General features: G+C 46.4%; 3 protein-coding genes, 1 long non-coding RNA gene and 1 other non-coding gene across 16 annotated transcripts; 3 read left to right on the top strand and 2 right to left on the bottom strand.

Moving 5' to 3' along the window:
* Positions 1 to 38,975: 38,975 nt before the first annotated feature.
* Positions 38,976 to 66,406, top strand: MRPL19 (mitochondrial ribosomal protein L19). The gene is made up of 6 exons (XM_077317087.1): positions 38,976 to 39,131; positions 42,913 to 43,027; positions 47,419 to 47,537; positions 51,989 to 52,123; positions 62,042 to 62,223; positions 66,083 to 66,406. The coding sequence occupies exons 1-6, from the start codon at positions 39,083 to 39,085 to the stop codon at positions 66,302 to 66,304; spliced, it is 822 nt and encodes a 273-aa protein (XP_077173202.1). The 5' UTR covers positions 38,976 to 39,082; the 3' UTR covers positions 66,305 to 66,406.
* Positions 66,407 to 73,066: 6,660 nt separating this feature from the next.
* ITSN2 (intersectin 2) lies at positions 73,067 to 188,733 on the top strand. 4 transcript variants are annotated; one of them, XM_077316940.1, is made up of 40 exons: positions 73,067 to 73,328; positions 90,770 to 90,841; positions 99,756 to 99,848; positions 103,260 to 103,323; positions 109,534 to 109,697; positions 113,283 to 113,480; positions 114,176 to 114,272; positions 114,869 to 115,011; positions 117,286 to 117,349; positions 118,819 to 118,956; positions 119,482 to 119,567; positions 121,397 to 121,659; positions 124,210 to 124,359; positions 127,633 to 127,773; positions 129,504 to 129,591; positions 130,676 to 130,815; positions 132,876 to 132,956; positions 138,109 to 138,245; positions 139,883 to 140,298; positions 141,536 to 141,657; positions 142,366 to 142,544; positions 143,351 to 143,492; positions 144,514 to 144,719; positions 147,304 to 147,368; positions 147,667 to 147,833; positions 150,019 to 150,064; positions 150,148 to 150,269; positions 152,327 to 152,423; positions 153,001 to 153,192; positions 171,153 to 171,274; positions 175,053 to 175,159; positions 176,709 to 176,892; positions 178,954 to 179,052; positions 179,220 to 179,387; positions 180,210 to 180,422; positions 182,320 to 182,441; positions 183,944 to 184,026; positions 185,231 to 185,314; positions 185,404 to 185,577; positions 186,970 to 188,733. In XM_077316940.1, the coding sequence occupies exons 2-40, from the start codon at positions 90,814 to 90,816 to the stop codon at positions 187,125 to 187,127; spliced, it is 5,343 nt and encodes a 1,780-aa protein (XP_077173055.1). In that variant the 5' UTR covers positions 73,067 to 73,328; positions 90,770 to 90,813; the 3' UTR covers positions 187,128 to 188,733. The 4 variants fall into 4 exon arrangements, with proteins under 4 accessions (XP_077173055.1, XP_077173072.1, XP_077173081.1 ...); XM_077316949.1 differs by lacking the exon at positions 73,067 to 73,328 and adding an exon at positions 73,599 to 73,707; XM_077316957.1 differs by lacking the exon at positions 132,876 to 132,956 and having other exon boundaries at positions 73,069 to 73,328.
* On the bottom strand, positions 92,440 to 94,932 carry LOC143822811 (uncharacterized). The gene is made up of 3 exons (XR_013226273.1): positions 94,468 to 94,932; positions 93,815 to 93,932; positions 92,440 to 93,111 (listed from the first exon to the last, which is right to left on the bottom strand). It is a non-coding gene; the product is annotated as an uncharacterized LOC143822811 (long non-coding RNA).
* On the top strand, positions 179,699 to 179,769 carry TRNAA-AGC (transfer RNA alanine (anticodon AGC)). Its single transcript has one exon. It is a non-coding gene; the product is annotated as a tRNA-Ala (tRNA).
* LOC143827432 (protein FAM228B-like) lies at positions 180,749 to 224,590 on the bottom strand. 9 transcript variants are annotated; one of them, XM_077316987.1, is made up of 11 exons: positions 224,388 to 224,587; positions 217,701 to 217,811; positions 214,436 to 214,513; positions 210,716 to 210,820; positions 209,194 to 209,301; positions 207,920 to 207,979; positions 205,205 to 205,402; positions 200,958 to 201,032; positions 196,653 to 196,740; positions 195,879 to 196,023; positions 189,766 to 189,963 (listed from the first exon to the last, which is right to left on the bottom strand). In XM_077316987.1, the coding sequence occupies exons 1-11, from the start codon at positions 224,493 to 224,495 to the stop codon at positions 189,771 to 189,773; spliced, it is 1,269 nt and encodes a 422-aa protein (XP_077173102.1). In that variant the 5' UTR covers positions 224,496 to 224,587; the 3' UTR covers positions 189,766 to 189,770. The 9 variants fall into 9 exon arrangements, 8 of the variants coding, with proteins under 8 accessions (XP_077173135.1, XP_077173102.1, XP_077173145.1 ...); XM_077316977.1 differs by lacking the exon at positions 189,766 to 189,963 and adding an exon at positions 189,996 to 190,452 and having other exon boundaries at positions 224,388 to 224,588; XM_077317003.1 differs by lacking the exon at positions 189,766 to 189,963 and adding an exon at positions 191,661 to 191,818.
* Between the last annotated feature and the right edge of the window lie 224 nt (positions 224,591 to 224,814).

Below are 224,814 nucleotides of genomic sequence, written 5' to 3'. Positions count from 1 at the left end.
GGCCCATTCCACACAGATTCATTGTAGCAGGAGTGTGGCAAATTGTAATCGCTACTAAAATGCAGTTATGCACAACTTCGTACACAATCTGCCACACTCCTGAAACAGTCCCGCTAGAAGCGCTTCGTTGTAGCGCTTCCAGGGAAATCCTAAAAAGTGGATTCACCCTCTGGAAAGCGCTACACTCTTGCAACCAATCTGCAACACTAGCGAAAAAGTTCTGTGCATTACCATTGTTGCGGTTTCAGCAAAGTCCTTCCCCCTGGCTCTCTCCTCTGATCTTCCGGCGAAGCGATCGCCATTTTTTTTTCTCGGAGCGAACAGAGAGCAACGAACTGGCGAGCCTTCATTCACCCAGCGAGGCTTTCCCGGCTGCAGTCCCTCCACAGGGCTGTTTTAAGTCACCAAGCACCACACAGCCCTGTTTGCTGGTTCCCTTTATTTTTGGCCGAAAATCGCGCCCGTGCACGGGGGGGGGGGTTCACACGGGGGAGCGTGGCAACGATGAAACGGCAGCTCACACACCACCTGCTAGCTAGATGGGTCTCTCTGTCACAACGAATCAATGCAGATTCTTTGCAAGGCGTGTTTTTTAATTTTTAAACCTGCCTTAAAGGGAAAGGGGCTTTTCGGGAGCATGATAACGGCTGCCCATTGGCTGCTCGTTTGATTGACGGCCAGGGGCGGGACAAAGCTTGGCAAATATCGCTTCCTTCCTAGCGATTTTTGCCGAGACCGGAAACCTGTGGGAAACTATTGAAACGCAACTGGATTCCACTACAAAGGCAGGTATGCATAATGACGAATTCCACTATTTTAAATTGCGTTTTTTCTTTCCGTGATCAATTTGCCACATTGATCCTGGTGCGGAATGGGCCTTCCTTTTTACAATGAAAAATGACTTTTTTGGTAAGAAGAAGCTTACTGAAATAAATGCAGGTTTCATGTATAGATGTGGATAATGGCATCACAATTCCATGTGCGTGTCAGTGTAAATCTTGGAAGCTAAGTAGGGTCGGCCCTCATCAATACTTGGACAGGAGACCACCAAAGAACACCGTAGATTCTGCACACAATAGATAATGCACTTTCAATGCACTTTAGAAGTAGATTTTCCTGTTCTGCATAGGAAAATCCAGCTGCCAAAGCACATTGACAGTGCATTAGCCTATGTGTACGGACTCTGCCCTGGTTTCCTACGTAAAGGCAAGCAATTGAAAACTACCTGTGACTTTGTAGGGTGGTGAGGTCTTTCCAGACCATAAGCGGGGATAAGGGTAGATTTGGCAGATTGAGGATGGGGAACTTTTGGAGATTTGGGAGTGAAACCTGGAGAGGAGGGGCACTCTAGTGGAGTACAATGCCAGAGTCCACCCTCCAAAGTTGACATTTTCACCAGGGGAACTACTTATTTATTCACTCATTCATTTAACTATCATATGTCACATGCAATGGGCAAAATCAGTAGCTATGCTTACAATAGAAAATTCTTTACAGACAAAAACTGCCTTGCATTGTTTTTCTAAAAGGAAATTCATCACCTATTTATATTTATTTAGTTATTTATATTTATATTCTTATAACGCCGCTCTCAAATGTCTCGCGACGGTTTACGAAACCCATGAATGCAATAAAACCTCATAAAGGTAAAGGTAAAGGTAAAGGTATCTCCTGTGCAAGCACCGGGTCATGTCTGACCTTTGGGGTGACGCCCTACAGCGTTTTCATGGCAGACTCAATACGGAGTAGTTTGCCATTCCCTTCCCCAGTCATTACCGTTTACCCCCCAGCAAGCTGGGTACTCATTTTACCAACCTCGGACGGATGGAAGGCTGAGTCAACCTTGAGGACGGCTGCTGGGATAGAACTCCCAGCCTCATGGGCAGAGCTTCAGACTGCATGACTGCTGCCTTATCACTCTGCGCCACAAGAGGCTCTTTAAAATCTCATAAAAGCCCATTAAAACATAATTGAAACACAATACAATATCAAGATGAGGGATAATAAATATATAACCCACTCCCCCCCTCATTCCTCTCCCCACAAATATTTATATTTATATGTATTGACTGTCACTCTTGGCCCGGCCAGCTCGAGGCAGTTTACATAAACCATTAAAACAGGGGTAGTCAAACTGCGGCCCTCCAGATGTCCATGGACTACAATTCCCATGAGCCCCTGCCAGCGAACACTGGTAAGGGCTCCTGGGAATTGTAGACCATGGACATCTGGAGGGCCGCAGTTTGACTACCCCTGCATTAAAACCACATAAAACCCCAATACATATACCATAATGGCGGCAAAAAATCTAGCACAACCATCTTCCCGCATCCCCCCTGCCATCTCTTCAACCCTAACACAGCAGTCACCGTTGCCCCAGCGTATGTTCACTGTTAGTGTCTAGCCTAGGGGGCTATAGAGGGAGGGACATGATTTTCCTAGCCCAGCCTCTACCAAACACCTGGTTGAAGAGCTCTGTCTTACAGGTCCTGCAGAACACTGATAGCACTGGCAGGGCCCTCAGCTCTTCTGGGAGTTCAATTCACCAGGTCGGGGCCGGGACGAAGAATGCCCTGGCCCTGGTCAAGGCCATGCATGCCTCCTGGTGACCGGGGATGACCAGCAGATTCATACCCGCAGAGCGAAGAGCCTTGAGGGGGGCATAAGGAGACAAGCGGTCCCTCAGATAAGTAGGGCCTAGGCCGCATACAGCCTTAAAGGTTAAAACCAGAACATTGAACCTGATCTGGAAGCTAACTGGTAACCAATGCAACTGCCTCAACAGAGGCTGGACATGGGCCCTCCAGGATGACCTCAAGAGGCCGCCACATTTGGTACCAATTGCAATTTCTGGGTCAGAGACAAGGGAAAGCCTGCATAGAGGAAGTTACAGAACTCTAGCCTGGAGGTGACAGTAGCATGGATCATTGTGGCCAAGTGTTCTGAGCACAGGTAGGGCAATAGTAGCCTAGTTTGGTGCAGGTGGGAAAAGGCCGGTTGTGCTACCTTCGTGATCTGAGCCTCCATAGATAAGGAGGCATCAAAGATCACCCCCAAATTCTTGGCTGCAGGTGAGGGCATAAGCTGCACCCTGTCCAAGCAGAGGAGGCGCATTTTCTGATACTGTCCCCTTCTATCCAGGCACAAGACCTCTGCCTTGGAGAGGCTGAGTTTCTGACAGCTCTGCCTGAGCCATCCAGACACTGCTTCCGAACATCTGGCAAAAGTTTCCGGGGGAGAGTTCTGCCAGCCGTCCATCTGGAGATAGAGCTAGGTGTCATCTGCATATTGGTGACACCCTAGCCCAGGGGTAGTCAAACTGCGGCCCTCCAGATGTCCATGGACTACAATTCCCAGGAGCCCCTGCCAGCGTTCGCTGGCAGGGGCTCCTGGGAATTGTAGTCCATGGACATCTGGAGGGCCGCAGTTTGACTACCCCTGCCCTAGCCCAAGACCCCATACCAGCTGTGCTAGAGTGCACATATAGACGTTAAAAAGCGTGGGGGAGAGGATCGCCCCTTGCAGCACTCCGCAAGGGAGCACAAAGGGGTCGTATAACTCTTCCCCCATTGCAACCCTCTATGTCCGGTTCTTAAGGAAGGAGATCAGCCACTGTAAGGCTGTCCCCCTAATCCCATCCTGGTGAGGCAGTGGGCTGACAGCTGGTGGCCGACCACATCAAATGCAGTGGACATATCTAAAAGCAGGATAGCCAAAGTGTTCCAATCCGTCTGGCACCAGAGATCATCCCTCAGAGCAACCAGTGCAGTCTCCACCCCATGGCCAGGGCAGAAGCCAGACTGGGCAGAAGCCAGTCCAGGGCCGAAGTTTCCTTCAAGAATGTCAGGAGCTGGTCCGCGGTAGCCCTCTCAACAACCTTTCTCAAGAGTGCAAGATGTGAAACCGGCCGGTGGTGGGGTCCTACGGATATAGCAATGGTATTTTCAGAAGAGGACAAACCACTGCCTCCTTTAGCCCTTCAGGGAACTCGCCTGATGTTAGGGAGAGGTTGACAATCTCCCTCAACCTCCGTAAATTGCCTGATATGAGCAGCCATGACGGACAGGGATCCAGGTGGTAAGTGGTCTTCATTGATCCCAGCAGTTTGTCCAACAATGCCTCCCTATTCTGTACATAGGGCCAACAGGTGAAACTCTCCACCAAAAAAATTAATGTACACAAGTCTGACATAAAAAATCACAGGACTGAAAAACCTGTAGGGGAACACTTCAACCATCCAGGACATTCAATAAGGGACCTCAAAGTAGGTCAAGAACAGACTAGAAAGGGAGTTTGCAGAAATGCAAGTTATTACAACATTCAAAACAATGGAATACCCAGGACTCAACAAGGACATTGGTTTCTTCTCTCACTACATATGCTAACCTCATTCAACTCTTATATCCACATTCCTTACAGTCCCCTTTTCTTTTCATTTTATTTGGGACAATGTGACTGTAATGTGATATAAGTAATATGTAATCTAATTTTGAATCTAACTCTCTGGTTTCAGGACAAGATCACATCTCAGCACAGCTTGTCACTTGCGGGGATTCTTCCACGCTTGGGTGGAGACGGATGGGGCAAGCAACTAATTATTTCTTTTCACAAGTGGGAAAGTGTCTGCCATTAATTACTAACCCTGACAGTTTTATTTCTCCAATGTTTTTGTGAACTACAACTGAACCCAAAAGACTGATTACCTTTTGAAGCAAAGAATTATCATACTGCAAAATTTGGAATTTATGACACAGTTTATTAATTTGCTACTAATTTATTTTCTCCCCATGTCCGTACTCTTAGGATACTTGTTTCATTTAGTCTAACGAAGAGTGCTTACACTCAAAAGCTCACACCCTGAATAAATCTTTGTTGGTCTTAAAGGTGCTACTGGACTCAACTTTTGTTGTGCTACTTCAGACCAACACGGCGACCCATTTGAATCTAGCTTTCCATTTATAACTATTGATTTATGATTTTAACTGTGCACAAATGAAATTTTAGGTTGTTAATAGCCCTGGGCCTGCTTGCAGGGAGGGGCAATCTACAAATTAAACAAATAAATAATAAAATTTTGGCATAATTACATTTCATGCTGTCCTTTCTGCATCTTGTGACCCCATAACTATGCTGTTTTTTCTCCATACCTGTTTAATAAATACCTGCATTGGGAAGATCCCCTACACTTGACAAAGGAAGTTCTAGCATACCCTCATGCTACCAGAGTTTTAAGATGCTTTAAGTTTGTATACAGCACTAGTCAGGCCACACCTGGAGTACTGTGTGCAGTTCTGGAGGCCTCACTTCAAGAAGGACGTAGATAAAATTGAAAGGGTACAGAGGAGAGCGACGAAGATGATCTGGGGCCAAGGGACCAAGCCCTATGAAGATAGGTTGAGGGACTTGGGAATGTTCAGCCTGGAGAAAAGGAGGTTGAGAGGGGACATGATAGCCCTCTTTAAGTATTTGAAAGGTTGTCACTTGGAGGAGGGCAGGATGCTGTTTCTGCTGGCTGCAGAGGAGAGGACACGCAGTAATGGGTTTAAACTTCAAGTACAACGATACAGGCTAGATATCAGGAAAAAAAAATTCACAGTCAGAGTACTTCAGCAGTGGAATAGGCTGCCTAAGGAGGTGGTGAGCTCCCCCTCACTGGCAGTCTTCAAGCAAAGGTTGGACACACACTTTTCTTGGATGCTTTAGGATGCTTTGGGCTGATCCTGCGTTGAGCAGGGGGTTGGACTAGATGGCCTGTGTGGCCCCTTCCAACTCTATGATTCTATGATTCTATGCTGCCAGGCAGAAGACCAATCCCTACACTGGAGAAGACCAATCCCTCAAGGCAATCCCTACACTGGAGAATTTTTTGTGGTATGATCTTAGGTTGACAGACATGTTAAGTAGATTCCCAAGTAGGGTTGGGCGCCACGTCGTCCGAATCAGGCACTCTGGCCCGCCACAGCCAGCACCTCACCGCGGGGGAGGGGGGTGCGCATCTGCGTACCCCCCCCCCCGGAGCCGCCTGGAGCAGCCAATTCCGATGCCACCACGCACAACCCTACTCCCAAGAAGGGTGGGACAAAGGCCAGGAGAAATATGCCCCACCCTTTTAACTAGGGTTGCCATCTCTGGTTTGGAAATTTCCTGGAGATTTAGCGGGCAGAGCCCAGGAGGGCATGGCTTAGGAAAGGGAGGCAACCTCAGCAGAGCATAATGCCAGAGTCCATCTTCCAAAGCAGCCATTTTCTCCTGGGGAAATTATCTCTGTGGCTTGGAGATCAGTTGTAATCCTGGGAGATCTCCACACACACACACACACACCCAGGGGTTGGCCACCCTGTCTTCAACAGAGGCTTCATGTGTGGAACTGGGCAGCTGAAACTTTTCTTGACATGGAGGTAAATAATATCACCCTGTAGATAAGTAAGTAAATAATGTCCATTAAAGGAAATGAGCGTGCCACAGTATCTGACAGTTTTAATGTGCTTGCAATCACCTTCCCTTCCTCTCCTCTCAACAGACACCCTGTTAGGTAGGTGAGGCCAAGAGAGCTCTGAGAGAACTGGGACTGACCCAAGGTCACCCAGCTGGCTGGTTCTTCTGATTAGAGGCTGCCGCTCTTAACCACGCTGGCTCTGAAGAGGCCCCTGTTAGTCCCAACTATAGAGAAACAGAACAGTTTCTGATGGGCAAAGTTTGTCAGAAAAGGATGCATTTTATCTGCCTATCTCTTCAGTGTGTACGCAGAACATAATACAAGGAAAGATTAATTCAAGTGGGTAGCCATGCTGGTCTGAGGCAGCACAACAAAGCTTCAGTGGCACGTTTAAGACCAGCAAAGATGATTAGATGCAGATGAAGGTAGAGTGCAAAATGGTAGAAGGAACAGTGACAATTTGAGATATGCAGATGATATGCAGACTTTTGGCAGGAAACAGTGAAGACTTGAAACGACAGCTGATGAAGATAAAAGCAGAAAGTGCCAAAGCGATTGTGGAAGAAGAACACCGAGAAAACAAAAGTGATGACTGCTGGGGAATTACACAGGTGTAAGGCTGTAAGGAAGCCAAAAGATAACCGGGATAACAGGCAGGTTTGGCCTTGGAGTACAAAATGAAGCAGGGCACAGGCTGGTCGAATTTTGTCAAGAGAATACAATGGTCATAGAAAACACTCTTTTCTAACAACCCAAGAGACGACTCTACATATGGACAACACCAGATGGTCAACACGGAAATCAGATTGACTGTTATGCTCTTCAGCCAAAGATGGAGAAGTTCTATACAATCAGTAAAAACAAGACCAGGAACTGATTGTGGTTCAGATCATCAGCTTCTTGTTGCAAAATTTAGACTCAAATTGAAGAAAGTAGGGAAAAGCACTATGCCACTCAGGTATGAAATAATCATATCCCTGATGAATATACAGTAGAGGTGACAAATAGATTTAAGGAATTAGATCTGCTAGACAGAGTGCCTGAAGAACTATGGACGGAGGTTCGCAACATTGTACAAGAGGTAGCAACTAAAACCATCCCAAAGAAAAAGAAATGCAAGAAAGCAAAATGGCTTTACAAATAGCTAAAGAGAGAAGGAAAGTGAAAGGCAAGGGAGAAAGAGAAAGATACACCCAACTGAATGCAGAATTCCAGAGAAAAGCTAGAAGAGATAAGAATGCCTTCTTAAGTGAACAGTGCAAACAAATAGAAGAAAACAATAGAAAGGGGAGGACCAGAGATCTTTTCAATAAAATTGGAGATATGAAGAGAACGTTTCATGCAAAGATGGGTATGATAAGGGACCAAGATGGTAGGAACCTCACAGAAGCAGAAGAGATTTTAAAAAGGTGGCAAAATTATACAGAAAAACTATACAAGAGCGAGCTTAACATCCCTGATAACCATGAGGGGGTAGTCACTGACCTGGAGCCAGACATCCTGGAATGTGAAGTCAAATGGGCCTTAGGAAGTCTGAGCAACAATAAAGCTAGTGAAGGTGACAGAATTCCAGTTAAACTATTCAAAATCCTAAAAGATGATGCAGTAAAGTCGCTACACTCAATATGCCAGCAAATTTGGAAAACTCAGCAGTGGCCACAGGATTGGAAAAGGTCAGTTTACATTCCAATCCTAAAAAAGGGCAATGCCAAAGAATGTTCAAACTACCGCACCATTGCATTCATTTCTCATGCTAGCAAAGTTATGCTCAAAATCCTACAAGCTAGGCTCCAGCAATATGTGGACCGAGAACTTCCAGAAGTACAGGCAGGATTTCAAAGAGGCAGAGGCACTAGAGATCAAATTGCCAACATACACTGGATCATGGAGAAAGCTAGGGAGTTCCAGAAGAACATCTACTTCTGCTTCATTGACTATGCTAAAGCCTGTGTGGAGCACAACAAATTGTGGCAAGTTCTTAAAGAGATGGGAATACCAGAGCATCTTATCTGTCTCTTGAGAAACCTATATGCAGGTCAAGAAGCAACAGTGAGAACCGGGCATGGAATCACTGATTGGTTCAAAATTGGGAAAGGAGTTTGGCAAGGCTGTATAATGTCGCCTTGCCTATTTAACTTGTATGCAGAGCACATCATGAGAAATGCGGAATTAGAGGAGTCACAAATTGGGATCAAGATTGCAGGGAGAAATATCAACAACCTCAGATATGCAGATGATACCACTCTAATGGCAGAAAGTGAAGAGGAACTAAAGAGCCTGTTGATGCGGGTGAAGGAGGAGAGTGCAAAAGGTGGCTTGAAACTCAACATCAAGAAAACTAAGATCATGGCATCCAGCCCTCTCAATTCCTGGCAAACAGATGGGGAAGAAATTGAGGTAGTGACAGATTTTATTTTCCTCGGCTCCAAGATCACTGCAGATGGGGGTTGCAGCAAAGAAATTAAAAGACGCTTGCTCCTGGAGAGGAAAGCTATGGCAAATCTAGACAGCATCCTAAAAAGCAGAGACATCACCCTGCCAACTAAAGTGTGTCTAGTCAAGGCTATGGTCTTCCCAGTTGCAATGTATGGTTGTGAAAGTTGGACCATAAGGAAGGCTTTTGAGGCTTTTTAACTCTGGTGCTGGAGAAGACTCTTGCGAGTCCCTTGGACTGCAAGGCGAACAAACCGGTCAGTCCTAGAGGAGATCAGCCCTGACTGCTCTTTAGAAGGCCAGATCCTGAAGATGAAATTGAAATACTTTGGCCACCTCATGAGAAGGAAGGACTCTCTGGAGAAGAGCCTAATGCTGGGAGCGATTGAGGGTGAAAGAAGAAGGGGACAACAGAGAATGAGGTGGCTGGATGGAGTCACTGAAGCAGTCAGTAAAATTTCCAGAAGTTTTAAAGCCATGGAAAAAAACACAAGGAGAGGGGAATGTTCTGGTATCTTTCTGGAAAAAAACAGAAATTTGGGGGAATCTAAATTTATGCAGTAGTCAGTGTGTTGGTTTGAGAGCTAGCTTGGTGTAGTGGTTAAGAGTAACAGCTTCTAATCTGGAGAACTGCGCTTGATTCCCCACTCCTCCACATGAAATCAGTTGGGCGACCTTGAACCAGTCACAGTTCTCTCAGAGTTCTCTCAGCCTTGCCTATCTCACAGGGTGTTTGTGATGGGGAGATGAAGGAAAGGCAATTGGAAGCCTCTTTGAGTCTTCCTTCAGGTAGTGAAAGCAGAGGACAAAAAAAAAAACAGTTCTTCTTGTCAAACCTAAACCAGGCTTGATTCCTCACTCCTCCTCAACATGCAGCTAGCTGGATGACCTTGGGTCAGTTTCAGTTCTCTCAGAACTCTCTCATCCTCACCTACCTCACAGGATGTCTGTTGCAGGGAAAGGAAAGGAAGGCAACTATAAGCCACTTTGCATCTTCCTTCAGGTAGTAAAAAAACTGGGCATGAGAATTCATTTTCCTGCTTTAACAATGTAAAAGATCTCATTTATAACTTGCTTAGCAGATCAAATTACAGTTTCTGACATATTTATGGGCTTTAAAGGTGATCACTGTCTTAGTTTTGTACAAGCAAAACTGCAACATTTGCCCATTACTTGATAGAAAACTGCCAGCTGGTGCACCTTAGGCTGTCTTAGTACACATACCTGCCTGGTTGAAAATAACTAATTTCTCACTGAAACTTTCCGTTTGGCTCTGAGGCTTTGGTGCAGCTTCCGGCCAGACACCGCCTGATCTCCCCTCCCCTCCTGCAAGTTAGAGTAATAAGTTCCTTTTTACCCAGTCTTTGGGTAAACATGTCCCCGTAGTTTGGGTTGGCAGAGTTTAAATTTGAAAAGAGGAGCACTGCAGCAGGCTGCTTAAAACAGTGGTTCTCAACCCAGGGGTCGCGACCCCCCCGAGGGGTCATTTGGCCTTTCCCGGGGGGGTCACGGTGGCAACCCGCTGGCCTCCTCTGTGCCACCTTGGTAAGCTCCGAGGTGGCGCAGAGGAGACCAGCACCATGCTGCCACCACTCTGGCCACCTCCACCGCCGATCTGCGACCCCTACAGTGCAAGCGACAGCAGCATGTGCACATGCGTGATGGCAGACATCACCCTGCCAACTAAAGTGCATCTAGTCAAGGCTATGGTCTTCCCAGTTGCAATGTATGGCTGCGAAAGTTGGACCATAAGGAAGGCCGAGCGTCAAAGAATTGAGGCTTTTGAACTCTGGTGCTGGAGAAGACTCTTGCGAGTCCCTTGGACTGCAAGGCGAACAAACCGGTCAGTCCTAGAGGAGATCAGCCCTGACTGCTCCTTAGAAGGCCAGATCCTGAAGATGAAACTGAAATACTTTGGCCACCTCATGAGAAGGATGAAGAGCTGAATGCTGGGAGCGATTGAGGGCAAAAGAAGAAGGGGACGACAGAGAATGAGGTGGCTGGATGGAGTCACTGAAGCAGTTGGTGCGAGTTTAAATGGACTCCGGGGAATGGCAGAGGGCAGGAAGGCCTGGAGGATCATTGTCCACGGTAGATGGGTCGGAAATGACTTCACAATTAACAGCAACAACTTATTGTCTAGGTATAAAACTTTAAAACCGTTAAACTTATTTTCTGCTGTAATGTCCTAGCAGACAGCGAAATGTTTGTATCGTATTTTGTTTGTATCGTATTTTGTTCAGAACTTAATGGCTGAGGTGCTGTGCAGAATAAACTAAACTAAACCAACTTGGATTAAGAACTAACTGTGACTCCAGCATGCCCACCATGTCTTTCATTCATTCCAAGAGAGAAAATATCTCATAGGGGGTTTTTTAGTACTCACCAAAATGTCCAGTTTATTCACTCTGACAGCTAGGGGCAAAGGCCTTTAAAAAGGGAGGAAGGACAGTTGTTCCCAAGTTTTTCTGTGTTCTTTTTTCCCTTTTTTGACCTTAATGCAACCAATGAGCACCATTTCCCCCAGCTAATTTCTCTCTAAACTGTTTGCCCCATACTTCTGCGTGTGAGGCTGGGCACTCTTTGTTTGTGGGGAGAGGCAGGAAGACGTTTCTTTGTGTTCGGATGCTTTATGGTTTCGGCCTGTGGGCGGCTCGGCACCGTGCAACTGTCTTCTGCATCTCCAGCAGCGGGGCTATTTGCCCATTTGGCAACCTTTTCAGCGTAGCAATCCTCTGAAGAGCCATGCCACCGTTTCCAGTTACTTGGCGAGCATCCCAGTACAGTTCAGCGGGTCTCTATGCATCGCGGAAGGAAAAACACAAGTCCCGGGTGGACGGAGCCATTGTGTGCAAACCGGACTATATTTCACCCGGGGACCTTGCGTCAGCTCTTAAAGTTATTGCCTTATGACACAAGAATTTGAAAGATCATGGCATTCTGTCCTCAGCACCAGCTTTCAGGTGTATATAATTTCATGGGGAGAAAGGAATCCTGCCCTTTGGGGCTGAGATTTCTTACGCGTGTTCTTTGCTCCGAGATAGAAAGTCTGGCTGGATTCCACTTGGCTCAGTATAAGAGAGAAGCAGAAAACGAATGTGGTTTTTCGCTTGTGTATAGTTTTCAGGTGCAACGGCTTTCTGGTTTGGGTTTTTGGGAAGGGGGAGGAAAAAAGAGAGAGCCAAGACATACAACGAAACGCACACAGTTCATTCATAGATTTAAATCCACAGAAGTCTAAGACATTTCTGGAATTTGGTCTTGCAGGGGTGGGGGGGGGGGCTGGGGGATACGAACCTTTGGTCCCAGTTGGGGCCAACTCAAGGATCTTTGCTAGCTTAGGAGAAGGAAGACAAAGAAGAGGTGGGGGTTTTTGCACCCTGCTGTTCAGTACCTGAAGTGACACCCAAATCCAAGCCCACAGACCAGCTGGCCCAGAGGGCAAATAAAGATGCTGAGTAACCTGGGGAACAGAACTGTGCCCTGAGGATCCCCACAAAGAAGAAGAAGAAGAAGAAGAAGAAGAAGAAGAAGAAGAAGAAGAAGAAGAAGAAGAAGAAGAAGAAGAAGAAGAAGAGTTGGTTCTTATATGCCGCTTTTCCCTACCCGAAGGAGGCTCAAAGCGGCTTACAGTCGCCTTCCCCTTCCTCTCCCCACAACAGACACCCTGTGGGGTGGGTGAGGCTGAGAGAGCCCTGATATCACTGCTCGGTCAGAACAGTTTTATCAGTGCCGTGGCGAGCCCAAGGTCACCCAGCTGGCTGCATGTGGGGGAGCGCAGAATCGAACCTGGCATGCCAGATTAGAAGTCCGCACTCCTAACCGCTACACCAAAGTGGCTCAAGGAGTTGGCAGCGGCGGGACAGTATCAGACATGGCAATCCTCTGTCCTCAGCCCTGGAGAAAAGAGATCAGCCCCTGAAGGGCCATCCCTCGAATCCAGCCCCAGCTGATTGGCTGTCTGGCGCAAGTTTACCTCTTTGATCACGCCATAACATTTGTGTCTGATTTGCGAAGGCCATCAATCACCAATAACCGGTAGAAATCTGCAAGAACTAGAGTTGCTCAACATCTTGAGGAAAAACCAAGATTGTTATGCTTCTCCACCTGACCCGTACACTCCTCCAAACAATACGGCCTTCTGTTCCCGGCCGTTGATTTCCTTATTTTGTTATTTGCTTTCTTCCTGGCTAAACAGATCAACTTTCACTGTTCCGACACCGGCCTCATTAAGCCGTCATCTGTCATTAAGCTACTGAATACTGATGTGTGCTCCCTTATTTCTATTCTCAGGGATCGCATTGAGGTTGTTACCGCTACACTAACCTCTGCTGTTTAGCCGTACGGCGTTTTACTTCCAGGACTGAAAGTTTAGAAAGGGAGCTTAGAAAGGAAATGGAAATCGGAGCAGGAGGAACAGAAAGATTGATATCTCGGCCCATTCCCCAGCAGTCTGTGCTGGCTTTCAGGGGCACTTGTGCCAGGAGCGCAACGTAGAAGCTATGATCCGTCTGAGACTGCTGCCAGAATCATGAATCGCGCGCCAACTGCAGGACATCTGTTTAGATTTGCTAATTAGAAATGTCCTATTTAGGAGAAGTTGGACACTCTTGAAAAAAACTCTTTAAGAAACGACATCCTGAATTTTTTGGGGCTGCAGATGCTTTAGTCAAACTACAAGCCTATTTGCATGTCTGTGCATTCTTCTAGATATGAATGAGACCCATGCTGAGTCCTGGAAGAAATCCAGTCCCCCCCCCCACTTCCTTATACTGAATCAGAGCCCCGGTCCGTCGAGTTCAGTATTCCAGGGGTAGTCAAACTGTGGCCCTCCAGATGTCCATGGACTACAATTCCCATGAGCCCCTGCCAGCGAATACTCCTTCAGGTAGAGAAAAGTGACATATAAGAACCACCTCTTCTTCTTCTGTTCTGACCGAGCAGTGATATCAGCGTTCTCTCAGCCTCACCCACCCCACAGGGTGTCTGTTGTGGGGAGAGGAAAGGGAAGGCGGCTGCTTTGAGCCTCCTTCGGGTAGAGAAAAGCAGCATATAATAACCAATTCTTCTTATACTAGAATGATAATTTTATTCTTCTATATCGCCCTTCCCTAGTCACCTCAGGGCAGCTAACCTCAGTAATTAAGACATTTGGTTTCAATAAATTACAATGTACAATAAAACATTAATCCATACATTTAGTTTATGTTTTAAAATTAAATTAACTTCCAAAAAAAGTTTCCAACATGTTTTGCCAAAAAAGGCCTCCTCAGTGGACAAATCTGTAACATACAACAATGATTTTGATTTAACACAAATATGCTTAAAATCACACAAAAACACGACATTAAAAGTTAAAATCCAAATGTACAAAACTGCTAGAGGTTATTCTGTCCTTGAGACTGTAAGACCCATCAAGGTCAGTATTGTCTCCTCTGACTGGTAGCAGCTCTCCAGGGTCTGAGGCTGAGGTTTTTCAGGTCATCTTGGCAAACCATGTTAGGGATTTTGGGGAGATTTCAAAACTGAGTCATGAAATAATTTTAACTCTTTTGCACCATCATCCTTGGCCTTCTCTTTTCATATTAAATTCCATCTAAACATCCGGAAGAAGTTCCTGACAGTTAGAGTGGTTTCTCAGGGGAACAGGCTTCCTCGGGAAGTGATGGGTTCTCCACCTTTGGAAATTTTTAAACAGAGGCTGGATAGCCATCTGATGGAGAGGCTGATTACGTGAAGGCTTAAGGGGGTGGCAGGTTATAGTGGATGAGCGATAGGGTTGTGAGTGTCCTGCATAGTGCAGGGGGTTGGACTGGATGACCCATCAGGACCCTTCCTACTCTATTATTCTATGATTCTATATCTAGGGACTGGTTCAGTAAAAGGCAGCCTCGGGTGTGTTTGTGTGCTACTTCCCGGGATTTACAGAACCCTAAGGGGTAGCGTGAATATCCCCGCTAAGTAGATTTCACTACCCACAGGGGGCCCAGTTTTTTCCGCTCTTACACATAGCGACTGCGGACTGACTAAACAAGATCATACCCGTAAGTAGCATCTCCAATGAAATCTGGCCTTCCCCCCACAAGCATAAAACATTTCAACATTCATTGTTTGGTTTTTAAAGTTACTAATCCAGTTGATTCCTAGGAATGTATGAGGACTCCGTATAAGCATGCAGCTAGGGTTTGGTTATGTTAAAATCCGGAGTTGCATAGCCTGCGTAATTCCCTCTTCAAGATGCGGGGACCGTCCTCTGCAGCCCAACCCTTCTTTATATCTTTCCCTCCCTCTTCACTCTTTGAAACAGCACCAATCCAGAGGCTCCAAAAATCTTAACCATAGAAGCCAAACAAACTCATTTCCTTACCCACCTCACAGGGTGTCTGTTGTGGGGAGAGAAATGGGGAGGCGATTGGAAGCCCCTTTGAGCCTCCTTTGGGTTGAGAAAAGTGGCATGTAAGAACCAACTCTTCTTCTTCTTTTTCTTCTTCTTCTTCTTAAAAGCCAGAATTATGTCTTCTCTGACACCACCAGCCGTTTTTGCTGAATTTCCCCCCCAGAACTGACCTCTCTTCCCCCAATGATAATATCCAATGTCAACCTTAACCTGAATTAATGCCCTGATCCATCACTATTTGAGTGCTTTGGGTAAAATATGTAGAGCAGGGGTAGTCAAACTGCGGCCCTCCAGATGTCCATGGACTACAATTCTCATGAGCCCCTGCCAGCAAATGCTGGCAGGGGCTCATGGGAATTGTAGTCCATGGACATCTGGAGGGCCGCAGTTTGACTATCCCTGATGTAGAGTGACACTTCCAGAAGAACTCTCTTGGATGCACAGTCAGCCGAAATTAGTAGAAAAGACCATAGTGGAAAGTGGTGTCAAGTCATAGTTGACCTATCGAGACTCCTTAAGGTTTTCAAGGCAAGAAAGGACCAGGTGGTCTCCTATCTAAGTACCAACTGAGATTGACCATACTTAGCTTCTGAGATCTGGCAAGATTCGGGCTAGCCTGTGCCATCCAGGACGGGGGGGGGGGGTTGCCTGCCTCTGCATAGCAATCCTGGATTTTCTTGGTGGTCTTCCATCCAAGTACTAACCACGGCTGACTCAGGTTAGATGGTGAGACCAAGTCATATGAGGAAAGGTTGAGGGAGCTTGGTCTGTTTAGCTTGGAGAGATGACTAAAAGCTATCTTCAAGAACTTGAAAGAATGCCATATAGAGCAGTGGTCCCCAGCCTTTTTAACACCGGGGATCACTCAACACCTTTTACTGAGGCCCGGTGGGGGGGGGTAGTTTACTCCTCTACTCTCAACCACTACCCTAACGTTCTCTGATCGCCATGGTAATGTTTAAACATCCCTTCAAAATAAGATACAGACACGCCACAACAATGAACATAAGGAACATTTTATTTTCATGGAAATTTTAACTCATGACAATGACAAATCAATGGGAACCCTGAGCTTGTTTCTCTGCAACGAGATAGTCCCATCTGGGAGTGATGGGAGACAATGACACCCGAAGTGTGTTGTAAAGGGCTGGGGGGGATGAAGTAAAGGGACAGGGGGGGGAGGCATCCTTCGGGGCCCACCTCCAATTAGTCGAAGGACCACATGTGGTCCGCAGCCCATAGGCTGGGGATCGCTAATATAGAGGATGGATCAGAGTTGTTTTCAGTTGCCCCAGAGGGTCAGACCAGAACCAATGGGCTGTAATTAATTCAAAAGAATTTTCGGCTAAGCATCCAGAAGAAGCTCCTGACAGTTAGAGTGGTTCCTCAGTGGAACAGGCTTCCTTGGAAGGTGGTGAGTTCTTCTTTGGAAGTTTTTAAGCAGAGGCTAGAAAGTCAGCTGACAGAAATGCTGATTCTGTATAGGCTTAGGCAGATTGTGAGTGGGTGGGCAGGAGGGACTGTGTCAGTGCTTGGCTCTTGTGGCCCTTTCTTACATGCTCAGGGAAATGCCGATTGCCACTTGAGGTTGGGAGGTGAATTTCTTCAAAGACAGATTGGCCATGTATTCTGGTTTTTTTTGGGGGGGGGACATAATGGGCATGGAATTGGGATCACTGTAAGTTTACAGGTAGTTGTGAGTTTCCTGTATTCTACAGAAGGTTGAACTACATGACCTGGAGGTCCCTTCTGGCTCTATGATTCTATGATTAAAATTTGACATTAAGATTAAAATCATTAAAACTTGCCATACAAATTACTTTGTATTTGAAAATGAAGGCATTTTATTTGTATACTTCATTTTTAAAACTAAAATAATTAAAATTTCTTGTAGATTAACAATATAGGCACCCACTTTTAATGAATGCTCTGTTTTCTCTACACACACACAATTAAATTAATGACATTCAAAGCAACCTAATATAACCCAGAAACATAAGAGGGCATAAAAGTTCAGAAACATTTGGCAGTCCAAACAGTGCATTTTTAATCAGAGTTACACCCTCCTAAGCCCATTGACTTTCATGGAGTTAGAAGGGTGTAACTCTGCTAGAGATTGCACTGCTAATGAACATCTTAACAGCCCTCAGGCTAGAAACAGATTGTAAAAACAATTTAAAAGATCAAGCCCTGGGGAAATAAGACAATTTAGCCTGGCACATAAATTAGGGTATGGTAGGGACTCGGATAGCCTCAAGGAAACCAGAATTACACAGGTGAGTGTTAGTAACTGGACCCCTCCTTACTTTGAGAAGCAGCTAATAGGCAGCCTAAACATAAAGATTCTTCCATAACATCCCAGATATTAATTTGCAGTACACTGACTGACAAGAAATGGACACTGGATTAAAGGTAAGTGCATCTAAACACAGTGTGCTCCCAAGGAAAAACATGGACACTAACTAGATGTTAAGTGTCCAAGATTGATCCAGACTCTTAAAGTGAGAAGAGTGAAATTGCAGGGACTGATACATTAACAGATATCTCTTCCCACCCAATATAGGGATGTATGTCTTTGGGACAATAGGCTCTCTGGGAAATGTGTTACTAATCTCATCCGGTCCCAATCTCTCCTTCCTCTCACATCCATTGAACTCAAATAACAATCACTAACAGTCTGCCCACCTTAGCAGTTCCCCATCCCACAATCTAGAGGCCGTCAAGACTTCTACCCTGGTATCTTTGCTTCTACCCTGGTAAAGCAGTCACGGTTATTGTTTGGCTCCTGACAAACTTCTTAGGTTCCATCTTGTCTTCACTCCAGACAAGCATATCACATGCCTTCTATTTTCATTATCATATATAAGAAATCACACCAAGTATATTGTTTTAGGGGCTATCACATTATCCATAGCTAGTGGATATCATCATCATAACTTATAAAATTGTGACGGTGCCCCTGACAACATGCTGAAGGTTCCAAAGCCTCCTATTGGTAGAATAATTCCCACTCAGGGCCAATTGCTGTTCTTGCTCAGGCTACACACGCATACACACACACTTTCCCTTCTGGCCTGCTGTAAAGGAAGCCTCTAAGAATCACTGACTGAAGTGAGGGACACGTTTCTGAGAGCAAGACAGGGGAGTCTGTGGGTGTGCATTCCTTTTGCGGGGGCACACATGAGGGAGGTGAAAGCTTTCCCCGTCTGCCTAACTATGAGCCAACTATGCTAGGAACAGTGAAATATAAATGTAAACAATAAATAAATAACGGTTGGCTGACAAGGACAGATTATGGGTGGTGGTGGCTACACTGGGCTGCTGCTAGTTTCTTGCTAACGGGGGAAGAAAACTCACGGCACACACGGTTAGTCCCGATGTTGTTCATGCACACGCACAATTCCAGGGCAGAAAGGATCCACTGTGGTGGGGGGGGGAAGGGGATTTCACAGCATTAAAGTAGTATAATGTCACAACGCTATCCCACCACCGTGGGGTGAAAAACTGCCCTGTTCAGCTCTGTGGCATCATAAAGTGCCATGGAGCCAAATGGGACATTTTGTATCCCTCCTGGGACACCATAGGTGTATGCACAGGCCTGGCCCAACATAGCCACCAATAGTGCCTGTGTTGAAAAGGGGAATACTGAAACATCAGTGTTCCCTTAATGTGGAGCTTTGGAAACCCTAAAATGGTCCAGGACCAGGAGGGGGCCAGGCCAGCAGCAACATCATGCATAAGCAGATATTTGCTCCGCTGTCATGCAGGTGCCAGCCTGGCCTTTTCCCCCCATGCATAATTAGTCAGGAAGACCACAGAAAAGCCCCTTCTAGCATCACTGCTGTAGGAAAGACACAGCCAAGCAATGCATGTTTCTTTCCCCCCATCCACTCTCTGAACATTTGAGGCCCACCAGGCAGGGTTGTTGTGCAGATGAAACTGGATACTGTTGTGAGGGTTCTTTTGCCTCCTGTTTCATCTGTAAAACAGCCCTGTGCAGTTGACCTCAAGTGTTTCATCTCCACAACAACCTGTGTGAGAAGCCCCCTGGACTATTTCAGATCAAGAAAACACTGCAGAGAGGAAGTAAGGTGGCCAGATAGGTGTAGGTTCTTGTTCTGGAACTCCTCCCTTCCTAGGTATGCTTGAACCTGACTTGGGTCAGGTCTGTTGTGCACAGAGAGACCTCCTCCTAGGGCTGCCAGCTTCCAAGTGAGGCACAAAACCCACAACAAACCATGAGCTAGTGCCCATTGCATTACAACATGCAACAGGCTTTATTATTAGTTTTTCCAGCAATATACAGAGAGAGAGTTGTGTTCGTTCCCTGGACATCCAGCATACACACCCAGCTTCCTTTCTCTCTCTCTGATACGTTGGTTGTTTAGTTAGATCTGCAGGTTGTTTAGTTAGATCCACTTTATGCTGTGTCAGTAGCTGTCATGTGCCTATTGCTTCCCGTTTCCTCAAAACGATTCCTGCTTTTCCTTAGTTAATTCCTTGCACGTATACTTCATGAATTTTTCTCTGTGTGTTTGCATTTGCCTTTAAATTCTTCTTAATAAAACAACTTTCCAGTGTCTCCAGACTGGTTTAAGAGTTTCCTAAAGGAATAACCTGATGTACATAGGTGGCGACCCCCTAGTTACCCATGTCTCACTAAGCCTCCAAGTAATTTGCGAAGTCCTCCACCTAAATTCCAGAGACCTCCAGTTTGAGTAACTTGAGGTGCCACTATTGAAAAAGTCTAGACTCTGGTCACCATCTCTGTCCTGGCCCCCACTTGGTGGAAGAGCTCCCAGAAGGGCCCTGACTAAGCAATTCCGTGGAACTAAAACAGTTCCGCTGAGCCTGCAAAAAGGCGCTCTTCCGCCAGGCATTTGGTTGTCAACTGGAATCAACACACCCTCTGGGCCCCTGAACCTCCCTCCCATGAATCCATGCACCTGAACTGACCAACCACGGGTCTGTTTGATTGTTATTCTGTTAAAAACGTACTCTCTCTGTTATTACTACTATCATAATTGTTACTCCATCTGGCATAGTTACTGAGTTTGATGTATTGCTCCTTCCCGTTCCATTTATAAGATAAGTTACCTTTATGGACCTTTGATACTAATAGACCCACATTATATGGCTCAAAATCTAAAATATAAGAATTAGGTAGTGGGTTTAAGGCTTTGTTTGTATCCCTGAAAAAAAAAACCAATTCAGAAATAAGTTTACTGAGGAAGTAAAATACGAAAATGAGGTTTTATACCTAGGAACTCGTTCTGAACGAAACTTTTTGCCATCACCAGCTATGAGGATTTTAACTGGCAGGCTGGATAATTCAGGAGAAGTTGGTCCCTAAGGTTTCCTGCGGCCCTCCAGATGTCCGTGGACAACAATTCCCATGAGCCCCTGCCAGCAAATAAATTAGGACAGGGATAGTCAAACTGTGGCCCTCCAGATGTCCATGGACTACAATTCCCAGGAGCCCCCTGCCAGCATTCGCTGGCAGGGGGCTCCTGGGAATTGTAGTCCATGGACATCTGGAGGGCCACAGTTTGACTACCCCTGAATTAGGGAAAAGCACATGCTGGCAGGGGCTCATAGGAATTGTAGTCCATCTGGAGGGCCGCAGTTTGACTACCCCTGATTTAGGATCTTATAGGTAAGGAACACCATGACTTATATAGCCCAGGCTTGTCCAATCTCGTCCGTTCTTGGAAGCTAATTAGGGTCAGCCGTTGTCAGTACGTGGGAGGGAGATAACCCAAGAAATCTAGGGCTGTGATGTGGAGCAAACCATTTCTTAACACCTCTTGCCTTGAAAATCCCACGGGGCCTCCGTAAGTCAGCAACTGCAACAAAAGTAAGAACCAGCAGTTTGAATTATGTTCAGAAGAAGGTGGGTTGTCAGTGCAGATCTCTCCCCCCCCCCCCTCGGGTTCAATACAATCCCAGTATCTAGTGCCAAACGGTCCCAATCTGGGTGCCAGAGTCTGGGTGAAGCAACGTTTCCAAACCGTTTTCAAAGGCAATTTCATGCACTACGTGACTGTAGTCTATCATGGATGCAGTCAGAGGGCAATTGAGGGCAGGCAAGAGGGTAATGGAGGGCAGGCAAGCGATGCTCTCGAGCCACATAGGAGGACCAGAATGGGGAGGAAAGAAGGATATAAATAACTAAATGCATACTGTTTTCTATATTGTTTTGAGTTGACCCCAATCAATATCTAGCCTTGCTCACAAAGAAGAGCCAGTTTCTCACTTTTCACTGCCCGAAGGAGTCTTAAAGTGGCTTAAAATCACCTACTTCTCCTCTCCCCAAAACAGACACCCTGTGAGGTAGGTGGGGCTGAGAGAGCTTTGTGAGAACTGTGACTGGCCCAAGGTCACCCTGCTGGCAGCATGGGGAGAAGGAGCGGGGAATCAAATTCAGTTCTCCAAATTAGAGCCACGAAAACCACTTCACAAAGCTGGCTCTCATAATGGGCCCCTTCACGTATGGCATTTCTTTGTATGGAAAGAGGGTGACCTAAAAGGGGAAAACCCATCATGAATTGTTCTGTCCAAAGATTACAAGAGTCTTTTATTGCTTTTATTCCATCTGAAGATTACGAGAGTCTTTTATACATGGCACTTGGCAGATTTCCAATGAATGCACCCCTGCCAAAATAAATACTCTATCAGGGGTAGTCAAACTGCGGCCCTCCAGATGTCCATGGACTACAATTCCCAGGAGCGCCTGCCAGCATGCGCTGGCAGGGGCTCCTGGGAATTGTAGTCCATGGACATCTGGAGGGCCGCAGTTTGACTACCCTTCAGACATGATGGCATGCACACTGCTCGTCCCCTTATATGAAATGCACACAAAGCTGCCTTATGCGGAAACCTTAGTCCACCAAAGTCAAGATTGCCCACCCAGACTGGTAGCAATCTTCCAGGGTCTCAGGCAGAGGTCCTTCCCCATCACCTGCTACCTGGCCTGTTTAAAATACAGATGCCAGGGATATCACTTAGAAAAAAAGGCATTCAAATTTAGATTTCTAAATTTCAGTCCAGCAAAGTTTAGCTTCCATACTAAATTTCTCATAGAATTATAAAGTTGGAAGGGACCTCCAGGGTCCTCTGGTGAAACCCCCTGCAGAATTCAGGAAACTCACAACTACATGGAAGAATTTGTTTTTATCAAATGTACATGTTTGTGAAGGAAAAAATGTGTGTGTGGGGGGGGGTAGCCTTAGAATATAACTAAAGAAGGCCTGCAGGAGATATCCAGCCCTTTGCAGAAGCTTGCTGCTTTACATAGGCAGGGAGACTTGAGCATAATACAGTCCCTTTTGCCAGATGGGGGAGAATACACTTGAGGGAGCCAGCTTAGTATAGTGGTTAGGAATGCGGACTTCTAATCTGGCGAGCCAGGTTTGAATCTGCGCTCCCCCACATGCAACCAGCCGCGTGACCTTGGGCTCGCCACGGCACTGAGAAAACTGCTCTGACCGAGCAGGAATATCAGGGCTCTCTCAGCCTCCCCTCACTCACAGGGTGTCTGTTGTGGGGAGAGGAAAGGAAAGCGACTGTAACCCGCTTTGAGACTCGTTCGGGTAGAGAAAAGCAGCATAGAAGAACCTACTCTTCTTTTTCTGTTCTGACTGAGCAAGAATATCAGGGCTCTCTCAGCCTCACCCACCCCACAGGGTGTCTGTTGTGGGGAGAGGAAAGGGAAGGTGACTGTAAGCCGCTTTGAGCCTCCTTCGGGTAGAGAAAAGCGGCATATAAGAACCAACTCTTCTTCTTCATTTGGTTTTATACAGAAATGGTGCCCTCTGCTGCCTGGAAGCAGGAGTCCATTTGCGTTTATAGCCAAGTCTGTTTTTCATACACTGGAACCAGATAGTTGCACTTTAGCAAAAAAGGAAAGGCATCTTCTAAAGCAGGGATCCCCAGTATTGTGTCCATCGGTGTCGTGGCACCCACAGATACCCTTCCTGCTGCTAGAGTTACCAGCTTCTGGTCGGGAAAAGACTGGGAGTTTTTTGGGGTGCAGCCTGAGGAGGGTGGGGTTTGGGGAAGGGACTTCAATAGGGTCAAATGCCAGAGAATTCCCCTTCCAAAGTGGCCATTTTCTCCAGGTGATCTGACCTCTTTCACCTTGATAACAACTGTAATCCCAGGAGATTCCCCAGCCATCATCTGGAGGCTGGCAATCTTACCTGGTGCTTGCAAAAATGTTTTCAGGATGTGGAGGTGACCAGGTGGGGATTTTCTCTAGCAAGGCTTCTAACTGGCTCTGTGGGTTTTTTAAGATGTCACTTTGGCAGAAGCTGTCTCCACCACAGCACAAAGATCTTCACTGAGTGACTCAAGGTAAGCTGCGGAAGCCATTTTGTGGCTGGTTCAGCCTCCTTGGGGAGCCATTTTGTGGCTGGTTCAGCCTCCTTGGGGAGCCATTTTGTGGCTGGTTCAGCCTCCTTGGGCAGCCATTTTGTGGCTGCACCCACCACACTGTGCCAGAATTCCAAAGGTGCCCTCAGGTTCCAAAGGCTGGGGGGGGCTCTGTCCTAAAGCTTAGCTTCACCATGCCGAACAAGTGTTTGCCCCACGTATTCATGATGCTGACTATTTCTTTTGTCTCCAAACGCTTAACAGGAATGTCCATAGGATGCGTCTGGTGCACTCAAGGGGGTGAAAACCGTTGGAGCACCAGTTTTGCGGCGTTTCGCATCAGAGCCCAGGATGACATTCAGAATGAACGGAGGCATGTTTCCTCCTGCAGCGGTGGACAGGCAAATTATTTATGCTCACTTCACCAGGTTCTTCCTGCCCAGTTGCTTACCTCTCAGCATCCAGGCCTGGTTATATAAGTTGGGAAAGAATTCAAGACTCCTCCAAATAGAGCAACACGAGTCCCGGGTCTCCAACAGGAATGGAGTCAGGACTGTTTACTAATTCAAACAGCCAGCTTGGTACACTGGTTAGGTGTACACGTGTGTGCGGCGAGTTACAATCCACTCCTGCACTCTCCTCCCCCCCCCCCTGCACCGTGGTACTGGCTGCGTCAGCCTGGAATGGCTGATTGGGCTGCCGCCACGCATAAACTTAGTCAGAAATGACATCAAGACGGAAAAAAAGAGCTAAGGGCCCTGCCGGAGTTACCAGCTTTCTGCAGGGCCTGCAAGACGGAGCGCTTCCGCCAGGCGTACGGTTGAGGCCGGGCTGAGGTCCCGGAGTTATCATCAGTGGATCCCCTAGAATTAGAACAAGACCCTCACTCCTAAGCTCTGACTGCTGCTGGGCAAGGGAGGCGAGATAGGGAATCAACTCCGTAGAATAGACATCTTTTAATGTATTGGAGGATTTTGTGGATTGGGTCATTTTATTCTTCTTTTATTTTATTATTTTATTGCAGACTGCCGCGAGTCTTTGAGAGTCACGGTATACAAGGCGATAGATAGATGGATGGATGGATGGATGGATGGATGGATGGATGGATGGATGGATGGATGGATGGATGGATGGATGGATAGATGGATAGATGGATAGATGGATAGATGGATAGATGGATAGATGGATAGATCCACATATTCCACAGTCTGATTCCCTCCCATCCTTTTTTCTAAGCTCCTGGAGCCATTTCCCCTCAGGAAAACAGGGCTAGAGCGAAGGATGAGGCCCCTTTTAACCTTATGCCATAAATCAGAGCCCAGCATGCTTGGGAGGCTAGCTGCCCAATGTCACAATGACTGTCAAAAAAATACTATTGAACTTTATTGTCCAGGTTGGATTTAACAATCACAAAACAACCCAGCCGTGCCAGAGATCCAGCTTGGTGTAGTCGTTAGGAGCAGCGGCCTGGTTTGATTCCCCACTCCCCTACATGTAACCAGCTGGGTGACCCTGGCCCATCAGCCATCCTGTTAGAGCTATTTTCACTGAGCAGTTCTCTCTGAGCTATTTCAGCCCCACCTCCCTCACAGGGTGTCTGTTGTGGGGAGAGGAAGGGCAAGCGATCGTAAGGCATTTTGAGACTCACTTGAGTACAATAACCCAACTCCATTTCTAATTCTAGATCAAAACAGTGGACAGCCATCCAGTTCTCAGATCCCACAAGTGGGGGGTGATGGAGATAGCCCTTAATTGTCCAGGTACTCAGATGGAGGTTTCCTTTAGCCATCATGGCTAAAGGGCACTGATCAGCATAAACTCTCACCTTCCTCAATATTGTCCAGCTGGGACTGGGACAATGGTCTAATTTTGTGATTAGAAGTTTATTAGAAATTTATAATAAAGGTACAGTACAGCTTGGGGGCGGGAGCGGAGGAGAGACCTTCTTCCTAACATTATTTTGAGAACGCACATGTCTTTTGCTGATGTGTTGCAGGAGTCAAGCGCTTTTCTTCGGGGGAATCCACTTTTTACGATTCCCCCCGGAGCGCTATAAAAAAGTAAATGTTGCGGGAGTGTTGCTGGAGTGCTGCGGTTGGTGTACTACGTCGTGCATAATGTCAAAAATGTAGCGTTTACAAAGTGTTACAATTCAGCTACATTTAAGTTGTGCGGAATGGACCCCAATGTATATACAAAAATGAACAATGGATCTTCATGCCATTGGTCAGTTTCGGTTTAATTTCTGTGAAAGAACTCTTGCGTAAATTTATGTTTAGGGGTCTCCACAACAGGAGGAACTGTATTAAAGGATCGCGGTATTAGGAAGGTTGAGAACCACTGCACTAAGCCAAGGCTGCTTTTCCCCCCCAAAGCTTAGTTAGTAGCTGCGAAAACCCACCACTTCCCTTTGCATTCAACTGGGGCTTTGTTTGCTGTGCAACTTTTCTTCCTCTGCTGATCAAGCGAGCCACTGCTAGAGAGCCTTGCCTCTCATTCTGTCTCTTGGATTGCCTCTGATAATGAGCATCGTTCATATTATGCAACTAGCTTCTAAGTGGTGCCAATAGAGGGTGAAAATATCTTCAATTTTCCACATATTCAAGGAGGGAGGGTGGAACAGTATTGAACCGGATAGCTCAGTTTAACAGATCAAGTGCATTAAAGCTTACATGGATTTGAGCTGCAGAATTCCTGCCTTATTTGTAAAAACTCATTTTTTCTTTCTGAAGAAGAGAGCAGTGACTCACAAAAAAGAGCTGTTTTTTTTACTACCCGAAGGAGTCTCAAAGTGGGGATTGCCTTCCCTTCCTGTCCCCACAACAGACACCCTGTAAGGTAGGTGTGGCTGAGAGAGCTCTGAGAGAACTGTGGATAGCCCAAGGTCAGCCAGCAGGCCTCATGAGCCTCAGGTGCTTACAATCACTTTCCCTTCCACTTCCCAAAGCAGACAATGTATGAAGTAGGTGATGCTGAGGGAGCTCTGAGAGAACTGTGAAATGGTCCAAGGTCACCCAGCAGGCCTCGTGAGCCTCAGGTGCTTACAAGCACTTTCCCTTCCCCACAGCAGACATAGTATGAAGTAGGTGATGCTGAGAGAGCTCTGAGAGAACTGTGACTGGCCCAAAGTCACACAGCCACCGCTCTTAAGCTGGTTCTCAGCTCCTACTGCTACAAATTTTATTATTCTTTAAGACACTCATGCTTTTTCTCCCTCCTGCTACAGACAGACTAACACAGCTCCCCATCTCGGTCCATCTCAGTGTTTATAACATTTTACAGTACAACATTCCATACATTCGGATTATACCAGAGAAGTAGGGTGATAACAATCACTAGTCAAGAATCTCGTGCCAGTAATCTAAGGCAAAATGGCAGCATCTAAAAAGAGGGTTCTTTTAGTCATCCGTCTCTCAAGTTTGCGTGCTTTGTAAATCCAGGCACCTGTAACCAATGCCACCGTTTCGGAGTCCACAGTTTCGGATTTGGGGGCAGTAGAGGGGCAGCGGCTCGACTTTTCCTGCTGCGGCAGCATTTTCCTTAGCAAGAGACATTCCACTGCCTGCCACTGGGCAGCAGCGACCCTGGACCTCCCTGCTAGTTTCCCAGCCTGGTCAGGACCGACCCTGCTTAGCTTTCTGAAGATAACGACAGCGCTGGAAGATGGGGCTGGATGCAATATTTCTGCCGAGCTCCTTTCCCTCCTCAGACTCCGTCCTTCCCCGGCTCCACCCCAGATCTCCAGGAATGTCTTAACCCAGGGTTGCCAAGCCTTCCCTAAAAGTCCTCATCTTTGGGAGGGCTGGAAAAACCTTCTCCTGTGTGTTCCTGGCCAGGGGGGTTTTCACATTGCTTGCTTCCCTCGCTCTCTCTCCCCATCTGTCTTTCTCCCCAATGAGGACTACTTCTACAAATGACTTTTATGACGAACTTCTCTATTTTTTCCCAGACTCAAATATGGCTGCTGCACAACAACTAAAAAAGAAGCGGAGGCAATATACTGCGTTTTTCACACCAGGAAACAGGTGTGTATTCGTATGTGGGGAGGGAGGCACCAGGGATGTCACCTGGAAGCCAAGGGGACGGCAGCCCAAAAAAGTTTAGGAACTGCTGATAGAGACATACGTTGCAGTAGATTCCAAACTTAAGAATGCCACCCTAAGCAAAGGTTTGTCCTTCTAAGCCTTCCATGGACTTCAAGGTTAGGGTAAAGGTATCCCCTGTGCAAGCACCGAGTCATGTCTGACCCTTGGGGTGACGCCCTCTAGCGTTTTCATGGCAGACTCAATACGGGGTGGTTTGCCAGTGCCTTCCCCAGTCATTACCGTTTACCCCCCAGCAAGCTGGGTACTCATTTTACCGACCTTGGAAAGACGGAAGGCTGAGTCGACCTTGAGCCAGCTGCTGGGATCGAACTCCCAGCCTCATGGGCAGAGATTCAGAAGCATTTATGCTGCTTACCACTCTGCGCCACAAGAGGCTCTTCCATGGACTTAGAAGGCTGTGATTCTCTTTCAAGATGGCTTGGCAAACATCTGTGGGATTACAGCCTTTGTTCCAAGCCTTTACTTATAAAAAACAAAGCAGTCAACCTCCTGAAACCCACACGCAGAGTTCGTCAGGAAGTCTGGCCTCCGGGGACAATGCCGGCCGCCAAAATGGGAGCCTGAAACAGCTACTTTCATGTACCTCTGTGGTTAGTTGCCCACATCCAATTAAAACAAACTTAACAAAATTAATCTTCATTTAGAAATGCAAGCAAGATCAATCTTATCCAGCATCACCCACTGGCTGAAATATATAGTATTTTAATGGTGATGGTGCCCTCTGCTGGTACATTCAGAATATACCTCTGAATTGGAAATAAGCAGGAAAAATTATGTGCGTATTCAGTGCAACCCTATTGACACAGGAGCTGCTTTTATTTTAATAAAACTTACTATCAAGAAAGCATTTAAAAAAAAAAACCCTGCAGGGCATGACACATAATAAGGTTCACACACATGTTGGTGAAGGTTTGAATATGAAATACATAAACCATTTACTTGTTTTGTAGTGGAGGGATTAAAACAGTGTTTCTCAACCTTGGGGTCGGAACCCCACTTGGGGTCGCCTGGCCCCTTCCCCGGGGTCGCCACGTTGCGGCAGCAGCATGTGGAGCCGGGTAGTGGTGGCAGAGGAGGGGGAAGGCATGGCCATGGCCGCCTGTAGGCCATCTTGATTTTTGTGCGCATGCGTGTGCACAGGAGTTTCCAGGGCCCCACTGGCTCCTTCTGCAGCTGCCCAGCCTGCCAAGGTATGCTCTGAAACACTTCGCCCAGTGACCCCTCCCCGCATGGGTCCAAAGTTGCCCCATCCCACCTGACTCCATCCGGCAAGCCCCACGTGCTCCACCGCCACAGAACCCCCCCCCCATGGTTAAAAGAAGGGAGAAAGTGGCGATCCAAGGGAGCAAGACGTGCAGCCAAGCCCGGCTCAGGACAGCGAGCAATGTGGATGCAGCGGCAGCTGCAGCCCCCTCCCCCAGGCAGGGCCCTCGCCCCCCTCCAGTCACCTCCTGCGGGGGGTTGCCCATGGACACATCTGGGGGGACCCGGCGGAAGGACCTTTGCAGCACTAAACTGGCAGCTCCTCCAGCTGGGTCACCGCTGGGCTTTGGTGCCGAAGTTGGGGTCACTGCAAAGAATAGTTTGAGAACCACTGGATTAAAAAGACATCATGATGGGAGAGGGGACTGCTGGAGGAGACCTGGAGGACCCTTTTCCACCAGCCCCTTCCACTCCAGGAAAGTAGAATTCTGTTTTGTCCTGGGATAAAAATAACCGGCACAAATTAAATAGCTGCATTCTTTGGCTGAATCCTGCATCCTTTGATGACAAGTCACGTTGCTTTTTCCATGGGTCGTTCGTTAACCTCGATATATCTTACTAAAGAGCTTTCCAAATCTTTTAAAGTGCAAATTTGACTTTGACAACACAATCAAAGAGGCACATGAATGGAGAAATGATGCAGGGGCCATTCCGGCACATTTGTACCGCGTCTGATCTTCACGACTAGTGCATCATCCAACATTAACTTTTGAACCACAAATGAAATATCAACAGACAGTTTTGTACTTGAAAGCTCCTGAGCAGCTTGGCTGATTGAAAGAGGAAGCTAGGGGTAAAGCTTCGGGCAATAAATCCCCGAGGCTTCTGGGAGAGTAGGCTTCTAACACCTCAGCCTTCTCATCTGCCATAGTCCCAGAGTTAACCTGTAAAGGTAAAGGTAAAGGTATCCCCTGTGCAAGCACCGATTCATGTCTGACCCTTGGGGTGACGCCCTCTAGCGTTTTCATGGCAGACTCAATACGGGGTGGTTTGCCAGTGCCTTCCCCAGTCATTACCGTTTACCCCCCAGCAGCAAGCTGGGTACTCATTTTACCGACCTCGGAAGGATGGAAGGCTGAGTCAACCTTGAGTCGGCTGCTGGGATTGAACTCCCAGCGTCATGGGCAAAGTTTTCAGACGGCTGCCTTACCACTCTGCGCCACAAGAGGCTCTTAGAGTTAACCCTTACTAAGCATTAAAAAGTTATCATATTGGCAGAGTTTGAATTTGCAAAGAGGGGTGTAGCACCAAGCTGCCTAAAAGAATGAAATTGTTTTATTTAAAAATGATGATGAAAGAACTTTGTATAGAGAAGAGAGAGAGGCTTAACTGGGGTCCATTCCGCATGACTTCAATGTTGCCAAAGGCTTCCAAATTGTAAACACTACTGATTTGCAGTTCCGCAAGACCTCGCACACAATCTGCCACACTCCTGAAACAGTCCCGCAAAAAGCAATTCGTTGTAGCGCTTAAAGGGAAATCGGGAAAAGTGGATTCACCCTCCGAAAAGCGCTACACTCTTGCAAACAATCTGCAACACTAGCGAAAAAGACCTGTGCATTCCCATTGTTGCGGTTCCAGCAAAGTCCCTCCCCCTGGCTCTCTCCTCCGAACTTCCGGCTAAGCGATCGCCATTTTCTTTTTCTCGGAGCGAGCAGAAAGCAACGAACAGGCGAGCCTTCATTCACCCAGCAAGGCTTCTCCAGCTACAGTCCCACCACAGAAGTGCTTTAAGCTCCCCTAGTCACCAAGCACAACACAGCCCCGTTTGCAAGTTCTCTTTATTTTCGACCGAAAATCGCGCCCCGTGCAGGGGAGGGATTTTTCTTTTCACTTGGGGGAGCGTGGCAACGATGAATCTCCAGCTCACACACCAGCTGCCAGCTAGATCGGTCTCTCCGTTGCAACGAATTAACACATATTCATTGCAATGTGTTTTTGTTTTTTTTTTTACTTTTCTTAAAGGGAAAGGGGCTTTCACCGGAGCATGATAACCGCCCATTGGCTGTTCGTTTGACTGACAGCCAGGGGCAGGACAAAGCACAGGAAAGATCACTTCCTGGCTAGCGATTTTTGCAAGACTGGAAACTTGTGGGAAACGAATGAAACGCTACTGCATTCAACTAAAAAAGCAGGTATGCGTAACGCCGGGATTGCACTTTTTAAAATAGCGTTTCCGCTTTGAGTGACCAATTGGCAACATTGGTCCTTGTGCGGAATCAGCCTAGCTGTTCTTTTGCTGAGGTATGTATGGAGGACGTCTGCTCAAAGGAGCAGGAAGTCTTCAAATGAGCCAATCAGGACACAGAAAGAGATCATTTGGGAAACATCAGGAAGTTCCTGATCTAATTATGCTAAATACACCTCTCCTCTGATGCCCCCTGCAGGAGATTCTTCATATGTTTCTGCATCATATACACCACAGATCTTGCAGATTCCAATATGTCAGTGCTTCAGACCTGTTGCCTTTGCAATTCTAAAGGTTTAATTCATTCATTTTATGCGGAGCCAGCCTTTTGTCAAGACCAATGCTCCTAAATTTTAGTAACCTCATCCGTCTTGTTACTGATATGTTATATGGGGTCCCTCTGAACTGCAACGTGGATATGTGGGGGGCCCTGACCTGGATGACCCAGGAAACAGAGCTCTGGAGGACTTAGGACCAGACAGCCTCCAGGTATAATCTCCAGGAAAGAATTCCTGGAGATTCTCCTGGAAGTGACTTATTGATCCAGCTTGACCTGGGCAATAGGTGGAGAAAGAGATATGATAAAAACTCCAGGCAGCCAGGAGGAGCTCTCTTTGGTGTGAAATCCATCAGGGGAGACAGGACTCTTAACTGGAGGGGTGTTCATTGGCCATGCGGTCACTTGGAGAGTTGAAGGAAGCTTCAAGGTAATGGAACCTCTGAAGAAATCTGTAGCTTATTAAGCTAAGGAGCCTGTGCTATAACATCTGATAGGGTATGTATATCAAGGGGGATAGAGGATTTGTGTATCTTTTGGACCCTTTTCTTTTGGACACTTTGTTCAATCTGGTGCTATACTAAAACTAAGCTTGTAAATATTTTCTTTTTAATAAATAGTTTTTACGAAGGGCTTTGTAGAGTTTTCATGCTGGCAAGAATGAGTTGTTTTCCCTCAAGCATCCTTGCAGGAAGATACCAGCATGTCCCAAGGAGGGAAAGATTGTGTCCGCGATTCAACCTCATGTATTATTTTAGACTAGTAATCACGCCCGCTGCAGGGGAATGCAGCGGGCGCTAGGGCCTTACGGTATCGGAGGCGGGCTGGTCGGCGGCGGGCTGGTCGGCGGCGGGCTGGTCGGCGGCAAGCTTCTTTTGTTGGCGGCGGCAAGCTTCTTTTGTTGGCGGCGGCAAGCTTCTTTTGTTGGCGGCGGCAAGCTTCTTTTGTTGGCGGCGGCAAGCTTCTTTTGTTGGTGGCGGGCTGATGCGGCAAGAGGCGCTTCGCGCCTCTCACCGCGTCAGCCCGCCAGGCAGGGAACCCCCGGCAGCCACGCTTTGTGCAACTGCCAGGGGCTCCCTTGGGCGGCGACCTGACGCGGCGAGAGGCGCTTTGCGCCTCTCGCCGCGTCAGCGCGCCAGGCCAGGAGGAACTGCGAGCCGCGTCAGCGCGCCAGGCAGGGAACCCCCGGCAGCCGCGCTTCGCGCGACTGCCGGGGGCTCCCTGGGTCGGCGGCCTGACGCGGCGAGAGGCGCTTTGCGCCTCTCACCGCGTCAGCCCAGGAGGAACTGCGAGCCGCGCTGCGCGCGGCTCACAGTTCCTGGAGCTGGGAATCGGAGGGACCAATCGGCAGGCGCTTTGCGCCTGCCGATTGGTCCCTCCGATTGTCTGTCGTGAGGAAGGGTCCAATCCGGACCCTTCCTCATCACGGACTAATCCCACCTCTACCCTGCTTACCGAATTATTTAGTCCGTGGCGCCCGTGGCGCCACGGGCGGTTTAAAGATTGTGAACTTCATGTGAGTCTTCGCAGAAAACTTCTGGATCCTCTACTTTGTCCCAGAGGTCTAGTAAATGATGAAGCTACACTCCAGTTTCTGCTTAATGATCTTTCTGCAGAGACCACATTGTGTGTAGCTGAATTTTTAATGGCTGTTTATCGAGCTAGAATTAAGATGTTTTAATCAGCTGACGTTACTGTATTTTAGTCCATAATATTAGCTTATTTTACTCTATTATAATTTTACCCTGTTTGGCTGTACTTGCCTCTTGTTGTTATGCCAATAAAGGTTTATATATATATATATATATATAAATAGTTTTTGACTTTGGATGCTGGTAGTGGTTCTCTGTACCACATAGACCTCCACTGTCTTGAACATATTGTGGTAAAAGAAGTACTAAGAGGAGAAGGGCTGACAGTGGTAAGCAACTATTCCTCTAAGGGTGCACAAAGGAGGCACTGGGCAGCAGAAGATACAGAGGCAAGGCCTCAGAATTGTAAAAGGAAGCTGGGAGTCCTGACCCTCTTAGTGGGCAATTCGATACAACAGAGAGAGACCTCTCCAGGAGTTGGGCACCCCTTGGAATGGGCAGGGTAGAATAGGAGCTGCAGGCTGAAGCAGGCCCATTCCACCACAGGCACAAAACAGTTTTAACCAGGGTGTCCCAAAGCCTGCCCTTTAGCACTATTTAAACTGAGCCACATTAATTGGATAACAAAAATACCACATCACAGCAATTACTGTGTAAGCATGTCCTGATTACCCATGACATAAATGTAGTCACTTATTAATGAATATAAAATACAACTGTTTCTGCCAAGAAACCAAAATGACTAAAAAATACACAAAATTTAACATCCATATGAAATGTAACAGGTCATAAAAAAGCCTCCAGTTCTAGAAATTTTTCAGCAATAGCTTTGCTCAGACATTCTGAAACAGGAAATGGCACCATAAAAACCCTAATACCTAGTGTGTATAATTAAAAATCAAATCAACAAATACACATACCATTAATACACATACAATTAACAGAAAACAAGCAGGCTGGAGCTTCAAATGGATGCCAAGGTTCTTGAATGGCTCCAAAACTTAACTGAGAACAAGAGTTTTAACTCTTTTATCTTAGTTTCTATCCCCTCAGTGTATTTCTAAGATCTCATACAACTTACTAAGGCAACCAAATCCGGCTATTAGTACATTCTGTTGCTTCTCTGCTTTTCCTGGTCCTTACCTATGGTCAGAGATTCTGTTAATTTGAAGCTGGTGTAGCCAGTTGGCTCCAATCTGCTTGTATTCCCATCAAAGATACAGTGACAATTTTTACAAATAGCTACTCATATCCCTGTTCTGGTTCATCCCATGTAGAATTGTTGTTATGTGCGAAGTCGTGTCCGACCCATCGTGACCCCATGGACAATGATCCTCCAGGCCTTCCTGTCCTCTACCATTCCCTGGAGACCTTTTAAGTTTGCACCTACTGCTTCAGTGACTCCATCCATCCACCTCATTCTCTGTCGTCCCCTTCTTCTTTTGCCCTCGATCACTCCCAGCATTAGGCTCTTCTCCAGGGAGTCCTTCCTTCTCATGAGGTGGCCAAAGTATTTGAGTTTCATCTTCAGGATCTGGCCTTCTAAAGAGCAGTCAGGGGTGATCTCCTCTAGGACTGACCGGTTTGTTCGCCTTGCAGTCCAAGGGACTCGCAAGAGTCTTTTCCAGCACCAGAGTTCAAAAGCCTCAATTCTTTGACGCTCGGCCTTCCTTATGGTCCAACTTTCGCAGCCATACATTGCAACTGGGAAGACCATAGCCTTGACTAAACGCACTTTTGTTGGCAGGGTTTGTCTCTGCTTTTTAGGATGTTGTCTAGATTTGCCATAGCTTTCCTCCCCAGGAGCAAGTGTCTTTTAATTTCTTTGCTGCAGTCCCCATCTGCAGTGATCTTGGAGCCCAGGAAAATAAAATCTGTCACTATCTCCGTTTCTTCCCCATCTATTTGCCAGGAATTGAGAGAGCCGGCTGCCATGATCTTTGTTTTCTTGATGTTGGGTTTCAAGCCAACTCCTTCACCCGCATCAACAGGCTCTTTAGTTCCTCTTCACTTTCTGCCATTAGAGTGGTATCATCTGCATATCTGAGGTTGTTGATATTTCTCCCTGCAATCTTGATCCCAATTTGTGACTCCTCTAACCCCGCCTTTCTGATGATGTGCTCCGCATATAAGTTAAATAGGCAAGGCGACAGTATACAGCCTTGCCAAACTCCTTTCTCAATTTTGAACCAATCCGTGATTCCATGTTCAGTTCTCACTGTTGCTTCTTGACCTGCATATAAATTTCTCAAGAGACAAATAAGATGCTCTGGTATTCCCATCTCTTTAAGAACTTGCCACAATTTATTGTGCTCCACACAATCAAAGGCTTTAGCATAGTCAATGAAGCAGAAGTAGATGTTCTTCTGGAACTCCCTAGCTTTTTCCATGATCCAGCGTATGTTGGCAATTTGATCTCTAGTTCCTCTGCCTCTTCGAAATCCTGCCTGTACTTCTGGAAGTTCTCGGTCTACATATTGCTGGAGCCTAGCTTGTAGGATTTTGAGCATAACTTTGCTAGCATGAGAAATGAGTGCAATGGTGCGGTAGTTTGAACATTCTTTGGCATTGCCCTTCTTTGGGATTGAAATGTAAACTGACCTTTTCCAATCCTGTGGCCATTGCTGAGTTTTCAAAATTTGCTGGCATATTGAGTGTAGCACTTTTACTGCATCGTCCTTTAAGATTTTGAATAGTTCAATTTCATCCTCTTCAGCAGCAGTGGTTGGGGCATAGACCTGGATCACTGTGATGTTGAATGGTTTGCCTTGGATTCGAACTGAGATCATTCTGTCATTTTGGGGATTGTATCCCAAGACTGCTTTTCCTACTCTCTTATTGATTATGAAGGCTACTCCATTACTTCTGCGAGATTCTTGTCCACAGTAGTACACCTGATGGTCATCTGAATTAAATTCACCCATTCCTGTCCATTTTAGTTCACTGATTCCTAAAATGTCGATGTTCAGTCATCTCATTTCTTGTTTAACCACGTCCAGCTTGCCTTGATTCATGGATCTGACGTTCCAGGTTCCTATGGAATAAAAATCTTTACAGCATCGGACTGTCTTTTCGCCACCAGTTACTTCCACAACTGAGCATCCTTTCGGCTTTGGCCCAGCCGCTTCATTCATTCTGGCGCTACTCGTACTAGCCGTCTGCTCATCCCCAGTAGCATATTGGACACCTTCCGACCTGAGGGGCTCATCTTCCAGCGTCATATCGTTATGCCTATTGGAACTGTCCATAGAGCTTTCATGGCAAAGATACTGGAGTGGTTTGCCATTTCCTTCTCCAGTGGATCACCTTTTGTCACGAGCTCTCAGCTATGACCTGTCCGTCTTGGGTGGCCCTGCACGGCATAGCTCATAGCTTCACTGAGCTGCGCAAGCCCCCTTGCCACAACAAGGCAGCGATCCTTGAAGGGGGCATGTAGAATTAGGCTAGGTAAAATGTAAAGGTACCCCCTGTGCAAGCACCGAGTCATGTCTGACCCTTGGGGTGATGCCCTCTAGCGTTTTCATGGCGGACTCAATACGGGGTGGTTTGCCAGTGCCTTCCCCAATCATTACCGTTTACCCCCCAGCAAGCTGGGTACTCATTTTACTGACCTTGGAAGGATGGAAGGCTGAGTCAACCTTGAGCCGGCTGCTGGGATTGAACTCCCAGCCTCACTCCCAGCCTCACTCATTTCTCATGCATGTCTGCTGCCTTACCACTCTGCGCCACAAGAGGCTCTTAGAATTAGGCTATGCAACCTAAAAAATAATTTTCTTCCCTAGATAACCACACATCCATATTCAACTGATTGTATTCTGTCCTCTGTAGTACTTTCAAGACCAAGAATCTCTGATCTTCTGCTTGGTTGCCAGCTTCCAAAAAATGCTCCATCATTGGTACTCCTGCTACTTGATTTTAAGTATTGACTTGCGTTCCAGAATTCTTGTTTTGATGTGTCTGGTAGTTTTCTATACACATATCTTGGAGCATGGACTTAAATATATATAACATTTTTTCTTCTGCAATGATTATAGCTTTTTAATTCCATGTAAAAAAAATTGTCCTTCCCTCTCAAAAGTTTTAGTGACAAGTGTCAATTTACACACTTTACAGTTTGTCACACAGTTATAATGCTCTTTCATAATTGTTTGTTTCTGTTTGGAATCTAAAAGTTGTTGTTATTCTTATTTTCTTTTGAACTGAATGTTTTCTTTTTTATATTTCCCACTCTGGTCGCAGCTCTGTCGATAACAGAGAATACCCTGCATCTATTTGGAGTTTGATTTGGAATTCTTCAGACTGCATTCCCCCTCCCCCCAAAATCTTGGCCAGGTTCTATTCCTCTTTTCTTAGACATTTCATGCTAAATTTTATTCCAGCAGGAATATAAAATGCTGGTCATATCACAAATCCAAAAGATTCCCTGCTTGGCCGGTGGCAGATTAAATTCATGAGCCAGCTCATTTCAGCAAGGGGTAGGGTTGCCATCCTGGGACCTGGAGATCTTTAGGAATTACATCTGATCTCCAGATGAGAAAGATCCAGCCCCTCTAGAGAAAACTGCTGCTTTGGAAGGTAGCTTCTATAACATTAGGGCCCTCTGGGGTCCCTCCCATCTAGGCTCACCAACTCAGGGCTGGGAACTTTCTGTATATTTGAGGGCAGGGCATGGAAAAGATGGAATTTGTGGAGGGGAAGATTTACTAACAAGTATAATGCCATAGTGGGCACCCATTTTCTCCAGGGGAAACTGATCTCTATAATCCAGAGATCGGTTATAATTCCCACAGATCTCCAGGCCCCACCTGGAGACTGGCAAGCATCCCCAAACCCTCCCAATTTGGAAGGGGAGAGGGCAGGGTTTGGGGGAGAAACTTCATGTGGGACCAGGCTACCCCCTGGAGAATCATCTCCAGACTAAAGACATCAGTTCCTCTGGCCTGGAGAAGAGGGCTGCTTTGGAGGGTGGACTCCACAACACAGGGATGGCCAATAATTACTACTGAGCCCCTGCCAGCATGGGGATGATAGGGGCTCATGGTAATTGTAGTCCATGGCCATCTGCAAAGCCATAGTTTGGCCACCTCTGCCACAGCTTTATATTCCACTGAGGTTCTACCACTCCCCAAATCCTACCCACTCCCAGCTTCACCCCCAAATGCTTCAGGTATTTCCCAATTGACACCTGGCAACCCACCTGTAGACCAACGTTTCCAAAACTGGAAGGATGGATACCAGACTATGCCAGGTAGGGATGACAGTCCCCTGGTGGAATCTGGGGATCCCCTGGAATTAATAGCTCATCTCCACACTAAAAGACAGCAGTTCCCTTGCAGAAAATGGCTATTTTGGAGGGTGGACTCCACCATTAGCGTTATACTTAGGGATGCCAGCCCCCAGATGGAACCTGGTTATTTCTTGGAATTATAGCTCATCTCCAGGCAAGAGAGATCAGCTCCCCTGGAGAAAAGAGCCGCTTTGGAGGGTGGAGTCCACAGCATCCTACTCCACCGAGACCCCCCACCCCACCCCACCCCACCCCACCCCACCCCCTACGTGTACAGGGATTTCCCCACTCTCAGCTGGCAACCCTACCCAGAGTCCACCCTTCCAGGGCCATTTCTAGGAGCTCTGCTCTCCGCTGCCTGGAGATCAGTAACCCTCCACCACCTGGAGGTTGGCAACGCCAGAGGTTGGCGGAGCAATGTCCCAGAAGCAGGGGTGGGCAACACGTGGCCCTCCAGATGGCCATGGACTACAATTCCCATGAGCCCCCATGGGAATTGTAGTTCATGGACATCTGGAGGGCCACAGTTTGCCCATCCCGTTTAAGGGCCAATGAGCGCTCCTGCGGCTTTTCTAAAGCTAGCTTGGCCGTCATCTGCAAGAAGAACGTGTCGGGCCCTTCCCGCCGTTGCACCCACCCGGACACTCCCCGCGTCACGTGGCTTCCGTGTCCGGCCGAGCGTTTCGCGCATGCGCCCTGGCTATTGGCGAAGCGTTTGCCCGTCGATGCCATGGCGGCCTCCTGCAGAAAGGTCTGGCCGGCGCGAGGCGCCTACCGCAGTGAGTAGGAAGCGGCTGCCCCCTTGAGTGCCCCCTTGGGTGCCCCTTGCCTCCTCAGCTCGCCTCTTCTCCTTATGGGCGACTGGGGTCCTGCTTCTGCGTGGTCAGGGGGGGCGGGCGGCGGCAGCAGTAGCCCCTCTTGGGGAGGATGGGAGGTGGGCATCGGCAGGGGAAGCAGGAAGGGCGGGATGGGTGGCCCGCTTGCTTTCGTGGCGTATTCGGGTCAGGGTCCCGTTAATCCGTAGGAAGGGTTGCCAGAGTCCTCAGTGGCGCAGGCAGGACAACTGAGCCGCTGCGCCCCTTAGGCTGCAGGGCTACCTTTTGGGAACGCGTGCCCCCTATGTTATGAACCCCTTGCAAGCAGAAAACCAGCTCGGAAGACAAGGGGCGCGGGGAGCTGGTGTTTTTTTTTTGAGGGGGGATTGCCCTGCTGGGCTAGCTTTCTAAGTGCAAGGACTTGCAAGCGGAAAACCAGCTCAGAAGACAAGGGGCACGGGGAACAGGTGAGAGGGGTTTGGGGGGAGGGTTGTCCTGCTGGGCTAGCTTTCTAAGTGGAAGGAGTATTCCAAATGGAAATCCCCCTCCTGTAATCTGAGTAGTCCATTCTGGTAGTTAGATTTTTATACCTTGCTTTTCAGTTGCTTACAGTCGCCTTCCCTTCCTCTCCCCACAGCAGACACCCGGTGAGGGAGGTGGGGCTGAGTAATCTCTGAGAGAACTGTGACTGGTCCAAGGCCACCCAGCTGGCTGCATGTGGAGAAAGCGGGGAATCAAACCCATTTCTTCAGATTAGACGTCACCAGTCTTAACCAGTACACCGTGCTGACTAGAATTCATGCTTCCCCTGAGCTCATGCATGCTATGATGCCAAAAGGAAAGCTTGTCACTATGGTACATAGTACAAGGGGTCTACTTGAAGAGATCTCTTCTCCCTGCTCCTGGTGCAGCAGTGGGGAAATATATTTGGTGAGTTCTGCTCTAGCAAGGGGTCAGCGACATAACTCAAAGTGATTTTTATCCACTGCACAGTGTCTAGCCGTGTCCCCCAAAACTCCCAAGGGTTGGCAACCCTGTGCTATATCTGTTTTTTGATGATTATTTCAACTGCTGTGATCCTGTGCACATAACTGCTTGAAACTAGACCTTGTGGAACTTGATGGGATTTATCGGGGGGGAGCGGGATTGTTATCCATTTATGCCTAGCATTTTTCCCGGGTGAGGACACAGTTGGCTTATATCATGTGCTTATCTATTTTAGCCTCACAACAAACCTGTGCGGTAGGTTAGGCTGAGAGTGCAAGTGGCCCAAAGTCACCTAGTAAGCTCCCATATCAGAGTGGGGATTTGAACTTGGGTCTCCCTGGTCATCGTCCAACACTTTGCTACAATACATTGACTATCATGCATACCATCAGGCTAGAGCAGCCTTTCTCAACCGTTTTACTGTTGAGAAACCCCTGAGACATTCCTCAGGCTTCAAAAAAACCCAGAAGTGGTGCGATCATACAGAATATGGTTGGGAAGCACAGATGTGTATGTGCCCACTTGGGGCCCCTCCCATTCCTACCCCCTCCAGGCCCATCATTGGCCATTTTGGGAGAGGTGGGTGAGTCAACATGCCCATATATGGTCATATCACCCAATAAATGTGTAGCAAATATTTTATTTATTTGTTTGTTTGTTATATATTTATATACCACCGTCCCCAAAGGCTCAGGGCAGTTTACAGGAAACAGGAAAAAGATACAGATAACATATGGTAACAACAGATGATAACAGTAATAACATCATAACAACAATAACCTTAACATGATCACAACAATAACATTAGAGAGTTATGGGGCTGCAAAAAGCCTCAGCTCAACTCTTACTGGGACCCAGTGGGTTAGTGGCAGTCATAGTAGGAGGGGGGGTTTGGGGGGCCAATTGGAAGCGATGGATTAGGTCAACCTCAACCAAATGCCTGGTGGAGCAGCTTCCTTTTGCAGGCCCTGTGGAACTGTATAGGCTCTGTCAGGGTCCTGATCTCCTCTGAGAGCTCGTTCCACCAGGTGGGGGCTAGAATAGAGAAAGCTCTGGCCCTGGTTGAGGTCAAGCGGGCTTCCTTGGGACCAGGGACCACCAGGAGGTTGGAATTGGTAGAGCGCAAGGCTCTTTGAGAGGTGTAGGCAGAGAGGCAATCCCTCAGGTATACGTATGTCCTTAAAGGTAATAACCAACACCTTAAGCCTGATCCGGAATTCAGTCGGGAGCCAGCACAGCGAACCTCCATCTTTGAAGGGTTGAGCTTCAGACGACTCTGCTTGAGCCATCTCATCACTGCTTCCAAGCAGCCGGCTAATGTTTCAGGGGGAGAGTCAGGGTGGCCATCCTTCAGGAAGAAGAGCTGGGTGTCATCAGCATATTGATGACAACCCAGCCCAAACCTCCACACCAGCAGGGCAAGAGGGCGCATAAAGATGTTAAATAGAGTTGGAGAGAGAATTGCCCCCTGGGGGACTCCGCAAGCCAGTTGGTGATGGCTTGATGAGCTCTCTCCTAATGCTACCCTCTGTTGTTAACGCCTACCTCTTTGGGAAACCCTTCCAAGGCCATCAGGAAACCCTGGTTGAGAAATCCTGGGCTAGAGATTTTTTTATTACTGTTGATTCTATACTTAGTATTTTCATATCACGTTGCCTTGCTGCTCAGAACGTACAATAAAGAAAGTACATGTAATCTGGGCAGAAAGCTGACATGTCAAAGCAGGGGTAATCAAACTGCGTCCCTCCAGATGTCTATGGACTACAATTCCCATGAGCGAGTCCGGGTTGTCCGAGTTAAAATAGGGCCAATCCAGGTGTGGCCAGCAGAGCTGGCCGCACCCTGATTGGCCTGGCCCCTATAGCTCCCGCCCCCCATCACCGCCCGTTCGCTGCCACCCTGCCCAGCCACCGCTTTCCACCGTGGCCATGCCACCATCAGATGCCCACCTCCTCTGCCCAGTTACGAACCAGGGCCATTGCCACCTGCCAGCCCACCAGCCACCCTACTGCGCCCTTGGCGGTGATGCACAGGTTTGAGAGCCATGGGCGGCGCCCCCGGCACCCCACCAGCCACGCCCGCAATCCACCACCGCGGTCACCCGAGCATGCCGAAAACAACAAGCAGGAGCCGGATCTGCACCTGCAGACTCTACAGCCGTGCCACCAGTCAGCATGCCCCCGGCTGCCCCAGACCACACCCCAGCCGCCATGGAGCCCGCCACTGCCCCGTCACCTTTGTGCCTTGGAGCCCCCTGACACACCAACAGCCCTCTCTCCACCTCCCACGTCCTGCCTCTTGCCCCCCTGTTTACCTGCCACTGGCGCTTGCTGTATTGAAAGTACAGCGGGCTTGAAAACTAGTACATTTAATAAATAGATTAATAAGAATAACCGTTTGCTGTCTTTTCTGAAACTCTATGCCTTTGAAAACCGATGTAGTTTTCCTTAGGCAGCTTTCAAAGCAACCCTGGAGATATGAAAAGCACAGTTTCAAGGAGTGGTAGGGAACAGATTCTTCAGGAAACACCTCCTAGCACCTGGTTTTGTATGTTTAAGTCTATAACCCTGAGCATGCTTATTTGGGAGTGGTCTTATGAAACGTAGTGCTCTTCCTGGTGAATATACAGAGAACTGAAGGCCATCTGAAGGATTGTTGAAACTGATTTTCATCTTAAATTGCCTGAAGCCTCAGGGAGAAGGAAGACGTTTTTGGTGACCATTGAGCTTGACGCTGATTGTTGTTCTGTCTCTTCAAGGATACTTTTCTGCCTCGGCCTTTTCCCGCTGTCAAGATGGTCAGCCGCCAAAATTTAAACCACCTCCGAAGCCAGTCATCATCGATGAGTCAAAGCCTCAGGCCGCGGACAGACGGTAAAAATTTTGGCTCAGTTTCCTTTGTAATGCAAAGGCCTGGTATGGAGGGTCATTAGAGAAATATTTATTGCGATCTTCAGCCAAATACAATACAATACAGAACAAGAAAACCTTGTCTGTCCAAGGACAGTCTCAATCAAAGTAAATATGTGCCAAAACATTGATGTACAAGGGTAATTAAATCAAAATAAATACAAAGATAAAACATTGATAAACATTTTTAAAATTCTTACCAATCCTGGTCTCCTACAATCTCCCTTGACTTCCAAAGTTCCACATTTTTCTCGAACCTGCAGACCTGGGCATAAAATCTGTCCACCTGGTCATAGTTGATTTTTTTGTCAGACAAAAGATATTCTGATTTTATATTGACCCGGGAAACCTCCTAGCAATGGCTTCTTTACCAACCTTACTATAATAATCACAATTAAAAAACCTGCCCCGTTGAGTCTACTTCTCTTTGTAGGCATCCACAGAATCTCTGAGGATATGGGATTTTCTTGCATTTCCCTTCCAGTCCTGCAGAGGGCAGAGCCTTACTTCTTGCTACTGTGAATGAGGAAGAGTGCTTGCACTCGAAAGCTCACGCCTTGAATAAATCTTTGTTGGTCTTAAAGGTGCCACTGGATTCTGCCCTTCTAGAATGTTTATAGTCAAGAAATAAATGGATATGCTGCCGGGGGAGCTCCGCACCTCACCTTTTCAGGAGCATTGAAATATGGAGTGGCTGTTCTCTCTGTATCTATTACTTTCTGCCTTTCTTGTTTTGCCATTCTAACTGCAGCTCTATAAGAGCTTGGAGAGAAAAGCCTAGTTTTTGTAAGGAATTTAAGAAAAATGTGCAGGAAGTTTACATGAATCTGAATGGGACATTCACATGAATCCAAGGAGTAGAGGACATTTGAGAGGCCCGAACAAATTACTTCAAGCACCTACTTTACGGTTCTCTTCTCCTTTTCCTGGTGTGCACTTTAACACATTGTCAGCTAGAAGAATAAAAGTCATCCTCAAAAGTTTTTGTTCATGTGCAGATCCTTAAGAGCCTGGACTAGTGAACAAAATGTTGGTTATTGCTGTTCTGTAATGGAACTTGGCATGATACACAAATTAAAATAGGAATTTGTTTCCTCTTTGGCACACTTTGGTTTAATGCCAGAGAGCAGCCTGGTGAGTACCTTGCAGCTAAACATAAGTCTTGTGGCATTTGAAAGAGAAAAATACAGAAATAAGCATTGGAGGAGAGGGGGGGGCGGTTGGGCTGCAGTTAATGTTCAGTATTTCAAATGTTTACCACCTTGTGGACCCTGAGCTGGGTAAAAAGGCAACATAGGCCTGTTAAAAATGTGCTTGCTCCTGGGGAGGAAAGCTATGGCAAATCTAGACAGCATCCTAAAAAGCAGAGACATCACCCCGCTAACAAAAGTGCATCTAGTCAAGGCTATGATCTTCCCAGGTGCAATGTATGGCTGTGAAAGTTGGACCATAAGGAATGCCAAGCATCAAGCGATTAAAGTTTTTGAACTCCAGTGCTGGAGAAGACTCCTGTGAGTCCCTTGGACTGCAAGGTGAACAAACCAGTCAGTCCTAGAGGAGATCAGCACTGTCTGTTCCTTAGAAGGCCAGATCCTGAAGATGAAACTGAAATACTTTGGCCACCTCATGAGAAGGAAGGACTCCCTGGAGAAGAGCCTATTGGTGGGAGCGATTGAGGGCAAAAGAAGAAGGGAATGACAGAGAATGAGGTGGCTGGATGGAGTCACTGAAGCAGTCGGTGCAAATTTAAATGGACTCCGAGGAATGGTAGAGGACAGGAAGGCCTGGAGGATCATTGTCCATGGGGTCGCGATGGGTCGGACACGACTTCGCAACTAACAATAACCACAAGGCCTGTTATAAATAATACATGACTGTGATAGGTGCTAATGCAGTTTCCTTAAATGAATGCCTGTAGTCTGAATGGAAAACATGACTGCAATCCATTTGTGATTGGATAAAACCAAATTTCTGATTAAGTGATTTCCCCCCCTCCCCACCATGTCTTATTTAATGTTTGTTGTTTTAACCCTCAATCCCCTTCACTTCAAGTTAACATAGAACACTATCTTAATAGAATGGCAGAAGCTAAATGTGATAACAAAATCGATCATAAATGGGAGCCTTGACATCTGTGCAAAATGCCCTTGTGTCCTTTCTAGCCTATTACAGTGTCCGGCCCTGACCTGGATGGCCCAGGTGAGCCCAGTCTCATCAGATCTGAGAAGCTAAGCTGAGTCAGCCCTGGTTAGTAGTTGGATGGGAAACCACCAAGGAAGATGAAGGTCACTGGGCCAAAACAGGCATCTCTACTCATCCCTTGCTTTGAAAACTGCCCCGGGGGTCAACGTAAGTGAGCTGTGACTTGATGTGAGAAAAAGAAAGAGAGCTATTACACACTACCCTCTAACGAGGCACACGAATTCATCCAAGTACTTAATGCACAAGACGCGCTGAGGTTCTGCGGCAGTGTTGCTCATGTGAGCAAGGGGTGGGTGCGCCAAGTCCAAGTCACAGCTCACTTATGCTGACCTTGATAGGGTTTTCAAGGCAGGAGGCCAGCAGAGGTGGTTGGCCATTGCCGGCCTCTGCATCGCGACCCTGGGTGTCCTTGGTGGTCTCCCACCCAAGTATTATCCAGAGGGAACCCTGCACAGGTTTCTTGCAGTCGTTTAAATCTCTGAACTCCCCACTGTGCTAAGGGGCCGATGGAGGAAACACATCACCTTGGTGAACAAAGTCCCGGGCGATGAAAATCTCGCGCCATATTGAATGCTCATCTTTAAGTGACCACAGTACTCTAATGGCAGGCTTCATTCAAGCCTTGGTGCCTGTTTCTAAGGGCCGGCTTTGGGCTTGGAACACACAAAACGTCAACCGGAGAATCGTTCTCTGATTATAAAAGCCCTCATCGCTAACGGTAGGATAGAGATCTTAGGTCGGAGGGTGTGACTTCCAAGTCTCCCGCAGTTCAAGGTTCAATCATTGACTGGTATCCCGGACGTATCTCGTCTTAGTTATGGGACAAACGCGCAGCCTGAGCCCATAAAAGTCATCGTCCTTGAAACGAACAGTGCTTGCAGTGTATTGCAAACTGAAGCTCAATCCAGACAAGACCGATGCGCTGATGGTCAGTGACAAAGCCATTTGCAGACCGAGGGGGTTGCAGTCGCCCCGGAGGAGTGGGTTCAAAACTTGGGGGGTGCTGCTGGGCCCTAGCTGATAGGTGTCCATGATGCCTGTTATCCACAGCAATGGTTATGGCTGCTCCTTAGAAAAGATGATCCGGCCACAGTGACCCATGCTCCGATCGCATCCAAGTTAGCGGACTGTAATCCTCTCTGCCTTTGAAAACAGTCTGGAACCTTGGTTGAAAATGCTGCGCTCATGCTGTTGACCGGGGCTGGATGCAGGGAGTATCCCTCCAGGGCTGAAAGATCTGTGTGGGCTACCCACATGTTTTCAGGCACAATTCCTCCAGTGCTGTCCACCCTTCCAGTTATGATCTCCCTCATAAGCGCTGCTTTCTGTGCCCTGCCTTCAGAGGGGAGTAGGTAGCAGCCAGAGGGAGGGCTTTTTTAGTGCTGGCCCCTCACCTATTCAATCAAAAGGAACTACACCGTTGACTTCCCAGTGTTACAGGTAAGAGAAAAACGAAATCAGCAGGCCGAAATGATCTCACAGGCACTCTTGTTTGGTGTATAAATCCTATAATTCCTGGGCAATCAGAACGGGCTCCTAGGTATATTTTTCCCGTTTTCAAATACTTCTCCAATGATTGCCACTGCAGAGTCTACAAATAAATGTTTTCATAATAAATAAGATATCATGAAATGTACAAAATAATACAAACCAAACTAGATCCATTTGCCATGTTGTATTTGAAAACAGGAAAAACATACCTAGGAGCCTGTTCTGATTGCCCAGAAATTATAGGATTTATGCACCAAACAAGAGTGCCTGTGAGACTTCTCATTTTGGCCCCTCACCTATGGCAAATCCTTTTCCTTGTGCTTTGACTGGTGCTTTACACCCCACTCTGTTTCTGTTCCCTCTGGCTTTTAATGAAGGAGCTTTCTTTTCACTTAGTTTTTATACTGCGTTTTTCTCCTGAAAATTCTTCAGAAATGAGTTTTAAGCCATTGAGTGATTTGTATGCTCTGGCTGGGTTTTTAATGTCGGGCTTTAGTGAACAGCTTCTAATTTCATAGTCTTGTTGTATGTATTTTCTAAGCTCCTTTGGTCAAGCAGTTTTTTTTCTAAATCATTTTCTAAATAAACTGTTTGCATGCTTTCTTAGACGCAGCGTGACAAGGCCCAGTGTCATCGTTGTTGTTGTGTTGTGTATCTCACAGATTCTTGAGTCCTGAATTCATCCCTCCTCGATCAAGGAAAGATCCTTTTAAGTACTACCTGGAAAGAAGAGATATGGTCCAGAGGAGGAAAGTGCTGAACATCCCGGAATTCTACGTTGGTCAGTAAGAAGCCCTAGAATAAACAGCACAACGGTAGAAAAGATTGTGTTGAAAATGCCTGCCTGTTGCATTGTGTGTTCCATTTAAGAAAGCAGTTGGATCTCCCGATATTCTAGAAATTGGCTGTAATTTTAAGTGCCAAGGAGGTCAGTCTGTTTCATCAGACTGGAGGGAGGTGAGTAGCGGGGTACCTCGGGACTCGGTCCGGTACTTTTTAACATATTTATTAATGATCTAGATGAGGGGGTGGAGGGACTACTCATCAAGTTTGCAGATGACACCAAATTGGGAGGACTGGCAAATACTCCGGAAGATAGAGACAGAGTTCAACAAGATCTGAACACAATGGAAAAATGGGCAAATGAGAACAAGATGCAATTTAATAAAGATAAGTGTAAAGTTCTGCATCTGGGTCAGAAAAATGAAAAGCATGCCTACTGGATGGGGGATATGCTTCTAGGTAACACTGTGTGTGAACGAGACCTTGGGGTACTTGTGGATTGTAAACTAAACATGAGTAGACAGTGTGATGCAGCGGTAAAAAAGGCAAATGCCATTTTAGGCTGTATCAACAGGGGCATCACATCAAAATCACAAGATGTCATAGTCCCCTTGTATACGGCACTGGTCAGACCACACCTGGAGTACTGTGTGCAGTTCTGGAGGCCTCACTTCAAGAAGGACATAGATAAAATTGAAAGGGTACAGAGGAGAGCGATGAGGATGATCTGGGGCCAAGGGACCAAGCCCTATGAAAATAGGTTGAGGGACTTGGGAATGTTCAGCCTGGATAAAAGGAGGTTGAGAGGGGACGTGATAGTCCTCTTTAAGTATTTGAAAGGTGGTCATTTGGAGGAGGGCAGGATGCTGGTTCCCATTGGCTGCAGAGGAAAGGACATGCAGTAATGGGTTTAAACTACAAGTACAACGATATAGGCTAGATATCAGGAAAAAATTTCACAGTCAGAGTAGTATAGCAGTGGAATAGGCTACCTAAGGAGGTGGTGAGCTCTCCCTCACTGGCAATCTTCAAGCAAAGGTTGGATACACACTTTTCTTGGACGTTTTAGGATGCTTTGGGCTGATCCTGCGTTGAGCAGGGGGTTGGACTAGATGGCCTGTATGGCACCTTTCAAGAGCCTCTTGTGGCGCAGAGTGGTAAGGCAGCTGTCTGAAAGCTCTGCCCATGAGGCTGAGAGTTGGATCCCAGCAGCCGGCTCAAGGTTGACTCAGCCTTCCATCCTTCCGAGGTCGGTAAAATTAGTACCCAGCTTGCTGGGGGGGTAAACGGTAATGACTGGAGAAGGCACTGGCAAACCACCCTGTATTGAGTCTGCCAAGAAAACGCTAGAGGGCGTCACCCCAAGGGTCAGACATGACTCGGTGCTTGCACAGGGGATACCTTTACCTTTATGGCACCTTCCAACTCTATGATTCTATGAAGACAATATAAAAATGAATTAAAGGAAATAAATCAATTTATTATACAGTGCACTTAAAATACCAATATAAAAACATAGGCCTCAAATTTAGTCTTTAGATCAGTGGTTCTCAGCCTTCCTAATGCCGTGACCCTTGAATACAGTTCCTCCTGTTGTGGTGACCCCCAACCATAACATTAAGCCAGTGTTCTTTCACAGAAATTATACCGAAACTGACCCATGGCGTGAAGATCCATTGTTCATGATGGTATATAAATTGTTTATAAATTGGCGGGCACCTTCAGGAGGTGCGGCAACAGTGGCGGAGGGCCCCCCTCCCCCCGGGCCAAGCTGCTTGCCCCGCCGCAACCCCAGTGAAAGGGTCGTTTGACCCCCACAAGGGTCCCGACCCCCAGGTTGAGAACCACAGCTTCAGTGTAAAAGCCATAGGACTGAGTCATCCTCAATATACGGTTCACAATCTTGCATTTTTAATAGGTGCACATGAAAATTATGGAACAAGATCCATGAACTTTAGAATGTCACCCTTTGGCAACACACAATAAAATGTGCACGCAAGTGATGATTCATCTTTCCTACTAGCAAGTTTCGTTTCATTGTTTTTTTAAATGAAAAATGTTTTCTGTTTTCATTTTTAGGAAACAGTTAAGAATTGCTCTGGCTAATTGTTCTTGGTCTGTTAGTATGTCCTTGCGGCTGCTGCAGAAGGCCGACACAAATTTGGTCTTGCTTACCGTAGTTTTGCTTGTGGACTGTCAACTTTGAGATACTCATTGAGTCAGGTTTAATGTGCTCTGGTTTATATATCATCAACTTTCAGAGACTCACCTGGACTTATCTCTAGAGCAGGGGGAGTCAAACTGCGGCCCTCCAGATGTCCATGGACTACAATTCCCATGAGCCCCTGCCAGCATTCGCTTGGACATCTGGAGGTCTGCGGTTTGACTACCCCTGGTCTAGACTATGGAGACTAGTGTTGCATGCTCCGACGCAGCCTGTGGCACGGAGGGGAGGGGTGGTGCTGGTTGCGGCTCACCAGCTGGCGCCCACATGCAGGCGCAGAGCTCTGTGCCTGCATGCAGGGGCCAAATGGTGCACTGCTGCCAGCGTCGCCCCTCTGTACCACGGCACTGGCCACCTCGGGCATGCCGGAGCACCCAGCCCTAATGGAGGGTGAACTCTATGACATCACTAAGGTCCCCGTTCTCCCCAGGCTGCACCCCGAAATCTCTAGGAGTTTCCCAGCCAAAAGCTGCCAGTCCGCCTCCCCCAGCCCTCCCCCTAGTAGCCAGAGGAACCTGACAGCCCTTTCTGTACTATATATTGGATAATTAGGACTAGTCAGTGCGGTGGCTTTTGGTCTAAAGCAAGGGTAGTCAAACTGCGGCCCTCCAGATGTCCATGGACTACAATTCCCAGGAGCCCCCCTGCCAGCGAATGCTGGCAGGGGGGCTCCTGGGAATTGTAGTCCATGGACATCTGGAGGGCCGCAGTTTGACTACCCCTGGTCTAAAGGCTAAATTCAAGGCTTAAGTTTTTTAAGTTGCATTTTAAATGTACTGTATAATAAATGGATTTATTTTCATGAATTCATTTTTATATTGTTCCCCCCCCCAATCTTTGTGGTACCTAATTCAATTTTTGAGTCAACCCCCCCCCCCATTTTGTTTGGTGTGATAAATACCTTTGTACTAATATCCAACCATCAATTGCAGGTTACCTTGGAAGATCTCTTGCTGTAGTGCAGCAGGCAGTTTTCATGGGCTTGATTAATGTGAATTTTATTAAAATGCAGCCTGACACTCAAGCAAATGTATTGGCTCCCGCTTTGGCAGAAAAAGCAAAACAATCATAAAATATCAGCACAAACAATAGAACAGTATGGGCAACAGTAGACCAAAACACACACACACACACACAACACCGCATGTGATAAGCGACACGTTATGGCATCTGTGTCACAAAACAAACAGGAGTTGCTGTCGCAAACAATTTCTCGTTTTAGAGCAAACAAATTTTTCACACGCTTCCTCCAAGGGATAAAATCCATCATTGCCATCTGTCCTGAAATCATAGCTCTGCCCTTTTAAATGTTTATGCCCCATGATGCATTTCAGGCAGATCTTGAAAAGCTGGGGGGAAACTTTTGCATATCTGGTAAATTTTGTCCGCATTCAGCCATTCTGCACCTAAATTTATACGCTGTAGCGTATGTAGCGTTTCAGAAGATATAGTGACGAGCCAATGCAGTTGCAGTATCAATTGACAGGTCTGACTCTGAGAGGGGTTGTGGCTCAGTGGAAGGGGCTCTTCCTTGCATCCAGAAAGCCCCAAGTTCAATCCCCGGCATCTCCACTTAGAAAGGACTGGGTAGTAGGTGATGTGGTCTTGTAGATACAGAGGTCCCAGATCATTAAGGGCTTTGAGCGTAAGGATCAAAACCTTGCACCTGATTCCTTCTCCGGTCTGGAGCCTGTGCAGCTGGGAAAACACTGGTAAAATACTTACTCTTCCTGCAGTCCCAATAAGGACACGAGTGGTTGCATTTTAGACCAGTCGGAGTTTTCGAAGCAGCTTCAGGGGCAGCCCTGTGCAAAGAGAGTGACAGTAGTCCAGTCTGGAGGTGACCGTTGCATAGATCACGGTGGCTAGGTCTGGTGCAAGTTGTCATGTGTGGCGAAGATGGCAAAATTGGCGCTCCCGAAGTCCAATCTATTTTGCTGAGGGCTGACACAGCTGCCCTCTGAAACTTTCTAGGACTGTCTGTATCTGCTGGCTGCTTTTGGGGCACCGGCTTTGCAGCATCCTCAAAGGAAACATTCAAAAGACTCACATCGTTTCCGCTTCCGACTCCAAGCACCACCTGCCACAGGCCACTTCAGTGGCATCAACCTCCTAGGATGCAGAAGGCTGGGCGACCGAGCACTCTGCATGCGGAGCACTGAGGTTCACAGCCAGACCGGAAACGACGTTGGCATTAAAAATCGCCGTTCTTTCTTTTCCGGCAGGGAGCATCCTTTCTGTGACGACAGCAGACCGTTACGCCCCCGGGAAAACGAGCACGTTTGTTGGCATCTGCATTCAGCACTCGGGCAAAGGCCTCGGAGCGACATTCAAACTTCGGAACGTCATCGGAGGACAGGGTAGGCGCAGGTCTGAATGCGTCTCTTGAAAGAGATGGCATTCAGCCCCACAACGGGGGGGAGCCGCTGGAAGCAAACGTTGGAGCATTGTCGGGGAGGGGCTGCGGCTCAGTGGTAGAGCATCGACTCAGCATGCCAGAAGTTCCAGGTTCAATCCCTAACGTCCAAGAGGCTGAGGAATGCCAAAGTTCAAAAATAAACAAACAATTTATTTAACAGAGCTCAAGGTAATTAAAAATATTTTTATAATGTAAAAAGGGAACGCTTCTTTTCCCTAAAGCAGTGGTACTCAACCTGGGGTCGCAGCAGGGCAAGCGGCTTGCCCGGGGGGGGGGGGGGGCATCCACACAACAGCCTTGCGGGGTAGATCAGGATAGAGCATTCATCTGTCTGGAGCAGTGGAAAAGAGCGAGATCAGCATGGTGGGACAAGAGGCAGAACTGAACTGAGAAACCCCGGGGAAAAAAGCAATTTATGAATAATGGACCATCATGAACAATGGATCTTCATGTCATTGGTCAGTTTCGGTTTAATTTCTGTGAAAGAACCCTTGCATAATTTTATGGTTGGGGGTTACCACAACAGGAGGAACGGTATTAAAGGGTCGCGGCATTAGGAAGGTTGAGAAAAACTGCCCTAAAGGGCACACATCAGCCAGATATGAACACCATGACCCAAATATAGTGTCCGAAGTGCTCAGTTAGGGATCTATAAATGGTGACTTACAGGTGACTTGCAGGAATCGTTTCCTTACATGTTTAATTTTAATGTTTTAACATATTGTCTAGCTATGAAATTTTAAAACGGTTAAACCTGTTTTCTGCTGTAATTGCCCTAGCATACACCAAAATGTTTGTATCATATTTTATTATTTATATTTATTTATCTGCATTTATGTACATCTTATTCTGAATTCTATTATTTGGAATTTTCTTCCATCCAATATCTGTTTACAAACTTGGTTTGGCAGAAGTGCCAAGCAGAACGGACAAAATGTACACCATGAATACAAAGCACTTTGCCGTGGCAATTTCCAGTGAGAGCTTCCTCGGACATCAATACAAATACCATATAAGTATTAAAAAAGGATAACAATTCTTTTTTCAACCAGGGGATTAAAAAAAAAAATCACCTAAGTAGAGAATGCCTTTACATTTCCAGGGTCTGTGTGGAGATCTCATAGACCGAAATATGGTTAGGTCAAAGTTTTCTGTATTCAAGGTGTATGTATTTGATGTCTGTGCATCCCTTTCAGAAAAGAAGTGTTCCCTTTTTATGGTTTTTAAAACTATTTTTAATTACCTTGAGATCTGCTGAATAAATTGTTGATTTAGTGTATTTTTATACTTTTGTGTCTGCTGTGGGGAGAGGAAAGGGAAGGCGATTGTAAGCCGCTTTGAGACTCCTTCGGATAGAGAAAAGCATCATATAAGAACCACAGACACCCTGTGAAGGGAGGTGAGGCTGAAAGTGACCTGAAGAATCACTGGCAGTCTTCAAGCAAAGGTTGGATGCACACTTTTCTTGGATGCTTTAGGATGCTTAGGGCTGATCCTGCGTTGAGCAGGGGGTTGGACTAGATGGCCTGTATGGCCCCTTCCAACTCTTTGATTCTATGATTCTAAGAAATCTCAGGGCTCTCTCAGCCTCACTCCACCTCACAGGGTGTCTGTTGTGGGGAGAGGAAAGGGAAGGCAAATGTAAGCCACTTTGTGACTCCTTTTGGTAGAGAAAAGCGGCATATAAGAACCAACTCTTCTTCAACCTCCGTGGGTTTTATTGTTTTCCCTTCTTTTATGTTGCTTCTCAATCCCTGGCATCTCCAGTTTAAAACATGTCAGGCACTAGGTGATGTGCACAGCCTCTGCCTGAGATCCTGGGGAGCAGCTGTGTAGACAATGCCTTGATGGACCGTGGGCCTGATTGAATATAAGGCAGATTCGCGTGTTTGTGTGTACCCGGTTTTGATAAAAATGAATCCCAGCCCTTTTTTTCCAGTGTGCCCTGGCCTGGATGGTGGAGGCAGCCCTGGTTTCAGCCCATCTCAGAAGCTGAACAGGGTCAGCCCTGGACAGTATTTGGCAGGGGAGACCTCCAAAGGTTGCTGTGCAGAGGCAAGCCTTGGCAAAACCACCTCTGAGCATCTCTTACCTTGAAAATCCAAGCCTATTTCAACTTGGGGACAACTTCGAAGCAGCCAGAGAAGTGGGCGTGGAAGCCAGTGTAGTCAACCTGTGTAGTCAACCTGTGGTCCTCCCGATGTCCATAGACTACAATTCCCATGGGAATTGTAGTCCATGGACATCTGGAGGACCACAGGTTGGCTACCCCTGTATCAGTCATTTATCATTTCGAAAGAGACGGGGTTTTTGTGAAACTCTGGGGTTTCATGAGGGGCCTGGAGGGGCCTGGCCAATGAGGGGCCTGAAGGAGGAGGGAAGGGGAGGGGGCCCCAGGTGGGCATGTCCACAGCTCTGCTTCCCACCCCTATTTTGCGCCATCGCGCCACTTCTGGGTTTCTTGAAGCCTGCAGAATGTTTCAAGGGTATCTCGATAATAAAAAAGTTGAGAATGGCTGCTGTAAAGCAACAGGGGAAGTGGGTTCTGATGGCATCTAGTGATGTCAGCAGCCACCTGGAATTCTGGGAAAGATTGTGTAACCCTAGAGGAGCTCTCACATAACCCCACGGTTCCCGGGAAACCTGATTGGGAATCTCTGCCCTACAGGGTCACTGTGAGTTGACTGAGACCTAGCAGTCATGTTAGTGCAGTTCCCAGCAACAACTAGATTACAGCCAGCTTGGTGTAGTGGTTAGGAGCGGGGACCTCTAATCTGCCAAACCAGATTTATTTCCCTGATCCTCTTCCACATGCAGCCAGCTGGGTGACCTTGGGCTCGCCACAGCACTGATAAAGCTGTTCTCCTTCAGTGGGGAAGTCCTCCACACTGGTTAGGTCACGCCTCCAACTGCTCCTTGCAGGGTAATGCAAATTAGCAAGCCTTCTGGGATCGTGGTAGGCTGACCCCTCCAGTCCTGTTGCCCTGCAAGCTCCGAGCAGGATCTTAGAAGCTGAGCTCCTTGATCTGCAAAACAGAAAGCAAACAGAATATGCAAAATTCCTTCACTAAGAGGAAAATAGCCTCGGGGGCAGAATCTAGAAGGAAGGAAAGGTCAAATCAATTGGAGGTGAAAGAGGCTGCAGAAGCCCAGAAACGGTCGGCTATGCTGAATTCAGGGAAGCAGCTGAATTCAGGGAAGCAGCTTTCATCTTCTCCAGCTCCATCTGCAGGCTTGCAGCCGGAGAATTCCCTCACCCCCGTTCTGGCTGAGCGGGGAGGGGAAGAAATGGCCCGGTTGGAGGCGACCGCGTCTCCTCTGCCTGAGAGACGCGACGCCCCCGGGCAGAATACAGCCGCACCCGGGACCAGCACTGAGAGATTACAAGAGCAGGCTGGTAATGTGTTTGTAACAGGAACTGTGGCTGGGCTGGGAGGTGGGGCAGTGGGGCCCCTCTTTCTACAAACCTCCCTTGCTAGAGCAGAAAATGTGATGGCTGCAGATAACACCAGCAAGCTGGTTTTCCCCGCCTTTTTAGCACCCTCACTGGCAGAGTGGGGGGGGGGGGGAAACAATGGCAGACTTTGTGGATTCCACAGTCATTAGCTGCTCCTCCACAAGCCCAGACTGCAGCCAGGGTGCAAGAAAAGTCCCTCCCACCCTCCCAAAATAGACGGAGGGAGACCAGTTCCTCCCCATGCCCAAGTGAAGATACGGATTCCTCATCCACTAGAGGGAGCAGGGGATCCAGAAAGAGAAAAGGATCCTCTTTAAGATCTAAGAGAGCAGCCTCTTCCTCTAGCAGGAGACCAAAGAGGCAGAAAGGGAGGATCTTCAGTCAGCAGCTACATCAGTTACAGTGGCTTCAGACAAGGAGGATGGGGAATGGTCATTGACAGATTCTGACTGCAAAGAAGTCTCCTCCAGACTTTTTCAAGCAGAACATTTTCACAGACTTTTGAAAAAGGTCACTAAAAGTCTCAATTATGAGGAGGAGACTGTGACCAGTTCTGCTTCAGGAAAGACCAGGAGATCAGCTAACTTGGATACAAGAGGTTTCAAGAAACCCCCCAATAAGCTGACAGTATACTCATTTGCTGATGACTTTGAAGATGTCATGAGAGCTGAAGGGGCAATTCCTGGTAGTGGGATATCCTTGCATTCTGTAGCCAAAAGATGTTATATGCTTCCAGATGAAACCATGCAGGATCTAAAAATACCACTGGTCGATGCTCCTGTAGTGGCTATGTTATCAGGAGCAGTACTAACCAAAGATGGAGATAACATCCTAAAGGATCCTGTAGACAGAAAGAATGAGACTGTGTTAAAGAAAGCTCATGAAGCCAACTCCTTAGCTATCAGGGCAGATGCAGTTCTTTCTAATTTTGCCAGAGCAGCAGTAGTCTGGACTGATGACTTGTTGCAAGATCCAGAGCCAGACCCTCTAAGGTTGAGAAGATCTCTTTTAAAGATCAAAAGAGCCTGCCAGTTTGCTGCAGATGCCTCACAAGATGCAGTGCAGTTCTCAGCCAGGGCACAGGGGGCCAATATAGTAGCCAGGCGTAATCTTTGGCTTAAACACTGGAAAGTGGATACCCTATCAAAATGTAATCTGGCAACGGAAAAATTTTCAGGCAGACCTCTTTTGGGGGAAGGTGCGCTAGACAAAGTCTTAGTAGAGACCAAAGAGAAGAAAAAAGCAATGCCATCAACTTCTTAGAAGGATAAGGAATTAAAAAAGAAATCCTTTCAGTCCTTTCGTTCGTACAAGTCTCAAAGTACCCAGAGATATAGTTTCAGAGGAAGACGTTCCTTCCCATACCAGTCTAGATACCAGAGACCCCAGTATCAACCCAACAAACAAAGGGATGGAAATACAGCATCCAAAAAAGAGAGGGAAAAAAAAAATCTACAGCACGACGCCAGAATAGGAGGCTGGCTTCAGAATTTTCTTCCTGCATGGCAGCAGTCCACTTCAGACAAGTGGGTCCTGTCAGTTGTGGAGCATGGCTACAAGATACAGTTTGTTCAGACACCTCCCCACAAATTTGTGTCGTCCCCTATACCGAAAGAGGAAATGAAAGCTTCTTTAGTACAGAAAGCTATTCAACATTTACTGGACATTGGGCCGATAGAGGAAGTTCCAACATCTCAGAGGGGCAAGGGTGTATATTCTATACCAGGGGTAGTCAAACTGCGGCCCTCCAGATGTCCATGGACTACAATTCCCAGAAGCCCCTGCCAGCGAATGCTGGCAGGGGCTTCTGGGAACTGTAGTTCATGGACATCTGGAGGGCCGCAGTTTGACTACCCTTGTTCTATACTGTTCATTGTGCCCAAGAAGTCAGGAGAATGGAGGGCAATTCTGAACTTAAAGGAACTAAACCTATTTGTCAGAAAACAGAAGTTCAGAATGGAGTCCCTTCGTTCCATTCTACAGGCACTTCAGGTCAACGATTTCATGGCTTCTTTAGACTTGAACGAAGCCTACCTACACATTCCAATACATCAAACTTCCAGACAATTCCTCAGATTTGCCTTCAGGAACAAGCATTACCAATACAAGGCATTACCCTTTGGCCTCTTTTCCTCTCCAAGAGTTTTTACCAAGGTGATGGTGACTTTGGTTGCAGTTCTTCGACAAAGAGCTGTTCACATTTATCCGTATTTGGGCAACGTTTTGCTGAGGGGGGAGAGCCTCAGGGAAACCCAGAAGAGTGTAGAGGTTACAGTACGCGCACTTCAAGAACATGGGTTCTTGATCAATTTTCAGAAGAGCAATCTGACACCATTCAGAGAGCTGATTCACTTAGGCACTCTGATCAACACCAAACAAGCCAGGGTATTCCTGACTCCAGACAGGGTGAGGAAGGTGAAGGATATGGTGTCAAAGGTTTGCAAGACAAAAAAAAAAAAAAAAAAAAGTGGACTTGATGCTCTTGGCACAACTGCTAGGCCTCTTGATAGCAACCATAGAAACATTTCCCTGGGCAAGGTTACACCTCAGACCACTGCAATGGACATTACTGCCATTTCAACGTCAGATCATCAAAAAAAGGCACAAAATGATCTTCATCTCAGAGAGACTGAAAAAGGATTTAAACTGGTGGCGCTCGAAGGCAAACCTGACAAAGGGCCCTCAGATTGGCGCTGGTAGCTTTTCAGGATCTACTCCAGGACCAGTATGTCCTAGTCAAAACAGACAACGTGACAGCCAAGGCACATGTGAACCGACAAGGGCACAAGAGCGTTGATGCTACACAAGGAGGCAGTGATGGTATGCCAGTGGGCAGAAAGCCATGTCCAAGGAGTGAAGGCTCAGCATCTTCAAGGCACCCAGAATGTGATGGCGGATTGGCTGAGCCGCAAGGATGTGGATCCGACAGAGTGGTCAATCAACAAATGTTCCAGCAGATCATCCTTCGCTTTGGAAATCCAATAGTGGATCTGTTTGCCACAGCAAAAAACAAAAAAACAAAAAAACAAAACAGGAAAGTGAACAGATTCATGTCCAGGTTTCCGGAAAAAGGGTCAGAAGGCATAGATGCTCTTCTCCAGAACTGGCCGAAGGGGCTTCTCTATATGTTTCCCCCAACTCGACTGTTGAACAAAGGGTTGAACAAAATCAGAGAGGATCAGGCAACTGTAATACTATTGGCACCCTGGTGGCCAAGGAGACCATGGTTCTCGGACTTAATACAACTATCAGTAGAGAACCCATGGACCTTGCGCCAGTGACTCCAGATCTGTTAAGCCAGGGGCCACTTTGGCACCCAGATCCTCAGTGGTTAAAAATGACGGCATGGAAATTGGTAGGGAAGCGCTAGTAGAGTCTGGCATTCCCAAAGAGATTGCGGATGTAATGTTTCATGCTAGGCGTCCAGCAATCAGGAGAATATATAATTATACCTGGCTGGCCTTTAAGAAATGGGCACAGAACCGCAATTTGGACCCGAAGAAGCCGTCTCATAAAGATATCTTGGCATTCTTACATGAAGGTAGAAGTAAAGGGTGAAGGCCTAATACGCTGCGACGTCAGTTGTCAGCCTTAGCAGCGGTGTTGGAGTTCAAAGGTCTAAAAGGCCTTGCAAACAGTAAACTGATCAAAAAAAAAAATATCTCAAGGGGGCAGCTCAATTAGCAACACCTGTCCAACATAGGTTTCCGACATGGAACCTCTCAAGGGTGCTTCAGGCGCTTACATTTGAACCCCTAAAATCGATAGAATTAAAGTACTTGTCTTGGAAAGTGGCCTTTTTGATTGCAGTTACAACAGCAAGAAGGGTGTCTGAACTGGGTGCCCTATCAATTGCCAAAGATCTATGTATATTCCGTAAACGGTCTGTTTTGTTATGTACAGATCCTTCTTTTGTACCAAAAGTCAATTCAGGGTTTCATTTGAACCAACAAATAGTGATTCCGTCATTTTTTCCAAACCCTTCAGGGGAAACTGAAAAGAACAGGCACAAATTAGAGGTCAGAAGGGCACTGAGATGTTATATCAAAAGGACTCAGGCCTTTAGATTAACGGAGGCCTTATTTGTGGCTTACGGCACAACAAACATAGGTAATAAGGTATCAAGTCTACAGTGAACAATTGGATAAGACTGTGTCTCAAGCAGGCTTATGATTCACAAGGGTTGAGTTGCCCAAAGAATATCACGGCGCACTCAACCAGAGCCGCAGCCACCTCGGCAGCCTTTAGAACCAGAGCCTCGAGTGAGGAGATTTGTAGGCCAGCTACATGGCCCTCCTTTACTACTTTTGTGAGGCATTACAAAATTGAGGCTCAGGAGGAGGAATTGGTAACCTTTGGCAGACGAGTCTTGAAACAGGTGCCGGGTTGAATCTGTAAGACATAAGCCCACCCTATTTAGCTTGGTTACATAACCAGTGTGGAGGACTTCCCCCACTGAAGGAGAACGAAACATTGGCCTACCTGAAGGTTTCTTCTCTTCAGTGGGGCGAAGTCCTCCAATATATTTACCCTCCTCAATAGGTTGTGTTGCCAAACTGGTGAAAAGCAGATATGTTATGAAAAGTTGGTTTTCATGTTAATATTGCTGTTCATGTTTAAGTTCAATAATTAAGGAAGTTAAATGGTTCATAAAGTTGGTTGGATAAGAACATTATTGGTTGGAGCTTGGCTATTCCAGGCCTGGAGGGGTCAGCCTACCACGATCCCAGAAGGCTTGCTAATTTGCATTACCCTGCAAGGAGCAGTTGGAGGCGTGACCTAACCAGTGTGGAGGACTTCGCCCCACTGAAGAGAAGAAACCTTCAGGTAGGCCAATGTTTCGTTCTGACCAAGTATCAGGGCTTTCTCAGCCCCACCTCCCTTACAGGGTATCTGTTGTGGGGAGAGGAAAGCCCCTTTGAGACTCCTTCAGGTAGAGAAAAGTGGCATATAAGAACCAACTCTCCTTCTTCTTCAGTAATATCAGGACTTTCTCAGCCTCACCTCCCCAGAACCAACTCTTCTTTTTCTGTTCTGACTGAGCAGTAATCTCTCAGCCTCAACCCATTTAAACCCCATTAAAAACTTTAAGAATACCAACATGATGGCCAAAATCCCCATCCCACCCCTACTATTAAGGCAACGAAGAGAAGAGGATAGAGAGGAGCTCTGGGGGGGGGGGCAGTGACCCTAATTTGCTGACCCCAGCCTCAACCATAGACTTGGTGGAAGAGCTCCATTTTACAGGCCCTGCGGAAAGCTGACAAATCCCGCATGGCCCGCAGTTCACCCGGGAGCTCATGGCCCTGGTCAAGGCCAGGCGTGCTTCCCTGGTCGAGGCCAGGCGGGCTTCCTTGGGGCCGGGGACGACCAACAGGTTCTCACCCACAGAGCATAAGGCCCTGCGGGGGACATAGGGCAGTAGACGGTCCCTCAGGTATGTGGGGAGAGGAAAGGGAAGGGGATTGTAAGCCACTTTGAGACTCCTTCAGGTAGAGAAAAGCAGCATATAAGAACCAACTCTTCTTCTTCAGTAATATCAGGGCTCTCTCAGCCTCCCCTCCCTCACAGGGTGTCTGTTGTGAGGAGAGGAAAGGGAAAGAGATTGCAAGCCACTTTTGAGACTCCTAGTAGAGAAAAGCGGAATGTAAAAACCAGCTCCTTCTTCACTTGCCCCTGAGTAGTTTGAGGCTTATACTCTGATGAGGTTGCAGCCAGTTCCTCCCCCTCTGTCTCTTTACCTATATGGATGGCTGAGGAAATTCTCTTTGATTATATCTGCAGCAGTCTGCTTGCACACGGAAGCTTATACATCGAATAAAACTTTCTTGGCCTTAAAGGTGCCCCTAGACTTTATGTGATTATAATAATAATAATTATTATTATTATTATATTTATATTTATACCCCGCCTCCCCCCGAAGGCTTGGGGGGGATATAATGTGATATAATGTAAGTATGCTATGAAATTTAGAATCTCTCTGGTCTCAGGGCAGAGGAGCACGGCTTGTCCCTTGTGGGGATGCCACCATGCTTGGGTGGAGACGGATGGAGCAAGCAATTACTACTTTTCACAACTGGGAAAATGTCTGCTCTTAATCACTAACCTTGACCTTTTTATGCCCCCAGTGTTTTTGTGAATGACCATTGAATTCAAATGTCTGATTAGCTTTTCAAGCTTTTCAGACTGCATATTTTGGATGTGATGCTGTTTACTAATTTGCTACTAATTGACTTTCTCCCCATCTCTGTCCTCTTATGATCCTTGTTCCATTGTCTGAGGAAGTTTGCAAGCACACGCCTTGAATAAATCTTTGTTGGTCTTAAAGGTGCCGCTGGACTCTGATTTTGTTGTGCTGTTTCAGACCATCACGGCAAGCAAAGACGTGTCTTTCCCTTTCAGGAGTTGAGATCTGCTACGAGATATACAACCCGCTCATCCAAGAGATCAAGGTCCTGAAGCTGGAGAAGTGGCTGGATGGGAACCTGATGTATTTACGGGACGCCCTCCCTGAATACAGCACCATTGACGTGAACATGGCCCCTGTGTCCCTGTCAGCCAATGAAGAGGTTCCTGTCAACAAGGTAAATGGAGGCCGTTCCCCGTTCAGCATGCCTGCTGCAAACTCGTTTTGCAACGGCACGAAGCAGTTGCACGGCTTTGGTTTTGCACAGGGTCTTTGGCAGAGACCTCCCTGGATAGGTCCCAAGACAGCTGGCGGTTCGGGGGGAGCGCGGCTGTTGCCAGTGACTAGCCCCATCAGTGTCTCTTCCTGGCCAACAGGTTAAAATGCACCCTTCTTATCGTTGGCCATTACCCAGCCTTGCCTTCCCCGGCTCTGGAGCATGGCAGGACTTCCAAAGGAATCCTGTGATATATTTATTTATTAAAACATTTCTATCCCACCTTTCCTCAGTGGTTCAAGGCATATTGCCACAATATAGTTTAAATCAAAACACTTCCAGGTAAAACCAAATATAAAGTGGCAAACCCCAAATCTCTGCCTCCTTTAGGCTTTTCTGCACTCATTTTACTCGCTGGCAAAATGTTCCTGTTTCTTTGGGGAGGAGGCAGAGTTCTGTCCTCCCAAGTAATTATCACGCAGGTTTATTTTCAGCATATCGGATTTGAACTGCAGGTTTTTATTTATTTATTTAGATTTTTATCCCGCCCTGCCCTACGGCTCTGGGCGGTTTACATAAAACATTTTAGAACGTTTACATAGAACATTATGCTGATATTGAATTGCCCACTAGAGGGAGCCAAATACCTGCAGAACAGGGGGGGACACAGGAATTTAGGGCCGAATGAGAAGAGAATGCAAAAAAGACCTCCCCCACCCTTAAAGGACACCTGCCAATTCAACCTCCCTTGAAAGTCCAGGCAGACCTTGCAGAAGCACCTCCTGAAGATCTCCAAGAAGGGAGATGGTCCATCAGGACCATCAGGAGGGATACACAGATAGGGTTACCAGATCCGAGCTGGGAAACTCCTGGAGATTTGGGGACGGAGCCTAGGCAGGGCAGGATGTTAGTGGGGTGCAGTACCATAGAGGAAACCCTCCATAGCACCCCTTTTCCCCAGGAAAAATGATATCTGTAGTCTGGAATGGAGCAGTAATTCCAGGGGATTCCCAGGTCCCACCTGGAGGTTGGCATCCCTATTGGCAGCCAAATATAGCAGTTCCAAAATTAGCAAGGTCTGTTGCTAATTAGCAAGCTAGCCCCTCGTGATAGTCGGACTGCCACCTTCTTGATCAGCGTCCAGGTTGTCTAAGGGTGTCCTTTGGCTCACCTCGGCCGCCTCGGTGATCACCAAAGCCTGAGGAGACATGTAGGAGGCCAGACTTGTGGCGCAGAGAGCAGGGGCAGTGGCGCCTGCATGCGGCCCCCGGCTGATGCGCCACTGATGCCGCTGCCCCTCTTCTTTGTGCCATGGCGCTGGCCTTCTACGCTTTGTTGATTGCGGAGGCAGCCAAGCAGAAGCGCACATCCCTGCTGGGGGGGGGGAGGCAACAGAGCAGCATAGGCCTGCCCAGGCTCTGTTTCTTCAGGCTCCCTTGGGTGAAGAAGCAGTCAATCCAGAGGGCAGGTCTGGCTTTGTTCACCAATCATCTAAAAATATTACTGTGCTGTCACTTCCTGTGTTATGGGAGGGGCCTGGTGATGTCACATCTGGCGGGAGTGTCTGGGCGATGTGACTTCCGGGGGTGTGGCAGGAAGGTGTGGCCTGCTGAAGTCTCTTCTGGGGTTTCCTGGATCCCGAAAAACGTTCCAGGGGCTTTTCAATGGTGGAAGGTTAGAGAACAGCCGATTTATGCAGTGGTCCCCAACTTTTTTATCACCGGGGACCACTCAATGCCTTTTACTGAGGCACGGTGGGGGGGGGGAGGGTAGTTTAGTCCTCTACTCTCAACCACTGCCCTAACGCTCTCTGATCTGATGGTAATGTTTAAACATCCCTTCAAAATAAGATACAGACACACCACAACAGTGAACATAAGGAACATTTTATTTTCATGGAAATTTTAACTCATGACAATGACAAATCAATGGGAACCCTGAGCTTGTTTCTCTGCAACGAGATAGTCCCATCTGGGAGTGATGGGAGACAATGACACCCAAAGTGTGTTGTAAAGGGCCGGGGGGATGGCGGAGGCGTCCTTCACAGCCCACCTCCAATTAGTCGACGGACCACATGTGGTCCGCAGCCCACAGATTGGGGATCGCTAGATTTATGTATTTTCGCCTGACCTTCCATGGAGGCTCAGGGCAGGATACGACGAAGTTAAAAAAAAATACCATCCAATTTTATAAAATCACCATAAAATCTTACTATAGTCGACCGTTCAATTGCATTCCTGAAAATACAGCAATACTACACAGTACTGAATTGCCAATATGACAATGTTTATCCCACGCTAGTGCCACAATTAAACCGGAAAGGGAGGCAGGGACAATGCCTGTGTGAGTTCCTAAATAAAACTGGAAAATGAGGAATGGACTGATGGATATAGGCCGAGTTCTGGACAAGGAGGTCAGTTGGGCTTATGACATCCCTCATCGTGAACGAGCATTGTGAAATATTATTGGTAAAGTTCCCCTTGGTGGTGGGGGCTGAAAACGTAGGAACTGGTCATCGGACCAAAACTTGCTTGGGATCCCCGTTCCAAAGGAAGTGAGATTGGCCTCAACCAGGGCCAGGGCCTTTTCGGCCTTGGCCCCAGTCTGGTGGAAAACGCAACCAAATGAGATCAGGGCCCTGCAGACCTTAAGCAGGTCCACAGACGGAGTTGCTGCACCAGGCCTATGGGTGAGGCTGAAGTAGACCATCCGGAAGTGCTGGCCTCCGTGGAATGGAAAGAAAACCGAGCCTCCAAAGACCTGTATCTATTCCGCACACCAGTTTTAAATCAATTGAGGTTGCGGTAACTTATAATAATGTTTTTATTGCGTTATATGTAATTTTGAACTCTGGTGCTGGAGAAGACTCTTGCGAGTCCCTTGGACTGCAAGGCGAACAAACTGGTGCAAACTTAAATGGACTCCGGGGAATGGTAGAGGACAGGAAGGCCTGGAGGATCATTGTCCATGGGGTCGCGATGGGTTGGACACGACTTTGCACCTAACAACAACAAATGTAATTTCATGTGATTGAATTGATTTAATAGACAGCTGGAGGACCACAGGTTGACTACCCCTGCTTTAAACCGTGTTCTTATCCGCCCTGAGCTACCCAGGAAGAGCAGGCTACAAAAATAATTATTATCATTACCACCAAACTTATGGTGAAACCAAGCTGGGGGTCCACTGAATGGGGCAGAGCAATCGCCAAGTTACAGCTTTCTAAGACCCGGTGCTCCAGTGGGCTTAGAAGGGTCTAACTCTGCTTAGAATGGCCTTGTCCAGGGACCTAGGCTACAATTAGAGCTGCCAACCTCCAGCTGAAGATCTCCCGCTATTACAGCAGATTTCTGGGCAACAGAGACCAGGTCCTTGGAGAAAATGACTGCTTTGGAAGTGGTGGCCAAACTGTGGCTCTCCAGATGTCCATGGACTACGATTCCCATGAGCCCCATCACCATCATGCTGGCAGGGGCTCATGGGAATCATAAACCACAGACATCTGGAGAGCCACAGTTTGGCCACCTCTATGGTGTTCTCCCCTGCTGGAGCCCCTTCCCTCCCCAAACTCCACCATCTCCATACTGAACCTCCAAAATCTCCAAATATGTCCCCTCCAGTCTTAAGAACGGCTCCCTGGGAGAAGGGCCCAGTGAATAAAATGGGGTTCCCCTCTGAGTAAACGTCCATTGTACCGCTGGTCACCGACTTTGGAAGTTCATTGGGAGCCAAGGAGGAGGTCAGTGAGTATGAAATTTAGAAAGGAGCCCAATGAAGAAGGTTCTCTGACGTGTTTTCCCTTACTTCCCTTTTGTTCTAGACGAAAGTGAAAATGAAGCCTAGGCCGTGGTCCAAACACTGGGAGCACCCAAAATTTAACATCCAGGGCATCGACTTTGACTTATACCTTAACGAAAAGGACAAAGAGAAAGTGAAAGCCTGGGGCATGCCTTGGAGAGAATTCGATATGATGTTAGAATACGACACGTCGCACCTTGAAAAGAAAATCTGGGAAGAAATTAGCACAGAACTGCAAAACTAAGTTAGCTCTAAACGGGGAAGTCTCAAGCCAGAAAAAGACCATCCATGTTCATCCTCTGTTTCTGTGACCTTCAGCTTCTTAAAGTAAAAATAATGAAATTTATACAGACTCTGGTTGAGTATTCATCACTGCTTTTTCTGTCCCAATATGCAAAAAAATCAACGGCTGCTGTTAGTTTATTTTTTCCATTTTTCTGTAAATTTATTTTGCGTGTTGATCAGATTCGGCTGTTCTTCACCTTGTGGAGCTGAGGTCCCTCCACCTTTTTAAGCCTCTGGAGCTGCTGAATCATCGAGTTGGAAGGGAACTCCTGGGTCATCTAGTCCAACCCTGTGCACTATGCAAGACACTCACAACCCCCTCGCTCATCCACTGTCACCTGCCACCCCCTTAGGCCTTCACAGAATCAACCTCTCCGTCAAATGGCTCTCCAGCCTCTGTTTCAAAATGTCCAAAGATGGAGAACCCACCACCTCCTGAGGAAGCCTGTTCCACAGAGAAACCCCTCCAACTGTCAGGAACTTCTTCCGGATGTTTGGATGGAATTTCTTTTGAATTAATTTCACCCCATTCGTTCTGGTCTGTCCCTCTGGGGCAAGAGAGAACAACTCTGCTCCATCCTCTTAAAAGGCAGCCTTTTAAATACTTGAAGATCATTATTAGATCCCCTCTCAGTCGTCTCCTCTCTAGGTTAAACAGACCAAGCCCCCCCCAACCTTTCTTCATATGTCTTGGTCTCCAAGCCCTCTTTGTTGCCCTCCTCTGGACATGTTCCAGTTTGTCAACATCCCTCTTTGGGTGCCCAAAACTGAATACAGTACTCCAAGTGAGGCCAAACCAGAGCAGAGTAAAGCGGTACCATCACCTCCTGTGATCTGGACCCGATACTCCATTTGATACAGCCCAAAATCCCATTTGCCTTTTTAGCCACTGCTGACTCATGTTCAATGTATGGTCTACTAAGACTCCTAGATCCTTTTCGCACATGCTACTGCCAAGACAAGCCTCCCCCATCTTATATTGGTGTATTTGGTTTTTCCTACCTAAATGCAGAACTTTACATTTGTCCTTATTGAACTTCATTTTATTCAGTTTCTGTTGCTGTCCTCAGTTGTGTTTGCTACCTCTCCCAGTTTAGTATCGTCTGCAGATTTAATCAGCATCCCCTCTAATCCCTCATCCAAATCATTTATAAATATGTTGAACAACACAGGCCCCAGGACAGATCCCTGGGGAACTCCACTTGTCACTCTTTTCCGAGAAGATGCTGAACCATTAACAAGTACCTCTGGGTATGATTTGTCAGCCAGTTATTGATCCACCTGACAGAATTAGGATCCATACCGCATTTTACCAACTTGTGAACAAGAATATGCTGAAGCTCTTGGCCCAACCAGCTATTAACACCCAGAAAGGTCTTTATTTTCATTCAAGAAATGAAGAGTTGGTTTTTATACCCTGCTTTTCACTACCCAAAAGAATCTCAGTGGTTTACAATCACCTTCCCTTTCCTCTCCCCACAACAGGCACCAATGAGGTAGGTGGGGCTGAGAGAGCTCTGACAGGACTGCTCTATGAGAACAGCAATATCAGGACTGTGACAAGTCCAAGGTCACCCAGCTAGCTGCATTGTGGAGAAGCGGGGAATCAAAGCTGGCTCACCAGATTAGAAGTTGTGGCTTCTAACCACTACAACCAGGGTTAGTCAAACTGTGTCCATGGACTACAATTCCCATGAGCCCCTGCCAGCGAACGCTGTACACCAACCTGGCTTTCTACTTAAAATATATGCTAGGAAAGATGCATTAGAGTTGAATACCAATACTGGATCCAACTGAAACAGCTATATTCAACCTGCACCGTCGATCATATTTCCAGCGGCCAATCGGAAGCCCCAGTGGGCAAAAGCCACACCTAGCCCCGCCTGCTTTCTAAAAAACAAACACTTGATGGGTACCAGGAAATATGCTGGCGGATGCTATGTTGGGGACCCTTAGTTTGTACTTTGGAAAATGGTCCCCAAGGAGCTACTGAATGGAATTGAATGCATTTTTCCCCCAATGGCCTGCAGTTATATAGCTTTAGGGGAAAGCATATGGAGAACTGAAAGGACAAACACAGCAGGATGTCATGTGGATGTTCTCCCCCACACACACCCTCCCAAAAATCCCTGCTCACTAAAGAAAAAAACTGGGGAAACTGGGGAACTGTCCTTCAATTAGATTTGTAGAAGAAGAGCAGCTGGTTTTGGGTCCCCTGCTTTTTACTACCCGGAGGAGTCTCCAAGTGGCTTACAACTGCCTTCCCCTCCCCACGACACCCTGTGAGATAAGTGGGGCTGAGAGAAAACTGACCGGCCCAAGGTCCCCCACCTAGCTTCACGTGGAGGAGCGGGGAATCAAGCCCAGTTCTCCAGGTGAGAACCCCCCACTACATCACACTGGCTCGCCAACCTAGGCACTCTTTGCGTCAAACACATTTCTAAAATTCTCATTTGTTATGTTTTTGGGATAAACGTTTTGGGGAGGTTTCCTTGTTTTATCCTTACTCTCCCCACCCCCCAATATTTTTATCTTTTCTCCTCAATGGAGATCCAAAGGGGCTCACAAAAAAACAGAATTGAGATAAATAGGGTCCAATAAACTACACATCATGAGATTGTCTTGGATCCACCAGGCCAGCTCACTCAAGGCAGTAGAATGTGGGTCTATGTTGGCGTATGCCTGAGGCTTAAATACCATCAGCAGCAGGTCAGCTGGCAGAGATCCAAGAGTTCCCCTAACGCTCACAGAACTCAGAATTAAATACCTGCAAACAGGAACAGGGGTAGTCAAACTGCGGCCCTCCAGATGCCCATGGACTACAATTCCCATGAGCCCCTGCCAGCATGCTGGCAGGGGCTCATGGGAATTGTAGTCCATGGGCATCTGGAGGGCCGCAGTTTGACTACCCCTGGTCTGGATGTAATGCAGCTGGCAGATAGGTTCACAGGAATTCCTCCCCCTTCCTTTATTTCATGATTCAAAGTAAACTTGAAACAGCAGGAAACTGTTCTGTCGCAGCCTCTCAGCCTCAACTACCTCACAGGGTGTCTGTTGTGCGGAAAGAGAAGGTGATTATAAACCACTTTGAGACTAGTTTGGGCAGTGAAATGCAGGGTATAAAAACCAACTCTTCTCCTTAAAACCGCCGCTGAATGTTTCCTGCCTTGAAGGGGTCGAGGGGGGTCGACATAAATCACCTAACCTAGATAGCCCAGGCTAGACCAATTTTGTCAGATCTCGGAAGCTAAGCAGTGCCGGACTGGCAGGATTTGGATGGGAAACCTCCAAGTGAGTTCAGGATCATGATGCAGAGCCAAGCAATGGTAAGCCAAGTCTCCTGCCTTGCAAACACTGCAGCGTCGGCATAAGTCAGCTGTGACTTGACTGCACTTTCTATAGGGTCAAATGCGGAAAGAAAATTATTTGCCTTGGAAGCGCAGAAGCTAAACGCAGTATCCCCAATCCTTACGGTTTCCCAATTAAGGGGGAAATGCTGTTCGCGTAAATTACAAAGATGATCTGACTCCAAGGGTAACAAGGGAAATAAATTTTATTTAATAAAAATAGAAGCATACGCTACATATATTTCCCTTCTAACCCCCCAAGAGCATTGAGATCTTCAGAACATTACCTGCTCAGGGTCCCCAGCCTGAAAGAGGTGAAGTTGACCCAGCCCCAGCCGGGTGGAATGAGCCCCCGGGAGACAGCAGGGCCCTGCAAGACCTGAATGAGGAGTAAGGAGAAGAGATGGAAGATTTGCTCCTGCCAATCATCCACCATCTGGGACTTAGCTGAGGGCAGGACTGGCAGACATTAGAACAGGAGTAGTCAAACTGTGGCCCTCCAGATGTCCATGGACTACAATTCCATGCGCTGGCAGGGGCTCCTGGGAATTGTAGTCCATGGACATCTGGAGGGCCGCAGTTTGACTACCCCTGCATTAGAATGTTTTAATTTTGTATATTTTTTACAGTTGTAGCCGGCCCAGGGCTACAATATTGTTATTTAGGTACATTTATATATGTATGTGTATATATGTAGAGCCTCTTGTGGTGCAGAGTGGTAAGGCAGCAGATATGCAGTCTGAAGCTCTGCCCATGAGGCTGGGAGTTCGATCCCAGCAGCCGGCTCAAGATTGACTCAGCCTTCTGAGGTCGGTAAAATGAGTACCCAGCTTGCTTGCTGGGGGGTAAACGGTCATGACTGGGGAAGGCACTGGCAAACCACCCCGTATTGAGTCTGCCATGAAAACGCTGGAGGGCGTCACCCCAAGGGTCAGACATGACTCGGTGCTTGCACAGGGGATACCTTTACCTTTATGTGTATGTATGTATATGCACATCCATACACAAATATATACACCACCCTCCCTTTCTGCTCAGGGCACTTTTACATTATAACATAACAATACAGTACAGTGAAATATTCAAATATTAAATTCAAATATAAAAAATATAAAAAATTTACTTAACCGTGAAGAACTTGTATTATCAGTGTGTAATAACAACAGTACCCAGTAAATAACAGTTTGGTCTGACTGCACTGGGGGCTCCGTTTCTGTGCAGTTCTGTGCAGGGCTTTGGGCTGATGGTTGGAGGCGTATTCAGCCATCCTGACCAATTGCCTGGTGGAAGAGGTCCTTATTGCAGGTCCTGCACACTTATTGTGAACAGATACACTTTAAAAAAGGTTAACTTGCTGCAGCTCCCAGATAAGAAGAGTTGGTTCTTATATGCCGCTTTTCTCGACTGGAAGGAGTCTCAAAGTGGCTTACAGTCGCCTTCCCGTTCCTCTCCCCACAACAGACACCCTGTGAGGTGGGTGAGGCTGAGAGAGCCCTGATATCACTTAAAAAGAAGGGTTGGTTCTTATATGCCGCTTTTCTCTACCTGAAGGAGTCACAAAAGCGGCTTACATTCGCCTTCCTTTTCCTCTCCCCCCACAACAGACACCCTGTGAGGCAGGGAGAGCCCTGATATTCCTGCTCGGTCAGAGCAGTTTTCTCAGTGCCGTGGCGAGCCCAAGGTCACACAGCTGGCTGCCTGTGGAGGAGCAGGGAATCAACCGGCTCGCCAGATTAGAAGTCCGCACTCCTAACCACTACACCAAGCAGTGAGAGAGTAGGCCCCACATAAGATGGGACCGTATAAGGTGGGGCCAACATTTTAGCGGAGCAAAGAGTTCTCTTACTTTCTTCCCTTCCAGGTCCCCTTGCATGGGGAGTTACACCATGCAACACTTTCCACCAACGTAACCTCATGCAAAATTTATTTATTTATTATGTATTTATTTATATACCGCCCTCCCCAAAGGCTCAGCGTGGTTTACATGTAACAAGAAACGATACAGGTAACTCCATTTATAGTATTAACAAGGTGATAACAATAACAACATTAACATAATGGCAACTTTAACATTAAAGAGCTGTGGGAACTGCAAAGAGCATCAGCTCAACTCATAGACCGTTTATGCACTGCAGGTTTGATGCCAGGTTGCAGGCTGGAGTTTTAGTCGTGGCAGGTTGCCCCACCTCTTCCTGCACCCACATGGGGGAGCATTTGGCCCGGTGTGCCTCATCCACCCCCTATTTGTGTTCCTGCACAAGAGCTGGGGCAGTGAAGTTCTCAATGCATAAACGGTCATAGTGAGGCCCAGTGGGTAATAAAATAGTCTTGGAAGACTAACAAAATGCCTTCACAACTCTGAACCTTCTGGAATTAGCCTGAGGAGGTGGTGTTATTGATGGCCTCTAAGCACAGAGGGATTGAAAAGGTTTCACCCCCTCATTACTTTGACAAACCCAAGCATTACCCTAAGGAAGGATGAGGCAGTTCTATCCTGGACTGGCAAGGCAGCAGAAAGTTCTATTTGGCTACCTTCTACAACACTACTTGCTGAAGGCCACAAGATCTGTCTTTGGGAAACACCGGGTGGAAATCCTGCTCACAACCAGCAGCTAGCAAGATCTTTCCTTAGATTTCTATCCCGCCTTCCTCCCCGAAGCAGCTTACACCATTCCCCTCTGCTCCCTTTGATCCTCACAACAGCCCTGCGAGGTGGGTGAGCCGCGGAGTGTGCCACTGGCCCAAGGTCCCCCAGCCAGCCCGCAAGGAAGAAAAATAACAAAATCCGCCAAATCCACCTATTTCCAAAAGCACTGTCAAGGTTTCCCTGAGCTATCCAGTGAGGGTGGCCTACAAAAATTATCATCATAAGTATTATTATTATTGTATTACCCCAGTGCTAAGGTACCTGGGGATCCCCCAGAATTACAGCACCGATCAGTTGAACCTGTGGCCCTCCAGATGTTCATGGACTACAATTCCCATGAGCCCCTGCCAGCCAAGGCTGGCAGGGGCTCATGGGAATTGTAGTCCATGAACATCTGGAGGGCCACAGGTTGACTTACCCCTGCTGGAGAACACCTGGAGGGGGGATTCTGTGGCCTTGTCCCTGCCCTCCCCAGACTCCTTCCCCAAATCTCCCAAGCGGGATCTGGCAACCCGACGCTCCAGCCGCCTCCCAAACGCCCGCCCGCAGCCAGGGAGCACGTGGCGACGCGACCCAGGGCTCTTCCCGCAAATCTCCCGGCGGGTCCCGAGACGCGGTTGGCAACGGCTTTCCCCAGCGGCTCCCAAAGGCAACTCGGCGGGAGAGAAAAAGCAAAAAAGAGCCTCCTGCGTGGCGGGCAGGCGACAAGGGCGCTCCTCCGTCCGCAGCCGGAGCGCGGGAGGCGGTGGCGCCGCGTCCGTCCCGAGAGCGCACGGCCTTGGCTGCGCCCCGGAGCGCGATGCGTCCCTCCGCCGCCGCGGCAGTTCCTGTTCGCCCGCTGCCAGAGGAGCCGCCTCCGCCATGTTCCGGCTCTGAGCGAGTGCGGCAGCAGGAGGAGGAGCGAGCCAGCCAGCCAGCCGCGGAGCGCCGCCGGCCGGCCTGCCGGAGCAGGAGGAGGAGGAGAGGCCGGGGCTGGCAGCGCGCAACAGGTAGGCGCAGCTGGGGACGCCGCCTGGGGACCCTCTCCCCGGGGGCTGCCAAGGAGTGGAGCAGGCTGCGAGCCTGGGGGACCGGGGGACTGGGGGGCGCCCTCCCCGGGCAGCCCATCGCGCCGCTCCCGGGACAGGCCTGGCCGCCCTTCCCGGGCAGAGAGGCCCGCCCGGGAAGGACGCCGAAGCGGAAGGGCGAGGAGGGCTGGGCAGCCGGCGAGCGGGGGATCCGGAGCTCGAGGGCGAGGAGAACCCGTGTCGCGCGGCACGTGCGGATCGGGAAGAGCCCTCGGGCAAGCTCCGCCCGGGCCCTCTTGTCGTCTGGCTGCGGCGCTGACCCGGGTAGGCCTCCGCTGAAGCGGAGCAGGGGGCCGCCCTGGTGAGTGTTTGCAGGGCGCGCCAGCCGAGGCAGGGCAGGGCAAAGTGTCAGAGGGGCTCTCTTGGCTTGGAAACCCAAAGGGGGGTGAGGGGAGTTGCCACCAGAACAAAAAGTATTCCGCACATTCAGCCGTGCCAGTGTTGAACGTCCCCTCAGCAGCTTACACCATTCCCCTCTGCCCCCTTTGACCCTCACAACAGCCCTGCGAGGTGGGCGAGCCGTGGAGCGTGTCGCCGGCCCAAGGTCCCCCAGCCAGCCTGCAAGGCAGGAAAGGCGAACGCGTGCTCTACGCCGATGGTGGTACGCATCGGAGAGGTGGGGCGCAAGAAGGGTTAGCCGTGAGACTCATGAGAATGAAACCGGACCGCTCCGAGACAGGGTTGCTGCTTTAAGAAGTCTGCCCTGGGTTGCGCAGCAGTTCTGCTTGCAGGGGGGGGGAGTGGGTTTGTGCCCCCGTGGAAACTTTACGAGCTGCAATAAACACACTGCTGCCCTTTAAGGTGCCCCCAGTCGCCCTGTTTGTCTGGACAGTTTGAAAGTGGCTGTTAGGCACCTGTCGGCTGCTGGCGCGTGGCGTGCGCATGGGCTATGTGCCTCACGTCCTTTTGCCTTCCCCCTTGGCCCCAACACGGCCACTGGAAAATTTGGTGGTGTGCCTTGCTCCCGAAGGACGAAAAACGAGGCAGTGTTACGCTTGGCATGTTATGAGATGGTTATGCGACAACAGCTCCTTTCAGACTCCGATATCCGCCAATAATAATAATAATAATAATAATAATAATAATAATAATAATAGTAATAATAATAGTAATAATAATAATAAATGCGGAGCAAAATCTGTTTTTCAGGAAGAAATAACCACTACAAAAGAAGTTGCGGATAAAAGTTTTTAAACAACTGCAATCCCTTTAGATCAGGGGTCCCTGGCCTTTTGGCACATGAGGGCCGCATTAGTGTGCCCAGTGCCTGAAGAGGCCCACATCTTAAACCAAAATATAACAAAATTATTAACCTACTGAGGGGGATAGCAGCAGACAAGCAGGTTGGAGGGCCGTACAGAAAGAGGCTGGGGGTACGCATGTGGCCCACAGGTCTCAGTTTGGGGACCCCTGCTTTAGATGTCTGTCCTGAAGGATGATTAAAATACTTGGCACTTTTTGGGGGGTGGGCCATTTAAACTTATGCATCCCTCCTCTTAAGCCGCTGGGTGCTATGCAGAGGGCTTACGGCCTAATAAAGCTGTGCTCATTAGCCCCTTTTCAGTCCTTGGGACAGGAAATAGTTAACGTTTCTCAAGCTAAAAAATAAGGGGTGTATTATTATCTTAGTTCATTGTTAAATAGTGAGGCGTGGGTGTTCCATGCTTCTCAAGTAGGAGCTGAGAAATTTTTGTCTCCTCTGAAACCCTCCTGTAAATTGAACTCCGGGATCGGGTTGTATATGCGGGTGTTTGGTTTGAAATGCGGGTAGTGAGTCACATTTGTTTATGAAATCTCTCGTGTGCATGAATCCGTGATCTGGATGAGGGAAGAGTAAGGAGAGAATGGCTGGTCATGAAACACCTCCACATGTTTCTATGGGAACTGTAGTTCTTTTCTATCACAACTTGGCTTATGCAACAAGAGGGGGGGGGTGCGAATAAGTCAATACTTGTGCATTCTTAGAGGCAGCCTATGCAATTCTTTGCCTGCAAAAGCATTAGGGGGGATATGGCTGTGTTCTCTGGTGTTCTGTGCCACTGATGTTCGCAGAGATTCCCCCGAAAGAAAGCAAAAACATTGGGAAGGTTAAATATACCCTGGAATGTAAATAGATTCAGGCAAGTCGCCGTATTGGTGTGAAGGAACAGAACAAAGTGTGAGTCCAGGAACATCTTTTAAAACCAAGCTTGAATTCCGGGCGTCAGCGTTTGTGTGCGTGCGACATGAAAGTTTATACTGTGAATTAAACCGAATTATACTGTGTTGGTTGTAAAAGTGCCACTGGACAGGAGTGTAAAGTGGGAGATTAATTAGGACTCTGATGTTAAAAATGGACCGAGTGCTTGGCATTTAACATCTGCTGTTGGTTACATCAGGTTTTAATTCATGAGCCAGTTTGGGATTGAAAAGCAGGATTCATAAATTAGAATTGCATCCAATTTTCATAGGAATTCTCTCAGCAGCACTGCATGTGGTGGGGAAAGACATGGAAGGATCCAGAGGGCAAGGTCCATGTTGTCCCCGGCCTAGGTTTGCACTTTATTCCACAGCGGTGGTCCAGTTTTCGTTTTGATCGTAGCACTATGTATAGTCAAAACAGCATGCATCTTTCAAAACACAATTATCTAGGATTAGAAACACCCATTTAAAAACATGTTGAAGATGGGGCATGACTTCTCCAGGACCGCCATAGTGTTGTTTTGAACGTTGAATAAGGCCCGGAAACATAATCCCATGAAGACGAAAATGTGCAGAGATTCTAAAATGCGTTCTGGCTTGTATGCCATATGTTGCTAACATATGGGGATTATGTATGCATTTTGGTAACTTTTCTTAATAATAAGGGGTAGTGCTAATGGACAGACACTGTGGATTGAATGAGCAACACCTGTAACCATATTCTCTCTTGGACCGTTTATGCACTGGGAACTTCAGTGCCCCAACTCCCATGCAGGAGCACAAATCAGGGGTGGATGGGGTGCACTGGACCAAATGCTCCGCCGTGGGGGTGCAGGAAGAGGTGAGGCAACCTGCCATGGCTAAAACTCCAGCCTGCAGCCCGGCATGAAACCTCCAGTGCATAAACGGTCTTGGAGAGGATTCCCCACCAGGCCTCTGGGCCACCCTGGCATTGCGCAGAAGCTCCATGGGGGTTATGCAGCCTTTCCCAGGCCTCTGAATGGCTGCTGGTATCACTTGATACCAGATACCAGATCACTTGACATCACTGAAGCCAACTTCCCCTGTTGTGCCACAGTGGTCAGTGATTGGCTGACTTCCGCATTTTACTTCCGTGCCCACTTCTCTTAAGGGACATGTCACCACTTCTGGGGTTCCTCGAAACCTGGAAAGTATTTCAGTCGCAGTCAAAAGTTTAAAAAACGCTGCTCTTGCAGATGTCTTTAGTTCCAGATTTTCAAACTGAATCCTAGACATTACTTCTCTGAACCAAGGCTTGTATTATTGTGTAATTAGTATCAAAGCCCATTTTAAAAATGCAGGGGGTTGGACTAGATGACCCATGATGTCCCTTCCAACTCTATTATTCTATGATTCTATGAAAGGGGTGGCGGGCAGGAGGGCGTGAGAGGGTGGCCGTGGCTCCCTTTGGCCCACAAAATGGGCTAAAGGGAGTGGAAAGCCCCCCCCCCACCAGTGGCGACAGGGCTTTACGGCCCGCAGGGAGGCTGCAAACTCCCCCCCCCCCGTTCCCTCCCAGCAGAAGCGTACCCGTGGGCCGCAAAGCCCTGTCACTGCCTCTCTCCTCGTGAGCGACAATGGACACTGCATCCACAAGGCTTCTAGTAGGCAACGAGTGAGGGAGGGAGCTGGAGGGGGAGGGCCAATCAGGGTGGACCTGGACGGACAGAGCCCCGGACAGTCTCCTCCCAGGAGGCTGTTTCCCAAATATATAAGGGAGCAAAATAGTGTTAAGGATACTTGTTGAATGTTTCCTTTTCATTGTGGACAGCCTTAGAAATTGTTAGTCCTCGTGTGAAAAACATATTCTAATATATTGTATGTTTCTGAATAATACCAAGTTGATGAATTTATGCAAGCTATTTTTTTTAATAGCAGCTGCTTTAGAGGTGCTTGAAAACTAAAGGAAGCCAAAAGAAGAAGAAAAAAAGCAGAGCCCTGACCCTTCCAGCAATTCTTTAAAAAAATTATAATACTTATTTTGGAATTTTTCCCAGGCCCTTTAAAAAAAAAAACCTCAATCTCTTAATGATTTTTATTGAAATTTTTCAGTACATAACAAGTAATTAACAGAAATAAAGTTTTAGAACAGAAAGAATAAGAAAAAGAAGATAGCACTATCCTTATCCATGTTTCCTCCATATATTTGTGAAACAGTCTGGGGATTGGAACGTTTCTGGCTGTCCAAGTTGGAATAGGGCCAATCAGGGTGCTGCCCTGCAGCTCCTGCCCTCTGACATAATAAACAGACATAATAAACTATTATATAAATGTGCCCATTACCTGGACTCAATCTTACTAATTTCTTTTGGTTAACCATTTTCCTTCTCACAGAATCATAGAGTTGGAAGGGACGTCCTGGTTCATCTAGTCCAACCCCCTGCACTATGCAGGACACTCACAACCCTCTCGCTCATCCACTGTAACCTGCCACCCCCTTAAGCCTTCTAATTTAATATTTATATTTCTTTAATCTTCTTTAAACTTTTTCCTGACCTTTAAATATTATTCTGTCACCGCATTGCAAGAAGTCAATAGGATATTTCCAGTTAACTCTAAAAGATGATATAAAGAGAAAGATAACTCAATTACTAGCTCGTATTAATAATACCACTTAGACTATTACTAAAGACTTTCTAATTGACCTATAATTAATAGATGCTATATCTTCTTCATTGTGAACAATATTTGTCATCCAAGCTTAGGTTATAAGTAATACCATGTCCTGTTTCAAGTTGAGACACCCTTGAGTTCTCAGTGACATTGTAGGAAATCTGACACGCCCCATGCCCCCATCCCGTTTATTACTTGGTGGTAATGGGAGGTGTCACCTGGACACCTTTTCTGAGAGCCATTCTTCCTTCCGTTTCCCTCCTGGTGGTGGAAAACCTTGTCAAGTCACAACTAATTTGTGGTGATTCTGTAGGCAAGAGATGAACAGGTTCCAAGCCCAAAGGTGGTTTACTTTGCCTGTCTCTGTGTAGCAATCCTGGGTGTCCTTGGTGGTCTTACATCCAGGTACTGACCAGACCCAACCATGCTTAGCTTCTGATGAGATTCGGCTACCCTGGGTCATCTAGGTCATGGCATTTTCTTCATTCCCTATGTTTCCCAGTATGCTTGATTCCTCATGCCCGTATCAGCCAAGGCAGTCCTTGAACGGAGAGATAAAAAACAGAAATGAAAGCCAATTTGCCTTTGGACAAATTAATTTTCTGTGCCTTGCTCATGTTAGTAATATTTTAATATACAAAGGTTGTTTAATGAAGGAAGTGGACTCATGGCCTCTTGCCTTTTGGCTAGGCTAGAGCTGATGCATTCCTTAATCTACACCTTGTTGCAAAACGGTTGAGTAATGCACTCTCATAATTAGCCGTTCTGCTCTTGAACTGCCAGGACCACAAAGGTGTCTCCGAATCCTGATTCGAGTGGGTAAGGAGCAGTCAGGATTCCTGCCTTTTAAATGCGCCACAGCCCTCTACAGAATCCTGCATTTTGAGGGCTGGGAAGGCACAGCTCCCTGAAACAAGGAAATTAGGTAGGCTGTGTGCAGCAAACAGGGAAGCAGAATGTGTATCTTCTGTGCCAAAATCTTGCTGTCCTTTTTCTGCTGTTAACATTCATCTTGACCCTGAGGGCCATTGGCCGCATATCCCTTTGGGGACCTGTGGACTCAAAAAGAGAGATTATTTTAACCATGCCTCAATATATGCTCTTTGCAGCTGTTCAGAACTCCTGCTCAGCATTGTAAGGTCATCTCCTTATTAAATTTAAAAGCAAATTATTTTAATGCTCCCAGTTAAAAAATGCCTTCTTCTTTATCCAAAGCAACCTTTCTCAACTTTCTATGGAAAAACCCTGAAGTATTCTTCAAGAAACCCCAGAAGTGGCATGATCATGTAGAATGTGGCTGGGAAGCATAGCTGTGGACACACCTACCCAAAACCCCTCCCCTTTGTACCCTTTCCAGGCCCATCACTGGCCATTTTGGGAGGGGGAGGCAAGTCGACATGGCTATATATCATTATATCACCTGACATATGTTTAACAGATTAAAAATAGATTAAAAAATTAATTAACTCCTACCCATTCGGGAAACCCTTCCAGGGCCATCAAGAAACCCCACGGTTGAGAAAGCCTGCCCTATGCGGTCTGAGCCCTGTATAGCTGAGTGATAGTCTTTCCCAGTGTGACCCTCAGAGGGCATTACACTCTGCAAACACCAATTTGCTGTTGTTCCGTAGCCCCAATGACATGTGCCTGGTCTCAAGCCTTTTTGGTTCTGGCTCCAACCTGGTGGAATGAACTGCCAGCTGAGATCCAGGACCTGACTGGGCTGTCAAAGTTCCACGGGCCTACAAAATGGTACTCTTCCACCAGGCCTATGGTTGAGGCCAGGGCAGTCCGAAGCCTTATAGGCCTTTCTCCATCTCCTCCTCCTTGACTCCCCCTATGTCAAAGCTCTGCATAACATCACCAACCTCCCACATTTGGCCAGCAAACTGCTTGCTATATCTGCCGTTTTAAAGCACTAGTTGGTGAATCCCCAAAAGTGACCACCCTAAAAAGCACTATCCCCCAGCAGGCGAGCAGCAAAAGAAATGTGTGGAGGCAAAGAAGCACTACCTCCTCTTCCAATGTCCCGCCCTTGCACCCGCCTCCCTCTCCCTTCTTCTGGGGACGGGAATTTCTTTCTTATTTTTAAGGCAAACTGCCTGGAGCAACAAATAGGCAGACAAGCGTGCAGGTGATGCCAGAAATAATTTTTTCCCAAAGTTGTGACACAAATAATGCCTCTCTGAAATCACCCCCCCCAAAAAAAAAATCAGGAATTAGATTAATTTTTAGAAGTATCAAGACTTGTGATTCCATATGGGGTAGCATTCAAAAAGCACATAGGCATTTAAATTGAGAAGTATGCATTAAAAAAAAAATTGGCGGGCATTGTGGGACCTTTAACACATGGAGAAAGGGGATTAGCTGCCTGGCTTGATTGACAGGTGGAAGAGAGTTGCATATTAGGTGCGTTGCTCTCTTCCGCCGTTTCCAGCAGCAGTTGTCGAGGGTGCGAAGTGTGAAAAGGCGGCAGACAAGAGCAAGACAACAAAAAGGTGAGGGGTGTCCAGGAGGCACAATAATATTTAACTCTACGTCATTCAGCTGGTGTAACGTTTTTTTTACCAACATGCGGAAATGCCCTAGGTCTTTATCACCCAAGTTTCTGTGAATTCAGTCTTCGCCTTTGATTTGACATATTCATTACGTTTCCATTCCATCACCACTTACGCCCCTTTTCTTTAACCTTTTCCACAACACGTTTCCTTCCGTTTTCCCCAGGGTTTCTATAGATGAGTAAGAAATAGAACATATCCGTGCTTTCTTGCTTCAAGCAAGTTAGTGCTGTGTAACTAAGCACAAAAATAATGCAGAAGTCTAAACTGTGGATCAGTGGGCTGAGCATCTGCTTGGGATGCAGACGTTCCCAGGTTCAGTCTCCAGTTAAGGAAACCAGTAGGTGATGTGAAAGAGCTTTGCCTGAGATCCCAGAGAGCTGCGGCCAATCTGAGTAGACAATACCGACCTAGAAGGGCCAAGGGCCTGATTCAGTATAAGGAAATTTGTGTGATCACTGTGGAATCCCACCAAGCATTAAAATGATTTTGAGGTGTTGTGTTATGATGTTGGGCAATGCCATGGCGAGGCAGCCCCAGTTGTAGCCTGACGAAATCACCTCCCTGCACAGGATTGCAGAGGAGAGCATGTGAGATAAAGAGGTGTTACTCACTCACACTGCACATGGAGAGCCCCATGTGACCTTCCATCATGGGCGTGTGGCCTGCCCCTCAGGGAGGTTGGCAGATGACTTGTTCCTCCATAAGTGTCTGTTTCACAGTGGAAGCCACTATCAATCGCCTTGCCCATTTCCCTGAAACATTGGGCAGGTATCACACTGGAGGACAATGCTCAGAAGAGCCGTGCGCAGCTCCCAAGCCATTGAGTGAGTACCACTGAATTTAACTACTATGATTTTGAATCCCCGCTCTGTCATGGACGCTTCTTGGGTGACCTTGAGCCAGCGTCCTAAGCGGTGTCCCTCTGCCCTCTCTTATCCCCTTTTAATTCTCTCAGTGTAATGTACTTTTGCACGCATTCGTCTCTCTATCTCAAAACGCCAAGTCTCTTCCCCTTGTAGAAAAATTGAGGCTGTGTAATGAACCAGACTTCTGCTGGTTGACTTCTCCATCCTTTCGGAGAGAGCAGCTATGGACCATGATATGTCTGTTCTTCAGCTGTCTCATTATGCAAAGTTCCTAGGGTGTTGGCAGTTTCACTGCTCCGTGGTTGCAGTAATATTTGGATTAGGCAATTTGGCAGGCGTTCCTTAAAGGCAGAAAAACCAGTCAGCTGCCTTTGTTGGTCTGGAAGGTGCCACTGGACTCAGACTTTGCCCTGCTGCTTCGGACGCACACCTGAAATTACCTGTGCCTTTCATTACTTTGTAGAAATTATTTCGTTCTCTCTGGGCCTTTACACAGAATCTCAGTATTTGTTCGCTGTGCAAAATCGCCGCAGATGTTTTGCTAGTAATTCCGTACCCCGTTACTAGAGTCCAGGGGTAATCAAACTACAGCCCTCCAGATGTCCATGGGCTACAATTCCCATGAGCCCATTCAGCTAGCGTAATGTTATTTTTACCAACGTGCTGGGGGCCGAGCAGTCCCAGATTTAAGACTTTATCTTCATGCAATGACACCAACTTGGCTAGCAGACTGGATAAAAAATTTGAAAAATATGGGCATTGAAGGGATTCACAATTCCCTGTGGCCCGTGTCATATATTAGGAAACAGAAGACATCCCATTTTTGGAGAACTGATATGGTAAACATTTGGGCAAAATATAAAAATAGAATTAGCCAAAGTCCCTCCCCGTTAAAATCACCGGTGGAAGCACATCTGAGTACACCACAAGGAAAAAGACTACAGCAATTGAGATACAAGGAGATGTTAACTCAAGAAGCCCAATTCAAAAGCTGGGATCAATTAATGAATAAAGGAATAAATATTCAGTGGTTTGAATATTTGGAAAGAACGGCCTAGCTTAAGGTAGAGGAGAATAAACTTGACCTAATCTGAGATGTTAATTAATCAGGAGAAACCACACTTACAAGGTCAGATTTATAAATTATTGGTCAAATATGAGATTTAAAATGTTTTGATTAAGTGGCTGCAAAACTTTGTCCGAAAATTTAATTTGAATCAGTGGGAACAACTATGGCCCCAAAATGTTAAATTAACGAAATATCATATGGTGAGGGGAAACTGGTACAAAATGTTTTACAGGTGGTATATTACCCCAAAGGTAATTTCAAAATTTTCAAATAAGCATGATGGAAAATATTAGAGATGTATAGATAAATTGGGCTGATTTTATCATATGTGGTGGAGTTGTGAAATTTTTTAAAAAAATATTGGTCTAATATATATATGTTGATTGAAAAAAGTTAGATTGTAAATTTCCACTACACCCTGAGAATATGTTATTGAGTATAATACCAGACTCAGTTCTGAAACTGGCAAAATAATTTTTCTTCCATGCTACTACGGCTGCAAGAGTTTTGGTTGCACAAAGATGGAAAAACCAGAACTTGCCGACTCTGTCAGCTTGGTTGGAAAAGATGGGGGAACTTTTCAAAACGGCCAAATTAAGTAATTTGGCCAACAAAAGACCAACTGAAGAATTTCAGGAACACTGGGACTATTATTTGGAATTTATTAACAAACTAGTAATTAAGCCCGCTGTAAAAAGCCATTCCCAACCGCCCTGGCAGTGCTGTCCGGGTGGCTGGGGAGGGCTGCCCCCCCCGAACTCCCCCCCCAGGTGCCGGGGAGCTCGATGGGGGGCTCTCCGAGCTGGCCTCCTCCCCAGGCGAAAGGCCTTCCCAGGTGCCATGGAGTGTGATCGGTGGCTTGGAGAGCCGGCAATGGCGCTCCCCGACGCCTGGGAAGTTGTCACCCCCCCCCTCCGGGCCAGGCTTCCTCATCCCGGACAGGGCCCACCTTAAGGGCCCTTAGTCTTTTATTTTTACTGTTCCTGCGGAGCGGTTTAAAGATAAGTAAAAGGCTTAAAAACATGTATAAGGTATTGCGTCTAGCAATGGGCAGGAATACTATTATTGAGGTATCATTAACCTGTCATGGGATTCCCCTCCCTTTCCCTCCTCTACTCTCCTTCCTTTCCTCCAATATAATTTTGAAAATGCATAAAATCTGTCACACACACACAAAAAGAATAACTCTGCTACACCAATACTTTTTTCCCCACAGTGGTGACTACTCTGGTGCTTAAGTTAAAGGGCATCCAACTTTTCCTGTTTTTCTGCATGTTGCAATATCCTACAGTATGAAAGCTACACTATAAGCATTAAACTTGAGAAGCACGGAAATGAATGAGTTGAATTTCAGTTCTATGCTGAACAAAACTTGATTGCAGTCCTTGCAAAATCTGAAAAGCGTGTTATTATTTTATTTGTTGCTCTTTCAGGATTGTGTTTTTTTTTCTGTTTGCCTTCTCCTAACACTGAACAGAGCGTGGTGGTTAATTTCAAGTCACTGTTTTTATTAAGAAGTGGCTTCCATAACACCATACAAAAAAACAAAATCAGAGTCCAGAGACCAACAAAGATTTATTCAAGGCATGAGCTTTTGAGTGCAAGCACTCTTACTCAGACCATAACACCATACAGAAAAACTAAAATCAGTTATTAAAACTGCAGGCAAGAATTGGCACTGACTGTATGCACAGGGCAATGTTTATTTGCCACTCACTTTCAAAAAGGATTCTTGTTTGCCAGGCAAGTGTTTTAATAACCTTGTGCCTTTTTATTTGCGTCCTCTATATGAAAAATACATTCTTGTAAATTATTTTTGTTTGGGTAATAGCTCAGATAATTCTCTGCAAGGTATTAGGGTAGGCGTTTCCTGAAACCCTGGGGTTTCTTGATCTGGAAGCGTTTCCTGAATGGGTGGAAGTTAATTAATTTTTTATACATGTTAAAAATTTGTTAAAACATTTATCGAGTGATATGACCATATATTATGTTTAGTGATTATGACCGTTAACAAGAGAGACAGAACCAAAAAGAAAGAGGTTTACATAGTCGTGACACTGTCCAAAGGTTTCAGGAAGGTTTCCAAGCTACCTTGGTATTCTTCTGATGGTCTTCGATTTAGTAAATTAGTCAGCTTTGCCGTCAAAGCAAATTCTCTGATCTTTTCCACCTATGAGTCCAAGCCAGGTGATTCTTGTTGCTTCTGCTTGGATGCTTCTGCTTGGATGCTTCTGCTTGGAGCCTGATGGTGGCTGTCCTGTGGATGTACGATTCCTTAGCATGTATGGGCAGATTGGCAGGAAAGGGGAGGGGCCAATAGGAGGTGGAGGGAGGGGTGGTGCCAGCGGGACGTGGGGTTCATGACTGTGCTCTTGTTATTCAGGATCCACAAGAATCTGGAGCCAGACATGTTGAGCACCCCTGAATCTTGGCACATTTTTGTGTATAAGAGCACGAAATTACTCCTAGCTGGTACCAAGGTCCTTGAATCTTCCAGGTGTATGGTGCACCACAATGAGACAGAGGTATTTGTCAGTGTGTGAGCGAGACAGAGAGGCCCAACTATTAGGGTTGCCAGCTCTGGTGGTGGAGATTTTTGGAGTGGAACCTGGTGAGGGCATGGTTTGGGGAGGGGAGGGACTTGAGCAGGACACATTGCTATAGGGGGGGTCCACCTGCCAAAACAGCCATTTTCTCCAGGGGAACTGGTCTCTGTTGTCTGGAGAATCCATTGTAATACTGGGAGCCGTCCAGGTCTCACCTGGAGGTTAGCAACCCTACCAATGATGACTCCCGTACGTTTGAGGAGCAAGGCATCCTAACTATGTGGACCTTCAGGCCTCTTTCCTTTGGCACTCAGCAACAATCCTGGCAGTAACGGCAAACAGAAGCAACTGGCACCAAAATCCACCCTTGGTGATTGATTGCATAAGCCAAGTTGAGGGGAGCAGGGGAACAACCCATGCCAGGAGGTGGTGAAAAACAGCCCTGTGCTTTGCTTACAGGGCCCCCAACCCCTGGGACAGGTCCTAAGGCTTCTGTCCTGTGGCGTTCCTGTCCTGTGGCGATTGTGCCTAATTATTTTAATAACTTCACAATGCCTGGTGTAAGTATTATATCCTAGAGGTGCAGACGTGGATTAAGAAATCAGAGGCAAATCTAACTACAAAATCATCTTTTAAATGAAAGAGTGAGGCTTAGAATCCTAGAGTGGGGAAGGGGCCATGCAGGCCCTCTGGTCCAACCCTCTGCTCAATGCAGGATCTGCCTAACGCATCCATGATAATAAAATCAGAGTCTAGTAGCACCTCTAAGACCAACAAAGATTTATTCAGGGCGTGAGCTTTTGAGTGCAAGCACTCTTACTCAGACTATGAACTGACCATCATGACCGTGGGAATATATAAGCAAAAGTTAATCCTGCAACTTTTGCTTATATATTCCCACTGTCATGATAGTCTGTTCATAGTCTGAGGAAGAGTGCTTGCACTCAAAAGCTCACGTCCTGAATAAATCTTTGTTGGTCTTAAAGGTGCTACTGGATTCTGATTTTATTGTGCTACTTCAGACGAACACGGCTACGCATTTGAATGCATCCAGGATAAGTCTCTCTCCATGTTCTGCTTGAAGACTGTCAGTGAGGGAGAGCTCACCACCCCCTTAGGCAGCCCATTCCACTGCTCTGTGATTCCCCCCCCTCTGATGTCTAACCAGTACTATTCTACACTCCAGGGGTAGTCAAACTGCAACCCTCCAGATATCCATGAACTACAATTCCCATGAGCCCCTGCCAGCATTTGCTGGCAGGGGCTCATGGGAATTGTAGTCCATGGACATCTGGAGGACCGCAGTTTGACTAATCCTGCTCTAGTTTAAAGCCATTACTGCATGTCCTCTCTTCTGCTGCCAACAGAAACCACTCCCTGCCCTCTAGTGACAATGAGAAAATTATGTTGGATGCTTAGCCGTGTTTGCATAGAATCATAGAGTTGGAAGGGGCCATACAGGCCATCTAGTACAACCCCCTGCTTTACGCAGGATCAGCCCTAAGCATCCTAAAGCATCCAAGAAAAGTGTGTATCCAACCTTTGCTTGAAGACTGCCAGTGAGGGGGAGCTCACCACCTCCTTAGGCAGCCTATTCCACTGCTGAACTACTCTGACTGTGAAACATTTTTTCCTGATATCTAGCCTATATCATTGTACCTTTTTATCACCGGGGACCGGTCAATGCTTGACAATTTTACTGAGGCCCGGGGGGGGGGGTAGTCTTTTGCCAAGGGACATCACCACCGCCACCTGCTCTGCTTGCTTTCCCACCTGACTTCCCACCGCCCACTGGGGGTCACTGCCAGCAGCAGCTGTGCACTGCCACGCCAAGGGGGAGCCCCAGCCATGGAGGCCACGGGAGAGCACCAAAGGTGAGCCGGTGGCAGAGTGGCAGGGCAGCAGCCGGGGAGGAGGTCAAGGAGGAGCCGCGGCCCAGTACCAGCTGATCCACGGACCGGTCCCGGTCCCCAGACCGGGGGTTGGGGACCACTGGTTTAAATCCATTACTGCGTGTCCTCTCCTCTGCAGCTAACAGAAACAGCATCCTGCCCTCCTCCAAGTGACAACCTTTCAAATACTTAAAGAGGGCTATCATGTCCCCTCTCAACCTCCTTTTCTCCAGGCTGAACATTCCCAAGTCCCTCAACCTATCTTCATAGGGCTTGGTCCCTTGGCGCCAGATCATCTTCGTCGCTCTCCTCTGTACCCTTTCAATTTTATCTACGTCCTTCTTGAAGTAAGGCCTCCAGAACTGTACACAGTGCTACAGGTGTGGTCTGACCAGTGCCGTATACAATGGGACTATGACATCTTGTGATTTTGATGTGATGCCCCTGTTGATACAGCCCAGAATGGCATTCGTCTTTTTTACGGCTGCATCACACTGCCTGCTCATGTTTAGTTTACAATCCACAAGTACCCCAAGGTCTCCACACACAGTGTTACCTAGAAGCGTATCCCCCATCCAGTAGGCATGCTTTTCATTTTTCTGACCCAGCTGCAGAACTTTACACTTATCTTTATTAAATTGCATCTTGTTCTCATTTGCCCATTTTTCCATTGTGTTCAGCTCTCGTTGAACTCTGTCTCTATCTTCCGGAGTATTTGCCAGTCCTCCCAATTTGGTGTCATCTGCAAACTTGATGAGTAGTCCCTCCACCCGCTCATCTAGATCATTAATAAATATGTTAAAAAGTACTGGGCCGAACACCGAGCCCTGAGGTACCCCGCTACTCACCTCTCTCCAGTCTGATGAAACACCATTGACAACAACTCTTTGAGTGCGGTTCTCTAACCAATTCCCTATCCACTTAACTATCTGAAAATCCAGATTGCAGTCCTTCAACTTATCCATCAGAACATCATGGGGAACCTTGTCAAAAGCTTTACTAAAATCCAAGTAAATGATCCAGCAAACCTGTTACTTGGTCAAAAAAGGAAACCAGGTTGGTCTGGCAGGACCTGTTGGAGACAAATCCATGCTGACTTCCGTGGAGACAAATCCATTGCTGACTTTTAACACACACAAACGCATGCATGCATTTGTGTGTGTGTTAAAAGAGCTGTTTAATTTATTGACCTTAGCCTTGAATTATTGATTAGGTCTAGAGGAAAATACCATTCTAGTATGCCTTCTATTTGAGTCTCTCTGGGTGATTTTTATGTCGCCTGCATGAGCTTCAAGCAGTTAGCTCCTTCTTTTATATTTTAGTTCCTTTTTAAGTTTTACTCTCTAACAATATCCAGTTATGAAATTAAATTAGTAACATTTTGGGGGAAGTTAGTAACCCACCTCTGTGTGACTGCATTGTGAACTACTAGATGCGGAGTGTTATATCGAGTTAAGCTAAGGCCTCTCAATTGACTGATTCTGTAAATCTAGGCTCGTTATGTTATGCTGAGGTAAAATGTAAAAATAATTACTTGGATTAATGTTGTCCTATATAAATCTAAACATAGTGGAACGTGGAATTAAATATGTTTTTTGCCTTTTTCTGCATTTTTCACTAATTATGGTGGTGTGTATGTCTTTTTCTACCAGGGTCTCAGGAAACCCTGGAATTTCTTGATGGTGCTGGAAGGGTTTCCCAAATTGATGGAATTTAATTAATTTTTAATATAATTTTAAAATTTGTTAAACATTTATCAGGTGATATTGCCATATATGCCAGGGGTGGGCAAACTGGGGTTGAACAGATGATCATGACTACAGTTCCCTTGAACTTCTGCCAATTGGCCATGCTGGTAGGGGATCATGGGAATTATAATCCATGAACATCAAGAGAGCCACAGTTTGGTGACCCTGGCATATGATAATGTTGACATGACCCCCCTCCCAAAATGGCCAATGATGGGCCTGGGGTGGGTGGAAAGGGGAAGGCTGTGCTTCGTGACCATATTCTGTACGATCACATCACTTCTGGGGTTTCTCGAAGCCTGGAGAATGTTTCAGGGGTTTCTGAACGGCAAAAAAGTTGAGAAAGGCTGGGTTAGCATGTTGAACAAGGACGTGGGAGACACAGGTTCAAATCCCCACTCTGCCATGGAAGTTCATTGGGTGACCCTGTGTCAGTAAGATACACTCAGCCTTACCGACCTCTCAGGGTCATGATGATGATAAAACAGAGAGGAGAATGGCGCAGGACATTTTGGGTCCCCATTGGGGAGAAAGGCAAGACATAAAGTAAATAAATAAAATAACTTCATTACTTAGAGGTCAGAGCTGGCCTACTGTACTAATTCCAGATGGGTAATCGTGTTAGGCTGTTTGCAGACAGGAACCCACTGGCCCCTCTTACAGGAAGCCTTAATTCATTGATATTATGTTAATTCAAGCCACTGTTGGATTATTATTGATGTTATTTTGACTGTGTTCTATGCTTAGATTGTTCCCATGTTCCTTGGAATCTCACTAGGCAGTATAGCTGCCAACCTCTTGGAATGACAGTGGATCCCCAGATTATAGAAATCAGTTCCCCTGAAGAAAATGGCTGCTCTCAAGGTGAACTGTATAGCAGCCTGGTGGAATGAGCTCCCAGAAGAGATCAGGGGCCTGCGGGGCCCAAAGCAGTTCCACGGGGCCTGCAAAACGGAGCTATTCTGCCAGGCTTCTAATCGAGGCCAGAAATAACATATACCATATATGTCTGGCCTCATCGCTAGGAGAAGCAGGAAGAAGGATTGCTGAAGATGGGTTCCAGCCCCAGTTGGAATTAGGGATATTTGCTTCAGCTCGGTTCAGCCACCTCAGCGATCACCGAAGCCCAAGGCGACACATTGAAGGCCAGCACCACGGCGTGGCGAACAGGGGCCGAACCGATCTGAGGTGCACATCCCCAGTTGGGATTTTAGTCAGGGGCATAAATTATGTTTTACATTTTTAACTTTTGCATTTGCTTTTATATTGTTACCCACCCTGAGTGATATAAATAAACGTAATCATCATTTATTATTATTATTATTCTCTCTGAGGTCCCTCCTCTCCTCAAGCCCTTTCCTACCAGGGCCTACCCCCCAAATCTCCAGGAATTTCCCCATCCAGCATTCGTAGTAAACCATCCTGAATAGCAGGGCCCAGGGGCTGTATTGGGTTGTTGTGCCCAAGCACTCTTTTTTAAATTGGGGATAAATATACTATAATATTGTTCTTACTCTAGGCATATTTGGACGTTCAGGTACTACCGATGGCACCATACATTCTTTTAAAAATATATTTTTATTTATTAGCTTGCTTCATTTTTTAAATTATTATTATTAATTTTAGCCCACCTTTCTGCTCCGTAGGGACACAAAGCCGTTCGCAGCCTTGGATGTTCTGAAACCCACAAAAAATCTTCTCCCACCCCTACATTCCTCCTCTCCAGCAGAGATTTCCTGGCTTTTCCTTGTTTCCTTATCAGAAGTCTGAGTTTAAGGGGGCAGACGGGTTGTCTCCATGAATGGTAAGATCGGTGCCCTGTCCTTGTTGCATTATTAATCGTCCAATCCTTTTTTTCCCCTTCAGTGCAGATGGCTAAAAGCTAGCTTGGAGGATCGAGGAAGACCACAATGGCTCAGATTTCCACAACCCTGAATAGTAAGTAGCTTGTATACAGTGTTTTCTGTCTTTCTTACACCCCAGTCGCTGTTAACAATACAGAGAGATGCTTCAGGATTTCGGTCCATGCGTGGAAGAATGTCAGCTTTGGCTTACAGATTGCCTTCAGCGTGTGTGTTCCATTAGCATTAATCTCAAACGTGCACTACATGTATAATCTGTTTGACAAATTTGTTTATAGCATCTGCTCATCTTGCAGTATTTTAAAGGTATGTCACACTGTGACACTCTTCTGGGCATTTGAATGGCAAAACTCAATACATGTTAATTTATTTAGCGGTGTCACAATGCATTGGCACCTCTAGTTCAGCACTGTGCCTTATGATAAGCGAAAAGTATTTCAGATTATTGAATACCAAATAATAATAAATCATTCACTTCTAGTGTATCTGAGGGAGTATCTGATGCAATAATATTATATATTTCATTTATATGCCAGCGTGGTGTCATGGTTATGAGCTGCGACTTCTAATCTGGCAACCCAGGTGTGATTCCCCATGCCTCCACTTGCAACCAGCTGGGTGACCTTGAGCTAGTCACAGCCCTGGTAATGCTGTTCTCACAGAGCAGTTCTGTCAGAGCTCTCTCAATCTCACCTACCTCACAGCGTGTCTCTTGTGGGGAGAGGAAGGGAAGCCAATTATAAGTCACTCCTGGCCCCGTGTAGATAGCCAGAGTCAGGGGAGGAGAGCAAGACCCTGGGTGGAGGGCGCCGGCTCTTCGGTCCCTGCGCCAGTGGGCCAGAGTGGGGGAGGGCGCCTTCCCCATGAGGGCAAATCAGAGGCTCAGCGGAGGCTCCAGACAACGTGCCAGCTCTGGTGAGTGACCCTGGGGGGAAGGTTCCCCCCCCCCCGATGGCCAATCATAGGGAAGCCCCCCCAAGCCAATCAGAGGGCTGGCACATTATTTGAAGCACGGCGTGCATTTTATTTTTATATAATGTATATAATGCATTTTATTTTTATATAGTTGTATATATATGATTTGTAGCCTGCCCTTCTTGAATCGGTCATCTCAGGACAGCTCACAACAGTGCTAACAATAAAACCGTAAAACAGATGAACACATTAAAATACATTCAAAGCTCATTAAAACCAACAGCACGGTGTTTATATGCAGAGTCTTTATCTGATAAGGCCCCTCCTTGAGAGGGAAGGGGCTATAGGAGGAGGAGAACTCAGGGCCAGCAGGGAGGCTCAGGTGTTCCGGGTCTTCCTTGCCCTGGCCAAAGCCAAACACCTGGCGGAAGAGCTCCATCTTGCAGGCCCTGCAGAGCTGTGTCAATTCCACCAGGGCCCTGATGTTTTCTGAATCTCATTCCACCACTTAGGGGCCAGGGTTGAACAAACCCTTGCCGTGGTTGAGGACAGACTCACTTATTGGGGTTGGGGACTACCAGTCGGTTGGCTGTCGAAAGGGTTCTCTGGGATAGTGGTCCCCAACCTTTTTATCACCGGGCACCACTCAACACCGGGCACCACTCACCGGGGACCACTCAACGCCTTTTACTGAGGCCCGGTGGGGGGGTAGTTTACTCCTCTACTCTCAACCACTGCCCTAACGCTCTCTGATCGCTATGGTAATGTTTAAACATCCCTTCAAAATAAGATACAGGCACGCCACAACAATGAACATAAGGAACATTTTATTTTCATGGAAATTTTAACTCATGACAATGACAAATCAGTGGGAACCCTGAGCTTGTTTCTCTGCAATGAGACAATGACACCCAAAGTGTGTTGTAAAGGGCCGGTGGGGATGAAGTAAAGGGCCAGGGGGGGAGAAGGCGTCCTTCGGGGCCCACCTCCAATTAGTCAAAGGACCACATGTGGTCCGCGGCCCACAGGTTGGGGATCGCTACTCTGGGAGACGTATTCAGACAGGCAGTTCTCTTTGTACTTTTGGCTCGATCTCCAGGCATTCCATTATAGTTGGCAGATGCTAAACACAAACAAAGCTGCCATATAGTGATCATTCAACATCAAACTGTGGCTCTCCATGATTTCAGCCTGAGGCCAGATGCATCGTTCTAATGCCTGGTCCTTTTAACTGGTTGAACCTAGGAACTTCTATGTGCAAAGTAGAGACTGTTCCATTGAGCAACAATCCCTCTGAGTTCCCAAGAGGTGCTTCAAGTCTGATAGCTGGACCAGAAAAACTGTGTGAGATTAACCAGTAGTTGGCTCCCTCCATTGACTGGCAGGTAGATAGATTTATAGGTGACAGACAAGGTTTGGGTCCAGTGGAACCTATAAGACCAGTAGTGTAGTGGTTAGGAGCGTGGACTTCTAATCTCTTCTTCAGTAATATCAGGGCTCTCTCAGCCTCATCTCCCTCACAGGGTGTCTGTTGTGGGGAGAGGAAAGGGAAGGCGATTGTAAGCCACTTTGAGACTCCTGGTAGAGAATAGCGGCATCTAAGAGCCAACTCTTCTTCTTCAAGGTGTGAGCTTTCGTGTGCATGCTCACTTCTCCAGACAATGAAATGGGACATATATAGGGGGAGAGTACTCTAGTGATTTCTATTTCATGGTCAGGAGAAGTGTGCAGGGACATGAAAGAACATTTGGACCATAAAAGATAGAGGTTCTTTTCCTGCCCACCCTTTTCTGGATAGAAATGTGGCCTATTAAATCATAGAATCATAGAGTTGGAAGGGGCCATACAGGCCATCTAGTCCAACCCCCTGCTCAATGCAGGATCAGCCCTAAGCATCCTAAAGCATCCAAGAAAAGTGTGTATCCAACCTTTGCTTGAAGACTGCCAGTGAGGGGAAGCTCAATCACTGCTGATCATCACTGCTGATCATCACTGCTGATGAACAAACCACACCAGCCTGCCCTGGATTTATTTAATCCGCCTTGCTGCCCAGTCCAGACCCAACTTACAACAGCCCTGTGAGGTCGGTTAGCTAAGAGTGTACAATTGGCCCAAAGTCACCCAGCAAACTTACGTGGCCATGGTGGGGAATCGAATCTGGAATTTTCCAGGTCCTCGTCTGGCACTACACCATGCTATCCTCTCTCCTGTTGGCAGAGTTTCAATATGCAAGAGAGAAGCAGAGCACTAGCCTGTTTAAAGAAAAGAATTGTTTTATTAAGGAAGAAACAACTTTTTATACAAAGGGAGGGGAGAGAGGGAATCCCAAGTCAAACGAACTGTTCAGTTCTGTTATTCTGCCTTGTTCTTTCAGTCTGTCCTGGAGGCAAGCATGGAGTAAATGTGCTCAAAGGAGCAGGAAGTCTTCAAATGAGCCAATTGGGACACTGGAGGAGATAATTTGAGAAAATATCAGGAAGTTCCTGATCTAATTATGCTAAATACACCTCTCCTCCATTGCCCCCTGTAGGATATTCTTCATATCCTTTTGAATCATGCACCCTACAGATCTTGCGATCTTTCCAATGCTCTGTGCATATTGTGGGCCATGGAGCAATCAAGCTGACTCCATGTTCCCCTGAAGCTTCTTCTTGAAATCTAGGCCTCCTGCTAGTTAGAGACTGGCTGTATTTTATGGTGGCTTTCCCAAAATGATCAGTCCATGACCCAAGGAAAGCTTTGCAATGGCCTTCTGGCAAACATTATGCCTTACGAAGATAAACTTACAAAGTGCAGATAAAAAGAGTCTTGTGTGCTGGCAGAAATTCCAGATTCAGCATCTTTTAAGCGGTCTCTGACAAGCTCGTGAAGATTTTAGGTCACAGTCACAGTAGTGAAGCAGGAGGTCATAAACCTGTAATAAGATATGCGGTTGAAGCATAAAACCCCAAATCCCTATTCCTGCAAGGAACAATTAGTCTGGACAAATAACAAAACCAACTTGCTTTAAACCTGTTCTGTTCAGGATGAATATGGAACCACCACCAAGAAAACATGTTTTAGAGCATGGGGGCACAACGATAGCGGAGGTCATGCGCCTTTTGAATGCCTGCGTGTTAAAGATAAGAGGGCCAGGAAGAGCTGGCACCTGTGTCTTGCTCAGAGGCTGGCTTGGGTGTCAGGAAAAGACTGGCTAGCATCCTGGCTCAGCCAGCGTGGAAGCCTTCCTCCAAGAGGAAACACAGAGCTCCGAGGGGGGGGGAAAGAAAGAGGGAGAGACGCTTGGAGGATCCTGTCTCCATAGTAGCAGCAGCAACTAAACTGGGGCCAGAGTTGAGGGTGCTCAGAATCCCACGCCACTGCTGGTGACTTTATTGGGATTAACCCAGTCTTTTGACTGTATAAATGTTTTTCAGGCTTCAAAGAGCCCCAGAACAAAGCTGGAAGTGATGTCAGCTGGCCACGCCTCCCTGCCACACCCAAGGAGTAATGGGGGGAGAGAAAGGAGGCATTTGAGGCAGGAGTGGGAGTCCAGGCTCCACCCCCTTTCCCAGGCACAGTAGCCACTCAAGAATTCCACCCCCAGCATCCAGTTCCCTGCCTTCACAGCCATGCTGGGAATAGCCTGTGGATGAAGGCAGATTTTGAAACAGAGGCTGGAGAGCCATCCGATGGAGAGGCTGATACTGTGAAGGTTCAAGGGAGCGGCAGGTTACAGTAGATAGGGGGAGCTCTCGGGGAGCTCTGGTTGAGAGTTCTTGGATTAGCCCAAGTTCTCATTGTCCTCTATGACTATATTTATTTCATTCACCTGTGTGGACCCCTTAGTCTCCATGCAGCCCGCAGCATGATGGAGGACATGAAAACTAACCAAGGGTTGGAGGAAGGTGAGGAGAAAGTCCCAAAGAATTAGCGATGTCTCATTGCCTGTCCCTGATTTTCTGTAAGGAATGCTCATCCAGTGTTACACATTCTAAAAGTTCAGACATTCTTCTGGAGCAAACTTTGTCAACTTTTTTCTCATTGAGAAACCCCTGAGACATCCTTGAGACTCTGAGAAATCCCCAAAGTTGCATGATCATGCAGAATGTAGTTCTGAAGCATAGCTGTGTACATGCCTGCCCAGAGCCCCGCCTCTTCCCGCCCCCTTCAGGCCCATCGTTGGCCATTAGGGGCGGGGAGGGTTGACGTGACCGTATGGGGTCCTATCACCTCTTAAATGTAGAACAAATTTTAAAAATCGATTAAAATTAATGAACTGTCACCTATTTGGGAAACCCTTCCAGGACTGTCAAGAATCATAAAATCACAGAGTTAGAAAGTACCTCATTGGTCATCGAGTCCAACCCTCTGCACTGTGTAGGACCCTCACAACCCTATCGCTCATCTACTGTAACCTGCCGCTCCCTTGAACCTTCACAGTATCAGCCTCTCCATCGGATGGCTCTCCAGCCTCTGTTTCAAAATCTCCAAAGATGGAGACCCCCCTCCCCCAAGGAAGCCTGTTCCACTGAGAAATCGCTCCCACTGTCAGGAACTTCTTCCGGATGTTTAGACGGAATTTCTCTTGAATTAATCTCATCCCATTGGTTCTGGTCCGTCCATCCGGAGCAAGAGAGAACAATTCTGCTCCATCCAGTTTGGTGTAGTGGTTAGGAGTGCAGACTTCTAATCTGGCATGCCGGGTTCGATTCTGCACTCCCCCACATGCAACCAGCCGGGTGACCTTGGGCTTGCCAAGGCACTGATAAAACTGCTCTGACCAGGCAGTGATAGCAGCGCTCTCTCAGCCTCACCCACCCCACAGGGTGTCTGTTGTGGGGAGAGGAAAGGGAAGGTGACTGTAAGCCACTTTGAGACTCCTTTGGGTATAGAAAAGCGGCACATAAGAACCAACTCTTCTTCTTCATCATCATCATCCTCTATATGGCAGCTTTTCACAAAACCGTGGTTGAAAAAGTCTGTTCTAGAGGATAAACATTCCTTCTGAATTGTAGCCCCAAAGAAAAACACAATTTTTTTTCAAACCAGTTTCTTCTTGTTCTGGTTAAAGACTGTTTCATATGACCTGGGTGGCCCAGGCAAGCCAAATCTCAGAAGCTAAGCAGGGCCAGCCCTGGTTCGTATTTGGAGGGGAGACCACCAAAGAAGCCCCGGGTTGCTACGCAGAGGCAGGCAGTGGCAAAACCACCTCTGCTCATCTCTTGCCTTGAAAGCCCATTTTCTTCCACCACCATGTCACGTGGTGACATTAACAAAATGCCCAACCTGGAAGGGTCTTCCTGAGCAAAGTGATTCATGGCTCCTTTGCAGGCCATTAGGAAGGCCATTCCTGCATTTTTTAAAGTGGGGAAACTGCACTCTGTTTTGATTGATTGATTGATTGATTGATTGATTGATTGATTGATTGATTGATTGATTGATTGATTGATTGATTGATTGATTGATTGACCGCTGCTCCCCAAATGGGCTTTACATCATAAAAACATCAAAACACAGTAAAACCCCCAATAAAATCTTCCCAGCTTAACATTACATTACAAAAGCAGCAGTGGTCACAACTCCGATCCCATTCCCCCTCGTTCAGCCTGGTGGGCAAGATCACTTTCAGTGAGAGTGGGAGCGGATCCAATATGGCATTGGAGGGGATCCTCAGTTGGACTACCGGGAGACTGCCCTGGCCTCAACCATACGCCTGGCAGAAGAGCTCCGTCTTACAGGCCCTGTGGAAAGTTGGCGACTCCAGCAGGGCCCTCAGCTCTTCCGGGAGCCCATTCCAGCAGGTAGGGGCCAGGACCAAAAAGGCCCTGGCCCGGGTTGAGGCCAGGTGAACATCCTGTAGGCCCGGGACAACCAGTAGATTCATACAGAACAAAGAGCCCTGCAGGGGGCATAAGCAACCAAGCGGTCCCACAGGTAAGTGGGACCCAGGCCGTGTATGGCCTTAAAGGTCAATACCAAAACCTTGAACTTAACCCGGAAACAGAATGTTAACCAGTGCCAATGGCAAAGCACCGGCAGAATATGGGCCCTCCAAGGTGTTCTAGTGAGGGCCCTGGCAATCCCATTTTGTACCAGCGGTAACTTCCGGGATCAAAGTCAAGGGCAGGCCCACGTAGAGAGAGTTTATTGTACCTTTATTGAGTTTATTGTACCTTTTAATGGTAAATCCCAGGACATGACACGGCTGTATGTTGTGCCCTCTACAAAGCTGATAATGCTCAACTTCGGCTGAAAGAAGCCACCTTGAAAAGTGTCCCCAGTTGGGACTCTGAGAAAAACTACTTGTCCTAATACCATTTAACTCAGGGGTAGTCAAACTGCGGCCCTCCAGATGTCCATGGACTACAATTCCCAGGAGTCCCTGCCAGCATTCGCTGGCAGGCGCTCCTGGGAATTGTAGTCCATGGACATCTGGAGGGCCGCAGTTTGACTACCCCTGATTTAAGTGGTAGTATTATTATTTGGCATTAATTCTTATCTGGTTTCTCATATATTACAGTGGGCAAGTATGACGTCTAAAGTGTTTCAACAGGTTTTTTTTATTTCCAAGTCAAAAGCCAATTGAAATAGATGGCTGTGCTGCCATCTGTGAATCATGTTTCCTGCGTCTACGGTGAATAGTTATCAGGAGGAGGAAGTTTCTGTGTGCAAATGTTGCAAAGTATAGTTAGCAGCTAAAGATTTCTTTAAGGACAGGAGCAGCACTGGAAAAATAAGTCAGATCTAGGAAGCACGGTTTCCTGAATTATAGAACAGCAAAAGTTCCGAGGAACTGTAAACAATTCTGAGGAACTGTGTGGTGGCAGAAGTGTTTTGTGAGTCATACTCTGCTTAATTCAAAGGATGAAACGGTATATTTAATTGGTAGTTTATATATCCACACAAGCCTGAAGGTACAAACAGAAAGAAGGCACAGGGAGGGGGAGTTATTCCGGTGCATAACTCCTTGGAATGCAGATGAAAATAAGAGCCAGTCAGAGTACATGATCAAAATCTTGTTGCAATTGGTGGGGACAATTCCCTGCTGTGGATGAATTGGCAAAGGCCTATTATGCACTGCCGCTGAAACGGCAGCATGGAGAACGCAGAGGGGGAAGAAGCGAAGCAAACCGCTTACGCATGGGACGGAACACAATGGCGGCAAAACCCAGAGTATCCGATTATGCACGTGGCTACTCCAGAGCCGCTTCTGGTTGCGCCCTGGTCCCGGGAAGCTCCACTTTCTTCCGCATTTCGCTAACGCGGCCTTTTCGGCGGCATACGTTGACTCTGCACCCGGTTTCCGCCTGTAGTGTGCATAATTGGTAATTTTAGCCGCCATTCCACCCCTAATGCGGACCTTCCATTCCGTGCATAATGGGCCAAAGAGTATACATGACCCTGAAAGGTGATGAATAAATACTCCTTGTTCAGCCCAAGCTTGGTAAGCATATTAATTCCAACTGGATAGCTTCCTGCTGACGTTTCCTTGTGAATGTTTCAATATAGCTACTTAGATCTGATTGAAATGCCCCTCTGTTAGGGATCTGAGTGTTTCCATTCTTAGGGGTCCGGTCTGTGAGCCTGCAGAGAAGGGCGGCATATAAATAATAAATGTAATAAATAAAATAAATGTCATTATTTAACGGGTAGTCCACTTTGATCTGTGTAAATGGCAAAAGTGTGCATGCAGGGACCATGCTTGTACCGCGGTAGGTTGGTTATTGGTCTTTTTGGCTGCAAGAGGACATTCAGGGCCATCCTGAATGTATCTTAAAAGCAGTCCTCCAAAATGGGTGAGGGAAAGTTTAAGGAGCAAAAGTTTACCTGCTTGGCCCAGGCCAGCCCAGTCTCATCAGAGCTCAAAAGCAAAATGGGGTCGTCCCTGATTAGTACTTGGATGGGAGACCACCAAAGAAGTCCCAGGCCGGTATGCAGAGGCAGGCAGTGTCAAGCCGTGCTTGGTTGTTCCCTTGCCTTGAAAACCCCTGTGAGCGTAGCCGTAAATCGGCCGGGACTTGATGGTGCTTTCTGCCACTGCCAAGTAAACCTCTCTGTGCGACATCCATTTCTTCTTTTTTCGTGTGTTCCAGGAAGCCCAAACGTTTGGGCCATTACTTCTGAAGAAAGATCAAAGCACAACAAGCAGTTCGATAACCTCAAGCCCATCGGAGGATACGTTACAGGTCGGTGTGTGTTTGCCCCCAGTAAACTGCCCTCTTCTCCAATACAAGTAGAAAACATAGTTGACATATTTGCCCCATATGTTGCATTCCTGCCCTTCTTCGGGGTGGGTGGAGGGAGAGCTCAGTGCTTCATCCCCACAGCATCCCTGTAAGGTAGGCCAGGCTGCAAAATAGTGGCTGGCCCAAGCTTCACGTTGGAGAATACAGCAGCACAATTGCAAGCAGAGAGAGAGTTTCTTATCTGTACTTTAAAGATCTTCTCTGGTTTCCCCTTTTGTTTCCAGACATGTTTCAGGGATTGGGTTGCAGTGCTTAACGTCCTCAATAGGAGTTTATTTATTTTTATTATTTATTTATTTAGATTTTTAGAGTGTGCATTCAATAGCTAAAGCAAGGTGGGAAAAAATACCCCACAAATACCTCCCTGATACTTTTTTTTGGTATTATTTAAGCCCATTACAGAATCTCTGATCTGATCGGCTACCGGTATAGCTTGGCCAAATTTTTTTGCTTTTATTCAGGGATATTCTGTTGTACAGATCAACAGCAGGAGGTGAGAGCCCCCTAGCACTGCCCCTGGGGCTGGCTTCTCTTGCAGCTCAGTTTAAACCAAAAACTTAGACCCAGAATTAAACTTTTCTGGTCTTAAACCATTCCACTGGACTCAGACTTCATTCTGTTTTAGATTAGTAAAAGTTTTTACTTTCTCCGAAGTTGAAAACAATTCAGTTTCGTCGCTCAGGCTTTCAAGTATGATTTTTTTGTCCACAGCATCCTTTACTCCCAAAGTCTCCTGGCCCCTCAGCCTGACTTCTGTTCACACTCGGAAAGCATGAAGGTTGTCCTGGGTCCAGCATCTTGTCTCATAAGTGGCCAACCAGTTCCTCTGTGGGCCAGCAACAGAGCCTAGAAGCCAAGGCCTTCCCCTGACACTGCCTTCTGGCTCTGGGATTCAGAGGTTTACTGCCTCTGATTGTGGACAGTTCTTCTCAGTCCCCATGGCTAGTAGGCATTAGGACCGTTTATGCACTGGGCACTTCACTGCCCTGGTTCTCGTGCAGGAGCACAAATCGTGGGCAGATGAGGTGCACTGGGCCAAATGCTCCCCCGTGTGGGTGCAGGAAGAGGTGGGGCAACCTGCCACGACTAAAACTCCAGCCTGCAGCCCAGCATGAAACCTCCAGTGCATAAACGGTCTAAGAGACTTATCCTTCACAAATCTCTCTAATCTCCTTTTGAAGCTGTCTATGCCTGTGACCATCACTACATCCTTTGGCAGCAGATTCCACATTTTAATCACTCTCTGTAAACCCTCCCAGGTCCTCCCTTTCTCTGCCCATGTGGGTGTCCGGTATCTTTAGCATTTCTTACTCAGGCTGTCAAAGTAACAGGCCTCTGTGTGGAGATGAAGTACTAAGGAGTCCGGAGCCTTTTCCATTTTCCTCTCCTTAAGAGGAGATGGACTTCTGTAAAAGGAGCCAGGCTCGCGTAATGCCTGTAACAGCCTTGTGCGTTGCATATCCTATACCAGGGGTAGTCAAACGGCGGCCCTCCAGAGGTCCATGGACTACAATTCCCAGAAGCCCCTGCCAGCATTCGCTGGCAGGGGCTTCTGGGAATTGTAGTCCATGGACCTCTGGAGGGCCGCAGTTTGACTACCCCTGTCCTATACTGTTAGAAGTGTGGTGTTTCTTAACCTTACAAGCAGGTTTCATTGTGTTTTTTGTATAATATTGTCCTTATTTGTAATCCAACTTGAGTTTTAGTGAGAAATGAAGTGAATAAATACATTTTAAATAGTCGATTACCAGATTTATTTGTAATACGCACCTCCAAGCCAGCTATAAAACCTGCGCAACATCGTAATCAATTGCGATAATAAATAATGCTTATACATCGAACGTGTAAAGGAGAATTAAATTTAAAACATATCAGAATTAGGATACTTGAGGCATGACAGATTTCCAATAACATGTTTTTGGCGTGATTTGCACGTTACGGCACAATATTTGGCTTTCTGTTTAGAAGCTTCAGTGTTTCCTCCAGAAAGCAGGCTCTTGATTTTCTCTTCCTGAGAGTCACCAGGAATCCGGAGCAAGGGGTTATGTAGGCTGCATTCTCCCACATTTGCCTCACCTTGAGCTCCCTGTGCAATCCCCCTCCTCCTGCAGTGTGCTGCACTTTTAGCATGCCAGATGAGAGGTTGATACACATGCATTCCACTGTACCTGTATATCTTGTATTTTCTCATGGTTATCAAATACCAAATTGAAATAACAATCAACTGTAGCCCTGTTAGAAAAGCCCAACTTTGGAGTGTATTTTTAGGATGATGTTAGCCAGGGGTAGTCAAACTATGGCTCTCCAGATGTCTATGGACTACAATTCCCATGGGGATTGTAGTCCATGGACATCTGGAGGGCCGCAGTTTGACTACCCCTGATGTTAGCCGTTCACTCGTGTCCGACTGTTGATGATCCTACGGCCCAGTTGTCACTACATTTTCCAATCTTGCTCTGCTTCTTTTCGTTGAATAATGCTCTGGCCAGTGTCCATTTTGATCGTATCTAACCACTGTGTTCTTTGTCGGACTGGTTTCTTTTTACCACCGACCCGTCCTGTCATAATTATTCTCTCCGTTGAGTTGGATCGCATGATACGGCCAAAGTAAGTGAGCCGTAGTTTTGTGAGTTTGCTGTCCAATGATATACCAGGCTCTGTTGTTTCCTTGTTTGTGACTTTAGCTGTCTGTGGAATCCACAGAAGCCTTCCTCAGAATTCAAACAAATCAACTCTCCTCTTGTCCAGTTTCTTCATCATCCAACTTTCACAGCCACGTGGCTGTCGGAAATGTGATAGAACTAACTAATCTACATTTGGCAGGCTTATGTCCTTTTTCTATGCCATTGCAAATGGTTGTACTAGAATAGAATCATAGAGTTGGAAGGGACCTCCAGGGTCATCTAGTCCAACCGTCTACACAGTGCAGAAACTCACAACTACCTGCCCACCCACAGTGACCCCAATTTCATGCTCAAGTGATCCTCCCACACACCAAAACTCTCCAGAATCCAGCCTGCCCTGGAGGAAATTCACCTACCATCCCACAGTGGCAATTAGCAATTTCCTGGGTAATTAAGGAAGGGCCACAAGCCCACCCACTCACAATTTGATTCCAGCCTTGGAAACCTAATTCAGATTACTAGAGTGTGTATGTGTGTGTCCATCATGATCTTATGTATGTGTTTTTTTCTGGGAAATTCTTATGCAACCTCTCTAGAGTACTGGAGGAGACAACTTCCAATTAACTTAGAATATGTATAAAAATAAATATGCCATAAAACATTAAAACAAGTGTTATGGGAATCGCATTCTGACATCTTATTCTTCCTTCTGTTCCCTTTAACACAGGTGATCAGGCCCGTTCCTTCTTTTTACAATCAGGCCTGTCCCCGCAGATTTTGGCCGAAATATGGTAATATGCTGTTTGTTTTCAGTATTGTGATATGAAATTTCCTATTTATTATTGTTCCCATAAATAATAATGTCTTTTAGGGTGATTTTGTTTTCCTCTCCCAGTTTCTTTCCCCTTACATTTTGATTTGTCCCCTAGGCAAGGAGGGCGGATTGTGAAGGAAGTGAATAATTTTTGTAGTAACATTTAAAATGCTACATTGTTTACATTAAATATATTGTAGTGTAGAAGGTAAATATAATTTCTTCCTCTTTCTGATAAGCTAATGGAGCTAAACATTCATGAAGAAAGGTTGGGGGAGCTTAGTCTGTTTAGCCTGGACAGGAGACGTCTGAGAGGGGATCTGATAGCCATCTTCAAGTATTTAAAAGGGTGCCATACGGAGGATGGAGCAGAGTTGTTCTCTCTTGCCCCAGAGGGATGGACCAGAACCAATGGGATGAAATAAATTCAAAAGAAATTCTGTTTAAACATCCGGAAGAAGTTCCTGACAGTTAGAGCAGTTCCTCAGTGGAACAGGCTTCCTCGGGAGGTGGAGGGTTCTCCATTTTTGGAAATTTTTAAGTAGAGGCTGGATAGCCATCTGATGGAGAGGCTGATTCTGTGAAGGCTTAAGGGGGTGGCAGGTTACCGTGGATGAGCGAGAGGGTTGTGAGTGTCCTGCATAGTGCAGGGGGTTGGACTAGATGACCCATGATTTTATGACCCGTTAATTTGTTAATTTCTAGGTTTATAAAGCAGCAGCTGGCAACTAGGACTGCAAGCTCCCAGTTGAGAAATTCCAGGAGATTTGGAAGCTGGATGTAGAGAGTCTCAGGAAGAGAGGGAGTTTCAGGAAGACAGAGACCTCAGTGGAGGATAATGCCATAGACTAGAATCTACCTTCTAAAGCAGAGATTTTCTCCAGGGGAGCTAGTCTCTGTCACCTGGAGATCATTTCTAATCCCAGGAGCTCTCCAGCTACCACTTGAGGTTGGCAGCCATATTGGCCACCTGTTCTATTAGAAGCCATAACTCGTGTTGCAAACATGGGCACAAACCTTCCCTCTTACTCTTGGCCAGCTGCCCTCATGGGGGGGGAGGCTATTTGGGGGTGGCGGAGAGCCATCTTGGTGTAGTGGTTAGCAGTGCAGATTTCTAATCTGGCGAGCCAGGTTTGATTCCCTGCTCCCCCACATGCAGCCAGCCGGGTGACCTTGGCCTCACCACAGCACTGAAAAAGCTTTTCGAGCAGTGATATCAGGGCTCTTTCAGCCTCACCTCCCTCACAGGGTGTCTGTTGTGGGGAGAGGAAAGGGAAGGCAACTGTAAGCCCCTTTGAGACTCCTTCAGGAACAGAAAAGCGGCATATAAGAACCAACTCTTCTTTTTCTTCAGTAATATCAGGGCTCTCTCAGCCTCACCCACCTCACAGGGTGTCTGTTGTGGGGAGAGGAAAGGGAAGGCAAATGTAAGCCGCTTTGAGACTCCTTTGGGTAGAGAAAAGTGGCATATAAGAACCAACTCTCCTTCTTTTTCTTCTTCTATTTAAGTAACATGGTATTCAGTATGCAGAGCAATGACCGTTTATGCACTGGGCCAAATACTCCCCCATGTGGGTGCAGGAAGAGGTGGGGCAACCTGCTACGACTAAAACGCCAGTCTGCAGTCCTGCATGAAACCTCCAGTGCGTAAACGGTCAATGGAGTACAACAAAACCGCTTCCTCAAAAATATTAAAACGTGGGTTGCAAAACTTTCCCCCACAAAATAATCCGCTTCCCTGAGTAGATAGATACTTGCAAAATATGAAGTTCGGCATTATAGCTGTGTGTGTTGTACTCTGGCTTCTGGTGTCCGCAAACAGTTGTTCCCTCCCAGAGGCTTCGACATAATGCTTAAAGTGCCTAGACTGGAAGCCAGTGAGGAGTCGGTTGGGGATAGAGAATGATGATCGAACATCCCCAGAGACTTTCGGTCTCTGTAAGCTGACCAAGGCCTAGTCCGCACACAATAGATAATGCACTTTCAATGCACTTTTGAAGTAGATTTTCATGTTCCACACAGGAAAATCCAGCTGCCAAAGCACATTGAAAGTGCATTGTCCTGTGTGTGCAGACTAGGCCCTAGTTGGTATCTGCTTTGTGTTGGGACACCTGATTTGGCCCATGTGCAGTGGAGTATGTTTAGGCATGGCTAATGCTCTGAGCTTGGGTTGAGGAATGTGCATGTGGGCACATGCCCTGTTGTTGTGGTGGCAAATGGATATTGCATCAATGCCCACGGACTTCGGTTGGGGCAGGAAATTGGAGGCAGTGGCGCAGAACAGCAATGATGCTGCTTTGTCTCACCGCTTTTATGAGATGTTCTAGAACCGTGGGGCCTGCATGCCTTCCCCTTTCCAGAAGGTCCGTGTGGCTGAGGCAAGACTTTTGTATAAGTGCTTTCCATTGTGTGGCGGTTTTGTTATTGCTTCATTTACATAGTTGAGGTCCCCATGGAACTCTGTTCCCCAGGGTACTCTTCCTAGGGAAGGGGTATTCTTCCTGGATGCCAAAACCATGCATCTCTGATTTTGCCATGTATTCTCTTTGATTGCTTTAGTGCTGTTCTGTTTCCTGTTTAGTACCTAGGTGTGAATTATAACTGTTATAAGGAAGCCAGCTAGTTGGGGAAATTCCATTGCTGACCCTTCGATGTTCTCCAGCCTGTGTTATCTCTGGTTTGAGCCTTGAAGAGGAGAGGTGATAGATGTGTCAGGCAAAACGCAAGCGTTTGAAGAACTTCACACCCATAGAGACTCGCTAGGGGGGCTGTGGGAATAAGACTGGGGTTGGACAGTAGTTAGTTTTAGCAAAGACACTGAGTGGTAAGCATTGATGCTTCTTGAATAAAGAGAATTTCTTCAATGAAGCCTGCTTTTTGAGAGCAATCAATCAAAAACTCACACTTAGAAAGCACTGAATATTCATGTGTTTGTGAGGATTTTTTATTGAGTATAATGTCTGTTGGAACAGGGAGGTTTTAGTTGTGGGTAAGAACATTCTTGCAAAACGTGAAGCTCAGCGTTGTAGTTGTGTGTGTTGTACTATTCAGGCTTCTGGTGTCTGCAAACAGTTGTTCCATCCCAGAGGTTTCAACATAATGCTTAAAGTGCCTAGACTGGAAGCCCATAATGGCTTTGGCCATTTTGGCAATGCTGGCTAGGCCCAGTTCTGCCATCTCTGCCCTTGAAAATGGCACAGGCTTACTTAAATTTGGAGCAGGAAGGAAAAGGAGAGCGTATGGCGACCACGTAAAGGGACCTTGCCTTTGTGCTGGCAGAGCCTCGGCAGAAAAGAAACAGCTTCTAGATCTGCCCCTGCAAAGAGGAAGTGTTAGCAGGGCATGGTTGACTGAGAAGGCGAGAGAAGAGAACAAGATGACCCCTGGGGATGAAACAAGAGAGAGAGAGAGAGAGAGAGAGAGAGAGAGAGAGAGAGCAAAACATGGAAACAGAGAACTGCCTTGGAGAAAACCCCCTGGGGATGGATGTGCTGTGGGACACGAGCCATCGTGTTAGGCAGATCTGTCAAATGACTCCAGGGATCCAGCTGCAGTACCATACTTAAAAGCTTACATAAAAACTTATGGTGCTCTGGATCCCTGTTTTTTTAAAGGCATTGATCATTGTTCGAGTGACCTTTCTAGAGTCTCCGCCCAGGAACTCTGGCCATCTTTCCAGTTCTCTTCTGTCAGATGGCTCTGGCTCCTTGGACAGATTAAGTTATCTCCTTGGCAATTATTGGCCAGTTCTGTAGCTTGGGGTAGAGGAGTTTTGATGTCTCTGGTCTCTCATGGTGGCCATGGTCTGTGCATTACTGAGTGGCTTGCTTTGGACGGTGTAAAGAAAAGAGGGCCTCACCTACCTCACAGGGGAGGTGTTGTGGGGAGAGGAATGGGAAGGCGACTGTAAGCCGCTTTGAGCCTCCTTCGGGTAGGGAAAAAGTGGCATATAAGAACCAACTCTTCTTCTTCTTCTTCTTCTAATACAAGCACATCAGACAAGGAAGACCATGTAATGGCGCAAATAAAGTCTGAACAGATAATTTCTCCATCTCAGTTTTTCTTGAAATTTTTATCTTCTTACGTGTTGCCAAAAATAAACATTAAAGTTCATAGCACAGTTGACCATCAAGTAGTCAAAAAACAGTCCAGGTACAGCAAAACAGCACAGGTAAAGGGTAATAAGCCAGGTGAGGAAAAACAAGACAAACAGATGGGCCAGGCCGTTTCGGAAGCAACAGAATCTTCTGACTACCAAGTAGGGTCTGTATTGAGAGAGATAAAGTTTGGTTTGTTTTCCTTTACCTAGACTGTTTTTTGACAGTTATTATTTGCCAACTATTAACTGACTGACAGATAATAATCAATTAATAATTGATTAAATAATAATTATAATTATTATAATTAAATAATAGTTAATTATCTGTGCTTTGAACTTTAATGTGTGTGTGTGTATATGTATGTGTGTGTGTGTATATTTGTTGTTGTTAGGTGCAAAGTCGTGTCCGACCCATCGCGACCCCATGGACAATGATCTTCCAGGCCTTCCTGTCCTCTACCATTCCCCGGAGTCCATTTAAGTTTGCACCAACTGCTTCAGTGACTCCATCCAGCCACCTCATTCTCTGTCGTCCCCTTCTTCTTTTGCCCTCGATCGCTCCCAGCATTGGGCTCTTCTCCAGGGAGTCCTTCCTTCTCATGAGGTGGCCAAAGTATTTGAGTTTCATCTTCAGGATCTGGCCTTCTAAGGAGCAGTCCGGGCTGATCTCCTCTAGGACTGACTGGTTTGTTCGCCTTGCAGTCCAAGGGATTTGCAAGAGTCTTCTCCAGCACCAGAGTTCAAAAGCCTCAATTCTTGGTGCTCAGCTTTCCTTATGGTCCAACTTTCGCCATACATTGCAACTGGGAATACCATAGCCTTGACTAAACGCACTTTTGTTGGCAGGGTGATGTCTCTGCTTTTTAGGATGCTGTCTAGATTTGCCATAGCTTTCCTCCCCAGGAGCAAGGGTCGTTTAATTAATTTGCTGCAGTCCCCATCTGCAGTGATCTTGGAGCCCAGGAAAATAAAATCTGTCACTATCTCCATTTCTTCCCCATCTTCCCCATCTATTTGCCAGGAATATATATATATTTCAAGTAAAAATGAAATTGAGAAATTATCTATACAGACTTTATTTGCGCCATTACACGGTTTTCTTCTCTGTTGTTTTGGATGGTGGTTGATTCGTGGGCTGGTTCATCACCCTCCACAGCCTCTCTCTCTCTTTAGGTAAGGTGAACCCCTTTTCCTGCCATGACAGAGTCATCGATTCCATAAAATGGAAAGTTCAGATGGGGCGGGGCCACTTCAGAATTGCAGCAGTCATCATTGCTTTTTAATCTTTCTTCTGTGCTAACTTAAGGGGTGTGATTAAAATGTAGGAAGCTTCCTTGCACAGAGTTGTCTCATTGGTCCATATGATGCAATCACCAACACCCCGCTACTTCAGGTCTTTCCCTCACCTTGAAAAGTTACTCTGTGAAGCTGTAGAGGATGCAAGGTATACAGGTGGTCTGGTTAGAGTAGGGGTATTCAAACTGCGGCCCTCCAGATGTCCATGGACAATAATTCCCATGAGACCCTGCCAGCGAATGGGAATTGTAGTCCATGGACATCTGGAGGGCCACAGTTTGACTACCCCTGGGTCATAGCTTACTTTTTTGAGATTCTGTATGTGCTGGGCCCTTTGTAATTATAAAGTCCTGATATATAAATGTCAGGTGGAATCAGAACAGTACAATCTCATTCAAATCCAGTGCACAGCTGCAGAATTATGTTCGCGTGAGGCCTGTATGGGGCTAAAGAAGATGCTCTGTCCAAGGGCCTCACAGCAACTTACAACATTAAAACCATATCAAGAAGATAGAAACAACATAAAAACAAATAAGAAATAAAAATATTAACACTAATATATGTGGCTAGAAGCATGCCAGTAATAAAAATGGCCTGCATCATGTGGAAATCTGGTATTAATCCCGTGTTGACTTTCTGGGGCAGAGAGGCAGTTGCAGAGGTCATAAAGATGAAACACTGCAGGAGAAGCTGGGAAGCTCCCTCCAAAACACATGTGATGCTCTGCTGCCCCAGAGAATGCATAGAAATGTGGAGAGTCTGATGCGGTGTACATTTTTCTTTTGTTTAAAGGGCTCTTTCAGACCTGAACAAGGATGGGAAGATGGATCAGCAGGAGTTCTCCATAGCGATGAAACTCATCAAGCTAAAACTTCAAGGCCAACCCCTACCAGTGATTCTCCCTCCGATCATGAAGCAAGCTCCCGTTTTCTCCCCCTTGATGTCTGCTCGCTTTGGTAATCATGGATATTGAATAAGCATGTGATTTGGAGGCTCTCCCCTCCCCTCCCAAGTAATCATTAATGGAGGTGAATAAATGCAAAGACTTTTCTTAACGCAGGAAAGTTGCTTGCAGGAAGATACATCTGAAGATCATTTAGACTTTTCTGTATGAAGGTTCTGAGCGTAGTAAGGAAGGCTGATGAAAATGATTTGTCTTGAGCCTTTAATGGCTAAAAAAATAGATTTGTTTGCTTTCATTGAACCTATTTAATCAATTCAATCCATTTTTATTGGCATACAAAACCATCCTTATCCATGGTTTCTCTGTATATTCGTGAAACAGCCTGGGGGATGGAATATGTCCGGCTGTCCAAGTTGGAATAGGCCCTACAGCTCCCCCCCTTTCTCCCTGGACGCTAGCCACATTCCTCAGACATGCCAGAGAGAGAGAGACACAGACACACACAGAGCCCTGCCAGACCGAACACGAGCCCTCATTCTTATCGCTCCTGCTGTGAGGGAGGCAGAGAGAGACACAGAGAGCTGCCCCAAGCTGCTGACAGAGACACAGAGAAAGCCACCCCTGCTGCCACGGAGGGAGAGAGAGAGACAGAGAGAGCTGCCCCAAACTGCACAACAGCCTTCTTTCCCTCCTACAAACCAGCCCTAATTACCTGCCATGCCTCCTGCTGTGAGGCACACTGGAGTCATGCAGGGAGAGAGAGAGACACACACAGATCTGCACCTCCTGGTGTCCCCTGGGTCCTAGTGCCCTTTGCATTCCTGCTTGCAATGGGCTTTCTTGCTAGTCATTTCATAAGGTTAAGATACAGGGTGTGATGCACAAAATAAAAAGAAACAAGAATTAAAATTTAAAAACTCGGTAGCTTCACTTATGGATTCAGATGGATTCAGGTTCAAGGACATGGCAAGCACACAATCTTGGGTGACTTGCAAAATCTCTCTCTGCACTTGTTGATATTAAGTGGTGCTGTTAACAGTCACACACACAATACCTTTATTGGCATAAAGCAGATTAGCAAAATGAACAGAGATAGTCAGGATACATCAGTCAGTTTATGTTTAAAAACGGAAGATAGAAATTCAGCCATAACAAAGGTGACATTGGCATCCTTATCACACAATAAAAATTGGCAGATCGGGTCTTTTGAATGGCTTCTCCATTTCAGTATAAAAGGTATAATATGCCTTCACTGGATAATAAACAAGGGACAATCCAGTAAGATATGTTGAATGGTGTCAGGAGTGTTTAATTCAGAGGAACAGGGTCTGTTTTCGAAAGGAATCTTGGCAAATCTTCCTTGTAATACTTTAGATGGTAAGGCGTTGAACCGAGCTAGCAAAAACGCTCTGTGATAAAGGGGATGTGCCAAGTTATAGAAATAAGCCGGCATTATCCCATGCTTCACTTGGAGGCCAAGAGCATGGGGAGAGCAAGTTGCCAGAACAGTAGGATGGACTTTTTGGAATTCCTGATCGAGGAGCCTTTGTTTAATTTGGCGCATAATGGAAGATTCATTCAGAGATAAGATGTAATTGTAGTCAATGCCAATTTGTTGGAGTGTAGTCAGGATGGTAGAGAACCATTTAAATTTGAAAGAGTCTCTCAATAAACAGGCCAATAGACTATCTGATCGAACCCTAAAATTTAGTTTTAGCCAATATTTGAAGGTGGAAATCCAGGCCTTAGTTTCGAGAAGATTATGGCCGTTTTCGAGACATAAGGAGGAGTAAGGGACACAATGTGGAGTTCCCAAAATCTGCCGGGAAAAGGCAGACTGTAACCTCTGTTAACAGTCTATTTTCTCAACCTGGCAGTCCAGCTGGCAGGGCTCAATTGATTCTTCTTATGGAAGGAAGCACATGTGGCTGGAGCCATTTTGGAAATAAGCTCAGAGAGAGCTTCAGGCTTAAATCCGTGCCACAGATCTTTAATCCACGTTGGAGCTGCAGAGGAGACTGGGGACAAGAGTCATTAGTGTTTGGAAATCGACCCCGTACCTGCTGAACTTTGGAAAGTTTGGCCAGCCTGCAAGAATTCTCTTGCTCTGAACAGTGGTCTTGCATGCAACCAGCACGATTGAATATGCGCTGGCATTCCTGGCATCTTTTTGCGTCTGTTGACAAATGTTCCCTCCGGAAATGGTGCAGAAGGAAGAAGATAACAGGTGCAGAACAGCGAGGCCAGAACACGTCGAAGCAGTTGGAGAAAAAACGGGTTCAGTAGTTGTCTAGCTGTACAATGGAGCTTCTAGAGGGGATCCAGAAATTTTCTGATTTGTTCACAAATTTACAGCAGCCCATTATTAAATACCAGAAGCTGGCCGCGATTTTAAACATTGCTCAAATGAGTGTTGATTAAATTGTTTCCCTTTTAAAAAAAAGAAAGAGAGAGAGAAGAAATGATATAAACCAGGGGTAGTCAACCTGTGGTCCTCCAGATGTTCATGGACTATTCCCATGAGCCCCTGCCAGCATTTGCTGGCAGGGGCTTGTGGGAATTGTAGTCCATGAACATCTGGAGGACTACCCCTGACATAAACAACATTGGTTAGTTAAAAAAATATATTAGGAAGCATACCTTCAGCCTGTCCTGTGCTTGTCTGCTCAGGGGGAAATCTTAGTTCAGGGGAGCTGTCCTCCAGAAAAAGTGTCCATAGGATGCCCTGGAGCACATTACCTGTACCTGCCTGTCTGTCCGTCTTTTTTCCCTCCCTGCAGTCTATACTGGGTTACCCACCGTATTGTACCCTGTGTATCTGAGTCACTGCCTCTCTGTATACAGCCCCTGGTGGAATGAGCTGCCAACAGGATCCTGGCTAAGGTTGTGCGCTTCGGCATTTGAAGCGGCCGTTCCAGCCCGAAGCAGCCAGCGCCGCGGGGAAGGGGCGGCACTGGTGGTGGCGCGCCAGTCGGCACACGCACAGCCTGTGTGCGCCGACTTGTGTGCTGCCACTGGCACCGCCCCTCCTTCCCCCTGCAGCACAGCACTGTCTGCTTCGGGCTGGAATGGCCGCTTCAGACTCCAAAGTACATAGCCCTAATCCTGGCCCTTCCAGAACTCCTGAAGTTCTGAAGGGCCTGTAAATGGCGCTCTTCCGCCAACATTTGGTTGAGGCCAAGGCAGCACTTTACCATCTAAGAGTCCCCCCCCCCCCCGACTAATTTCCACCCAGCCCTTCACCTGCGCTATTCTACTTCCATCTAATTTGGGCCAGCTATCTCTGTGTCGTATGGTTAACATCCGGCCCGGGAGATTTTAATGGTCAGAGCGCTTGTAGGATTGGAAACGGTTTTATTCATTTAATTTTTAGACCAAGTTGTTTTTTTATTGCATGAGACTGTTCTCCTTCACTGTAAGCTGCCCAAAGACCTTCTGGAGAGGGGCGGCATAGAAATCCAAAAGTAGCTGTATAAATAATGCTCAGTGGGTGTGAAGCCATGCACGGGCATGGGGTTCTCACCTAAAATTAACCTAAAACTCATTTGCCCAACTCATTTGGACCGTGAATCCACCGGGATTTCCCGGACATAGAGTGCAATGTTGATAAATGGTATCTCTTGGCTTCCTGTTCTAGGCATGGGCAGCATGCCAAATCTCTCTATGCCAACCTCTGTCCCTGCAATGGCACCTCTGGCTCCCATCGCTTTCCCTTCGATGACATCGATCCCGCCCTTGGTTGTCTCCGCTCCCTTGGTGCCTTCTGCCAGCACCACCTCGTTGCCAAATGGAATATCCAGCCTCCTGCAGCCATTGCCCGTCTCCTACTCTGGAAGTGAGTATAACAAACTCTTCCTTCAAAGGTCACGTCGGCCGCTGTTGAGTCCCACCCCCACCTCCCAAAAAGGATGGACTGATATCTCCTCCAGGTGCCAGCGACTGGACATGGCCAAGGCGGAATGCCAGCTTGAGAGCCGGCTGGTCATAGTGGCTGAGAGCAGTGGCCTTGAATCTGAAAGCACCAGGTGTGATTCCTCCTCCACATGCAGCCAGCCGGGTGACCTTGGGCCAGTCACAGTTCTCACTGAGCTTTCTCAGCCTCACCCACCTCACTGGGTGTCTGTTGTGGGTAAAGGAAGGGGCGCGATGATAAGCCACATTTGGAAATTATACCTTTTTTTGTTTCTTCCCTTATCCCAGCAACTAGCACTTCTTTCTTTTTATCTGCCATTTCTTTGTTAATTTGTTTTGTTTTCTGGATGCTGTCATCACCTCTTCCTCTAGGTCAGTGGTTCCCAACCTTTTTATCACCGGGGACCAGTCAACGCTTGACAATTTAATCGAGGCTCATTTAGGAAATCTTATGATAGTGATCCTTTGCCCCTCAATATGGGATTTAGTCTTTCTTCAGCCAATCCGCAGTTAAAGGAAAGTTATGATGGATCAACAAAAACAGACATAAAGTTGGGCCTATTAATAAAATTCATATGGTCACCCTAAACTCATTTATCTACTTGTGTTTGTTTTCAGCTTTGCCTCATTCTAGTTCACACAGTCCCATGGCAGGAGGATTTGGTGGCACCAATATCCAGAAGACGCAGTCCCTGATAGATTTAGCATCTAGTAGGTATGGACATCCTTAACACTATTTCGCTGCCTTATATATTTGGGAAACAGCCTCCTGGGAGGAGACTGTCCGGGGCCCTGTCCGTCCAGGTCCACCCTGATTGGCCCTCCCCCTCCAGCTCCCACCCTCCCTCCTTGCCTGCTAGAAGCCTTGTGACTGTGGCCTCCATTGTCACCCACAAGGAGAGAGGCAGCGACAGGGCTTGGCGGCCCACAGGTACGCTACTGCTGGGAGGGAGCGGGGGCAGGGGGGGAGTTTGCAGCCTCCCTGCGGGCTGCAAAGCCCTGTTGCTGCCGGTGGGGAGGGGGCTTTCCATTCCCTTTATCCTGCTTTGCTTTTCATTCCCTTTAGCCCATTTTAAAGTATAAAACCACTTACAGGCTTATACTTTTCAAGAGAAACACCCATTTTGGAGACCGCCTCCATTTAACTTGCTTCTCGCAAAACCACATGCTAACGTCATTAGTAAGAACGAAAACGGTTTGTTCGTGTAGAAATTGTGATCTATTGAAAACAGTAAGAAAAGAGGGCTTTAGATCTTAGCGGTATTTTATATTATGCTAAATTGCTTGTCTTTTCAATGGTTCCTGTTGCAGTTCAAATTCTTCTTCGACCACGTCACTGACTGGGAATTCACCAAAGACTAAATCTTCTGACTGGGCAGTCCCTCAGGCTTCCAGATTAAAATACCGGCAGAAATTTAATAGCCTTGATAAAGGAATGAGCGGATACCTGTCAGGTTTGTATTACAATTAAAGTTCAGAAATGGGGGGGGGGGGGTATGTAGCAGCATAAAGAAAGTTCTTTCTTTAAAGAATTTACACCTTTTCTTTATAGTTTCTAAGGAAGACTCCTGTGTACCTTCCTTTTTGTTAGTCTCACTGAAAAACACAGTTGCAGAATTCTTGTTGTGGTTTTGCAAGCTAATTGCTCCTCTGTAATCATGCCTTATGTCCTAAGTGGGATTTCAACAATAGAAAAATAGGAAATGCTGCTTTGAGGAGCTGGTTGCATGTTGCAGAATAAGTCATTGCCCCTGAATGGACCGTTTCCAGTCATCTTTAGAGGTGGAGGGTTCAGAGCATCTTTGCCGTTGTAATATTGAAATACATTTGTACTTCTGAAGATGTTCATAAATGTGTAAAAACAAATTCTCCAAAAAAGTTATGTTTTAAGTTGTGAACCGCCTTGAACCCATCCATGGGGAGGGGTGATTCACAACTTAATAATAATAATTATTATGATTATAATTATAATAATAATAGCAATAATAATAATAGCAATAAATGATTATATCTTAGTAGGCCTAAATTTCCTTAACACTGGCTTATTTTTATTAATAAGAAGAATAATAATAGTTTGTGCCACTATGGTTGACTAGAAGCACATAGTGTTTTTTACGAGTTACTGCTGGCTAACAAGTCACATTTCCCCTTTTTAGATCAAAATTTCTTGACCCTCATATCTATGACCTGGTTCTATCTCCTCTTGATTCATAGAATTGCATTCTACATGGCTCACTTGGAAAATCCCATCTGGTCAAAAATATGGCCGCTGCCACCAAAGCAGCTAATGGTCCTTGGCCCTAAAGAAGCTCACCTGGCCTCGACCAGGGCCACAGCCTTCTCGGTCCTGACCCCCACCTGATGGAATGAGCTCCCAGAGGAGATCAGAGCCCTGACGGAGCTAAAACAGTTCTGCAGGGCCTGAAAAAGGGAGCTCTTCCGCCAGGCATTTGGTTGAGACCAGGCATAACCAACAACATCTGTAGGACCCCTACTCCCTCCCTCCCAGAACTCCATCAATGCACTCTGCTCCATGACCTGTTTGCACTGTTGCACTGTTAGCATTGTTTGCAATGTTACAATTATCAGTTATTAGTATTAATGTTACGGTTATTTATATGTTATGGATTGTTTCATGTATTGTTTGTTATGTAAACTATCCTGAGCCTCCAGGGTGGGCGGTATATAAATATAATTAATTAATTAATATAGAGGCAGTGACAGATTTTATTTTCCTGGGCTCCGAGATCACTGCAGATGGGGACTGCAGCAAAGAAATTAAAAGACGCTTGCTCCTGGGGAGGAAAGCTATGGCAATTCTAGACAGCATCCTAAAAAGCAGGGACATCACCCTGCCAATGAAAATGCATCTAGTCAAGGCTATGGTCTTCCCAGTTGCAATGTATGGCTGCGAAAGTTGGACCATAAGGAAGGCCAAATGTCAAAGAATTGAGGCTTTTGAACTCTGGTTCTGGAGGAGACTCTTGTGAGTCCCTTGGACTGCAAGGCGAACAAACCGGTCAGTCCTAGAGGAGATCAGCCCTGACTGCTCCTTAGAAGGCCAGATCCTGAAGATGAAACTCAAATACTTTGGCCACCTCATGAGAAGGAAGGACTCCCTGGAGAAGAGCCTAATGCTGGGAGCGACTGAGGGCAAAGGAAGAAGGGGAGAACAGAGAATGAGGTGGCTGGATGGAGTCACTGAAGCAGTGGGTGCAAACTTAAATGGACTCCGGGGAATGGTAGAGGACAGGAAGGCCTGGAGGATCATTGTCCGTGGGGTCGCAATGGGTCGGACACGACTTCGCACCTAATAACAACAACAAAAATATGGCAGCCAGATTGGTGCTAGCCACTGGCAGTGTGCTGTCCTGATCTTGAAGGAACTTCATGGGTTTCTGCTTCCTTTCCAAGCTCAGTCGCAAAGTGCTGGCATTGATGTGTAAAGCCCTGAACCTCCTGAGGCCATGCTAAGCTGTCCAGCAACTGAAATCACAGTCCTCTCACCCTCAGAGGTGAGGCAGGCGATCATTGAGGAAAATTTCTTTTCTCTGGTGGTTCCTGATTATGAAACTCCCACCCTTCTCAAATGTATGTAGTGCTCCCATAATCATAATGCAAGGATCAGGTGAAGTTCATCCTGTTTCTCTGAGTCCTGCCTTGTTACAGTGTTTTAACAAACCTACTGGGTGAAATAACTTGGTAAATGTTCATCTTTGTCTCTTAAGGTTTCCAAGCCAAAAATGTCCTCCTGCAATCAAATCTTTCTCAGACTCAGTTAGCCACCATCTGGTAAGTGCGCTAATGATTTGGCTCAGTGGTAGAGCTCCCGCAATGCAAAAAGTCCTACGTTACCTGACCTGGGTAGCCAGGCAAGTCCGATCCCATCGGATCTCGTCAGCTAAGCAGGGTCGGCCCTGGCTAGCACTGGGAAGGGTGACCTCCAAGGAATATCAAGGTCATGAACTGGCTACCCACCTCAGCATAGATGTATGCTGCAGCAAGTCAGACTCCCAAGGTTGCGTACTATTGGTAAAGATTCCTTTTGGGGAACAACTTACAACTAGGGTTGGGCGCTTCGGCACCCGAAGCAGCCGGTCTCTCCCGGTGTAGCCAGCACCGTGCCACAGGGGGGAGAGGGGAGTCGCGGGCATCAGCACACCGGCAGGCGCGCGCACACAGACACCTGCGTGTGTGCGCCCACCGGCGCGCTGACGCCCTTCCCTCCCCACCCCTGCAGCACGGCGCTGGCTGCGCTGGGAGAGACCGGCTACTTCGGCCACCAAAGCACCCAACCCAACTTACAGCACTAGACCTTGTCCAAAGAAGAATTGGAAACAGAGACCCATTCCGGCCACTCTGTCTTTCACAAGGTTTGTCAGAATAAAAGAAAGAAGACACTTCAAGACGCACGCTTCTCTGCATGAACTTTATTCCATGCTGATGCTTAGAGCCCAAACGGGTTCTTGTTTTGGGTATATTACACACGTGCCATATGTTAAACTCCAGTAAGAAGGATCAGGAGCCAGGAGATGTCAGAGAACTTCCTCCTGAGATGCCGGAGAGCCACTGCTAGCCTGAGTTGATAGAACCAACTGTTCCATCTGATGGACGAATGATCGGATTCAGTATAAGGCAGCAGCATCCTGTGTTCATATATTGATCGTACCTTGGTGCTTTATTTGGAAACCTTAGCAAGCATTGATGAATGTGAAGAGACAAGTTTTATTTAGTCCTTTATTTCCTTCATTTACAGCAGGCTTTCTCAACCAGGGTTTCGGGAAGACCCTGGGAGGGTTTCCCAAATGAGTGTTTAAACATGTATCAGGCGATACGACCCATTCCCCCCTTCCAAAACGGCGAATGATGGACTTGGAAAGCGTGGGAAGGGGAGACGAAGAGCGGTGGACTCTAATCAGGGGAAACGGGGTTGATTCTCCACTCCTCCTCCACATGCAGCCAAATGGGTGACCTTGAGCCAGTCCCAGTTCTCTCAGAGCTCTCTCAGCCCCACCTACGTCACAGGGTGTATGTTCTGGGGAGAGGGGAAAGCCGATTGTGAGCTGCTTTGAGACACTTTTGGGTAGTGAAAAATGGGGTATTGGTGTGTGTGAACATGCTTTGAGGCTTATAACCCCATATTTTTTGATGTTCAAAGCTTTCCTTTGACAAATATGGTCCATCTATATTTATATATTCTGAATCAATAGAATTGCCATTCTTTATTCCATCAGTTAATACATTTCTTCTGTCGCTTGAAGGTCACTTGCAGACGTCGATGGGGATGGACAGCTGAAGGCAGAAGAATTCATACTAGCTATGCATTTGACCGATGTGGCCAGAGCTGGCCAGCCCCTTCCATTAACTCTGCCTCCTGAGCTTGTGCCGCCTTCCTTCAGGTGAGTAACGTAAGTTAAGGACATAAGAAGAGCCAATTCCTCTGGAGGACCAGCAACAGGGCATAATAGAGGCCAAGGCCTTCCTGAGAACGTCAGAAGAGCCCTGTTTGGTCCATCTACTCCAGCATCCTGCCTCAAGCAGTGGCCAGCCAGTTCCTCTGGAGGGCCAACAAGAGGCCGAGGCCTTCCCAAGAAAATCAGAAGAGCCTTGCTGCATCAGACCAGTGAGGGTCCATCCAGTCCAGCTTCCTGCCTCACACAGTGGCCAGCCAGTCCCTCTGGAGGGTCAACAACAGAGCATAGAGGACGAGAACTTCCCTGATGTTGTCTCCTAATGTACAACCTCCCAAGTGTGAAAGTTCCCTTTATTCACCATGCCTAGTGGCCACTGATACATTTCTCCTCCTTGAAACTGTCTAATCCCCTTTTAAAGCTATCTTTGCCAGTTTACCAGTTACAGATCCTATAATAAATATCAAATGACCTAAAAGGGTTTTTTTTTTAAATATTGTTTCCTCCTTCTAGAAGTGGGAAGTATGTTGAAAATACAAATGGTACTCTGCCAACGTACCAGAGAATACAAGATGAGGAACCCCCCAAAACATTTCCAGGTAACTGTTTTATGTTGTGGGGAGGGGCAGGGGAGGCACTGGACTATACTTCTGGTTTGACACGTGTGTGTGTGTTAGAACTCAGTTTGGTTTGATAAAAAATGCATGCTGTATCACTGGGCCACGGGGCCTTCAGTTTGTGTGTTCTTTAGAACAGGGATCCTCAACCTGTGGTCCTCCAGATGTTCATGGACTACAATTCCCATGAGCCCCTGCCAGCAAATGCTGGCAGGGGCTCATGGGAATTGCAGTCCATGAACATCTGGAGGACCACAGGTTGAGGATCCCTGATCTAGAATATGGGTAGTCAGCATTTGCTGGCAGGGGCTCATAGGAATTGTAGTCCATGGACACCTGGAGGACCACAGGTTGACTACCCCTGCTTTAGAACAGCGGTTGTGTGCTGACCTTATTCATGGAATTCATGGTGCCCCCCCCCCAGGTATGTTATGCAGTGGGTGGGGCCAGGTCGAGTTCTTGCCCAGTAGAGTTTCTGATTGGCCAGTGGAAATCTGATGGGCTCTCCCACATTCCTTTTTTCTCAGTGTGTAGTTTTGAAATTCCTCCTTTTGTTTATTTTTAAACATTTATTACATTTCTATACCGCCCTACCAGCAAGCCGGCTCAGGGCGGTCTACCTCTTGTTAAAAACATCGTAATAATAAAATATTTAACCATGAATGAAAATTTTAAAAAATGTAACATTTAAAATTAAATTGAAGCGACAATTGAAGCTAGTGCCAGCAACAGCACCGACACTAGCAGGGCTGGGTTGGGGCATTGTCAGATCTTCCACAGCTAGACTACAGTCAGGGGGCATCGTTAGTGGGGGGGGGGCTATGAGATGTTGGGATTTCACTTGGACTACCACCGCAGGAGGGGGGAGCTCCCCAACCCATGGTGATCATTTTGTGATTTGCCCACCGTCCTGTGTCTGAATTCCAAAGGTGCCCCCATGCTCAAAAAGACGGGGATTCCTGGTGCTGACAGTATCAGAGGGGAAGGAATGTTGCACAGTGGGGGCAGCAGTAAAGATGCAGGCAGAAGGCAAAGTGGCTGTGGATATTGGACCTGAGAGGCAGGCAGGGTGCGTAGAGATCTTGAGTCTTGAAAACAAATCAGATTTTATAATGAATGTCCCCCTGGTTTGCATTCCTTTGACAAGCCATCTGCTTTTGAAAGCTCCTTCTCTTGCCACCACAGTGCTCTATTTCATGGTGCTTGTAGCATGGCACTCAGGAATTACAATCTGCATACTCACAGCTGTACAATAACATATAGAAGCATAAAGGTAGGTAAAGGTATCCCCTGTGCAAGCACCGGGTCATGTCTGACCCTTGGGGTGACGCCCTCTAGCGTTTTCATGGCAGACTCAATATGGGGTGGTTTGCCAGTGCCTTCCCCAGTCATTACTGTTTACCCCCCAGCAAGCTGGGTACTCATTTTACCGACCTCGGAAGGATGGAAGGCTGAGTCAACCTTGAGCCGGCTGCTGGGATCGAACTCCCAGCCTCATGGGCAGAGCTTTCAGACTGCATGTCTGCTGCCTTACCACTCTGCTCCACATTCTTCCTTGTAGTTCTCAGATTGATATTATTTGTTACAAATTCTTGTTCCCTACATTTCATCATCCATTTCCATCATACACGTTTGACAAGTAGCTGGTTACGATCTTCTTCAGACACAACATTTCCATGCATGGCAGGCTTTGCTCTTCAACTGACCCTCCACGATGTTGGATCTGCTTACGCCGACATAACGAGCTAGTTTGGGAAGATGATCCTACGAAAGGCTCCTAAGCCGGTGCCACTCACTGTTCTTTATTCTAGTTACTTTTGAGGATAAGAGGAAAGCCAACTACGAGCGAGGCAACATGGAACTGGAGAAGCGTCGCCAGGTGCTCTTGGAGCAGCAGCAGCGAGAGGCGGAACGCAAAGCTCAGAAGGAAAGAGAAGAAAAGGAGCGGAGGGAGCGGGAGCAGCAGGAGCAAGAGCGGAAGAGGCAGCTGGAACTGGAGAGGCAGCGGGAGAGGCAGTGGGAGATGGAAAGGCAGCGGGAGGAAGAGAGGAGGAAAGAAATCGAAAGGCGAGAGGTGGGTCTCTCCGCAGTTAGAACTGCTAATCCCTTGCTCAACTCCCTTTGTATGCTAATCGGCCTCGCCAGAAAGCAAGTATCTGGAGAGGGGGGCGGCTTTTCCCCAGAATTAGTCCACCGTTTCCTGTGGAGGGGGTGGGGACTTCTTGTTCCCAGCTGGACCTGGGGTAATCCAGGAGGAAGGGAACAGAGAGGCATTTGGTTGAGGTTGACCAGAACAATGACCTTCCTCAGGCCCCCAGCCTCCCTCCCATGAAAATCATCGCCTGGACCATCCAACCATGGGCCGTCAGCCTGCTGTAGTCGCTACTGTTCACTTCTGCTCCATTGTTCTATTTTAATTACTGGGGTTTTTTAGTCGACTGTTACTGTTACTTATAGCCACTGGGTTTTTGTCCTGTTGTGTTCCACTAAATTCTATGTAAACTGCCCTGAGCCTCAGGGGAGAGCGGTATATAAATGTTAAATAAATAAATAAAATAAACTGTGGTAAAAGAGCTGCAGAGTGCCATCCAGTCCAGCCCCCCATCTTCTCAGGGACTTAAAAACACACACACTCCTGACGTGCCCGCCCGGTCTCCCCCCTCAAAACTTCCAACAAAGGAGACTCCCCCACCCTCCGAGGCAGCATATTCATCTACGATCCCTCGCCATAAGAAAATGCTTTTTAATATTTAAGTGAAACCTCCTTTCCCATAATTTGAACCCATTGCTTTGTCTCTAAAACTGCAGCAAACAAGCAGCCCCATATCTGTTAGATCTAGAACTTAACACCCATAGAAGGGCCTTTGCCCAAGCAAGATGTTCAGCTCTACCCAAAGCTGTGCTGGAGGGACGTTACAAAAAAAAAACAAACCTTGCTCAGAGATTCTGTCCTTGTGCCAGTGGATGGATAGAGTCAGATGAACATGTGTTTCTGTTCTGCCCCATTTATGATGCGACTTTATTCAGCCAATTTTGAACACCAACCCAAGAACTTCCCCAAAGGAGAAAATCAAGGTGCTGCTTCAAGACGAAGATAGGAAAATAACTCTGCAAAACTAAATTTTGCACTGCCGCCATGATATTGTGTACTATGTATGTGGATCTGAAAATTTCTCTCTGATCCAATTTCAAAAGTACAAAGAGCCAATTGTCACTGGCAACTTAAAGTATGTTTTAAATATTGAATCTAACATTTAAATATTGAATCTAAAGGTCTGATGTCAGACCTTTTAAAAAATTTATAGTATTACTACTGTTTTTTTTTCTCTTTTTTAATTGTTTTAGTTTTTAATTACATGTATTTGAATTTTGGTCTGAATGACCGTAAATAAATATTGATATTGCAGCAAACAAGCTGGCCCCCTCTTCAACATGTCTACTTTTTGCGTAGTTAAGCACAGGTATCCTATTGGCCCTTACCCTCCTGTTCTATTCTTTGCTCTCATTTGGGGACATTGACACACGGTCCTTTTTTGGATGAGAGGCCAAATTTAATGCTCTCCCCTCTGCTGTTCTCGAAAACATTCTGAAAGCCTGCATTGAAACCATCTTGTTTCTATTATTTCTTATTTCTATTGTCCACTGTTTGCGGGCAGCTCATCAGACTGCTTCTTTCTAAACGACACAGATTTGGTGATGAGGCCAAGATCACCTCCTTGCTAGCAAGTAAAAACCCTCTAGTAATTAAATCGGTTGCCAAGTTTCTGCAGCTGGCTATGAGGTCTCCCAATTGTAGAACAATTAACACATTATGATAGAGTTTTTTTCTCTTTTTATATGCCAATTAAGGTCTGATCCTGATTCTGGCGACATTTGCTCATTGGTCTAACAGGCACAAAATTAGAGTATATTCCCTCCCCCCTCTGAAAGGCAGAGTGGAGAAGAGAGGACCTGGCTACCGCTGAAATGCTATGATTGAAACAGGCAGATCTTCAGTATTTTTCAAAGTGTGATAGCTTCTGCTTACAGCAAAGCCAGTATGGGTTACAACTATAATAACTGAGACCCCTGGGTCTCAGTACGAGTTGAGCTCTTGCAGTTTCACCTTCCTTTAATGTTATTGTTGTTATTGTTATTATGTAAATGTTATTGTTGTTGTTACCACCTTACTGTTAATTGAATGATGTTACCTGTGCTATTTTGTTGTTTCATGTAAACCGCCCTGAGCCTTTGGGGAGGGTGGTATATAAATAAATAAACAAACAAACAAACTTGACCCACAAACCCATTTAGACATCTGGACAAATTCAGTGCTGGAACTATTTGGACCTAAGGAGCACTCAAGAGGGTTTTTAGATTAAGAAGTTTTAGGGAAGGGGCAGCCAGTAAATTGAACTAATAATAATCATAAATATTTACACAGTGAACTAGTGAGCAACACAACTATCTTTTTATTAAACGCAGCGACATTGGTAAGTACAAGAGTTTCTTTGCGTTTATAACATTTTATGGAGCAATATCATAAATGTAATACAACTCCACATGTAAATCACTGCGCCCAAGAGTCAGAAGTTAAGCATTGAAATTTGTTTTGGTTTTGGTTCTTTTTTAAAAAAATCTTCAGGCAGCAAAACAAGAACTGGAGCGCCAGCGGCGTCTGGAATGGGAACGAATTCGGCGTCAGGATCTTCTTAACCAGCGTAATCGAGAACAAGAAGAAATTGTTAAGCTGACCTCCAAGAAAAAGAGCCTTAATCTTGAACTTGATGCACTGGTGAGTTTGTTGCGTTACATCGATAAGGTTACCAACCTCCACTTGAGGCCTAGAGAAGGGGGGGTTATGCACACACACAACCCCCCCCCCCCCCCCGCGATGAGGCGCTGGGCTGCAGCGGCCCGGAGCAGCCGATTTGGACCACGTGGAGCACAACCCAACTAGAGATTTCCCAGCATTACAGTTAATTCCCAGACTGCAGAGATCAGTTCCCTGGAGGAAATGGCTGCTTTGGAAGGCAGACTCTGGCATTATACTGCACTGAGGCTCCTGCCTTTCCCAGGCTCCACCCCCAAAATATCCAGGTATTTCCCAACCTGTAGCTGGCATCTCTGTACATTGGTGAGGAGCACCTTGTAATGGTTGGGACATTTTCTCAGATGTTAGCAAGGGTGGCCAAACTGTGGTTCTCCAGATACCCATGGACTACAATTCCCATGAGCCCCTTCCTGGGAATTGTAGTCCATGGGCATCTGGAGAGCCACCATTTGGCCACCCCTGCGTTAGAGATGTGAACTTCGATTCTTGTCAAGATAACTCTGTTTTATGTATTTTTTATTTATTCCCCGCCACTCCTGAGGATGGCTCGTGGCGGGTTACAACGCCATGTTTTGTCCACATAGCAACTTTTTTCTCCTGGTATATTTCTTTTTCTGTTAATTTCCGTCAGTGCCAGACTGACCTCAGCGGGTAGCTGGTAAAATCTGTAATCGCTCTTCCCTCTCCTCAGAAGTTCAGCCAGAATGACTGTGAGAAAGGTGTACATTTTGTGCAACTAGGATGCCCATCCATTCAAAGGCAGAGATGTGAAGGCCCTGGATGAGGGAGGAGATTTGGGGGGAAACAGTTTTTCTCCTGAAAACTCTCCCCCTCATAGACCCCCCACAAATAGCGGGGGGAATGGGGGAATCAATCAAATGGCCAATAGCACATGGTTTACTATCTGGAGGTGGGAGAGGGAACTGAGACTTGTATTATATTGCTGTGGGGTTGAGTGGGATTGGGAGTAAGGCAGGAACCGAGGGAGGCCAGCCAGGGACTGGGGTTGCCTGTTATCAGGGCGGGTGAGGGAAATATAGTGGTGGGAGAAGATAGTTTAAGTGAAAGGGTGGGAGAGATGGGAATGCCCCCACGCCCTTTCTAATCTTCAGTCCATCTGGAGATATGACGGTGATGGGGCTAGAATTAACAACCTTTCTCTGACATTGCCCTGCAGAAATTTTTTTGCAGAGCAAAATGTGGACCTGGCACACCATTCCCCATCCCTTAGGCCTAGAAATTGGAAATACCCCAACAATTATATTATTATTGTAAGTGTAATGTTGTTTTAACTTCTATTCCACTTATATTACTTGCATGTGGGTATTGTAGACCCGTAAGTCACCCTGAACCATAGGGAAATAAGGCATATAAATGAAATAAATAACAATAATTCTTATATACTTTTGTTTCTTCCCCCCCACCCCCCATTTTGAGATGAGGCAAGTGGAAGACAGTGTTTTACTCACAGTATGCAGAGTCTTGAATTATGGTCAACACTGTTCCCATGGGTCCCTGAATCCCAGCAGTGTTATTAAAGCAGTGTTTCATGGAGAGCAGGCATGCCTAGTAGAGTGCAGAGAAGTGATCCAGATCCGATCTTTTCCATTCTGGAAATAGGCTCCCATTTGAAATGAAGAACTTTCTCTTTGCCTTTCTCCTAGTGTATATATAGACTGTCTTAAAGCTAAATGGCCATACATCATCATCATCATCATCATCATCATTATTATTATTATTATTATTATTATTATTATTATTATTATTATTAGATTTATTTCCCGCCACTCCCTTGCGGCTCGTGGCGGGTAACAGTATCCCAAAATCCCCTTTAAAACCCCATTAAAACAATAATAACGTTACCAGTATTACCAGCATGGCAAGAACGGCAGCTCAACTCCCCCCCCCCCTACTACTAGCGGGTGGAGAGGAGGTCCTGATGATGTTTTGCTTCGGGTCCGGAACCCGAGTCCCCCGGGGGGGGCATAGATCTATATTATTAGCCCCGGCCTCAACCATAAACCTGGCGGAAGAGCTCCGTCTTGCAGGCCCTGCAGAACGTTGAAAGATCCCGCAGGGCCCGCAGCTCTCCCGGGAGCTCATTCCACCAGGTTGGGGCCAGGACCGAAAAGGCCCTGGCCCTGGTCGAGGCCAGGCATACTTCCTTATGGCAGGGGTGGGCAAACTGTGGCTCTCCAGATGTCCATTGCCTATGATTCCCATGCTGTGCTGGCAGGGACTTGTGGGAATCATAGTCCATCTGGAGAGCCACAGTTTGCCCACCCCTGCCCTATTCTTTCCCTGACTCTGCAAATGAAGAAAAGGGGAATCTAAAGAAAAATTCCTCTCTGCTTCCTTATGAAGTCCGTACTCAACTCCTCCACATTTTTGCAGCCAGGGCAGAGTCTGCACTTTCTTTATTCCATTGTAAATCCTGTTGAATTCAGATTGCTTTTAACTTGGGTCTTCCTCTCTCCCCCCCCCCCCTCTCCATTGAAACAGGAAAGTCTTCTGCACGTGGTTAGGGAGGCTCAGAAGATGGGGGGGGGGAGCCAAGCCTCTTTCTTTCTTTTCTTGAAGGGGGGGGGAGAGGAGCCAGGCAGGGAGCCTCTTTCTTTTCTTGGAGGGGAGGGGGAGAGGATCGAAAAAGGCAGAGGAGGGAGGAAAAATCCAGGACCGACAGAAGTTGAGAGAAATTAGGGGCTTTTCCTTTAAGGCAAGCGTGTCACATGACCAGGTGTAGCCTATCAGAGGTTCTCTACCACGGAGCTTTCTTTCCCAAGCTGGATATTCAGGATTAAAAGCAGTCTGAGATATCGCACAATAAAGGGTTAGGGTTAGGGTTAGGGTTCAATCCTTCTTGCTGCAGAGGGAAAATTAAAATCACCCAAAATCCAAACGGAAATTGCATTCTGTGTAGAGAGCAGGGACTGAATCGATCTGGGGTTGGAATAAAAGCTCTGTGCAGTTTACACCCTGGTCAAAGGCTGGCTTTCGTTTGCTGGAGAGTTTTTGGTTTTCTGCACTTGCCAGGAGTTATTTAACAGTTTGTTTCTTTTACTCGTTTGTTTCCTTTGAACTTACTATAGAAGGTGCTGGATAGTCAGGAGACTTGATGTGACATTTAAGGAATGTAGTGGAGATTGAGGCAGTGATTGTCTAAAATGTATTGGAGAAATGCTTTAACGTGATTAGAAGAAATATGTCTCCCTCCCCCCCACACACACACTACAGAATGACAAGCACCAGCAGATCTCGGGACGATTGCAAGATGTTCAAAACAGAAAACAAATCCAGAAGAATGAGCTGGGTGTTCTGGACAAGAAATGTGACTTGGGAATTATGGAGATCAAGCAGCTGCAGCAACAGCTTCAGGTATGTCTGAAGAAGCAGATGGTTCTGTGAGTTCCGACAAATGAGGGACAAAATGGGGAAAGTGATTACCTCTGTTGAATTAGATTTTTTTATCGATTGCCGGCAAGTGGAAGGCATTGCTTCATAGGGAGCCTCTGCACATGGGAACCTCCACGTTCTGAGACACTCTACCTCTGAATCCAAGAGCCAGGAGCCAACATCAAGGGAGGGCCCAGAGGAACTAGCTGGCCATTGTGTGAGACTAGATACTGCACTAAATGGACTACTGGTCTGATCCAGGAAGGCTCTTCTTATGTTCTTAGGAAGGCCTCAACCTCTCTGTGCTGTTGCTGGCCTTCCAGAGGAACTGGTTGGCCACTGTGAGACAAGATGCTGGATTAGATGGACCACTGGCCTGATCCAGCAAGGCTGTTCTGATGTTCGTAGGAAGGCCTCTGCCTCCTTGCCCTGTTGCTGGCCCTTCAGAGGAACTGGCTGGCCACTTTGTGAGACAAGATGCTGGATCAGTGGTCTGACCCTGTAGGGTTCTTCTTATATTCCATACCAGTAATTTTCCTCTTGTACTCACACACCCCTGCAGTAAGTATATTGTTTGAATGTTATGTACTAAGTTAAACTGACTGTACTTTTTGTATTGCTACAAGTGACCTTGTAGATATTGATTAACTTTAATGGCATAAAACTGAAAGAAAACCACAACATGGATGGACATAGGTGATATACACTGAAACCCGATGCCCAAGCTAGAATTTTTTTGCAAATACAAAAGACTGACTTTAACACAGAACATAGCAAATGACCTTGCAAAATTAAATAGATTGATGCGGAGGATATTGATTGAATTATTTTCCTAAGCAGACTTTTGAGAGAAACAAATCCAGAAAGACAATCTAATATAAATGTTTCCGTGTCCAACCAAGTTCTCTGGAATTTTAATAGGATTCCATAGTATTAAGAAAGTTGCGCCTGTAAAGTCACAACCAGTTCTTGGCAGCCTCAGGATTTTCAAGGCAAGAGACGAACAGAGATGATTCACCATTGCCTCCCTCTGCTTACCAACCAGAGACTTTCTTGGTGGTCTCCCATCCAAGCCTAACCAGGGCAAGCCCTGCTTAGCTTCCCTGGATCTGATGGGGTCTGGCCAGCTAGGTGAGGACAAAATGTACAGAAGTCAGGAATAATATCTTCAAAATAGCTGAAAATCATCCCTGGCAGACTAATTCTGTGCAAAACATGTTTCAGGTGTGTCAGTTGTATTCTGTTTTTATGTTGGACTACATTTTTATGGAGCACTTGGAAAACATTGTTTACACACATGCCCACTGTCATATTGTGAGGTGGAGCAGTTATCACAGTTGTCATCTGTAAACCGCTCCGCGGGAGCGGTAAAAATAAAGCAGTAATGGATAAGTGGGCGGAGAAAGGGGCGTGGCGAGTCTCGGATAATTGGCCCTTTGGCCTGTCCCAGACGTCCTGGACTCAGGGAGGAGGGGGGCGGCCGGGGGAGGCTTCAGCACAGGGCTCGGAGCAGGCCCGCGCTGAAGCCGGGGACTCGGGGGGGGGGAGGCCGGGGGGGGCCTCCCACACCCACCCCACTGCCCGCTAGTGTCCGCTGAATTTTGGCTACAGCGGGCTTAAATTCTAGCCTAAAATAAATTGGCTGGGCCCATTTTAAGCATTTTACAGCCAATGCCACATCTTCCTTTAAAAGACACCTCTCTTTTTGGCAGGAGTATCAGAACAGGCTGCTTCTCCTGGTTCCAGAAAAACAGCAGCTCAGTGAGAGGATAAACCATGCGCAGCTGGGCAATTCTCCTAGTAAGTACCTTAAAGTACCTAGTAAGTACCTTCTCGGATTCTTGCTCCCTGAGGAACGAAGAACTATAAAAGATCCAGTAGTGCACCAGCCAGCACCCGCATGGAGACGCAGAGCTCTGCACCAGCCGGCGCCCCCCCCCCCCATCCGCACTGCAGCACTGGCCACCTTGCGCTTCTGTGATTGCCAAAGTGGCCAAAGCGCGCAAGCCTAGGAGGAAGGGATAAGCCTAAGAAGGGGACAGAGGCTGGTGGGGAGAGGAAGTCTAAAAGGGCAACATGGGAAATGGGCTGGCTGGCTTGTATGGCAAAGAAAGGATTTCCTCAGAATGTAGAAAATCTGCAAGCTTACATGGCTCAGTGGTAGAGCATCTGCTGGACATGCAGAAGGTCCCAGGTTCCAACCATAATGTCGACAGCAAACAGGTGGTGTATTAGGAAAGGCCTCTGACTCTGTGATGATTTCGCCCTCCCTCACAGGATTTTCCTTTATATTGTTCTTAGTTGAGCGGTCCTTTTTCCTCTTCTTCTTCATTTTTCTATGACTGTCCCAACCAGCCATTTGAACGTATTCGGTGAGATGCTTAACCTAGCCTAGGAAACTGAAGAATGAGATTGAAATATTTCGTTTTGTCCTGGCTTGGTAATAGAGGTTGATGTTAAAAAATAACAAAACTGGTTTTATTTAACACTGAAGGGAAATGGTCAGGGATTAATCAAGTTTAGGACTTGTGAGGTGAGGAACGAATCATAGAATCATAGAATCATAGAGTTGGAAGGGGCCATACAGGCCATCTAGTCCAACCCCCTGCTCAATGCAGGATCAGCCCTAAACATCCTAAAGCATCCAAGAAAAGTGTGTATCCAACCTTTGCTTGAAGACTGCCAGTGAATTAATTTTGTGTAAAAATAAACACCAGGGAACAGCTTCTGTTATTCAGACAGGTCTTTAAAACTTGAGGAGAGAGATTTCTTGGCCGTTTGGCCTACAGAATGCTATGAATCTTCATGGCCGTGGAAATGAAGGGGGGAAGATAAAGCAGGGAATTTTGTTGGCAGAGGTTAGCGTTTGATCTTTCTTCTACAGATGCAGAACTTAACTCGCTGCATAAGAAGTCCTCGGAAAAGGAGGGGCTGTGCCAAAGACTGAGGGAACAGCTAGATGCGCTTGAGAAAGAAACGGCTTGCAAGCTCTCTGAAATGGACACATTTAATGCCCAGCTCAAGGTACAACTTTGTGGTCACCTTTTAACTCTGAGCCAGATTGCTGGCTGACCTCCTGCAGTAAAAGGGCAGCCACTCTACCTGGTTGCGTTGGACGTCTCTCCTTGAAAAGGTTTTTGTTCCTCACTCTGATTTTCTGTCTGAACCCGTCATCTGTTGCTCAGTGTCCATAATATGCAAAAAGTTAGAGTTTCTGATGTCAACATTTTCTAGTTTCTAGGTCCTCCCCCCTCTCCCATACAGGGGCAGATCAAGAAACTGAAGCCCTTTCCATCGCGGGTCTTAAGTTCCTCAACTCTGTATCACCATGAAGACATGCAAAATAGTCTTTTTAATATTTGTGTTACTAATAAAAGCTAACCGCATAGTGTAAAGAGACAGGGTGGCCAGCTATTTCTGCTTGCTTTTTTGCCACGCAACAAACAACAAGACAGCTCTTGCTCTGGATAATTCTTTCTAGCTTGCAGCAGTAGTGTTGTAAACTATTAATGTTGTATGACAGGAGTCCCCAACAGGGTGTCCCTGGGCACCAGGGGCCTGCAAATATCTGTTTTAGCACCCACAAAATGCTTTAGGGAAGTGAATGGGGCCAGGTAGAGCTTTGGCTCAGCAAGGCATCTGATTGACTGTTAGAGATTTGATTTGCAGTGCAGATTTTTTAAAAAATGTTGCTTGGGCAGCAGCTGCCTCCACAGGAGTCTGCACCAGGGGCGTCCAAACTGTGGCTCTTCAGATGTCCATGGACTACAGTTACAATTATCTCTGCATGCTGGCAGGGGCTCATGGTACTAGTCCATGGGCATCTGGAAAGCCACAGTTTGCCCACCCCTGATCTACACTGTGTTACTGAAGTTAAGCTCTGACAATTTGCAGCCGTCAGTCTGTGGCTGTGTGGGCCATGCAGTGTCAGAATTCCAAATGTGCCCAAGACTCAAAAAGGCTGGGGACTCCTGCTATATGACTGCTTCATAGGTGCTTAGATTGTCTATCTACAACATAGATGCTTAGATGCTATCTACAACAATAAGGTGGGAGAAGAAAATTTGGTGCATTCTTCAAATTAGGGGTGTGCATTCGGCATAAACTGAGAGGAAAACGTACCTGGAAAATACCTTGCCGGTATTTTCCAGGTACTATTTAAACCAAATACAAACTAGAAAATCTGATTGGCTACCAATATAGGTGAGCCCAAACAAAGCCAAAATTATTTAGGTATATTCAACTGTTCTGAAGATCAGCTGGGGAGGCAGGGGCTGAGAGTTCTGGGCCACCTCTGCCAGGGCTAGCTCCTCTTACGGCTCCGTTTAAACCATGATGCAGGAGACGTCCTTCCAGCCAGCATGGTTTCAACTGTGCCATGGGAGAAGCCCTGCCAGCCAGGTCTGCGTGTGACACAGAGAGACATCCCTGCCACCTGCAGATCCTACGGCCAATTCCCCTTAGAGTGTGGTTTAAACCATGCTGTAGGTCGGGCTGTTTCTTTTTTTATGGTATTTTTCTTCTTGGATCTATTAGACAACCTTCCCCCCCCCCCCGACAAAAAATGGGGATTTCCATAATAATCCTAGATCTGAATACCATACTGCTATTGGGTGTAATTCAGTCCTAGAGGAGATCAGCCCTGCCTGCTCCTTAGAAGGCCAGACCCTGAAGATGAAACTCAAATACTTTGGCCATCTCATAAGAAGGAAGGACTCCCTGGAGAAGAGCCTAATACTGGGAGTGATCGAGGGCAAAAGAAGAAGGGGACGACAGAGAATGAGGTGGCTGGATGGAGTCATTGAAGCAGTCGGTGCGAGCTTAAGTGGACTCCGGGGAATGGTAGAGGACAGGAAGGCCATGGGGTCGCGATGGGTCGGACACGACTTCACACCTAACAACAATAACAATTGGGTGTAAAATTTTTCAGAAATACCTACAGAAAATGCCATGTGTTTTTTTGTTCTATTTTGCACACCCCTAGTTTAGATGGGATCCCATTACAACTCTAGCAGTTCCCTACCTCTAACCAGTCGAGTGCAAAGTGTAATGGCTTTTTTTTAATTATCTGCCTTATCTTACAGTGTGACACTGTGGATGATTCTGTTCTTCAATGCCTTTTGTGTCTGCTAAGCTGTCTGAACAACCTCTTCCTCTTACTTAAGGTTATTTTCTAATCTTTGCCTTTTTTTGCTTTGAATAATTTCACAGTTCCCTCCGTTTCTTTTTTTTAAATGTTGCCTGTCCTGAGCATTTAACTGAAAATCTTGCTTAAGCAACCTATTCTGTGCTGCAGAATGAGAATAAAGCTTCTCCCCACTACCCCCTTTTCGCATTCCGCTTGCTTATAAAGACATTCTGCATATGAAGACTTGCTTCTTGGATCTATATCAAGTAAGGCTTACTAGCAAATGGGCTCTAATATTGTAAGTTACTGTCAGTCACAAGCTTCTTAGGTACAACTGAAAAGGACCGTGTGATGCAGTTTAACATTTGTCATCCATACTAAGGTTTAAAGAGATGTCTGTAATGGTATAAAAACAAATAAACACACCGTGTAGCAGAATTTGTTAATTACAGTGAACAACAGATAACAACTGTGTACAATCTCTCCAATGAAAATGTTTATTAGCAGAATTTGCTTGAAGAAAAAAGAACTGAAAACGTTTCGGTGTATACCTGCTTCAGTTCAGTTCTGTAAATCTATTAATGAATCAGTCCACAAATTAGCAACTTGTACAAAGGGGAAATTTTCCATTAGCATATAAAATGAAGTGCAGCTGTTGCAGATTAGAAAGGTCAAACAGACCTGTCAAACTAGCAATTCTGCTTCACAGTATACTTATTTCATTTCTACACTGTGTGTTCCTCCGTTTGTTGTATTGACTTGTAATGGAATCCAGGCTGGTTGGGCAAGATTTGTCTTCTTTAAAAAGTCCTGAATTTCAGTAGTCCAGTCACTTCTGCTAGGCATCATCAGAAGAAAAGCTATGGAGAGGGTTAAAACATGTAGGGAAATCTACAGTTTGTTAGAAGATTTTTGTTTCCCCAAATGATTTAGATATGGGACATTGCTTCCTTTCCATTGAGAATTTGTATATTGCCTCCTGGCCGCAGTGCCTTGTTACCCTCATGTAGATATTATACTAAGCCAGGGGTGGGCAAACTGTGGCTCTCCAGATGTCCATGGATATCTGGAGGGCTCATGGAAATTGTAGTCCATGGATATCTGGAGGGCCACAGTTTGCCCACCCCTGAACTAAGCAGTACCAATGCACCTATATAATTTTGTCCTGCACATAGGCTACATTTGTTGCTGCAGTAGAAAACAGTGAATTGGGGAATATGAAGCAAGACTTCCTTTCAGTTGCTCTGGGAGACTTGTCATCCCAAGGTTTCCTACCATTTTGAGATTGTTGTCCTCTCAATACGACATTTGGCAATGGAAACATTTCATTTCATTATTTCCCCAAGAAGGTATTCAGATACTTCCAGCTCAGTCAGCATGATATATATTAATTAAAACTTTAAAAATAAGAAACCTTATTCAGGATTAAACTGTCACAAAATATTGTGTCAGATTTCTTAGTTGGGTATGGGAATTGTAAAATGGTGACAGAATCTGAGGATGAAATTTCTTTTTCAGCTTCTGTTTCAGTTTCTCTGGATATGCATGGGCCAGTCACTATTTGAATCAAGATGTTAAAATTAGCCCTAGGTTAAAAAAAATAATAATCCCCAAGCATGCTAGCATAATCAGGCAGATGTTGTAATCTGGTAGGAAAATGCCTGCAAACTTAGGGTGTTTTATACATAGCATTACTAATATAAAACAAATATATAGAAGGTTATGCTTTAAGACTTGGAGAAGGTTTTTGACTGTGTAGAGTGGGAAATGTTTGGTCTAGATACATATAAATGTAAATCTAGAATATTGATGAACGAGTGTGTGGAATCCATTTGAATTGTTTGAAGGGGCATGGTAAAAGTATATCCTGTTCTTTTGTTGTTTTCCCATGGCTGTCGGATAGCCATGACAGGAACAACAAGCAGTTTTGAGACAAGAGTTCAGTTAGAACTCTTTTCTTCACAGGTAGAGTTGCATTAATGGTAGCTCTCTTGAATTCTCAGATTCCCTTCAACTCAGATATAGATCTAGACAGAGTAAATCAAACGTAGGAGTCTAAACGTGCAAAGGGAGTTGAAATAAAAGGTTGCCTGTCCCATGGAACGCAATCTGGCTTGGTATCTTGAAATCTGGCTCCATAAGGACATTTCTATGGTTTGGCTATAATCATTACAAATTACAAATGGAAATAGTAAAGATCTCTCCTTGGATTCCATCCATGTTTGGCCACAGTCTTCTTGTGATAGGAAGGAGGGAAGATTTTTTCCCTCTAATTCCGTAAGTGTCACCGGTTGCAGGCTGTCTACCCTGCCTCATAGAACTCCTTCAGGGCCATTGATGATCAAATGCAGGGGTAGTCAACCTGTGGTCCTCCAGATGTTCATGGACTACAATTCCCATGAGCCCCTGCCAGCAAATGCTGGCAGGGGCTCATGGGAATTGTAGTCCATGAACATCTGGAGGACCACAGGTTGACTACCCCTGATCAACTGCACTGTGTAGGACGGCAGACTCCTACTCAAGTTTCATCTCTTAGTCACGCAGGAGTATGAAATGAGGCAGGATAGGGAACCCCCACAACCACAATAACCCCTCAAATGTAAAAATATTTACAATACTTAGAAATATTTAAAATGCCCTTATATGAGCAGGTTGACCCTCCCCCTTCCAAAGTATCCAATGATTGGCCTGGAAGGGGTGGGAAAGGGAGGGGCCCCTGCTCTTCAAGCCTTTGTGGGCCAAAGCTCCTAAAACTTAATTGACCTGTGTCATTAGGTGAGTCTTTCTTTGAGGTTGGGGGGGGGGAGGGTTGGAGGCGCCTTTTGGAGTGGTTTTTCTTTTAACTCGGGGTGGAAAGGCTGTGGATGGCTTGGCTTAGAGAGCTTTTTCTTAGAGGTCTTTTTAAAAAGAGTTCGGCGTTCACCAGGATTTTTTTTTGGGGTGTGTGTGAATTCTGGGTGATGTCACTTCTGGGGGAGGGGGCACGGCAAGAAGATGTGGCCAGCTGACATCAATTCTGGTACACCTCAAAGGCTGAAAAAAAAATTCAGGTGTGCCTTCATGATCAAAAGGATGAGAAAGGCTGCTCTTGTCTACATCTGTATACTAATATTTTATGTTTTCTTGGCATATAATACTTGGTATCCTGAACAGTGTATTTGGTGAGAGTTAATATAAGTGTTTATAGCCTTATATACCTATTATAGTGCCTGTTATTATGTTCTTTTCCATTCAAAAAGCAGGATAGCAAGCCACAGTGATAAGCAAGATTCTGGGCCACTACCCTTTCCTTTAATTAACCCCCTAGCTTTTTCTCACATACTGATTACGGTACTTCATAGATCTAGTAAAATGAGCTGATTGTGGCTGTACTAATTGAGGGCCGGCTTGGTGTAGCGGTTAAGAGCAACGACCTCCAATCTGGAGAACCGGATTTGATTCCCCACTCATTTTCCACATGCAGCCAGCTGGGTGGCCTAGGGCCAGTCCCCGTTGTTTCAGAGCTTTCTCCCCCCACCTCTTACAGCAGGGGTAGTCAACCTGTGGTCCTCCAGATGTTCATGGACTACAATTCCCATGAGCCCCTGCCAGCGAACGCTGGTAGGGGCTCATGGGAATTGTAGTCCATGAACATCTGGAGGACCACAGATTGACTACCCCTGCCTTACAGGATGTCAGTTGTGGGGAGAGGAAGGATAGGTGAGACTCCTTCAGTTAATAAAAAGAGGGGTTCAAAATAAACAAAGAGCTCTTCTTCTGCGTCTCGCTCACTTCCCATCACTAGCAGAAAGCTTTTCTTGAACTGTAAACATCAGAACAAATTTAGAGTCTGGTGGCAACTTGAAGACCGACAAAAGTTTTATTTGTGGTATGAGCTTTCGTGTGCACGCACACTTCTTTGGACACAATGTCATGAGTGGAAGTAATCAGTTGAGACTTAGAGATGGAGTGAGAGGGCAAATTAACATGCAAAATTGCCCAGGTTCCAGAGATACATAGGAAAAGACAGCAATGAGGATATGTTTGCCTTCACCTGAGATTGAATTGCATGGGAACCATTCATTGTAGAATAAGTATGCCACATTGAGGGAATAATGGGCAAATAGTCAGTTGCTGGCAGCAGTGAGCTGAGTTATTGCCTTCTTTCCCCTTGCCTAACCTCTAAGCATGGAAGCTTCTAGGAATTTCATATTCCGTGAAATGGAGCATTTGGTTCAGAGACCATAAAAAAGCATATGTATGCTATTTCTTACAAGACCTCTTGTGGCGCAGGGTGGAAAGGCAGCCAACATGCTGTCTGAAACTCTGACCATGAGGCTGGGAGTTCGATCCCATCAGCTGGTTCAATGTTCACTCAGCCTTCCATCATTCCGAGGTCGGTAAAATGAGTACCCAGCTTGCTGGGGGGTAAACGGTAATGACTGGGGAAGGCACTGGCAAACCACCCCATATTGAGTCTGCCATGAAAACGCTGGAGGGCGTCACCCCAAGGGTCAGACATGAAGAAGAAGAAGAAGAGTTGGTTCTTATATGCCGCTTTTCCCTACCCGAAGGAGGCTCAAAGCAGCTTACAGTCGCCTTCCCATTCCTCTCCCCACAACAGACACCCTGTGGGGTGGGTGAGGCTGAGAGAGCCCTGATATCACTGCCTGGTCAGAACAGTTTTATCAGTGCTGTGGCGAGCCCAAGGTCACCCAGCTGGCTGCATGTGGGGGAGCGCAGAATCGAACCTGGCATGCCAGATAAGAAGTCCACACTCCTAACTACTACACCAAACTGGCTCTCAGTGCTTGCACAGGGGATACCTTCACCTTATACTATTTCAAACTGAATAGCGTTATACCAGTCATAGTTACATTACAATCTACTGGTTCAAATGGATTATATCAATTAAGAGATAAAATACAGTGGGCATTTGGCCTTTCTGAGCGATTGTCGAGAATGTAGGTAAGCCTACGTAGCGAGGTTAAGAAACCAATACCTTTCTTAAGTTTATCAATTCAGAAGAAGAATTGATAAATCTGCCCATTTTGAATTTTGCCGCTTGACTTTATTGTGAAGGAGATGGGTTTGGTTTGTATCAAGTCTCACACTTGCAACACATGAAAAGCACTTTAATTTCCTTAAGTTAACCTCCCCCCCCCCCTTTTTATGTGTTTGCTCATTTGTCTCTTCGGTTTCCTTATCAGGATTTAAGGGAGGCCTGCAGCACCCAGGAGGTAGCCCTAGAGCAGCTCCACCAGCTCAAACAAGATAAACTGAGAGAGCTAGAGAGAAAAAGAGCCGAGCTGGTACAGAGAAAGAGACTGGAGGAGGAGGCGTCTCGGTAATGCGATGGACAAAACCTTTTCTGTTTTCTTTCTTCTCTCCCCCCCCTCACCCCCCAATACTCTCTCAAGTGGCAAGTTAAAATAGACCAGTGTTTTGAGGTCAGGGGTCTCTCCAGCGGAAGCTGATACTTCAGTTTACCAAATGTTTTGCATTGTCTTGTATCTCGGGGGTCGTCAACCCCCGGGCCGTGGCCTGGTACTGGACTGCGGAAACCTTGGGACCGGGCCACCGGCGGCTGCGCCTCCCTCTCCCTCCCCTACCCCACAGCAAGAAGCTCACTGGCCCTTGAGCGAATCGGCAAGAGCCGCGCTGCAGGCGGGGCAGAGGGAGGCGTGGCCGCCGGCACACCGGCGGGTGCAAACGCACATGCGCGGAGTTGCCACGCATGTGCATTTGCACCCCTGGTGGGCATAAACAGGTGTGTGTGGCAGTCCCGCGCATGCACGTTTGCACAGAGCTGCTATGCTTGCACGTTTGCGCCCACCGGTGGGGCACAAACACGCATGCCCGGCAGCTCCACGCATGCGAGTTTACTCGGAGCTGCCGTGCATGCGCGGCGCCCAGGCCTCGCTCTCCCCCCCACCCCCGCAGGCCGGTCCCCACCCTTAAAAAGGTTGGGGGCCGCTGTTGTATCTGATGCTTTGTATTTAATATCACAATGGCAGGGTTTGGGTGGACACTATTGCAAACCACCATTAGACTAGTGGTAGATAAATTTTCAAATAAGGTTAGCATTGCTCAGTACTTGGGCTCAGACAGATACACACGTATAAGGATCCTTCGGGTCCGTGCCCCAACAAGAACACATTCCACACAAGACCAGCTTTGTTTCTGTGGCATCATTGCCTTAACAACCAGCGACATGGGTAGCCAGCCAGCTGCTGGCAATCACAGAGTTTCCTGCAGTTCCTAGAGCAGTGTGATGTCACGCCCGGGTTTTCTCCGAGAACAGAGCCAGCAACAGGAGCTGTGGCCGGCATCGAGAACTTGGGGTGGGAGATATCCCGCTCCCAGTGGATAACTGACATCCCTGTAGTTCTTCTGGGAGCTCATTCCAGAAGGTCGAGGCCAGGACTGAAAAGGGCCTGGTTCAGCCAAACATACATCTCTTAGGCCAGGGATCACCATCCTGTTCACATTGGTGGGACAGAACGCTGTTTGGAGAGTGTAGTCAAGCCCAGACCCTGGATAGCCTTAAAGGTTAGTACCAAAATCCTGAACCATCCAGAATTCTACTGGAAGCCAGTGCAGCTGCCTGAGTGCAGGCTGGATATGGGTGCTCCATGGTGTTCTAGTGAGGACCCATACACTCTGGACTAGTTGCAATTTCCAGGTCAGGGACAAGGGTAGGCCCACGTAGAGTCACCTATCCTGGAGTCACCCATCCTGGAGGTGACCAGTTGCATGCCGTGTACGCAAGGCAGCCATGCTTCCTCTCCTGGAAGCATGCATTTCAGTAGTTAGCATATGCATATCAGCATTTCTACCACTGCTATCCTTAATTTGGACCTTCCACTCTGCAGAAAGGCTCTGCCCATAGAACCTGCTTTAAGAATCCGTGCTGATGCTTGGTTTTCTATGAAAATACAATAAAGTTTATTTCATTTATGGCGTTCCCCCTTTTTATTTAAGAAAAGCAAAACAGGAAAAGGAGAATTTGTGGCAGGAGAATATCCGGAGGGAGGAAGAAGAGAGAAGAAAGCGGCTACAGGAAGAGCGAATGCAGGAGAAAATCCACGAGAAGCAGAAAGCCGAGGAGGCCCTCGTGCAGGAGGAGGCGCAGCAGCAAAAACTGATGGAGGAAAAGAAGATAAAGCAAGCAGAGATGCTAAGGCAGAAGCAGCAGGAAGACGAAAGGAGGCAGCAGGAACAGATTGCCAAAGAGGCAGAGGAGCGACATAAACAGCTGGAGGAAGAGAAGCGACGAAAAGAAGCAGCTAACCTGCAAGAGTCCGAGAAACCCGTTTCTCAGCTGCGCTTAAACGAGAGGTTGGCGGGCCTCCTGAAACAGGTGGAGGGCGGAAACAAGACAGCGTGGAAAAATGAAGGTATTTGTGTGCCTTGAGAAGAGAAGATTGACCCGGGTCGCTTGACGCTTTGCAGTTTGGTGGCTGCCTACGGGGTATCTTCTGGTGCTTCTAGTGCAGTGGTCCGCAAGCGTTTGCGCGCTGTGGACCGCCGCTCCGGAGTGGGGGGAGAGGGTGGCCCGCGCACACGTGGCAGCCCCAGCGCAAACGCAGGGGCGCAAACGCGTGTGCGCGGCACTCCGCGCATGCACGTTTGCGCCGCCACCATGCCGGCGGCCGCAGCTCCCCCTCCCGGCCCCTCTGGGCCGCCAGCAAATCGGCCGCTAAAACGGCCGATTAGCTTGTGGCTCGACAAGCTTCTCTTATTTATTTATTTATTTATTTAGATTTATATACCGCCCTCCCCGAAGGCTCAGGGCGGTTTACATTAAAACTAGTCAACGATACATGAAACAGTCTTCGTTAAAACATACAGTAATTAATAACAGTGGTTGTAACCATATAACAGAATAATGTAACAGTATAACAATATAATAAAATAATATAACGATGGAACGGTGCAATACCACAACAGGTCCAGAGCGCTCTGGTGGAGTTCTGGGAGGAAGGGGGGAGAGGGGGGAGGGGGAGGAGCGGGGGGGGGGAGGGGGGGCCCTTCATTCGCTGTTGGTTGTGCCTGGTCTCAACCAAATGCCTGGTGGAGGAGCTCCGTCAGGGCCCTGATCTCCTCCGGGAGCTCGTTCCACCAGGTGGGGGCCAGGACAGAGAATGTTCTGGCCCTGGTTGAGACCAGGTGGACTTCTTTAGGGCCAGGGACCATTAGCCGGTTGGTGGCGGTGGAGCGCAGAGCTCTTTTAGGGGCATAGGCAGGGAGGCGGTCCCTCAGGTACACTGGGCCCTGACCGCGAATGGCCTCCCCTCTTCCTCCAGCTGTTTACGTCGCTCCTCTGCCTCTTTGGCAATCTTCCCTCCCCTCCCGAAACAAGTATCTTGCCGGGCCACAAGCTAATCGGCCGCTTTGCCGGCCGATTTGATCGCGGCCTGGTGAGCTTCTCGCTTGGGGTGGGAGGGAAGAAGGAGCCGCGGCCCGGTGCCGAGGCCTTTGCGGCCCAGCACCGGGCCACGGCCCGCGGGTTGGGGACCACTGTTCTAGTGAATTCACTTTTTCTGCCACAGTTTGAGCTAGAAACTCTCTTGGTGTTTTGGAGAAAACTCCCTGGATGAACAGCCTCTAATGAATCCCCCCTTGACTTCACAGGCCATACTGCGAGTGCCTCTGATGCTAGGAAATCCGTTGCCTTTGTGAACTACAGAGCTTTATACTCCTTCGAAGCCAGGAATCACGATGAGATGAGTTTCAATGCTGGCGATGTAATTCAGGTAAAAAAAGATGATTTAAATACAGTTGCCTGGGGTGCTGGCGTATCATAGAGTTGGAAGGGACCTCCTGGGTCATCTAGTCCTACCCCCTGCACTAGGCAGGACACGCACAACCCCATCGCTCATCCACTGTCACCTGCCACCCCCCTTCAAAGAATCATAGAGTTGGAAGGGATCTCCAGGGTCATCTAGTCCAACCCCCTGCAGACTTCAGGAAATTCACAACTACCAGCCCACCCACAGTAACCCCGATCCCATGCTCAGATCAGTGCAAAATAGATAGAGTGACAGCAAGGGCAATTTAAAATGGCACATCTGGTCATTAAAGTGGTGGGAAGTTGATAACGTTATACAGGACCTCCTAGTCTTTTTGAGCCTGTACACTCCACAGGAATTCTGGCACAGTGTGATATGCCACAAAATGGGTTCTGGAGATGTTGCCGGTCAGAAAATGGCTGCTGAAGCTTACCTTCAACCACACAGTGAAGGTCCTTGTGCTGTTGCCAAGCAACATTTTTGAAATCTCCACAGCCATCCCCCCACCTACTTTCTATAAATACTTTGGTTCCAGGAAAGATGTCAGGAGGCAGTATGGCATCCACAGTAGTTACCACACTGGAGATCCCTCTTGCAATAGTCTGGTGACATCCCTAGGGACCTTTGTTAACTGTGTGTGTTTGCGTATGTGTATTACAAATGTTTCCTCAGGTTGACGAGAAGACTGAGGGAGAGCCTGGCTGGCTCTATGGGAGCTTCCAAGGTCACCTTGGGTGGTTTCCTTGCAATTATGTAGAAAAAATGCCTGAAAACGAAAAAGCATTTCCATCTCCGAAGAAAGCCTTACTTCCCCCTACAGTGTCCCTGCCAGCTGCCTCAGTTCCTGCAGAGTAAGTAGAACATCACCTCAGCCCACCACATATAAAGCCAGGCAGAATTTTACAGAAGTCTCAATTTTATTCACATCCAGGAAGTGTCAAAGGCTGTTAGGTAACGTCCTTTCAGTTAGTCTTCCAAGCCAACTGCTGCATAAAACCAGATGCTGGACTAGATTGACACTTGGTCTGTCAAGCCTCCATTCAGTTTCCAATAAGCAGATCCATTGTAAACGAGAAATATCTTTATTGAAGAAGATAGTGAACAGAAAAAAAGGGTCTCCCTTGCTAGAACTGACAAACAAAACTACAAGCATGCTTTTATGCTACGTTTGCAGCCCCTTCACCCCCCCCCCCTTTTGAATCCTGGCATGATCATCAGGCTCTTATTGTCCCAGGCCAAGTTTACTAGCCCAAATGCATGTTAACTCACAAACACTACAGACATTCGTAACCGCATAGATCAGTCCAGTGAAATCAGTCCAGCAAGGTCAAAATGATAAAACGCCGGCCAGCAAAGGAACTATGAAAAATCACTGCACAATTAAGATGCAGGTTAAAAACAGGGCAGAGGGAATATCACTTAGCCATAGCAGAAAAGCATTGAACAAGTCAGAAATCATAAAACAGGCCAAGAAAGTGTTACGTGGCAAGGTCATGAAAACAGGCACCCAGGGTCCTGACAGAGTCTTTGGAATTGTGGACACAATCCTAAGCATTGCACGTGTGCCTTTTTGGGACCCTGTGGCATATGACCACTACAAAGTCCAGCTGTTGTGTTACTTTTAAAATGCTTGCTTTGTGTTTTGTTGAACTTGCAGGTCACTTTCGCCCAGTAAACCTGCAGATGAATCAGATCACCAAAATGTGTCTTTCTCAAGCCTGAATGTTAACACGTGGCAGAAGAAATCTGCATTTACTCGCACGGTGTCCCCAGGATCTATTTCTCCCATCCGGGGTCAGGTATGTTCTATTAACAAGGGTGCAGTTTTATGTTCCTCTGTCATTGTATAACAGTATTGAATTAGATAGAAAACGGGAGACCCATGTTCAAATCCCCACTCTGCTTGGGTGACTGGGCCCATTCTACATCATAGGATTGTTGTCAAGATAAAAAGAAGGAGAGGAAAACGATGTAAGTTGTTTTGGATTCTCCTTGGGCAGAAATGTGGAATATAAATGAAGTATATAAATGTACCCTCACTTACAATACAAGGAAAATATTACATGAATCCTGGCTTGAATCATTGGCCATCAATCAGTGTAACAGGAAATAAGAAGAGTTGGTTCTTATATGCCGCTTTTCTCTACCCGAAGGAGGCTCAAAGCAGCTTACAGTCGCCTTCCCTTTCCCCTCCCCACAACAGACACCCTGTGGGGTGGGTGAGGCTGAGAGAGCCCTGATATCACTGCTTGGTCAGAACAGTTTTATCAGTGCCGTGGCGAGCCCAAGGCCACCCAGCTGGCTGCCTGTGGGGGAGCGCAGAATCCAACTTGGCATGCCAGATTAGAAGTCTGCACTCCTAACCACTACACCAAACTGGCTCTGTAATCTATATGTCTATCTAGCCATATTTTTAAGTTACTTTTTTTTAAAGATATATCTGGACACTGCCTTGATTTCTACTGAGAAAGGTGGATTATAAATGAAAATAAATTTTAAAAATTAACTTTTCCTAAAGTTTTATTGACTGGTGGCACAATTTGCCTTAATTATTTGAATGGAGCCGGATAACAAAGAATTCAACATGTGAAGTTAGAAAAACTGAGTTACCCTTAGTGGTGAATGTAAATAGACCTCAATACATAGTCTTCTATAGGTCATTTGTAACAATAAGCTATATTCAGTGGTATGTATATGCCTGTTGGAGTCCGATTAACAACTGCAGGTATTTGCCTTGCAGAAATTCCTTAGTTGCTGCTTTAGGAAGTACGTTTCAAGAAGTTGTTCCCATTATTGACACTGATGCATTATTTTTGACAGGGACAAGTTGTGGAGAACTTAAGAGCCCAGGCGCTCTGCTCCTGGACTGCAAAAAAAGAGAATCACTTGAATTTCTCCAAAAATGACACCATTACTGTACTGGAGCAGCAGGAAAACTGGTGGTTTGGAGAAGTAGGTGGAGGAAGAGGGTGGTTCCCCAAATCCTATGTGAAGATCTTGCCAGGGAATGAATACCAAAAAGAAGAGTAAGTGGCATCCAGAAACGAAGCGAAAAGGACATATATATGCTCCTTTCAGAGACCCAAGCCTGGGTTTTCTGGGGTCTCCGCTCCTTGTACCTTGAGCAGCCCTGTGGGTCCTCAAGGTTAAATGCACACAAAGGTTTATTTAAAGGTTAAAAAAAGATACCACTGTGCAGTATACAGTCTCTATAATTTAGCAACAGGAAGAATAAAGAAACTAACTGTTCTGTCTACTACATTAGATACCTGGTATTAGGTGGCATAGCTTTTTGCAGCATAAAGATCCACACAGCATAAAAGCATTCTATACATTGCAGTGCATCATGATGAAGCATAATGTATCAAAGCATACTAAGATGGCATGAGCATAGAGCATAGCTCCCCTACGACCTATGCCCTGATTATAATTTTTTGCCCTCTGGCGCTAGGTGAGAGTTTATTTTTATATATTTTTTAAAAAAATTGTTAAACACTTATCAGGTGATCATATATGGTCATATCACCTGATAAATGTTTAACAAATTTAAATATATATGTATATAAACATAAACTCTTACCCATTTGTAAAGCCCTTCCAGGGTCATCAAGAAACCCCAGGGTTTCACAGAACCCTGGTTGAGAAAGCCTGGGTTAATACAATTATCAGAAGGGCCTACTCCGGCTCACAGGCGGTCATAATTTGAGTCTTTCTGCAGATACCATACTTACGTTTGTTAAGGCTGGACTCAAGATTGTGGTAATCACATGGGATGGGGGGAGGACTTAGTAGATGGTAAAATCTTCTGGAAAGTTCCATCAAGGGAGATTCCTGATTGGAATCATATATGGTCTTCTCAGTCTGCCCACACCCAAAGGCCAGTGATGGACCTAGAGGGGGGTAGGAATTGCAGGGACCCCAGGAGGACATGTACATAGTTTTGCTTCCCAACCATATTCTGTACAATCGCATCACCTCTGGGGTTTCTTAAAGCCTGAAAATTGTTTCTGGGATTTCTCAGTGGTAAAAAAGTTGAGAAAGGCTGAGTTAACCATTGAGGGAAATTAGGGTGCTTTTCCTCACAGCCCCCAGCTTTTTTCCCCTAGGGCTTTTGGGCCCAAAGCTATACCTGGTGTGGCCAAACCAACCTAGAAACTCCTCTGAATAGAAATATCAGTTTTGAGGATTAAAAATGAGGATAGCTGAAAGATGAACGGCTGCTGTTTTGTCTTCTGCCTTTTGACTCTTGTCTCATTTAATTTAGAAACTGTTCTTTGAACTCCCGCTATGCAAACAACAGTTAGGGATGGAGGGAGGGTGTGCAAGGGTATACGTGTTTTTTTTTAACTTTACAACATTTAGGGGCTTTTCGCACGCCTTCAAAATCGCACAATGGTTGCCAATTGAAAACGCTACTGATTTGCCATTATGCACAACGTCGTTGACAATCTGCCACACACCTGAAACCGATCCGCAAAAAGCGCTTCCTTGTAGCGCTTTCAGGGAAATCCCCAAAAGTGGATTCACCCTCCGGAAAGCGCTACACTCCTGCAACCAATCTGCAACACTAGCGGGAAAGTTCTGTGCGTTACCATTGTTGTGGTTTCTACAAAGTCCCTCCCCCTGGCTCTCTCCTCTGATCTTCCGGCGAAGCGATCGCCATTTTTTTTTTCTCCAAGCGAGCGAAGTTCAACCCACCAGCAAGCCTGTTTAGAGGCTTCCCCGGCTTCAGTCCCTCCCCAGAGCTGTTTAGTCATTAAGCACAAACAACAGAGAAGCCCGTTTGCTGATGTATTTTCCCTTTATTTTTTACACTGTTTTCGGCCGAAAATCGGGCCCGTGAGGGGGGGGGATTTTTTTTTTCACTTGGGGGGAGCGTGGCAACGATGAAACGACAGCTCAAACACACCTGCCAGCTGATGGGTCTCTCGCTGCAACGAATCAACACATATTCGTTGCAATGGGTGTGTTTAAAAAAAAAAAACCTTTCTTAAAGGGAAAGGGGCTGTTTGGGAGCATGCTAACGGCTGCCCATTGGCTGCTTGACGGCCAGGGGCGGGACGAGCTTGGCAATAGCGCTTCCTGTCTAGCAATTTTTGCTGAGACCGGAAGCTTGTGGGAAACGATAGAAACGCAACTGGATTCCACTACAAAGGCAGGTATGCATAATGACGAATTGCACTATTTAAAATGGCGATTTTTCGTTCAGCAAACAATTTGCTACAAGGATCCCGGTGCGGAAAGCCCCTTATATCCTGCCTTTCTGCCCTCACTAAGGCCACCAAGGCAGCTAACAAAACATTCAGAGTAAAATCACACTTTAACACTAACCAAGTTGGTTCAGGCTAAATCCAATAGAGTAAGATTTTTTTTTGAGTGTTTGTGTACATACATATTTGAAAAGACTGGAGGGGCAGGCATAGAGGTGTGGTTAGAGGTCTAGTTAACAGCTTCTTATAGCTGGTAACTCATAATCGATGAGTTATTACAATGGAGTCCGTGCATCCCCAGGTGAAATCCCTTTTGGTTTCCGGCTTTTATGTTTTGCTAACTAAAGAGACCCTTTTCATGGCAGTGGTCAAAAGAATGCATTTTTTCTTTGCTTTGTAGATCAGAAGCTGTTTACGCCGCTGTCAATAAGAAAACTGCGGCACCATCTTACGCCCTGGGAGAAGGTAAGACTTGCATTGGGACAATCACCGTTGAGGGTTGAAAAGCGAAAGAACTGTGTGAGTCAATGACCGTTTATGCACTGGGGACTTCACTGCCCCAGCCCCCTGTCAGGAGCACAGATCAGGGGTGGATGAGGTGCACCAGGCCAAATGCTCCCCCATGTGGGTGCAGGAAGAGGTGGGGCAACCTGCCATGATTAAAACTCCAGCCTGCAGCCTGGCATGAAACCTTCAGTGCATAAACGGTCAATGTGTTACAGTCCGTAATCTTTCATAGCTGAAGTTCTCTTGGGTTTTCCAGAGTACATCGCGCTGTATCCTTACACAAGTTCCGAGCCTGGCGATTTAACTTTCCTGGAAGGCGAAGAAATATTAGTTACTCAGAAAGATGGAGAATGGTGGACTGGAAGCATTGGCGAAAGAAGCGGCATCTTTCCTTCAAACTATGTCAAACCAAAGGATCAAGATGTAAGGCTTTCTGCCAGCATGGGGTATTGCGAGAGGGGGGGGGGGATGAAAAAAGGTTCTAGTCCAGAGGTTCCCCTATGCAGTGTGCCAGGCATTACAAAGGAACTCCCCACCCTTTTGAATCTAGTAGTCCTGAATTTAGGGTTGTGCGCTTCGGCTCAGTTCAGCCGCCTCTGCGATCACTGAAGCCCAAAGCGGCCGCCGCCCCTCCTCTCTGCACTGTGGTGCTGGCCGCCTCGGGCTTCGGTGATTGCCGAGGCGGCCAAACCGAGCCGAAGCGCACACCCCTAGCCCTGTTCCCTGGGAGAGCAGCTGGCCAGTGTGCTCAGATATGGAAGCATCTGAAAGGCTCGCTATGTGAACAAACGGCTGCAACCATTTCCCAGCAGAATTTGGCACTGCTAGCTGGTTAGGTCAGCAAAGAAGGCTGGGGCTAAAACCGTCCCAGGAGAATTTCAGAAAAGCCATTGCAGACATGAAAAGCATGTTCACGCCAGAAAGTAAACCTTCAAGCAGACTGTCCTTAAACCAGAGTTGCATCCAGGTGTCATCGAAATAGCGCAGAAGTGTTGCACCAGAGCAGTTCTTTGCATCTGGATTTGCCAGTGTTGTCTATCCAATCCAGTTGCGAACCACTGCTGTAGCACAGGGTTCCCCTGCCACCTTGAGCCCACAGGCACCTTTGGAATCCTGATACAGGGAGGTGAAGGCACTGACAAAAATGGCTGCCCACCCATTGAGGAAACCCCTCCAGGGCCGTCAAGAAACCCCAGGTTTTCACGAGACCTTGCTGGAGAAAGCCCGACATATATGTTTGAATTTTGAAAGAAAGGAAATCTCAGTCTATAGCTGCGGACGTTTCTTCGTAAGGTGGACGGAGTTCCATTCCATGCGGCTTAACGTGATGCCTCCCATGAAGATAGATTCAGGTAGGGAACCAGGTTGGTCTGAAGCAGTAGAACAAAGTATGCATTCAGGGCCCCCTGCATCCAGACCAACAAAAGTTTAATTCTGGGTATAAGCTCTTGGGTGCCTCCAATTTCTTAGAATCATAGAGTTGGAAGGGGCCATACAGGCCATCTAGTCCAACTCCCTGCTCTACGTAGGATCAGCCCTAAGCATCCTAAAGCATCTTCAGATACATCAAAACAGACTTCCTCAAGCCTATAGGTAGAGTGAGATCGAAGAGGTCCGTTTCAGTGTATCTGAAGCAATGTGGAGGTGCGCAACAGCTTATGCCCAGAATTAAACTCCGTTGGTCTTAAAAGTACCACTAGACTCAAACTTTGTTCTGCTGATTCAGATCAATATGCCGACCCACCCCCACCCCAAATCTGTCATAGTAACTTTTCATGAAACAGTACAGATGCACTGGGACAAAAAATGGCAATAATAAATAAATCAATGAAAAGTCGTCTCTCTTCAATATTCAGTTGTTTTTTTTAATCCTTCATATAAGTTCCAACGTGTTTCACCTGTTGGATTTATCATGGGACAAATATGAGTGTTTCAAACACACTTCTTATATGCCAAAAACCTTGTCTCTTGGACAGTATGTAAGGTCTTATTAATCGCAGCTCTTAGCTAATGGTGTTCCAGACTTTTATTTATTTATTATTGCCATTTCTGTCCCAGTGCATCTGTACTGTTTCACAATTGTGTTTTTCACTGGAACCTACCCCTCCTAGTTATATTTACAGTATTTGCTGGCGTATAAGACTACTTTCCCCCCCTGAAAAGCATGACTCCAACTGGGGGGGGGGGTCGTCCTATACGCCGGGTGCACTTCAGTTGGGATAGACATAGCTGCCCATAGTGGCCCATAGTACTGTAATGTAATGTAACAAACTCTATATTGGAAATGTTGGGGGGTCGTCTTATATGCCCAGTCATCTTATACTCCGGCAAATACGGTAGTAACTTTTCAGGCAGAAGCCCTGTTTAACAGGATGCCTATTAATCTGCATAGCCAATTAGAAACCTTGCTGGACACAGGCTCATCCTAGCCCTGCCCACTTTCTCACAACATTTGGTAGGGGCCACAGTGCCCACGGAAGCCGCATTGGGGACCCCTGCTGGAGTGTAACGGTAGCAGCATATCCACCCCCTACGACTGCAGTTCAGTTGAGTCCAGTTGAGTGGCAGATGTGCATTTAATTCAGTATCTCTCTCTTCTTTGTTGCAGGGTTCTGCCATGGCGAGCAAAACAGGAACGCTAAATAAAAAACCCGGTGCGTGCCGTCTGTTTTGCGGGTGCTTGGTTTGGTGTAGTGGTTGGTTGGGGACGGATCGCTGAACGTGCCTCTCCTTTCAGAAATCGCTCAGGTGACCACCGCTTATAGCGCCTCAGGAGCGGAGCAGCTCAGCTTGGCTCCCGGCCAGCTGATCCTCATTTTGAAGAAGAATTCCACAGGATGGTGGCAGGGAGAACTGCAGGTAAGAGGAGGGGACGTTGCCGCATAGTGAACTATACTTGTGGGGCTGAATCAGAGCCTTGGTCCATCCAGGTCAGTATGTCTGAGGGATATTAACAGGATACTTTGTGGTAAAGCCTTAATATCCCGAAAGTTAGCAGAATGCCTGGTTTGGCAGGAAAGCACAGCATGCTGCTGAGTGCATGCGGTCAGAAAACAACAAAGAACTGTTTATTAGTAGACTTAATATACTACACATAAAAAGGTAAACAGAAGATTTCTATTCTAATCTAAATAGCTGGATGTCAAGGGAGGCAGAATGCATCTCTGTGCCTTCCATTTGCAAGCAGGGAGGATGGGGGGAAAGGCGGAGAGATGACCAGGAGACCCAAAATTGCCCTCTGTGGACAGGTCAGGGGAATGAGAAAGGTGAGAGGTCAATGTTCCTATCTCACTAACTCTGTGGAAAGTGAGTCACAAATCAGGAGAAATCACACAGAAAGTTAATTCTAACACTGTCTACCCATACTGGTAGCAGCTCTCCACGGTTTCAGGAAGAGGCATTTGATATAACCTACTACCTGGTCCTTTTAGCTGGAGATGCTGGGGATTGAACCTGGGATCTTCTGTATGCCAGAGAGATGCTCTTTCTGTCCCCCTTTTTCAACTCCTGTCTGAGCAGACATGTGACTCTTTCCTACAGTGCATGGCGCTTTTAGCAAAACATGTTTTTTTGCTTAGGAGGAATCCACTGCACTTGGTTAGTCTACAGTTGCTCCAATAATTACTGTATTATTATATATCTCTAAATCTTGTGGCCCATCTTGTAGAGCAGTGATCCCCAACCCCCGGTCCGGGGACCGGTACCGGTCCGTTGGTCAGTCAGTACTGGGCCGCAGCTCCTCCTCATCCTCCCCCCCCCGGCTGTTGCCTCGGGGGCTGCCCTGCCACTCTGCTGCCGGCTCACCTTTGGTGGTCTCTGGCGGCCGCCATGGCTGGGGCTCCCCCTCGGCGTGGTACTGCACAGCTTCTGCTGGCAGTGCCCCCCAGCGGGCGGCGGGAAGTCAGGGGCACCGGTGGAAAAGCAAGTGGAGCAGGGGCTCAGGTGGCAGCAACATCCCTCAGCAAAAGACTCTCCCCCCCCCCCCCGGGCCTCAGTAAAATTGTCAAGCGTTGACCGGTCCCCGGTGATAAAAAGGTTGGGGACCACTGTTGTAGAGGACAAGTTTAGGGTGGGAGAGCAACTTGGCAAAGGATTCTACTTGTACGTCAATAAATACTTTGACATTTTAAAATTGACTTCTGAAGAATGAGATAAGTGTCCTTGAAAATAAATTTTATATCATGCTTTAAAAATGTTTTTGTGTCCTGACAACATGTACCCACTGGCTGCATAGTCATGTTGCATGTTGATCGCTTGAAAGCTAATTGCAGGCTGGAACAATATTTCAGGATTTCCAGTGGCACTATAAAGACCCACAAAATCTATTCTGGCATAAACTTTCGTGAGTCAGAGCTCACTTCCTCAGTTGCAGGTTGGGAGGAGTGCCCTGGACAAGTGGACGGTCACACTGTAACTGCTTCAAAAAACAACATGTCAGCTATGTTTTCATGCCTGCTTCATAAAGTGCTTTCAAGCCATGTTCAGTGTGCTTTGCAACTGGACATTAGTGTGCAAAACAGCAAAATCCACTTTCAAACCATTTCTAAAATATGCTGAAAGTAGATGGAAAGCATATTAGCGTGTTGTGCACAAAATCTTTTCCCATTTATATAGTTTAAAGGTTTTCAGCAGTGTCTGACTTCAGGATAATCTTAAAAGTTAGAATTTCCAAAAGTTTGACTCTTGGACCAGAGATATTAAAGCTCCTTTTTGTGTGTTTCAGACTAGAGAATCTAAGGTGTTTTTTGTTGAAGGGGGAAGTTGTGGGTGTTCTTTGTGTGTTTGACAGGGTTGCTTTTTGTTTTGTTGTTTTGCAAGTCATTTTAGGTGCGCAGATTTATTTTTGATGGGCTTTTACTTTCTCTGGGATCGCTCCTTGTGAGGCTGTTCATGAGAGCTGCAAATTCTTTCTGCAGGCAAGAGGAAAAAAGCGGCAGAAAGGATGGTTTCCAGCTACCCATGTGAAACTCTTAGGTCCAAGTAGCGAAAAGACCACCCCGGCTGCTATCTCAAGTGGGTGTCCGCATCTTATTTGCACTTTGCTGAAACTTCATACAAAATTGTACATGATTTTACACTCTTAAATAGATTTTTTTTTAAAGCATGTGCTTTTTGCCCTTTGAAAGTACGTTGGTAAGTATATTGACAGCCTGAGCAGCATCATTGGTCTCCTTTTAAAAACGGTGTTTTCTTACATTTGTTAATTAAAATGAGCCAGAGCTCAATTTGTTCTTGAGATTTCGATGCCGGGGATTGAACCCAGGACCTTCGGCATGCGAAACGGGTGTTCTCCCATTGAGCTGTGAGCTTCCCCTGTTGCCTTGCTGCATTATAAATGCCTATAAAACAGCAGGCAGGCAATCCTTCCATTGCTCTCAATTGCAGCTCCCTTCATCAGTTGAATGAGACCATTCAATCATAACATGGGGGTGAGTGGAAACAGCTAGTTTGTCACTAGGAATAAAGTTCTGCTTTTTCCCTTGCAAGCCTTTGAATGCCAAAATGCTGCTTGGTGTACTTGTTGCTCTAAAATAACTCAGCCGTTCTCATGGATTTCTTCTGTTTTTTCTTCTCCTCCTCCTCCTACTAGTGTGTCAAGTGATAGCTATGTATGACTACATGGCCAACAACGAAGACGAGCTCAGTTTCTCCAAGGGCCAGCTTATTAACGTCGTGAACAGAGACGATGCTGACTGGTGGCAAGGGGAAATCAACGGCATGTCCGGCCTCTTTCCTTCCAATTACGTGAAGATGACCACAGAGACTGATCCGAGCCAGCAATGTAAGTGACATTTAACAACCGTTCGAACTCTTAAGTTTGTTAGACTCTTCCTGGTCCTGCCCGGGGTTGCCAGGCCTCCTGCTATATCAAAAGCAGACTCCTGTAGAGGCTTCAATCTTCTATTATTTCTTTATTAGTTATTGTACAAAGCAGTCCCAGCGCGTTTCGCCCACTGGCGTTTCACCATAAGCTACAAGTAGCTGGTGTTATAATGACCTTAGACTCTGTTTAAGAGACATATATGTACTAATCTGAAGTTTGTCTGAAAACAATAAATGTAATAAAAGGTAAAAGGTAACGGTATCCCCCGTGCAAGCACCAAGTCATGTCTGACCCTTGGGGTGACGCCCTCTAGCGTTTTCATGGCAGACTCAATACGGGGTGGTTTGCCAGTGCCTTCCCCAGTCATTACTGTTTACCCCCCAGCAAGCTGGGTACTCATTTTACCGACCTCAGAAGGATGGAAGGCGGAGTCAACCTTGAGCCGGCTGCTGGGATGGAACTCCCAGCCTCATGGGCAGAGCTTTCAGACTGCATGTCTGCTGCCTTACCACTCTGCACCACAAGAGGCTCTTATAATGTCCCTTGACAAATAATAATAATAATAATAATAATAATAATAATAATAACAATAATAATAAATTATAATAAATTATAATAAATTATAATAAATTATAATAAATTATAAATAATAATAAATGTAATGTCCCTTGACAAAGCCAGTGGGTGAAACGCGTTGGGTCTACTTTACCAATAATAATGAATAAACAAATAATAGAAGATTGAAGACTCTACAGAAGTCTATTTTTGATGTTGTGTTTGCCACCTTGGTATCTCAGTGCCTCTATACTTGGTTTGTATTTGATCCTTCACTGGGTCCTACCCCTCCTAATTTACCATTTTAGGCCTCCTGCTATGGCAGGGGTGGCCAAACTGTGGCTCTCCGGATGCCCATGGGCCACAGTTCCCATGAGTAGTCCATGGACAGAGCCAAAGTTTCACCACCTCTGTCCTATGGCAAAACGTCGTGTGGATTGCCACCATTGTCCAGCGCCCACTGCTCTGAGCAGCGGTGAGAAAAAAAATGAAATCAAACTGCTGCTGGCCTCTCTGCTGGTACATCTCTTCTGAGTAGCTCTAGGAATTGCCTGAAACGCTATGGTCAAACCATGGAGTTTTCAGCAACTCCTAGAGCTACCCAGGAGAGACGTACCAAGTGAGGTATGATTTTTAACGTACTGTTTCCTACGGTTCCTAGAGCTATCAGTGTTCTCTTTGGAGATAAACCCAGAAGTCATGTCATGATGTCACCACAGTCCCATGCTCGTCCTGTGTCCTCGCCCCCAATCCTCTTGCTGCTTGCCAGGCTCTGCCAGGCATATCTAGTCCTGTCTGCTGCTTGGACTTTATTATTTATGTTCTGAGAAATCATAGCCTATGTTCTTGTCCTTTTAAAGCCTCCCCTGACAGTGATCCTCTGCGTGTTCCTTACATTTTGGAAGCCTGTTCTGAATCACAGTGTGTGTACCAGGGGTAGTCAAACCGCAGCCTTCCAGATGTCCATGGACTACAGTTCCCATGAGCCCCTGCCAGCAGAACGCAGTTTGACTACCCCATTCCTCTTGAAGGGCATCTGTGGGGGAAGGGAGACGTAGAAGTCCTTGGCAAAATTCATTATACCTCTAAAGTGTGAACCTCTAAACTGGATGTGACCCAGGAGGTCTGGGGGTTTCCTCTTGCGGTTGTTATTCGTAACCCTAAAGTAACAGCTATGAAGATCCCGAAAGTGAGGGATTCATTTCATTTCCTGAGGTAAATTGTTCTTGCCTCTCACTCAGATGCAGCAGTGAGCTCCGTGAGAAGGGTGGGGATATATATTTTTTTCAAACACATTGGATTCCGACACTACCTCTGAGAGGTTGTTAAAAGCAACTGGCAGAAGCCCACAAACTCCTTTAAAATAAAGAAACACACCAGCTTTTGTTTTTTATTCAGCGAAAAGAACGACCGTTGGGAAGGGGTTTACAAGACAGGGCTTAAAAATTTAGGTTATCAGAAAGCAAGGAGTAGACCCATCCCCAGTGCCTCTAGAGATCCCTGCCTTATTCCTTGACTGCACATGGATGCCCATGCACAGCCTAGGTGGCTGTATAGTTTTCCTTTCTCTCTTTTTTTCTTGAGACTGCTGTAAAAGATCCACGTTGTCTGTTAAAAGATATCATAGGATGGGCCTGATCTCTTAATCAGAAATAGCTCTTGTACATAAAATTTGGGGGGGGGGGTTGGAAATGTTTCTCCTTCCTCTCACTGTGTAATTGTTACTGTACTCTCTTAATACACCCTATATGTATTAAGGAATGGCACTGGAGACAATTTTACAAAATGGCCAACTTGGTTTCTTACTCGAGATGGTAATTCCCGAGTTCAGACCAAGAGCTGTATCAAAAATCAAAAACTGTATCGAAAATGATAGTTTTGTTTTTAAAATTGGGGTAATGTTCCCATAATTAGCAGAGTACATAATGGCTTAGAACAGGGGTGGCCAAACTGTGACTCTCCAGTTGTAGTCCATGGACATCTGGAGAGCAACAGTTTGGCCACCCTAAGCTGTAGAGCAGGGATTGTAGTCCATGGGCATCTGGAGGGCCGCAGTTTGACTACCCCTGGCGTAGAGCCAACATTCTGTGGAATTCACAGGACGCAACCTTTTCCCTACCCCCTACTGTGGCAGCGCAATGAGCCACCTGGTTTTCCCCCCAGGTGGTCAGCACATTTTCTCAAACAGCACAGAGGGCCAGGTGGGGGAAGAGGAGAGTTGGAAAAGGGAATGGGCAGAAATTTCCACGGATGAAAATGCAGTTCTGCCAGAGGAACTGTAGGTGGATAAACACAAGTACATTTGGGAGAAAATGAAATTATCTCCCAGGCCTTCTAGTACCACTTATTCCAGGAGGTGGTGAAGGCCGAAGCGCGGCCAACCTCTCTCCCAAGAAAGGGGTCGAAGCTGTGTTTTGTGTGGCACAGACAGATTGCTGTTGAGAGGGAGAGAGGTTTGTTTGTTCTATCAGAGCTCCCTCAGCCCCACTTACCTCACAGGGTGTCTGTTGTGGGGAGAGGAAGGGATTTGAAAGCTCCTTTAGGACTCCTTGGGGTAGTGAAAAGCAGGGTATATGAAAACCCAGCTCTCAGTTCTTCTGCCTTCCTGTTCAGCAGAGTTCCTAGTTCATACTTTAAGGGGGTGCGGCTGACTTGGTGAAATTTTATAATCCTGTTGTTTTTTTGTTGGTCCATCCAAGGAGCTCGATGTAGGACAGGAAAGACACAGTTTTCGGGTTGACAGCATCTTCCTTACGTGCTGCTTGGCAGACACTTGGCATCTCTTTAGGACCGCTTCATACACATCTCTCTTCTTTTCGGCACAGAAGTCATTTCCGTGTGGGAGACTCTTGTCCACTGTCCTGAGCAAAGCACCATGTGTGTTTCTTTTTGTTCTGAGTTGGAGGTTGACCACTCTTCAAGATCTTGCCACTTGGAGACCATTCAATAACTATGTACATCCCCTCTCTTGAATTGGCAGTCTTGTTAGGCTTGGGAGAAGTTGGTGGTACCAGAGTAGTTTCAAAGGACAAAGTCTTGAACTAGGGGCAGGCTCCATTGTCTCTTAAGGCTGTTGTGTTGGGCCAAGACTCACCCTTCCTTGTAGCTAGAGCTTTTGTGGAGAGTGTGGAAAAAGCAACATTCAGACAAATGTTGAACTAGGAGACCATGACGGAAGATCTCCACAGCGATCTGTGACTGCCACGTTTTGTTTTTCATGACTCGTGGCACCCTCCTAGAGCCACTGCCGAAAATCTGTTGCTTGAAAGAGTAAATACAGGCAATGCAACAAAGGGAAGGGCTTTTATAACACCAGAAAGCCTTTCAATCAAACTAATAGAAACCAAGTGGGAAAATACACCTCCTTCCCCTGTTGGTGGCCTTATTTTGGGGCCAGACTAAATTTTTTGCTCATGCAAAGCACTTCTTTCAATGAAATGCAACTTCTTTTCCTCCCCCCCTCCCCCTACCACCATTGTAGCCCTTTGATCTTCCCAAAATGCTGTTTTGGAGTGAACTGGACCTCTACAAACAGCATGAGAGGCATTTGGAGGTCTGCAACAAGAAAGTGGGAATTGGTGGAAATTACCCTTCAGACTATTGCCGGGCCAAGCGAGTTGCTGGCGGACACATGGGGTGGGGGGTTGGGGGTAACATCAGCTGGATTGCAACATCACTTCTAGAGGAAAACTAGAAGTACTTACCTAGGAATCACCAGAAATCTTGCAGAAAACACAGAGTTTCTTTAAACTACCATACATCACTTCTGGGTTTTTCCTGGAAGTAACGGAGAGTCCCAGCCACGGACACCTTCCTAAAAATTATTTTATTTACAGTCATTGACCAGCATCAAAGAATGACACCTTCCTAAAAAGATTTTCTCCCACCGCCACTTGGAGCGGTGGGCAACTTAGACGGCCAGCAGGTGTTCTGCCATAGTGGAGCCCTGGCAGCTTCCCCTTCTGTTAGAGGGGAAAAAACATTCTACTTATAGTGGCCTCTTTGCTCAGCACCAGGCCCCTTCCCCTAGGCCACGGCCTTCCCGTAAGCAGAAGAGATGTGTAGGATACAGCCCACTCTGCCACCATTTGTAGGTTGTAAGTGGGTGGGCAGAAGGAATTGTGTCAGTGCTTGGCTCTTGTGTTCCTTTCTTGCATGCCCAGGGAAATGCCAATCACCACTTTGGGATCTGAATTCGAATTTCTTCCAGGCCAGACTGGCCAGGGATTCTGGGGTTTTGTTTTTTTTGCGGGGGAATCAACTGGACATGGTACTGGGGTCACTGTGGATGGGCAGGTAGTTGTGAGCTTCCTGCATTCTGCAGAGTTTGGTCTAGATGACCCTGTGGGTCCCTTCCAATTCCGTGATTCTATGAGCATTGTAGTATTTACCACTTTAAGTTGATATTTTGTCTGCCTTTGACTGTAGTGGCTGTGTGTTCCATTTTGTTTGTGGTCGTTTGTCCCTAATTTCTTCCTTTTTTGTTTTGTTTTGTTTTTAAGGAGCCAATGTTGTCTTCCAGTGTGAAAGCACCTCAGAGACCCACTATCCAAGTCTGTGACTATAGCACGGAAGCAGGGTGGGGAGCCCGCTCACCTCTCTGAAACCGTTTCCTTTGCCTCGCTTCAGTATTAGAGCCACTCTCAAGACTTCGAAATTTTATTCTGTTCTGTACAGTGGACAGTTTGATTTGTACAAAACTGATTGGAGATAGTGGGTCTTTGTGTGGCTTGTCGCACACGGTCCAATCCGGCTCTCTTGGTCCCCTTTTATTTAGGAACACCCCCCTACCCTCCCCCCCCCCCCCGAATCATTAGCATGTTTGTCAAGGTATCTCTTGGCATGGTTGGAATTCCAGGCACACAAAGACCTACTATTTGCACAAATGATTTGTACAATTTCACATCATTAGTTGTGTTCTTGTAAATGTTGCACCGCGTGCCTCTTTCTCTGAGCTGTTACTTGCCGATCTGTCCTCAAAATACACTTTGCATATGATTTTGTACACAGTGCCTTCTCTCTCTCTCTCTCTCTCTCTCTCTCTCTCTCTCTCTCTCTCTCTCACTTGAATCAAAAGCAAGAGTTGATTCATCCTGGAATTTAAAAATGTAGTTTGTTTCTTCTGCACTTTTTTGCCACTGTGTTGTCTGCTGGGTTTTTGTTAGGACAATCCAGCCTGTAAAACCGCTCTGTCAATGTTTGCTAGCCTCCAGGTTGGGTCCTGGAGATCTTCTGAAACTGCAGCTGCCCTGCAGACTACAGAAATCAGCTAATCCCCAAGAAAACAGCTGCTTCGGAGGGTGGATTATATGCCATTATACCCCCCTGAGGTCCCTCTCTTCTCCAAATCCTGCCCTTTGTGGGCTGCACCCATAAATCTCCGGGAATTCCTGTACCTAGAATTGGCAAGCCTAGCTCTATCTAAAGCCAAGAGGTTGAGAAGAGAAAGAGGGTTGAGTCTTGCCATTAAGGCAGAGAGTAAGGGATGGGACAGATCCAAACTGAGTCTGCCTCATGGAGCAGTCTGGATTCTTTTTGCAGTTCCATACAGGCAGCCCTGTTGGTCTACTGTAGGAAAACAAGAGAGCAGTCCAGTGACACATCAAAGACTAGCGGTATTCATGCTGACACAAGTGCTCATGAGTCAGCCGTATTTTGTAGCCCGTGTTTTCCATGGTCTCTTAACTGGAGTGTAAACAAAAAGTACAGAAGGCCTCTAACTCCTATGGAGCTCCCAACACTGATAGATGCTTTTTAGCAGGAGTGGCCAAACTGTGGCTCTCCAGATGACCATGGGCTGCAATTTCCATGAACCCCTGCCAGCTCATGCACATGGGTGCACATGGGAACTGTAGTCCATGGATATCTGGAAACCCACTCCTTTGGCCACCCCTCCTCTAGAGTTTTCTGTGCATCTTCTTCTGCCTGCATTGGCCCTGCCTTCTCCAGTGACTCTGTAGGGATGACAAGATGCAGTCATGGAGGGCTCAAGCAGCTCTAGGACCAGACTTGTCAGGACCTACGGGGATGTCGTCAGGAGTGTGACAGAGTGTGCAGGCCTCTCTCCACAGCCTGCAGTTCTGGCATATGCAATCTGAAAATGTTTACAGTAGATTTGCAGAACGTACGAATGTTACATGGCCCTATTCCAGTTGTTGACCGACCTTTTTGTCTAAAACAAAAGTGGAATGTTGTTTACTCTTAATAAGCTTTGGCCAAGTCGTGGCCCATTACAGTGCTGGGAGATCTTTTGTAAGACTGCGGAATAATCGTGTGTCTGAATGAAATGTAAAGCCCTGTTTGTATTTGACTGCGATAAAGTTTGTCGCAGCATGAAGAGATCCTACTAACAGGCGCCGTATTTCGCAAATTGCTCCGTGTTCACCTACTGGCATCCTCTCTGTAGAGTTGTTTTAAACTAATGTTCCTAATGCTGTGTGAATCAGGTTGTCCTAGCAGACTGGAAGCTGCTGCTGGGATTTGGCAATTGCTACCAGTAGTAAGCTCTGATGAACTCTGGCTTTACCCCTGGAAGCTCCTGAGAGTTATCACAAAGGTCTGTTGTTAAAGAAAAACAACAACAACAACAACAAGCCTTTAATAGCATTTAAAAGTACAATATAAGAAGGGAAAGTGCAAAAGGATCCACTGCTAGGGAAAACAAAGGCAAAGGTCATGCTTTAGAGCAGGGGTCCTCAACCTATCTAAGGCTGTGGACTGGCGGTGGTGGGAGGGCAATCATGCGGCCACGCATGCACGGCAAATCTGTGCACGCGCATTTGTGCCATGTGTAGCCACAAACGCATGTGCGAAACTGCCACGCATGCGCGTTTGCGGCTGTGCACGGTGCAAACACGCATGTGTGGACATGCTTCCCTCTCCCCCCCCCCACACACACAAAACGAAGCCTGCCAGGCCGTAAGCGCCTGGGAAGTTTCTTACTGCGGGGGGGGCGGGGAGAGGGAGCCGCGGCCCAGTGCCGGGGCCTTCACGGCCCGGTGGTTGGGGACCACCGCTTTAGAGGAAGACATAATACATTCACGATTTCTCATGGCAAGATATAAAAACTGGTTCAATTATATCAGGGTTCTGGGGTGTCAAAAGAAACTGAATCTTACGTTCATCCAAATGCAGTTCTCTTTTACACAGCAGTGAGTTAAGAAATTTGGCTCGGATCGAGGAATAAAATGGACAATGGAAGTAAATGTGTGTAATTGATTCTATACAGCATTGTCCACATGGGCACAACCTAGCTGAATACGGGATCTGTTGAAATCTCCCATATAGAACAGCAGAAGGTAGAGCATTAGTTCTAGCTAACATGAATGCTCTACACTGTTGTGGGATGATTAGATGGTAGAAGTACGCAGCTAGGGGCTGAGAGCTTGGTGAGATCCCCAAGCTGAAGTAAAGACAAAGAGAAAAGCCATGGGAAAAGCCAAGTTTTTGGGCTTACCTGTAGCAGTTCTCTGAAATATGGGTGCCTTTGAGACTAAATACATGGGGGATTTCCATTTTACAAAATCCCACCTTCTACAAACAAAATTAGTTCTTCAAAGATATGGAATATGGTGGCCATTGAGAGCTAATGGTGGGAAAATACCGGGGGGGGGGACGGGACGGGGTTTCTAATTGAACACACATAGAAGATACAGGAACATTAGAGCAGCCCTGCCGGATCAGACCAGTGACCCATCTAGTTCAGCAGGTTGTCTGGTTGTGGGTGTGTGGGTGTGTATGTTGTGGTATGTGATTCTGAAAGGCCTTGAGATAGTTAGTGGATAAAGCACACGGAAAGATATTTGAAGAGCTACAATACCTGTACAGTGATTACTACTTTGTTTACAAGAGGGATGTTGACCTTAAAAAGATTTCTTGATTAAAAAAAATAAATAAAAACCTGAAAAACGAATGAAATTATATCACCAAATTTGAGATTTGCTACCTGTAACAGTATTTGCCAAACTATTTCTTGCTGGCTTGTATTATTTTTTTAAGTGGGTCTGACCATGAGGTGTTCCCAAGCTCTGTTACAAGAATGCTGACAGACCTCTGCTTGTCGTGGTATTTTGGGCTGCTGCAGCCTCAATGTCATTAACTATATTGAACTCATACAGATATGTTGACTTGTGCTGCTTTAAAAAACATTTCTTCTTTTGGGGAGCTTTCTAGTGTGAAAATTTGGGGACAGCATCCCCACCTTTGACCATGGAAACAGAACAGACTTTTCTGCATGAGATAATTGTTCTATGCTGTTTGAAAACTGGAAATAACTATGCAAAAATATTTTATTAAAGGGACACGTAAAAGAATATACTTTGTTTGTGATTTCTTTTTTCCATCATAGCCTATCTCTATAGGGATCTGGGGGTTCCAATGTGGTGCAGTATTGTATTCTGGCCCACCTCCTCTTGCAGCCATTTGGAGTTAGGCTCCGCCTCCTGCAGCTGCCATTTTGGCGCTCACCTCTCCCTTGTGCCCCTTGCACAAAAAGGTTGGGGACCACATCATAAGATTCTAAAACTCGCTTACCTTGTTATCGTTGCATTTCAGTTAGGCAGGTCAGTTGCAGATAGGAAATTACAAATTTAGATCTTGGTCTCATTTATTAGGCTATTTATTAGCTGCTTCCCCCCCCCGCCAAAATAGTGATCAGTGTGTGGGTTGGATGGATGTGTTCATGTCTGCATATAGACCTATGCTTTCTAAAGCCATATTTGAGTTTCGCTATTATTTATGGCTTCCAAAACAATAACAAAGCTTATAACAAAGATTATGTGAGAATTTCCAGCTTTTTGTGTGTAGAAGCAATGAGTTCCATATTGTACCAGTTTGCATTTTCAGTGTAGATGTGCCTATTGGGTGCGGTTCACAGCAGACATAGTTGCTTCTCCATATTTTCATTTCTATTTGTTTCAACAGACTTGTAGATGGTGTCTTGGATCCTATACTGAGCCACAAGAAGTTAATCTTGCACCTGTGGCATTATATAAAATTACCCACTCTTATAATTGCATAGTAGTTATTTTGTTAGGTAAATGCAAAGATAAGAACAAATATAACAAATATTTTAGTCATTATATATATACTAGGGGCTAAGCACGTTGCATTCTGGAATACAATGGGCGCTAGATTTGTGTGTGGGGGGAGAACTCTGCAGATGACCTTCCCCTCGCCCCAGGACCTGGAAAGGCTACAGGCAGCTGTTAGGGAACTCACCAACAGGGGCAGCTCTCACAGCAAGGATCAGCAGCCTTCAAGCCTCGGAGGAAAGTGGAAGGAGGAGGGGGTGTTCAGGGGTGGGGGATGGAAGGCGATTGGCTGACTGCTGGACAGACAGGCAAGCCAGTTGGAGGAGACACTTGGGGGTGGGATGGCCGCCCTGAGTGGGTGTTAAGTGCTGAGTGGCACTTCAGCCATGAGACACGCTCCTCCTCCAAGGCCTTACCAGAAATATATGTGGAACAGATACTTTTCCCACATCCTCTAGAATAGTGGTCCACAACCTTTTTGAGCCTGCGGATCGGTGGGGAGGAGGGCGATCCGGCAGCCCATGCGCAAATGCGCATGCGTGGCAGGTCCATGCATGCGTGTTTGTGCCATGCGTGGCCGCAAACGCACATGCGTGGACCTGCTGCGCATGTGTGAAACTGCCGCGGCTGCACATTTGCGGCTGCACATTTGCGGCTGCACATTGCGCACCAGTGGCCACGCTTCCCTCCCCCCCCAAAAAAAGAAGCTTGCTGGGCCGCAAGCTAATTGGCCGCTTTGGTGGCTGATTTGCTTGCGGCCTGGGAAGTTTCTCACTGCGGGGGGGGGGGCGGGGAGAGGGAGCCGCGGCCCGGCATGGGGCCACGGCCCGGTGGTTGGGGACCACTGCTCTAGAAGAGAGCCACTCCTCCAATTTCTCCTTCTCCTAGTGGTTCCCCCATTCTTCTTGGGCTCGATTAACCACTGGGGACATGGCAATACAGAGGCAGCCCCTTGTAGTGATACTTTGCCTCAGCTAGATTGGATCAAAGCCAATCTTGCACTGTTTCTGCCGTTCTGCTCATTCATTGTTGAAGAAGGAAGTCTGATTTCAGCAGCACCTTGAAGACCAACACAGTTTCATTCTGGAAGCAGGCTTTTGTGGGTTCCCGCATGCCTCCAGGTAGCCAGGATGAAACGTTGCGGGTCTTACAGGTGCCGCAGGAATCAAACTTTGTTCTGTTGCCTCACACCAACATGGCTGCCCACCTGAACCTTCGTTGTAGGAGAGGTTTTTGATTGATATCTCAGGTATGTTGTATGCTGTTTTTATGAATGCTGTTTCCCACCCTGAGCAACTCAGAAGGGCGGGTAAAAATATATATTATTATTTTTACTAGCTTCAAAGCCCGTTCCTAAGAATGGGCCCTGAAAGGATCCCTGGCCCTGGCCCCTGGCCAGGCAGCTTAAGGTGGCTTTGGGACACAGCTCACAGCCAGAACAAGTAGGGCGGGCAGGGGCTGGGCAGCTCGTTAGCAGGCAGTCAAGAGGCCGGGAGGCCCTCATGAGCAGGCCCAGCCTAGCAGGGCAAAAGGCCCTCATTAGGAAGTCCTCCATCATGACCCTTTGACCGGGGCCCTCTCCCCTTACCTGCTGCTGGCTCCAGGCACTGAGGCGTCTGAGAGCAAAAAGGCTAGAGTCCAGGGCCGGAGGGCGAGAGCCGCAGGAGCAGGGCCAATCAGGGCCAAGCTGGCTGCATCCTGATTGGCCCTATTCCAATTTGGACAGCAGGACACGTGCCACCCTCTAGGCTGTTCCAGAAATATATAGAGGAACAACAATGGATAAGGATGACATGAACTTTCATGGTTTTGGTATTGCCTGGTTAAGAGAGGTTGGCTTTTAAAATCAGAGTTCTTATTGTCATCCTTGGTGTGGGGAGACACCCATGAAATCATCCCTTCTCAATAGACTGTGGTTTCCTAACTACTGATAAGAACGGAGCTGGAACTTTAGTCGAGTGTTGCTTTTTTGGCCCTCTTTTTTGTTCTGTTTTTTAATCTTCCACTTTCCAAGAGATATTTGCTGATGACTGAAGAGGTGAATTTTGATGTTCAAAGTTCCCATTCATAGAATCATAGAATCATAGAGTTGGAAGGGGCCATACAGGCCATCTAGTCCAACCCCCTGCTCAACGCAGGATCAGCCCAAAGGATCCTAAAGCATCGAAGAAAAAGAGTTGGTTCTTATATGCTGCTTTTCCCTACCCGGAGGAGGCTCAAAGCGGCTTACAGTCGCCTTCCCTTTCCTCTCCCCACAACAGACGCCCTGTGAGGTGGGTGAGGCTGAGAGAGCACTGATATCACTGCTCGGTCAGAACAGTTTTATCAGTGCTGTGGTGAGCCCAAGGTCACCCAGCTGGTTGCATGTGGGGGAGCGCAGAATCGAACCTGGCATGCCAGATTAGAAGTCCACACTCCTAACCACTACACCCCAACTGTGAAAAGTGTGTATCCAACCTTTGCTTGAAGACTGCTAGTGAGGGGGAGCTCACCACATCCTTAGACAGCCTATTCCACTGCTGAACAACTCTGACTGTGAAAAATTTTTTTTCCTGATATCTAGCCTATATCATTGTAGTTTAAACCCATGACTGCGCGTCCTTTCCTTTGCAGCCAACAGAAACAGCATGGTCCCTCCTCCAAGTGACAACCTTTCAAATACTTAAAGAGGGCTATTATGTCCCCTCTCAACCTCCTTTTCTCCAGGCTGAACATTCCCAAGTCCCTCAACCTATCTTCATAGGGCTTGGTCCCTTGGTCCCAGATCATCCTCGTCGCTCTCCTCTGTACCCTGTAACCAGGTTGGTCACACAGGATCCGTTGGAGACAAATCCATGCTGACTTCCTTGGATCACCAAATTGTCCTCCAGATGTATGCAGATTGCTCTCTTTAATATCTGCTCCATTATCTTCCCCACAACAGAGGTCAGAATCATTGATCTGTAGTTTCCCGGGTCATCCTTCCTCCCTTTTTTGAAGATCGGAATAACGTTTGCTCTCTTCCAGTCCTCCGGGACATCTCCAGTCCTTAAAGAGGTCCCAAAGATGATGGACAAGGGTTGTGCAAGTTCTCTGGAAAGTTCTTTGAGCACTCTAGGGTGCATTTCTTTCGGCCCAGGGGGTTTGAACTCATCTAGTGCAGCTAAATGCCTTTCGACAACCTCTCTGTCCATGTCAGCCTGCCACCCAGACACTATCCCTTGGCTACTGCCACCTCTAGATGTGCCTAAACCCTTTGACCTGTGGGAAAAAACAGATGTAAAATAGGCACTAAGCCTTTCTGCTTTCTCTGCATCTTCCATTAGAGTTTGTCCATCCGTACTCAACAGTGGGCCTATTGCCTCCTTTATGTTTGCTCCTCATATAACTGAAAAATCTTTTCTTGTTACAATGAGCTTCCCTGGCCAATCTTAGCTCACTCTCAGCTTTGGCCTTTCTGATGATTGACCTACAGTGCCTAGTAACCTGTAGGTACTCTTCTTTAGAGCTCTGTCCTTCCCTCCATTTCCTGAACATTTCCCTTTTCTTTCTTAGTTCCTCTTGAAGTTCTCTGTTCATCCAAATAGGCTTCTTAGAGCTCCTGCAGTGTTTTCGTCTTTCTGGGATAGTCATGGATTGAGCATGCAATAGCTCTTGTTTGAGTAGCGCCCACCCTTCACATGCTCCTTTCCCTTCCAGCATTCTCGTCCATGGTATGACACTCATCATGTCTCTGAGTTTATTAAAGTTTGCCCTACGAAAATCCAACATCCGCGTCTGGCTACAAGCTTCCTTGGCTCCCCATCTCAAAAGGAATTCTATGAGGACATGGTCACTTCCCCCTAGGGTCCCCACCTCCTTCACCTCATCCACCAACTCTTGCCTGTTGGTCAGTATTAAGTCCAGTATGGCTGAACCTCTTGTGGGTTCATCTACCATTTGATAAATGAAATTGTCAGCCAGGCAGGTCAGAAACTTGCATGACTGAGGACGCTTCGCAGAGTTTGTTTCCCAGCACACATCTGGGAAATTGAAGTCACCCATGATGACAAGGTCCTGCCGCTTGAATATTTTCCCAAGCTGCTCACAAAGTGCAGCATCCACATTCTCTCGTTGGTCAGGCAGTCGGTAGCAGACACCAACCACCACACTGTTTGTTTTCCCCTCGCTTATGTTCACCCAGATGCTTTCCAATGTAGATATGCTCTCCTTCACTAGAATTTCCTGACAGGTAAGCCCTTTCCTCACATACAGTGCCACTCCTCCACCTCTTCGATCTATTCTGTTTTTTCTGAAGAGTTCATATTCATCCACTATTACATTCCAGTCATGAGAATCATTCCACCAAGTTTCTGTGATGCCTACTAGATCATACCTTTCCATCAGCATGAGAAGTTCCAGCTCTTCCTTCTTATTGCCCATGCTTCGGGCATTAGTATAAATACATCTGAATCCTTTTACTTTTGGTTCCCTATGAGCTGGCCTTCCTGGTTGGGCTGCCCCGTTCCTTACACTCTCCTTCCTTACACTCTGTATGTTGAACGTCTCCTTCCCCTTTTGGCTTCAGTTTAAAGCTCTCCTGAAGAATCACCCCAGGTTCCTGCCAAACACATTCTTCCCCAACTTCAACAAGTGCAGTCCATCAGGTGCTAGTAGGCCTTCTTCAAGAAAGCCTATCCCATGGTCCCAGAAAGCAAATCACTCCTGCTGGCACCAACTACCCAGCCACTGATTCACCACCATTATCTTCCTCTCCCGACGCATTCCTCTTCCCTTGACAGGCAAGATCGAAGAGAATACCACTTGTGCCCCCATTTGCTTGAGCTTCCTCCCTAGATCTTGATAGTCTGTTTTAATAGGAGCGATGGTATTCACGGAGATGTCATTTGTTCCCATGTGAACCATCACAAATGGGTAGTGATCCGTAGATTTTAGGAGTTTGGGCAGCCGTTCTGAAACGTCTTTAATTTTCACCCCTGGCAAGCAACACAGCTCTCGGCTTAGGAGGTCAGGCCCAGCTACATGACGATCCATTCCTCTTAGTAGGGAGTCTCCAATTACCAGTACTCTCCTTTTTTTTTCTTCTCAACACCGTTTCCTTCTATCCCTGTGGCCTCTTCACTTTGTCTTAGACTTTGTTTTGGGACCTATTCCCTCGTTGACACTTGCACCTCCTCTACAAGGGCCTGAAATCTATTCTGGAGATCCAAAGGCCCCAAGAACCATCTCGCTCTATGCCGTTGAGTCTTTATCCTAACTGTCTGCAGAGGCTTCGTAATGAGGTCAATCCCCTTATCCTCTTCAGGACTGGTTGTATCGTCTTTATTCAGAGTTGCACAGCTCCTGTTTATGAACTCCTTCCCTTTCTTAATTGCTGTCAGAGTAATAATCCTCTCTTTTAAGCCTCTAATCATTTCCTCCAAAAGTCTTACCAGCTTACACTTGGGGCAGATGTAGTCCATCTAATGGGGCAGATGTAGTCCATTCCCTGCATCTCATCATAGAGAACATGCTAGACCAGCAGTTCTCAACCTGGAGGTTGGGCCCCCTTTGGGGTTCAAACGACCCTTTCATAGGGGTCGCGGCAGGGTGAGCAGCTTAGCCGGGGGGGGGGGCGCTGCCACTGTTGCCGTTCTTCCTGCAGTCGCCCATGCTTGGCTGCCAGCCGCTCCAGCAGTGCCTCCAGTGCAGCGCAGTGTCCCACCAGGCGCTCCAGGTGGCGGGACAAGAGGCAGAACTGAACTGAGAAACCCCGGGAAAAAACCAATTTATATACCATCATGAACAATGGATCTTCACGCCATTGGTCAGTTTCGGTTTAATTTTTGTGAAAGAACCCTTGCATAGTTTTATGGTTGGGGGTCATCACAACAGGAGGAACTGTATTAAAGGGTCACGGCATTAGGAAGGTGGAGAGCCACTGTGCTAGAGGCTGATTTCAAAAATAAGAGTGATGATGTCTGGTTTATGTATGTCAAATTCCCCTCTGTTTCCAGTTAAGCCCTAATTCATACATGACTGGCACTTTGAAGGATTCTTGGTTGAAAGCAGGGGTAGTCAAACTGCAGCCCTCCAGATAGCCCTCTGACAGAAATGTTGATTCTTTGAACTTAGGCAGATAGTGAGTGGGTGGACAGAATGGATTCTGTCAGTGCTTAGCTTTTGTGGCCCTTTCTTGCATGCATATTTGGGTTTGGGAGGTGACTCTTCCAGGCCAGACTTGCTAGAGATTCTGTTTTTTTTTTTGGGAGGGGGGGGTGGCATCATCTGGACATGAAATTGGGGCCACTGTGGGTGGGCACGTAATTGTGAGTTTCCTGCAATCCGCAGGAGGTTGGACTAGATGACCCTGAAGAACCCTTCCAACTCTATGATTCTAAGAGCTAGATTTGGGCCTACAGTAGCACCTTAGAGACCAACAAGTAGGAGCTTTTGAGAGTCAAAGCTCCTTTTATCAGATACCCCCAAAACCTATTGGTTTGTAAGATGCTACTGGACCGGACTGTCCCTGTTCCACTGCAAACCAACACAGCTACCCTCTGAAACCTTGCAGAGAAAGCCACTGATCAAACTCGGGCTCGTGAAAATTGTAGTTCTTGGACATCTGGAGAGCCACAGTTTGGCCGCCCTGAGCTAGATTCATAAAGTTTTCAGAAGTGTTGAAAATCCTTCAGCCAGCATAGTGTGGTGGTAGATCAGAGTGGCAGACTCTAATCTGGAGAACCGGGTTTGATTGCCCACTCCTCTTCCATGTACAGCCAACTGGGTAAAGAGGCCAGAACAGTACAGATCTCATCCTGTGGACTGCACACTTATTTGATAAATGGCTTTTCTGTGACAGTTTTGAGTTTATAACATTTTGAACTTAATAACAATTTAACAATCATAAACTATGTAATGATTAGCTACTCAACCATGAGTGCTGCTTAATTTAATGTATGGCCAAGTCAAGCATCGCCTTATGTTGTCTCTGCTGGGCATAACTGGTAGGTGGGAGAGAGCTTCTGGGTTGATGTTGCTCTGCTGGCCTCAACCAAAGGCTTGGTGGAAGAGCTCCATTCTGCAGTCCCTGTGGAACTGTTTTAGTTCCTAAGGGCCATGATCATTTCTGGGAGCTCATTCCACCAAGTGGGGGACAGGACGGAGAAAGTCCTGGTTCTGGTCGAGGCCAGACTCACCTCCTTGGAGCCAGGGATCACCAGTTTGGAGACCAAGACGTATGAGGAAAGGTTGAGGGAGCTTGGTATGTTTAGCCTGGAGAGAAGACAACTAAGAGGTGACATGATAGCCATCAAGTATTTGGAGGACTGTCACATAGAGCAGTGGTCCCCAACCTTTTTATCACTGGGACCGGTCAACACTTGAGAATTTTACTGAGGTCCGGGGGGGAGTAGTCTTTTGCTGAGGGACGTCGCCACCTGAGCCCCTGCTCTACTTGCTTTCCCACCGGCGCCCCTGTCTTCCCACTGCCCGCTGGGGGTGCTGCCAGCAGCAGCTGTGTAGTGCCACACAGAGGGGGAGCCCCAGCCATAACAGCCGCTGGAGAGCACCAAAGGTGAGCCGGCGGCAGAGGGCAGGGCAGCCCCCGAGGCAGAGGACGAGGAGGAACTGTGGCCCAGTACTGACTGATCCACGGATCGGGACCAAGACCGAGACCGGGACCAGGGGTTGGGAACCACTGACATAGAGGATGGAGCAGAATTGTTTTCTGTTGCCCCAGAAGGCCAGAACAGAACCAATGAGATAAAATTAATTCAAAAGAATTTTCAGCTTAACATCTGGAAGCTGTTCCTGACAGAGCGATTCCTTGGTGTAACAGGCTTCCTCGGGAGGTGGTGGGTTCTCCTTTGGAAGTTTTTAAGCAGAGGCTAGGTAGCCGTCTGACAGAAACGCTGATTCTATGAACTTAGGAGAATGGGTGAGCAGAAGGGATTGGCTCTTGTGGCCCTTTCTTGCATACCCAGGGAAAGGCCAATTGCTACTTTGGGGTCAGGAGACAAATTTCCTCCAGACCAGACTGACCAGGGATTCTGGTGGGGGTTTTTTTTGGGGGGGGCATCATCTGGACATGCCATGGGGTCACTGTGGGTAGACAGGTAGTTGTGAATTTCCTGCATTCTGCAGGGGGTTGATGACCCTGGAGGTCCTTCTATGATCCTTTCTGAGTGCAGAGCTCTTTGGGGGGGGGGCTTAAGCAGAGATGCAGTCCCTCAAGTACGCAGGGCCCAGACTGCGTATGGCTTTGAAGGTGATTACCAAGACCTTAAGCCTGATCTGGAATTCAACTGGTAGCCAGTGCAGCTGAACCCCATAATCAGACTAAAAACAGTCTGGCTGTGTTTCTTTCCATAGGGTGTGCTGATCTCCAGTGCCTTGACACAATGCAGCCGATGGAGCGGAAAAGACAGGGTTACATACATGAGCTGATTCAAACGGAAGAAAAATACATGGATGATCTTCAGCTTGTGGTAGAGGTGAGATTTGTTTGGATGGAAAGAAAAAGAAAGAATAAGTCTCCTCATAGAACAGTAGTTCTCAGCCTTCCTAATGCCGCGACCCTTTAATACAGTTCCTCCTCTTGTGGTGACCCCCAACCATAAAATTATGCAAGTGTTACTTCACAGAAATTAAACTGAAACTGACCAATGGCGTGAAGAGCCATTGTTTATTATTATTGTATATAAATTGTTTTTTTCCCCAGGGTTTCTCATTTCTGCCTCTTGTCCCACTATACCAATCTCGCTCTTTTCCACTGCCCCAGACAGATGAACGCTGTATCTCTCTCTCTCACACACACACACACACACACACAACAAGCTGCTCACCCTGCCATGAATACTCTGAAAGGGTCATTCGGCCTCCAAAGGGGTCCCAACCCCCAGGTTGAGAACCACTGACATAGAACCTTCAGTGCCTTATAAGATAGACGTAGCGATGTGTCATTCAAATAAGAAGATGGAAAGGCCTATCATTCATAAATTAATATTCTTAATTATCAGTTAAGCTGGGCCCATGGCTCTTGTGGGGCTGTGAGCCTACAGTGTTATGGGGCCACATTGCATTCAGCACAGATAATTGGAGTCAACTGATTTGTGGCCTCCTCCTATAGTAGCCTGATGTGGATAGCTCAGTCCTGTCAGATCTTGAAAGCTAAGCAGGGCTGATCCTGGTAAGAGTTTGGATGGGAGACCTTCAAGGATTTGGGTGACAGTTCCTCCAAAGAACACTAGGGGTCATGACACAGAGTTAGGAAATGACAAACCAAACCTACATGTCCTTTGCCTGGCTGCCAGATGATCGTCAGATCTCTAGCTACATGAGACATGCCCTACAATAAATAAATTCTCCCACAGTGCCCCCAATCAGCAGTAGTGTGGGTGGCAACAGGCATCATTGGTGCCCCCAGTGGATTGGCTACTGGGGTTTGGCTCTGGGGCAGCAGCCTGCTAGGAACTTCCCTAGTACATTAAATGGCTAGTCCACCACTGCATTAAGCTTCACCCATTGTTAAAATGGACAGCTTTCCTAAAACATCGGATTCTATGAACAGAACCTCACTTTGCCTTCAGTTGGTTTTCTCTGCCCTTTTTAAAAGAACATTTTATCTTTCGCCTCACCAGAAACCTGTAAGAAGGCAGCTTACAAAGTAAAAACAGAAAGGTGAATCCTGTCTTCTGTCCTCTCATTTCACTGAGCATTGTTTATAATCTTCCTCCAGCCAAAGGAGTTTTCCGCCAATTTAAGTGGCTTTTCTACTAGACAAAGAGCTACGTAAGTTGGACGAAGGCTCCTTGGAGGCGCCGGCAACACAATAAAAGCAACAAGCATAAGAATGATCAGCAGTAGAGCTACAAACACAGCATAAAACAATATTCAGGACCCGGGCACTGTCTTAACCAGTGGGCAAGCATGGTGTAGTGCAGTGGTCCCCAACCTTTTTATCACCGGGGACCGGTCAACGCTTGACAATTTTACTGAGGCCCAGAGGGGGAGGGGGAGTCTTTTGCCAAAGGACGTCAATGCCGCCTGAGCCCCTGCTCCACTTGCTTTCCCGCCGGCGCCCCTGACTTCCCGCCGCCCGCTGGGGGGCGCTGCCAGCAGCAGCTGCGCTGTGCCACGCCAAGGGGGAGCCCCAGCCATGGCGGCCACTGGAGAGCACCAAAGGTGAGCTGGCGGCAGAGAGGCAGGGCAGCCCCCAAGGCAGCAGCGGGGGAGGAGGACAAGGAGGAGCCGCGGCCCGGTAACGACTGATCCACGGACCAGTACCGGTCTCTGGACTGGGGGTTGGGGAACACTGATGTGTTTGTTTCCTCATTCCTCCACATGCAGTGAGCTTGAGCCAGTTGCAATTCTCTTAGGGGTGTTTTTTCAGAGCTCTGTTATTGGGGGAGGAAGGGAAAGGTGTAAGCCACTTTGGGACTCCTGGTAGTGAAAAGCGGGGTATAAATAAACCAGCTCTTCAAAGAGGGCAGGTGCCAAATGCCCCACCCAGAGAGAGGAGGAGCAACCACTTACAGCCCCACCTCCCCAACAGAAAAGAGCATCTAACTGGTCGTCTGGGGTAGGGTTGAGGGCTCCCGCACGCTTCGGCCACTTTGGCAAGCACTGCCACCCGAGGCAGCCAGCACCATGGCACAGAGGGGAGGGGTGGCACTTGCTAGCGAGCTGCTGCCGCCCCTACCCTACGTGCCACGGCACTCGGGTGTTAGTGCTTGCCTAAGGGCACCGGAGCACTCAACCCTAGCCTGGGGCTCAGGCACCCGGCTTGCAGTGGTGGCAACAGTGAGCCCCCCCCTTGTTTGGACCCCTTTGCAGCAGGGCCCTGGTAGGGAGTAGTGGTGATTCTGGGACCCCATCCTGGTCTTCCCCCAGAGCCTTCCAATCACGCCTACAGCCCCAGTGAGGAACCTAAAGCAATATTTTAAAAATAGCTTTTTAAAAAAAGATACCACCTCTGAGTTAAAAGCATAGTAAACAGGAAGGTTTTGGCCTTGTGCCTGAAGGGGCAGGAAAGTCTATGCCAGATGAGTCTCAAGTGGGGTGGGACAGTAGTCCATTGTGCAAGTGCTCAGAGCCTGGGCCACTGTGGCTAGATCACGCGTTTTCAGGACTGGGGGTCACCAATCAGTAAGCAGAAGCCAGTCAAAGCCAGCACTACTTGCCAGGAAAGAGACTTGGGCCTCCAGCCGTAAGCCAAGTTCTAGCGCAGGGTGTCATGACAGCCCTGGAAAGATTTCCCAAATGGGTGGGAGGTAATTCATTTTTATATCCTTATCCATGGTTCTTCTATATATTTGTGAAACAGCCTGTGGGGGGGTGGAATATGTCCGTCTGTCCAAGCTGGAATAGGGCCAATCAGGAACTGGCTGCACCCTGATTGGCCCTCCCCTGCCGCTCCTGCCCTCCTTGCTGGACTCTAGCCTCTTTGCTCTCAGATGCCCTCAGTGCCTGGAGCCAGCAGCAGGTAAGGAGAGAGGGCCCTGGGCAAAGGGTCGTGGTTGAGGGCCTGCTAATGAGGGCCTGCTAACGAGGGCCTCCCAGCCTGCTGACTGCCTGCTAAGGAGCTCTGTCCTGGGCCTACTAACAAGCTGGCTAGTCCCCGCCTGCCTCACTTGATCCGGCTGCAAGCTGCGGCCCAAAGCCACCTTAAGTTGCCTGGCCGGGGGAGGGGACCCTTTCAAGACCCGTTCTTAGGAACGGGCTTTGAAGCTAGTATATTTAGAATTCGTTAAACATTTATCTGGTGATATGACCATATAGGGTCATGTCAACCCACCCACCCCTTCTGGCATGTGCGGAATGAGTTTTTATTGGGGGGTCTCCCATCTAAGTTAAGGGTCAGTAAGCTGACCCTTGCTTAGCTTCTAAAACCTGATGACATCAGGCTAGCCTGTTCCTTCCAAGTCACGGCAAAGCTGCAATGACGGTTTTGAGAATTCTCAAATGTTTATTAGAATGAGACCTTTACTCTAGCCCTGGCTCCTTTACCAGTAGCATGGCAGTGGTGTTTTTTTTTCTTTTCTTTTTGAAGTGGTTATTGGAATGTCATATGAGGATCTGGGGAATGCAGGTTCAAATCTCCACCTTGCTGAATAGATTGCTGGGTGACCTTGGAACTGTTAATACTTTTTTAGCCTACTCTTCCTTACAAGACTATTTTGGGGAGGAGGGCTGTGGAATGGGGAGTCACTTATGCGGCCCTGAGCCTCCTAGGGGAATCAGTCTGCTCCTGCTTTCTCGGTGTATTTCTAGATTTTCCAGAAACGAATGGTCGAAGCGGGCTGTCTCTCAGAAGCAGAAATGGGACTGATCTTTGTCAACTGGAAGGAACTCATTGCGTCCAATACAAAGTTGCTCAAGTAAGTCCTCTTAGCATTTGGTGAGTTAGCATTTTGTGGGGTTTGGCTGCCTTCATTAAAAAGATGAATTTATAACTTGTAATAAATCCCTCCTTTTTTGCTGTAAAGTCACAGCTGACATGTAGTGACCCTGTAGGGCAGGCTTTCTCCACCAGGGTTTCGTGAAACCCTGGGATTTCTTGTCAGCCCTGAAAGGGTTTCCCAAGTGGGTGGGAGTTAATTAATTTTGTTAAACGTCTATTGGGTAAGATGACTATATAGGGTCATGTTGACCTGCCCCCCCCGAAAATGGTCAGTGATGGGGGCATGAATGGGAGCAGCCCCAGGTGGGCATGTACACATCTATCCTTCCCAACCATATTCTGCATGATCATGCCACTTCTGGGGCTTCTCGAAGCCTGAAGAATGTTTCAGGGGTTTCTCAATGGTAAAGAAGTTGAGAAAGGCTGGGGTAGAGCTTTCAAGGGCGCAGAAGTTCAGAGGTGGTTTTCCATGGCCTGCCTCTCCGGTCCTCCTTGGAGGTCTCCCATCCACAGCTAACCCTGCTATGCTTCCAAGTTCTGATGGGATCAAGGTAGCTTAGGCCAGTGGTAGTCAACCTGTGGTCCTCCAGATGTCCATGCACTACAATTCCCATGAGCCCCTGCCAGCGTTTGCTGGCAGGGGCTCACGGGAATTGTAGTCCATGGACATCTGGAGGACCACAGGTTGACTACCCCTGGCTTAGGCTATCCAAGACAAGGCAGTACGTTCATTCAAACATAAAATAGGTAGAGATTGATTTATTTCATTTCAAATATTTTTGAGCCTCCTTCCCATGAAATTTAGGGTCCCAGAGGCAGTGAACAATAAAAACTCTGAAATAAGATTAAAATGAATTAAAATAAAAGTAAAACTCTCAAACAAGATTGTTCCCTGAGGAGGGCATTCCTGAATTTTGGTGCCATGATCAAGAAGACCATATCTGATGTTGCCACCCATCATTCCACAAACACTGGGCCAAAAACTGGAGCAAACTCCTTGGGACGCTATTTCTTTACTGGCCCACTGGCCTTAAATTTCCAGTGTGACCAGTCCTGCCAGAGGGGCGGGGTTCCCGGGCAGGGCCTAGCAACCAGGTGGAGAGTTGTTGGGGACCAGTGTCCCAGGAGAAAAATTCAACAGAAAAATTGTCTACTTGCAGGAAGTTTGGGCCATAGAGTTATCAGCAATTTCTAGAGCTACCCAAAAGTGAGAAAGATAGCTCTAGGAATCACCAGAAACTCTATGGTCATGACTCATCATTAGATGAGAACTTACTGTTCTTTTTAATTTTTCTCCCCAGTCCAATTGCCCTCTTGCCAATTTGGCCCACATTTCCACTTGCCAGTTAGGCAAACATCAGTGAGCAGGAGCCATAATGAGGTCTACCAACATAAGCAGACAAGTGGGGACCCTACAGAGGGGAGATCTTCCATGAGACATGACACAAGCCCTTGCTCATCTTCCTTATTGCAGTCGGAAGGTGTCAAGTCAAGCCACTCCCTCCTTTGCTTTCTCCTCCTTCCAGAGCATTGCGTGTGCGTAAGAAGACTGGGGGCGAAAAGATGCCCGTGCAGATGATTGGTGACATTTTGGCTTCTGAGCTGTCTCACATGCAGGCCTACATACGGTTCTGCAGCTGCCAGCTCAACGGAGCAGCCCTCTTGCAACAGAAAACGGACGAAGATTCAGACTTCAAAGATTTTCTGAAGGTAGGGCATCCCGGAACCTCTTGAGCCAGTTAAGCCAAAATGCGCCATTGAGACACGACTGACTTGTGGTAGTTTCAAGGCAAACGGTTAAGCACAGGTGGTTTGACAGCACCTTCCTTTGCAGAGCCTTCCTTGGTGGTCTTTTAAAGTCTTCCTTGGAGCTTAGCTTCCAAGCTCTGGCTCAGGGGTAGTCAAATTGTGGCCCTCCAGATGTCCATGGACTACAATTCCCAGGAGCCCCTGCCAGCATTTGCTGGCAGGGGCTCCTGGAAATTGTAGCCCATGGACATCTGGAGGGCTGCAGTTTGACTAACCCCGCTCTGGCCAGTCTGGGCTATGAGGATTGTAGATGTCAACTGGATTTCTCTGTGCCGACAGACCACGGGTTGTGTTACATTTGGTTAACGGATCAGGAACCAGTCTCAGGAATGTGCATTCCCACCCCCAATAAATGACTTGTGCTTTAATGACACTCACTAGAGCAGGGTGGACAAACTGTGGCTCTCCAGACGTCCAGGGACTACGATTCCCATCAGCCCCTGCCAGAATATGCTGGCAGGGCCTCATGGGAATTGTAGCCCATGAACAACTGGGGAGCCACAGTTTGGCCACCCCTGCACTGAAGCATATGAGATTGATGGCTTTCAGGCCTTTTTAAGGCCCTTTTAGCTAAATTATAGCCTTGACCTGAATATCTTACATTAAGACTTTGATGCTGCTAGTTCTTAGAGGGTAAAGGTAAAGGTATCCCCTGTGGAAGCACCGAGTCATGTCTGACCCTTGGGGTGACGCCCTCTAGCGTTTTCATGGCAGACTCAATACGGGGTGGTTTGCCAGTGCCTTCCCCAGTCATTACCGTTTACCCCCAGCAGCAAGCTGGGTACTCATTTTACCGACCTCGGAAGGATGGGAGGCTGAGTCAACCTTGAGCCGGCTGCTGGGATCGAACTCCCAACCTCATGGACAAACAGCTTCAAACAGCATGTCTGCTGCCTTACCCTTCTGCGCCACAAGAGGCTCTTCTTAGAGCATAGTTATGTTCTTTTCAGCTTCTGGTGACCCTATGACCAGTGTTGCGTATCCCTTATACTGCTACCACCCACACTCATTGCGGACGCAGTTTGAATCCCCTGGTAGGTTTGGGATAGAAGAAGAGTTGGTTTATGTACTACCTGCTTTTTCACTACCCAAAGGAGTCTCAAAGCAGCCTTCCCTTCCTCCCCCTCCATATTGCCCTGTGAGATAGGTGGGGCTGAGAGAGCTCTGAGAGAACTGTGAGTGGCCCAAGATCACCCAGCCGGCTGCATGTGGTGGAGGAGTGGAAACTCGAAACCGGTTCTCCATATTCGAGGCCACCACTCTTAACCACTACACCACGCTGACTCTCCTGCAACCTGTGTATCTATGGACAGGTGTCATGGCTAACTTTCTATGATGAAGGTTCTATTCCAGGGGTAGTCAAACTGCGGCCCTCCAGATGTCCATGGACTACAATTCCCAGGAGCCTCTGCCACCGTTCGCTGGCAGGGGGCTCCTGGGAATTGTAGTCCATGGACATCTGGAGGGCCGCAGTTTGACTACCCCTGCTCTATTCCTTGTCTAAGTTTTATATGAGCTGGTTCCATTCTTACGGGGGCTTCCAGGGACTCTTGAATTTTTTCTTGGCAGTTTGCATTAAATGGGCGGCTACCTTCGAGTCCGTTAGCACGTTGGAGACCAAAAAGATTTTGGGAGTGTAAGCTGTTGAGACTCAACGCCCTTCATCAGTTATGAGAGAACTCGGACTCCCAGGATCTTAATGAAAATCTTGTTAGTCTCCACGGTGTTAACTGTTTCAAACAGCTTTGAGAGTGTACATCAGTAGCATGAGTCCTTAAATCAGGGGTAGTCAAACTGCGGCCCTCCGGACGTCCATGGCCTACAATTCCCATGAGCCCCTGCCAGCATTCGCTGGCAGGGGCTCATGGGAACTGTAGTCCATGGACGTCCGGAGGGCCGCAGTTTGACTACCCCTGCTTTAAATGATTAATGGTCTTGTCGATGTTCTGCTTTAACCTGTAGAAACTGGCTTCAGAACCTCGCTGCAAAGGAATGCCCCTCTCAAGCTTCCTGTTGAAACCCATGCAGAGAATTACTCGCTACCCTCTTCTCATAAAGAGTGTGAGTATCCGGTTCTTCGTACCCTAAAGTCCTGGATGCAGTCCAGGAGCCACGTCATGGTCAGCGGGGGTGTTCATACGAATGCAGTCCAGAAGTGGCTCTGCCTTTGGCATGATATGGCGTGTTTTGTTACATGGTCAACAGTGCATCATTCTTGTCCCAACCAGATTCTGGAGAACACCCCAGAATCCCACCCGGATTCCACAAATCTGAAGCTGGCCCTTGAGCGTGCCGAGGAGCTGTGTTCCCAGGTTAATGAGGGCGTGCGTGAAAAAGAAAATTCAGACCGACTCGAGTGGATACAATCCCATGTGCAGTGTGAAGGACTTGCCGAGGTAACCAGGCGGGGTGGGGGTAGGGGTGGACTATAACCCTAGGATCTGGGGAAGCAAGACAGGGGTCCCCAATCTTTATTGGTCAGTGGGTGTATTTGGAACCATGGCACAGAGTGGTAGGTGCAACAACAAAATGGCTGTCGTAGAGGGCGGAGCCAACCACCGAATGTCATTTGTGGCTTCTATTGCTCTCGAGCCCAATACAGAATTACAGGTTTTCCAATTTCTCTGAAACAGCTAGCTGGGTAGTAGCAGGACAGAGAGCGGCAGGAGATACAGGCACTCAGGCAAGAGGGACGAAGATCAGGAAGGGACTCTGGTTCAGTGGGAGAGCATCTGCTTAGCATGCAGAAGGTCCCAGGTTCAATCCCTGGCATCTCCAGTTAATGGATCCTGCTAGCAGATGTTGTGAAAGACCCCTGCCTGAGACCCTCGTTAGCTGCTACCAATTTGAGCAGTTACTGACCTTAATGGGCCAAAGGCCTGATGCATTATAAGGCTGTGGGTGTACTGAAACAGCTGGTACCATCTTGCTGATGGAGGCATGCTTAAGAGCAAGATGAGATGAGCGGGTGAGGCAGGGAGAGGAAGACCTTCCTTGCACTAGTGAACCTGCCTGATGTTCATACAATAGCATAGACCTGCTGGCAGGGGCTTGTGGTAATTGTAGTCCATGGACATCTGGAGAGACACAGTTTGGACACCCCTGGCATAGAACCGCTGCCTCCCTTGAGGCTTGCAAGGTGGCTTTGGCTGTCAGTCCGATCTGGTGCACGGTGGCACAGTCGCATCTTTGTGATGTTATGCTCCTTTCCTTCCCAGCAACTAATTTTTAACTCTCTGACCAACTGCCTGGGCCCACGGAAACTTCTGCACAGCGGCAAACTTTACAAGGCAAAGAGCAACAAGGAACTCTTCGGCTTCCTCTTCAGCGACTTCCTGCTTCTCACCTATATGGTCAAGCAGTTTGTCTCCACGGGCTCTGATAAACTGTTCAGCCCCAAGTCGACATCTCAATTCAAAATGTATAAAATGGTGAGTAAAGTTAACTGGGGAAGTTGGACACTGGGACACAGGAGGGGACAAGAATCTTTTCTTGCACCTGGACTGTTCTGCTCTCTGGTGGTCAATGATGATTTTTGTCTTATTGTAGACAAATCCTCCATAATTAGTTTGTGATGAAAATGTACACATCTTAGCATTGTTTAGCTCCCCAACCTTTTTATCACCAGGGACCGGTCAACGCTTGACAATTAGGAATGGCGTCTTTATATCCCAGCCAGAAGGTGGGAAAAGTGCTGCAAAGAAGGAGTCAGGGTGCAAGGCACAAATAGACACTGGGAATTCTCAGGTTCTACTGATTTGATAAGTCAGAATTCTTTATTATTACGGTACTAGACCAGTAGTCAAATTACAAGATACATAAAAACATCTGGCATTAACAAAAAAGAATCATTGATGACTAAAATATTATAAAATATAAAACATTCCAGCTATAAGAATCATTCTGGTTTTAAAACTCACAAGCATTATCTCAAGCAATTGAGACTATCTCTACCTAAGTTGCTCCGAATCCAACCAGCTCTTCCTTATTTTGATAGCTCTCCAAGCAAATCTGGCCACAACAGAAGTTATTTCTGTGCTTTTGTCTGACAACATGTCTGTGATTGCCTCTGAGTTGGGCTTATTCTGTAGGGAAGATATAAGTTCTCCCCTGAACTGAGCGTATAGATTTGATAAGTCTTATAATCACTGGGTCACACCTGTATGTTCATCATTGGGTAAACATGATTCTATTGCAGTGGACCACTGTTGGACTGGAGCAGCAGTACCAAAGTTTGAGTCCAGTGGCATCTTTAAGACCAACCAAGTTTTATTCAAAGTATATGTTTTTGTGTGTAAAGCGTTGTTCTTCAGATACCTTTATCGGAAGAAGCGTGTGTGCACCCTGAAAGCTTATATATAGTAAAACTTTGTTGGTCTTAAAGGTACCACCAGAGTCAAACTTAGTTCTATTCCACTGAGTTTTATTGTCCTGTTGGAAAATTCCATTTAGGGTGTTCTCCCTTTCCCACATGACAATCCCACTTAATTGCTGCAGGCTTGAATGTGCATGCGTTAGCTAGAGGCAGAATGTGCAAGTGGCGATTTTGAGCTATTTTTTGAACATCTGGACATCTCTGTAGAGTAACTGTGTCAGTGGCTGTATGGTTGTAAGAATAGGCAGATGTCCATTTCCGAGCAAGCTGAAGTTATTGGTGTACACTTTCGGTATCATCCTTCCAAGTGGTCAGAATTTTGACACTTGTCAGTTACAGTTCTGTGGGGAAACAGTTGTCTGTATTTTTCCAGAAGGGCAAGTGTCAGATACAGATAACTACCCTGTATTCTCGCGTATAAGCCTAATTTTTCAGCACCTTTTTTCACTCTGAAAAAGCCCTCCTTGGCTTATACGCGGGTGTATAGGGTAATTGAAATAGAAGCCAGCCAATCGTTGCATTGCCTTTTGCAAAGCTGAGCTTGCTCTGGCAGCTTGTAGGACATCAACGGTTTGACTGAGGGACTCTGATATTTTTTTTCCTTTTGCCTTCACTTCTTCCTCTTTTTAATCACTTCTTCCAAACTATTCTTTTGGTTTCTGTGGGTGAAAAGCGGGGTACAAAAACCAGCAGCTATTCATCCTCTTGACTTTTCTGTGTTTGTTGGAGGGGGGGAGGCTGCATGGGAGAGCCTGTGATGATGGAGCATTTCCCACCCTCGGCTTATATGCGAGTCAATAAGTTTGCCCAGATTTTATGGTAGAATTAGGTGCCTCCTCTTATATGCAGGTCGGCTTATATGTGAGTATATAAGGTACTATTTTAGTTTTTTGTCAAAGTGGATTTCTCCCCCCCCCCCCTAATAATCGAAGTTAACGATCTTTTTGTTCCAGCCCATTTTTCTTAATGAAGTCCTGGTGAAATTGCCAACCGACCCTTCAAGTGATGAGCCGGTTTTCCATATCTCCCATGTCGACCGAGTGTACATCCTAAAAACAGGCAATGTCAACGAGAGGTGAGCTCAGAGAGTCCTAATCTGATATGATGCTTCAGGGGTACGGGACTGACACAGGGGGAAATACTCCCTGGAGAAATAAGACAGGATGAAGGTTCCCCGGGCTCATAGGAAGCCCCCCCCTCCCCTGCCTTGGGTCCCAGTGAGAAAGGCAGAGCATGAATGAAAAGGAAACATAATTCTCCAAGTTGCAACCAAGCTGGGCTGGGGGAGCGGCACACAACTCTGTCTGAGGCTTAATTGTTATAGTACGGAGAACCTCTTCCTGCACTTCCACAGGTGGAGGATCACAGTCTGAGCAGGCAGCACACAGGAAGCAATTCAGCAGATGCTGAGAAGGGTCTTAATGGCTCTCAGAGAAGCAGACAGTTTCAATATGCAGGCTGATGTTCATGACGTCTATAGTGTTTCCCAAACAGGGGTTGGAAGGGGCCCCTGGAATTTCCCCTGGCCGTTTTTCTTGTTCCCTCTCCCCGCCCCTCGCCCAAGCAGGAGTGGTTTAGTCCAGGGGTAGTCAACCTGTGGTCCTCCAGATGTTCATGGACTACAATTCCCATGAGCCCCTGCCAACAAACGCAAATGAATGGGTTAAGGCAGGGGTAGTCAACCTGTGGTCCTCCAGATGTTCATGGACTACAATTTCCATGAGCCCCTGCCAGCAAACGCTGGGGTAAATGGGCCATTGGCCTGATCCAACATGGCCTTCTCTGTAAGAGCCCTTATGCCATACAGGGAAGGCCATGTGAATTACAGGTCCCCCAGGGTCCCTGTGCCAGAAACCAACCAATGGGAAAGTGCTTCTGGAGTTCTGGCCCAGCTTGTGGGCCTCCTGTTGGCCCCTGGGTTTGGTCAGCTCCCCCCACCCCAGGCTGGCATCTCTAGCAATGTGTGAAAGTCAACTATAGGTAGGAGTAAGGTGGGTCTAACAGATACAGCACTTCTGGTGATGAACTGGAAAGAGGCCTGGGGGAGGGAAGCGCCAGCATGCCGGTTGACACACTACGCAGGTGCAGAGCTCTGCACCTGTGTGTGTGCATCGACCGGCACACCAGAGCCTCCACACACACACGCACAGTACGGCACTGGCTGCCGAATCGCACAACCCTAGATTGTCTTCTGCATAGCAAACTCAGCCCACTTATTGGCGTCCCATCCAAGTACTAATATGAGTCGACTCTGCTTCTCTTCCAAGTTCTAACAAGCTCAGGGTGAGATGGGCTATTCAGGCTGCTAATTTCTTTTCATATGATATTTGTGTGGGTATGTGTGGTGTGGGGTACAAAAGAAACCTTGCCTGGGGTTCCATAAATACTCTTGATAGCACTGACAAGGATTTTGGGTGTAATCCATGCTTAAAGAATGCTTGATTGTTGTCATTTTTGTTGTCATTTTAATTTGGAGCGTGGGAAGAATTGACGTATTGTGGTTAGGTGTGAAACTAGGAGAACAGTATTGAAATAAAATGCAAACCTGTGGGTGGATTGTTTTATTTCCTTCTGCAGAACTGCCTGGGTCCAGAAGATTAAAGGAGCATCGGAACAGTACATTGAAACAGAAAAGAAAAAACATGAGAAAGCTTACCAAGGTGGCTGAATGTTGTTTGGAATTTTAAGGAATGGGTTAAGGCAGGGGTAGTCAACCTGTGGTCCTCCGGATGTTCATGGACTACAATTCCCATGAGCCCCTGCCAGCAAACGCAAAGGAATGGGTTAAGGCAGGGGTAGTCAACCTGTGGTCCTCCAGATGTTCATGGACTACAATTCCCATGAGCCCCTGCCAGCACACGCAAAGGAATGGGTTAAGGCAGGGGTAGTCAACCTGTGGTAATCCAGATGTTCACGGACTACAATTCCCATGAGCCCCTGCCAGCAAACGCTGGCAGGGGCTCATGGGAATTGTAGTCCATTAACATCTGGAGGACCACAAGTTGACTACCCCTGGGTTAAGGCACAAAAACGGTTGGATTCTAGTGTGATCGGAAGGGCCCCAATGTCTCCATCGAAGTACTTTGTGTCTGACTCAAAATATACACATATTTCTTCTTGGTTTAGACTTTTTATAATTAACAATTAAGGGCATATATAACATGATAATGCTAAATCAGAACTAATCAAGAAACTGAACACTACTTACCATCCTTGCTTAAACAGGAACTTGGATTCCCTTATTCGCTACAATTATAATTTCTAGTAGCTCAGTAGGACACACTTTTTGAAAATTATAATTGTCCGATCTTCATATCTTGTATGCTGTACGTCAATTAATCTTGTCATGTTTCGGACTACTACTTCCTTAGTTGCTGTTTATTCTACTCAACTGCACTTATTCATAATTACTGTGGAAAAGATTCTGGAACCACTTTCATCATGCCTAATGTGCGTGCTTTCCAGTTTCTTACACAGGGAATCACACATGAAAGGTTTATGATGGGATTCACACCAAGTCTCTTCCCCTCCCACCTGGTAATTTTCCCTATAAAACGTGGAACATATATCTTCATAGCATCTAAAGAAATAAGCCGATTCACAAAAGCTCATGATGGAATCAATGTTGTTAGTCTTTAAGAGGGGCCCTAGATTTCTGTTTTATTTAAACTGCCATGAATGTAGGGAAAGGTGATGCATTAAAAAATAAACAAATCTTGTAACACAAAGATCGAAAGAAGTTCCTGTCACTGAGTAAGCTTAAGAGCAAGGCTTTAGAAATGGTTTGTGGTTTGGTGGACCAGCTTTCGTCCTGCACCCAAGCTCTTTGTTCATTCTGCCTTTTTCTTTTCTTTTTTTTTTCAGCTCGATCACAGAAGGGTTCGGGAATAGGCCGCTTGATGGTGCATGTGATTGAAGCGACAGAACTGAAAGCCTGCAAACCTAACGGTAATAATTGAGCAGTGGGGTTTCAATACGCCTTCCCCGTGTCCTTTCATCCACCCTGGATAATGTGCTCTTCTCTGTTCTGTGTCAAGGCAAAAGCAACCCATATTGTGAAATCAGCTTGGGGTCTCAGAGCTTTACTACAAGGACCCTGCCAGACACTCTGAATCCTAAGTGGAACTTTAACTGCCAGTTCTTCATCAAGGATCTTTATCAAGATGTGCTGTGCATCACCGTGTTTGACCGGGATCAGTTCTCCCCCGACGGTCAGTGAAACTTTTTCTCGTCCGTTTTTCTTTTGAAAAAGACAAAAAAAATGATTGCGTTCATCGTTCCACTAATGTTGGTCTTGACCTAAATCAGTGAAAGGCAGCAGGTAGGGTGTGTGGAAAAGATGAAGAGCTGGGTTTTTTGTACCCTGCTTTTCACTACCTGAAGGAATCTCAGAGCAGCTTACAATCGCCTTCCCTTCCTCTCTGCACAACAGACACCCTGTGAGGGGGGGGCGGAGTGAGGGAAGGGTGACTGGCCCAAGGTGACCCAGGTGGCTGCATGTGAAGTAGTGCGGAATCAAACCCGTTCTTCAGATTAGAGGCCACCACTCTTAACCACACCAAGATCAGCATAACATAACTGTTTTGTCTGTCTATTCATGGAGGGAATATTTGCTAGCATGCATATGGATTCAGTTGTTGTTCCCATTTTACTTCCATGTTATTTACTTCCATTTACTTCCATACTTTACTTCCATTTTATGCTGGTTTCCCAAACGCAGTTGAGGGTAGCAACCTAAAATTTCTGGGAAACTAGCTTAATGAGGGTAGCTTTTGTTTAAAGTAATCAAGTTCTGGGAAGAATACCCAAAGAGTATATCCACTGGACAGTCCTTGTGTAAGATACACAAACGTTTTGCCCTGGTGCAAAGACGCCCACATCAATGCCGTCAGGTCACAATTGAGTTATGGAAACCCCAGCAAGGAGCTCAAGGTAATGTTAAAATCTAAACAAATAGGTTAAAAAATAGACTTAACTGCCAGGAAAAGCCTACATGCATCAAGGGCAGGTTTTAACTGGAAAAGGCCTTCCAGAATGAAAGTTTTCTCGAGGGAGTGGAAGACTTGTAAGGAAGGACCCGTGGGGAGGGTGAGTTCCAAGGGGCAGGAGCAGCTGTCTTCTTGTGGGTTCCCAGCCATCATATTTATTTAGGGATTACTGCAATAAGGCTTCCTAAGCCAACCACAGCATGAGCTTGGAACCCACCCCTGTATGTCCTTATAGGTTCACTCCAGCATATGGTAAGGGCCTGGATGCACACTGACAGCCAGCCTAATTTGGCCAAAGCAGGCACACTGTCCTTTTAGGCATCCTGGTTGGGGTATTTTGAACCATTCCAACCTGTCTTGTAGGGTCTGCTCACATGGAGCATACCGGTGGTCTATTCTGGATGGTCCCAAAGCATGTACAACTCTGGCCATGGTAATATCTGTGCTACCGAAGTCCAAGATCAAGTGTGGCATGTTGCAGGGGGGGAAAGGAGAGTGCAAGTCCAAGAGCCGCTTCTGATCTAGCTGTGCACATAAGAGCAGGCCCCAAGAATGAGATTTCATGTTGCCTCATTTAAACACTTGGCAATTTCACTCTTCTCTTTTGTTTGACAGATTTTTTGGGTGGCACCGAAGTTCCAGTAGCCAAAATCCGAACGGAGCAGGAAAGCAAGGGACCAACAACTAAACATTTACTGCTCCACGAGGTCCCAACAGGGGAAGTTTGGGTACGCTTTGACCTGCAGTTGTTTGACCAGAAAACCCTCCTTTGAAGGGAAAACCTATCCAGGGTTTTTGTAAACATAAAGGGACTATCAAAGTTGGGCAGAGCTGTATGTATCACAGAGGGAATATGTTTTACAAATCATTCTCCACCCCAGGTGGGTGTCTATAGCTTCAGTTCATGTGGCAGCATCACTTCTTTTGGCCTCCGATGTAAATTATTTCTTTACCAATGTGTTTGGTGGACATCTATGCAATGTAAAATGTACTGTATATAAGATGCTGTAGTATAGTGCCTTTATCGATGTTGAAACTCTGAACTGTCCATGCCAAGGTTTCCAGTTTCAGGGTTCTTTGAAGTGTTAATTAGGAATCTGGCATTTAAAAAAATGTTTAATGTGTTGCACTTAGATTAATATATAGACTGAGGAATGGTTTATTCTGGGACAAGGATCGTTCTGTCTCAAATCAAGAAAATCATATTTGCAATGCCCCAATCTCAGGATATAAATTATGGGGAAATTATGTTGAAGCCTTAGCACTTGAGGAATCTTATACTTAAAAAAAATCAAGTTTGACTCATTACTTGACTTAGTTCTGCATTGATAAGGAAATTACAAGTTCAGGTTGGCTACTCATTTTCTGCTGAGACAATGAGGTTACAAAAAGGAATTAACAAGAAATGCTCTTAGTTTTTAATACTGTAATCCTGTAGATATTTTTGGCCATTGTTTTAACATATATTATTTATGTAAAAATATTTGGGTGGTTTCGCAGAGACTCCTGCCCAGCGTGCACCTTGAAGACATGTCATAGAGGAAGGCCCCAAGATAGAGAATCTAGTCACATTTTAAATCTCATGTATTTCAGTGGGGTTTCAGTGTAACTAAGCTCTGGATTGCAGCCAAGATATGCATATCTTGAGTAAATGTAAGCCTGTTAATATATAATTTGTCTAGAGATATACAGAGACATATTGGTTTTCTTAAAGCATATTTTATTGTACTGCGGAATGTGAAGGAATACAGGAACTTAAATTCAAAGGGGAAATGATCAAAACGTAAATGATACTTTTAAAAATAGGAGTTGCTCATAGGATTTGAAGGAACTGAGTGGGCAGCAAGCCGTATCTTTCACTGTAAAGCCAGAGAGTCCACCAAGGTCTCCTCTGGTATAAAAGCCCTGCTCGAAAAGATGCAGTGTAGCTCTGACCCATTTCTGTGAGCTTTGCTTAAGCAGCACTCCTTATTGCTCATTAGTGGGAATGCTAAAGAGCCAGGGTTGGGGGCTTTGAGGTGTTTGACAAATGTTAAACCGACGGCATCATCAACTTGTCTTGTGGACAATTTACAAGCTGTTACGAAACTTCAGATGGTGGCTGAGCGTGTCCGGTACAGAACTGCACAGCCAGTCTGACTATAATGGCTTTCCTTGTTTCTAATGCTAAGTTAAAGAGCTTTCAGAGTATATGTGTTCAGTTAATCGGAATGACATCCAACATTCTGTAAACTCTTGTGTGCTGACAACTTGCTAGCCCGAAGAAGAAAAACTGTTCTACTCTTAACGGAGCAGAAAATAACAAAACTAACACATTTTGATAATTAACAAACAACAGAATTGCTTATACTTTTTTAAGTAATAAAGGTTTTAGTGATACTAATTTTCCAAAGGATATCATTCTTGTAAATTCCCTATACACAGTGCAAGTCACCTGCGGGTTTTTTTGTATGTGAAGGAAGATGGTTCTCGTCAGGGACTTTGAGGGACAATTAAAGGCCAACAACTTTGTTGGGTTACTCTCTTTGGTTGGGGCTGGCAGATTTTATAACAACAGGCAGAGAAACGAGGGTATAGATCTACACTGGAATCTTTGTCCATTCCAGCTATCAAACATGTTCTCCCAGATGGGCCATGCAAATCCTCAGCACAAAGAACATTCAGCAGCTTCACTTCTGACATTCTCCTGTGCCCAGCCTCTGGTATTTGCTGTCTTTCCTGTACATATATTGATCTCCTAGACATCCAGGTGACAGGAGTTATTCTGCAAGTTTTTACTGAGCCTGCAATGGTATGGTTCCCATTCCAACTGAACCACAGGTTTGTCATCTGCTTCAAATAGTGAGGCTCATCCTGAGGCAACACAGCTGAGGACAACTAGTTGGGAAAGCTTCCACCCTGTAAGAGATCTCTCAACTCTAAATTCTAGCTGTTTAAAATATATATTATGCAAATGTAGTGCATAAAACCAGGGTTAGTGACTTACAGATGGCTCTGCAGTCCTCCCCAATCACTTTAGAAGAGGGGAGGAATAATGCGAGAATCTGGGAGAGAGGTTGAAACTGTGATGTCAACCAAAATGAAAGTGGATTTTTGTAGGATTCAGTTCATTATTTTTTTTAAACCCACTTAGGTGAGTGAGAGTAGGGACTCCTCCTACATGTATCACAACTCCAATGCTAATGCTTAGCTACAATACAGACTCCTGACCTGAGGCTGTAAGATAGTGATGCAGGAGCACCTCAAAAAAGGCAATTTCTGGATCTTGTCCTACATTCCGTCCTACCCAGTTCGACTTTTGTTTATTGCTGAGGACGCATTTTAGTGGTTTGCCAAATATTCACTGCCGGTGTGCCTTGTGTTATCCCTGTTGCTTTTGGCAGACGCTCTCATACAATGAATCCAACAAGGTTTCATTATGAAGCAGATTTTATTACTGGTTGCCATCCGGATGAGCCGCCCAATCTTTGCTTCGCCAGAAGGTTGGACACAGGTACCAAATCTGCTAACCGGGCATAGGTGACTCTCCTGTTTGACAGAAGCCAGGCCTGGTCACCCCAGCACTTGAAATCCATTGAAGTCTTGTTTCTAGTTGTGCTCATTTTTTGCCTTTAACAGAATGAAATTTAGCATGGTTAATGCTGTCTGCCATTGACAGGCACCGCCGCTTATTTCTCCTGTGCCAGTTGTGTGTGGTGCCAGGGGGAGGCAGTTTTGACACTCAAAATACCAGCCAATCGTCCACGTTAATCTTTCCTAATATTACCTTTCTAAAGTAGTTAAAATAAAACATCTTATTGCCTATAGTAACTGGATTGAGGGACAACATTGAATCATTTGTACAAGAGCAACACCCAACCATTTGGTTAAAGTGGGCAGGCAGGACAAACATCTTCCGTGGAAAGTCTCCCCTTAGGCTTAACAGGTGAAGTAGAAGGCAAGGGGCTACAGGCCGAAGCCAGTCCCCGCTTTGGAGGGAGAGGGTTCCTCTCGGCGTTCCTGGCTTTCGTCTTGGGTGAGCCCCTACTCGCTAGGAGTCTTTCCTTCATTTGTGCTTTCTCTGGCTCTTTACCTTTCCTATATCTCATGCATATGTTCCTACAAAACAGAAGCAGAAGAGGAAGCTCATCTTTCCCCCCAACAGCAGCTACAAGGATCAGCTGTCTCCTCCCCCCTCCCTTTGCCTCCCAGGAATGGAGTCCAAGTGCTGGATTCAGTTGCTACAGATACTAGCTTAGGCAAAAAGAAGGGAAAAGCTAGGATTATGCAGTTTATATTCTCAAAGCTAGCGGGTGTGCAATCTGAAAACTTGTGTATTCATTTTGGGTTTCTCTCGACAACCAGCACTAGAGGCAACAAAGCCTTTCCCACGGCCAGGAAACAGGAGGCTATACTCCTATATTTATGGCTGTCATGGCGGCCACTTCCTCCTCCTGCCATTCAAGGGCTTTGGTTTACTGTTTGTTTTAAATCAGCAACTGAATACCACTGTTGTATCAATATAATAGCATTACAATGCATGTATCAAGTTCCCTGAATTCCAGCTTTCATTATGGAAATATGCCTTTCCCTTTATTTCCCCACAAAAGAAGGGACTAGAAGTTTCAAGAAAACGGAACCTGGGAATTCAGAAAATCTGATGTGACACTATTCAATTGCTGATTTCAAAAAATGCAAAGCCCCCCTACCCCCGGGGGGGGGGTAGCAGCTGGGGTTAATGGCCACCATGGCAGCCAAGTCTCATGGGGTCCAGGAACCTGCCAGCCATTTTCTGACTGTGGCGGCAGGCTCTGCTGTCTCCAACGCTGGCAGCCGGAGAAAACTTCCAACTGGGGACATTACCAACCCAGTAAGTCTGAGGCGGTTTGTTCCTTTCTCTTTGAAAATGTAAAAGGTTGACCATGTCTAACTAACCATCTGCAAAGAGAGACATTGGCAGTTTTTTCCCTGACTCCTATTCCTGTTCCTGCACCTCCTAAAAACATTCCCAAATTCTAGGAGGTAAATTTTGATAACCGCAAGAAATGAATTTTAGGATATTTCACAAAATCCCTAAGCTGAACCAAAACTTCTAATTTCAGGTCCGGCTCAGTTATAACACAAATGCCACCATCTTCCAAATGAACCATCTGCTCCTCACTTTAGCACAGGTGGCAGCTTATGCTCCGAAGAAATCACTTTCTCAAAAGATGAGGAACTAGGTGGCTCTCTTCCTTTAACAATCGAATACATCACCTGGCATTCAACTAGCAGATGAAGTGTGCTTGGGGGGGGGGGGGGGAGAAGAAAAAAACAATTGAAGAGAGAGAAACTCACCTAGCACCTCTGCAGAACTAGATCTCACTATAAATTATGGAACACAAGAGGAGCAATTTCCATAATTCCCAGTACTCTTCTCAGTTACCTTCACCACAGATACCTAAACCTGCTCGTCTTCCTTTGCCTCGGGTGCAGTCCAGATTACCTGTCCAGGAGGAAAGTGCTCCTTCATGTTCAACCCCCGGCCACTCCAGCAGCCATGCCAGTGACCAAGAATTTTCACTCTCCCATTTTCTGAAACCCAGCTGAAGATCTAGGACTCGCGACCCTTCAACATCATGAGGGTCCCTACCTTCTTTCTTCATGTGTCCCTTTCCACAGAGGAAGACTCCCACAGGAGCAGACAGACTCATGATGGTAACAGTGTCTCAGCTGTGTACATGTCCATGATAGTAAGGGCTCACTTCTCCTGATTAAGCAGGCTTGAGGCTTTCTGACAAAAGCAACCTCAGCACCACTGGGGACAGTATTTTCACCCTCAGAGTCCACTATGCAACGCACACAGGAATCAGACAAGACAGAGGGGAGAAGGGCTCTGTGAAGGAACCTCTGTTGTGTATGCAGAAGATCAAACTCATCAGCTGGAATAGTGGGAGATCTCCAGGCCACCACCTGGAGGTTGGCAAGGTACTCATTCCGTAACCATCAGCTGAAATTACCCAAAAATGGGATCCAAATTTGCAAAAAGAAAACCTGAGAATATGCTAGGAGGCATAAGCAGCTAACTCCTTATTCAAAATTCAATAACAATATGACAAATGGCCATTGTGCCAGAGCCATGTAGCCTGGGGGGGGGGGGGGGCTTTGCTATCTTCTAGACAGGTGAAAGTACTTCCACATGACATAGGTTGCTGCTGGGCTATACATTTCAAACTGCAGATAGAGAAGACAATATGTAATTGCTCCCCACCTAAAGAATTACTTATGTATATAAACTAGTACAATGGGGAAAAGGTTTTAGGTATCTCTCTGCTGTGTTGGGTGTGAATGTCCAGGGTAGCATTCAAATGAATCCGTTTCACAGTCAGGTGAGAAGGTATACTACAGGTGGAGGAGTGTACTGAGGAGGCCAGAGGCACCTTCCAGTAGCAAAACCTTTCCTGCTAAGGAGAGGCCACCACTTTGGCTGTTGAGCCAGCTGTGGCCTTTCCTGGGTAAGAAAGATCTTGACACTACGGCACATGTCCTGGTTGACATCTAATTTCTTTCAATGCACTCAGTGTGGGTCTTATTGGCACAATTTGAACATGCAGAGAGAGTACAGCACCAGGCTGCATAAAACAATAACACAGTTTTATTGGGAAGAGAAACAACTGTGTATAGAAAGAAAGAGATGGCGACCTATCAAGCTAGCAAGCTGCAATCATTCTTCTGTTGTTCACCTGTTCTGGAGGCAAGCAAAGGGAAGTTGGCCCAAAAACCAGGAAGTCTCCTGTTGAGCCAATCAGGACACTGGAGAAGATCATTTGAAACTCATCCAGAAGTTTCTATCCTACCTATGCACACTGCAGATCTTGCATTTTCCAACAGGGCTGCCCTTGCAAGAGTGTCTGGAAGCTACAGAATGCTGTCAGAAGTGGGTGATGACAGGATTGTCAACCTTTTAAATTGTTCACCACCTTTTCCCCAATTCTTACTGGCTATATGGGAACGATCCATTGGTACTTTTAGGTGTTTCACTATTATCCTCAAACTTGACTTTTATTTTCAAAAAATTCCCTATTGTCGCAACCCAGCAGTAAATTTTCTCTTCCTTTTGCTGTGACTCTGTCCAGCCTAGGAGATAAATTATTATACCTTGCCAGCCTTAGCCTTGGCTAACCCATTCTTGTCAGATTTTGGAAGCTAAGCAAGGTCGATCCTGGGTAGCATTTGAACGGGAGACTTCTAAGTATTGGGGGGTAGTTGTTCCGAAGAACACTAGGAGTCAGGAAGCAGAGCCAGGAAATGGCAAACCACCTCTGAATTCCCTTGCCTGGCTGCCAGACAATCCTAGGATCAACTAGCTACACTTCACACACACCATCAGACAGAGACAGAAAGACAGAATTCTGTATGGTCAGATTCATTAGAATCCTATTTTCAGGGAGTCCAAGGGGTTTTCCGAATCTCTTTAGTAGACTGGCTGAAGATCAATGCCTCAGATATTAAGGTATGACTGCTTTGGTCAGAAGGTCATCATGACTTTTTGATGGGAACCTCTTTCTGAAGACATATGGAAGACTGCATCCTGATTCTACATCCACTCAGCAATTTGATACAGAAAAATAAATACCGATTCTTGCTTTCAGATCCTCCAGAATAGTCTGTTGTTCTTATCTATAGATTTGTACTGAACAAAAGTGATCCATTGAGGAACTGGACCTTTTCTACATCTTACATAATACTAATTGCCCTACCTTTCTGAGTAAATATTTCCCTATTATCTGCTGTGATTAAAAAAACAGTGTTCTTACACAATTCCATATTTACTTTTTCTTTTGTTTCTTCTGATCCTGTCTTTAGTTTGAACTCTCATCTCAGGAGAGGTGCATGACCACTCCCACTCCTTCCACTGGACACAAAATGAATTGTGTGACAAATTATAAAGAAGGAAGTCGAGGAAGGAGTGTAACAGTGAACATAATAACAAAGAACCAAAAAGTAGAAACTCTATGTAAGGGTTATGGTCCCTTTCATACAGGCTCTTTAACCTGCTTTGGCTTCTGAAGGCCAAAAAGTTCTTTAAAAAATCACAGGTAATAAAGGGCAAGCAGTGCTGTCCCATCCTTTATGTAGGGTCGATCTCTTTTTTTCTTAAGTATCCTTCCAAGCTTTCTTGTGCATTGCAGCAGATACTGCCTCTCCTCTTCCCACCCTATTTACTTCATTTGTCTGCCTTTGTTTTTTTTTTTTAATTTTTGAGAATTATCAATCTATCATAACTTGACCTATCAGAAGAAGGTAAAGGATTCGAGACCCAGATCAGGAAACACAGATTGCACTTGTCCCTTAATCACTGGTTAGAAATTAATTAGCTTTTTCTGCCTCAGCATTTTTGTAATTTAATCGGTGCACAAACGGAAGATTCCCCTCCATGAGGCAAAGTTGATTGCTAAAATGGGCACCTAATTTGTTAATTATTCACTGGGTACTTTGAGTTGTTTGCTTAGTTACCTTGCTTTCTTTTAAAATGGTAATCGATATGAACCCTTGCTTGTTGCAGGCCTCCTAAGGAACCATGCAGCATGCTACAGTTTCACTTAAAATATTAGTCTAAAGTTAAAGGTATCCCCCGTGCAAGCACTGAGTTATGTCTGACCCTTGGGATGACGCCCTCTAGCGTTTTCATGGCAGACTCAATACGGGGTGGTTTGCCAGTGTCTTAGTCTAGTAATGTATAAAAGTGAACAGGGAAAGCAGAAATATATAAAGCATTTAAGTACATTTCACAAATGAACTAGATTGTTGTCTGAAAGAAATGTGACAGAAACATTCCCTCCTTGTGGCGTCTGGAGCACCACAAGCTAGGTTTAGCTACTGTTAGTATGACCTTATACTCTGTCAAGAGATTCCTTTATAAAGTTGAAGTTTGTCCTTAGATATAAAAACCATTGTCCCTTGAAAAAGCTGTAAGGCGAAATGCATTGGGACTTGTGTGAAATTATAAGAATAGAGAATTACTGAAGAGAGAAGACTCTATATAAATCCAATTTGGATATTTTATAGCCATATGGGTTCCCCGGTGCATCTATATTTTTCTACACTAATTTTTTCAGGTATTGCCTATTCTATTAATGCTTTTCCTCTGGAGTAGAAAGGGAGTCTTGGATTTTCTCATAATAATACCCACATCTACTGATCAACAAAGGGATTATATATTGATGATGGACAAACAAGCAGACCTGTATCCTACCACTGTCCTTAGCCTCTTCCATCGGACAAGGTTGGGCTGAATGAAGCAGTATGATATAACCCAAAGTATTGCTATCTCTTAATGCCAATTTCAGAAGCATTAGTGTGTTTTGCTACATATGTTGCTTTGACCTAACAACTTCTGTTGATGGAGATTAGTCCACAGTCACCCACAAAACAGACCCTGCTGAGGCGTCATGCACTTTTACTAGAAAATCCCTGGTTGAGTCAATTAGCTCATGTTCTGTGTTAAATACGCAAATATGTGTAGAACCCCTTGAACTTTTCCAATAGGTGTATCAAACTTTTACCTGCTCTTTTGACGGATCTCGCTTTCAATGTAGCTAGATGGAATTTTCAGCCACTCTATCGGATTCATAATTTGCCGGCTCAGAGGAAGAAGGGGTAGATCAGACTTACAGAACTCACTCAAATCTTTGGAAGAGTATGTTCTCCCTGTACAAAATTTTAAAAGCACCAAGTACATTTTCATAAGCTACAGCCGCAAATCTTGCAGAAGCAAGGAGCCCGAAGCATCTCCATGTCTACCACCCCTCTGCTGTACCGCTGGTATGTCATGATCTTTTAGAATGACTCCAAGTACCAGATCTGCATGCTTCAATGGCCTAACCCCAGCTGGTACAACCAGTCTGAGCCAAAAATATGAGAGCCAGCATGGTGCAGTGGTTAAAAGCAGTGCCTTCTAATCTGGTGAGCTGATTTCCCGCTCCTCCACATATAGCCAGATGGGCCAGTCACAGCCCTGATAGAACTGTTCTTACAAAGCAGTCTCTCTCAGAGCTCTCTCAGCCCCACCTACCTCACGGGTACCTGTTGTGGGGAGAGGAAGGGAAGGCAATAGTAAGCCACTTTGGGTAGAGAAAAGCAGGGTATAAAAACCAGCTTTTCTTCTAGGGAGAAGAGGTTAATAAATTTCATAATAAAAATAACAACAATAATAACCTGGGGGAGGAAAGAATGGCCTATGATGCAAGGCCTCTTATAGAAGATCCTCAAAACTATTTGGTACTATGCCTGGGGCAGGTTATGCTCCTCAGAAACTAGCGGTAAGCAAGAGATAATACCTGTGTCACACTGCTCGATAATCCCTTCCTCAAGATATCTTTCTTGCACCGCCTTTAACAAGGGATCACATAAAGGTGGGATTGAAACCTGTTAAAACACAGTTAAGTTCACAATTCTGCACTTTGTTTCCCATCACTTCATCAAGGCTTTCATTTCCTTATATGGGGTGGGGTTGGATCCTATGTGAGTTTTCCACTTGCTCTTTTAAAGCAACAGACACAAGACTGTGGTAGCCGCTTGCATTAAGTCCAATGTATTGTATCCCCATGTACATTTCCACTTGCATAAGAACAAGTGAGTTTTACAGGCACTAGAATATAAAGGGATAGGTGTGCTTCACCTTACACAGGATTACACACAAGTGGAGCTGTCCTAGGTCTGCTTATCATCCCAGTTGCGCATCGCTGGATCGAAACTATAGTATTGTTATAGATTTTATGCATTGAAATGTCCCAGCACTGCCCACTGATATTCACAGAAGTTGATCTCATAGCATAATACAGTTTGTAGTTAATTATGAAATCAATGCCCCAATTCAAGAAATAATATCATCTTACAACTCTTCATAATGACCACGGTGGAGCTAAAGCACTGTAACTTTGGGCCAGTCATATACTCTCAATTTAACCTACTTCACAGGGTTCTTGTGAACTGGAGGGAGACCCACGTACACTGCTTCTTAGAGCAGTGGTTCCCAACCGCTCTGATGCCATGAGCCCAACTGTGGCAGCAGCAGGGTCATCATGGGGGACAGCAGTGGCAGCGTGCACACGCACGCAGGCAGCATGCATGTGCACACGCAGGCACGTAGGTGCACATGCACACAATGGCTGGGCAGTGTGGAGGCAGCCATTGCAATGGTTCTGCTGCAGCTGGCCATCTGCCACTACTCCCCGCTGCCGCCCGCCACCACCTGCCACTACCACCTTCTGCCGCTGCCTTCCACTGCCCCCGGCCGCCGCCGCAGCAACCAACCTGGGGACCCTGAAGAAGGGGCCAGGTGACCCCAAATGGGGTTGCGACCCCTAGGTTTAGAACCACTGCCTTACAGAAAGGGCAGGATAAAAATGGACTATACAGACAGGCATACCACCTTGTTCTCATTTGGTTGGCATATCTGAACATCCTGAAGGCATACAACTATTGAGTAATGGAGTGACCTGTGGCAATAGTTCAGGTATTCCAATGCTATGCTAGTTCATTGATCAAAAATAACCAACAAAATTATACAGCTAATTTCATTTATTATCCGGTTGCTCTAAAACACGAAAACCAGAAACTTTGTCCTTTATCTAGGATTCAGCAGATTAGCCCAAGGCCAATTTTCAAAATGAGATCTCAGCCCAGGAACATTAACAGAATCCTCACGTTGATACCCCCACCATTAGAGAGTTTGTGTTCTTTTTACCCCACGGTGGGGAGAGATCCCAATTAACCACAATGCAGGCCAGAGAATTGTTTCAAGATACCATTTTAATAGCTGCAGCAATTAAAATGTGACAATGTGGGATCATGTCCAAAATCCAGCATCTGAGCACAGCTGCCCTGGGCACAGATTTTTTTGTAATCAGAATTACACACCCAAATTAGGTCATTATCTAATTAACCACTCTTGTACATCTGCTTGACAAGCATCCTCCTTGCCCCATGTAGGGGTTTTCCCTGTACAGGCAAACTATCAAGGCACCTTGCAGATATCTTAGTCTGTATCAGGTTCACTGCAGCCCATCTTTAGTCTGTACAAAGTTCACCCTCCATTTTTCTAATGGTAGGACAATAAAAGAAGGAGACCAGTGTTGGTCACTCCATCAACGTGGATGGGGAAGAACAAGCTAGAATTAAATCCAAACAAGAGCAAGGTGGCACCAACCAGCAGAGTGGCTAACATTGTGGAGGAGACCAGCCTCCACTTAAATTAGCCTCTGTCTGAGCAGGTACAACACCTGGGCATGATCAGGGGGAAATAAAACAGAAAACTAGTGACATCTTAAAGACTAGAAACATTTCTTTCTAGATGAGCTTTCACAGATCACAGCCTATTTCATCATTATTTTTCAACAGCATAGCTAAAGGTCCAAGAACAGGGGCTATACTATGTTTTCATGTATGAAACTTCAGAGGGTATCAGTTCAAATATTTGTCTTTTCTATAAAGCTCTGGCATTTCTTTATGAATCAAGGACCGAGGGAAATGTGGATTTTCGGTCCATAACCTCATGCACACATGTATTAAAGAGCTCCAACACCTCAAAAGTAGGTACCAGCATTGGATGGCGATAGTTCCTGACACCTGCAGTTTCCACTAATTACTTTCCACTGTTCTCCAAGTTCTGACTGTTTAGCAGGAGTAGTTTGGCTTAAAATTGTTGACAGCTAATGTGGCATAGTGGCTAAGGGTGTCAGACTAGCATCTGGGAGATCGGGGTTCAAAGCCCCACTCATGCCATGGAAGCTCAATGGATAACATTGAGCCAAGTCACACTCTCAGCCTTACATACCTCACAGGGATGTTGTGAGGATACAATGGAGAAGGCAAGAACAACGTAAGTCACTATGGCCCCAATTGGGGAGAAAAACGGTGCTACACTTACCTGTAACAATTTTTCATTGACGTCTTGTGTGCTGATACACATTGGGCACTGCGTAAACACAGGCCAGCAAACACAGTTTTCTCTAGTCAAGCTCCTGTGGGGATGCTACTGCCCCAACATCATGCACATGCGTGCGGCTTCTCATCGAAACGCACATGTGATCAGAGGTGGAACGCCCCATACCCTCAGTTCTGAACCGTTGCCGGGAGCCCAAGTTGGAACGTTCCAAACCAAGAAGACACAAGGCAAAAAGGCTCACAGTGGGGACGGAGGGAGGGAATGTGTGTCTGCACACAAGACGTCAATGAACAACTGCTAAAGGTAAGTGCAATCCCGTTTTCATCTGGACAGTAATGTGGGGGGATTTTAACCGCACAGCAGGAGCGCTTTTTAAAGACAGCCTTTGAGGCCACAGGAAAAAAACAGGAGTTTACGAAGAGGTGACTGTTCTTCGAGGCGGCAAAAAAGGAACTGAGGGTATGGGGCACTCCACCTCTGATCATGTGTGCATTTCGGTGGGAATCTACGCACATGTGCACTGTTTTGGGGCGGTAGCACCCCCTTATAGGAGCTAAATTAAGAAAAAATTCTGTGGCTGGCCTGCGCTTGTGCAGTTCTCAATGTGGGGCTGCATCATATGACGGATAATGGTGCAAATGAAATAAAATAAATGGTTACCATGTAATTTTCAGCTAAGCATCCAGAAGAAGTTCCTGACAGTTATAGCCATTCCTCAGTGGAACAGGCTTCCTCAGGAGGTGGTGAGTTCTCCTTCTTTGGAAGTTTTTAAGCAGAGGCTAGATAGTTATTTCACAGAATTGTTGACTTTATGAACTTAGGCAGATTGTGAGTGGGTAGGCAGGAAGGAATATGCCGGTGTTTGTCTCTTGTGGCCCTTCCTTGCATACTCAGGGAATTGCTAATTGCCGCTGTGGGTAGAGGGATTTCCTCCAGGCCAAGCTGGATTCTTTAGATTTTTGGTGGAGGGATCACTTGGGCATGAAATTGTGGGTGAGCAGGTAGGTGTGAGTTCCTGCATTGTGCAGGGAGTTGGACTAGATGACTCGGGAGTTATCTTCCAATTCTATGATTCTATAAGAAGTTTGTCCACAGCCACAGTACTGTGGAGAGTTTACCTACACCCAGTCTAACCACCTTGGTGTAGTGGTTAGGAGTGTGGACTTCTAATCTGGCGAGCCGGGTTTGATTCCACGCTCCCCCACATACAACCATCTGGGTGACCTTGGGCTCGTCACAGCACTGATAAAGCTGTTCTGACCAAGCAGTAATCTCAGCGCTCTCTCAGCCTCACCCACCGGGGAGAGAAAAGGGAAGGCACATGTAAGCCACTTTGAGACTTCTTCGAGTAGAGAAAAGCAGCATATAAGAACCAACTCTTCTTCTTCTATATAAATATGAGAAAAGAAAAATGTGAGGACCCTGATGGGTGAAAGAAGCCCCTGACCTTTAATGCTTAGTAGAGGCAATGGGGAGAAATTCTGAAAAAAGTATTTGTGTTCAGGCTAACAAAACGACCTGGGCAACCCTAAAGCACTATACAAGCCACACTAGATTTTCTTTCTTAGCTGAAAAAATTCCAGAACTCAAAAGATACTGCACCACAAGCTGTTGTCCCTGGACAGTAATGAAATCATTATCAATGCTTCTGCTTATAGGCAGGCTCCATAAATAAGAACCATGCTCAACACTGTACCTTCCAGATGTCTGTATTCTTCAAGTAGTAAGGATCATAAACAGAAGGATTGTAGCTCTCTAAATATGCACCATGCTGGGGAAAGAAGGAAAAAAACACATCAATGTACTTAAGAAGCAGTTTGTAACTGTACATGTTAGGGCAGGATATCCCAGAGGGAATATGCCAGATAACTCACAAATTTCCTGTCTTCAGTGCCTTTCATTTCACTACTATTTACTTTGTGTAAATTGCATTTGTCCAAATCAGCTACATAACATTCTGGAGCAGGATATTATTAGTAATTGGCATTTTAGGCCAATACTGTCTTACATGTCACCTACCAAACAGATCATATGTCACAAAACTAGGTTTATTAACACTTCAGCATTATCCAGGCTGCAATTTTTAATGAAACAGGTCCCAAATTTTGAGTTAAGCAAGTTTGGTTAGAAGGGATCATAATTTTTGTGGGCTCTAAGACTCAAGTGGATTTAAGCCCATTTATCTGCCATGGCTTCATGCCGAGGAACTTTCTGAATTTCAGTCGGATGGAGGGGCAAGAGCTGTGTAGCATAACCTTAATATCCTCACTAAATCTTCAGTATTCTTTAGTCCATGATGGTTATTAGAAAATACCTTGAAATCCATTAATATTTGTACAGGAAATGCATCCCCAAAACATATGGCTCCGCAGTTAGGCTTTCATTTCTATACACATGTTACAAGGAAGGCAGTTCACTGTACAAGCAAATATAAAACTACATTCCTGCTCCATGGAGCTTACAATCTTGTATACATTACACATTTTAGTCTTAAAAGTATTATGCTAGACTAGAGCTCCCCAAGGAGGCGCCTCTGTACCCCATTGTGTCCATTAAAACCTTTCCTGGCTTCCACCAAACACTTTCAGAAAATGGGCAGAGCCCATGTGAACTTTTGTCCAGCAACACTCCTGACTGGTCTTGGGAAATTTAATTGTCTGAGCAGATTTTTTTTAAGTACTACTTTGGCAGCAGCTGCCACAACAGCACACAAATCTTCACTATGCTATTGAAAGTAAGCTGCAGTAGCCATTTTGTGTCTGGCTCTGCCTTCTGTGGCAGCCATTTTGTAGCTGCATGCACCACGCTGTGTCAGAATCTCAAAGGTGTCCACATGCTCATACAAGTTGAGGACAAGTTGAGGACACCTGTGCTAGACAACTGGAGAACAAAGTCCATAACTGCAACGTCTCCTTACTTCTTTCTTCCAGTCCATGACAGCTGCAAAGCAGATAGCACTGCACCCAGCAGATCTTTCCTCAACACCATCCACTGAATGCTTCAGAAGCACTGCACCTGACTCTGGTCTACCATGTAGCACAACTGTCCCTTATTTATGGGTCAAGGCAAGCCAACATCTTCTGTCTTCAAGGGTATTTAACGCTGTCACTATTCTTCTGCCGAGCTTGATATCTCCTGTGGGTTTGGATAGGCGGAGGTATAGGGAGGAAAAAAGGATTATGGGAATGGTAAGCACTGAAGTCACGAGAAGCAGTCTTTTGGGGAGCTGGAGGTTCTTGTGAACTATGTTCAGAATCTAGAACAATTGAGGGTTGGGAAGTAAGAGGAGGGGAAGGAGGAACAGGGGCTGGAGGAAGCACTGGGAAACTGGCTGGAGAACTAGTCTGCTCTGAAGGGAACAGCTGAAAGAAGGGTGAATGAAAGAAGAGAGAGGACGAGTGGAGATAAGGGGGAAGTGGAGGAAGAAAATGAAAGAAGTAAGGTGGGACAGAGGGAGGAAGTAAGATGGAAGGAAGAATTATCATTGGTGGAGATGTGGAAGGGGAGACAGAAATAAGAGAGAATGGAAACGGAGGAAGGAAAGAGGGAAAGTATGAATGTTCAGAAGGGTAAGAGGATTCAAAAAGCGGGAGAAATGGGGGGAGAAGCACACAAAGAGAGATTGGGGATCCCGGAGCACAGCAAGCCTAGTGGAAGAAAAACACAGAGAAGGTGGGGAAACAAACACAGGAAAGAAAGGTAGAGAATACAATCCAAAGAACGACAGTTAGAGACAGCAATATAAACTTCCCCTTCTTATTATAAAAGGCAGTCAAACTAAAACCAACAAAATATACAGGCTGCGGTTTTAACTTGGAAAGCCCATTCATACTAAAAAGCCTACTGATCCATCCGTAGCCAGCATTTAAAACCGATTCGTACGGATTCTCCAACTCACCCAAGAGACTGGTGCCTGTTCTAGATAAATCGCAGTCCTTAATTTTACCTGTGGCTTCAGTGCGGTTCGGCCACCACGGCAATCACCAAAGCCTGAGGCCGCCAGCTCCGAGGCGAGGAGGGGTGGTGGCGGCGCACCAGCCGGCAGCCACACACAAGTGCTGTCCCTGTGCGCGGCTGCCAGCTGGTGTGCTGCCGCCATCCCTCCTCTTAATTAATGTCTTCCAAACTGTTATATCGTTGACAGCCTTGCTGACTGAGTGGCAGACTGAGTGCCATCATAAAACCAATCCAACTCATGCTCCCTTCAACTTTTCCCAGCATTATTGTCTTTTCCAATGCCTCTTGCCTTCTCCTAATGTGACCCTAATTAGCGTCTGAGATTGGGCTAGCCTAAGCCAGCTAGGTCAGGGCAAGGAAGACACATTACTGCAGTGTGGATTAATTCAAGGTATTTAGAAGAAGAAGAAGAGTTGGTTCTTATATGCCGCTTTTCCCTACCCGAAGGAGGCTCAAAGCGGCTTACAGTCGCCTTCCCATTCCTCTCCCCACAACAGACACCCTGTGGGGTGGGTGAGGCTGAGAGAGCGCTGATATCACTGCCCGGTCAGAACAGCTTTATCAGTGCCGTGGCGAGCCCAAGGTCACCCAGCTGGCTGCATGTGGGGGAGTGCAGAATCGAACCCGGCATGCCAGATTAGAAGTCCGCACTCCTAACCACTACACCAAACTGGCTCTTTAGGGATGTGTATCTCAGCTCAGCTCAGCCACTCCGGTGATCACCGAAGGCCGAGGTGGCACATGGGAGGCTACACAATGAGGCACAAGAAGAGTTTGAGCACAGGCCTTTCAGTTTCCAAGACACCACTATCTACTGGTCTGCACTCCAAGGCTCTATGGCTAGACTTCTTCTTCTAGCCTTCATCACCCACCCAATCCCATGCACTTCACTGAAGGTTAGCAGTGCGTTTTAGGTCTTAGGTCTAACCTCTTGTTTGCTCTGCATGTGCATTTCAGGTTCCTGGTGTGATTTTTCATACGGGTGCTAGCTTGTCATCCGATTATTTACACGTCACTTACTGCCTCCACAGACATCTTTTGACCAACGTTTTCATGGCTATACATATAAAGTCTTTTAGCATGGAGGAACGCTGATAATGTGACAGGAGTGCATCCGGGCAGGTGAAACAAGCTCACATTCAGAAATGCTGCTAACAGATAACCAAATACACATCACAGGTAAAGAAATGCTTTTTTTGTTTAAGGTAGCAAAACAACCTGAATGGTTGAAGAAGAAAAAGAACGCTATGTATTTCTGTCTATTCTATGCCCTCCATCAAACACATCGACCATATGGCAATAATTGTGAGTAGATTTCTCCCCCATGAAACATGGCAGTTAGCAGTACTAGAAAGTGCCAGTAGCAGGGAAGAAGAAGCAAGACCTGAAAGCTGCCATTTTCTGCCCTGTCCACAGCAGGTCATGAAGTCATGGCTTCCAAGCTGCCATGAATTTGCAGAAAACTGAAGCCAAATCAGTCATTTATGCAATATGGGGGGGAGTCATTTGTACTTCTTTTTTAAAAGCAGAAATACAGTCCTCAACTTGTCTATTCAAACCTAGATAATGCTGAAGTATTCTGTTAAAATACAGAAATGGTGGCATCCAAAATTATACATTTAACTTCTACATGCACAGGAGCAAGCCTTGCTTTGCTCGTGAGCTGTGGACCAAACCTGTTCTGAGAGACAGATGGATCTATGGATCTATTGAATGCTAAGCTTCATTTTGAATTGCAAATATTACACCAAGGGTTCTGGTAAATATTTTTTCTTGCTATTGTAAATGAAAATCTAAATAATTTTATTCTTATCTGGCACAACAAATACCACGGGAACATTTATCCACCTGAACCAGAACCTGTAAGAGCAGAAGACTCAGTTGTGCAAGTCTTTTGCTATTGAATATCAGAATACACATAACAGTTTTGTCAGCAAGTCTCCAAATGCAGTTCTCCAAGCAGTAGTCATGTTTCTTTCCTAATACCTGCTTATTGCAGTAGTCTAAGTAAAGGGAGAGTTGTTTTCGTTTTCTTTCCTCTATTTCTTCACTTGACTGGCTGTCCACTTTGTCCTGAATTTTCTGCAGAAGCGGGCTTGAAACATTCTCAAACCATTTCTTGTATTGCATTTCCTTCCTCCTTAGAGCTAAGAAATCATTGTGCTTCAAATACCTGTCTACTTCCTGGTTGACAGAGAGAGAGTTATTAAACGCAGCCAGGCAACTTATTAAACAGCAAAAGCAAACCACAGACTTCACAAACAAGTACTGCACCGTAAACGTGGAAGACATGAAAAAAAAGCCTACCTATAAGCTAAGGCAGCGGTCCGCAAGCTTTCGCCCGCTGCGGACCGCTGCGTCGTAGTGGGGGGAGAGGGTGGTCCGGGGGCCCGCGCACACGCGGCAGCCCCAGCGCAAACGCGCGTGCGCGGACTGCCGCGCACGCGCGTTTGCGCCCGGCAGGGGCGCAAACGCGCGTGCGCGGCAGTCCACACAAGCGCGTTTGCGCTGCCGCCATGCCGGTGGCCGCGGCTCCCCCTCCCGGCCCCTCCGGGCCGCCAGCATATCGGCCGCTAAAGCGGCCGATTAGCTTGCGGCTCGGCAAGCTTCTCTTCCCTCCCCTCCCGAAATAAGAAGCTTGCCGGACCACGAGCTAATCGGCCGCTTTGGTGGCTGATTTGCTCGCGGCCTGGCAAGATTCTCGCTTCGGGGGGGAAGGGAAGAAGGAGCCGCGGCCCGGCGCCAAGGCCTTCGCGGCCCGGCACCGGGCCGCAGACCGCGGGTTGGAGACCACTGAGCTAAGGGATATCTGATAAAGAATAATGGTGGTCGACAGGGTTGTCAAGCCTCAGCCAACTTATGGCGACCCCTTAATTTATTCAAGGGAAGAGACAAGGAGAGCAGAGATGAGTTTCAGTACTGCTTGCCTTTGTGTAGCAACCCTGGACTTCTTTGGTGGTCTCCCATCCAAAGACTAGCCAAAGCTGATCCTGCTTAGGTTCCAAGATCTGATGAGACTGGGATACTAAAGTACCCTTTCTGTCCAAGGACTTGCAAAAGATAAAGTGAAGGCAGGCACAGTCCACTGGAGGGGCAACACAATTCATTAACTGCACTGCAGACAGCAGTCTCCTTTCCTAGGGAAGAGTGCAACCTGGATGCAGCACAGTGAGCTATAAACAAAGGGCAAGATCCACAACCCCCAACGTGCAATTACTCCCAGCACAGACAGCCACATCTGTCTGTGCCACATCTGTCTGGCCCCTGTACAATATCTCCCAGGCTGCTGTAACTGCAACTGCTTGCAGCTAATAATGGCATGTCCTGTTTGTTCCATAACACAATCCAGACAACTAGCACCTGTTGTAAAGGGGGCGAGACACGGGATAGCCCCAAGATGCAAACAGGCCTATTGTATGAGGAGGAGAGGAAGCAGACAGAGCAGAGTTTGTGGGCTCTGCCCAAAGAATGATGTGGAGCAACAGTGCAAGGCACACAGGAATACGGAAGGAGCAGGGATTGAAATCCAGGAGGAAAGCAAGCCCAAGGGGAAGTCAACAAATACTGGAGCTGCATATGCTATCTGGAGATCCTCTTGTGGCGCAGAGTGGTAAGGTAGCAGACATGCTGTCTGAAGCTCTGCTCATGAGGCTGGGAGTTCAATCCCATCAGCCGTCTCAAGGTTGACTCAGCCTTCCATCCTTCCAAGGTCGGTGAAATGAGTACTCAGCTTGCTGCTGGGGGGTAAACAGTAATGACTGGGGAAAGGAAAGGCAAGGCCACCCTGTATTGAGTCTGCCATGACTCGAGGGTTAGACATGACCCAGTGCTTGCATAGGGGATACCTTTACCTTTATATGCTATCTCATTAGGAACAGACTGGCCCTCAGGGAGCCAGAAAGGATACCAGCATAGTGAATCTATTTATTTAGGGGTACCTTTTAAACCTAAGACTGTCACAAACAATTTAAACCACCTCATGATTATTTTCAAAAACCCATCTTAATCCCCCCCCACGAATTAGATAATGTCTTCAGTGTAATGGGATACAATTGCTAGTGAATTTATAGCAGGTTTATAATAGATGGCTTGTGTCCTATCAAAATGCTCAGCTAAGATTGGGACATTTCATTTATGTGAGCTGCACATACCCCAATGAAAAAGCTTCTTGCTTCACTGGGATGTGACTTGTGCTGGTGGAATAGGACCATGATCTATAGGTTGCAGGTCCATGATCCATTGCGATTGGGTGTGTAAAATGTTGTCGGGTCACAAGGAGCTTTCAAGGCAATTTAGAAGAAGGGATGATGTGCCATTGCAGTCCTCTGCTGAATCATCCTTTGTGCTATTTCTTCCAAGTACCAATCCTGCTTATATTCTAAGTTCTGACACAATTGGGCTATACCAGTGCCAGATGTACATGGACTACAATTACAGGCAGGGGCTCATGGTAATTGTAGTCAATGGACATCTGGAAATCCACAGTTTGGACACCCCTGGGCTATACCACACTGCCTTCACTCCCCTATTATCCCTAGTAAAATAAAAACTCCAGATTAACTTTAACCAAAAAAAAAAGATTTTAGACACAAAGGTATTTCAATGCTCATTCTGAAAACATAGATGTTTTTGAATCTGTACATCTTCCATAATACTTAGAAAGATATACATGCAAATGGAAACTTTTGTTTTGTTCCTTACCCTTACAAAGCAGTTTTCTCTTTCCAGCAAGGACTGAAGGGAACCACCATTAATTACAGCCTAATTAAAAAAAAAGCCAGCAACATCTGTGAGGTAGAACTGCTAAATAAAAATAGCAATTAAAATCAGTTTCAGAAGTAGGTCAGCACTGCAGAATAGATGCCATGGCCAATAAAAAAGAGGTAGAGAAGAAAGTGACTTTCAATGCTTTCCTTGGGATAAAACAAGGCCGAAGATCAGGGTTGCCAGCTCTGGGTTGGGAAATACCTAAAGATTTTTTTTGGGGGGGGGGAGGAGCCTGGGGAAAGTGGGGGTGGTGAAGGGGAAGAACGTCAACAGGATACAATGCCACAAAGTCCACCTTCCAAAATGGCATTTTCTCAAGGTGAACTTATCATGGTTATCTGGAAATCAATAGTAATAATGAGAAATCTCCAGGTGCTACCTGGAGGTTGGCAACTCTATCTGGAATTATACAATTGCCCCTAACTATTGAACTGGTGCCAAGGTGCAAAACAAAAGTCAAATTATTAAAAGTACCATTACTTTATGTTCTGTCACATGGCCAGAAGGAAAGCACACTTCAGTGGCTAGAACTGTCAATCTAATGTACACTAAATTAATTTAGTACAGTAAATATAGCATATGGAAAAGAGTGATTCAAATCTTGATTTCAAATAAAAGTTTCAGCAAAATTCCTAAACATAATTTTCCTATTAAAACATTATTGGGTAACTTCCTGTACCATAAAAACCGTGCCTAGGTAACTAGTTAGATACACAAGAATCGACTGAATCACTGGGTTGAGAACAAGAGTTTGGTGACAAATGTTGGCTACCAACCTAACGTTACATATGCTAAACAAAGTGCTAAACACAATATGGTAACAAAGTGGTAATTAGTCATTAAAAGTGCTTCCCTAAACAGGGCTGCTTTTCTGAGCCTGTTGACTTAGTACTTTTACTGCAAATTAGTTACGGTCCTACCAGCATATACTACTTAGCCAAATCATTACTGCCTTGTAAAAGAGTTGTTTTAAATTGTACAGAATAATTGCCATCTCCGCCTTATACAAAAAAATCCCCATGCAGAGCAGACAGGAACTGAATCGCACTTTATCCACATTCAGTAAATTGCAAGGAACTCAAAGAAAAGATTATATCTGAAGTAGCCATTTTGATATCTGTACCTTGTAAGCAGTGCCCTTTCTGTTTTTTTAAGCTTTCTCTTTTGCCAATATACATTTTTTACTCATCCCCCAAACTCATCTGTACCTGCATAGCGGACAAATGCTTCTGCGTAAGCCAGCTTTCTGTAGGTTTTGACTTCGAAGACTGATTGCTTCTTCCAGGCTTGTTCGAAGAGGGGACTTCTGGAAGACACTGACAAAACAGGGGGGATTGTTCTTTCACTGTGAAGAACAATCTTCAGTTCTTTGTATCCATCCATCTATTTATATTTCGATTTTTAGCCCACTACTCCCACAAGCAGCTCGTGGCAGGTTATAAATAGTCATTTCCCAATAGAATCCATTAAAACCTGAACAATCAATTAACCAAGTAGCAAAAACCCCTATCCCCACCCTCCAGACAGTACTCCCCACCTTGGGGAAGGGGTATAAGCCAATGAATTCAAGTGAGATGACATTATCTTTGCTGCCACTGTCCTATGCAGACAGCAATTAAAGGAAACATGCCACCTCCTTGATAGGCTATGAGGAATGCAAGATCCCTCCCCAACAGGGTTGCCAGATCCAGGCTGGGAAATTCCTGGGGATTTGGACCATGGAGCCTGATGAGGATGGGATTCGGGGAGGAAGGGGCCTTAATAGAAGGGGCCACCATTCAAAGTGGCCATTTTCTTCAGGGGAATTGATCTCTGTCACCTGGAGATCGTTTGTAATAGCATGAGACACCAGTCACCAAGTTGGCAACCTGCTTTCCAGACATCTGAATCACTGTGAAAGAATAATTTAATTGCTTACTTTGAAGTTTGGCTTCAAGGTAAAAATTTGCCATGGTTGTGACAGTTTCGAAATCACCAACTAAATACCAAGCTAGGGGTTAAGAAAGAAACCTTCCTGAGCTTTTGAAACAGACTATCAAGATGCCTGTATGGAATTTTGCTGCACATGTCTACATCAGAGGTCCCGATTTAGAGCTCTGAATAAGGTTTGTTGGAGTTTTTGAAGCCTTGCTTGGACTGTTAGCCTAACAGTCTTGCAACGTTAGCGTCACATTATACTCTATGATTGTACACTGGCATAGACAACACACAGACCAATTCTGCACGGAGGCATTAAACTCACGCCGCCTCCAGCTTGCAAGCTTCCTGACAGTAGACCCCTCCCACGTTTTCTCTCTGCCTCATTGTGGCTTTTTGCCCCCCAACAAGGCAGCAAAGGGAAAAAGCGAATTTCTCCCCCCGCTCCTTGGCTTGTCAATCACTGCAAGCCACCAATCCCAGCACAGCAGTTGTTTCAGGGACTCAAACTTCCGTCCCTCCTGAGCCCCAATTTTTTAAGGGCACCTCTGCATTGCTATGTGGTAAAACCACAACATAAAAACATTTTTTAATTAACACTTCCGTGTTCCTATGGAGAAACGCCACAACAATAAAGCATTCCCTACTCTTTGTGAGGCAAATCTGGCCAAAACTAATGCACAACCCCTGCACAGCCTTCATGTGGAAGCAGCACTAAAACCCACCACCAACAAGAGACTGTCCAGGGGCAAATTCCTCGTGCGTAAATGGTCATACATTCTCACCCTAAGCAGACCAATGAAAGTCACTCACTTGTTTTGGTTCTGAAATCCGCTGCTCCATCTGGGCCCCTGGACAGCGAAGTCTGATGAGCCACTCTAATTCTGAACTCTCTTTCCTTGGCACCCTTAGGTAGCTCTAGTTTGAGATTGTTAAAAAGCATTTAAAACTCAGCCCATATCAATATGTTCGTTTCCACGTAAATCACTTTAATGTCTTCCAAACTGGGATGGGTTCTTGTGACATCTATATGACAGGTTTACATGCAAGTTCCCTGCCCCAGTCCTCCAGAAGTGGTCACCTCCATCTCCCATGAGCCACCATGGCTTTTGAGGGGGAAAAATTAAATTGGCACAAGGCTATCATCATAATGATATAATGTTGTAATTATAGGTGTAGCAGAGTCTCTGGATTTCTATCTTTAATTTTTTTTAAGTATGTTTCTAGGCCACCTCTTGGGATGATATAGCTCTGCAATGGAAAAAGCTGGAGATTTTTTTCAAAATTAAAGTTGGGATTCAGAGAAGCTACTATACTTGTAGTTAAATAGTACACCGATAGAATATTCTAGAGCATTTATTTTTTTAAAGCCCCATCCCACCTAGTGGTGATGGGGAAGAAGTGGCTGCTGTGGAGACTGGAAAAATGGCTGCCATGTGGGCTAGAAAATCCCACAGAGCTGCCAAAATATGTTTTAATGTAATCTTTCCCAAAACTCTGGTTTGAAAAAGGTAACACGAAAGCCAATGAAACGTTGAACTCAGGACAGATAATCTGTGTGGAAGACCCCTTAGCATATTAATACAAACTGTTTAGCAAGCTACTAGACACACAGCTCACAGACTGACAAGACTTCAGCTTTTAGACTGTGGACTCTTGATGCGTCTCTTTCTCTTGTAGGCTATGAGACTACTGGGTAAATGAAGCAGCAGCATTTAGATTTTGTGCAACAGAACAGAATGTTTGCGAATGTTATGTCATAAGATGGGTTTAGTTCTCAATTCTAGCTGGCTCCTTCATTCCGTTACATTTTTCTTTATTTCTTAAACTGTGGGAAACACTACAGTATTCCATTCAAGAGAAGATGCTCATTGCAATAGATATAAAAGCTTCCATTTAAACACATGGCCAAGGCAAGAAATTAGAAGAAACTGGGCATTTTGCTTAGGAATTATTTGTTGGACTTTGTCTCTTAGCAAGAGCCAGCCACAGACTGCCAGTCAAAGGGTTAAACTGTTTGTTTACAGTTGTTCTAGTGTGGACAGGTAGAGTGGGTCAAATGGTCTGTTTTAGATATGCAGATTTCTTCTGGCAGAGGCCATTACCTGACTCAGCTTTGTCACATCCACAAGTTTAGCAGGAAGAGACGCTTGCTGCTTCCTCCCTTTGTTTGAGAAGAGCTCTGCTTTAGGCAGAGAGTCAGATCCATCTTGAATCTTCACCATGTAACAGCTAAGGTGTAGAGCTCCTGAATGAGCTATAGGAAGCTATGCATTTTCTTGTTTTGTCTTCCAGTTTCCCCTATCCTGTTTAGCTAGTAAAATTGTAATTTTTTTATATACAGTATACCTGCCTTGTCTGGTCTCATCATTTATACAATAACTCTGCTATTTTTATTACATTAACTCCTCTAGTAGTTTGTTCCCAACATTATTCAGCTTTCTGTCTTAGGAGTCAAATGTTTATTGTTGCCTACCACCTTTTTAATCCCACCCTCCTTCCAAGGAGCACAAGAGCGCATAGGATTCCCTCTGTGGGCTGGAAAGAAGGATTCCCATATTTCCTGTCACACTAGTACCTCTGTTCTAATAAGATCTCCAGGTTATTGATTCAATATGAACGCTGTAAAACCAGCTTCTCAAATTCAGATTATTATAGCAAGCAATCCCATTTCCTAGCCATCAATTAAAAAAAAAATCCTATGAACTATAGTTTGCCTCCAATCCAGTTACAAACTCATTGCTGTTTATCCTGTTTCCTTTTGCATCCCTCCTTCCCTTCACAATGCTCATGTGGGGTTAAACAGAGCTCAATGACTGGTCCATCTACTTGGGACTCATTGACGTTGGGACCTACAAAAGGACAAACAAAGGTCTGGAAGTCATCTGACATCAACCATGCCACAAGAAATAGGGTGATAGGGTTGTGAGTGTCCTGCATAGTGCTGGGGGTTGAACTAGATGACTGAAGACATCCCCTTCCAAATCTATGATTCCATGATTCTAGGGAGTTACCACTACGGGGTTGGATTCACTAGCAAAGTTTGTGAAAGGTACTGGCAGGACAGATGTTTTCCCACCTTCCCAAAGCACTGCATCCTTAATCCTAAAACACACAAGAACATGAAGGAAGTGATTCTCCCCGACTCCTGCAGTTCCTGTTCAGTGATATATTTTGCTGGCAAGTCCCTTGCAATCCTCAGAAGGGAGTTTCAGGACAAGCAGCCCTTTGCGGAAGGGAAATGCGGGCAGAGAGACAAGGTTGCTGAGATAGGGCTGCCCACCACAGGCCTCTGGATAAAGATCACACTCCTCCTACCATATGACCCTGATCCAAAGAAAGCAAAACAAATCTCTTGGCTTGCTATTACCAAGAATGTATAGTAATAAAATTATCAGTCTGTCCATCCGATTACTTATTTTACTTATAGCCTGCCTTTATCCCCAAAGCAGCATTCTCCTCTCCTCTATTTCATCCTCAAAACAAGGTTAAGCTGAGAGTACCTGACTGGGCCAGATCACCCAGCAAACTTCCAATGCAGACCTGGGATTTGAACCTGGGTCTCCTAGATCGAGGGTCATCAACCCCCGGTCCGCGAAGGCCACGGTACTGGGCCGCCGGCAGCCCCTCCTACCTCCTCCCCCACAGCGAGAAGGAAGGGAAGAGGCAGGCGCAGCTGCCGGCACACCAGTGATGCAAACGCGCATGCGCGCAGTTGCCGGGCATGCGCATTTGCACGCCCTGGTGGCGAAAACACGTGTGTGTGTGGCAACTGAGTGTTTGCGCGCAGCTGCCGTGTCTGTGCACGGCACCTGGGCCGTCGGCTCTCCCCTCACCCCCGGAGGCGGTCCCTGACCTCAGAAAGGTTGGGGACTGCTGTCCTAGATCCTAGTCCTATACTTCAACCAATACACCACACTGGCAGAGATAACTCATCAGAAAATAAAACTGGGAGACTCAAAATTGGCCACCAGTTTCAGCATGATTGTGGGTGCATTTCCACACATTAGTAAAAATAGCGTTACACCAGTTGAATGGCAAAGCACTAAATTTTATCGCGCTTCCCAACCTCTCCTCACCTTTTTGCTGTCTTGCCTTCGTCTGCTGCCTTTTTGTGAATCTCACCCTCCACATCTGCTGCTGGAAATGGCGGAAGAGAGCAACGCCACCTTATATGCGTCGCGCTATCACCTGTCAATCAATTCAGGCAACCAATCCCTTTCCTCCATTGACTACAATGGGAATTTCGGCTTTTCCAACTTTCCTGAGGCCTGGGGGGGTGGGGTTTGTGGTGTAGCCTCCAAAGTTTCAGGGTACCTCTGGGAAGCTCTTTCCTGACTCCCCTCCAAATTACAGAATTATTGGTCCAGGGGATCCACAACTAGCGGTTCCCAAAGACGGTGCCCCCATCCCTCCATTATATCCTATGGGACGGACTACGGCATCCTGCCACGTGTTTGCTCCCCGGGCTTATCAGGCTAGGAGAGATTAATGACTACTATAGTAAGTCCCTTCAGAACTCAGTTAGCATACCTGATCAGAGGTAATAGATGAACACCCAGACAATTCATCTTCTTTATCCAAACTCTTTTGGAATTCAATTTTGGCAGGCTGCAAGGAAAGTCAAAGTGTAAATATGAAGAAAAAACCCAAATGTTGCAATTCTATGCAGTGACCAGAAGGTGTGACTCACTGAACTCAAAACAAAAATGAGTTTTGTGGCACCTTAAAGACTAGAAGATTAATTGTAGAACAATCTTTCATAGATTGTGCCATAAATCCCACAGATTATATAATTTATTTATTTATTTGACTTATTACTCATTGCTCCCAGCAAGTTACGATAATAACCCCCCAATAAAATACTAAAACAATTAACCCCACCTTAAAACCATTTCCTCCCAGCAGCAAAATGCTAAACCTCATCTCCTTCCCCTTCAACAACCTCCCACCTAGTGCCTCAGGGGAGATGTTCATGGGCAGGAGTCTGCTGCAGCTGCTAAACTGAGCTGAACTATGATCTTAACCTCCTTGGCAGCTATGCATATATATGCCCCAAAGCAGCTGAGACTCAGAGCTGGATCAGAGAGGGAAGCATCTAGTGAAGCCAACCAGAACCTTACCAACCAGAACCTTAGACATCTAACTATGAGCATCTATTCAGACGTAAGTCACATTACATTCAATGGTGCTTATTCCCGGCAAGTGTGCAAACCACTGCAATCTAATAGTGCAATCCTAAACAGAACTACATCCTCGAATTCAAAGGGCTTAGAATGGCATAACTCTGCTTAGAGTGCTGCATGTTTAGAGAGCTGCAGCACCAACTCATTGCCTAACAACTGACTTGCATGGCTTGCATACTCAACAGTGTTCCTCTGTGCTATGGAAAACTGGTGAAGGCCTGATGTCTAATAACTCTTGCAGCTTCTTCCGTTGTGAGCAGCTTATCTACAAGTAATCAAATAACAAAAGGGGGTGTTTCCTAAAACAGTGCTTTCTGCTGACCTACTGACAGGGAAGGTTAGATATGTCTGGCTTTAGGTCAGACAGAACGTTAATATCAAATTTAAAATAGGGGAAAGGATATAAGCACAAGTCTATATGCCTATATGATACAGTCAAAGTTAAGTTCCACTGATTTCAAACGGAAGGTTAACAGTGTCATGCTAAGCCCGAAATACTGGCATCCCTACATGAAACATCCACCAATGTAGACCCAAATCCTGTGAAACCCTATAGGAAATTCAAGGTGGGCTTTAATTGTAAGACTGTATGATTTTTATTAGGTATGATTTTGTAATGTTGCCAACCACCCTGAGCTGATAGGATGGGGCAGTACAGAAATAATTTATTTTATTTTAGCTAGTTAATTACATCCTCCTGTCTATCAAATGGGCGCAATTCAGCTTAGAAAGGCACCCAGTACTTCCTGTACTTTTTCTAAACAAAATTGAAAGGGCTTAAAATGCTTACTTTGTGCTTTTCTCTGAGTTTCACCCCACATCTTTCAAATAGATAGAAAACATCAGATGGAGAAAGGTCAGGCTATAGCCAGGGGTGGCCAAACTATGGTTCTCCAGATGTCCATGGACTACAGTTCCCAAGAGCCACTGGCAGTCCCTAGTCATTGTAATCCACGGACATCTGGAGAGTCACGGTTTGGTCACCCCTGCTATAACCCATCATGAATCACTGGCCAATTTAACATTGTCATGGCTTGTTGATGGTTCGCTGGCAGATCACAAGGTGCCTCCTGACAGCTGGGATGTCTGCACAGAATGGTAGTCTAGGTGGACAGGCTTTGGTAGTAAGCACTGATTGTGTTAGGAGACCATGACAGTATGTGTGGTTTAAATTAACTGCTACACCAAGGGGGTTCTTCTTTTGTGGCTGTTATTAAGAGGACCATGCAGTTGTGGTCAGCTTGTCCCAGGTACTAGAAGCACATGAGGACAGCCCACAGCTACATGCATCATTGTGAGAACTGCAGAAAATGCTGCTGTAACTATGGAAATGGATTCGATCTGTGTACAGCCTGTTTTTGCCAGGTTTACTATACATGGGATGAAGAGCATCCCGAAAAGCAGCAGAGGGGGGTAGGAAGACCAAAAAGATAGAAAAGAACCAAAGAGACAGGAAGGGGAAAATAAACACCATAATTCACCCAAAAACAGGTTAGCTCTCTGGCCTAAAAAAACAGAAAGACCTGAGCTAAAGTGGCAGGAAAACATGCACAAAACCTTTAGAGTACCAAGCCATACCCCAACAACCAGAACCACATAAGCTGCCCTCACACACACACCAACCGTTTGAGAAAGACGGGGGGATTACGCCCACAAATCATAATTACTTTGATGTATATTTAACCTAAGTAAATTATCCAGCCCACCACATAGCACAAAACCTCAATACAGTGCAAAACATACCAACCCACCCAAATCAAGAAGTTAAACAACTTTGAGATGTCAAAAAAGATTATCAGAGCCAACCCATGTAGGAAAAAAAGCATATAGAAAAAAACCACACAGAGAAAGATGAATCCACAGGAATGAAGACTAACTCAAGTTCCTTTTGTTACAAATGTTTTTACTCAAGTTTCTATTGTTAAATGTGTTATATATTCAAAAGATGTCTATTATATTGTACTGTTTTCATGATAGTTCCCAGTGTAAACCGCTCTGAGCCTCAAGGGAGGGCAGTATAAAAATATAATAGGCAGGCAGGTGGTCAACAAGCAGGTGGGCAGGCAGGATTACATTTGTAATGCTTATCCAGCAAAATGGGAGGGGAGCCATTTTTTATCAAACCAAGAATTACTATACTTTATGAGGAGAACCCCATGTTATATCCTAAGTCCAGGAAGAGAACAGAATGGAAGGGGATAAGGTTCAGACATTGTATCCTGAATCTCCATTGTATGTGGAATACCTTTGGCATACGAAAAGTAGGGTTTCCAGTTCCAGGCAGGGAAATGAGATTTGGGGGATGGAGTTTGGGCACGGCAGGAGGTTGAAATAGGGAGGGACCCCAAGTGGGCAGAACATGAGTCCATCATCTTCAGCAGCCATTTTCTCCAGGGAAAACGATCTTGGTTGTCTGGAGATCAATGGTATTAGCATATCTCCAGATGGCACCTGGAGGTTAACTTTTTAAAGGTAAAAAATGTTAAACAGATAGAAGTTGATATATTAGGTATGATATTTTCTCCAAGGCCAACTGAACATCTGGCTGCACATTCAGAACTGTTATACAATAGGTCATGCATGCTGATCGCTCTTCTCTTATGACTCCTCACCTTTGTGGATCGGGCATTCTTACAGTATCGATGACGAGCTCCTGGACAGCAGACCTTTATGAGCCAATCTTCTTCTGAACTTTCACTACTTAAGGATGATGATGAGACATTCTACAAAAGTAAAATTTAAATACAGAAGAGCTAGTGCACACACACATCAACCCATTAAAATGGCTGTTGAAAAAAACAAGGGAAAGCTTTGGTGGCGATGAAATGTGCTCTCAAGTCTTTATGTATACAGTCTGAAAAACAAGATCACCTCTGGAGGGTAGGATACCACCCCACATGCAACCAGCTGGGTGACCTTGGGCTCGCCACGGCACTGATAAAACTGTTCTGACCGAGCAGTGATATCAGGGCTCTCTCAGCCTCACCCACCTCACAGGGTGTCTGTTGTGGGGAGAGGAAAGGGAAAGCAACTGTAAGTTGCCTTGAGCCTCCTTCGGGTACAGAAAAGTGGCATATAAGAACCAACTCTTCTTCGTCTGTTTTCATTAGAATATGATTGTTTTTCATTTCTGTTGGCTTCCATGAGAAAGGAAAATGATGATGATGATAAATTGTTTATATCCTGCCCTTCCTGCGCTCAGGGTAGGTAATAACATATTTCCATCTGTAGCCTTTCTCCCCTAAACAACTGGAGTGGCATTCTTATGAACTGTGTACCTCTTCCCAGAGATATTTCCTGGCAAATTTAAGGATGATAGGTGAAAGCAGATCCCATTTTTATGGTAAATTAAAATGTTTAACAATATAAGAGAAAACACCATGGCATAGCTGGCAAACCCAATAATATAACAATAAAGAATTCAAAAGTTCATTAAAAGTTGTCTTCTTTTATTCAAGTTGCATATGTTTTACTGCACTGATACGCAACAGATTGGATTCACGTTACGTAGATTCTTATACCACTTGTGAATGATACTTTCGGTCTGTGCTTAAATAATATGCTTTGACAAAGCTAAGGTAAAACAAGGTATTTTACATCAGAATCTTGTCACATATGGTTGAAGCCAATTCCTGTGCCTGCCTATATTTGTTTGCTTCAATTAAAAAATTGTCAGCAGAGTAGATCCTGAGAGATTGTCTTTTTTCCACTATTAGAGATAACAGAGAACACATTAGATTTTTAAAAATTGGAAAACAGCTTGAACGAATATTACAAATTAGGCTCCTGGCTGCTGTTTCTAAGGAGCACTACAGTCACTGAGTTTGGATCATTACCACAGATCTCTCATATCTTGTCTTATTATTCTGTGTCTGCCTTCATTAATGATGGAAGCAATGCATTAAAACAGAAGCTTCAGTTCAGCCTATACCAGCCCCCCCACACACACACCTTTTTGACCCTGTGGGCACTATAGGGATTCTAACACGTGGTGGTGGGTGTATCTACAAAGTGGTAGCCATGGGAGGCAGAGCAACACTTTGCCAGTGCTACTATAATCAGTGATGTGATATAGAATCCACTTGGGCTGCTGGGTGCAATCTGTTCCAGGAGTGGAATTGGAAGAGATTCCCCACTTTTGCCATGGAAACTCACCGAGTGACCCTGAGTCAGTCATACTTTCTCAGCAACCTCACAGGGTTGTTGTGAGGGGAAAATGAAGGAGAGGAGAATGATGTAAACTGCTTTGGGTGCCCGTTAGGGAGAAAAGCAGGGTTCAAATGAAATAAACAAACAGAAAAATTCATCTCCCTCTTTCTACAATGTCATTCACCAGCAGGTAAATATTTGTTTTCTCTCTTATACTTCTAATAACAGTTATTGTCCCACCTACTAGTGTTGTTGATTATATGCTGTTAACCAAATTATTGTATAATTTTAACTGTATCTTTAATTGTTTGAGTGTTTTATATTTGCCATCGTGTGGACCCTGGTTGGGTAGAAGGCAGCATTAAAATGTTTTAATAAACAAATAAAACAGTTTGATTTTTCAGTATTTGACCATTACAATGTCTGAACGTTCTATTCATCACAAAAATCACAATGATTTTTCCTGTCCATCTGAAATTTGGCATGAAGATCCCCAGAAGTATTAAGTATTAAGACTCAAGTTTTTTTTTAAATGGGATGCATTGTTTTTCATTCGTTTGGCTCAAATCCAAACTCCTTTGCCTTCTTAAGGGCTGCTACTGGCAGCTGCTGTGCTTAGCTCTGGTACAGCCATGGCATAGATAGCTACTCATGCAAAGCAGCTACACACGTGAACACACCAGAGGTCCACAGCTGGGCAAATATTGCACACGAATCTCCTTTGGCTGGGTATATCGGTGCAGTGGAAGCCAAACACTGGGTGAGAGCAAAGTCCCATTGGTAAGTGCTTTAGTATCAACAGAAGCACAGCTAAATCGGGTGTTTAAGATAAGCAGACAGAAGCACCCGATAAAGACAGTTCAGGCCTCCTCCTTCCTATGAGACTGAAGTTTGCTCCTGGTTTACAGATTCTGATCCATCACAGAGCTGCAGGCGCTGCCTGAATAAGGAATACACCCAAATTAGGCTCTGACAATTCCAGATCACACACCCATATATATGACTCGGATGTCCCAGCTGTTTGTCGCACCACTGTTCTGTTTGTAGCACTTAGGAATATGGACCAGGGGGTGGGGGGCTGCATACCACTCAGAGACCATCATTTTCCAGATGGCAGCAAAGTGGCAGCCATGTTAGTTTGTTGTAGCAAAATAATAGACAAATCTGGTGGCATATTCAAGACATTAATTTCAATAAGAGCTTCCATGAGTCACAGCTCACTTCTTCAGAAAATCATCTTCCCTTTACATCTGTGTGAAAATCATCTTCCCTTTACATTTCTGAAGAAAGGAGCTGTGACTCATGGAAGCTCCTGCTGAAACAAAAGTTGTTAGTCTTTCAAGTACTGCTGTACTTGAGTTCTACCTTCTAGTGTGATCTCCTGAAACTTCCATTTTTTACAAAAGTTGCTTGGCAGAGTGATTCCTCACACCAAATATTTATTATTTATTTAATCCCGCCTTTTTTACCAATGGGGATCCAAAGCAGTTGACATAATTCTCCTAGATCCTAGTCCAACGCTGGTCCAACATGTTCTTTTCTTGCTCATATACATATTTAAAAGCCATGGATGTGGCTATTAAATAAGTATATTTGTGCCAGTCAAAAAAAAAACCCATGGAGTCCCAAATGTTTCTGCAAATAATATTAATATAACAATTATTAATATATTAATATACCAATGCTGATCTCTAAGGTAGAAGGCATTTCTCCACAGCACATTACACAGGGGCCAGGGGGTGGCTGGGAGAGAGACTGCTCTGCCTTTAACACAGAAAAGAAAATCTTTGCATGGTTCTAATTCATGCATATTAGCATGAGCCTCTCCAATGCACAAGGGCCTCTCTACCTCAAGGGTTCATTGCGTTCCCTTGTCCTCTTATAAAAACCCCAAGGAACTTCCCAGGGAAAGTTTTTTCATATTCTAGAACACTGAAAGATGGAAGGATCCTGTGGGCAGAGTCAACAAGTGGATAGGTTAGAGCTGGGGTAGGGTTGCTAGGTTCCTTCCCTGGCCATCAGCAGGGGATGGGGGTGTAGGGTTGCCAGATCCAGGCTGGGAAACTCCTGGAGATTTGAGGATAGAAATGGGGAGGACAATAATCTCAGTGGGGTACAAAGCCCTCCAAAGCATGTATTTCCTCCAGGGGAACTGATCTCTGTAGTCTTGAGATGAGTTTTAATTCTAGGTGATGCTCAGATCCCACCTGGAGGGTGGCATCGCTAGTGGAGCACAATGCCACGGAGTCCATCCTCCAAAGCATCCATTTTCTCCAGGGGAATTTCATAACCTATAATTCTAGGGGATCCCCAGGTCGCATCAGGAGGCTGGCATCCCTAGTGGGATGCAATGACACAGAGTCCACACTCCAAAGCATTAATTTTCTCCAGGGGAAGTGCCCTGTAGTCTGGAGATTACCTATAATTCTAGGGGAACCACAGGTCCCACCTGGACGCTGGCATCCCTAGGTTGAGTATCTTCCAGCACCGCCTGGAGATCCTGCCATTGGGGGCCAGGCTGATACTGCACAAGTCTACAGAAAACCCCAGGACAAGACCCCATCCAGTCCTGAGGCCTCTCCAGGACCACTGTACCAACTTGACAGCTGTCAGAAGATCAGCATGACTGGCAGCAAGCTAGATGAGGCCCAGCTCCAACTCTTTCCTCTGATGATTAGCTCCAGCTGCAAACTCTCTGGCCTAGGGCTGCTCTACTCTGTTCTAGTGTACTTTAGGAGGACCTTGAGACAAAGTCCTCTATGGGTGCGTTCCCTGCCCATCTTCCCAGACACTCGGTGTTCCAGTTTGCTATGGCGAAGCTTTGCCTGACTGATTCATGGTTCCTGACCTCAATTTGACTCCTGACTTCAGTGTGTCTTGACTTTGCTCCTGGCTCTTGACTCTGGTCCAGCTTTTGACTCTGCTTCCGGCTACTTGACCATGGTATGGCTTCAGCACTCCCCCCCCCCCCGGTAAATGACTCCACACCCTCCTTGGTGTATGGTCTCCCTCAGCTTTGACTTTTAGGTCTGGACCTAAAGTCTCTGAACCTACCATCTGATTCAGTCTTGGCAACCTTTAAATTTGACAATCTTTAAATCCTTTTGTCTTTTTATCAGTTTTATATTCCAATTTTAACTGATTTTGTATACAACAGTTAATTTGTTTGAAATGGCCAAAGGCTGATCAGTAAACTGAACTATGAACTATGATTTCATCTTTGCTTCCCGGCAGCACACTGGGAGACGGGTGCCTGGCTTTACTGTTCAGAAGGTTGTCACTTCTGACACTAGCTAAATATGACACCATTTCCTTTCACAATGCCTCCTTAGTGCATCACAGCAGTAATCCAATCTAAAGGTAATCCAGGAGACAGTCATCTCTGGATAGGATTACTGTAACTTGCTCTACATGGACCGACCCTTGATCCTAATGTGGAAATTACAACTGGTCCAAAATGCTGCCATGCTGGGCCCCACTAGAACACCATGGAGGGCTCACATCAGGCCGATGTTGCGGCAGCTACATAGTCTCCTGGTTGAGTCCTGGGTTCCCTTCAAGTTGGTTTTAACCTTCAAGGCCATAGGAGGTTTGGGCCTGGCATAACTAAGGGGCTATCTGCCTGAATACATCTCCTGGAAGGCAGTTTGCTCAGCTACTGCAAACCAACTGGTAGTCCCCCGTCCCAAAGAAGTCCAACTGGCCTTGACTAGTGCCAGGGCTTTCTCTGCCTTAGCCCTGCTTGGTGGAATGAGCTTCCGGAAAACATCAAGGTCCTCACGAAACTAATGCAGTTCCATAAGGCCTGCAAGATGCATCTCTTCCACCAGGCTTATGATTGAGAGCAGTTCAAACAATTACATAATTGAACATCAATGGGCCACCCCTGCTCTCCATTCCTTCTTCACTTCTCTAAATCAAAAGGAGAATAATTGTATACCCAGTTCTACTCCAACCAACTGGCCCAATCCATGAGACCTGGCTCATAGGCTTTATTGCATTTTCCAATAAGGGATTGTGGATTTTAACAGATGTGAACCGCCCCAAGACGACTGGCTCGATAGGGGATTCTATAAATGAAAACAATAGACAGACTATTTGCTTGAGTTCCTGAACACACAAGGAGTTGCACATTCCCTTCCCTGCTGCAGAAAAGCAAGTTATTACAACACTCAAAACTATGTCATTCCCAGGACTCGACAAGGACATAGGTTTTTTTTATCTCACTATTCGTGTCAACCTTGTTCAACCCATGTATCCGTATTCTACACAATCATTTTTGTGTTAATGTGACTGTAAGGCAATGGCAATCACAGCGAGTAAATCTTTGTTGGTCTTAAAGGTGTTAGAGCCTCTTGTGGCGCAGAATGGTAAGTGGCAGAAATGCTGCCTGAAGCTGTTTGCCCATGAGGCCGGGAGTTCGATCCCAGCAGCTGGCTCAAGGTTGACTCAGCCTTCCATCCTTCCGAGGTCGGTAAAATGAGTACCCAGCTTGCTGGGGGGTAAACGGTAATGACTGGGGAAGGCACTGGCAAACCACCTCGTATTGAGTCTGCCAAGAAAATGCTGGAGGGCGTCACCCCAAGGGTCAGACATGACTCGGTGCTTGCACAGGGGATACCTTTACCTTTTAAAGGTGCTACTGGACTCTGATTTTATTGTCTTTCCCTGCTGGGATGCTTCCATACACATGCACACCACATAATAAGATACAGTTTGGGGTGGCCAAACTGTGGCGCGCCAGAAGTCCGTGGACTACAATTCCCATGAGCCCCTGCCAGCGGAACGCTGGCAGGGGCTCATGGGAATTGTAGTCCACGGACTTCTGGCGCGCCACAGTTGCTCGGCAAGTTTTCCTTCGGGCAACCCAGCTGCAGAGGCTTGCTGAAGCGCATTGGGGACGCAGGACCTAGACAGGAGGGCCCGCTGCGAGCCCACATCCTAAAAACCCGGCCCGCCAAAAGCAACGCCGCCCGCCCGCCCGCCCTCCTTGCAAAAGAAACGCCCCAACCCTCCAATGCACGCCCAGGAGCGGCGAAGCAGCCCCGTCCTTGGCGGCACCGGCAGGAGGAAGCCGCGGTCTTGTCTTGCTTGCAGCCGCCAGCTTGGGTCTGAGGGGATTTTTCGCCCGCCGCCCCCAACCCACTCACCCTTTTGGAGTGGGCCGGCGGCGGAGGGGCAGGACGAGGCTCTGTCCGGGGCGTGGATGTCAGGGGTCCCAGGCCGGGCGTCCCCGGTCTTTCCCCGGCCGCCTTCATGACCGCCCCTCGGCGACGGCCCCTGAGGGGCAGCTGGAATCGCCCCGCGCGCACCGGCTCTGCCGCGCCGCGCGAGCCTGACAGTAGGGGGGGAGGGGAACAGCACAGGGCCGCCTTCCTCCGCCGCGTCAAATAGTCCCATGCATGCTTCCTTCTCTTGGAAACCCCCCGTGGCGTCCCGTAATTCCGGGAGAGGGGAAAGCGGGAAGTTTTCGTTATTTGTTTATTTTTAGCTTTTGAATTGGTCTTTTTACTACTGACTCCTGAGGGAGGCAAACTAAGGGGAGGCGCGTCGCAAGACGCCTTATATCCATCCGCA

The sequence above is a fragment of the Paroedura picta genome, chromosome 1 (genome assembly GCF_049243985.1).
Source record: "Paroedura picta isolate Pp20150507F chromosome 1, Ppicta_v3.0, whole genome shotgun sequence".
Taxonomy (NCBI): Eukaryota; Metazoa; Chordata; class Lepidosauria; order Squamata; family Gekkonidae; genus Paroedura; species Paroedura picta.
Note: the sequence above shows the minus strand (reverse complement) of the source record. Positions and strands in the feature narration are given on the sequence as shown.

Coding starts and splice junctions, on each gene's coding strand:
- ITSN2 (XM_077316940.1), top strand. CDS start 90,814: ATGGCTCAGATTTCCACAACCCTGAATA. Junction 109,698..113,282: donor CTTGATGTCTGCTCGCTTTG/GTAATCATGGAT, acceptor TTCCTGTTCTAG/GCATGGGCAGCATGCCAAAT. Junction 127,774..129,503: donor AGCTGCAGCAACAGCTTCAG/GTATGTCTGAAG, acceptor TCTTTTTGGCAG/GAGTATCAGAACAGGCTGCT.
- MRPL19 (XM_077317087.1), top strand. CDS start 39,083: ATGGCGGCCTCCTGCAGAAAGGTCTGGCCGGCGCGAGGCGCCTACCGC. Junction 39,132..42,912: donor GGCGCGAGGCGCCTACCGCA/GTGAGTAGGAAG, acceptor TGTCTCTTCAAG/GATACTTTTCTGCCTCGGCC. Junction 43,028..47,418: donor CCTCAGGCCGCGGACAGACG/GTAAAAATTTTG, acceptor TGTATCTCACAG/ATTCTTGAGTCCTGAATTCA.
- LOC143827432 (XM_077316977.1), bottom strand. CDS start 224,495: ATGAAGGCGGCCGGGGAAAGACCGGGGACGCCCGGCCTGGGACCCCTG. Junction 210,821..214,435: donor CATCTATTACCTCTGATCAG/GTATGCTAACTG, acceptor ATCTCAAACTAG/AGCTACCTAAGGGTGCCAAG. Junction 207,980..209,193: donor AGCATTTGTCCGCTATGCAG/GTACAGATGAGT, acceptor TTTTTTAATTAG/GCTGTAATTAATGGTGGTTC.